The sequence below is a fragment of the Meriones unguiculatus genome, chromosome 1 (genome assembly GCF_030254825.1).
Source record: "Meriones unguiculatus strain TT.TT164.6M chromosome 1, Bangor_MerUng_6.1, whole genome shotgun sequence".
In the NCBI taxonomy this organism is placed as follows: Eukaryota; Metazoa; Chordata; class Mammalia; order Rodentia; family Muridae; genus Meriones; species Meriones unguiculatus.
Genome location: NC_083349.1, coordinates 154,886,911 through 155,140,272, shown reverse-complemented (window position 1 = coordinate 155,140,272; position 253,362 = coordinate 154,886,911). Strand labels below are relative to the sequence as shown.

At 43.7% G+C, this 253,362-nt stretch overlaps 5 protein-coding genes across 10 annotated transcripts; 3 read left to right on the top strand and 2 right to left on the bottom strand.

Moving 5' to 3' along the window:
- The first annotated feature begins 97,046 nt into the window (after positions 1-97,046).
- On the top strand, positions 97,047-101,003 carry Izumo1r (IZUMO1 receptor, JUNO). The gene is made up of 5 exons (XM_021635172.2): positions 97,047-97,170; positions 98,217-98,374; positions 99,263-99,451; positions 100,171-100,306; positions 100,429-101,003. The coding sequence occupies exons 2-5, from the start codon at positions 98,237-98,239 to the stop codon at positions 100,695-100,697; spliced, it is 732 nt and encodes a 243-aa protein (XP_021490847.1). The 5' UTR covers positions 97,047-97,170; positions 98,217-98,236; the 3' UTR covers positions 100,698-101,003.
- Positions 101,004-131,265: 30,262 nt separating this feature from the next.
- On the bottom strand, positions 131,266-142,155 carry Gpr83 (G protein-coupled receptor 83). Its single transcript, XM_021635138.2, has 4 exons — positions 141,026-142,155; positions 137,076-137,201; positions 134,999-135,132; positions 131,266-133,758 (listed from the first exon to the last, which is right to left on the bottom strand). The coding sequence occupies exons 1-4, from the start codon at positions 141,407-141,409 to the stop codon at positions 133,134-133,136; spliced, it is 1,269 nt and encodes a 422-aa protein (XP_021490813.1). The 5' UTR covers positions 141,410-142,155; the 3' UTR covers positions 131,266-133,133.
- A 26,583-nt stretch (positions 142,156-168,738) lies between these two features.
- Positions 168,739-222,878, bottom strand: Mre11 (MRE11 homolog, double strand break repair nuclease). 4 transcript variants are annotated; one of them, XM_060369513.1, is made up of 20 exons: positions 222,777-222,878; positions 221,953-222,066; positions 220,454-220,586; positions 216,006-216,166; positions 212,092-212,179; positions 210,713-210,854; positions 208,171-208,285; positions 204,624-204,809; positions 201,958-202,129; positions 198,157-198,237; positions 195,390-195,516; positions 192,887-192,990; positions 191,342-191,515; positions 188,271-188,333; positions 183,148-183,409; positions 181,802-181,882; positions 178,863-178,921; positions 177,417-177,481; positions 175,732-175,807; positions 168,739-171,864 (listed from the first exon to the last, which is right to left on the bottom strand). In XM_060369513.1, the coding sequence occupies exons 2-20, from the start codon at positions 221,970-221,972 to the stop codon at positions 171,811-171,813; spliced, it is 2,163 nt and encodes a 720-aa protein (XP_060225496.1). In that variant the 5' UTR covers positions 221,973-222,066; positions 222,777-222,878; the 3' UTR covers positions 168,739-171,810. The 4 variants fall into 4 exon arrangements, with proteins under 4 accessions (XP_060225496.1, XP_021490824.1, XP_021490823.1 ...); XM_021635149.2 differs by having other exon boundaries at positions 183,193-183,409; positions 222,688-222,821; XM_021635148.2 differs by having other exon boundaries at positions 222,688-222,820.
- Positions 222,830-227,711, top strand: Ankrd49 (ankyrin repeat domain 49). Of its 3 annotated transcripts, none has more exons than XM_021635135.2 (3): positions 222,830-222,960; positions 224,531-224,881; positions 225,905-227,711. In XM_021635135.2, exons 2-3 carry the CDS (start codon positions 224,624-224,626, stop codon positions 226,364-226,366), a joined length of 720 nt encoding a protein of 239 aa, XP_021490810.2. In that variant the 5' UTR covers positions 222,830-222,960; positions 224,531-224,623; the 3' UTR covers positions 226,367-227,711. The 3 variants fall into 3 exon arrangements, with proteins under 3 accessions (XP_021490810.2, XP_060225519.1, XP_021490811.2); XM_060369536.1 differs by lacking the exon at positions 222,830-222,960 and adding an exon at positions 222,969-223,204; XM_021635136.2 differs by lacking the exon at positions 222,830-222,960 and adding an exon at positions 223,214-223,367.
- Positions 227,712-236,627: 8,916 nt separating this feature from the next.
- C1H11orf97 (chromosome 1 C11orf97 homolog) lies at positions 236,628-250,217 on the top strand. The gene is made up of 4 exons (XM_060376924.1): positions 236,628-236,836; positions 239,727-239,831; positions 246,767-246,892; positions 249,958-250,217. Exons 1-4 carry the CDS (start codon positions 236,698-236,700, stop codon positions 249,960-249,962), a joined length of 375 nt encoding a protein of 124 aa, XP_060232907.1. The 5' UTR covers positions 236,628-236,697; the 3' UTR covers positions 249,963-250,217.
- Positions 250,218-253,362: the final 3,145 nt, after the last annotated feature.

Here is a 253,362-nt window from a genome sequence, read left to right as displayed (position 1 = left end):
CTTGAGGATCTAACCCAGAGCCTTTCTGAAACACTCCCAGCACCATTCCTCGGCAGTAGCATCTCCCACTCACACCGGTGCTTGCTGACCGGTGCAGCTAGTCTCATCCTTTTCTAAGGACTTTAATATTCTGTCGTTTTTTTTATACCAGAGTACCCTGTACGCTGGTATAAAATGGAACACCACACAGGCCTTCCGTTTCTGTGATTTAAAAAAAAACAAAAACAAAAAAACACCCTGTCAGAAGCTGACACAGGGTTTTCTCCTGTGTTTACTTGGGCTTCTAGTTCCAGAGGGATGGAGTCCTTTGCGAAGGCACAGCATCAGGCCTGTGTGGTGGCAGAAGAAGGAATCCAGCTTCACAGTTCCTCTGCAGACGGGAAACAGAATTGGAAGTGAAGTGAGTTTATACAGCCTCATAGCAGCCCTAGTGACACATTTTCTCTGGGAAAGCTCCTCTTCCCTGTGGGGTGGAGAAGGCAAGTGTTCAACAAGGAACCTAGGGGGAGGGCTGTCCTCGAACCAGGTGTATCATCACCGTTCGGAAGTGCCGAAGCTGTTACAGTAAGCAAGAGGACACCTGCTCTCAGTGCAGAATGAGGTTTATTCTATGAAATCCCCCTCCTGCCACCCAGAGGTCTAGCAGGGAAGGAAGGAGCTGCTGTGTTGGTGGCTGCCGACCTGGGCCCACAGCTCTGGGCTTTTCCAGATGCAGTTGAGTCCTAGCAGCTAAGCTGTGGAGTTGAAAACCTAGCTGTTCACATTCTATTTCGTATAACACTCTATTTCGTATGCCCTCAAATAACACTGGCAGTTCTGGCAGGCCTTTCCTGAAAGCAGAGCAGAGAAAGGGAACTTAGTGCTCCTTTGTGTCTTCGAGGTAAGCCCCTCAGGGAAAGGAGGAGGCAGGCCTGTCAGGCCTGTCAGCGAAGGACAATCAAAGCATTGTCTTTCAAAAGCGAATTTCTAAAGATTCTGTGTGTCTTTTCTCAGACCCACACACACTAATAAAAAAAAAAAAATGAGAGGAACTAAAGTGCTGTCAAAAATAGTTCCAAACCCCCAGAAATGAAATCTACATTACCTCTAAGTGAAGATGGTCTTATAGAACCCAAGCTTCCATGGAAACTTCAGGAACGTAAAAGGACATGTTCTAACCGTAATTCAGAGGTAAGGAGATTCAGATTTTAGCATTCATCTCATTTGTTCTTTCTGAATATGAGAAGTGCCTGTTACAAAGGAAACATCACTAAGTACAGAGGCCCTTGAGGCTCTTCACCGTCATCTAAGCACTTTTTAAATACCACCATCCCTTGAGAGACATTTCATTTTAGAAAAAAAGAATCTGTCTAAAACTACTCTGGCTGCTGCAAAAGGAAGCAGGGGGAAAAAATAGAAAAAGAGTAAGCTACAGGCACAAAATTACGTTTGGACAAGTTGTCTAATGTGATACAATGGAAGACATGTATGTATTTAAAAAAAATTTATTTTTTCCAGAATTGAAATGGGCAAAATGAATGTTAGCCATCATCCTAACCAATTTGATAATCCAGAATATTAGGTCAACATAACATTTCAGTATAAAATGTCTTGAGATGTTTCACATCTTTTGTACCAAAATTTTGAAGTTCAACATAATTTTTTTGCTTGTGGTATGTCTGGTTTGAGATTGGCCTTACTTAAAGTGTTCTGCAGCCACGTGTGTCTGGTAGCCATTACATTGACAGAGCCGTTACATTTGTTCCCTTCTCCATCTTTGGCCATTAAAGCATGATAAGGCAATATTTATCCAGGACCTCTTCAGTGGGTTTAGAAGCCATGGAAATGGGATTTTTCCAGTGAAGTATTGACCCCAAACCCAAATACAGTATGGGTGAGTGAATTAGATGCTCAAGACATAGGGTAGGCTCAGGAATGGGGATGAGCAAGTCAAGAAGGGTCCTAGCTTGCTTGACATCATAGGATTCCTGCTGAAGACACGGATTAGACATTGCTGGTTAGAGGCAGATGCAGGACCTTGATCTGACATAGAAGGTGATCAGACACCGTGGAGGGGTTGACCATATTCTCTAAACGGCCTTAAGGGAAGGTTCAGCAAGCTGATTGGCCAAGGGAAGAATCTTCATCAGCCATACCACCCAAGCCTCAGTCTGGTCACTTGAAGACCACAAGCTGAAGGGAGACTGGAGGGAGCAGAGAGAAAAAGCTTTTACCTGCTGAGGGTAAGGCACAGATGCTGCCCATTCTCCCTCAACTGGAGCCTGGGTGGAGGTGAACAGAGGCAATAAGGGCACTTGAAGCAGAACAAGGCAAAAGGACCAATTAGCAAATACTGATTTCTTGATTTATTTAATGATTTACTCTAATCACTGCTTGTACTGCCTACTTGCCAAGCATGACTTCACCTCTACCTGAAACAGAGTGACCTGAAGAATTAGCTGAAACAGTGGGTCATTGTCCTCAACAACATCGTAGCTGCCCCACTTGTGGTTTTTAGAATATAAAATGCATAGCTGCCCCACTTGTGGTTTTTAGAATATAGAATGAGAATACAAAGTGAACCCAGGGTTGAAGCCTGCCCTGGCTTTGGCCCGCTGGTGACATCTCTCTTCCGCTCTCATTGGTGTTGGATGCTTAGTCCAGAATCTTGCAACACACCACAGCAGAGTCCTTTTGGGGGAAGCTGGCTGACAGCCCCTGGTCCGAGTAGGTGGCACTGACATCGCATGGTCTCCCCTGGCAAGGGCAGGCGCTGAGGGTGAGGACGCTTTGGAAGGGGGTTGCAGCTGAAGGCTATTCTGGAGTCTCTTTCCACACACAGATCACTGTGTAGAGAGAAGCTTGGGAGTTTGGAGTCAGTCACATGAATCAAAACTTTTCCTTCAAGTGTATGGCCCGGTATGACTACAGCGGCCCTTGGTCTCTTCAGCATAGAATCATTTCTCGTAGGCTTTCGATTTATTTCAACTGTGAAGTTAATTATGAACACATGGAAATCTGGAAGAAAAAATAACAAAACAAAATAGCAAAACAGAGAAAGTTCATGTCTGTGCTACACCTAGCTTTATTCAAAGTCGCCCCCTTCCGTAATGATATTGCAGTATCCAAACAGGAAATATCCACCCATTGGCCCTACACTACAGACTGCCTTAGGACTTGACACATTTACGTGCATGCTTGTGCATGTGTGTGTCTTGCGTATGAATTCTGTGCAAATAAAGAACCACTCGTGGCCACGAAGGTATTCTTTCACACTACGCCTGGCATAGTGCCCAGCCCTGTCCCAGGTGACCAGTCGGTTCCCTGGCTCTATTACTCTCATTTGGAAGACGCTGTACTGATGGAGTCAGTCAGCCCTTCAAGACTGACCACTTTCAGTCAGTGTGCTGAGGCTCCTGAGGCCCACCGAAGCACACGTTGATGGGGCTCTTCTTTTGCTGCTGAGTAGGGTTCCACAGGGGCTCTTTGTGAGCATCCCACAGAGGACACAAACAGTCTGAAGGCACAGTGCTCAGGGCATATCCAGTTTCCTTTTCAGGCAGCAGGCTCTTGAGCTGTTGCTGAATATAAAGACCAGCTTGAGAGGTAATCTCCAGAGCCCGCTTTTTCCTTCTGTCTTCCCTACTAAAACTTAGTGAGACCCTAGCTGACACTACATCCCACTTTAGAGTCAATGACAATAAGCCCAGACAAGTGAGCAAGCTAGGAAGAGACCCCGGGTTATTTGTTCCCATCTCAGATCTTTCTACTACACGGGGCCTGCTTCTGGGCTTGCAGTCAAAGCCAGCTGGGGAATCCCCTGGATGGCCCCAGCTAGTCTGCAGAGCACTTGACTAGGGCTTCTGACCTATTCAGTGAGTTGTCCAGGAGCGCTGGCAGAGTTGGTGTGGAGGCGGGATGCCGGGTTTCTCCTAGACATCAATATCTCATGAAGAAAAGCCTCCAGTACTTTAAACTCTATCCAAAGATGAGATTAGCATTCATTTTACAGATTTTACAAATCCCACCTGTACCAAGCATCTGGCTCATAGTATTTCCTAGGAATAATGAGGAAAGTAAGGAGGCCAGGGCGCTGCCTCAGGCGCGGAAGCCTGGCCTCCAAGTGAAAAGCTAGATCTGGTGGCATGAATATGTGATCCCAGCACTCCTAGGGCAAAGCAGAAGACAAGAGAACCAGCCGCCTAACTGGGAACATGCAACATGGACACAGAACAAGAGAGGTCCTTCCTCAAAATGGAAGGCAAGAACTGACTTCTGAAAGGCATGAGTGCTGTGATGTGCACACATGCACACATACACACTTTTTTTTTTTTTTTTCTAAGCAGGAAGGCCAAGGAAAGTAAATGCTTGGTTTTCATGTATAATTTCACCAGGGCGCTGTTTTCCCAGGGAACAGCTTGAACAGAATCTCTTCAGCATGCTAGCCTGCGTTTATGGATCTCTTTGTTTCTCCCTGGACAGAGGAAAGAAAGGAAGGTAGCATTTCCGGAGCACTGATGCGCCAGGCAATTAAACACATACATTAGGTCTCCCCGTCTTCACTATTCGGTGGGCATGTTCCCTTCATTTTGGGGGAAGCACTCTAGGACTATGACTATGTCCTCCTGATAGGCTGCCTGTGACTGCTGGGTGACCTTGGCTTCTGACTCTTCTAGGCTTCAGTTTCTTATTGGGTGTCACAAGAAGCGAGAGTATTGTTGAGAATTAAAGTAGATTAAATAAAGATGTTAAGCTCAGAGTCAGCATTCACCAAGCACTCAGGGGCTGTTGTGTAAAATAAGCCATATTTGATTTGAAAACCAGAAGATTCCAAGTTATGGGGACACAATGGAAAATTTCTCATGTAGGGGCAGAAAAAGGAGACACAGCGTGAGTTTTGACACTAGAACATCGGGTTTGGGGTCTTCTCTAACACCTGAGTTGGCCTTGGGAATCACGGTGCATCTCTGGTTTTCAGGGTTGCTGCACAGACACTATGAGATGCTGTCTCTGACACTCAGTGGGAGATGCTCAGCCGACAAGAGCTGTCTGTACAGTTGTTTGTTTAGAGACAGGGCCCCAGGTAGTCCAGCCTGGTTTCAAACTTGCTCTGCAGCTAAAGATGACCTTGAACTTCTCCCTGCTTCCACCTGTAAATACTGGGATCACTGGCACAGAGCACCATGCCAGGTTTCTCTTCTCCAGGAAGCTCATAGCCCTGCCCCACTCAGGGCATTATCTCCCGGCCCTGCACCAGTGGAAGCAAAGATTGGGCAGATGGGTGAGGGTGGTGTGGGTATTGTTAAAACGACCCAGGAATATTCTTGACTCAGAGAGCCCCAGAAAGTAAAGCAGATGGGCAGGGACCTCCCCCAGCCTGAGATGGAGATGAAGGAGCTGGGGGAGGGGAAAGGCCATCCACCCCCAGGCCTTGCACAATGCTGTCTGGATGACGAGGAGACCCTGCTCCTGGCTTGTAACATGCAGCGATCAATCCAGGCCCAGGGCCCCTTGGCATCCTTCCCTGTCTGGTGACAGATATTCTCACTTTATTTTTAATTCCGAAGAATGAGCCAAACGTGACATATTCACTGCAAAAATAATATGTTTTTAAAGGTGAGAGAAGATTCAGAGAATACCAAAATAAATGGTGCTCTGAAGTCCCCTGTGTTCTTTGCTGCCTCAGCTCCACTCAGGCGCAGAGGCCACACTAGAGACTGCCTGGCTTCTAGGTCACAATGGTTTCTGTACTCTGTCCTAGGTGGGTATTCAAGACACCTGCCTTGCTTGGCCCTGAATGACTTAAGTCTGAACTCTTAGGAAGGGAGAGAGCGTCAGAATTCTCTGTGCACACATCAAAGGACATTCCTACCAGGGTACAGTGGTCCTTGACTGAGGGCGATATGAGAGGAGACAAAGGAGGAAAGGAAGACGGGAGGAAGAAGGGAAAGATTGGGGGAAGAAAGGAGAGAGTTGTGTCAGTATTACCCATGACTTGAGGAATACCAGTTCAGAGCATGTGGGTGTGCTACTTAAAATGCTCCTGGACCTCCTTGCAGACCCAGAGCTAGAGTCAGGGGTTCTAGGGTGAGGATTCATGTTTGTAAACAGACATCCTGTGCTGTGCTGTCTTTAGCTGCCATCCAGCAAGGAGAGATCAGTTAATAGGGGTTGGAGGGGACACTTAGAAGGACACAGGGAATGACATTGTCCAAGCTAAGGGATCACAGCAGCCAATGCCTATTGATTAGAAAGAACATGGAGGAATCGTTAGAGTCCTTGAGGACACTTGGACCTCAGGCCCTGCTAGCCTTCTGGGGCCCCCACGTTCCCTTCATACAAATGTTCCTGTTTTCTTTATCAGTCATGAAGAGAGAGAAATCTACAGCTCCATCCAGGGCTATTGGCATTCATTCACAGACACGGCCGGCTCCACCAGCCTAGGTTCTCAGCTGCCTACCCTGATGCAAGAGACAAGCATCTTGGGTACCACACACCTTCTCTGAGACTAGCCAGTCCCGAACTAGGGCTTGTCAGTACCAGTGTGAGTTCTCTTCTTTAGTTACAAGTGGGCCAAGGAGTTCAGAATTCAGAAGTCATTTTGGACCGCTAACGCAATAAAGTGCAAGGGGCACAGGCCTGCGCAGCGTGAAAGCTGAGGGGTCCAAGGTCAGAGTGTTGGGATTCAGCTTTTGGTGAGACATGACCTCCCCCATCCTTAGCAGAAAGCCACCTTCTTCCTCTACTCTACATGGCTGAAAGGGAGCCAGCTCACTCTCTGACCTCTTCATTGTAAGGACCACAATCCCATTCACCTTCCAAATGCTCACTCACCAATACCATCATGTTGGGAAGCAGGGCCTCCACATATGTCCTCTGTGAATTCGAGGACACAACCTTCAGAACACAGCACTGATGTCTCCTCAGAGCAAGAGAGAGTTGATCATGCCATTTACAGAAAGGAAGACAGAGCTCAGACAGGGGCCAGAGAAGTGGAGCCAGGATGGGTGTGGGCCAAAGAAGCCACATTCTTATTTGCATTGAGATAACACTAGGGCAGCTGTCAGCTGTCACATAAGGGGTCTGTGCATGGAAAGTCAGGTCTCAGAAAATCAGCAGAAGGCCAAGGCAGGGAACAGACTTGCAAATGATGCCACTGAACCACTTCTACACATCTACTTATTAGATGGGACCAGATGCCTATGACACCCAACATGGCCCATGGCTGCTGGAAGCCTGAGACAGGGTCACCCTGACAGCTCTAGAGCAGCTCTGGCAGAAGCCCTGAGGCACAGGCCTCACCACAGTGCCTTCTCCCCACTTTCCCATCAAGAGGATGGGAACTAAAAAGTGACACAAAGGCTTGCTGGCCTAGCTGAGAATCTGTGCTCCCGACAGCCTGGCTTCCCCGGGATGTTCAGGTTTCAGGCTCATCCTCTGAGTCCTGAAGGAAGCTCCCATAGCGAGCCCTGGGAAAAGCGTGTTTCACCTCTCTGCATGACATTCTGATGGAGGAAAAGCTCTCATCTGCCTTCGGGAATACTTAATGCCCAGCATGTGCTGGACCTTTGTAGTTCCACCAGCAAGGGCTGTGTACCTAAAACTAATGGGACAAGAGCTGCCTCCATGGCTGTTACAGCCAGAGGAAGTGACCCAACAGCCAGAGGACAAGGCCCTGCCTTTCCTGCTGGGAGTTTTCACAGCCTCATCAGAGCTGCCTGATGCTTCTCCTACAGTTTAATCTTGATGCTCTGGCTATGAGTGTGTTAAATTCACCATTTGCCTCAGAACACTCAGTTCTCTCCCATCTCTGTAGAGCTGACAACAAAAGCACCATGGAGAGTAACAGCTCTGTGTGATTAAAACATCTTTTATGGTCAAGGGCAGAGAGAAGCAGTGAGGCCTCATCTTCCATAAGCTTCCTCGGATTCATCACTCAGCAGCCCCATTCTTACACCACCGTTAAAGTAAAATTATGCTCTCTGTATAAATTTGGTTTCGTAACAGAACCTTTCACGCATGCATAACTGACTACAGCTGCTCCGAGCTCGTCCAACGACTTTCAGGAGCTGACAGTGTTCTGTTAAGACAGACATGACAGGCCAGCCAGCAATTGCAGATGGGTCCTGAGTGGTGGGTCCTGAGAGGCTGTCTGCCTGTCTGAATCCCACTCAAGTTTAACCTCTTTTAGAGTAGATTTGTCACAGGGAACTAGCCACACCTCTACCACACGGCTGTTGTAACCAGGGTCACCCTCATCTTTGTATGACACTTCCACGCCCTGCCCTCTGCTCTGCCTCCCTGAGGAGCTCCCTGCAACACCAGGCTGAGTCCACAAATGACACCCAGTAACTCCTTGTTGATTTGCTGATCGAAGCCACATCTTAGTGAGCTACCACGACAAGCCCATATTGACTAGATGACTAAATCCTCAGAACCATCCAGGGCACTATTTCACTCACCATTGGCACACCTCTGCATTTATTGGGATAAGATCTTTGTAGCTGATTTCTTTCTCTCTTCTCTCAGTCCTTTGACCCAAGATGCCATCCACTTTCATCACAGATTATCACTCCATCTTCAGCAACATTTCTGACTCAGTCACCCACCTAACTGTTCACTCACACCCTTACGTACATAGTATGTCTTCATTCAACAGTGTCTAAATGTTGCTATGTCCCAAGGACAACATTATCGGGTAGGAATTGAAAGATGAATGAAACAGCTATCTCTCTCTCTCCTCCATGTGATGATAAGCAGGAAAGTGGCTGCTTGCAAACTAGAAAGTAGGTCTTTGGCAGCAACCACACACTGTCTCCTGGTGCTTTGCTTTTGGGATGCCCGGCATCTGGGCTGTGAAAAAAAAATAAATGTTTGCTCTTTAGCAACTTGAACTAAGTAGGTAAGCAAATGAATTAAAAAACAAACAAACAAACAAACCATCGTGTAACAACAATAACAACAAAAAATTTATGTGTGAATTGTAGGAGTTAGACTCTTTTTCACAGGAAAGAAAACCTTCAACCTTAAAAAATGCAATTCTAGCCAGCCCATTCCTGTGCTATGATATGGAGTATGTGGAGAGGAGGAAGTGTGTGTGTGTGTGTGTGTGTGTGTGTGTGTGTGTGTGTGCGCGCGTGCATGCGCACGCTCCTCTCTTCAACCCTTGCCACCTGCGGGAACCAGGAGAGCTGGCTCTAAAAGCCAGGGTTGATAACAATACCCTAGAATGAGGAGTTTTACTGCCTGCACCCAGTCTCAATGTGATAACTACCCATGACCAATAGCAGCTCTGCAGAGGCCAGGAGACCAGCGGAGACGCTCTGGCACACCACTCCAGCGGCAATAAAATCCGCTATCAGATATATCGCAGTAAGAGGGGTTCTTCACCGGGCCCACATCATCTCCAACGTGGTGTAGTTTTGTATTAGCAGAGACACTTTCAGGCTGAAGTGTCTTGTATGGTGAATGAGTGCCCGGCTCTCTCAGCCATCCACTAGACTGCTCAAGGGACTTACACCTCACCCAGCTTACTGATGTGGTCATCATAACTGAGAGTCTGAGAGCAAGAAAAAGGGGCTGTAGGTCTTAATTACTTTCCAGAACCCATCAGAATAAAAACCTCCTGGTCAGGTGGGTGGAGCATCTCACCGTGTTTCCCCACTCAATAATGACCTGTGGATAGCCTAAGCGAGCAGCGCACTTCACCTTCCCTTCAGCAGCGGTGAACCAGCCGGAGGGGATGTAGATTCAACCGGGAGACCTGCTTCTGGGTGGCTCTGTGAGAGCGTTTTCAGGAAAGAGTCACTGAGGGGAGACGACCCACCCCCGGAGTGGACAGCACCTCTGGAAGGGGTCAGGAATAATCGGTGCTGCTCTCTCGCTTGCCTCTGCTTCTTGCTGGTGAATGCATCTTATCTGGTGATGACACGAGACTCCAGCTTCTTCAGCCTTCCAATGTGGACTGAAACTCCTCCAGGCCTTTATCACCACATTGGGACTACTGAGGCATTTAGCTTTGTGGACTGAGCGACTACTGGCTTACCAGCCTCTCCAGAGTCTAGATAGCTGCTGTTGAATTACCCAGCCTTATCAGTTGCAAAGCATTCTAGTAAATTCCACTTCGTAACACATGCTCATTCTGCTGGTGCTGTTTTCCCCAGGCTGTCTCCTCAAATGCATCCTGTGGTGGTGAGTGCATCTCAGTGTGGCAGACGAGGGGGAGGGGTCACAAAATTGAGCATTTCAAAGCCATCAGCCGGAGAGAACCAAATGAGAGGCTCTGTGTACTCTGTCTGGCTTTGTGGGATCAAGGGACACACAAATGTAATTTCCTTCTAAGAAGAAACATGCACTGTGGACTGGACACATCCATTAAAAAGGTCTGAGAGAGTCTCAGAATACTTAGCTGGGATGATTGGTGTGTTCCTCTACTGAAGACAGGAAAAGAGTGAAAAGAGGAAATGGTCTCTTCAAATGTGCACAAAGCTACATTTCCAGGAACATGAAAAAAAAATCAACAAAAAGATGACACTACCAAAGTAGCACAGTAACCTGACCAGAACACGCTCAAGGAAATGGATATCCAGTGGATGACAACGAATTCAAAACAATTGCTTTCAGGCAGCTCAGCAAGCTGTAAGGAAATGCAGGTGGATGTTCACGTCACGAATCAGAAAGTAGAAGGAGACAGGAGCCAGGGCCAGGCTGTACAATATCAGGGCTGGTCCCCAGAGTCCTGTGTCCTTCAGCAACTCTCCTAAACTGTGGGCCTTCAGATGTAAGGTTACAAAAATATTGACAGGTACATAGGTAGATGGGGCAACAATGTCAGGCAATGTTTGAGCAAAATAAAGGGTTAAACAAATCCTGGAGCTAAAGAATATAAGTGTCTTCGTTAGGATTTCCATTGCTCTGATAAAGCACCACAACCAAAAGCAAGTTGGGAAGGAAAGGGTTCGTTTGGTTTAGGCTTCCAAATCACTGTTCATACCTGAAGGAAGTCAGGACAGGAAGTCAAGCAGGGCAGGAACCTGGAGGCAGGGGCTGATACAGAGGCCATGAAGGGGTGCTACTTACTGGCTTGGTCTCCCTGACTTGCTCAGTCTGTTTCTTATAGAACCCAGGACCACCAGCCGAGGCATGTCCCTACTTGCAGCGGGCCAGGCTCTCGCCCATCAATCACTAAGAAAATGTCCTACAGCCTGATCTCATGGAGGCATTTTCTCAACTGAGGTTCCCTCTTTTCAGATTACTTTAGCTTGTGTCACGTCAACATAAAACTAGGCAAGACAGTCATAAAATCAAAATGCACAATACTTAATGTTAACAATGCACTTGGTTCAGCAGGAGAATTAAAACAAAGATGGGTCAGGTCAAAGTATCCAGTCAGAAGAGGAAAAAGACTGCAGACAGTTGAAGGAAGCCTCCAAGAAGGATGGTATGTGACCAAGGGTTAGCCTCCGTTGTGGAGGTCTCGGAGGGAGACGAGAGGAAGCAGGTGCAGAGAACTTACTTAGGGAAACAGTGGCTGACGCCCTGTTAAATTCAGGGAATGCTGTGAGTGTACAGTACTGGAAGCCAAAAAGACCCAAATGGGTTTCAGCCAAAGAAGGTATTGCAGGCATGATAACTAACAAATTTTAAGAGAAAAGAATATTAACAGTATCAAGAGGAAAGCGCCTTGTTTTGTGTAAAGGACTGTGTATAAGGCCATCCCAGGCAGCTGAAACCTTACAAGTCAGTAGAGAGTCAGTGACACATTCAGGTTGCTGAAGGAATAAAAACACCTACCAAGAATGCCCTACCTGATAAGGTGTCTTTCAGAAACAAAAGAGACTTTAAAACTTCTCCAGACAAACAAGGTTGCCAAGTCAAAACTCATGGCAGATTCCAGCATGTCTCTTTGGGCGAACTGCATGGCTTCAGGAAGATTGCACCAGACACCCACGTGTGCAGTTAGCAGAACCTGTTAAATCAGCCAAGCACCAAAATTAAACATTAAAGATATTCTGTGCTTTATAGGGCTCTGAAGCCCAGACTACCTATAGAAATCAACTTTTTATGTCCGTAGCTTGTCCTATCACCAGGATAGGAAAATAAATTCAGGCAGTTCTATATCAGAACCAGGGGAACCTGGGTAGCATTTGTCTCTCCTTATTAAGCTATACACGACCATAAAATGAAGGAAACACCCACAGACAGTTTTGTCAGAGGTTGGAATTGTCTGCAAGGAAAAGGAGCTGGCGTTGTTTGACAAACTGAAGACATTTTCTGTTTGGTCCTTAGAACCACTGTGTTGGCCCAGAACCAGGAATGGGCCAGGGCAGACCAATGCTGGAACAGAGTTCACTGTTCTGTGCGAGGGGCCTTGCAGTGGCTTCGTGTGAGGTGTCCTCTAGAAGCTCATGTTTAAACCTGAATGGTGGACCCTTGATGGCAGTGGTGCTTTCAGAGGCTGTGAAAACCTTATACTCAGGCTTCTTAAACTTTATCCACTTCCCATCTCTTTTCATCCAAGAAATTTTAATACAACCCCAGTTATATAGCTATATAAACTGGCAGACAGATCAAACATTTTCTGGTAACAAATTACAAAAAAAATTTTTTTATAAATTTTTTTGGTATACATATAATTTTAATGTATAGAAAATGAAAGCAAATTCCTGTACAAACATGAAGGATGTGCTTGCTTGTCTTAACGCAACCCAAAGATGTCCTTGTTAGATGCTTACATGCTGTGGAATGATAGAAAAATATCATTAAAAGTTTATTTTCCATAATTAAACCACATGTTTCTGTGAGAGCAGAAAATGTGGTTAACTTGGCAAAAATATTGCAGTTTGCAACATGATTATCTAGAGTCTGGGTTGAGGTGGCCCTCCCTGTCATGATGGTGTGGTTGGTATGTACCGTCTGAGCGCTGTGTTTCTGGAACCAAGTCAGCTGAAAGTTACAGGATGCGACAGGTGGTGATCTGTGGCAAGAGCAGGCTTGTGTTCCCTCCACCAGGAAGCCACCTGGCGTAAGACTTTCCCTCCACCAAGGCCTACATCCTGTAAAGCTGGAGCTAATAATTCCTCCTTCAAGTTGCTTCTTGTGAGGAACATGGTCACAGTGATGAGAACAGTAGCCACTACAGAACTGAAAGCAAGCTGAGGCTCAAGTGAGGGGTGTAGATGGGAATCCAGAGGGCCCCAGATCACCTATGTGGTCAAAATCAAGAATCCAGTCACCGTATCCCCTGGTCAATGTTGCAGAAGCAGCTAAAATGGCAAGCCAGGAGGGGAGGCAGATCTCCCTCCCCCACAGAGACAGTGCCAGCCCGGAAATGCCAACACCTCAGAAGCCAGATCAGGTATTTACCTCTCTCTTATTTCCCTTTAAATATAAAAAAACAGTCCAGCAATTTTTAAATGTCAAAAGAGAGAAATGAAGCCATCCATCATTTCAAACATGACCCTGTGGCCATTGGAACTTTTTTACTGAGCTGTCAGGCCTGGCCTCTTGGTTGTTTGTTCTGAAGGTTCCTTTATTTTAACCTCATTGTTCAAGTGCATTCTCTAGGATGCTTCAAGAAAACCCTGCGATGCGACCAAAATGCCGTCAGAATTATAGAGTGTCAGCGTTCCATCTTCTGAAGGAATTCTTACCGAGCTCTGCAGAGATGGACTCCAGGCAGTTCATATCGCCCCTGAAATTATTTGTATAATTCTGCTGTCAGCATGCACATTTCTATAGAGCTAATGATTGTCCTGTCTTACATTAGCATTTTAAAGCAGTTCAGATTCCAAAGCGGGTTAGCCATGTTTCTATTCATGTTGTTAGTTAATGGGCTTGACAGGTTTGGGATATGTTGGTAGCAGGGGGTAAGCTGTAGTGTGCTCTTGGGTTGTGATTCTACACACCTGTAAATGCAGGCCTTGATTCTTTATGTATACACTGCATAGTTGGCAGCACGGAGATGAGAAGCTGTTCACCCCTTCTCTGTTCTCTGCACTCATTTCTCTCGTCAGACATTCTGAAACGACATGAGGAGCATTAAATCCAATTCTAGAGTCAATATCGAGAAATCCGCTATTGTTTACTCCAATGCCATGTTTTTCAATATCAATTTATTGCTAACAAAAAGGCATTTCATCCCCTTTGTATGATTCATTTCTGTTGACTGTCCCTGAACCTTCAACATATGCACAATAAATCAGCAATTCATGAACAAAATAACAAGCCAAGGTTTAGTGGTACAGGCCTGCCCAGCTAGCTACTCAGAAAACTGAGGTAGGAGAATCATAGGACTCTGTTAAAAAAAAAAAAAAAAAAAAAGTTTAAAGGGGCTGGGTGATCTAACCCATTGGTGGAGTATTTACCCACCTGTATAAGACCCTGAGTTTAATCCTCAGTCTCTCTCTTTCTCTCTCACACACACACAAATAAAAAAAATAAATAAATACAACAATGTGGCCCTGCATTAGCTTGAACACCGAATGGAAAATCAATCCCCTGCTCTAATTTTCACTGTCAGGAGTGTTTCTTGCAGGTGTTTTTTTGTGCTTTGCTGTTTCTCTGTTTAGAAACCCTAGAGTCCTCATCTATTCAGATTCAAAGGGCTTTTAATTCTTCTGACAATTGATGCTTAGAGTTCTCAACACACGGCCAGTGCCTTTGCTTCATCTGAGTCTCAACAAGGAAGAGCAGGCATCACTTCACCCTCCACAGACAGACTGACTTGGGACACTCTCTGTGTGAGGTGGAGAGGAGTTCAGGGTGTACCTGGCCATGTATCCTAGCATGGCCCCAGCCAGGCCCTGTGTCCACAGCACAGACACGTCAGCATCTCCTTACCCTCTGCTTCCACAGACATTGGTGTGTGATCGGCTCTGGCCAATCAAATAAGAGCACAAAGAATGTGCGGGACTTTAAGACCAAAGCATTTACTTAGTGGTCCACTCACTAGCTCGTCCTATCTCGAAGTAACAGCTCCTAATACTCAGAAGCACCTTTTTGTATACAGGAGCATAAAGCCTGGGGTAATGAGACAGCAAAGGAAGTGCTGTCTGGTGAGCCGCTCAGTCTTGCACTAGACTTTGCATGAGCAAAACTTAGCAGTGGTCAGCTTGGGCCAGGCAGTCGTGCCACAGTGTGGCCTTGCCTGGAGCTATCTAAACTTTCTCTCCTCGCAACCCTCCTTCTGTCCAAGAATGGTGACTCTAAGTAATAAGCTACTTTAAGGTCAAATCATTCTAAGTAATGATTTAGACTTTGAGTGGCAGACAGGAATCAGCCCTTGGGCTTGAACACAGTCAATGTGGTCACTTTCTTTTATCTCCAGGTCAGTGCAGAAGATTCTCTCTGGGTATTAAATTTTCCAGAACGCCATAGTCCCAGGGGTAGGAAGATTTATGGAGACAGTCTTGTGATACTGAGCACAGACATTGCTCTCCCTTATGGGAAACAAGCACCCAGGGGTATTACCAAGTCAAGTGAGAGATCTCAGTGCTCTCAGTTAGCCACAGATTCATGTTGAACCGTGAGGCTCACATTTTCAGGTGTAATGGTAACCACGGTGAGTGGATGGAAGCTCAGAGTGAGGCTAGGACTTTCAGATATAGAAGCTTTTTCCTGCTCGCTGTTAAATTCAGGAAGGAAGGGGGGAAGGAAGGAAGGAGGGAAGGAGGGAAGGAAGGAAGGAAGGAAGGAAGGAAGGAAGGAAGGAAGGAAGGGAGGGAGGGAGGGAGGGAGGGAGGGAGGGAGGGAGGAAGGGAGAGAGGGAGGGAGGGAGGAAGGAAGGGAGGAAGGAAGGAACACTTCCCCAGAGCCTGGCCTTTCCTCTTAGCCTTGCACCCCACTTCCTTTCTCTTCACCCAGGTAACCTTGAAATAATTTCCAGACACATCATTTTATCCATAAATCTTTCAGAATGTCTCACCAAAAGAAGTGTAAAACTAGCGGTAATGCATATATTATATATAAAATAAAAATTTATGAATAGTAAGTGTGGTTCTTTGAATAAAAATGGCCTTCATAGGCCCGCAGGAAGTAGTGCTATTTTGTAGGTGTGGCCTTGTTGGAGGAAGTATGTCAGTCACCTTGCTGATTCCTGTGGATCCAGAGGTAGAACTCTCAGCTACCTCCCTAGCACCATGTGCGCTGGCATGCTGCCGTGCTTCCCGCCATGGACTAAAGCTCTGAACTGTAAGCCACCCCAATTAAATGTTTTTCTTTAGGAGAGTTGCCGTGGCCATGGTCTCTTCACAGCAATAAAACTCTAACACAGTGGAAATTGTACTCTAGAGGTATAGCTAGCATACTGGTCAGGACACTTGGCTGGCAGGCATGATCCTGGCTTTAATCCCCAGTCTTAGAAAAATAAATAATTTGCCTCTAAATATTCTTTTGTAGATACTTTATTTGAATGAGGTTCAGTTAAAATCTCCTCCAAATTCTGATGCCCATTCTCCTGTATGAAAGGAGCCATTTCCTTATCACTGTGAGAAGGGATAAATGGCTCTCTGTGATACCTATCAGTATATCAAAGCCCATGCTTGCAGGAGTCCAGCTCCAGCAGAGCCCGGAAACCTGAGGAGGAGACATGGAGTCCTGGTAGAAGAATGAGACCTACACAGAGATGTTGAATCAAGCTCTGCTGCTGCCCTTATGGCAAGTTTCCTTCCTTCCTTCCTTCCTTCCTTCCTTCCTTCCTTCCTTCCTTCCTTCCAATTAATTTATTTTTTATCCACTTTACATCCTGGTTGTAGCCCCATCCCACCTTGCCTCTCAGCCCCACCCTCCCTCCCCCTCCCCTTTCCTATTCTTCAGAAAAGGGGAGCCCCCTTTTCCCGCCACCCCAGCTCATCAAGTCACATCAGGACTGAATGTGTCTTCTTCCCTATGGCCTGGCAAGGCAGTCCCAACAGAGGGAAGTGTTGGAGGCTGGTCTGATGGATGTTATTGGCCCTCAATAATTGGCCCTCAATTGGCCCTGGTTACACCTATCCTTGTTTTGTAAACCTGCCTAAGACTTACCTGATTGGTTGATTAAACAGCCTATACCTGGGCAGGGCAGAAGGAGGTTTTCATGACTAAGGTTCCCAGGCTTGGAAGAGGGCAGGAGAATCATGGGCAGACAGACAGGAAGAGAGAAGAAAGGAGGATGCCATGATGGGTTAGTATGGAAAAAAACAAAACAAACAAACAAACAAAAAAAAAAACAACAAAGCAAAACCCATATGTGGCGAGAGGAAGGACTCCAATAATGGTGTGAAAAGGCCCAGAAGAAAAATACAAGCAGGTATCATAGAATTATGATGGACCGTAGACCAGATGAGGAGGATTAAGGTGGATGGCATTGTGTGGGGCTGGGAGGTGGATGGTGAGGGTATTGAGACAGTGGAGGTGAAATATCTGCCCGGCCCAAGGTAAATAAGGCCATTATAAAATCTAACAGGTGTCTGTGTTTTATTATTTGTGATAGTGGGTTAGATAATATTGCTGTGATAATCTTAGGGCTAATAATAAACATTATATAGCCCAACACTCATTTTTCATTTACAAGTACAGGGAAGTGATGAAAAAGCTGCTGCATTGGTAGAACAGTGGTGAGCATAGCTGCCTTCCAAGTTTTCTTTATTTACACACAGGTAAAGCGAAGCCTTCAAGCTGTGCTCTCAGGCATTCAGAAGTGTGAAGGAATCTTCTGAGATCGTCATCTTGATTCTGAAGCCTCACTTTTCACCTCCCTTAGCGGTTCTATCAGTTTGCCTGCCTTTTTACTCATTAACAAAAGTAAGAAACAGATTTTAGCATATAAAGAGGTCAGCGAGCCTATTTCTTAAAGATGAACTTGCTGGCAGCTACTGTGGTCTCAAGGTGAGAGCCACGGCCAGGTTTGATTTAGACAAACAGCTTTTATTTCTCAAGAACCCGTTCTACTTTATCTCTTACTCAATACTTGCAGCCTATTTTTCTATAGTAATCCTTTAGCTGTCTATGAGTTACCTTTATACAATAGGGCCTGCTTTGACCAGTCTTTCTAAACAAGGAAGATCCTTCTTCTTCTTTCATCCTTCCACACCGTCCTCTGTCCATCTCTATAGCAGATGCATAAGGCAACGGAGGAAGGGCATGCTAAGTCCTTCCTATCAATTGATATGCTACATGTCTTGGGAACTTAGATAGTATGGTTAAAACAACATAACCCTTATCCTCTCCTGACTGACCTCTGACCTCAGCTATCACAGGAACCTCTGCACTTGGCACAGATGAAATAAAAACCTTTTTTTAATTAATTTTTTAATTTTTTATATATTAATGACAGTTTATTTGTTTTTGTATCCCAGATGTAGCTCCTTTCCTCATTTCCTCCCAATCCCACCCTCCCTCCCTCATTTTCTCCCATGCTCCTCTCTAAGTCCACTGATAGGGGAGGTCCTTCTCCCCTTCCATCTGGCCCTAGCTTATCAGGTCTCATCAGGACTGGCTGCATTGTCTTTCTCTGTGGCCTGGTAAGGCTGCTCCCCACTCAGGGGGAGGTGATCAAAGAGCCAGCCACTGAGTTCATGTCAGAGACAGTCCCTGTTCCCATTACTAGGGTACCTACTTGGATACTGAGCTGCCATAGGCTACAGCTAAGTAGGGGTTCTAGGTAATAGCCATGAATGGTCCTTGGTTGCAGTATCAGTCTCAGAAAAGATCCCTGGGCCCAGATTTTTGGTGCTGTTCCTCTCCTTGTGGACCTCCTGTTCCCTCCAGGTCTTTCTATCTCCCCCTTCTTTCATTGGATTCCTTGCACTCTGCCCAAAGTTTGGCTATGAGTCTCAGCTTCTGCTTTAATACCCTGCTGGGTAGAGTCTTTCAGAGGCCCTCTTTGGGAGGCTCCTTTCTCCCTCTTCTGATGTCCATCCCATTTGCCTTTCTGAGTGAGGATTGATCACCTTACCCAGATGATCAATCCCACCTTACTTAGCTTCTTTAGGTGTACAGATTTTATTATGTTTATCCTATATTGTATGACTAATATCCACTTATAAGTGAGTATATACCATGTGTGTCTTTCTGCTTCTGGGATACCTCACCCATCAGAATGGCTAAGATCAAAATCTCAATTGACAACACATGCTGGAGAGGATGGGGAGAAAGTGGAATCCTTCTCTATTGCTGGTGGGAATGTAAACTTATACAATCACTTTGGAAATCAATCTGGTGCTTTCTCACACAATTAGGAATAGTGCTTCCTCAAGATCCAGCTATACCACTCCTAGGGATATGTCCATAATATGCTCAAGTACACAATAAGGACATCTGCTCAACCATGTTCATAGAAGCTTTATTAGATTCGTAATAGCCAGAACCTGGAAACAACCCAGATGCCCCTCAACTGAGGAATGGATACAGAAATTGTGGTACATTTACACAATGGAATACTTATTCAGCAATTAAAAACGAGGAAATCATGAAATTTGCAAGCAAATGGTGGGATCTAGAAGAAATCAGAAAATTTTAGGTAAGATGTTTCCATTAAATCTGAAAACTATCTGGCTGTATGCATTTTTTCTTAGGTTGTTAACTCTCTCAAGACAATAATCAGAACATAAAGATGGTAATATTGCAACTGTAGGGGAAGTCAAAACTACTTCGAGGGAACTGGCCATAATCAGAGCAACCACAGGAGTTAGTTTCATTGTGTTTAGAAACTCGCTTAGGGGAAAATCTGAATCATCTATGTTTTAGTCACGAAATCTTGGTTTCTCAGAAGTCCCATTGTCAGGCCAATTTTTATAATTTTCTTTATCTTGTATTTTCTCTTCTAATTCCTCTGAATCTAAGAAAGTATTATGAGGTCACATAACAAGGAAGCCCCAATAGTTCCATTATGGCAGATCAGCAAACGCACATGGGGAATGCCACAGGACAATCCAGGCAGGGCCTTGCCCAGCAGCTGGAAAATCCACGAAGCCTTGCTAACCAAGGAGCCATCTACATTACACTCCCAAGCCATCCCATAGACTGTGTGGCCACTGCCACATGCTGGCCTCCAGGCTCCCTCAGTGTCACAAACACTTAGCTCTTCTCACCTCCTTCTTTATCCTAGAAGCTCCCCTCCCCCCAACAGCTTCTCATCCTTCTTATAACCTTGCTATTTTGGTTATACTATTTTTCTTTTGCCTTACCCCCTCCCCCCCCCCCCGTCGTCTCTTTCTCTTTCTCTCTTGCTCTACCCCCACTCCCTTCTCTCATGGCAACTCCAGTCTGCTGGCCATGTTCAGTCTATTAATTTCTCTCTCTGCTCTGAACTCTTCAATATGCCTCTTGTCTGTTCTCTTCCTCATATCTACAATAAAATCCTTCCCCTCAACCTCACCTTGGAGTGGTTATTGTAGGCAAAAAGGATCAAGGAAAGAATACCATGACCCTGATTTGTCTCCAAATGGAGACCAGGGAGGGAAAAAAAAAAACCCTGTGTGTGCCCTGACACCAAGTTCTCTGAGACCTGGAAACCTCTGCCCCCTTGACTCAGCGTTAATGGCCAAACAATATTTCCACGTCCCCTGTGCTTTTCCACTAACTCACTGGGCATGCTCTAAAAACCCTATAAAAAGGTCTTCCCTTTCACCCAGCCCTCGGCTGCCTCTCTTCCCATTTGGAGGTAGTACCTCTCTGATTCTTTCCCCAATGAATCTCTTGTGTGAGGTTTGTTGTGTGGTGTGACTTTGTGATATTCCTTGCCTCCCAACTGTGAGAACACCCGTGCTGTGGGAAACCCCTTACACTGGTGTGGTGATTCAGATAGGCTCTCCCTATCAGGATATGAGCAGCTCCTGAGAAATGGGACCATCCCAAATTAGAAAGAAAAACAACTGGACCTTGATTAAGGGCCAGCTAAAAAGAAAGAAGAACAAGTCAGGCAATTTAGGGGAGGACTGTCCTTGAAGCTGTAAGCGGCCTGCTACAGAACCGAGAGATGGGAGAAGAGGGGAGGACTGTCCTTGGAGCTGTGAGCTCCCTGCTACAGCTGCCAGCCCGCATTACTGCTATCTTTTCTGCTGACTAATCAATGTAAAGGCCTGATTTTTTTAGGAATAAAAACTCTGTGCTTAGTATGCTTGGGGTCATCTCCTGCTTTGAAGGGATGACCTCCATCGCGATCGGAATAAACTGCCTCTTGCTTTTGCATCGAACCGCCGTCTGTGAGTCTCTTTCGGGGAGGGAGCGGTACGGGCCCTGCACCGGGAGTGCAGGTTTTGCACTCCCTGTCTCTCATTTCCAGTCCATCCATGACAGGTTCACTGATCTCTGGGCACTCCATCTACCAGCAGCAATTCGGTACTGTTCCCCTTCAGTCAATGCAAAGGCTTCTCTGAGTCTGAGCAAGTGATCACTGAGTGTCAGGTACCCCTCTGGTACTCTTGGAGGCAGAAGTAACCCTAGCCATGGTCTTTAAGGCTACGACAGGCCCTCTTCATTGATCCCATTTTCTCCCCTCCCCCTCAGAGCCACAATCCTGCAGCTTCCTTAGGCCTAACTGGGCTATGGTGACTCTTCCCTCCCTAATCCCTTTTCTGGCTCCCCCTCAAAGCTGCTTATAATCCCACAGTTTTGCTATGCCCTTGTGGCCTTCATGATACTATGCCACAATGTCCCTTTCCTTGTCCCTTTCTTGTGGATGAGATCTCATTCCTGAACTAGGCTTTTCATTGCCTTCCGGCAAGCCTTCTGTCCTCATTAGAAAACCCAACCCCTGTTGAGTGTGGTGGTAACCCACTAAATGGCTTGGTGTTCTTTGATCCTTCCTGGGACCTGAGGATGCCGCTGACTACAAGCTGCTACAATCTTTTCGTACCTCCCACCCCCATCCAGGGGAATGGTGACCTCCATACCCTCTCATTAAACCTTGGGGTCTCCACTTGGCACCTGACCTGAAAGGCCCTAAACTTACTCACTTTTGAAACCAAGTCTGGCCTCAATATCCCTTAGATAACCAATCCAAATGGCCATCTAATGGTATCCTGGATTCCAGTATTATTCGAGTCTTTTACAATTACTGGGCGTGATCAGAAAATGGAAAGAGATTTCCTCCAAGCTTTCTTATATCTGGGCTCCAAGCCCTGTTTGTTTTTTGTCTCATACACATCCGGTCCTCACTCCGAATCTCTCAAATGAATGTGTGAATGTTCTGCTTTTAAGTTACTGTTGATGGATCTGTTAGTTTGTTGCTGATGTGGGATCCAGGAGCCAGACAGAGCAGATGAGGGCTGTTCTCCTTGTTGGCTAGTGAGTCTCTCAGCTTCCTCCTACAGCAGCCTCTATATTTAGGATTTTAAAAAGGTCTCAGTCATGCTTGTTTGAAGGTTTCCTCCAAAATTTCTCTCCTGTATTAGGCAGTCCACCTGACTATGTGACAGAGAAAGGAGAGAGCTATGGGACTATTCTCAATGGGGATTATTGCTATTCATCTCTTCTTTTGGTTTTGGCATAACTCTCTAAAACTTTTGCTAAGGTATGACTCTTATCTCAAGATTTGTAAGACTAGAGTTTTTGATCTTAGCCATTCTGGTGGTGTAAGGTGAAATCTCAGGGTCGTTTTGATTTGCCTTTCCCTGATGACAAGGAATCTTGAGCTTTTCTTTAAGTGTTTCTCTGCCATTCGATATTCCTCTATTGAGAATTCTGTTTAGCTCTGTTCTCCATTTTTTAATTGGATTACTTGATTTGTTGCTGTTTAACTTCTTGAGTTCTTTATATATTCGGGATATTAGGCCTCTGTCAGATATAGGGTTGGTGAAGATCCTTTCCCAGTCTGCAGGCTGTCGTTTTGTTCTGACGACAGTGTCCTTTGCTTTACAGAAGCTTTTCAGTTTCATGAGGTCCCATTTATTGATTGTTGCTCTTAGAGCCTGTGCTGTTGGTGTTCTGTTCAGGAAGTTGTCTCCTGTGCCAATGAGTTCAAGGCTTTTTTCCACTTTTGCTAGAGAGGATGTGGAGAAAGGGGAACCCTCCTCCATTGCTGGTGGGAATGTAAACTTTTACAACCACTTTGGAAGTCAATCTGGCACTTTCTCAGACAATTAGGAACAGTACAACCTCAATCCAGCTATACCACTCCTAGGCATATATCCAAAATATGCTCAGGTACACAACAAGGACATTTGCTCAACCATGTTCATAGCAGCTTTATTCATAATAGTCAGAATGTGGAAACAACCCAGATGTCCCTCAGTCAAGGAATGGATACAAAAACTGTGGTACATTTACACAATGGAATTCTACTCAGCAATTAAAAACAAGGAAATCATTAAATTTTCAGGCAAATGGTGGGAACTAAAAAAGATCATCCTGAGTGAGGCATCCCAGAAGCAGAAAGACACACATGGTATATACTCACTTATAAGTGGATATTAGACATATAATATAGGATAAACATAATAAAATCTGTACACCTAAAGAAGCTAAGCAAGAAGGAGGACCTGATTAAGGTGATCAGTCCTCACTCAGAAAGGCAAATGGGATGGACATCAGAAGAGGGAGAAAACAAGGAACAAGACAGGAGCCTCCCAAAGAGGGCCTCTGAAAGACTCTACCCAGCAGAGTATTAAAGCAGATGCTGAGACTCATAGCCAAACTTTGGGCAGAGTGCAGGGAATCCTATGAAAGAAGGGGGAGAGAGAAAAACCTGGAGGGAACAGGAGCTCCACAAGGAGAGCAACAGGACCAAAAATCTGGGCCCAGGGGTCTTTTTTGAGACTGATACTGCAACCAAGGATCATTCATGGCTATTACCTAGAACCCCTACTTAGCTGTAGCCTATGGCAGCTCAGTATCCAAGTAGATACCCTAGTAATGGGAACAGGAACTGTCTCTGACATGAACTCAGTGGTTGACACTTGATTACCTCCACCTGAGTGGGGAGCAGCCTTGCCAGGCCACAGAGGAAGACAATGCAGCCAGTCCTGATGAGACCTAATAAGCTAGGGTCAGATGGAAGGGGAGGAGGACCTCCCCTCTCAGTGGACTGGAAAAGGGCCAAAGGAAGAGAAATGGGAGGGAGGGTAGGATAGGGAGGTGAGGAGGAAGGGGGTTACAGCTGGGATACAAAGTAAACAAACTGTAATAAATTTAAAACAATTTAAGAAAGAAAGGAAAAAAGAAAAAAACAAACAAGAAAAAAATAGTTTTGTAAGACTATTATATGAACTTTCTGGACCTGAAGATATGTAAGTATATTGGGTATGGTTAAAAAGCTGTAACAAGAGGTTTAACTTAAAACTCATAACATAGGATACTGATAGTTAAGGGAACCATGTGAGGGTGACATCATTTGGGGATATAACATGTGGCTTGCCACAATCGTAGCTGCTGTCCTCTGTCAGCATGGAGGCAGCCATGTGGCTTCCAGCTATCTTTGCTAGGATTGGAAAAGGTCGTCATGCCATGTAACTTCACTACCATCGAGGTTAAAGGTGTCTATGTGGTAAGCTAAACAAGGAGGCACCAATAGGTCACTAAGATATTTTGCTTTGGGATGGATTTTGCCCTGAGAATAAAAATAACAAATGAGAAAAAAAAATCATTAAAAGCAAGGCTTAAGACTGAGGTCCCTTACAAAGATGTAGCAGATGGGCAGGTTAGGCCTCATGTGGGTCCTCTAGTAAGGGAAGTGAGGACTGCATTTGCCTCACTTGCCAGCTTTTTGATCACTTTCCCCTGATCTAACTACTGTAGTCTCCAACAGGAAGCAGGGGTAGTCATCACAGTATCAAGGTAACTCATTTGTTTCCTTTGAACATCAGAGTCACCTATACTGGTCCTGATGGAGTTTTAGAGACACCCCCACACACTCTTTTTTGTTCCTCTGTTGTCATAGTAAAGGAACAGCCTTACCTGAGCAAACACTACCACTCAGTTGTATCTTTAGGGGTATTCCCCTTACCCACTCCTTCCCAGTGGTACCAACCTGCCCTTGCTGGGAAGGGACCTCTTAGCCAAAGTGGGAGCCTCTGTTTCCCTCACTCTCCCCATGGAGATGGCGCAGGCTTGCTGGCCATTCCTTTTCTTCTCTTACAAATCACATAGTCTGGCACACCTTTTCCCTTGCTGGATCCAATGTGGATCCTTGAGTATAGACTTCTCAAACCCCTCTACAGCCAAACATAATCTCCTTCTTGTCATTCAACTACAAAACCCTACCAATGATATCACCAGGCTCAATATCCACTTTCTCTCAAGAAAGTCCCAGGGGACATAAGCATCTTATCATTGACCTCTTAAGAAAAGGCCTTCTGTGCCCCATGTCTTCTCCCTTTAACACCTGCATAATCATGGTTCGAAAACCCAGTGGAGCCAGCTGTTGATTCAGGATCTTTGGCTTCTAACTCTCAGTGGTTCCTTTTCACCCCATGCTATCCAATCCCTATACCCTTCTGTCTACCACACCCCTCAGAGACCACTTGTTTTTTTTTTTTTTCTGTTCTAGACCTCAAATGTGCCTTCTTTTCCATTCCCCTCCATCCCCAGTCACAAAACACCTTTGTGTTCACTTGTACTGACCCAGATACCCAACTTTCTACTCAACTTGCCTGGACTGTCCTACCCCAGGGACAACTATCTGGCCAGGCTTTGACCTCAGACTTACTCTTTTTTTTATCTTCCTAAATCCAAAGTTTATACAATACATAGATGATCTCCTCTGTAGTTGGTACCTGCAAATTAGCCAGGCTGACTCCTCTGCTCTTTTAAACTTTCTATCTGAGTGGGGTCCAGCTCTCTACCCTTTAGGTAACTCATCTTGGGCTAGCTATTACTCCAACTCCTGAGTCCTATATGAGGTAGCCTTTGGCCCCTCATATGAACCCCTCCTTGCACCCATTACCAAGCCTTTTCATAAGCTTCAATGGGCCCTCCCAGACCAAACCACTAACCAACAGGATGAACTAACTTATCCCCACCTTTCAACTAGCAAAGGGACTTGGCTGCTCCAAACCAAACTTCTAATCTGACTCAGCTGCTGATTTGACTCCCCTAAAGTATGTTGGAACAATTTGTTTCTGCTGGCTTCTGCAACCCACCATATTTGATTCTAAATCTAGAGTCTGCCTCTTCAGCCACGGCTTCCTTTCACCTGCCCCATCCGTCCATCCCTCCTAGCCTACTCGGTGAGTGTCCTTTCTCTGGCTCCTGGAGTCTGCTTTGATACCTAGTTTCTTGAATTCTTTATGTATTTTGGCTATTAGATTTCTATCAGATATAGAGTTGGTGAAAAAAATTTTCCATTCTGTAGACTGCCACTTTGTCCTATTGGTGGTGTCCTTTGCCTTACAGAAGCTTTTCAGTTTTATGCGGTCCCATTTATTGTTGCTCTTAGTGCCTGAGCTGTCGGTGCTCTCTTCAGGCAGTCACCTCCTGTGTCAATGAGTTCAAGGCTATTTCCCAGTTTTTCTTCTATCAGGTTTCCTTCTATTCCCCACTTTTTCTCCTATCACTTTCTCTTCTGTAGTGTATCTGGCTTTATGTTGAGGCTTTTGATACGCTTAGAATTGAGTTTTGTGCAGGGTGATAAATATGGATTTATTTGCATTCTTGTACATGCAGATATCCAGTTAGACCAGCACTATTTGTTGAACATGCTTTCTTGTTTTCATATTGTTTTTCTGGCTTCTTTATGAAAAAATAAATCAGGTGTCCATAGGTGTGTGCATTTATGCCTGAGGCTTGGATCTGATTCTTTTGATCAACATGTCTATTTTTATGCCAATAACATGAAGTTTTTATTACTGTTGCTCTGTAGTACAGCTTGAAGTCAGGGATGGTGATATCTCCAAAAGTTCTATTATTGTTCAGGATTCTTTTAACCATCCTGGGTCTTTTGTTTTCCATGTGAAGTTAAGTATTGTCCTTTCAAGGTCTGTAAAGAATTGTATTGGGTTTTGATGAGGATTGCATTGACTCTGTAGATGGCTTTTGGCAGGATGACTATTTTTACTATGTTAATCCTACCAATCCATGAGCATGGGAGATATGTTCATATTCTGATATCATCTTCAGTTTCTTTCTTCAAATCCTTAAGGGTTTTGTCATACAAGTCTTTCAGTTGCTTGGTTAGAGTTATCCCAAAACATTTTATATTATTTGTGGCTATTGTGATTATTGGATTATTTCTTTCTCAGTTCATTTGTTATTTATTTATAGGAGGGATACTGGCTTTTTCTTTTAATCTTGTGTTCAGCCACCTCACTGAAGGTTTTTATTAGCTGTATCTACCTGCTCTCTGGTAGATGTTTTGTGGTTGCTTATGTCAACTATGATACCATCTGCAAATAATGATACTTTGACTTCTTCCTTTCCTATTTGTATCACCTTGATCTCCATTAGTTGTCTAATTGCTCTAGCTAGAACTTCAAGTACTATATTAAATACATATGGAGAGACTGGACAGCCTTGTTTTGTCCCTGATTTCAGTGGAATTGCTTTAAATTTCTCTCCATTTAATTTGATGTTGGCTATTGGCTTGTTGTATATTGTTTTTATTGTGTTTAGGTATGCACCTTGTATCCCTTATCTCTCCAAGACTTTTAACATGAAGGGGTGTTGGATTTTTGCCAAACGCTTTTTTAGCATCTAATGATATGATCATATGTTTTTTTTTCCTTCCAGTTTGCTTATTAATGAATTTTCGTATATTGAAACCCCCCTTTATTCCTGAGATGAAGCCTACTTCATTACGGTGGGTGATATTTTTAATGTGTTTTTGGATTTGGTTTGTGAGTATTTTTGGTCAGTGTTCATAAGAAATTGGTCTGAAATTCTCTTTCTTTGTTGGGTCTTTTTGTGGTTTAGGTATCAGGGTGTCTTTGAAAGTCTGGTAGAATACTGCCCTGAAACCATCTGTCCCTGGGCTTTTTTTTTTTTTTTTTCAAATGAGAGACTTCTAATAACTACTTCTATTTCTTTCCCCTCTCCTTTTTTTTTCTTGCTTTTTTTGTTTTTTGTTTGTTTGTTTTCAAGACAGGGCTGTCCTGGACTCAATTTGTAGATGAGCCTGGCCTCAATTCACCTGCCTCTGTTTCCCTGAGTGCTGGGATTACAGGTATGCACCATCGTGCCCAGCTTGCTTCTAATTCTTTAGGGATTATAGGTCTATTTAATGTAGTGAAATGTTTTTAGTTCATCCTCAGTTGAAAACAAACACACAAGAGGGCACGTGATCTTGGCCAACTGAAAACAGACACGCGAGAGGGCTCGTGATGTTTTACTGGAAGCTGTCTTGGGCAAGGAGCATGGTTTTTAAACAGCCTTGTGTGGGCTCTTAGAAGGGATCAATAGAAGCCCACAGACAGGCTTTTGCATACTCTTTGTAAGGTGCACATGACTTTGCTGGTCTTCGTTTTTCTACACTTCACTTCTCAAAGAGAAACCTCCAGAGCAGAGAACTTTCATGGCACTGCAGCTGTCTTGCAACTTCCATTGACTCATTTTGATTCAGCAGAGTCTTGCTGTTTCTGCTGAACTGTGCTCCTGCTGTTGCTGTTCAGCGTTGGCTATTTGACTGGACTGCTGGTATCCAGACAACAAAGAGTGGAATCATCCCAAAGAAACTATGTCTAAAAAGGTTCACAACCCCCTTTGCCTAATAACCTTCTTTCTCCCCTACCTCTGGTCAATGGGTTGGAAGGGAGGTAAAAGCACTTAAGAACCCTAAATAAAGGAGGTTTTTGAAAAATCTAAGCCTACAATTTAATTTGTTTATATGATCCTGATTTAACTTTGGGAAGTGGTGTCTACTGAGAAAATTATCCGTGTTATTTAGATTTTCCAATTTTGTGGAGTAAAAGTATGACCTAATGATTTTGTTGATATATCTCTTTTTTTGTTTCTGATTTTGTTAATTTGGGTATTCTCATTCTGTCTTTTAGTTCTATTGGATAAGGGTTTATCTATCTTGTTGATTTTCTCAAAGAACCAACTCTTTGTTTCATTGCTTCTTTGTATTATTCTGATTTCAGCCCTCAGTTTGAGTATTTCTTGCCATCTTGGGTATGCTTACTTCTTTTTGTTCTAGAGCTTTCAAGTGTACTGTTAAATTGCTAGAATAAAATCTCTCCATTTTTTTTTATACGTACTTAGTGCTATGAACTTTCCTCTTAGCACTGCTTTCATTGCATCAGTTTAGGCATGTTGTGTATTCATTTTCATTGAATTCTAGGAAGTCTTTTATTTCTGTCTGAACCCAGCTTTCACTTAGTAGAAAGTAGTTCAATTTCTATGGGCTTACAACTTTTGGTTGTTTTTGTTGTTGCTGAACTATAGCCTTAGTCCATGGTGGTCTGATAGGATACAGGGGGTTATTTCAATGTGCTTATATCTGTTGAGACTTGCTTTGTGACCAAGTATGTGGTTAGTTTTAAAGAAAGTTCTGTGAGGTGCCAAGAAGTTTTATTCTTTTGTGTTTTGGTAAAACGTTCTACATGTATCTGTTAACTCCAGTATTTATCTGTTTAGTTTTTAGTTCGATGACCTGTCCATTGGTGAGAATGGGTTATTGAAGTCTCCCACTATTAATGTGTGAGAGTGGATGAGAATTAAGCTTCAGGTTACTAAAAGCTTTAGATTATGCTTTCTTTTAGAAATGTGGATACCCATGTGTTTGGAGCATAGATGTTAGGAATTGAAACATTATCTTGGTGAATTTTTACTTTGATGGTTATGAAGTGTCCTTCCCTGCCTCTTTTGATTTTTGACTTGAAGAATATTTTTTTAGATGGTAGAATAGCTACACCAACTTGCTTCCAGTCGCTTAGAAAATCTTTTTCCAACCCTTTACTCTGAGGTACTGTTTGTCTTTGATGTTGAGGTGAATTTCTTTTATGCAGTAGAAGAATAGATCCTGTTTTTCCTTCCATTCTATTAGTCTATTTCTTTTTATTGAGAAATTGAGTCCTTTGATATTTAAAGATATCAGTGACTATTGTGGATATAAACATGTTTTTGTTTTGGTCCCAGGTGTGGGGTGTGGAGCTGATTCAGATGGTCCACAGAAGCAGACTATTTGCTTCATGTGGGCTTTGAGAGGAGCTCTTTGCCAGCTGCAGATAGTTTGAATCTGAGGACTCTGAACAGAGAACAAATGCCAGAGGCCAGAGAGTAAGATCGGAGAAAGAACAAGACTGCTTCTGCTTCTCCCTTGCTGCTCCTAGTTGCTCCTAGAGTCATCGATCTTCCCAGGTCTTTGCCTAAGTAGCAAAATCAGGAATTGGAAGATGGCTTTTCCACTGCATTTTCACAGGGCAGAGGTTGTGTGGTTACTGAAACTGAGAGACATTCTAGTCTCCAGAGCCTTGAGTACTCACAAGGGGCTTCCAAAAGCCCTGGGATTCCCTGCAGTCTTTAAAAGGCAAACTGGCCATGAACTATTCTTGTAAAAACAGCTTTTTTGCATTCAGAGATCAGTGAACACCCAGAGACTGACAAGGTAGCCTTTGTCATCTGTGAATGATGTTTGGAACAGGGGAGACAGTGGGTATCACTTTCAGAAGGGCAGAGATAGGGTGTTATGGCATCTTCACACTGCTCTTTGGATAGACTCCTGTAGAACCCGAGTGCTTTGGGAGTAAGCAGGAAAGAAAACATAAACTTCAATTTATTGTTTCCAATTAGAAACTCTCATTTCAGGGCTTACACACATTAAGGGAAGGTTTTATGTGGATTTTTGTTTGCCTGAAAGATGAAGTTGCCACAAGAAAACAAAACAAAACTGATGTCACATGTAAAAAAAAATGACACTGCAAAGCATCAGGACACCACAAACAAACTCATAATCAAGAGAAAGAAGATGGGAGGAGGACGAATAGGGAGAAGACAAGAAAGAGAAGAGGAGGAGGAGGAAGAGCAGAAGATTAGGAAGTGGAGGACGAGGAGAAGGAGGAAGAGGGATATGAGGAAGGGAAAGAGATGCTTAGGCCAGACTCAGAACTAAAAGTGCAGCCACGGGGGTGGGGGAGCAGGTATTTTCTGTCTCTCTGTGTGGGTATCATCATTGTTTGGCTGAGTGTGGGAGTAACGAACTGCTCTTTGATGGGCTTTAAACTCTGTTCCACAAAATAAAGCTCATGCTTGGTGCCACTAGCTGGCCGAACACCTGTAGCTGGCTAGATCATCAGCCCTACGGGAGAACCTACTATTATTATTCCACTAAATGGACATATTAATAAACTGCCCTAAGTTCTTATCTTTACATGCCTAGAAGCCTCTCTTATGTGGATGGAGATTAATACGGAGACCCACAATGACCGACAGGCAGAGAACAAGAGGCCGTGGATTGCTCAGCTCTCAATGGGTTATCTATATTGCAAAGTTTCTTTCCAAGGCACAGGGCTCATCACTGAAAAGAGCAAAGGGGCTCTAAGAGCCAGAGATGATGAAACAGTGTCTGCCTGACATTTCAGGGCTGCTGTGCACATGGGCTCACAGTGGCTATGGCTCAGCACACAGGACGTGCACTGGATCAAGCCAGATAATGCCTCAGCATAGATGAGCCGGGAGCTCAGGCAGCCCTCTCCCATCTGAGCCTCTATTGGTAATATAGGGCTGCCGGAGGAGGTAGGAGTCAGTTTGTTTTTGGTTTTTTTTGTTTTGTTTTGTTTTTGTTTTTTTTCCTTCAGGAATTTAGGACACGAGAGGCTACCCATGCTCCAGTAGATGGCCCTACGCCCACGCACATGCCTGCAGCACTAAGTGGAGTTGATGGGTTTTAAGAAAAGAGAAAGCCGTGAAGTTGGAAGGGAAAGTGGTGGGAATATGAAAGAAGTCAGAGCGTAACGGATGGGGTGTGCTTGATTAAAAGTGCGTTATACACATGTATGAAATTCTCAGACAAAGAAAAGGAAGCCTCCAGAACCGTGGTTCTCAGCCTTCCTAAGGCTGTGACCCTTTAACACAGTTCCTCATGTTGTGGTGACCCCCAATCATAAAATTATTCTTGTTGCTACTTCATAACTGTCATTTTGCTGCTGTTAAGAATCATCATGTTAGTATCTGATATGAAGGATACCTGATATGCGACTCCTGTGAAAAGGCAGTTCGACCCAAAAGGGGTCGTGACCCATGTGGATTGAGAACTGCTCTAGAGTGTGGTGGCTAAAGCCAAGCTATTGAAGCACAGAGGAAAACTGTTTCTCTGGGTATTTTGAACAATCACATGGGAGAGGAAGTTTTCTGGCGTGCTACCCAAGCCCGCTTCTGGGAAAAGCAGTAATTGGAAAAACACAATGACAACGGCACATTCTGCAGCGACTCAGCTTTCAGTCTTCCTTCTTCCCCAGCTGCCCCACCCCCCACAGTTCTGCCTTGAGGAAATGAGAAAACAAAGAGGTTGGCAGGGCAACCAAGGTCGACTTCATCTTGAATACCTTTAAGCAGGCAACTCAAAGCCTTCTTGCCTGGTGGAGTGAGAAATCATAGGAGACGAAGAAACAGACTGGAGACAGCACGGAGTGTACCCTCAGATGTACAAAATTTTCTTATTTGCCTTTTAATACAAAGGCTTGGTGTGAGTTATGAAAACAGCTCTGCCTGACTTTGAAGAACAGGCAGCAACTGCACTAAGTTAGCTGGAACTATAGTAAATGGTGCATCATTTACATACAGCTCTTGCTCAATGTCTGCTCATGGCAGACATTTAAAAGCTCTACCCAGCCAGCATTTTATATATGCTTATATATGTTGCTCATGTGTTACTGTGTTGTGTAATGGGACAACAGAGGAAAACACCTACTAGCACGGTCCCTGCACTTAGATTTGAGACACCGTAGTAGAGTGTATCTGTCATGAAGGGCCCAAGGGAAGCATCAGGGCAAAGGAAACAATGAATGAAAGGCCACGGGAGAGAAAGCAAGGCCTGTAAAGTCCTAGACTAGAAGACCAGGGACCAGTCTATAGAAAGTGAAACTACTGTGACAGACAGACAGGCAGACAGGAAGTTGGTTACGTAACAATGAGACACTGAGAACGACGAGGTGATGCCAAGCGTCTATCCTGGCATCAGTATCTGTGCTGGTAAAATAGGGACGTATAGTAGGACTTTCATTTAGGGACATTATGTGGATGCATAAAACTGCCCACACTCTGCTTATCAGACTCTGCCTTACTGAATGACTTGTGCATTGAGTCACAGCCACTGTGTACAGGTTTTCAGGTATCTTGCTTTGTCTCTGACCAAAGTATAGATTGCTCAAGCTTAGGGTTGCTTTGCCTTGCTCGTCCTTAGATTTCCAAGATCGTGGGCACGATACAGCCTTCATAAATAATTTCTGAATGAAGTTTTATGGATCTACACAGCCTGGTGTGGCTTCAAGGCCCTTTACTTTTTTTTTATTTGATAAACCTTGTTTGAAAAATATTTCTTCTCAAAATATAAGACACTCAGAGGAAAAAAAACCCACACATATATGGTCATTTTGATTCAATGGCTACAGACACACCTTGTCATGTCCAGAACAGGCCTTCCCTGCCCCGGAAAACATCCTGTCCCTCCCTCAGTCACCCCCACCTCCAGCACAGTCACTGCCATTGCTCCCATGCTCCTACCTTTGTTTTTCTCAAGCACTGCCCACTCTTTGGTGTCCACCTGCCTGCACTTGTGTTCCTGTGGCAAGTCCACCTGTGTTGCTGGGTGTAGCCAGACTTGCTTCATGTCCGCTTGTGGTTGGAAACTCACATTGCAGGTACTGCACGTATAATTTATCCCAAGATTCATTCTATATTCCACTCCTGGGGAACATTTAGGTAGTTCCCAGTTTGGAGCTACTGAAAGTAGTACTGATCTCGACATTCTAGAACATGTCATGTGGTGAACAGGCATACATTTCCTACCATGAATCTAGAAGTGGAATTGCTGGACCCAGGCCACACATGTTCAGCTTTAGGGGATGTGGTGGGGCTGTTTTCCAGAGGGATTGTACCAACCAACACTTGACACTTTCTTTTTCATCTTAACTCTGTTTAAAGTGCATTTTGTGGGATGGAGAATTGACTCAGTGGTTTAGTGGTCTTGCAGAGGACCAGATTCAGTTTCCCAAAACCCACTATGGGCAATTTACAACCACCTGTAACTCTAGCTCCAGAGATCCGACAACCCCTTTGACCTCCACGGGTGCCTGCACTCATGGGCCTATACAAACTGGCATAATTAAAAAATTAAGTGCGTATTTGGTTAGGATGGATGCAGGAGGTTGGGGCACTGCCCACATCTTATGAGGTTGCAACTCTGCCTTGCATTCCAATGGCTCCTGTTAGATTTTACGTATCCAACAAGCAGTGAGAAGGGGCCTGCCTGCTGTGTGCTAGCCCTTGGGGACTCCAGGTGGAAAAGAGCGGTCAAAGTGAGGTAAGTGAACAGCTGAATCCTCAGCTATCTACAGCATGTGCCCTGGGGACAAGGAGGGATTGCTCTCAGCCTAGGGCTGCAGAAGAGCCTTATAGACAAAAGGGCTTCGCACTTTACTTCCAAGGTGAGTGACAGTTATTACAATCTGGTCCTAAGCTGTTACAAAGGACACATGTCTCTGAGCTCAGCAGCCCAAAAGGGGCACTGCACAGTGCTTTATTTGGGTACCAAGAGGTCCCACCTTCTACCTAAGGAATCTCTTCCTTAGGCTTCTAAGGTAATTGTTCATTCTCTATGCCAAGTTCTTGCTTTCCTGCCAGCCTCCCCCAGGGACCTTCTTAATACACATGGCAAAGAGCCTCTAAAACTGCCAACAATCGATTCTAATAATGGGAACCCAGTGCTCATCGTATGGAAGATAGAACATGAAACTTTTTTTTAATTGTTGTGATTGCTTCTCCAAATAGTCATGTGAAATGGGTGCCATCGTTAGCCCCACTTTCTAGCAGGGGAAACGGGGAAGGATGTATGCCCAAACCATCCTGTGTGTGAAGGTTTGACAAGCAAGAACTGAGCCTAGACCGTTCAGACTGGAGACTCATGCTCATGTTTTCCCTTTGAGGACGAACTTCTGCTTTCCCGTCTATCAGTCAGTGATCTTCTGGCACGCACACTATCATTAAAAGGCAATTTTCAAGAGAAAAATATAAAACTAAGCTTCTCCTCTGTATTAAAATATGTGCAAATGTGAAAGACTTTGTTCAGTTCAAGGAAAAATTGCTTCAAATAAAAATCTGAAGAACAAATGCATTATACATTAGGGACTGTATGAATGAATTATAAATCAGGGAAATGTATGAATGGAGGAGGGAAGGTGGATTTTGGATGGAAAAGAGAAAACTTGCTTGTATCTAAGAACCATTTTGCATGGCTACAGTTCACAGACTTGTACAAGAGTTGACCATAATGGAAATCAGCGGCCTGGAAGAGGCCTCTTCTAAGCAAGGGACAGTTCCACAGGAACATTTGTTCCTCGACTGGCCTTTACACATTTGAAGATGGCTGTTGTGTTCCTTGGCAAATTTCCTCAGTGCAAACAGCTGAAGCTCCCTCTGATGAGCCAGAATGATAAACCAGCACCTCTCCTCTCTGTCTTGGTTCCTCATCTTAGTTAGGCATCAGCTGGATAATGAATAAACAAAAAGTATATTTCTCACACTTCATCCTGAGTCTAAGATTACAATCCCAACAGATTCTGTCTGCTGAAGACCCACTTCCTGGTTCACAGGCCATGCCTTCTTGTATCTGTACCTAGAAATAAGGAGAGGCTGAGGAAGCCCAGGGAATTTCATCCCAAAATATGGTATTCTGCTTTTATGGTTGGGATTTTAAATGTCCTTCACTATGTTACTGATTGCCGTTCTCCGTATGGATTTGGGATGGAGAGATAAATTTAGACCGTGGCATTCATTTGAGGGTACCCATTAGTAACTCTTTTTTTGGGGGGGGGGTGAGACAGGGTTTCTATGTGCAGCTTTGGCTGTTCTGGACTCACTTTGTAGACCAGGCTAGCCTTGAACTCACCGCAATCCACCTGCCTCTGCCTCCGTGAGTGCTAGGACTAAAGGCGTGTGTCACCACACCCACCTCCATTAAGGCATGACACCCTTGTGTAGTAAAGTTCAGAGGCAAGGCCTTTAGGAAGTGATTGAGTCATGAGGGCTCTGTCTTCATGAATGGCTTGGGCTATTTATGGTTCATAGCCGACAGGCTTCATGGCTTTTTAATAGAAGCCTTTTCTTTCCTTTTGCTTCCTGGCTGCCATCAAGCTTTGCTCCCATTGTGCTCAATGCTAGATGCTCTGCTTTACACAGAAGGCTTGAAGCTAGAGGGCCATTCAACCATGAAATGTATACTTTAAAATTATGAGCCCAAACAGGTTATTTTCCTTAAAATGTTATTAGCACTAACATTTTGTCATAGTGACAGGAAGCTAACATGCATGACGTGTTCATTATTTTAAATGAAGTATCTGGGAGATCAGCAGATATTGGAACAGGTCTTATGTTAATGTTCCTTTATCTGCCCAAAGACTACCAAGGAGAAAAATAGCTGCATTGGGCTGCTCCCCAAGGCCTTGGTAACTAACCCTGTGTCACCACACACGGACAGGTACTTTCAGAAGCTGTATTGTCCCCAGGCCCTATTCTCTAAAATAAGAACAATGTAAGGGCTACTGTCTATCTGTCCCTTGTTCTGCTTGTTACCCCTAAAAAGTCATTCAATAAAACCCACATGTCCCCCAGTTCCCTCTCTCCTGTGAAAGAATGGTATACACACACCTGAATCTCATAGAGTTACTGTGTGGTCACCTTCTCCTGATTAAGGGGACAGCTGTCACTTCATTTCAACCACAATTAGAAGATGCAGTGGATGCTGTCCAATTGGCCCATAGGGACAGCAGCTCTCTAGGACCTCATGTACAAGGATCCCAGCCATGAGTACTGTACCCTCACAATTAATCACCTGCTCACAGAATAAGTACTGTTGATACAGTCTTGGGGTCTTGATCAGGTTCATTTTTTTTTTCCCTGACAGTTAAGGAATGAAAAGACAGGAAAAATCCGGAGCACAACAGGTGGCCTCAGAGAAACCTCAAGTACCCCAGGCCAGACCAGCAGTTGAAGGAAGGCTTTATTGGGAGTGAGAAAACACACACAGAGCAGACACACAGAGAAAAGTGGCCCCTGTTTTGCAAGAGGGGCTTGGAAAACAAAAATCCACTCTCTTCTCGAGGGTTGGGGGCTTTTAGGGCCTCTAAAGAGTTTTTCTCCTGTAATTAGAGTCAGAGAGTTTGAAGGAAGCCAGGATGGCAGATTGGGCCCAGTGTTGTGTGGCATGTCCTATTGGCAGTGCCTTACCAGCAAGAGATGCCTCTGCCCGTGTGCCAGGTGTATGTCCAGTGGAGGGACAACATGGGCCAAGCCTGAGTGAAATCCAGGTTTCATTTGTTGAGATCACAACTATACATCTGTGCCTGTAAGTCTGGCAACAGCGTGTCTGGTGCCTCCTTTAATTGTGGAGCGTGACTGGTTAGGACACGGGTGTTGGGCAATTATTAATATTTAATATGGATTCATATAATTATTGAGGCATTTGTTAAAGGAATTAGTCTATTAGTTAATGCTGGTTATTAATATGGCAGCAGTTTTTCTTTAACCAGCTATTTTATAAATAAAAGACACAGAAACTTGTTGGATTTATTATAAGCCTTAAAACTCTGGAGCTGGGCAGATATTAACCCTGTAAGCTATCTTGTCTACTGCCAGCTAAAATCCCCACAAGTGTTTGCACATGTTCCATTTGGGCTGCTTCTGCTTCATCAGGCCAGTCTTCAGAACAAGCTTCTCTTGGCCATGTGCTCCTGGTTATGCTAACCCACGGAGACCTGCTCCTTTCTCTCTCTTTTCCTCCTTGTGGTCTTTCTGCCCCTCACAGCCCCTTGGACCTTCGCTCCACCTGCCTCTCTTCTGTATAGCCAGGCTATAGGCAATTTTGTTAACTAGTCATGAATTTAGGAGGCAAGGTTCACACAATGTCAGTTTAGGCGCTTGAGGATTTGCTTGTAGAACAGTGATGATCTTGGGGTCAAGCAATTAGCAGTTGAGTACACAGTAGCTCCAGATCAACCCCAACACATGGGACATTGCGTTACAGCTGTGAGAGCAAAGCCCTTCTAAAGCCTTTTGGTCCTGCCAAGTCCTCTGGGTACCATTGTATCTCATTTATATTAAACTAAGGAGTCAACACTGGGCCTCTAAGATGGTTTGCCTTATTTTGTTTTTCTGAATGTTTGGCTTTGTTTTCATCTTGAGTTAGAGTGACAAGACTTAACAACAGTAACAAACTAATGTGATCGCCTTCCGAGTCATTTTAAATGCTGTTTTGTTCTGCTTCGTTTTCCGTGTTTACTGTCCTAGGTTACAAGGACTTACACCCAATTTACATATGGCAAAGTGTAAAGAGACTACTAATTTAGGCTGTATTCTCTAAGTTAAAAAATAAAATCATGAGTGCTTTAACATGCTTGGTTCTTACCTGGAAAAAAATATTTTTACAGCTTTAAAAAATAAAAAAATATGGATTTATAGCTCAAACAAACAAACAAAAATTGTGTATTAGATCATGCAACTGATCCTCTTTTTGTTTAGGTTACTTTTTGAGATGTACTGAGGTCCTACTCCTCTACAGGAACTAGAGGTTATTTAAGTTAAATTTAAAAAAAGCTCTACCTCTAAGAAGCCATGTTGTTTTAACTTAGATCTGTCCTATGGAGAAAGTTAAGGATCAACTAGAGCACTGTCCATTTCGGTCTGTCCTAGAGAGGAGTTGGGGTTTTTTGGGGGGAGGCAGTGCTAGTAGTATTTGTCTCTCAATAATGATACCTGGGTTATTGTGGGTCTTCTCTTCCCTTGGGGGCTGTTGGCCACCAGCCACAAGGGCAGGGGGAGTGGAGGTGGGATACAGGGCTCAGAAGGGCATGACATTTGGGACCAGCTGCAGGGAGATCAGCTTTATTCTAGGGGTGAGGGGAATATATAGGAAAAGGGAAGCAGCCAGGAGGGACTGTAGCAGCTACTCACAGTGTTCTTCACTGCATTAAACAGCATGGTCCTACAGTCCATGCAGGGACATACTCCCTTACGGTGTGGGGGGCGGGGGGCATTCTGTAAGAAGTAGTGTGAGAGTGTACTCCCTGATAAGCTGGGCACCTAGCTCAGAGACATCCTCTAAAGAAGGACAGGCAGGGAGTAGGGAAACACACACACACACACACACACACACACACACACACCCCAGAGGAAGGGAGTCCTCCATCTTTTGCAGAGAGTTGTCCGGACAAGAAGGATGCCACCTTCAGCAGCAGGGCCCTCCCACAGGTTATGATGAAAACTGGCGGGGACCAGAATTTCAAGAGTGAGTAAGTGTGGATCAGTCCCACCTGGGAACCAGCCCTGGGGTGCTTGGGTTGTGCCTCCCACCCCTTCAATTGTCTAGGCATCCCCCTGTCCCAGTCCTGTTTTGACCTTACAGATAGGGACAAAATCCCCTGAGATTCCTTCAACACCACCAGCTTGGCCACCTGGAGCAAGTTAGACCCGTCTGTGCTTAGGAAGATAGCCTTCGTTTTTTTCTCAACCCGTGCACAGCCTGAATATCCTCTAGGAAATAATGAGAAATGGCCCCCAGGAGGAACTCTTAATTATAATCCCATCCTTCAGTTAGTGTCATTCTATAAATGAGAGGGGAAATCCCCTAAAATCTCCTTGCCTGCCTTTTCTTTCACCTGGGGGATCATCCAGATTTTTGCTAAACTCTGTAACATGGGCTCACAGACTCCAGCTGTCTAGATTGAAGTGTGTCTAGTCAAGTTTATTTTAAAAGTGCTTCATTTCAGCGCAAGCTTTACCTAAACATCGTGATTAATTAAAAATAATAAACCAGTGCAATTGACTGTCTGGGTGTTCAATAAACACACTAGAAAGTGAACAATAATGTGGTCAGAGAAATTAAAAGGGAGAATATTTACACCCTTGTCCTCCAGGGTCAACTAAATCCCAGGAGCTGAGGAATTAGTCCTCTGACTGTGCAGAGCCACCTGTTTTGTTTAGGGAGACCATGAAGATGCCATCGAGTAGACTCTAACCAGGATCCAGTCTGCAAAGAAGAGGTTCAATACCGAAGGAAAAAAAATCCTCCACACTTCCAAATGAAACAACTGTCAGGTAAGGCCTTTGATATAGTCTCATACAGATGGATTAAATGGCAAAAGAGAGACTTCTCAAGCCCAACTGAGCCTTGAGGACCAGATCTTCAATGGGCCTTGACAGTTAAAAAAAAAAAAAAAGTGGTTAATTTTGGCCACCTGCTTATTCTTAAAACAGCTGAAGGAAAGTGTAACCAGGATCAAACTGACCGGAATGTATGTCTCAGCCATTATACTTAACCATATTGATTGATTAAATGAAACAGAATGAGCTAATAGAGAGACAAAGCTATAGTATATCATGCAGGTATTGGGAACAGTGAAGGAGAGGAAGAGGAAGCGGAGCTCACACAGGGTTGGGGGAAAAGGACAGAGAGAGAGAGAGCAGGAATGGGGGAAAGGAGAAGAAAGGGCAGAAAAGGGGCTACGGAACCAAGATGCCTGGCTATATAATGAAGGGTGTCTGGAGAGAAGCCGTGCCCCTAGGTGGAGGGCAGGGTATGGCAGCCACACCCTGCAGCATGTAGGGACTTTAACACATACGAGATGATATCCGGACAACTATTTCTCAGTAATGATTCTCTTTCTGATAACACTATCTGTTTCTGGAACAGCACTTCTCACGATGTCCTCTGCCCAACCCAGTCATGCTGCCCAATTAAAGGAGGAGCCAGATACCCTGTTGCCAGATTTACAGGCGCTGATGTCTAGTTGTGATTTCAACAAATGAAACCTGGATTTCACTCAGGTTTGGCCCATGTTGTCCCCTCCACTGGACATACAGCTGGCACATGGGCAGAGGCACCTCTTGCTGACAAGGCACTGCCAATAGGCCTCTCCAGGATTCTGATGAAAAGTTCCTGGTACACAGTCCAGCCAGCTGCACAAGCATGCCTCACCTCATTAAGCCAAGTATGTAAATCCTGACCGAGGAACTTTCCATAGCAACCTTGTCTCTTCGTGTTCCCCATGAGGTTGTAGTAGAAGAAGCCAACTGGTTGACTCTTGAACTTAATCGGCTGATGGAGGGTTCCTTGAACTCTTGGAACAGACAAAGGGCATCTCCAAGGTATAGATCTTACAGTAGATAATGGTGACAACAGCAACTCATCAATTTCATCGATACCCATCACAAAGCCTACTGCCAAAGATGCTTTGGAAGGTTTTTTTTGCCTATTCTATCCCTCTAATGAGGACAAAACCACCTGAGCTAGCTTTCTAACTGCTTTCAGTAGAAATTTCACCACTACTCTATTCACAGTCTCCTTTTTTAGCCCTTTTTCTATGTCACAATGCACAAGAGGCAGAGATATACTCATTCACAGACTAACCAGATCAAGACCCCTACAGTGTATCATCCCAAGATCCCAAAGACTGTATCACTGTCACATTACAGGTTACATGTGTTTGTGGAGGAGGGGCACATTCAGATCATGCCATTCATCTCTGGGTATCTCAGTGACACATTGAACTGAACAAAATACTGAACAAAGACTGTCTTGACCAGCTAGCTTGAAGCAAACTGGGGCTTCAACATTAAAATTTGGAATATTTTATTTTTAATTGATTTGCCTTTCTCCCAGTTAGCTTGATAGTTTTGTCTTGATACCTTATTATACCAAATCCATTTTCCTGTGTTCCTGGGCACACAACTAGGCCATGTTTTCTGAACTTCCTGTGGCTATGTAAGATCCTGTGACTAAGCTCTTGCCAATGAGTGACAAAAAGTAATGTGCATTGTTTCTGGGCAAACACAGGAAGATGTACCTATATCAGTGTCTCTGCTTCTATCTAGTAGTTGAATGGGAAAAGCTCTGTGTCTCATGAGCAGTGTGGAGTCCCACTTGAAACAGGTGTGGGTAGATGAGTGTTGATGTGGAAGGATGGGCCATGCCAACCACTGAACTGTATGAAAGAAAGAAGTGAAATTGTACTGTATTTGTGGAGAGAAGCTTACATCATACCAACTAAAATGAAAAGAAACGGCGCTCTCTGGTCTAGAATCTCTCTTTTACTTTCTTCCCTTGAGGTACCAACAATGGCTCCACAATTCCATCTTCTTCCAGCATGGTGAGAAATATCCTGTTGGGAAAAGCACACAGCCACTCCCGTGAAACTGAGCTCACCAAAACATGTACATTTAGACATGTACATCCTTTAGCTAAGCTGGTCCTTCTCTTTCTGGTGTGACTTCATTTCTAGGAGAAAAGACCATATAGAGCTGGGGCTTGTGTGTACTCTCTACACTGTCAATGCTAGAGATCTGAGAATCATTCTTTCCCTTAGCAACAAGACACTATGCGTGTGTCCTCCATCCTTCAGAGTGATCAAGCCACCTACCCAACATAAATCTAGACTAACAACAGGTCTTTTTTTTATCAGAAGATCCTGGCAGGATGGGGCAGGAGGGAGAGCCAACCCCAGCCACCTGTACCTTTCATGGAGAAAGTCAACCACTAACTAGTCCTGAGGGTCTCTTGCCTGAAAATATAGCTGATGGGTCATAAAATCACCTTATTAGTGTTGTGAGTGACTCACGTACCTTTATTTTCTGGTGGGTCACACTGACATAAAGCTCTCATAATAAATGGCCTCAGGAAAACTGCTGCTGAAAATAATCATTTCCTAGGCACAGACTGCAATTAATAGCTGTTGATAAAGCCAGCCACTCAACACTCATCCATGACAACCTCAAGAGTTTCTATTCTCATGGTCATTTCAGGTAAATGGTGGAAGCATTGGTGTTGATGTCACAATACCTGGGTTTCAGTTAATCTCTACATTTGTTTTTTTTTTTTTTCTTGTTTTGTTTTGTTTTATTTTTTTTCTGGACTACTTTTTGTTTTCCCATATCATTTGTGACATCTTCTGTAGGTCATTTCAAATATATCCTTTCAAATACAATATTAATTCATACATCTGTATATTTTACATTGTCTTTTATTTTTATAGGTGGTTTTGTGAAAAAGTTAAGCTTCTATCTCCCATTCGTACAACAGTATGCTACTCCTTCCTGAGAACAGACTACAGCCATGACTTTAATAAGTTTGAAATCTCCTAAAGAAGAGATTTTCCTGCACTCATTTGGGAGCCATGTTCACACAAAGCCAGGTGAGTCTTTAGAGGGCTCAAGGCAAGATGGAGATGAAGGCCCTGGAGATAGGGGTAGAGGTGAGAGATCAAGCCAGAACTTCAGAGGAAAATCAGCCCAGTTGCCAGATGCCTGGATGTCCATTAAATGGACAAACGTGGGAGCTGAGTGAGAAAGGCCATGACTAAGGCATATACTGCAACAGTCAGCATGGGAGACTGGCTTTGAATACCAGAATGCTCAGAATACCTCTTTTGCTGAGTATCCAGCACTCTAGGGCTGTCCTCAGAGTGGTGATTCTTAGCCTTGGCTGTACATAGATTAAATATGGTCAGAGGAACTTCCTGAAAATATCAATGCCATACCCTCACCCCCAAGAGTTTGATTCAGTGGGTCTGACTTGGGTTGGGTTGAATGTTGGGAGTTTTCAGAGCTGCCCAGATGAGTCTGACATTCTGTCAAGGTTGAAAATGTCCATCAGAAAGGCAGTACCACTCACCTCCCTGCCACCCCCCCTGGCTAATGGTTCTTTTCTAACTTGTAAGTTCTTTCCTGAGAAGAAAATATCAAAAGTCCCTGGAACTAGGAAGGACTGGCTTCATAGAGGAGGCAAGATTTTGGTGCGCCTTGAAGGACCAAGGATTCTCTCAGCGCAAGAGGCTGTAGAGTCAAGAGACTAGGGCACCTACAGGCTCTTTAGCAGAGGAAATTTTGCTCACTCCTAAAAGAGGGGAGCCAGTGAAGTATTTTACCCCTTGATTAAGCCTTTTTTGGGGTCTAACCCGGTGGTAGAAGAACTTATCTTTTCAGTACTAATGAACACTTAAGGAACACTTTATGCCCTGCTAAGTTAGATGATGTGTTCTTATCCCATGTCCTGGCTGACCTCAACTGTTAATTTGATACAACCTAGAATTATCTAGGAAGAGAATTTCAACTCAAGCATTACCTAGATCAGATTGGCAAAGAAGCAGCCTTTCACTTGGAATAATTTTAAATGTTCAGAAAAGCTGCAGAGAGAAAAGAGAACCCATATGCCATTCAGCTAGCTTCCCCAGATGTGAGGATCTTATGCTTGTCAAGGCTGTGATACCAACATGGACACATTGCTATGATCTAAAGTGTTTGTAGAGACCACCAGGGTCCCATGCCTGGCCCCTTTCCGACTCAGTATCCAGTCCATGGGATGTTACACTTGCCTTTTCCGAGGTCTCCTCTGTTCACAGAGAGGACTCACATGCACCCTTCTTGTAGCAGCCTTATACTGAATGCTCAGTAAGTGTCAGGCACTGAGAATGTTCAAGAAAAGAATTAGACAAAAGGTGGAAAGAAACAGTAAATTCCAATCACCAAAGTATTACCTGATTATGATTGGGGGGAGCCATGAAGACTAAGCACAGTATGTCTTATATCGTAGACACCTGACAAAGGGGACACAAAACACTTTCCTGAGTGGCGTAATGACACTTGTTCATTAGAATGAACTATGGCTCCAGGAAGGACCACATTTCCTAAACTAGGCAGGTCTGGGACCAGCTGAATTCCTCATTTTGTTGTGTAGAGCTGGTAACAGCATGAGCATGGCTGTTCCTATCTACAGCATGGAGTACAAGTGTGTCTTTTTAATACAGCACCTGAAAGTGGCCCTCTCTGTCCCTACTAACTGCTATCAGAAGGACCAGGGAGGAGAAGAAAGAAGGAGGAAAGGAGAGAAGGGGACGGCAGTGCATTGGAGAGGAATTGTGGGATTACAAGAGAACAGCAAAGCTAAGGAAATCTAAAGACATGGAAATCTCCTATATCCCACTTTGAGTGATGTCACATGATGTACAGCTATCAAAAGTCCCACACTTGAGAATTAGAGATCTGTACATCTCAAGGTGTGTGTATTAAACCAAGCAGGAGGTGGCTTCTAAACGACCCTGAATCCCTGGCTGTCAAATCTTGGTGTAATGTCCCACCCTGGAGTGTGGGCTGGGCTTGGTGATTCACTTCCCATGGTCAAAAACAGCAAAATGGATGACTTGGCACTTCTGGAATGAAGTCACACATACTCACTCACTCTCCCTTCGCCGTTGCCTCCTTTGCTCACCAGCGGCTGTTTACTGTGATTAAGACAACATAGACTCATACAGGAGAGCTGGTGCTTCTGGACAACAGGCAGCAAGAGCCCAAGCCTGGAGTCAAACCTGAGCTTTGAGACAAGGACACAGATCCCAGTGCCATTCTAGTTGCAATCTTGTAAGAGACTGTGAGCTATTTTCACCCAGTAGGGCTGTGCCTAGCGTCCTAACCCTGGAAACTGTGACATAATAAATGTGTTCAGCTAATGTACCATAGGGCTATTTGCTCTGTGGCAGTGGATATAGAGTGTGCACGTGAAATCCTAATTACATTGATTTTTAAATGCTGTAAAAGGGCCAGCCAAGGGCTAGAGAAATGGCTCACAGGTTAAGAGTACTGGATATTCTTCCAGAGGTCCTGAGTTCAATTCTCAGCAACTACATTGTGGCTCACAACCATCTATAATGAGATCTGGTGTCCTCTTCTGGCTTGCAGGTGTACATGCAGACAGAACATTGTATACATAATAAATAAATAAATCTTTAAAAGGGGGGTATGGCAAGAAGGCTCAACAGGTAAAGTACTTGCTGTGCAAGCCTGGCCACTTGAGTTTGAGCCATCAAAGCCTCATAAAGATGGAAGGAGGGAATTGACTTTACAAGCTTATCCTCCGAGCTCTGTCCATGTGTCATGACAAACTGCCCTATCATGCATGCATAATAAATAAATAAATAAATGCTATTAAAAGGAAAGTGAAGCACAGCTCCTGCTCTCTTCCTGGCTCAGAGGGACTGCCCCAAGAAGCTTAGTAAGTCACTAGGCTGCCTGCCTTAGAAAGCCTTTTTCCAGAACTGCTTTTACATGATGGAAAATAACCAGGATTCATGGAAGGATTCATAGCATCCCTCCGCTGGTGGGTAAGGAGAGATTGTAGCCTCCCTGAGCAGCATCAGCCTTGCCAAAGAGTCAGAGCAGAGAGTTTTAGGATCACACAGTCCTGAGTTCTCTTGCTTTCACAGATCCCAAATTCTCTGAGGTTTTGGGGATCTCATCTATAAAGCAAAGGTAACTCTGGCCTTGAAGCATGGGTGTGAGAACCAGAGACTCAGATACACAGAGACACATCTCTGCTGAAAATCCCAAAGAGCTTGCTCCCCAGCCTGCTGGGTGCCACTGGGGTGTGAAAACATTAAGAAGTAGGGCACACATGGAGCTGTTCTGGTCATACTGGGGTGTGCCTTTGACGGGATATGGGAACTCTGGTGGCCCCTCTCTCTTTGCTTCTTAGTTTCCATAGGGAGCTCAGCTTCCTCTACCACAGCCCTGTGATGATGTGCTACTCCACAGCAGGCCCCAGAGTCATACTAGGCAGCCATGGAACTTACGAAGCCAGGAGCTACAGCAAACTTTCTCTCTTTTTAAAATTAATTGCTGTCTCAAAGTCATCAAGGAAGAGAAAGAAGCTGGAATCAAAATGATGCAACACATGGTGTTCTTAGAAACAAACACACACACACACAGAGCAATGGATGTGAGGTCAGAGGTGAAAGAGGGACCACAGCAGGGCATGGGAGAGTATGAGGGCAGATGTGAGGCTGTGTTGAATCTTGGTTATGCTGACAACTCTGTGAATATGCTTGTCAAGAACAGCACACAGAAAGGCAGATTTTGCTCTATGTAAATGTTATCTTAATAAAAACTACTTTTTTTTTAAGTACTAGATGGTTGCATTTTTTTTCCACCACTCAGGACACGAAGGCTAGAGGATAGCAGCAAGATGAATTCCAACCTGAGCTGCAGAGAGACCCTGTATCAAAAAATAAATTAAAAAAATAAAATGAAATGATGAGAGTAAGTGGGAGGTGCTGACATGTTAGTTCTCCAAGGCTTGCTCGCCAAGACAGCCATAGAGGCGTGTCAGAGACCTGGGTTTTCCAAGCCTGGACAAGGCACAATACAAACCAAACATGTTTTTCCAAACCTCTGTTTCCTTGGCCACTAAGACTGCTGCCAATGCCTCTGCACTGGGACAGAACTGTGGCTTCGGGCACACAGATTCAGCTTCCAGAAGGACAAGTGACCCCAGTTAGCACTAGGACAGAAAGAGCCGGCTTGGCTGTAACAGTGTTGAAATGAGGGTAACAGCCTGCCTGGGGTCCCAGGGTCATTAGCACTGAAGGAGCCTGGAGAGCCAGTGTTTCCATCCATCACCAATGTCTACAGGAGCCGTGAGCGCTTCCACGTGATTCGCTCCAAGGCAGTCAATACATATTGACACACTGCAGAACAGTGGCCCACAAATCAAATATATTCCTGCTATGTTGTCTCCCACCCTACCCTCTTTACCAAGAAAATGGGGAGCTGGAATCATGAGCTTTTTCATTAAACCAAAAGTGAGAAATGAACAGAATAGGGTGAGGGAGCTGTTAATTTCCTTAAAGTTGCTTCAGGGATGGGCCCAACCAGAAGCCTTCATCTCCATGGAAACCACAAAAGGCAGTTGGGACAAAAAGACATGAAACAAGAGCAAAGAAAGGATTTGCTATGTTCAAAACAAGATTGAATTCTGAGGTTGGTCAGCTAAAAGGTCTGAGAATCTTCAAAGCTTGGGGGCCAAGCCCTGAGTTACCCAACACTAGGAAAAGCGTCTTACCCTTGGGATGGCCGTTTGACAAGACATCTTAACCTCTTGAGCCTTATAGGTTGCTGAAAGAACATGAGGAGGACTTAGGGGTGTGGAAGTCAAAGACTCTGGCAGGAGACAAGAAACATCAAATGAAGGACGTGGCACCCCTCTGAAGTTCCATAGATGCCCTGCGAATGTCTCCACAGTGACACGGACTGTCCTGTTGTCACAGCTGCTTGCTTCTCAAGACCATCACATGACCCTTCTTTGAAAATAACGGCACTGTCAGATACAACTCACTCGTGGTTCATCCTTGCTATTGCCATAACCAGAATGGCTGACTCTTACAAAATAACAATGACCGGCATGCAAAGTAGCAATGACGGGCACACGACACACCTGTGGGGCAGCATGCCAGAAAAGCTCTCAGCTTTTCACACCTGTTACCCTCTTCTTCCTGTGACAAAACATCAGGCAAAAGTGACTTAAGAAACGGAGGGTTTATTTTGACTGACAGTTCGGGGTACACGTTCCACGATCGTGGGTAAAGTGTGGCAGCTGGTCATACTGCATCAGCAGTTAGAGTGTAGATTGAGATGAATGCCAGTTCACCTTGCCTTCTCCTTCTTTATTCGGTTCAGGATCCCAGGCATTTGGCTGGTGATGTATGCAGGGTGAGTTCTCCTCAGTCAAACCTTCCTCTTAACATCATGGGCACACCCAAAAGTGTGTCTCCATGGTGATTCTAAATCCAGCCAAACTAACTATGAGGATTAACCATCATCCCTTTCTAAATTCCCATAGTAAATATTAGACCTAATTTATATAGAAGAGGTGTCCAAACAATGTTCTTCAGTCAATGTTCAATAAAGAGTGGTTGAGTTGGTGGCCTGTGGAAGTCTGTCCTCATCCTTTGTTTCTCTTTATCTCAATAATTTTGTATCCCTGCTTACTTTCTGCTACCATGAAGCTGCAAGTAGTTTTATATCTTATGACACCTGAGCAATTTTGTAAGTGCCAGTTTCCTCCTGGTGGCTGTTATCCCTGCCTTCTGCACATTTGTGGTATAGGAGAGAGAGAGACAGAGAGATGAAAAGAGATTATTTTTTCTCTCTTTCGATCATACATGTGTATAACTCTCAGCATTCCACTCCTTATTTTCTTGTCCCTGCAAGGTACAGCTGACCAGCAAAAATGTCCTTCTTCCTCATCTCTCCACCCAAAGTCCTTCTAAAGTTCCCATCTTGAAAATAAATTCATATATATATGAACTTTAATTTCTTCAGCCAGCCACAGAGGACAAAGTCTTCATTAATTCAGAACTCCGGGCCTGATCAGTATCTTTCTTTTGCCCAAACTGATATCAGCTCTGCTTCAGGATGCCCGGACTAGAGTGGACGCATTTCCTAATAAGATTTAAGGTCTTAATGTCTCATAGAAATGTTTCCCCATGCCCGAGCTGCCTCGTGCTGCTTCTCTCTGAAATCTCTGCTGTCGGGAGAAAACACTCTGTGGAGGGTGGTAGGGAGCTCGGCTGGCCAATCCTGGGCATTCACACCTAACAGCCAGCTTCTTCCCAGACACTTCTTGATCTGAGACTCCTGAATTAAGCTCATCATAATTTATAAATCATGAGCTCAGGCCATACATACTCTGTCAAGCATTTATCTTGAGTGGTGAACAGGGCAGGCAGTAGAGGAAGAGAGGTGGTGTTCGTGGTCCCCACACTCTTGTGGTCTATTAAAACAGCTCTGCAGATAAATGATAGGAAGCCAGGCGTGGGAGCTACATGCCCAGGGCTGCAAGCAAAGCCACGGACTTCTCTATGAGAAGCACAAAGACGCAGGGAGGAGATCAAGAGCTGTGCAGAGCACAGGATCCTAAGCCCAAACCTTATAGCCCAGGACCACTCTCTTAGCCTGCATTTGAAAAGCTTTTCACCGTGCTATCACTATAATCTTTCCTTTTCTGCCTATTAAACCAGCGAGTGTCCTGACCTTTTTACAAATTATGTAGATGTTGGGATGTTTCTGTAGATTGCCCAAGCTTATTTTATTGAGCTTATCAGTGAATATGTTGAAAATATTTTCAGTCAGCCTTTGTATTCCCTGTTGCCTATGACACTTTTTACCACGGAGATTTTCCAAGTTCGGTATGATCAGATTTAGCAATCTCATGCTTCGTGGAAGATACCCTCTCAACAAAGCACCAGCCCTACTCTACTAGAAGCTCTCCATTGCAACATAAGCCTTTCTCCAACAGCATCACATGGTGACCTCTCAGGGCTTCTGACCGTGTTCCAGGTGGCCTGGCTTCAGCTGCTTTCCTTGACTCTCTCAATCTTGCATCTGTCATGTCTTCAACACTTGCATCACATGAAGGATGCTGTTTGACTGCCAGCTTGGGGTGTAGCCCCTTTGGACCACACTGGTGTTAGCTCCTATGTGCTGACCGGGGGAATACTCTCTTTTGCATTCTGGGCATAGATTCTCCCTTTCAAATGAATTTGCACTTTCTTAAGTTGGAGCCTCTAGTGGTTGGGGTCTTCCCTCATGACACCTTCCCTGTTGTCCTACTGTAGAGCTCCAGGCTTCTTTTAAAATTTACTACATTATTTTAAATTCTAAATCCAGCCAAACTAACTATGAGGATTAACCATCATCCCTTTCTATAGGGATGTATAGGTGGGTTTGTACACCTGTGTGCCAGTACCTGTGGCAGCTAGGGGCATTGAATCTTTCTGGATCTGGAGTTACAGGGGGTTGTGAGCTACTGTATTTGGGTTCTGAGACTTAACCATGAGTCTTCTGAAGAGAAGCACATGCTCTTCACTGCTGGCCGGTCTCCTCAACCCTGGTATGTTGCAGTCTATTTGATCCCATTGTGAACCCTGAGATTGTGAACTGTAAAAACCTGTTTCTAATTGTGGTATGGCTCAGTCTTTCATCCTAGAACTTTCTGCTAACTATAAACAAGTATTTGCGGCGTGGCTCAGCCCTAGCAAACACATCCTTAATCCGAGAGCTTTCTGCAAGTAGAATTAAGTAAAGCCAATCCTAGGTCAAGAGGCAGAGCAGGGAATCAGACTGACAGGAAGTGAACATGGGAAAAAAACCAGAGAGAGTGAGAGAAGTCCAGAGTATGGATAGAGAGATGCACAGGAAGTAGAAAGGAGGGACATTGAGGGGGAAGGTAATAAGATGTCGTGGAGAAGGAGGAAGAGCTTTTTCCTTCTGAGACATGAGCTGAATAGGATAGTTTTGTTTTTGCTTTTGTTTTCTTCTGGGAGGTGAACTGAGTAGGAAGGTCAGCTGGATGCTTTCTCTGCCTCTCTGAGCTAGCAAGCCTTCATCCCAACATCTGGTTTCTGAGTCTTCATTGGTAAAATTGAACAACTGGGATTTTCTCTCTTTATAACAACACTGGCAGTTTTCTTTCTCAAAGCACCAAACTCTTCAACTGTTATAGCTGACATGTTGACTGAATGCCCTTTGTCTACAGCTTTATAATTTAATTTATGTGTGCCTCATGGCACAGGTGTGGAGGCAAGAGCTTGAGCTACAGTGGACAGGTTCATGTGAGTTCTGAGGATCTGAACTCAGGACCTCTATTTGATTAGCAAGCACTTTACCCCCTGGGGCCATCTTCCCAGACTTTGCTTGTAAGTTTAATCTTGATCACACACTTTCCTCTCCAAGCCTCACAGTTTTTATTTCCTTTGGCTTCACATGCTGTTCTCTCTCACAATAGATGAGAGCAGTGAGCATCAACCATGCCACAGTCTTGGTGTCCAGCCCTCAGACTTCCTTCAGGAAATAAGTTAGGCCTTTACTCTTGAGTTCAGCATCACTCAAGTTCAGTCCAGGGAAAATTCAGCCTGATTCTTTGCCAGACTACATGTGAATGGCTTCCAGCCCACTCGAGTAGAGTCCTTGGCCCTTTCCAAGCCCTAAAGAGCTGGCCTCTGTAGTCTACACTTTTCTCTGCCTTCTGGTCTTCCATACTCTCATCAGAATGGTTCATTCATCTGTTCACACCATCCAAGAAATTTTTTCTTAACTCAAAGTTTCTAAAACTTTTTCACATTCTTCCCACAAGCCAGTTCTAAAGGCTTCATGGCATCGTCAGGTTAACCACAGAAACAGCCATACTTCTCCATCTTAGTCACTTTTCCTGTTGCTGTGATAAAATATACTGAAAAAAGCAACCCAAGAGTGATAAGGTGGGGGTTAGACTTACAGTTTCAGAAGGACACAGTCCATCAGTCGGGGGAAGGCGTCATGGTGGAAGCAGAGGCTGGCCTGCAGAAGGACAGAGTGAACAGGAAGCTGGTTAGACCATCCAGTCTCAAGTCCCACCCCCAACGGCCCACTCCTCCCATGGGGCAGCACCCCCTAAAGGTTTCAAAACCTCCCCAAACAGTGCTACTAACTGAGAATCAAGAGTTCAGATACACGAGCCCGAGGTGGGAGGAAGGGCATGGGCATAAAGGAAAAATCCCACTGTACAATATTCTTGATGAAATGTTAAAAGTGAACTGATAAAGTTCCATTTAGCATTATTTTTCTTTTTTCAATTTTTAGTTTTCAAGACAGCTTTCTCTGTGTAGCCCTGGCTGTCAGAGAACTCACTCTGTAGACCAGGCTGTCCTGGAACTCACAGAGATCTACCTACCTCTGCCTCCCGGGTGTTGGGTTTGAAGACATGCACCAAGACCACCGGCTTGTTTTCTTTTTCAATTGTTTTCATACAGTAGGAAAAATTTTACTCCTGATGTATAGAACTTAATGAAAATACTATCCATGCAATTTTAAAAATATCCTTTTGATAATTAACACAAATGTGAAATACAATCCCTCAAATGAACACCAGCCTGAGTAACAGTGTAGACACAGCGATGACTTGAGACACGCTCACCTCAGACACCAGAATATACAACACATCATCAAAGAGCAAGAATCCTGTCTGCTTCAGATGAGATCTACTTCAGGGGGAAGAGCCATTCAAGGCTTTACCCAGGGAGATGGGTTTTGAGCACAAGATGGTGTAAATTGTTACAGTTTGGCTGTCCCTGAGGCATCAAGGGACCACAGAACTGTTAATCATTACTTCAGACACCGAATCACTTGGTTAATCAAAGCATGCTGGGTATTCTTACCCACTGGGAAACACATTACTGTGAAGTTCATGGCCACACAATTAATTTGACATTAGATGAATTCACAGGAATGAAACACTCTATAAATATCAATTTCTCCCTGAGTGAGTCTTGTTTATAATGCAGGACTGCTCACAGCAGTATAGCACATGTTCCCTCTGCGGAGCTCATTATTTTAAGACAAGTGATGGTGATGGGGTGGATGCTATGTATATACCCTGCATCAACATACTTGGCCTTGCCAATTTTATCTGCTAGATAAAGAATTCCTCCTGAAGTATGACCAGGGATGGTAAAATGTTGATCAATGCAGCTTCTACAACAAAAATGGCCCAGAAAGAATAAATGTAGGATGTTACTACTGGGGATGGGGAAGGCAGGTGTGTCCAGTGTTAATTTCATTCTCTTTACTTCCCTCCCCCTTATATTTGGTTTGGGCTCTTACATTCTTTTAAAAGATTCACATTTTTAATTCATTGTTGCTTTTACTTCTTTTGTGTTTTTCCAAAACTCTTTCTGTATTTACCACCCTGGAATAATCTATGCTTTTCTTCTCTTGGCATCTCTGATTATAATTTATGCTATAGCATAACTACATAATATTATAAATAAAATAAATTGTGTATGTATAAATTTACATTTAAAACTGATATTATTTTAAATTATGGCTAGTAATGAGACTTGCAGTTTCGTTACCTCCTTGACAATATGTAGTAATACTCAAAAAAAAATTTAAGACAGCGTATCACTGTGTAGACTACAGCGGTCTCAAACTCACAGAGATCCTCCTGTCTCTACCTCCCAAGGCTGAGATTAAAGTCATCTGCCACCATGCCGAGCTTGCTCATGTTTTAAATCCTAACCAGCTTGCATGAAGAGACATCTCAGTGCAGTTTTAATTCATGTTCTTTGCTGATTAACCTTAAACACGTTCCCATGTGGGTACTGGACATTCGTGTATCTTTTCTTTACAAAAGGCTAAGAAACTCTTGAATATCTTTATTTGATGAAATCTCTATTCACGTGTTTTGTCCATATTTATGGACTATTTTCTTACTGTTGAATTATAAGAATGCTACAATCACAATGTAATTCTGCTGTTGAAGGATTATGTATTGGAATTTTTTTCTCAATCTGGACACTTGCGTTGAAATGTTATGGTACCTATCAATGTGCAGAAAACAAATATAATGAATGCTAATTTCTACATGCCTTCTTTCCTATTCACCCTACATAAAAACCATTCTCACACACAAGACAGTAAAAGTTTTCTTCTGTATTTTCTACTGCAAGTTTTATAACACAAGCTTTCAGATTTGGGACTATCAGTCATTCCCAGGTAACTTTTTAAATTTCAAATTAAAAATTTTTGAGGGTTTCATACATGAGCACTTTATTCACATCATTTCCACTCTCCCCCTATCCAACTACTATGCTTCCCTGACTCTCTCAAATTCATAATCTTTCTTCTTTATTATAGTATGTATGTATGTATGTAGTGCAGTCATTATGCAGATCTCCTTTAGATGGCCATATTTTCGAGATTTCATGGGGACAACTTCTCTGTCATATATAGAAGACACTGTCTCGAAGCAGTCCTCTGGCTCTTATCATATTTCTGCCCTATTCCATGATGTCTTCTGAGCCTTACATGTAGTGATTGCATTGTAGATGTGTCAGTTGGGTATAGGCATTCTGGTCTGCTGTGCTCTACATTTTGACAGTTGTGGCTATTGGTGTGTTTTATTCTCTGAGCCCTAAGCTGCTGGAATAAAGACTTGTGAGACTCAAAACATATTTACAAATACCTAGGCCATATAGCTAGGCTCTTCTCTGACTAGCTCATATCTTAAAATAACCCATTTATTCTGATCTACATTCTGCCACGTAGATGGCTACCTGTCCTCAGGTGCCATGCATCTGTCTTCTTGATATATTCCCAGAAAATTTCTCACACCTGGCACTAACCCAGAATCCTTTCTGCCTGCTGGATGTCCCACCTTCTATTCTACCAATCCTAAAGGTGTTTTATTTTTTTTTAATTAACAGGGAATGCATTTATACACACAAAATATTCTCTTCACAGTTATGGGTTTCTGTAATTGTATCCATCTGCTGTAGGAAAAAAAAAGCTTTTTGGTGAGGGCTAAGAGTTGAACTTACCTGTGAGCACAAGGATAAGATTTTAGAATGGAGTTAGAAATGATACTGGTTGTATTATCACCCTTAGGCATACCTAATGTTTTTAAAAAAGTGGCAGGCATCCGGGTACTCAGGAGGCAGAGGTAGGCAGAACTCTGTGAGTTTAAGGCCAGCCTGGCCTAGAGAGTAAGCTCCAGGACAGCCAGAGCTATACAAAGAAACCTTGCCTTGAAAAACAACAACAAGGCAGAAATGGATTCTCTTCTAGTAACTGTGATCTCAACAGCCTCAAATAGTTGGCTAGATTTACAGTACCAAGTTAAGAAAAACCTCTCCTACTGGACAGACCTTATGTCTAGTTAGACAGCTGTTGATTTCGTTCAATTTATAAGTGGCTATATAACTCCACTGGGAATAACCTGGTGAGCTGGTCATTCCATCAATATATAATCCATACAAAATTATTAATGAGGCTTTTTCATTCTTTTATATTAAATATTTGAGGTCACTTTTACACTTAGTGAACATCTCAGTTTGGAACAGTCACAGTTGGACTAGTCATGTTTCAAATCCCAGATTCCTCATATGGACAGTGGCTACAGGTCTAAACAGAAGAAACAACAGGTTTCTGGTGTGGAGAATGCTGGCTCAAACATTCTCAGGTATATTTCTGTTTACTGAAGTATAATTCTGTTTACTGAAGCACACACACACATATATTTTAATGTAATTATGCATGTAGTATGAAGTATAATTAAGTAAAACTGAGAAGATAATGCACATTGGATATTTCACACTGTCCAGTAAACAGCAATGATAGGAGCTGAAGAGGAAGGCTAGTTAAATTCAAGAACATGTGGTGACATTTGGGCCAGAAGGCCATCAAAGTTTGCTGTAAATGGAACATGTTAACCTTTCCCTATCTCTGAAATTCTTCTTTTTAAAAATTGTGTTTTGTTCACATCTCATTGTTTCTTTCAAAAATTACCTGTAATATCTCTGCAGCCTAAAGTACCTGAGAAACAACAAAATTGGCAAACATAATTCCTGCCCTTGGGAACACACTCTAGATGAAGAATTTCAAAAGAGAAGACTGGGATCATGACCATCACCCGTAAATAATAAAGCATATTTTAAAATACAAAGCCTACTGCCACCTCGCACTAGTATTTAAAAGGGACAATATCAGCTGCTTTGGAGACCCAGGTAGAGGGAGGCAAGCAGGTTCCTCTGGTACAGTCGAGGCCCATGCTTGCTTCGGGTAGATATTGCCACTCTAAAATATAGACTTACAACACTACCCCTGTGTTCATCTTCTCACAGCTCTGCATTGTGCAGAGCTCAGTGGGACAAGTTCATCTTGTGCTCTGTGGACCAGTACCCTGGCCCCATGAGAACTAGAGGGTCAGGTTCCAAGCAGTCTTGACTGGCTGACAGCAGCTGTCCACACCTGGAACTTGGTGGCTATTATTAAACAGGGTCCTCTCCTCAGACCCCTTCCACACCACCCCATGGTTAGACTGGGCTTTTCGTTGTCTATTTTTCCTTTATGGAGTCCATAATTCTCTCTGGAGGACCACTGAATTTGGGTTTCAGCCAATGGTTCCGGTAACACCTCAAAAGAGGGTCTCAGATGCCACTCTCTACATGCCCCACTGATCTCTCAGGCTTGATGTTCACAAACTAAACTCCTCCCCTCAGGTCAGAAGCTCTTTTGATTTCCAGGTTTGTCCATCTTGGTTTATAACCAACCAGAGGCCTGCTGAAGTCCAGTGACTATGCATGCTTCATTCAGTCCACCACAAGCTAAGTAACCACAAGCCTACTATCCTGATTAAATCGGATCCCCAAACTCCTGGTTCCCATAGATGTCATCTTATTTGGAAACAGTCTTTGCAGATATCATCAATTAAAGATAATGTCATAAGCATTAGCATTAATATGACTATGTTTGGCAAGCTTATGGAGAGAGGAGACTCTCAGAGGAAGATGTACACGAAAAGAGAACCCCATTTGACAACAGAGGCAGAGGTTGCATCACACTGTTGCAAGCCAAAGGCCACCAGGTTCTGATGGCTCCTTCCAAATACCAGGAGGAAAGAAGGAAGGATTCTTTCCTACAGGTTTCAGAAAGAACCCAAACTTGGCAGCACCTTGGCTTTGAACTTCTAATACTGAGAAATGATGGATTTCTGCTGTTTCTAAGCAATGAGTTGTGGTACATTAATAAAGCAGCCCTAGGAACAATGATTACAATTCTATTTAAACTCTACTTAATCCTTCCTTCCATCCTTTTTCCTCCTTAAGTGCTGCCTTATCATTTCTAATTTGCTCTTCAAAACATCATAATCACTTTCTAAACCTAGTATCAAACTCTTAATGTCTGCTTAATAATATCTCTTAATAACATTTAATGGTTCCCCCTGTACAAAGGATGAAATTTGAGTTCCTCAGCATGGTGTTTAAGGCTCTTCATGATTCAGACATTGTCTTCTCTCCAGCCACATCTCCTGCCTGTCTAAGTTCATGCCAGCCTCTGCAGTCTCCCTCCAGCATGAGATAGATGTTCAGTGTATCTTGTCCACCTAGTGAGCTGCAGATTTCCCATATCAACAATCAGATGGAAGCTCACCTAACCCCTTCCCTGCAGCCCAGGCAGAATGTCAGATTTCCTCCTCCACTGTACACACAGCATCCATCATACATCTCTGAGAGCAATTCATGCTGTCCTGTGCTGGCTTGTTTGGCAGTAGACATGCTGCTTTAGTTTCTGTACCCTCAGAACCTGCATACTTGCCCCTTGGCAGATGCTTAGTATCTGTTGTGTGAGTGAAACAGTGAGAGGGCAGAGAATGGTCTTCAAAGTCCATGTTGGACAGTCAAGGGATAAACCCGCAACTTTTTTTTTATCCAGCTAAGATCACATAATCCTTGGTATATAAATTTTGTTGCAAGAAGCAAATCAATATTTGTCATTGCTATAAGCAGGGAAATAAAAAAAATAGTACAATTTCAATCCTAAATACTTACCTTTGAATCATATAGTGAATGATAACTACTCACCTGAGGTATTGCTGAAACGTTCTTACTTTGGCACATAATCTGTATGAAAATCTCTAGAACAAAGACTCTCTCTTTATTCTAGCAACAACACCAGGTGTATAAGACTGGACTCTGCCTTCAGACAAGAAAGCAGCTTCCTTTGTGTCAGATCTAGAAGATGTCCATACTAACATACGGCTAGGAAGGTGGTGGTTCTTGAGTACTGTGCAGGGCAGAATTAATTCTAGACAAACGCAGGGGGAGGTGGTCTATCTTGGTTTCTTTTTTGATGATTAGGCAGATAGTACTTCAGATGCGGTTTAGTACTCACACACTCACCATTTTTATGGATTTTATTATTTACTAACCCAATCATGCACTCATCTATGTGAGAAGAATATTTCCTGCCAAGAAACAAGATTCCCCAGCAGAGAAAAAGCACCTGCTAGCATTTTTTGTAGATTAGAAATTTCAGATATCAAATGATTTTCAAGTAACTTCTCCATTTATGAATTGACATCCCTTCTGACCCTTCCATTGCTATCTTTAGGCCTGTCCTGATCTACTTCAGGGAAGTGAAGGAAATACCTGATCTGTCTCTCTTTAGCCATCAACTTCTTCATGTATAATCCTGGCCCCAGACTCACTTTGAGACAAAAGCTTTGAGGCATTCTTTAAGAAGAAACTTGCTAGCTCTGAGTCAGCCTCTGCAGAACCCAGTGACTGGTCCTGAACTTGGGCATGTAGCTAACTTTTCAGAGAGCTCAGTTCTGTTCCTCTTAGGGATATTTTTCCTTTCACTTACATGCAAGGATCTTCAAATCAAACTATAACTACACAGTTTTAGATGCCAGTGCCTTTCAACAAAGGGATGATCACATGCATGAAATGTAAACTGGTATGTGTGAAGGACTCTCATTCATGCTGGGGTGGGAGGGAGCAGATGGGATCTTTGTAGTGTGCCTCTTGCCTTTGAATTTCACGTCCACTCAGCAGTTATCACTTTGCCCTTGGACAAGATGAGTCACAGCACTGTGACCTGGGAACTCATTAGAGAAGACTTGTGTGAATTTGATTCTCTGTGAGTCACAGTCTAGGGGCAGAGGGTGGCAGCAATCGGCAGTACCAGGCAGAAGCTGTCAATGTCCATGAGCTGTAGAAAAGCTGAAATGTGAATGTCTCCATCATGCCTAACGGCTGGGGAGTGGCTCAGTGGTTAAGAGGTACATGCAGGCAAACATACATAAAATAATAAATTTTAAAAATTAAGAAGTTAGATCCCATCTAGGGCAATGGTTTCAACCCATGGGCTCCTATCAGATAACCTGCATACTAGATGTTTTCATTATGATTCATTATAGTAGCAAAACTACAGTTATCTGGTAGCAATACAGTAATTTTATGGTGGGGAGGGGGTCACCACAACCATAAAGGAACCATGAGGAACCATGAGAAACTATGTTAAAATGTTGCAGCATTAGGAGGGTTGAGAACCACTGATCTAGAGGAAAATGGAACCATGAAGAGGAGACACAAAGTGTTGCTGAATGAAGAAGGTTTTCAGGCACTGGGAATATTTATCCTAGAGGGAAGATGATTCTGTATGCAGCTATGAGTCCCTGTGACAGAGGAGTGGAGCCATGACATGGGGTTTCAGAGACAGAAGTTGGACTCAACCGAATGTCATAAGGAAAATGATTCTGGCTCAGTAAAAATGTTTTGACAACTCTGGCTTAATAATAATCTCACACCAGCAGCTGTTTATTGAGTAGCTGTGATGTCGTGGACACTGAGTGAGGTGCTTTATACGTTTTATTGAATCTACACTTTCAGTTTAGAACAACAAACAGCTCTCACATTAAGCCACTCCGATAACAAAAAAGAATCTCAAACAGAATAAATTTACAATACTCCGAAAGTCATGGAATCTGAGGCTAGACGAGTAAAGAGGGAATTCGATAGATTTCAAAGAACACAATGCAGGCAGTTGGCAACAAATGAATGTTCCAGAACAGAGGACTCACCCCCCCCCCCAAAAAAAAGCCACTCCAGGAAGTGTGGCAGCAGAGGCAGGAGGTGTCCCTCCGGACTCAGAATTAGCAGGAAAAGAGATTAAGAGAGTGATGTGGAACCTAATCATTGAACAATCCAGTCACTCGCTCAAGCACATTTCTGCTTCCTGGCAGGCATGGATCTCAGTTTTGGGCTTAGCTGCTGATCACAGTAAACCTCCTAGCTTATGATGAGAGCAGCGATGCTCCTGTCTCGTCTCCCCTCGCCACATATGGTCACCTCTCACCTAACATGCTCTGTACATGCAAATAGCTTCCAGCCATCCCTGTGCACGGGAGCAAACATCTTGGTGGGGAAATAGTGGAGGGCAGTTGTGTTAGTGGCCTCCCAAATAGCCTTCTCCTTTCTTCCCTTAATCCACAAGAATCATGAGCATTTTGAGGAACACCGTCTGACTAATAGAGAAAGAAGCACATAAGAAACAAAAGGAAGGAAGAAGATAAGAAAACAAAATAAAGCATAAACCAAAGAGCTTGGAGAGACAGCTGTAAGCATGAGGGCCTGAGTGTGATCCTCATAGCCCATGCCAAAAATAGCCAGGCATGGTGAGGCAGAGACAGGTGGATCCCTGGGGTTGGCTGGCCGCTCAGTGTGGTCTATGTGAGGTTCAGACCAGAAAAAGACTGTGTTTCAAAACTAAGGTGGATGAGAAATAACACCTGAAGCTGTCCTTCAGCATCTATGTGTACCCATAGATGGTGAATCACCCATGTAAACACATACATACGAGCACACTAAAACAACTAACTATTCAAAGTTCAAAACAAAATTCTACAAAGAAAAGACAGTAACAGAAGAAACATATCCACAATGAGAGGGAAAAAAAACTTAAAACTACTTTTATTAATAACTCAGGAATCTGAAGTGAGATTTTTTTTTGTCCGTGGAACATGAGCAAGCTGCATTAAAAATAGGATAGTCAGAGAATAATTGCTTAGGAATTAGAAAAGTAATTTCTGCTATAAAAATTTAATAGCTACACTAGATAATGGAGTTAAGAAAAACTGTCAAGAGCATGAGCAAAAGAACGGAGCTATAGAGAGAAGACATAATAGGCCAAATAGGGTCTCAACATCTGCTCCAGAAAGTGTTCTATTTAATAAAAAGAACACACGAGCAAGGTGATTTAAAAAAATTAAATAGAAAAGAAAAAAAGTCTCATTTCTTTGGTATAAAATATCTTTATCAGAAGCTATTCAAGTAGGGAGCTGTGGAGATGGCTCAGCGGGTAGAGTTCTTGCTTTAAAAGAACCAAGGGTAACCCAGCACCATGTGGACAGAGACCAATGGATGTGGTGAGACTCACTGGCCAGCAATCTGCCCAAAATGATAAGATCTAGATTCAGTGAGAGACCATGTGTAAAACATGAGATAGAGTAACTGAGGGAGACATTCTGCACTGACCTCTGACCTCCCCATGCATACCCACGTGTGCATAAGCATACCTCTCCCACCCGTGTATAGCGCACATGTGTACATACACACTTATAAAAATAAATGAAAAATATATATATAGATTCAGCTATGTAAATTTTCTGTTCTACTTCTTCCATAAGGAAGAACAAGATCTCCCATAAAAAGAAAAATATCACTTGTGTAGAATGAACCAACCCCTAAAGAGCACGCTCTAGATTGGTGGAACAGTACACAGGCAGTAATGGAGCCTCACCACAGCACAGCAGTCCCTTGAGTGCTGCAAGACAGACCTGAGCTGTCCCAACATGTGCTTAGAGCATGAAGACAGGCAGAGCATCTAAATCCCTCTACATAGATGAAAGCTACAACTGGCCAAATGAAGAGGGCCAGAGGGAGCCAAGATCTGCGTCACACTCAGGCAGAACCCAGACCCCTGGCCTTCCCAGTTTCCCGAAGGAACTGTCCCACATTGTCTAGAGGAACACTCCATTCAAGAAGCTCTGCTGATGTCTTGCCCTCTTCCCTTCTCTTGTGTCTCTGCCAGAAGCCCGCTCAAAACCAAGGAGTGGTTCTAAGTACAGTGTGTTCCAGAATGTTCCCTGAATTGCTGGCTGAACCTGAGCTTAGGCTCCTCCACCTGCACCTTCTCTCCAATCTGTGTATGGCTCTTTGCCTGATGCCAGCTCAAGACAGTAAGACAAGGGCTTTTTTGAGGATGTTCAGGAGCCAGGTGTGAGCTCCCAGGGTCTTTCTAAAACAAAACAAAACAAAACAAAACAAGTTGGGAATTTACTTGAAAATTGAAAAAATAAAATTATTCCAAGAGAGCAATGAAAAGAAGAGGTTGTTAGGAAAGCTTTTGAACAACTGGTCTAAGCTAGACTTTAAACCAAAAGACTCCAAAAAACAAGTGGTTTTTATTCAGCAAGTAGTGCTGAAGTCTTGGAAGCACACGATAAAAAGAAAGGACCTTTAAAACCAAAGAAAGGAAATATGAGAAAGATCCCTGCAAAGGAGACGCAAAGAAAACAGCATGGTTCTGAGAAGAGGAAATCCAAGAGAATGCATTTGGCCGGCATGTGTGAGAAATCTGTGAATGGTACAAAGCTAGCAGCATGGTTAACTACGCATTTGACGTTTATAATAAGCTTTACATAACTATAACATTGGCCTAGACGTTATGCTTTTGGTAACACTTTATAGATAAAACAAGAGAGACTTAGTTCTAAGTGTAGAAAGGGTCTGAGGAGATTCCCCAGCAGGTAAAGTGCCTGCTTCACAAATTATGAGTTAGAAAGTCAGGTGGGCTTGGTAGCTGCCTGAACCTAGTTGGGGTGAACACGAGGAATTGCCCAGAGCAAGGAAACTAATCAGATCATCTCAAAGAAAAAGCTGAGTAAGAGACCCTGCCTCAATACATAATGTGGAAGAAATGGTGGGAAGTTCTTGCTGCCAGGCAGTTTTACACGTCAGGCAAACTTAAGGATCTAGTCCCTCATCTACAACCCCAAAGGCAAGAGAGGGGGTGAAGAAATTGTAAGAGCCAGAGGTCAGGGAGGACCACCACATCACAGTGCCTACTGGACGTGACAGGACCTCTGCCCTCATGAGCACACAGCCAGTGGTCAGGGCAGCATGGGGTATGGAGGGACTCATGATCCCCCACCCCTCTCTGAGGAGCTGTTGACAGCTGATGGCTTCTGGAAGAGAGAGAGTCGGATTTCTTCAAGGATGTGGCCCCTGGTAGATGGCCCACGCTCTGGGAGATGGCTCCTCACCCCCGAGCACATGAGCCAAGTACAAATTGCTCTTTCACACCATACACTCGAAACCCACTCATCCCCCTGCCCCTCCATATCCCTCCTCTGCCCTTGCAACTCTCCCCCCAAAGAAAACAAAAACAAACAAACAAACAAATAGAAACAAACCAACACCTTGCCATGGAAACTGCAGTGTGCCGCGGTGCATCACACAGTATACCTTTTCTTGCAAATGTTCATTGCAATGAGTCACTGGTCTTGTTCAAGACCTCTGGCATCTGCCACGCTTTCAATACCGAATCCTCACTAGGACTGCTCTTGAATATCCCGTGGTTGCCCTGTGTTGTTTGGGTCTGTGGAACCAGCCCCTTTTTGGGCTCCAGCAGTTCATAGATGAGGTAAATGTTGGGATGGGCCAATTCAAAGGCCTGGATCCAGGCCTGAGTGGTAGCTGAATTAATTGGTCAGCCTGACAGCCCTCCAGCTCCCTTGCCCTCAGGCCAGCTCTCCCAAGTACTTTAGCTGGCAAGGGGCAGGGCCAGCTCTGCACAGCCCTGAGACATCAACATGATCCTAAGCAGCAGTCAGGGACATCTGCATAGTCTTTGGTGGCGACATGGAACGTGGACATCAGCCCAGATCTCAGCAGCTGAGGGCCAAGGACGCAGACATGGCTCTGGGCAGCAAGTAGCACAGGTCAGGGCCTCACCACGGTCTCAGGTGGCCGCGCGGGCTACTCACACCCAGCTGTTGCTCACCACCCTCATGTCTCCAGTTCCACCCCTCTTCATAGTGCACACACCATTCTTCTCTCTCTCTCTCTCCCATCTCTCCATCACTTATTTGCTTATTTTAGTGGCACTGGGCCTCTGGGTGTCTTCTGTCCCACCCTCATCACTGTGGCTTCTGAACATGCTCCTCCTGGCCCATGCTGTGTGATGCGGGATTGGGGGCCAGGGTTCCTCCTGAGGTCTTGGTGAACTTTTTAGAAAGAGGGGAGGGCTGGAGAGGGGCTCAACAGTTTAAAGCACTGAACACTCTTCCAGGGACCCAGGTTCAGTTCCCAGCATCCACATGGTGGCTCACGGCCATCCTTAACTCTAGTTCCAGGGGCTCTGGCATCCAGTTTCTGGACTCTGAGGGCAAACAACCCAGGTATGCAGGTCGTGCAATTCATACATCCAGACAAGACATTCATAAAATGAAAAAAATATTTTAAAGAGGATATGAAGTTGGGAGAGAGTTGCGTGCATCTGAGAGTCAAAAAGTGTAATGAGAGGTAAATGTGACCAAAACATATTGTATGGATGCATGAAATTCTCAAAGAATAAACTAGCATATTTGAGAGGGTAAAAAGAACAACCTAGTTCCTAACTTAGTTTAACTTATACTACTGTGAACTTTTTCACGGGGCCAAGCAGAGGGGTGGGGGGTCAGTGCTGAGGGAGTTAGGGGCCCTGCGGTAGGCCAGCAGTGGGCTAGGAAGGGATTCCACACACAGGACAAGTAAATTCCCAGGAGCAGTGAGGGTTAGGCTGAATGGAAAGGATCTTGTGATGATTAGTTTTGATCGTTAACTTGGGACAATACCTCCATTAACTGGGAATGGAGTCCAGTGAAGGATTTGCTTCCAAGTCGGCTGGTCCCTGGGCATGTCTGGGAGAGATTTTCTTAACTGGTTTGACTGAGGTAGGAAGACCCACTCTGAATGTGCTCAGCACCATTTCTCTGGCTGGGCCCTGGATGGGACAAGGAGAGAGCCAGGTGAGCTCTCATGTATACACACTAATTCACTGTTCTCTGCTCTTGACCGTGATGTGATGGGAACTGTTGTCTCAAGTTCCTGCTGCTGTGACTTCCTGCTATGATGGATTGAAAGCTAAGACAAACTGCTTCTCTTCTAGGTTGCTTTTGTCCAGATATTTATTATAGCAGTAAGATCCCCAGACAGGGAGGGGAACTGAAGGCCATGAGGAGGATGCTTCAGACAGTGAGGCTGCAGTTGTATAAGGACAGCTGTTACAGTGTCTCTGTAGGGCAGGTTGGTGAGGGAGGGGGCTTGAGGTCCAGGACTGGGTAGGGAAAGGACGTGGTGAGGAAAAATAACTGGTGTGAGCCTAACTAGTCTTGGGGTGGGGTGGGGGGCTGTGGGTTTCAGCTGCCTCTTCCAAGATCCACTCACACTAGGAAGGAGTTCTGCTAGTAGTTCATGGATTGAGCTATCTGCTCCTTGGAAACCTCTGCTGTCTGTCATCTCTCCAGCTGTAACACTACAGGGCTCAGTCACGCCCTCAGGGACAGCTCTGGTTCACAGCTCCTGCAAATGTGAGGGAAATGTTTCCCAGACTTACCTACCCAAAGCAGGAACTTCCCCACTACCTTCCAAATGCCCCTGAGCTGCTGTGGTGGACCATGCCTGCAATCTTGGCTGACACTTGGGCAGGAAGAAGGGCTACATAGCAAGTTCAAGGCCAGCCTAGGCTACATGAGACTCTGCTTGAAAACAGCAAAACAAAGAACTCTTCTAGGACTGGCATCTCTCTCTCCTTACTCAGCTGGTAGAGTGCTTGCCTGTCATTACTGAAGCTCTGAGTTCAAGCCCTAGCACTATATAAACCAAGTGTGGAGCATGCAAAGGGATAAAAAAAAAGAATTAGCAAGAATATTAATAAGCACCTCAGTGTGCTGTAATGAGAAATCATAATACAGGAAGTACCTGATTTAGCATTAGGCATGGTGAGAGAGCCTGGCTAAATAAGCGTGACCAACTGCTTGACAGGCTTCATTTTCTTGCTAGACTTAACAGGCCTAAGAGTTACAGGAAAAAAAAACACACACACACACACACACACACACACACACACACAGAAAAAGGGCAACCAATCAGAAAGGCAGCCAAGACATCTGGCCTGGGGAAGATAAATTGCTTAACTATCAGTTTGAAAAGTACCTAAGCCCTGACCAGAGTCACATAGCCTCCATTGGCACCTACCAGTCCTGATAGGAGTCATGTAGCCTCTACGGGAATCTGAGAGGAACTGGCCAATCCCAATCAAGGTCACATAGCCACAGTAGGAATTCTCCTTTCTGGCTTTGAAGCTCCCCTCAGGGTCGCCGCCATGTTGTAAAGGTGGTGACCCCAGCATGCTGGACTTCTGCAGAAATAAATGTACTTTACTTTTACATGCTACTTGGGCCTGAGTTTTTTTCCTTCAGTGAATTTACGACCCTAACAGTAGTATGGTAATACATGGTTCATGATTCCCAGTAGAGGTATAATTGCAGTTGGATGAACATAGTCTTGCCTTCATTTCCCCATAGGGAAAAAAAATGTTTAGACTCCAAGAACCAGTCATCTCCAGGGTCTTTAGCCTGGTGTCTTGTCACCAGCTGTGTGTGTGTGTGTGTGTGTGTGTTCATCGGACACTAGCTTTCAGGCAGGTGACCCTTTCTGTTACATGTTAGTTTGCTGCAAGAACTTGGAGTCCCTTAGTGGCTTCTCTTGCATCCTCCCTGAGCCACCATGTCCCTGTCTCTGTGCAGCCAGATGCCGACAGGTCCACATTCTAGCAGTTTTCAGTCTAGCTCCAGGTTAGCTTCCCACACTGCTTCACACGCCCACACCAACCTAGCAAAACCTGCACCACCAGCACCCACCCACACATACAAACAAGCACCCTCTCTGCTGCTCCTTGGCCTGCAGATGTTGGGATCACCCGGCTCCCTAGGCTCCTGGAGAGGCTTCCTGGTGTGAGAGCAGAGAAAGCCATGGTACCTCAGCAGGGAGCATCGACTCAGCCTTTTGAATCCTGAGACACCTGGTTTAGAAGGCACTATAGGAAGCCTGCGTCTTCGTCTCTCTGCTCTCGTGGCAGTCTATTTTTAGAGGTCCTGAGATTGCAAAGACACACTTTGGCTAATAACGCTGACAGTTTAAACACTGCACAGTGGTTAAAGCAAGATTTGAATTCAGATAGAACTTGATGTTAATTTTGTTTTACAATTTACCAGTTGTGTGACCCTGGCTACTTAAATCTGTCTCATCTCAGGTCTGTCGATTAAGTTACATCTAAAGATGGGTAATCGATGTTGTTGGCACAGGGTGTGTTAACTATTAAATGTAATGATATTTGTGACATTTATAGCAAAATACTAGACTTTAAAAATAGTGTTTAATAAACTGTAGCCTGAGTGGGTCCCTGTAGTTGTCATACAGGGAAGCAAACCTCATAAAAAGATAAGAATGAAAACCCAGTGGAGACTGACTTCATCAACCTGGGTTAGACTTCAGGGAGTATAATAGCAGGGGACTTAAGCATAGCACAATTTGGAAAAAAAGTTTCCTGGTGTAATATAATCCCTAGTGCACAAAGAAGCATAATTGTATTGAAAATCAACTCAGGCTAGTGTCAACTCTTTCAAGAACATGGGTTCTAGAGATAGGCTACCTGTACTAGATTAAGGGCCTAAGGGTCTGGCTTGGTCATACAGACAGCACAGAGGTCATTTGGGCTATTGGCCACCTCTGGTCCTAGTTGTGGGAGCTTGGAGGAGCCTCTAGCTGTAGGGTCATTTAGATGACTAGCCATCTCTAGTTCTGGTTGTAGGAGCTTGATATGGCCTGGACCAACAGATGACACAGATCACCAGGCAGTTAATCATTTCCAATTCTCAGCTTTCTGAATGGAAGAACAGGTTTTTCATCTTTCCCTTTGGAAAGGAAGTCCTGCATGCTTAGCATCCCTGGTCTCTCTGGAGATCTGTAGGCTCAAGGATCTCTGTGCTGTGCTTCCAACAGTACCATTATTAGCAGTGAAATTTAGACTTCTCCAAGTTGCTTGCCTGTGTCCTATGTAAATTTTTTTTTTTACTTTTTATTACTTAATTATTTTTATTTGTATTAATTACAGTTTATTCACTTTGTATCCCCCCTGTGCCTCCCTTCCTCCTCCCCTCCCACCCTCCCTCTTCCCCACCGGTGTCCCTCTCTCAGTCCACTGATAAGGGAGGTCCTCCTCCCTTTCCCTCTGATTTTAGTCTATCAGGTCTCATCAGGAGTGGCTGCATTGTCTTTTTCTGTGGCCTGGTAAGGCTGTTCCCCTCTCAGGGGGAGGTGATCAAAGAACAGACCAATCAGTTCCTATCAGAGACAGTCCCTGTCCCCATTACTATGGAACCCACTTGGATACTGAACTGCCATAGGCTACCTCTGTGCAGGGGTTCCAGGCTATCTCCATGAGTGGTCCTTGGTTGGAGTATCAGTCTCAGAAAAGACCCCTGTGCTCAATCCCCATTCAGAAAGGTAAAGAGGATGGACATCAGAGGAGGGAGAAAACAGGGAACAGGACGACAGGAGCCTACCACAGAGGGCCTCTGAAAGGCTCTACCCTGCAGGGTATCAAGGCAGATGCTGAGACTCATAGCCAAACTTTGGGCAGAGTGCAGAGAATCTTATGAAAAAAAGTGGGAGATAGTAAGACCTGGAGAGGACAGGAGCTCTACAAGGAGATCAACAGATCCAAAAGTAAAATTATTTTTAATGCAGTGCTTTCAAAATTATAAAATTGGTAGAATACCGCTATTCTCATTTTGAGAGTATAACCCATTTCCACTAGCCCAGGGCTTGCTTCTATAGCACAAATGTTCTTTTAGTATCAAGTTGGTATCAAAGCACAAGATATTAGCCTCCTCTCTGACCATATGGTCATTTCAGACCTCAGAGATTTCACTTCTGGCCATGTTCATGCTGAAGGAACCCCCAACCCAAATTTACAGAGCCATAGAAGGAATGTACCCAGAAGCCAGAAGGATGGCTTTAACTTGCTAAGATTTCCACAATGAACTACACTCAGGCTCACAGTCTCATTTGGGGATTTTGAGATTATCCAACTGGGAAGCAAATAAAAAAGCTCAAAGGAACTTCTGGAGAATTCTCCACAAAGCTCACACTTGCTGGGAGGCACCAAACCAAGAGTCCCTGAGACCCTGCCATGTCAGCCTTCCTATCATCAGATGTTAGCTGATGGACTGATGCAGGTTGCCCTGCCCTGCTGAGCTTGAGGACAGAGGACACTGGAAAAATTTCCAGGCACAGCTTCTTTTTCAGTGGTAGCATTCATGTCCCGGAGCCAGGCAACATCAACCTCAACATATTACTAAAGAGCTGCTTATGGCAAGAGAGCAGGGACTAAAGAAAGCTACGCAAGGATTAACACATTAGAAGGCTGGAAGCATGCAGGAGAAAAGCCCTCCATATGAGAGTGGGAGAGGCAGGTACCAGGTATAGGCTCTATCAGGGACTGTCTGTATTCACTGTGTGGCTGAATGCTCTTACCCTCTTTCCACAGCTCACAAGCCCTGTTCTACTTTTAGGCATGCTTTCCTTTTCTTAACGAGCTGTAAATTGTGGGTAAAGGATCAATATGGAAACGGTGGGGGTCCCTGCAAGCCTCATGGCCCCCAGTGAAACTCAGGTCAGCAAGACTTAGCCGGTACTAGGTTAAAACTTCTGGAGTCTGACACCAAGCAACTCTTTTCCACATAGTTAAACAGTAAAATTTTGGGGGAAAGTTTCCCTGTGACAGTTATCACAGGAAGCTGTAAGCATGGCTGCATTGAAACACCTTTGGAAAGTACATCTCTTTAGCAAAATACCTGTGACCTTTTCCACAAGAATGGGTTCTACTGACTGAGAAACAGAGCTCAGGACAAGAGCCTAGGGAGGAAGGGCTTGTAATAAGTATGGGTTCTAGTGACTGACAGGAAATACTCAGGATTCTGGGGGATTCGGTGAGGCTGGCTTTACAGAAGGGCAAAGATTTCCAAAACACATCCATTCCTAGCCTTCTGGCTGGAAAACAGGTGTCAATTTCTTCTGTTGGAAAAAAAGGCCTGCATGTTTAATAGTTCTAGTTTCTCTGGCACTATCTGTAAGCCCCCTACAGGAAACCATGAATAACATGGTAACCTTTCCTAGTTCCATCCATTTGCTTGCAAATTTCATGATTTCCTTGTTTTTAATAGCTGAGTAGTATTCCGTTGTGTAAATGTACCATAATTTCTGTATCTATTCCTCTATCTAGGTTATTTCCAGTTTCTGCCTATTATGAATAAAGCTGCTGTGAACATGGTTGAGCGAATGTTCTTTTGTACGGTAGAGCATCTTTTGGGTGTATGCCTAGGAGTAGTGTAGTTAAGGTCTTGAGGTAGGGCTATTCCCAGTTTTCTGAGAAAGTGGTTGATTTCCAAAGTGGTTGTACAAGTTTGTGTTCCCACCAGCAGTGGAGAAGTGTTTCCTTTTCTCCACATCCTCTCCAGCATGTGCTGTCACTTGAGTTTTTGAGCTTAGCCAATTTCACAGGTATGAGACGGAATTTCAAAGTCATTTTGATTTGCACTTCCCTGATGACTAAGAACGTTGAGCATTTAAGTACTTCTCCACCATTTGAGATTCCTCTGTTGAAAATTCTCTGTTTAGTTTTGTATCCCATTTTTAAAATTGGATTATTTGGTTTGTTAGTGTTTAATTTCTTGAGTTCCTTTTATATTCTGGATGTTAGCCCTTTGTCAGATATAGGATTGGTGAAGATCTTTCCCCAATCTGTAGACTGCTGTCCTGGGTGAGATAACACAGACCCAGAAAGACACACATGGTATGTTCTCACTTAAAAGTGCATTTTAGTCATAAAGTACAGGATAGACATACTACAATGCACAGACCCCAAGAAGATAAGTAACAAGGAGGGCCCAAGGGAGGATGTGTAAATCTCACTCAGAAGAAGAAATAAAATAGACAGAGGTGGGGATTGAAGAGTGGGAACAAGGTAGAAAAGGGAGCGCAGAGACAAATAAGGAGATCAGACCTGGGAGAGTAGGGGTGGGAGGGCAGAAGGCTTGCAAAGAAAAGAGAAGCAGTGGGTGGGGACATCTCTTCGACAAGCTACAGATCTAAATCAGAGTAGGACACTGGGAAGATATGAGGGGAACTCTAACTAAGACTCCTAGTAGCAGGGGCCATGGAGACTGAAGGGGAAACCCTTTGTCCAGACAAGATTCCTAGTGGACCAAGGAGAACACCAATCAGCCCACAGAACTTACCCTACCTACAGGACCAGCAGGGACAAAGACAGAACAGGTAGAGCAGAGATTGAGGAAATGTCCAACCAATGCCAAGCACAACCCTACCACCCACCCCATGGAAGAAGGCCAATCTCTATCACTATTAACAATACTCTGCTATGTTTGCAGACAGGAGCTACCAGAGTTGTCCTCTGAGAGGCTCCACCCAACAATGGCTCGAAGCAGATACTGAGACTCACAGCCAAACATTGGGTGAAGCATAGGAAGACAAACCCAGCTATTACGTGAATAGATGAGCTGGGGTATCTAGATAGGGGGCTCCCCTATTCTGAGGAATAAGGGAGGTGGGATATGGAAAGAAGGAAGGGACTGGGAAGAGAGGAAGGAGGGGCCTATGACTGAGCTGTAAATTGAATTAATTTTTAAAAATGAAAACATTAGCATTCTAAGACACACACAAAAGGAATCAAGACACAACACCCTGGAACAGATGCCAGGCAGAACAGTTTCCCTTTCCCCGTTAACCCTTTCACAGTGATCATGAAACAAGAGTGTCTGCCTCTTGAGGCCCTCCAGAGGGTGAGAGGAGCTCTGAGGGGTTGGAAAGGGATAAAAAAGAAGTCACTGTTTACTAAGTTCTAAGCCCACAATAAGCATTAATTTATATAATTCTTAAATAATCTTTTTAAAATTATACATTTGTGTGTTTGTGCATGTCTATGTATATGTGTTTGTGATGTGTGGGTCTATGTATGTGTGTGTGGTCCTGTGCCAATATGTGTGTCTGTATATGTGTCTGTGCATCTATGTCTGTATGCATGTGTGTCTAGGTGTGCATGTCTGTATGTGTGTGTGTGTGTGTCTGTGTGCATCTGTCTGTCTGTGTATATCTGGGTCTCTGTGTGTTTGTACATTTGTGTGTGTGTGCATATATGTCTGTATGTGTGTTTGAGTGTGTGCCTGTGTGCTTTTATGTATGTGTGTGTCTGTATGTGTGTATCATTGAGTATGTGTCTGTGTGTGCTTGTGTTTCTGTGTGTGTGCGTGTGTGTGAGTGATGAATACCACATGACACACGTGGAAGTCAGAGGGTAAACATCTCCTCTTCTCCCATGTAGGCCCTGTGTTGTCAAGACTGATGGCAATTGTCTTTGCTTACTAAACCAGCTCCCTAACCCTTAAGGTTATTATGTGGAATTTTAAGGCCAGTATAATTAACCAAACATTACAGGTGAGAACAGCAGGCTCAGAGAGATTTAATACATTTCCCAAGTGGAATTCCAATCCAGCTTGCGATTCCAGATTGCTGCTACTCATGGACTGAAATGTGGGCTGAAGATTGGAGCTACATTGATCCAGTCTTTGTTTTCTTTTTTTGGAGTCAGTGCATGATGGTAGATGACCAGACTTGTCCGTCATTCAGGTAATTCTCCACACTATTTCTTATAGTCTACAGAGTTATAACTGAGGGCTGTTGAAGGCACACAACAGCAAAACACCTGGTGGCTGACATCACACCTTCGTGTTTAGTTGTTGACAACCTTTCCTTCATCCCTCATCCTGGGTAGGTTGTCACTTCCTCCCTGGTAAGTGAAAAGTTAATGAGCAAAGGTGCTTGAGTGTAGTGATAACTTGGATTCAACTCAACTTGACCATGTTTTCTGCCCAGTTTACCTGTGCCCTCCTACTCCAGGATGGCCAGATTGAGTTAGAGCCTTCTTCCACTTTTGACCCATCAGAGAGGCAGACGAGCAGCCCTGTGCCACGCTGTCACCCCTGATGAGTGTGGGAAGTTGTATCCTGCACACAGTCTCTCCCCATCCAAAAGCCACGCCACTGCAGACCATGAGCTTATGGCAGAGTGAAAGCCAATAGCAAAGCCCTGGAGCTCTGCCTGCTCTCCCTCCTCACCCGAAGATGAGCTCACACATCAAACACAAGTTCCAGAGTGTCCACCAAGAAAACTAACCTCCCCAACCCACGAGCGCTCTGATCCATGACAGTCCTCCAGACTTCCTGAGAAGCAGAGACAACCACTATCACTTTTGCTTCTCCCCATGGCAGTGCCAGGGTCTGCCTTGTTTACGCTGTGCACGTGGAATGTCTGCTACACCTTCATGGAAATCTGAGGCCTGCTATGGAGCAAGGCCTGTGGACACGTGGCTTTAGTAAAAATCACAGAGCATCCTGAAAGCACCGCCCAGATGAAGAACCACATTTGGGGTACGCGGGACAAAGATGCTGAAAGGTTGGTGTAACGACCAGGCCTTTGTTGTATATTTGGATGGAGTTAGACAAAATGGTGGGAAGAGGTGAGACTGCTTAGCTTGGCCCTGCACCCGTAGTCTGCCTAACAGTTCATTCACTCACATCAGTTCTTTCGTGAGCCCCCACGTCCGTCCATCCGTCCTCTCCTTCATTCCATAGTCAGCAGAGAAGCTGGGAAAGACCCAGGGATGTGTCTATAATAAAAGCCGTATCTGTTAGCTGATCCCTTTTTCCTCTCCTTTGTAAAGTATTCAGTTGATAATTTCCCTGAGCTTCACTCATCCCTATTCAGAGTCCTATTTGAAATAATGATTGTCATTGATAACACTTACTGAGCCTTCTCAAGTGTTACGCGGTGCCTAATATCTTACAGCGTTTTAGTTCTATATTATAAGAACATGGGCAGATAGACCCTGTTAACGCACTCTTTTTTTTTTTTTTTTTTTTTTTTTTCAGGTAGGAAGCCTAGGCTTAGGAGCTTCTGGAAGCTGCCTGACATTGCATGGCTACTGTGAGTGAGAGCTGAGACCTGGGCACAGGTCTGTGGATCCAAAGCCCCCTTCTTAGCCACTAACTACATAATAAGAAAGCTTTGGAGAGAACATGTGAATGTGGACAATGGTCTTTTGCTGGCTCTGATGATAGGATTTTAGACCTCCTAGAGCCGTCTCTAATGGAAACTGTTGGAGTCATTCATTCCTTATCATACTCATTACTGGCCATTCTTGAAGTCAGCTATGCTCAGCCTCTGCTGGCAGGGAAGAGATGAAGGTGAAATCCTATGAGAACTATGGGAAACTAAATATTCTTGGAATAAAATCCCTTTTATTTTCTGTCTCTGGTAGCAGGTTTTGTAAGAAGAGGAAGGGTTGACCCAGTGCCAAGGGAGAAGTTGGGGTTTGCAGAAATGGAGGAGATGCTGAGTGAAAGGGCTGAAAAAAAGATCAGGTTGAGAAACGTGAAGAAAGAAAACTGGCAGGGGTGGGTCAGAGTGGGGCTGCTGTATGCACAGCCATGAGAGGAAGCAAGAAAAGGTGAACACTAAAGCTGACAGGAAATAGCAAGAATTCAACTCGATGGGCTTGGAAAAAAGGGAAGAATGCAGATTTGTTCAAATCCCTCCCATTTTCCTCCTCCTCTTTCTTCTTTTCTCGTTTTCTCTCACTCTCAGTCTCTGATCTCTCCTCTTTCTTTTTCTTCCCCTCTCTGTACTAGATATGTTTTAAATATGATTTTACTCTGAAGTGCACTGTAGTTTGAAGATTAGCTTGAGAAACTGAGGGGTAAATATAGCCCCACTGAATAACCTCATGGAGGACTAGGATCCCCTGGGTGCCTTATGTACATCCCTTCTCATAACAGGGAGGCTTATGAAATGTATTGCCATATTTATGCCCAAGCAGAACAACTGAAACACAGTTTGCAGAGAGGAAAGGAAGAAAGGAGAGGAGGGTAAACACCTTAGTCACTGTTCTAATGATATGAAGAGACAGCATGACCAAGATAGCTCTTACAAAGAAAGCATTTAATTGGGGCTGGCTTACAGTCTCAGAAGCTTAGTCCATTGTCAACCTGATAGGAAACATGGTGGCATTCAGGCAGGCACAGGACCAGTAGCTAAGAGCCTATGGGGACCATTCTTATTCAAACCACCATAATAAAAAAGAGGAGAATGGAGAAAAGGGAGATTTAAATGCCACAGCTCATAAGCCACTGAGGCCAATAGTAAATACAGCATACAGCATACAGCATAGCACCCTGAAAAATATTTATAAATAAGTCACTCAGTAAATATAGTTAAGCCACAACAGATCAGGCAGGAATACCTGTCTCATACAAAAGTTCATGTCCTCTATGCTAGTGATGTGCTACCATGGTGGAGGTTAATGTAAAGGGGAGAGCCACATCACTGCTGCCTAGAGGAGTAGAGCCCCGGGACTTTCCCTTTGTCCCACCGCACAGCATCTCTGGATACACTAAGTTTAGGGTTCCATCTGGGATTTCAGCTCCTAGCGAGTGGCAAGCTTAAATGTGTTCTCTTACAAGTGCATCTTGCCCTTCTTATTATGTTGCCCTCTACGTCTCTGTAAAAACCTACAGTCTCAGGAGCCGTCCACATTGCCTAGAAAGCTGCAGTGCTCCACGCTGGTGATTGTTGGGTTAATCGTAAAGAATGCGCTCCCTTCGCTTCACCCGCATCCGTACAGTGCAGTGCTAGATGCGCTCTTTCTTTAATCCCGTGCTCTTTAAAGCTCATGTCTGGTTTCTTACTCAGGGTGGCCATCCCAGTTTGCATCTGTGCCAATTTCCCTCACTCAACAAATGTGGGTCCCCGCAGTCACAGTAAGATCGGCACCACCTGGCTTGCCTTCTAATGGGGGTGTTTGCTGAGTTATTCTGCCAACTCCTGCAGAGTGGTTCATAAATCCGGACCAAGCGCAGGTCTGGGTCGCTGTCCAGGGTCCTGAATCATCAATGCTCCACGGTGGCTTCAATTGAAAGTGAAACAAAGACTGGCTCAAAATTCAAACATCTAATTCCATAGGCCTCTGCGGTTCTTTGCTGCTTCTGAAAAAGGGAACTGCGGGTCCTCAAAAAAAGGAACCTTGGGACATGTCACCTCCCTGCCCAACCCACTTGTTGCATCTGTGTCTCCTCTATATCTCTCTCTCTCCCTCTCTACTGTGTGTACACATCATGTAGATGGCAGAAGGCAACCTCAGGTCCCAATCCTAAGGAGCCTTTCAATTCCATTTTTTTTTTTTTGTTTGAGGCAGGATTTCTCATTGGCCTGGAACTTTACCAAGCAGGCTAGGCTAGGTGGCCAATAAGTTCCAGGAATATGCTGGTTTCCACCTCATATTGCCATTGAGGAGATCACAAGTGCATGCCAACACACAGATCACAGTGACCCCAGCTTGAGTATTGTCGTTGATTTGGAGCTACTATGTATTCAAGTGTTAATTGCTTGTTCACCGAGATTGTTGCTGTCTTACAAGCACATACTCACATAACCCAAATGATGCTATGTAATCTTGCCTCCAGAATTATCACTGATTGGGCAATAAAGTTGCCTATACCTGGGATGGGCAGAAGAAAGAGGCAACGCCAAAGTTTGAGGGCTTTGGTGGACCGCAGAAGGAGCACAAGGAGAGAGGTGTAGGAGATGAAGGAGGTAGGATGGGTTGGTGTGAATCAGAAGCACGTGGCCTGGAGAAGCTTGATCTGAAAATTGGCATGCTAGAGAGAAGCAACCCAAATGGAAAACACGTGCAGGTATTTATGGGTGTTTCGGACTGGGAGCACACAAGAGAGCTTAGAGGGTTAGTATCTGACCAGCCCTAATGTTTAAGGCTTATTAAAAATCTAACCAGTTTCTCTGCCTCTTATTCATATAATAGTGGGTTAAGTAATAACTACTTAATAATGATATGAATAACTATTAAATCTTAATAATCATTTTACACTTGAGTTCTTATATAAGTGATTTCCAGCTAAGCATCTCCCCAACCTGAATGTCTATTACCACTGATTTCCTTACATTGATATGTCATGGCTTCTAATCACCCCAGTTGGGGACTTTGCCCAGTTTTCTGTTTTATTAATATACTGGGCATTTTGTACATAGTAGATTCTGTACATAGTAGATTTTGTACATAGTAGATTCTGGAATGGTCTTCTCTTAGGTCATCACAAAATTGAATCCTGTTGATCATTAAGTGTAAACATCTCCTTCCCAGAGAAATCATTTAACCCCCAAATGGAGTTAGTGGCAACACAAGGAAGTTACAACATCAATTATTTAATCTTTCTTTGTTCAGTGCTGGGAGTTGAACCCAGAGCTTGGTGCACGTGTGGCAAGCTCTATGGCACTCAGCCACACACCCATCATTTCCACTGCTTAACATTCTACTACACAGCATTATTTTCTCATTTATTGCAGACCCCCTGGCTTATTTGGAACTCTTCCACTAGAATGCACAGGCAGTGGGCATGGGTGCTTTATTATCCAGTCCCATCTTGTGTGTTTAGTACCTAAGACAGCACTTGCTGCATGATTAGAACTTATGCAATTTTAATAATAAATAATCCATGAGAAAACTGGGGTCTGCACTTTTTCCTGACCCTTCTGGAGAGAAGCAGGGTACAAGGGAGGACTGGTGAGAAGATGGGTTGGGCAGAGGGAGAGACAGAGGCACCATATCTACCAAATGGTTGGGCTGACATCTCTGTTGACAATGGCAGCCAGTCTTGAAGGGAGCCATAGCACCCTGGACCCTGATGCATGTGACTCTCTGTGAGAGCTCTCAGTGCTAACAAGCAAACACGTTTGTTATTGAATGGATGCTTCTTTGGGCCAAAGGAAAACAATATATACCAACAACTTTACTATACCAACAAAAACCTAGCTTAGGAGGATCGTTAGGAAAAAGGTCTAGGCTTCTAAGTTACCTCTGGCTCAGCTGGAAAGTTCATTCTATGAAGCTGCAAAAGTGGGGGCTGGGAGCATCTAAAGAAATTGTGTTTCAGGAAGCAATGGGCAGGAAGGCCCATTTCCAATACCTGAGCTCAAAAGGAGGCCTGGACTAGGCAAAGAGAACACTGATGACTCACTCTTTTCTGCCCCAATGCTGAAGCCTGGGAGTGGTGGTGGGTGAGGGTAGAATGGGGTGTTGCTTGCCACTGGATACTTTCACTATTCAGATTAGGAAGACAGATGCTGACAATAATCAGAGAAACTGGATATATTGGCTACCTTTAACTAGAACTGGCAGAAAATTATATTTTAAAAAAAGCAATGGAGAAAAAATACAAAACAAAAAGTACTAAGATTGAATTCTTGAATCTTGTGGTCTTCAGAATGGAGAGAAGAGTTAAAGAAGCTTCTTAAAAAGGGAAAGAAGGAGCCTGAGGAGGAAGGGAAAGAGAGGCCAAGAAAGGTTTCCCTAAGCATTTGCTTCACTGAAAGATCAAACAAAGCTTTCAACCATTTTATTTTGTGATTATGCCATCAACCTTGCAGAGTTTTATTTCCTTGGATGTGATTCCAAAACTAGAGGAGGCGGTTGAGCTCCAAAAGTGCTGCAGAGGAAGAGAGAAGAAAGCAGTCTCAGCCCAGAGCAGGGTGTATGATAATGAGCTCAGTAAATACTAGTTAAAGGAAATAATTTTCCAGCTAAAAACTCAACTTTGAGTTCAGACAAGGGCCATTACTATCTCCTCTTTATTGCAATTCTATCTTCTTGATTTCTTTAGCTCTACAGAGCAACAGCTTCAGCCAACAGTTATCCTGCCCCTCTGGGCGCAAATGATCTCATGCTGGGCCACTTAGACAGCCACTTAAATGAGCTTATTCCTCTCACCAGTGATAGTCTGCACTCCAAATTTCACAGACAATTGTACTACCAAGGAGAGAAAGAAAATCAGAGAAAGTTTGCCTATTGGTCAGCCTTGAATACAAGTGGCAGAAACCCAACTTGGAATAGAGTAGGTTAAAAAATACATCACTTGAAGTATTGCATGCCCCATGAAAGGGGTGGGAAACCGAAGGTGCTTCTGGGTGTTGAGAAGTGACTCTCAGGAGCCCAATGTTGTCCGGATCACATTTTCCATAGGAGCTGATTTTCCTCATTGCATTCTCCCTCCTGCACATTTCCTTTTGCTACTAGGCACACATAAGCGTAGTTTTACACAATGTAGTGTCAGTCAATGACAGCCATTCACCAAGAGTTAGTGTTTGTCAGCATCTTTTAAGCGTCAGGAGGGAGTTGGTGTTAGTTATTATGAGTCCTTGTCAGGCAGGCATATTAGTCATTGTCAGTCAGTGTCTGTATGTATCATTGTCAGTCGGACAGTTGGTGATAGCCAGTCATCGTCAGTCAGTAGTGCTAGTCAAACGCTTGGTGTCGTCACTGTCATCTGTCACTGTCAGTCACGGTCAGTTAGTGTCAGCCATTGTGAGTCATTGTCAGTGAGCATCAATCAGTGTTAGTCAGGCAGTCAGTGTCAGTAAGGCAGTGTCTATAGTCAGGGTTAGGCAATGCCAGGCAGCGTCAGTCAGACAGCATCGGTAAGGGAGTTAGCATTAGTCAGTCAGTGCCACTCATGGTCAGCTAGTCGGTGTCAGGCAATGCCAGGCAGTGTCAGGCAGGCAGCACCAGGTAATGTCAGACAGTGTCAGCAGTATCGTCAGTTTGCCATGCTAAAACCATGTCAGAACCTGGCTGTCTTCAGCTGCAGGCAACTATTTCCTATAGTTTGGAGCTGAGGGATCTGCGGAAGGTGGCGTAGACAGATTTGGGTGAGGGCTTTGCTGAGTTTACCAGTGGCCATCTTCTCAGCACATCCACACACTGCCGGGGCCAGAGCAGAATCAACACTCACACTTCTTCTCAGAAGGGCACAGGTTCTGCTCTTGAGGGCTCTGCCTTCGTGACAAGCTCTATCTCAAAAGAGCATCGGTAGGGACTCAGACTCCACTGATTGCATTTTAGGAGACCATAAGCAATCTCTCCACTGAGAATGAACAGAAACTGAACTGACTTATTTTATCTCATGTCCAAAAATCCATGGCGGGCTCCCGTCAACTTGATTGGTCACAGCTCATCCCTATAGCCAGCAATCATAGCAGGGGGTAGGATCTGAAAGAATAAAACAGTTTTTCTACATGAAGGGCACTGAGGCATATACGCCTCTGAGGAAGGGCTTCACTAAGCCCAAGCAGGGAGCAGGGAGCCAGGTAAAGCAACCAGAACCCTTCAAAGAAGAGGACAGGAAGAAAGAACGGAAGGGGACTCCTGGCCTGGCTAGCCTACTTTTCTATATTGAAGAATGAGAAATAAAGGTCAAAGGAAGTATGAAGAGGGGACAGAGGTTTTGTTTGTTTGTTTGTTTGCATTGAGGGAGCATGTGTCTGAATGGACTATTAGAATGCTGGGTAATTTTTTTCAAACACTCACCATTGGGAGGAAGTGGCTAAAATGCAGATTGTGTTGTCCCAGTGACAAGGTAAAGGAAGTTTCTTTAAGAAAGCTATTCTCCAAGCTGTTAGGACTCACAAGCTGGGGACACATGTGAAAAGATCATGAAGGACAGAAGGAAGAGGGTGACATACTCAGGGTGCTAATGAAAGATTTCTGACTAGTCCTAGGCTCTACTGAGTCAGAACCCGAGGAGCAGAGCCCAGGAATCAGCACCTTAGCAAGGGCTCGCTAGGCCATAGAAACTTAAGAGACAAGGTGCCCCCATCTCCTGGCAGCTGGCTTTTATGGTGGCAGAATTTGATGAATGGATTTATGTGTCACAAGAGCAATTAAAAAACCAAAAGATGGAAAGTTACATAGATTTACAGAGAAATGGGTAAGAGAAAGTCTAGTTTTGAAGAATAAACAAAGTACATGACTAATTTACAAAGTAGCAACAAAAATGATTACAACAAGTGCTCATATATTGTGTTAGTCACTGCTCTATTGCTGTGAGGAGAGCACTGCAACTCTTATACAAGGAAGCATTTAATTGGAGCTTTCAGGCAGTTCTAGAGGTTTAGTCCATTATCATGCTGGTAGCACACATTTGGAAACTTGGACATCTAATTTTACAAACAACTAACAGCAAAGGACATGCTTGATGCTTAATGAGAAGAAGCCAGAGACCGTGTGGCATTTCGGCTTAGAGTGGCTGAGCCTCTTACCATCTCAAGTTCGTCCAGCTTGGTGATGGCTCCTGTTCCTGGCTGGGCTTTCTGCTTGCTGGTTACAGCGACACTGTTATCTGTAAATTATGCTTATGCACTTTGATCTCTGAAGCAGGTCTTTAGAACTGTTTTCTGATTTTTTACTTTGTTTTATCACACTAAGTCTTTCTGGGCTGAGGCCTCGTAGGTAGTATTTGACAGGAGGAATTAGAGTACTGAAAGCCTCCTGGAGGAAGGAATAGAGAAGGAGGCAAGCAGCAGACACAGCAAAAGCTACAGAGTAAAAGGATAAGTGGGAGGCTACAGAAGGAAATGGGGACCCTGAATGATTTCTGGGGATACAAGAAGTTATGAGAGCACTACTCCTCATGAGCTCTAGCCCATTCTCATAAAGACCAGGGATGGGGCGAGGGAGACATCCCAGCTGTTAGGCATGCTTACTGCTCTTCCAGAGGACCAGAATTCAGTTGCTAGCACAGACACACTGGGTGGCTCACGACTGCCTGTAACTCCAGCTCCAGGGAATCCCACACCCTCATCTGATCTAGACAGGCACTCACACACATGTGCGTGTAAGTTAATTGTAATTAAATAACTATAAAAGAAAGGCCCGGGATGAGCCAGTGACTATATCCTGGTTTAACTGTGAATGTTTGCATAGAGGTAAAGGAGAAGACAAAAATACAGACAATTAGTGTAAGCATTGAATGCTTCAGGTCAGATGCAATCTTCAAAGACTGAAGATTCCACAGAGCATGTTTTGATTTGTGTTTAGTTCTGGGCATTTATGGTACTATTTCTCAGGTTGTCAGCAGGTAGCTGACAAGATAATGGCAAGGAATCATGCGTGACCATACGTGACAGGAAATCTGACAAGGAACACTTGCAATATCATTTGGAAAAGTCATAAAGCAAATGGACACCATCAATCCACAGCAAGCAACATCAAATCACAAAGGGAAAGGAGAGACTTGGACCCAGATATATTCATGGGGGAAATGTATAAGCTTGTGAACATGCTCAGAAAGAGAAAAACAAGGTTCATCAGAAAAAGAAAAAAAAAAAAAAAGACAATGAAGTGGCAGGAAGTTCCATGGAAATACAGGCACTAGGCTACTCAGGCAGCAGCTTCAACAATCTTCTTAAATGTGCTCAAATAACTCAAGTAGACTCCAGAAAAAGAAGCAAATAAGGACAGGTCACTGACCCCACCTAGTGTGGAGAAGGTCACCTCCAGTGGGTCATTGAAGAAGCTGAAAAGTATGAAAACTAAAGTTAAAATTTCACCAGACAAGTTGAGCAGGTTTCAGAAGCAAGTCAGTCAGTAACTTGAAGAAAGTTTCATTAATATCATCCAGGAGAAAATAACAATAAACACAACTGCAGGAAGCCTGGGGTACCCACTGGTCTTCAACAAGCTTTCTAGAAAGAGGAAGAAAAAAATTGAAAAAACAAAACAAAAAACATGATCCAGACTTCATAAACCTGATTGAAAACATGAAAACACACATCCAAGTTCAGCAAATCACTGTGGGGTGCTCAAAGCCCTCTACATGGAGATGCACAATAGTCAAATTGCCAGAGAACAAAAAGACAGTCTTGGAAGTTGCTGGGGAGAGCTGCTGGTCATGTACAAATTGTCCTCAATAAAATTAGCAGTGACTTCTCATCAGAAACCATGATGTCAGACAGTGGATGATGCACTTAAAGCATAAAGAGAAAATGAAGCTAGGAACTAGTGAGGTGGCTGTTGGTAATACCTGCTGTGTGAACACAAAGACCAAAGTCTGGATCTTCAGTGTCAGTGTAAAAGCTAGGCATGGTAGCACACGCCTTAACCCCTTTGATGGAAAGAGACAGGAGGAGCCTGGGGCTCAGGGCACTCCAGATTCATGGAGAGACCGTGTCTCAAAAACTAAGATGGAGAGCAATAAAGGTAGATATGTGAAGTCAGCCCCCGGCCTCCACAAATGATGCACAGGACGATCCACCCCAACATGAGCATGCACACACATACACACAACCACATGCATGAAATACACTGTCGACGGTTCATTTGGGGGAGGGTTGCAGCTTTCCTTTCCTATACGATTCAAGATACAAATGAAAAATTATAAAGTTATGTCAGTGGGCATATACCATATGATAACGTAATTCACGACAACAGGAAGGTAGAAGCAGGGCTGGACTTGAACAGGAGTTTGTGGTTTTTGTTTTGAGGTAAGATTTCATGTGCCCTGCGATGGCTTTGAACTTGCTACGTAACTGAGAATGCTCTTGAGCATCCCTTCTCCTCCTCCCGGGTACTGGGATTTACGGGCTTGAACTACCACACCCAGGTTACATGCTGCAGGGAATGGAACTCAGGCTCTCTGTGTGCCAAATGAGTGCTCTACAACAGAGCTCTGCCATTTGCCAGCCCCCCGCCCCGCATCAGAATTCCATGTGGTGTCGAAATTCATTCTTATCGCCCAACTAAAGTATTAGAAATGTAAGATGTTAATTCATATCACCACAGTAACTGCTAACCTTCACCCTCAAAAGAACAGCTTAAAAACATACAGAGCAGGAGATAGAAAGAGGGTAAATATTTCTTTTTAAATATCAAAACCAAAACCACTTTATTTATCAAATTTCAAGAGCAAATTTCACATTTTTCAGTTGATGTTCTTTGTCTCATGTCAAAAGCCAGGAAAAATGGCTTATGCCCTCATAACTAGGTTACAATTTACCGGAACCTTCAGACAGCACAGTACTGATGAGAAATAAATGATGTAAGAATAAATAATAATAATAATAAAAAAACCGGCAAATAAGCTTCATGATTTACAGATAAAAATGTAGTGTGCGTAGAAAAACATACAGGAGAGTTTTTTAAAGGTTCTTGAGAGAACTCAGGGCAGCACTGGCTTTCACAGCAAATGCATAAAAGTTGATTGCAGCTCTATAAATCAGTAAAAGGAAAAGTCAGAAGTGTCATTTTGGAATATATAGAACAGATATACTTGGTAAAATCGAACAAGCGAGGTTTTAGGGTTTTCCAGAATTAATCATAAAACTCTACCAGGAGTTATATAAAAAATACGGATAAAGGGAAATAAAAACCATGGAGAGAGAAATTCCAAACATATGTTCTTTTTCCCCAGCATTTTTCTTATTTTTTTTTTATTTATTACAATTTATTCACTTTGTATCCTAGTCGTAGCTCCCTCCCTTGTCCCCTCCCAATCCTGCCCTTCCTCCAGCCCTCTTCTCTTTCCATGCCCCTCCTCAAATCCACTGATAGGAGAGGTCCTCCTCCCCTTCCATCTGACCCTAACCTATCAGGTAACATCAGAACTAGATACTTTATCTTTCTCTGTGGCCTGGTAAGGCTGAATTCCCCCCCCCCCCCAGGGGTAGGTGATCAAAGAGCCAGCCACTGAGTTGTTGTCAGAGACAGTCCCTGTTCCCTTTACTAGGGAACCCACTTGGAGACTGAGTTGCCATGGGCTACATCTGTACAGGGGTTCTAGGTTATCTCCGTGCATGGTCCTTGGTTGGAGTATCAGTCTCAGAATGGACCCCTGGGCCCAGATTTTTTAGTTCTGTTGCTCTCCTTCTGGAGATCCAGTCCCCTCCAGGTTTTTCTATCTCCCCCTTCTTTCCTAAGATTCCCTGCACTCTGCCCAAAGTTTGGCTGTGAGTCTCACCATCTGCTTTGATACCCTGCTCAGCAGAGTCTTTCAGAGACCCTCTATGGTAGGCTTCTGTCCTATTCCCTGTTTTCTCCCTCTTCCAATGTCTATCAAGTTTGCCTTTCTGAATGAGGGTTGAGCGTCTTACCCACGATCCTCCTTCTTGCTTATCTGTACCTTAGGTACAGATTTTAGTGTGCTTATCCTATCTGATATGTCTAATATCCACTTATAAGTGAGTATATACCATGTGTGTCTTTCTGCTTCTGGGATACCTCACTCAGGATGATCTTTTCTAGTTACCACCATTTACTGGCAAATTTCATGATTTCCTTATTTTTAATAGCTAAGCAGTATTCCATTGTGTAAATTTAGCAAATTTCTCTAGCTGAGGAATTTCTAGGTTGTTTCCAGATTCTGGCTATTATGAATAAAGCTGCTATGAACATGGTTGAGCAAATGTCCTTGTTGTATACTTGTTCTATACTTGATGATATTTTGTATAACCGGATCTTGAGGTAGGAATATTCCTAATTTTCTGAGAAAGCGCCAGATTGATTTCCAAAGTGGTTGTACAAGTTTACATTCCCACCAGCAATGGAGGATGGTTCCCCTTTCTCCACATCCTCTCCGGCATGTATTGTCACTTGAATTTTTGCTCTTCACCATGGGTCTAAGTGAAATCTCAGAGTTGTTTTGATTTGTATTTCCCTGATGACTAAGCACACTGAGCATTTCTTTAAGTGTTTCTCTGCCATTCGATATTCCTCTATTGAGAATTCTCTGTTTAACTCTGTTCCCATTTTTTAATTGAATTACTTGATTTGTTGCTGTTTAACTTCTTGAGTTCTTTCTATATTCTTGATATCAGCCCTCTGTCAGCTATAGGGTTGGTGAAGATCTTTTCCTAGTCTGTAAGCTGTCATTTTGTTCTGATGACAGTGTCCTTTGCTTTACAGAAGCTTTTTGGTTTCTTGAAGTCCCATTTCTTGATTGTTGCTCTTAGAGCCTGTGCTATTGGTGTTCTGTTCATAAAGTAAATTTGTAATGTTTAATTTCAAATGTTTTTAATTGAAAGTATTCAAAATAATTGAGAGATTATCTGGCTGTTTTGAAAACTAATCAAGAAATGCTTCTCTCTGGAACTGACATGAAGCCTACAAAAAAAAGCAAGGAACTCTGAGTAAATCTTCAGCCTACACATGACTTTATTAAATTAAAAAAATGTAATTTTGGGATAGGGAGCTTATTCAGTGGTTAAAGAGATTGCCACATAAGCATGAGGACCAGAATTTGTATTCCTAGAGTCCCACATAAATGCGTGTAGGTCTATCTGCAATTCCAGTCTCAGAAGGAAGAGGCAGGGCATCTCTAGCACAAACTGGCTAGTAAGACTAGCTATATCAGTGAGCTCTGGCCTCCCTGTTCCCATTCTGTGGAACCCAATTGGACACTGAACTGCCATAGACTACATCCGTGCAAGGGTTCTAGGTTATCTCCATGCATGGTACTTGGTTGGAGTATGAGTCTCTGGGAGGACCCCTGTGCTAAGATTTTTTGGTTCTGTTGCTCTCCTTGTGGAGCTCCTGTCCTCTACAGATCTTACTATTCCCCACTTCTTTCATAAGGTTCCATGCACTCTGCCCAACAGTTGGCCATAAGTCTCTGACACAAACTGATTGGCCTGCTCTTTGATCACCTCCCCCTGAGTGGGGAGCAGCCTTACCCGGCCACAGAGGAAGACAATGCAGCCACTCCTGATGAGATCTGATAGACTAGGATCAGAAGGAAGGAGAGGAAGACCTCCCCTATCAGTGGACTTGGGGAGGGGCATGAGTGTAGGAAGGGGGAGGAAAGGTGGGATTAGGAGGATAGGAGGGAGGGGTTTATGGGGGATACAAAGTGAATAAAGTGTAATTAATAAAAAATAAAAAAAAATTAAAAAAAGAGACCTGGCCTCAATGAATAAAGTGGAAGAACAAGCAAGGATGATTTCTAACATCAGACATCGACCTTCTTTCTTGCAGGGAACTTGAGAGTCTGTGAACATCAAATGTCACACTTTGGGTCCTCAGCAGAAAGAGCAGAAATTTTCCAAACTTTTTGGTCATGGGAAGAAACTAATATTTTGGTGACTGGATCTTTAGAAAATATTCTCCAGTGAGTATATAAGGAAGAGAGAGCAGAAAACACATGCATTTTAAACCCTAGTTTCCTTTTGACCAGATTTTGGGGGCGGTTTTAGAGTTAGGATATGACAGCCTCTATAGCATACCTGGCCCAGAGCCCACCACATAACAGTCATTAGTTCTTAGTAGAGTTATAAGACTTTTATAGGCACTGAACCTAGGACCTCATGTATTCTACCACTGAACTAGATGCTCAACCCGAGCTTTCATAAGCTTTATGGCCACTTATAATGCATGTAAGTCAGTAGATAAATATACAGATATAGAGTAAATAAAGCTTTCCAGTCTGGGATACAACATTCTCTCCAAGAGGCAAGAATCATCTAACAAAAATCCCAACACGAGGCATGAGAACCCTCTTTTGAATTGTTCATGGTGACTTTCCAAACACCACGGGCTGTTGCGGCTGCCCTTGGTTGCTTCCCAGAGGTGGAAGAGAAGTTCGCCTTGATGAAAACAACATGCACTTCAGACACAGTGCCTAGAGGCCCTCAGCTAGAAGCTACCTGAAAGCTTCCTCCCTGAGGACTAGCTTTCATGGCGTCAGAAGGTGCCATGCAAGATTCTAAAGGAGGGAAGGAATCAACAGTCCTATGCAGCTGTAACAGCTACGAACCACAACAATGATCACACAGCACGATAACTCTAAGGCTGCAGTATTGGCACACATACCTTGGTGGTAACCAATGGCTCTCTCATTGGACTTAAGATCCATTCAACAAGAGGAAAGTTTTTCCTGGTGTTGGAAAAAGCTAGTGAAAAATCCAGGGCTAGTGAAGTCATGGATCTTGGAGGAGAACCAACAAGTATCATTTTACCAACCCAGTAGAATCCCTAACTACATTAGGATGTTTGTCCTTATAACCACAGATGAGTGCAGTCCCCATCCTGCATCAAGGAAACTTCTCTTCACAACAGACAGAGGCCATTACAGAAGCCCACAACCAAGCAAAATGCATAATTGTGGAATGTACATATACCCAATCACAGTTATTACTGTATCTACAATACAGCTCCTGCACCTAAGGCTCACAGGTCATTACAGAAGATGGAGCAGGAACCCAGGGAGTTTCCTGTGAGACTGTATCCCAGAAAAACTGCTTATCCAATACCAAATGGTCAACCCTGAAAACATACACACAAGTAATATTACACAGACTGAGCAGGTTATACTTATGTATGTAGAAATATCTATATCTATCTGTATGGATAGATATGTATAAATATGTATATATATCTATATAATTAATGAAAAGATAGAATTTTAAAAGAGCAAGGAGGTATATATGGAAAGGTTTGGAGGGAGGAAGGGGAAGGTGAGAATGATGGAATTATATTATACTCTCAAAAAATAAAAAGTTTTTTATTTTTATTTTATTTACTTTGTATCCCTCCTCTAGTTACCTCCCTCCTCCCTTCCCAATCTCTCCCTTCCTCTCCCTTCTCCAAGCATGCCCCTCCCCAAGTCCACTGGTAGGAGAGGTCCTCCTCTCCTTCCTTCTGATCCTAGTCTGTTAGGTCTCATCAGGAGTGGCTGCATTGTCTTCCTCTGTGGCCTGGTAAGGCTGCTCCCCTATCAGGGGGAGGTAATCAAAGAGCAGGCCAATCAGTTCATGTCAGAAGCAGTCCCTGTTCCCATTACTATGGAACCCACTTGGACACTGAACTGCCATGGGCTACATCTGTGCAGGGGTTCTAGTTTATCTCCATGCATGCTACTTGGTTGGAGTATGAGTCTCAGGAAAGACCCCTGTGTTCAAATTTTTTGGTTCTATTGCTCTCCTTGTGGAATAAAAAGTTTTTAATGCTAATGGGGAATTCAGTGCAACTTCCCCACCCCATTTAATGCAAAATATGGAGCACATGAACTTTACAGAGAGATTTGGACCAATCCTTATTCCATTGTTCATGACGTAACAACATACAAAATATCTCACTGTAGTATCTACAATATTGTTTGGTTTAAAAACGGAACAAAGCCTAGGCAAATGGATTCATAAGTCATTGGGACACACATTTCTCTTTAGGCCATATTTAATATCCAAATAAAGACAACCAAGGAATAGTTCCAGTTAGCATGGCACAGTTACCAAGCACACATTTGGGACTACTGATGCGTCCCAGGAAAGTGACGCAGACCCTTTAGTGTTGGCCACGCTTTCTTACATATCTGGCAGCTTAAACACTGTGATATAAAGTTAATTATTACTAAGGTTTGGTGACAGAGACACAGCACTAAGTAACTTATTTCTCCTCTCCAAGGCCATTCATAAAATGGGTTTATAATTCCTATACAAGGTTGTTTACACATCCATTCATCCACCAATCATGCTTTCAATCAATGAGATGTTGTACACATCACATATAATTCATCTATAAACTTATCTTTACCCCCAAGCAAGCAGATGTGAAAGGACATGAGACTTGTCCAAGGTTTGGTATAGGACCTAGAACTGGACAGACACTTGAGACATCTCAGTCTTCTTCCCTTTGTACCTGACATGGGTAAGGCAAAGTTCTTTGGACAACCACAGCCCTGTCCCTTCCAAAGGACATATTCTCCCATTTGTAGAGATGGTTTCACCAGGCAAATTCCAGGTTCAAAACAGATCACCATGCCTGGAAACTTAAAAGGTAAAAGACTTCCAACATAGCTGTAGATGTGTGCCATGCTTTGTCTTCAAGAACAGTTCAACAAGATGACTCAATGGATCCTCTTATGCCCGGTATCCTTGGCAACCAGACATCTCACTGGCATGAGCAGAAACAGAATTCTCAACTCAAATATAAGGGGATACTCAGCAAGCAAAAAGTCTAGCTTTGTAAGTTATTGAATAGCTTTGTAAGTCTAGCTTTGGAGTTATTGAATATTCTTAATCATTCATGTTTTCTGGCATTTTGAGTCCCATAAAAACAAAAAGCTATTCAAGAGTTTTGGGTCTTGAAAAAGGCCACTGCAGGATTGGAAATCATAAGATTCTTTTTTCTAGGAATGAAAGCTACTTAACCATTACACTACAGGGTGTTTTAGCCACAGTCTCCTTGTGAGTTTGTTTCTGGCATCTAGCATCTGTGCTTTCCACCAAACCTGATGAACTGAGTTCAATCCCTGCAACTCCCACGCTGCAAAGCAAGAACCAACTCTGTGCACGGTGTCCTCTGACCTCTATACTCATGCTGTGGCATGTGTACATGTGCATACACACAACAAACAACTGAAAATTTAACCGTTTTATTCCAACAAACTACAAAACACACTGTGAAACTTCCCAGTCATTTTCAATATATAGCAGAGACATAAAGAATAAAACAAATCTGAAAAGGTATATATTTACTTTCCCTTACTAATCCCATTCTTCAAACTTGAAATCATGTTTGTACCTAAGAGGAAAAAAAAATGAGTCACAAGTTGCATTTGGTGAAACTGACAGCTTCTTCCAGGGATAGGGTTCATGGTATACTGACAGGGCAGGGACAGACAGAAAAACACTTAAAACAAAAAAGTGGGAAGTCTGCAGGCTCTCAACACACACACACACACACACACACACACACCACTTACTGTGGCCAAATACAAAAGTTTGATTTTCTGAGAATTTGTGCTGGTAGCTTCTTGGTTAGAAAAAAAAAAATGAATTATAGGATCTTTTGTACAAAAATAATCTCTTGTTCAGTTAACAAATACTTTGTTCCCATGTGTGAAGCTGCTAGGCAAGCTGTCTTCTGCCCAAGAGATCAGAGTCCAGAGGGGACCCATCCATCCATGCCTATTTAAGAGCAGTGCAGCAGGTTCATGATAAGGAAACACTGAGGGTCACAGGAGTTCCAGAAGGGACACCTAACTCAGGTGAGGGTCTTTCCAACTGAGTTTTGGCAATAAGGAATTAACTGAATGATTGTGTGGGCACATTCAGGACAATGGTAGAATTTTCCCTGTGAGAGGGAGTCACGTGAGTGAAAACAGGAAGCAAAGTAACCACAGGGGCTGCAGGCCAATCCATGGATTGGATTGTGGCTGGATTGTGGGATCCTGTAGCCTTACACCAGAAGGACAAGGCTCTGGCTTTGGCCCTGAAGCTAACACCAAGATCAGCCCAAGCACCGGAGTAGAAGAGGGGACAGATGGTGAGTCCAGAGAGGGTATGGAAGTGATAAGTTAGGCTCTGGATGGAAATGCCTAAATGGGGCCACTGGGCTGTCTGTATATGTTGCAACTGTTAGGAGTCCTTCCAGTCTAAAATCACACTTTAGGAATGTTTCAGTGCCTTAGGGAAAGGGTCAAGGATAGAACTAGGAAAAATGTTTCAAGAGCACCACCGATGAGTTGCTGCCCTATGCAAACACCCTTTAGTTTGGAGTATGTTAGGCTGACAGCACAGAACCTTTCCTGAAAATAACCTATATGGAAAGAACACTGGCCACAGACTTGGGCTGGAGCCCTGTGATCTGTCACACCAAGCGCTTTGCAATAACTTATTTGTTCAAACATTTAAAGGCCCTTCTGTGTATACAAACTATGCTATAAACTGGGATCAGAAGGACAGGACAAGGCACTCCCCCTCAAGAGACTGGGAGTCTGAAGAAAGACATTGTAAATATGCTGAAGATTTACTACCTTGTAACAAATGCAATGTTAAAACAAAGTTCAGCATGTCTGGGGTGGCCACGGAGGAGGTCTGCACTAGGGAAGGACAAAGATAGGTTTTCTGAAGAGAATGGCACCAGAAGGGAGCCCTGCAGAGCAAATAGCTGGTGAAGAAGCAGGGTCAGGCCTTCCTGGCCGACAGCCCTGCAGGTGCACAGAGAGAACAGTTCATTCAGAGAACAGCATGATGAGTGCATAGGATGGGGATGGGAAGGGAGAGGAGGTTTCCATAGTAACCAGCGGCTGGACCATGAAGAGCCTTGAATGTTATGCTAAAGCACTTGCATACAGTGGGAGAAGAAGAAGAGTCTATAGTAACTATAGGCGTCTGGCCCAGGGGACTAGAAGAAACAGGTTCCATTAATCAGCACAAGAAAGCAGATTAAGAAGGGAACTGAGAGCAGCAGGGTGTGATAAGCTGGGAGAAGACTGAAATGTCACTGGAGGTCTAGGAACATGAGATATTACAGACCAGGAATGAAGACTGTTCTTATCCATTTACGGAAAAATCAAGGAAGTCATGCTAGAGGTCAAATGGCCCAGAGAGAAAGGAAGAGGCCTCAGGACAGGTATCAAGAACAGGTTCATGAGAGAAAACGGAGAGTTTCTCAAGGAAAGAAATGTGGGCAGAAGAATGTAGAGCCTTGGGAATCAAAGGTGAGGCAGGGGGATTATAGGATTGCCTTAGTCAAAAGCTAATGAGAGGCCAAGTGAGCTCTCTCAGGCCTTGCCCGTTGGATCTAACATATAGAAAACTTGGCAAGAGTGGATCACATGAAATGCTAGGAAGAATCCCAGAGGCCATGGCAGAGTAGCCATGGTGAATGGACATAGGGCTTTAGAAGCATGGCTAGGAGAGCAAGATATTCCAGGGACATATGAGGAATGTGGGGTCATAGGGTAGTTCCAGAGTGAGCTGCTGGGGCAGACTGCACACTGCAAACCCCATATAAACCCTACTGTCATGCCTCTGTGGAGAGCCTGCACAGCTGGGTGTGGATGTAACAAAGAGACAGCCCATGTGTCTAATTTTCAGTCCACCTTTCTGTTAGAGCTTTGATGTTTTCTATCCATTGTCTTGGATGCTCTCCAGTACCTAGTAGGCTTCACACTCATTTCTGTTTTGTGATTAGACCTAAAAAGGAACCTTTGTCAAGTGGTGATGAGAGGCCTAGCGTTAACACCCAGACATCTCAGCCACCAACTGAGAATGAGTATGTGCGGGCGGGCGGGCAAGGGAGAAAAATTACAAGAGATAGGAGGAGGAGAAAGGGGAGAGGAAGGGGTGGTGGTGGTGAGATGAGAGCAGTCTCCTATGAATTGGAGTGGAAAGGGAGAGAGAAAAATGAGAACAGAGAGGAAGGGAAGGAAAAGGGAGTGAAAAACAAGAGGGAAGACAGAGGAAAGAGGCTGGGCACAGCTCAGTGGTGGTACACATGCAAGGCTCTCAGTTCAATCCTTTACCAAAAAATGTTTATTTTTAAGTTAATAAGTTGTCTTGTGGTTTGAATTAAATAAGAAAAAGGGAGGGAGGATGGGAGAAGACAGGAGAGATACTTTAAAAGATGGAAGAAAGATGCCTGGAATTAGGATGATAGGAAAGAAAGAGAGAGACGAAGGAAGGGAGAGAGAGTAGAAGGAAGGTGGGCTAGGACATATTAAAGTAGGGAACTGTCTGGATCAATGTTGCTGTTTTCTAAAGAAACGTCATTGTGAACTATCCACTCTGGGTCAGGCTTGAATGTACTTGAACAGTGTACAGTAGAGAGACAGGGGGAAACTGTGATGGGTGCCTGCGTGCCAGAAGGCAAGTGTGAGAACAAAGCTATAGCAGGAGACATCATACCAAGGGAGCATCTCCCCAAACCACAGAGACTGTGGAGCTTCCCTGGCCAGCAGGGCAAGCTTTTTCTTCCAGGAGCCAGAACAAAAGCAAGTCTCCACACATGGAGATTGAGAGGGCTATGAGAAAGTGAGCCTAACCAAGAAACCACTTTTGGGGAGCAGAGCTCCCAAATTGAGATTTAGAATAGTGGAATATTCTCGAGTATAGGCAAAAGAAAGGACCCCGGGCTGGCAGGATAGCTCAGAGGATAAACCGTTTGCCATGAAACCTAAGGAAAGGTGGAAGGAGAGAACCGACTTTGTAAAGTTGTCCTCTTTGTGTGTGTTTGACACACACAAACACAATAATAAATTTAAATATTTTTAAAAAGAGAACATGGACCATGGGTTAGAAAAGAGAAATATCTTGGGACTAGATTAGGACCCACGAGGGGCTGGAAAGATGGCTCCGTGTTTAAGAGCACTGGCTGCTCTTCCAGAAGACCTGGGTTCAGTTCCTGACATCCACAGGGCAGCTCACAACCGTCTATATCTCCTGTTCCAGGAGATCTGACACCTCATACAGGCATATATGTGGGCAAAGCACTCTTGAACCATGTGGATTTATCTTAATGTATACAAAGATTTTAAATATGAGAGTGCCGCAACCATCTTTCTGTTTTAAAAGGGTCATTCTGCATTCTAGAAATGCGACAGATATTGGACTCTGGTTAATGATGTGCTTGGAAGTACACTGATTCCCTGCTTTGAGAAGCTCACGGGACAGATCCCTCAAGAAAGAGATGGATGGTTGGCTCAAAATAGCACCCTCCCCCACAAAAATGAAAACGGAATGTGTAAAATCCAAGTGGTAAATGAGTATGCCCTGTAAAATTTTTCTCAACACTCCTTATGTTCGGAAGATTTTATAATAAAGCCCAGGGGAGGAGGGGTTATGGCCTTGGCTGTTTCGTGGATGTCACCTTGGAGGGAACCAGGAAGGCACACTGGAGTATCTGAGCATGACCCCAGCTGCAGGGAAAAGAGGAGGTACCCACGAGGTGGACTTAGCACCTAAGGGTTTGGATGGACAAAATGAGAGTGTCACCCTGCTCCTCTCCTGAGCCACAAGCTTATAAAAGAGCTTTAATTATTTAGGGAGTGAGGTGGATGCCTCAGAGCAAGAACCCTGAGTTTCCCAACGGGCCTTGCTGCTGGCCTCTGACTTCAGTCTCCGAGCTTTTTTTTTTTTTTTTTTTTTTGGTTGTTGTTGTTGTCTTATCTTCAAACTCACTGCTTGGAATGACCTGACAAATGGTGGGCGGACAGGACAGCCATCACCATTCAGCCTTGCTTGTGACACCAAAAGAGAAATCAGGTCACTGCATCCCCTGTCCTCCCTCCCTACATCCTTCAGAATACCCCCGCATCTCTTCTTCTGGCCATTTAATGGTTCTGTTGTTGTTTTCAGCTGCTTCAAGTGGCCCAATCCACAGCCAGCCCTGATTTATCAGCCTTCAGTCAGAAAACAGATTTCTCTGGAAGGCTGCGCCACAATAAGGCAAAATGAGCTCTGCTCAAGGGCTTCAAACTGCTTCTCTAGGGACAGATGCCTGGCCTGATGGCTCTCTCAAAGGCAGCCTCTGCAATTGCTTCTCCCTCCCTCCACCTGCACCCATGCTGGCTATAATTTTGACTCATTTCCTACAGCTTTGTCCTGGATGTGGCTAACAAGTTCCTCCTTCCCCCTCTCCCAGTCTTGTGGAGGACATTTTTCCATTTCAGTAATGACTTGTGTGACTCATTTCTGGATTCTTGCTCTTGCTACATCCACAGCCACTTCAAACTTAACGGTCGACTCCGTATCTCTTACTTGTCAAGGCTTGCTGCTCTCTGGGTGTCTATAAAGAACAAGACATGAGTACCTGACTCTACTGTCCCTATGGACACCGATACAAAGAGACTCACATGGCAGACATGCCTTTCTGTTTGGTGTCTGACTTCAGAAAGAGGCTCTCAGCTCTTCTTTGTACGTGGAAGTCGGGCTGGTAACCACCACTGCCCCTTCCCCTCCCCACTCCCCCAGGTCAGCACATGCCCCCATGCCCCCCCCCTCTGACTGTGGCAGTTAACTTTAAAAAAAAAAAAGAAGACTTGAGACCTGGACAGTTCCTACCCCTCAGTCCTGATGGTAATCCCCTCACCTGATCCATTAACTATGGAGTCAGCAAGCCTCGTCCAAATCCCAGGTCTATCAAATCTCTGTCTGAGCCTCAGTTTCCCCTACATCTAAAAGAGAGCCCTCATTTGGGGGATTCTTGCAGGCAGTAAGTCAGGCTGTGTGCCAGTGCCTTAGCCTCCAGCCTCATGACTAGTCCTTGCGGATGCTCAGTCCTCAGTACCCACGTGTGGAAAACGCCATTTTCCCTGCACTCTATCAAGGTGCTTTATATATTGACAGGCAGCTGAACATCATGGGCTGTGTTTTGTCTTTCTCAGTGGAAAACACAAGGCGTGTTTTGTTTCTTTTTTCATAAAATTTCAGTGAGTGCGGTTGCTTCTCCTTTGGAGACGGAAGATAAAAAAAACAAGCAGAGATACTGTGGGCAGCACCTCCAGCAGGACCTTCGGAGAGGAGGTCAGATCAGGCAGATCAGCTGCCTCTGCCGGGTGCTGAGGGGGCGGCTTCTGTTTCAGCTTTGATTGTTGCTGCAATCCTTGGCTCTCCAAGACTCCACCTGTTTTCTGCACCTGTGTGCGCGGCGCGGGGGTGGGGGAAGGTCCTGATGCTGTGGGTGGATCTGTTACTCAGGGCACCAGGGGGCTGAGCGGAGGAAGGGAGGGTTGGAACGGAACACTGGGAGGAAGAGAGCTTCCGAGAACCAAAGACGAAGAATGGACACTGATTAAGACGTCCCTGTGCCAAGATCTTTTCGTGACCCCTCTTTCCCCGGCAGTCCCTGTCAACAGCTCTCATCTCATTGCCGAGCGGCAAACTGAGACAATCGTAGTCCCACATTGTCACAGGTTGGAGGCACTGCTGAGAGCTGAACTTGCCACCGGCTGCAGGGATCTCTGGTGCAGCAAGGTCTCGTTTCTCTACAAGACCAACTCTTGGATGCTTGGAGGCTGCTCAGCTCCGACTCCTTGCTGCTCTCTGCAGCTGCATCCCATAGAAACTGAAGGGTGATAAAAGAGCAGGGGGTGGAGTGCCCTCAGCCTGCTCATCTCTGTGGCTTCCCCCTCACACCACCCGGCAACACACACACACACCCCGGAAGGAGCAACAGGAGGGCCCTAGCTTAAGAGTAAGTCTGAAGACAATGCCGAAGGGCTGGTATCTTTCCTCTCTATCTTCCTGGTTTTTGAGAACATTTTGCTCTCTGTGCAGAGTTAGAGCTGGCTCTGTGGGGAGAATGGGTTTAGACTTTAGAATGGGTCCTGCAGGAGAGTCTGGGACTCCAATCCCGAAGATGGCTGAGGTACTCAGCTCAGGCTAGAGTGCCAACGTGTAGGGCAGGCTCTCACCAGGCTTAGGGGATGGAGAAGCTGCAATGTCCTGGGCAGTAAAGACTCCTTCACTCTAGCAGAGGGGCATCTCTCTGTCCATCTTCCACATCCTCTGCCCATTGCCAGTACATCCCAGGAGAGAACTGGAAATGTGTTGGCAGATACTGAGGTGCAGGCCTAAAGGTGGAAGCTTCCTTGCATCCTCATGCCTGGATGTACTCCCAAGCCCCGAGAGGCCAGCAGGGTTCTTAGCATTGGCTGTCCCAGCCCGAGACTTAAGGGTGATTTTGAGATAGACTGGGATTGGTTGAAGTGAGCTAAGGACAGTACTCTGGTTGGAAGGACAGAATGGGAATGTGCTACTCTGAGGAGCCATGGGCTCTGCCTAGAGAATGGAACCAGGGTTGGCACTTGATGGCCACAAGGAGAATCTGGCACAATTTCCAGTAACCAATGTTACTTGGCCAGGAGGCTAGGTGTGGGTTGGGACCAAGGTTCTAAACTCCCAATCCATACATCACTGAGTTAGCAAAACTGCATCTAAGTGTAGAAGCGCTTGGAACCATTCCTCACAGGCCTCCTCTTTAGAGCTGTTTGCTTTTTTTCCTCCTTTCCCCCGTTGATCGGTTTGATTTCTACATCTCTGCAATGGTTTGCGTTGGGGGGTCAGACCCAAGTATTATTTTACCTGCCTTGACGTTCCGTGTTGCTGCTCTACACAGAAGGTTCCAGGAGCAGCCAGAGTGTTTCAGCAATCTAGGGGAGCCTCGGAACCCCTACTCCGTCTTCAGTGCCTGGTGGTTGGAGGGAGTGGGGTGCATCTTACCTTCCTGGTTTATCACAGGCTCCTCTCTGCAGCAGGCCATGGCACTATGGTGGCAGATGCTCTTGGGGCTGTGGACAGTCATGCCCGCAGTGGCAGAGGACAGGCTGGTCAACGTCTGCATGAATGCCAAGCACCACAAGCGAGAGCCTGGCCCAGAAGACAAGCTTTACTTAGAGGTACACAGACCGGAGCTGGTCCAGGGGTGAGGAGGCTTCTTAGACTTGTTAGAGAAGGCTGGGTGCAGTGGCACATGCCTGTAATCCCAACACTCTGGGAGGCAGAGGCAGAGGCAGGTGAGTTCGAGGCCAGCCTGGTCTACAAAGTGAATCTAGGACATCCAGAGCTACTACACTGAGAAACCCTGACTCAAAAACCAAAGAGAGAGGGAGAGAGGGAGAGAGGGAGAGAGGGAGAGAGGGAGAGAGGGAGAGAGGGAGAGAGGGAGAGAGGGAGAGAGGGAGAGAGGGAGAGAGGGAGAGAGGGAGAGAGGGAGAGAGAATTATTAGAGAAGGAATACAGGCAAATGGTCTCCATACACCTCAGCCATAACTATTTAGTTTGGGGGTCATCCAGGGTTTTGCCCCTGAGTTGCTCTGGCCACTTGGGAACAGGTAGTTGTCATTCCAAAGGCTCTGTTGGCTAACTGTGGTCAGTCCAAGCCTTCCCGCCAGCATGCACTGGTGAGAAATAGGCCTTAATTTGTTTCCTTGTCAGTCTCCTTAAGGCCATTACAGAGCTGGGGGGGGGAGCAGGGAGGACAGTCCAACTACAAGTCCCTCCTACCCATCGTGATAATCCAGGTTCCTGAATCTTTTGTGGACCTCTTTTTATTTGCTTTCCTGGATTTATATCTTCCCTGGAGCTGGCATCAGGAAGTTCTGCAGGAAGACAGGGGAGGGAGGTCAGTGGCCAGGAGTAGCCCACTCTTCAGGTCCATATTGACAGATGCCAGTGTCCCTCCTCTACAGAGGACCTCAAGGTGTCCCTTCTCCTGACACCCTTCTGCCCAAGACGCTCAACCCCAACCTCTTACCCCTGCCTGTTGCTTCTCCCTCCACCTTCAGTGCCTGCCCTGGAAGGACAATGCCTGCTGCACACTGGCCACAAGCTGGGAAGCCCACCTTGACGAGTCCTTGCTCCTTAACTTCAGCATGATGCACTGTGGACTGCTGACCCCCGTCTGTCATAAGCACTTCATCCGGGCCATCTGCTTCCACCAGTGTTCCCCGAACCTGGGGCCTTGGATCCAGCCGGTGAGGAGACAGGAGGCAGACCCATGTACCACCCTTCCATTCAGTCCTAGGCTGGCCTCTCCAAGAGGCGAGTAGGAACAGGAGAGGCCGTCCCTCTAAAGATAAGAGGCCTCTGCGAGGGAAGGGGATGGAGGGAGCCGCCTCTGTCCCTGAAGAACAGCATGGGGACACTGTCTGGTGGGGGCAGTAGGACGAGGCTGGGTGAAATGAGATGAGTCTGAGTGTGAGTGCCATTTCCTGTTCTTGCCTAACAGTATAGTCTGGGACCAATAGCCACCCTGCCTCTTGGTTCTCATTTACCCATTGATGGTGGTGGTGGTGGTGGTGGTGGTGGTGGTGGTGGTGGTGGTGGTGATGAGTTACCTAGGACTGACAGATGCCTCAGTCAGTAAAGTGCTTATCACACAAGCATGAGGACCTGAGTTCAGGTGAGGAAGTGTGCAGTTGTAACCCCAGCACTACAGAGGCAGAGACAGGCGGGTCGCCGGAGCTTGCTAGCCAGCCAACCTCGCCTGCCTGGTGAGCTGTAGGCTGGTGAGTCTGTCTCTAAACCAGTGCCTAAAGAACGACACTTGAGGTCATCCTCTGCCCCCACACATACACATACACAGACACACATTCACATGCACTTACAGAAGGCGCACACACAGAAAAGAAATAATGCTTACAGACTTTGTAAAGGATTCAGCCTCTGCCCCTCTCTCTCTCCCTGTACCCAGGTGGCCTCAAACGGTCAGGAAGAGCGGGTTTGGGGTGCACCACTCTGCTGGGAGGATTGTGAAGAATGGTGGAAAGACTGTCAGTCATCTTACACTTGTAAATCCAACTGGCTCGACGGTTGGGACTGGAGTCGGGGTGAGTGGACCGACTGGGTCCTTGGGGGTTCTCAACCCGGGTGAGGATGCGAACCTCCCTATATCCCCCATGATGATGGGGACTCAGAAGGGGAAGTTACCAGCCATCCTCAATCCCCGCAGGGAAGAACCGCTGCCCAGAACAGGCGCCCTGCCGCCCTTTCCCAGATTACTTCCCCACCCCCACTGACCTGTGTGAGAAGATATGGAGCAACACATTCAGGGCCAGTCCTGAGCGCAGGAATAGTGGACGGTGTCTGCAGAAGTGGTTCGAGCCCAGCCAGGGCAACCCCAACACGGAAGTGACCCTTCACTTTGCCAGCTCGGCCTCAGCCCAGGGGCTTTCTTACACCCTCACAGCCCTCTCTCTGTGCCTTTTTTTCCACTTCTGAGGGGCCCCTTCTCCTACCCACAATCCTTCTGGGCCATGGCCATCTCTTTCCTCTGACTATTCAGGTTGGGTGCAGGCTGGTGCCTGAACATCCCATGCCACCCCAGGTCTCCTCAGTTGCTAGGCTCTACCTCCACTGGCCTGGCCGGCAGCTGGTACCCAGGAGCCTAAGGGGTCTTATTTCTGCTGCTTTTAGAGTGTTACTACAGGATTCCAGGCACTTCTTCTCCTGCCACATCCATCTCTTTTTGTGACAGAGACAATGTTGACACCCAAGTGATCTGTCCTATCAATAAAACCTTCAATAAACCAGCAGGGAAACTCTCCTCTCTGTGTGTCACTCTGCTCTGGTCCCATGGGTACCAATCCAAGATGTATAAAGAGAGAGCTGATTAGTCCTCATTAAGATTTTAATAATTTTTCTTGATTACTAAGGGGAGGTGAGAATTGCTAATATTTATTGGCCATTTGGAATGTTTCTCTCTTACATACTGTGTGTGTGTGTGTGTGTGTGTGTTCCTTTTCTCCCTCTCTACCTCTCCCATTTTTTGAGGAAGACTCTCATGTATCCCAGGTTTAAGGAGGACCTTAAACTTCTGGTTGTCTTGCCTGCACCTTCCAGTTGTGAGGATTACACACATGCCACCACCTTTGGTATCATGCTGTGCTCAGGAACTAGCATGCTGGGCCAGCACTCTAATAACTAAGCCATATCCCAGCCTCTCTTCCTCTTATTCCATAGTCATGACAGGCTGGTCTTGAGTTTTTGGCCCTTGACTTCTAAGCTGGATTTTCTGCTTTCTAATATTGTTCCCCCCCCCCAGTATTGAGGGGTTTGAAACTAGAGTCTTAGGCTTGCTAAGCACTTGCTCTACTGCTGAGCTAAATCTCCAACCCCATGGCCTTCCCACTTGCTCTGTAATTCTTGACAATTCTTTTGACGTTCGTGTAAGACTGCTTTGATTTTTTTTTCCACTCATAGGAATGAGGAGTTGGACCAGATGATTTAATTTATAAAACAAAAAGGAAGGAGGGGAGGGAGGGAGAGAGAGAGAGAGAGAGAGAGAGAGAGAGAGAGAGAGAGAAAGAAAGAAAGAAGGAAAAAAGAAAGAAGAAAGAAAGAAGGAAGGGAAGAAAAGGAAGAAAAGGAAGGAAGGAAGGAAGGAAGGAAGGAAGGAAGGAAGGAAGGAAGGAAGGAAGGAAGGAAGGAAGGAAGGAAGGGAAGAAAGAAAGAAAGAAAGAAGGAAAGAAAGAAGGAAAGAAAGAAGGAAAGAAAGAAGGAAAGAAAGAAAGAAAGAAAGACAAGGAGGCCCCATTTGCTAAATCATTGAGGGAGTCATAGCCAACAGAATGAGAAAGAAGCACAGAATTAAATTGTAGAAGGGCCACTGACTTCAAGTATTTTCTATGAGTAGATTCTCAGCACTGATCTGTGTGCTGGGAACCTTCCAGAGTCAGAGGCTGACCCCTCCCAGCACTAGATGGTGACCTCCCTGTCACATTTTTTTGTGACAAAGGGACAGAGCAGGTGCTTTTCTCAAGACTGCCGATTTTTGCCTGGTAGAAACTCTGCTCACCAATAAACTCAGCGCGCATTCTCCTTTGTGCTTGCTTATTCCTGAGGCAGATTCCCCAGGAGAATGCTAGAATTGTAAAACCAAGTGTGGAGCTCAGAATCTGGGGGGTGGGGGGCAGCTGGCAGCCATAATGTGGACAAACTTGTGTACAGGATGCTAGATGGGTGCTGAAAGGGCTTCACAGAAGCAAGGCTTGAATTTCAATGGAGAACAGAAACTAGATGTTCTCAAAGCCCAAGGCAGAGACCACAGGGAGCAGAGCTGCCCATGGCTTATAAACAAATCAGCACATACACCTTCAAAATTACAGACAGGAAGCCAGCCAAAGTGAGTAAAAACTGAGGAGAAAAAATCGGTACTAGTTCTGTTAAATCATCAGTTTATCAACCACTCGATGCACGGGAGGGGGTCCATTTGAGTCTCCTGGAAGCCCCCATGCACGACCCTTACCTCCATTTTTTTCGGACTAGAACATGATTTGAAACCTGCCAAGTCTTAACTCCCAGCTCCAGCAGACCCCAAAGTTCCACCTGACTCCACAACTTTAGCCTACAACTCTTAGTCCTAGCCAACTCCCCCCCCCCCCCGCCTCCAGCTACCGTCAGCCCCCAGCTACAGCTGACGCCCCCTGCTATGGCTGAGCCACAGCTCCAAGATTTACACTGAACAGCTTGGTTCAGCGTGGAATGAGATGGAACTGAAGTCAACAGAGGAAGCAAGGATAGGGATGAGGCTGGTAAACCCAGGAAAGTTGATGGTGGCTAGAAAGAGATTCCTGACCTTTTTGCTTTTGGATAACTGGTAAGTTTTATAAAAGAGAAGTGAACTGTTGAGTTTCAGATTGTTTTCACGGGAGCTAACACATGGGGGCCCAAGGGTTTCTGACACAAAACTCAGAGCCCCAGCCAGCACCGCCTTCTATACCAGGACTACGGCTCAGAGGTGCCCGCTCTTAACCGCTTACCTACACAAAGTTAATTTTTAAAGTGGTTTTTCTCTGCTGCTGTACAGACTATCTTTTTACACTCTGCTCTGACAGTTTCTTGAATTCATCTTCCAATCACTTTAATTTCAGCAATCCATTTTTAATTATTTCCAGGAGATGTTTTCCATTCCCTTGTTTTCCACAGCCTGCTGTTTTGGGTTTTGTGGGTGTAATATCTTCTCAAGTCTCACTGAAGATCTAATTAATTTTTTTTTTCAAAAGCTTGTCTCTCGTCTCTGAAAGATGTACTTTCCCCGCAGTCACTCTATTCTGTTCTCTGGTGTTTTGCTCGCACAGCTGGCTTTTCAAGTCTGGTGGCTTTGGCTATCTGTCTACATTTAAGGATGAGGGCTGAGTTTATTTTGTAGAGCTGGTTTAGTTTCTTGCATGGTTGTGTATATGCTACTGGAAAGTTCTAGATGTAGGGTGGAGCTGTCTGCTGGAAGACTTTGCTTAAGGAGAATGCGGAAGTAAAGAAAGACCATCACATGGGTCCCAGAAAAGGCCAATTATTCAGGACATGCTGTGTATGAGGGCTGCAGCTATTACAGCTTGCATTTTGGCAGAGTTAAAGGCAGGGAAGGAAGACTTTGGGTCTGCCCTGAAATGTGTGCTATTGGCAGGGGATGCTGGAAATGAGGTACTCTGGGTCCCATATGGCTGGGTAGAATAACATTTGCTTTTTCCTTCTTGGTCCCAGTTGAAGTCATGGATTCGAAAACTAGGGTAGTGGCTGGAGAGATGACCAATGGTCAAGAGCACTCATTGCACAATCATGGGGACAGAGTTCATATCCCACCACCCACATAACAAGCCAGGCACTGTGAAAGCACCTTTAACCCTAGCTCAAAAGATCCAAAACTCTTTTCTGGCCTCCATATCTTCTCCCATGCATACATTCCCACATACATGTGTTCATATGTCCACGCCCACCCACACACAGTAGAGAAGCTTACTAGTGCTCATCTAGTTCTTGCTATATGTGTTAGGAATGAAGATACTCTAAGGAAACCCTTTGTCTGTCAGACTACTGACACCATGGTCCTCAATACAGGGAAGTTTCCCTAGGAATATCATGCTTGAAGAAGGAAGAGGCTGGAGCCTGGTGCCAGCCAGAGGGAGAACTTGTTTCCTGGACAGAGATGTCACACCATTCTGATAGCTTAGCAGACCATCTTGCTGGGAAGACTGGAGTTGAGACAAGTGTGGATGGGATTACTCCTCGACCATGACTTTGTGGTTATGCATCCTTCTTGCTCTCTGTTTAAAGCTAACCCTCACATCAAGACTCCAAGTCCAAAGGTGGACTTCCAAGAAGTGTTACTGGACCCCTCTGCTCTTCCAATGTAGGCACATTGAGTACATCTCTCTTTGTTTTCCACTACAGTTTGTCTCCTTAAAAGGCTGATTGAGGAAGCAGACAGAATTCTTGTCCTTGTAAATTGATACTTTAATATAGTGTAACAATCTAAGAAAACAATTTTTAAAAACCTTTAAGAACTACAGACAAGACATCTGTTAGAAAAAGAAGCATGAGGGACTCTGGGAGGATAAAGAGGAGGCAATTTAGAGGAAATAGATTATGATAAAGACACCTTGAGAAACTGGGTTTCCAGGGTGTGTTCTTGGGGCAAATAGGGAGTCCTAGGGGAGATGAAGCAAAGGAACAGAAGATGGGTAGAAGAGTCCAGGGCTGAGGCAGATGAGTTGCAGATATCGTGCTTTTTTTCTGTGGAGACAAAAAGAAAATATTTAAATGAAGACTCAGAGGGAAATGTTCCAGCTATAAACCTCTGGCTCAGCACCAGGCCTGGGCCATCTGCTGAGATTAGAAACTCAAACCTCTGGGCCCTTGGGGGTTTTCTGGCCACAGTGTAGAATCTGGGCAAGCTGGTTCTCATAACCAGCTTTCTGAGTTCACAGCCCAGACTGCTTATCTTTCCTCGGCCATATGCGAGGATAAACTTTCCAGAGGCCCAAACTCCACCCAAGGGTGAGATTCAGAAACCTGAGAGGATTATTTTCAGGGTAAGAACACTTTACACAGAGTTTATACGTTGGCACTAACAACAGAAAAGGCAGAGGAGCTTAAATCATTGCTGCCTCTCTGAGCTCTGCCATCTGTCCGCAGAGATGAAGGCTATGTCAGAGGATTCTAGAACAGCTGCTGATTGTGAAGCTGATGGGCTCAGGCCCTCTGACTGTTTCATGCAGGAAGAGCCTAGCACTTAACAGGCTGTGATTACTTTCATTCAGTGGCAAGCTTTGGGGAAGGGGGAGGAACAATTTTTTTCCTAAGCTAGAATCCAGTGCTATAGCAAAAAAACCTCAGGAAGCCGGGTTTCTGATGGGGCTCATTTCTGAAACAGCTTAGTTCAGCTAATCCTTTGTGGACATAAATCATGTTTAACCTCTTTCCCTCCAACCCCCTCAGAGAGTCACAATAGCTGCGGAAAGATGTGGAGTGCAGTGGGTTCATTAGTAAGTAATCACTAAGTTCAAAGCCCATTTCCCATCTCCGAGAAGCTGAGATTTCTTCCCAACATGTCTGTTTTTAGTGTAATGATTTTAATCAGCACTGTTTCAGTAGCGTAGAGCATGCCACATGAATTGTCACAAGAACAGAGCTCAGAGCGCTCAAAAGCTGGGTCTGATCAAGCAGAAAGAAAATGGGAGTGTCAGGTGGCTGGTTAGATGGTAGCATGCTTGGAGGGCCCTGGGGGTGGGCCACACCCTTATGCTCAAAGGACTGGAGCAGAAAGATGGTAATCCCTAGTCAGATGAACGGATCTTGAGTCTTACCGCTGGCCCTAGAAAGAGGTGTGACGCTGAATGGCCCTAGAAGTCACTCATGGAAAACTCTCTAAAGCTTTCTCCAGGAGCCCTACACACAGCTGTGGCCATCTCTTGTCTCAACATTACACAACACTGTCACTTGCAGAGTTCACACTCAAGATGAGTACCCACGTTTGGATGCCAGCACCACCTCAAGCAAATTCCAGCAATGCCCTCTTCTGTTCTCCTCAGGTACTGCACACACATGTAGAAAAGCACATACATCTATACATAATTAAAAATAAAAATAAAATATATATTTTTAAAACACACACACAATCCAGTCTCAAGATAAAAGATCAATAAACAACATAATAGTTTAAGTAAGTTTTCCAGAGTTTGTGTTGGGCCACATTCATAGCATGAGGCCCATGCGCTGCTGGTTGGATGTGCCTATAGCAGGTGTCTTTCTTATAAAGAACAAGATATATCATCACCTTATGTAAGATTCTGCCCAGCCTGTCAACCACTAGTTCTTCAGGAAGAACTGCTTGTTCTAGGAATTTTAGAGAAAAGAATGAGACCTGTTTAGAATGTAGATGAGACAGTTGTCTCTTGGGCTACTGTCCACTCTCTACCGGGAAAGTCTGCTCTACTCTGCAACAAAATTGCCCTGTCTTCTACATTTGCTGTGAGTTCTTTTAATGGAGAGCCATAAGGAACCGGGAGTCAAGTGGGGTAGAGAGACCCTGGTGACAGATCCTGGGTCCCTGCTATAAGAAAGTATAAAAAAATATATCAGTAATGTCTCTCGTATCTCTTCTCTAAAAAAAAAACGCTAGCAGCAAGAAGCATTTTGTACACCATTGAGCTTCATTAATAATCTTGGGAAACATTGTAGCAATGGCGGTACTTCTTTCCACATCACGTCTTGACTCCTGAGTCCTGAGCCTGCCGCTTTTTGTGGTGAGTCTATTCCATGCTGTGACTTCTCATGCATATTACTTCTGCTGCTCTGTGCCTCTTTCATTTCAGAAAATGGCACACCATCCATAGCACCTTTGTCAAAGCCAAAGGAGAGGACAGGAGGTGATTAGGGGACAAGCAAACCAGACAATGTACAGGTCAGAGCCTCTGGCTCATGCAGTGAGGGCCAGGTGCTCCTCCTCTTCCATCCCACAAGTCATTCAGATCACATGCCAGGAAGAGGGGCCTTCATGCCACTTCCTCTTCAACAGGACCACAGTGCCAAGAACACCCCCCACACACACCTAACCATCTCACTTATAGTGACGTCACTTCCTCAGCCAGGAGGATACGCTCTGCTGAACACCTTCTATCCCTGGCTTCTTGCCTCCCTGCGTGCCTCACAGGGTGCCTCCCTAGGATGGTTAATGTAGAACATAAGCTTGACAGGATCTAGAATCACCCAAGAGGCATACCTCTGGGCATGCCTGTAAGCCACTCTGAATGTTGATGTCACCATCCAAGATGAGCTCCCAGACTAAATAACAAAAGCAGAAATGGGGCTGCAGTCAGCTCTCTCTTCTTCCTGACTGAGGGTGCAGTGTGGCCGCGTAGAGGTCAAAGGTCCTTGTGTACCCAGGAAAGCACTGAAGAAGCCAGGAAAAGGTAAACACTTAACTCTTATCTCTCCAAAGGGAGAAGATATTTGGCTGTTCTCCCAGCATGCTGGGGGGTGGGGGGGGAAATGTACTTTACAACCTGGTAATTCTTTGTTACCTGTTGGCTCCACCCACATCCGCCAGAATATTTTGTTTGTTTATCCCTGACCTTTCCCTCCTAATTCTTGAGTATTGCTTCTAGAGCATAAAACCCATCCCTCTGAATGATGTCACTTGCACTTTACAGCAGTCTGAGTGACTTCTATGTTATCTGGGGCTAGGCCAGTCCTGACTCCCACAGGCACCTACCTCAGTCATTGTCCCCAGCCCCTAAGTCTGGAGCACTGTTTCTAAGTCAACAAAACCCATTTTTCAATAGGACCATTTTGATGGAAGAAGCCATACACATGCTGTATGCACAAGACTGAGTCAGTCGTGAGCAGAAAACTTTTCTTCCAAAATTGCGGCGCTGCGTTTAAATACGGCTAAAATCAACAAACCGGTGTGAGACTGTCGAGGATTTGGCCCAGCACCAGTACCTAATTCGGCTGAACTGAGTTTTGTTGTTGTCCCTTTGTGGACCGGTCCCTGCCATCCACAAAGCCTGCAGGGAACCCTCCTATGAGCAGGCACCTCTCTCCTGCCTCCCAGCTCCCCTGCCATGGGGAACGGCACTCTCCAACTGTGAGCCCAAATAAACCCTTCCTTCCTTAGGTGGCTTGTGTCGGGTGTTTTGTCAAAGCTACAGAAAGGTAACTGATACACACCTTAAAACCACACAGGCTGGAGACGAGACATGCTTATTAGTTAATCAACCACAGATCTGGTTTGACTGTGGACTAGAATGAAGCTTAACACCCAGATTTTCTGATGTATGCTATCCCCTCTTTTCCTTTTCTGTTTTTATACGCCTCTCTTCGGGAGCACTAAATGCCCCTGCCTAAACCCCCCCTTAAAGGAACCTCTCCCTCATGCCTTGGCTGGGCATTGTGGTGTCTTAGTTTTAGGCCAGGATGACTGTCAGCTTCTTTCTATGACCTGGGAACTGGATTTACTGCCTGCTAGGAAACATTAGGGAGCAAGAGCCTTGAGACAGCAGAATGCTAGGAGGAAATGACAGGGGAAGTAAGGTTCCCCTCTAAGCTGCCCATGATGCCAACAGCAACTGAGATAAAACATGCTTTACCACCTGGAGGAGCCGTGTCATCAGATCCCCACTGTGAACAATGGGAGAAGTTAATTCCTTCTCTGGGGCTGTTTCTGAGAAAGGTGGTTACAAACACCACTCTGGTGACAACCTAGGGTTTCTCCCTCACTGCCTGACAAGGGAAAGTGTCGTACTTTCATGCTGAACCTATCTTTTGAACACGCAGGTTTCAGCAAAAAGAACAGGCTACCTTATTCCACGGCCCCCTTTGGTCTCCCTATTGGATCAGGGGAAGGCTCAAGTAAGCAGCAGGCTTTGTCCCTCTAAAATGACCAGCAGGAAGTTATCCAATTCTGTGGATAGAAATAGAAGACACCACAGAAATGAAGACACCCCCCCCATCCCCATCGGCAAATGAGAACACACAGGCTGTTTGCTCAGAGGTTTCCATGGCAAGGGGACCAGCTACCATTCCTTGCCAACTGACAGAGAGGCAAAGTCAGGTAGAAGTAGAAAGATTGATCCTTTGAAGAAGAGAAGAGAACTGTGGGGACTATTTGAGCATGCTCGGGTTGGAGTCTGTTAGGGAAGCCAACAGCACGGTGATGAGGAGTGGGGTGTCTTGTGTGATCTCTCTAGCTCATTGGATGGGGGTCTACATGGGAACAAAGAGTGGGAGCTGACATCATCAACCAAGTCACCACCACCCTGGGATTGGACATACAGAGCTGTGCTCAGCTTCCTGTTTGGTTGATGCACAGTTCTTGTGGTGGGGGAGGGGCACACAGACAAACTATAGCACTGTGTAACAAAGTACCCACAATGGCTAGTGGCTTAAGCCGTTTATTATCACATTGTCTCTGGGTCAGAATTCAAAATGTGATTTAGCTGATCTTCAGGTTCAGGGTGTCTGACAAGGACATAGGGTCATCAGGTTCTGTAGTCATCATAATGATGAAAACAGAGATCAAAATAGCCAGGCAGTTTAGAAGAAAGGACCCTGAAGATCATAAATGTCCTTGGTTCTTCAGCCAGAGATGCTAAGAGGGAGCTCTGATTTTTCTCTTCCTGGATGCGCACCCTTGCTGAATCCCTGCTGGTGCTACAGTTAGGGGTGTGACTGACACTCCAGTCCAGACACTAATTCCTTCTGGATCAACAGATCCCCCCTTCGCCCCCGATATGGATCATTTCCTAAATGATTTTACAGTTACCTCTTTGGAGGGCAGAATGTTACCACAGCAGTGGAGACTCATCAAGGGAAAGCTATGGTGGCTGCTCAGTTACCATAACGGTGGAGATTCATCCAGGGAGAGCTATGGTGGACACTCAGTGGTGGGATAGGACATTTTTCTTCTACAGTTTTCTGTGATTCCTTAACCATAAAATAGCCTCTTTGCTTCTCCAGTAATTCCTAATTTGTTGACACTTATCATGTTTTAAATTCAGCCTGTCAGACAGGGCAAATGACTTCCTAGCTGAAGCTCCATACAATAGCACAATAAGAGAAAATAAGGGAGGCAACAAAGGAAGGTAATCACGTCAACAGCATTAAGAGCTGTTTGGCCTGATAAAAATCTGAGTCAGTTGCTCTGCAAAAATTACTCCCTGGAATGAGAGCTGAAGAGAGAAAGGGTGTAACCCGCTTTCCTATTTTGCAAAGCCAGTTGTATTTAGAAGCAGATTTCTATAAATTAACCTCTGTCTGCAAAATAACAACACACATTAGCATGCATTGTAAACACAGACCTCAAAGGTTGGTCTCCTGGTCCCCATTAGTGAATGGAGAGTTACTAAGCTGAAGTGGTTGGAAGACTCACCAGCTCCAAGGTCTCTGGTAAAGCTGTACTTCAGAGAGCACGCAAGGGACCTGTTACATGTGTGGCTCTCTTCCCCAAAGATGGGGAAGGCATTTAATGGTTAGAATGGTAGACTTATAGAAAGCGCCAATCAGGGTAGGAACAGCAGCAAAGCAGCCAACAGTAGCTCAGATAAACTGAGGGCTTAGATTCCCAGTTCAACCCAGCATCTCTGGCTTTTCTCTGGCTTTTCTCTGGCTTTTCTCTGGCTTTTCTCTGTCTCTCAGAACAGCCTTGCTGTCTCTCAACACAGCAAGCAGTGTTGGCCCCTGGCTTCCAAGGCTCAGTTCTTCAGTCTGTAGATAAGTAATCAGAGTCCAGGATGGTTGAGGGACCTGACAAAAGTGTCCCGGGTAGGTGGCCATTGAGTTTTAAACCAAGAATCTCAATTGATAGCCTTTTCTGCTCCCGAGTGACTGTCTTCTTGGTGATGTGCTCCGCGCCAGTGCTGACCTGGCTCTATAATGACACAGTCTGCATTGTACAGAGAACAAACAGATGACTCAGATCAGAGTCAACGGAGCCTCCCAAAACTCGCATGGGAAGTTGCTGATTGACATGGATGTCTAGCCTCCGCCGACATGCAGGCTGAGGTCTTAAATCAAGATGTGCTGAATGAAAAGTCTGTTTCTGCCTTAGCCTGGAGCCTGCCACAGAGATCCTAAAAACTCTTGGAATTTCTTCATGATAGTCAAGTGACTGTTGGTGAGTCCCAAGCTAGTTTTAGGATAGGGCCTGAGAAGGTCCGGTCGGAGGTGAAGGAGGAAAGGGCCTGCAAGAACTCAATGGTTGAAGCCATCATGCCTACTGAACAAGCAAACCGAAATCCTAACGGCTGTTTTGTGCAGTGCAGCTCAGTAGAGCTTCTCAGCCTGTCAACAGGTTGATGTGCCGGGAGGGTGACACCCTGACTCCCCAAGAAAAGAACACGGAAGCTGTGTCTTTCTTCAGCCTCACACGATGCATGTCTGTTATGCTAAAACCATGTAATGGGCCAGCGAGATAGCCCAGTCAGTAAAATGTTTACCTTGCAGGTTTGAGAACCTGAGTTTGGTCCTCAGAACCCACTTTTTAAAAGTCTAGGCATGGTAGTGCACGTTTGTAATCTCAGCACTGGGGAGGCAGACAGGTGGATTGCTGGGGTGCACCGCCAGACTAGCCGAGACAGAAAGTTCCAGGCCAGTAACAAACAAACAAACAAACAAACAAAAGAAAAGACAAGGTGGATGGTTCCTGAGGAACAACACTGAAGCTGTCCTCTGACCTACACACACAGTGTACTCACACACAGATATCACACACATGCACACACAAGCGGACACATACATATGAGCCCATGTGTGCTCACACACTTACACATACAAAAGCATGTCTAGAAAGTGGACGGACGCCATTCTTGAGTCTGTGTGATGTTTTTATCAAGCTGTCCAGTTCTGAAACTGTGGCCAGGCAGGCAAATCACCGCTGCAGGTGGCCTGGGGCCCCGCTGGATACGGCATCTAGTGTCTGAAGTTAGGGGTGAACCCGTTCCAGAAAGCTCAGTTGCAGAAAGTTGCCAAACCATGTCCACTGGCCCCAGAGGCCTTCCACTGCCAGGCCAGGATAACTCTCCCTCCTCTCTGTGCTTGTCACACATGTAGAACGTACTCATATCTCTTAACTTCCTAGAACTGAATTATCAGCTCTTTGAGGAAAATGATCGCACCTAATCAGTTTTGCTGCCTTTTCCTGCCACCGTCCTTGGCCAATGTAAGCACCTGTGTTTAATGAATTAATAGCTAAATGGCTGACTGCTGCTTGCTCAGCACTGCGATTTGTGCCCTGTGCCTTCCATCTTCCATCTTCCCTGCACAAACCAGGCTAATTGCTCCACACAAGCAGCCCTCTCTCCCATGTGCACTCTGTTCTGCTGAAGGACAGAGGCTGCTCGCTCATCTTTTGACAGGACTCAGCCAGCTGATTGGCTGGGCTTCACAGGCTGGGGTATGTCTCAGGAAGAAACTGTTCCCTGCACAGTTCTTCCCGGGCTTTTTGTTTGCTTTCCAGAAAGTGGGCCGATGCTGTTTATGGTGAAATCTGGAGACACAGAACACCTGGTGCATAGTAGGGATGACTGACTGGCAGTTATGCAGTCCCGTGCTCAATCTGTGCTGCCTTCTGCCCTCCTGACATCCTTGGACAGGTGTGTGCCTCTCCCTGGAACTTGCAGTCAACGTGTGTCTGAGAATAGAGAGGCCAGCTAGGACATTCTGTAATATTCCAGCCTGCCTTGGGTGTCTATCCTGCCCCTTTAGGCTTTGGGATACAAGGCAGAGTTTAAGAAGTATATATTCTCTCTCTTTCTGTCTCTCCTCACTTCCTTTGTCTCTCTGTTCTACCCCTCTCTCACCCTCCCTCCTTCCCTCGATGCTCATGCTCTCTCTCCTCCTCCATGCACTGCAGTAGCTTTCTCTTTTTGTCTACTCTCTTTTTGTTCCACATTGTGTCCTGCTGTCCTTCATTTCTGCTCTGTGGGCACTTTTCTTAGAGGCGGCATCGCCAGCCGTCTTTTCTTAGGAAGTAAGACTCATGATCTAGTCTGAATGTCATAAGAGCTATTAGAATAGCAGGGAAGGATCTTTAAGGGGAGAAACTACAGAAGTGTTTGTTAACACTCAGGTACACAGACATTTAACTAATATTCCTTCCCAGTGATTCTGTGTTGCCAGTTAGCAGGTCTTCCTTAAAGGTAAAGCATAATTTCCTCCCTGAGGCAGCAATGAACTTAGTAAGAGAGCCACGCAAGCAAGGCAGAGTGCTGCAAAGTGCTTCAGAAAACTAAACAGCTCTGCTTCCATAGAAGAAGGGCTCCTAAGATGGCCAATCTTCGTGTCAGTTTGGGTAGAACACAAAATATCTACAGCATTATTGATTTGAATCTGTGGATGTGCCTTTGGGGGTGTGTCCAGATGGGAGACTACTTGCCCTGAATGTGGGCAGCCCCATGCCATGACATGGGATCTTGGAATGAAGAAAAATGAGCAGAGGGCACTGAAGGCCCTGTCTGGGTTCATGGCCTGCAGCAGCAGGGGACTGTGCCACTGTCTATGACTCATATTACCACCAAACATCATGTGCCCATCCCTGGTCTGGGCTGCTACCTGCGGCCATGTTGATGTCGGAGGTTTGCCCAGAGCTGGCCCTGCCCCTCACTGGATGCAGCACTCAGGACAGCAGGCCTGCATCTCACCTGGGCAGCACAATAGAGCTGGCCCTGGTGTCATGAGCTTGGGAGAGCTGCCCAAGGATGTGAGAGAGGGAGAACTGGCCCCAGTAATGTGGGCACAGGGGAACCAGTCCTGCTTTTTGCCAGACGCTGCAGGCAGGAGAGCTGGTGGGCTGACCAACCCAGCTACCACCCAGGCCCAGATCCAAGGGCTTTGAGTTGGCCCATCCTAATGCCTACCCCGTCTATGAACTGTTGGAGTTCATGAAGTGACCAGTCCTGCAGATCCAAAGCTGCAGGATCTCCATGATACAGGGCAACCACAGATTATCCTAGAGGAGTCCTGGTGAGGAGCCAGTATTGAAAGTAGCAGAAGCCAGAGGCCTCAAACCAGACCAATGACTTTGCGCAATGAACATTTATAAGTAAAGCTGTGTGGACAAAGGGGCATACTGTGACACTGTGACATGCTGCAGCTTCCACAGTGAGGTGGTTTTTATTTTATTTTAATTTTTTGTTTTCTTTAAGTGGGAGAGATTGCAAGAACAGAGGGCAGATATGGAGAGAAGGAGAAATGAGTGGGATCGGGGAGCATGATGTGAAATGCACAAAGAATCAATAAGAGGTTTTAGAAAGAGTGAGCAGAGGGTGGCATGAGAGAGTTTGAAACCAGTCTAGTCTACATAGTGAGTTCCAGTACAACCAGAGCTACATAGTGAAACCCTGCTTCAAAAAGCCAAATACGTATAATTAATGAGTAAAGGAGAAAGACAGATGATGCCTCTAGAGCTCCTTTCTCGGCTCTGGACCTTCCCAGATGTGTGAGCTGCCTCACTCCTGTTGCCAACCAAGGGCCACTCTAGCCACACATTTCCCCTGTTATGTAGACTGTTCGTTCCCTCAAATCATGAGCTATACTAAAGCCTTTCTTAAGTTACTTTCTGTTATGTATTTGGCCACAGCAAGAGCAGCGACTAAAGCTATTTCTAGCCTGCACTCAAGATGTGGGGATGTGATCTTGATCCATCACTTAAAAAATAGGAGGTAAAGAAGAAGAAATCCGTGGTGGAGCCAGGAGGAAAGGGGGTGAGTAGGACTCCCAGAGAGAAGCGTGTGACTGTACAGAGTCCAGAACACTTAGGCAGTTTCAAGTCAATTATCTGGCCCAGTGGAAACAAAGGCAGGGGCCAGGTAAGAGGCTCTTGGAGGCAAAAGGAACAGTCCAGGGGATCCAATAAGGGCCAGTGAGGTCTGGCGTAGAGCCAGTTCAATGCTTTCTGGAGAGCCTGCAAGACTTTCTGGGAGGCTGCAAGACCTGCCCAGGAAGGCCAGATTGGGCCCCACAGGTTATCAGATAAAATAAGTTAGGTTCCATAGGTAGAACTGAAGGAGATACTCCTTAAATTTGTGTATCTCTTGGCACTTCCACCCTAGTGTTCTACCACCTCACTGCCAGGTAGGATCCTACCAGCCTCGCAATGGTCTGGCCCCAGTGAAAAATATGAACCAGTGTGTAAATTTCTGATTGTCTGCATGGGAGCCAAGGTCTTGGTACAAGCCTCAGACCAGGTACCTAACACACAGCTCTGTGCAGAAGCACAGCCCTCCATGGTAGCCAGCAGAAGGGCTCACTGCTCAGGAGTGCTCAGAAGCTTGGCAAGCCTTGGCCAAGATGGAAGGCAGAATGATACATTTGCTTCTGCTGTGGGAGGAAATTTATCATAACAGATCTTGGCCCCTTGGCATGCGGCCAAGAGGTGGGATTTGAACTTAGCTTTAGGAGCCATCAAGCAAAGGGCAGTGCCCATCCGTGCCCACTGCATCTTAGGTCAGGGTCTAGGCTTCCTGCGCCAGGAACATGTTCTGCGGGTGTGGACTTAACCTTTAATTGGCTTGGCTACTCTCTGAACCATCAAGTCACAAGCTGGACCCAAAGCCCCAAGAATTCTCACACAGAGAGGATGATGCCTGAGAACAAAAGAGACTGCCCAGGCTTGTGAAGGAGCTTTGCACAGAAATGCTTGTCTCCCAGCTCGTGGTTCTGTTTTGGAGTGGTGGTGGAACCTTTTGGAGGTGAGTCCAAGTTGGAGGAAGTGTGGAGGGGTTGGGGCTTATAGCCATACCCATTTCCCGGCCTCACTTGTCTTCCTGACTGCTGATACAACACGACTGGCCAGCTCAACCTTCTGCTGCCACTGTACGCTCTGCTTCTCCACCACGACGGTCTCTGTCCCCACAAAGCGTGAGCCAAAATAAACCCTTTCTGGTGTTTGGTCCCAGAAATGAAGCCAAATGACCAAGATAGAGCAGGGGAGCCTGGAGGCACAACACCGGGCACAGCCGGCCTCCTCGGTGTTTGTTCGCTTTCTTCTTTTCTGAGCAAAGACAAGGATCTTCTCTCCATAAAGGCTACATTTTATGGGAAACTACTGCCCTAATGCAAGCACTTCGCCGGCTTCATTTGATCCCTTGGCAACCCCAGACTGCAGATAGTGACCCTGAGGCCTAGAGAAACCCATTTGGTTGCAGGTAGGCTGGAACAGGCTGAGAAGGCGTGGAGCCTCCCATTGCCAGGTCCTGGCAGAGCCAGGATACCCAGCCCTGCACCCTACTGCCTCTCCTGGTGTCTGAGACACGGGGACAGACAAGCGACATGCCTTTGCCCCTCCACTGAGGCCTCCTTCCTAGCGGAGCACCTTCAAGGACAGGTAGCCTCCCGAAGAAGCACTTCCAGGTCTTCGTGCCTTACTTGGGACTGTTCGGAAGAGATCTCCTTTCTGCAGAACACAACCACTTACTGTTGTCGCTTCAATTCACTGCTTCCTGTTGGGTTTACTTGGGGAAACATTTAAATAAATGAAACTAAAGTGCTATTTTTAAACACTTTCATCTCTATCCTTCATCACAAGCAGCTTCCCTTTTCTCTCCACCCTTTGGCAACAGAAATTCATTTCTTACCTCCAAGATAAATCTACAATTGGTATAAATAGAATGTATTTTTTTTAAGTAACAAAATAAAAAAATTATTCATTGCTCAAAAATTGTTTTTCATCAGAGATAATTCATGAAAAATGGTCTATCATGCTTTCCTGGTGGCTGGTCCCCTGTGTATATGACTTCCGTATTCCTGCATAATTTTTACCATATCCTAAATCTTGAGGGTGACATCACATTCCACGTCCCCTTGGCTATGTTTATTTCTAATGCTGGAACAGATTTAGAGCCAACTATTCACAGATGAATTTTCATTATAAAGTCTTTATTATTTTACCTTCAAAGGAAGGAAAAACAAATTGCCTTGTCTCACTGACATGAGACAGTAGCTCCTTGCCATTTTTGAAGGCTGCTCCCTAGCCTTTGACAAACTTATGTGGCTGTCTCATAAGTTATCAGCCACACTGCCCCAGTTGCCCTTCAAAACATGCTCCCTCAAAAGGCATGCCTCCTGTATGCAACTTAGTAAACTTATTTCCTTTCAATTATCTTATTTTCCTCTTAAAATGTGCATGGAAGCTGACTGTGAACCCACCAGTGGTCCCAGCAAATCTCTCATGAATTCTCATTCTTCCTAGATTGAATACCTTGTCTACATTACAAATTAGAGGCTTTCCTGGCATGCCCCACTTTAACTCAGGCTTCTACTCTCTGACCAACCAAACTGACCTTCTCCAGAAAGTCAGCATAGAAGCCATTTGCACACCAAAGATGAAAACATGATTAACAGAAAGGAAATGGTCAACAAATTATTTATAAACATATCCATTTTCAGCTGGATTGTGACGCTCACGACTTCATTTGTTGGAGCCCTCCCTTCCGAGGTGACTTTTGGTGACGTAGTTACGTTGAATGAAGCAATGAGGTAAACTATAAATAGGAAGGACAAGTCTCCTCGTAGGAAGAGACACAGACTTGGTCAAGAAAAGTCATGTGAGGATACAAATGTGTAAAGCCGGGAACAGAGGCCTGGTCAGATGCCAGCTCTGACAGCACCTCTGGAACTTCCAGCCTCCAGAACCATGAGAAAACAAGCTCCCATTGCTTAAGCCATTTGGTGTTTTCTCAGCCCAAGTAGGCTACTCTAACGCCACCAAATGACCTACACAGACCATTTGGCCAACAGAAGTAGGAAATAGAGAAAGTTTGGGGAAACAAGTTTGAAAAAAAAGAATGAGGAAGTGAAGAAGGGGCCATCAGCAAACTAGCTCAGGTTAATTGGTTTTTAACAGATTTTTTTTTTCCAGAAAAATTTTAGATTATGGCAAAACGGGGTGGAAATACAAAGATCCTTCAGGCACCAACTGGACCTTCACACACACAGACTCCACCATCATCAGCATCTCAGGCTGCATAGTTCCTTTGCTGCGGTTGATGAACCTGCGTAGACATGCCGTTACCCTCCTTGAGCCATAGCTTTCGTTAGGTTCTGTTCTTGGCGGTGCATATTCTGTGGGTGTGGACAAAGGTGTGTAATATATACAGTTACGATATTGTGTAGAACAGTTCCACGGCCCTAAGTCCTGTTTCTTTTTATCCCTTCTCATCTAACAATACCTGTAAACCACTGATCTTTTTACAGTCTCCGTATCGAGATCTAATTCATAACGTCGTATGATTGAAATCACGATGTTTGGCCTCTTCAGGCTCTGTTCTTTCATGCAGCAACATGCATTTAATTTTCCTCCATTTTCTTTTTTAAATGTACTATTTGTTTCATGTGTGTGTGCCCAAGTGTATTTATGAACAGTGTGTGTGTGTGTGTGTGTGTGTGTGTGTGTGTATGTGTGACCCGTGGACACCAGTGAACTGCCAGGTAAGTGCTGGAAACTGAACCTGTATCCTCTGCAAGAGCAACCAGAGTTCTCAAGCCCAGAGCCATTTTTCCATCCTCATTCCACGCCTTTTCCTGGCTTACCAGCTCATTTCTTTTTAACCCTGAATAATATGCTACCGTCCCATATGGCTGTGCCCCATTTCTCTACTATTCACCTATTATAGGATGTCTTGGTTGCTTCCCAAAGTTGCCAATTATGAATTAACATCCATTTCCTAAACATCTATTTGCATGTTTCTGTAGAAACAAAATGGAAATCCTCTGGTAAATACCTGGGAGTTCGATTGCTGAACCATGCGGTGAGAGGTTGTCAAAGCGTCTGCTGCATCGGGCTACCCTGACGGCAGAGAGGGAGTCTGTGCTCAGTGCCCTCCCCTGCCTTTGTAGTTAGGAGTTCAACCATTCCTGTGGCTATGCAGCGCTGCCTTATCTGTGGTTTCTGAATGTTCGCAGTTACCTGTGTGGTTACAGTTTCATCCAGGGGCAGTGGCTCACACCTGTAATCCCAGCATTCAGGAAGCAGAGGCAGGGGATCACCATGAGTTGGGGACAAGCCTGGTTTACATAATAAGCACTAATTCTGCCTGGGCTACTGCTGAAATCCTGCTCAAAACCCCGCAGTCATAATAATGAGGACAGAAGGTAGAGAACAGGCACCTTAGAGACATCAGCCTCAACTCGCATCCTTGGCCAGAAGCTGGAAATGTCCCTGATTCTGTCCTGGCTTTGGCCAGAAATGTTGGAAGTATCAGCAGGTTAGATCCTAGGTCATTCTTAAATGACTTTAGCATCTCCACTCTAGTGGGGGATGTTACAATAGACTTGGAAGCCATTTAGTTTACGATTTCATCTCCTGTTTCCCTAGTCACATTAGAAATGTAAATATCAGCTTTTCTCCTTTTTTAGAATTGCCTTCTGAAAAGGAAGGAGTGTCTGGGCTTCGTTGAGGCCTGTTAAAAGAAAGTGACTTCTTCCCAGTCAAAAAGTAAAATCAAAATTCTCCCTCTGGCCCTGACATTCTAAGCTACTGGAAACATGCCATGTCATTGCCTCCCCCTTTTAAGAGTTAATCTAGGAGCTAGAGAGAGGGCTCCGTGCTTTAAGAGTGCATGCTGCCCTAGCAGAGGACTTGCGTTCAGTTCTCGGCACCCACAAACCACTGGTAACTCCAGTCCCAGGAGATCTGAGGTCCCCTTCTGATCTCGATGGACACCAGGCACACAGATAGCACACAGACATAATAAGTAAGTTTTAAAAGAGAGGGGTATTGCTAATCTAGCAAGGCCTATCCATCACCTGTCCAAGAGGCCACTCCCCGCAAAAATGGTTCACCCAACAACGTGATAAGGATGAGAAGGACTGATTGTACCTTTAAGGAATGATGTGGGCTGCCTGCTTATCAGAGCTACAAAGAAAGGCATTGCTTTTCCTTTTCTTTTCCTCTTTTATTTTGGATACTGACCAAATCCTGGGCATGTCTTCCTGAACATGATGGCTTTTTCTTACTCTGTTTCTCTGAAACCTGCCCCTGTTTCCACTGCACAACTCCTGCCTGGCCTGTTGGCACCTTACAAATGGCATGGCTTTCTTCCTTTCTTCCTTCCATCTTCCTTCTCAGGGTGCTGCTTTGATTTACAGCTTAACTCCTCTGTTTATGTTTTTGGTTGTTTTTTTTTTTAATTTTTCCTCAAAGTTTAATAAATTGTCTTCATGCTTCCTTCCAAGTCTGTTTCTAAATTCTTTTATTAATAGTACTAAGAAATGCCATCACCCCCAAAAATCAGTTTATCCAGTAGTAATAATGATAACAAATAAATAAAATTACATTTTCCTGTGGAATTCTCCTCATGTCTAAAATATACATCTTTTCTGCTTGGATTTCAATTCAGAGTGACTCTTAAGCTTTTAGGATGATTGAATTACACACTTTTTCTTAAATGGTTAAATGTATAAGAGAAACTGCATTTAAGAAATATTGAAGGGCTGTGTGCACGGAGCTTAGTGCTTGATTCCAGCACCACAAAAGGTGCAGAAAGGAAGCCTCACACCAACTAATACACATGGATATATATTGAATAAGATAGACACACATATACATATTATATATACAATATAAGTTCTATATACATATATACAATATAAGATAGATACACACACACATTTGGTATTTTGTTCAAGAAGCATGGGTAGGCTGGTGTAAGTTTCTCAACCTCTAGCATAAAAACAGAAATGTCTAAAATTACGAAACAAGAAAATACTGGTGTTGTGACCCAGAGGTAGACTAACAACCAGTGTTGGCAAGTAAGAATTCATCTCAGAAATGCTCGCGGGAAGGCCAGGACTGAGTGTGCTGCTAGGTGCTGGAGTTATGTCACCTTCCAGAGGCTGCTGGAAGCTGGGAGCCTGTAAGGGAAGAATGTGGGAGGGAGGAGGCTAGATGCTGACTGCCTTAGAAAAGAGATGTGGGCATGGGGAAATCAGCTAGATTCTGCCTGGCCTGAGGAAGTGATGTAGCCCTGGGGGAGTTGATTAGATTCTAGGCAGCAATAAAATGTAAGGAGGAAGCTCCTGGTACATCTTAATTCAAGCTGGAAATAAGATAGCCTGCAAGAAATTTGAAAATGTAAGCCAGCCTTACTACTAGATCTGAGGCCAAATCCACAATGGTTGTCAGCATGCACAACCCAAGCTGAAAGCAATCTTGAAAACTAATTCAGATGGATGAATAACGGAAGGGCTGGGTCAGATGAATCCTTCTAAAGTAATGAGTGAAATGTCAGGGAAATTGGGGCAGCAGAAAGAGCTAATCTGACTACGGTGGAGCCCGCTAACGTAGTGGTTCTCAACATATGGATTGTGACCCCTTTGGTGGCCAAACTACCCTTTCACAGGGGTCACCTGAGACCATTCTGCATAACAGATATTTATGTTATGATTTAAAATAGTATCAAATTAGAGTTATGAAGTAGCAACAAAAATAATTTTATGTTTGGGGGGGTGGTCACAGCATTAGGAAGGCTGAGGACCACTGCTCTAGAGGAATGCCAAGACACAAGACACCCTGGGATGACCTAGCCATTGCAATTAGCAGCAGCAGCAGCAGCAGAAAAAAAGGGGAGGGGCCACTATTCTATTCAAAGAGTTTAAAGGAAAATTAACAGATGACGACTCTGAAGCAAAATATAAATTATTTGAAAATTTCAAATGGAAAGGGTGGGACTTACTTAATGGTGGCTTAGAGAGATCAGGCTATTGCTCTAAAGGAACAGCGACTTAAAGAACAAGACTGAGTGACTAAGAAGCACTGTTTGGCTGGGGGTACTGGGGCAGGACTGTATTCCCAGCACTAGTTATTAGGAGTTATTAGGGTAGAAGCCTGGGCACCTATCCCTAATAGGCCAATTAAAAAGACAAATAATACCAGGGAAAAAAGAGATTTGTTCAATCAGAATAGACATTTCAAAGGAAAATTCCAACAATAGAAGACCGCAGAAGGGCTGAACCCCAGCATCTGAGTATAAATTTTACCCAAATCCTAAGCTTACCATTAAAATACATGAACAGTAGAAACCTCCAGGGGCCAGGCTCAAGGGAGAAGAAGCGGGGAGCTGAAAGCAGAGAAATCTCAATGTCCTAAGGCAGCACAATTTCACTGTAGCCTGTCTCTCCAGCTGACTGTAGGTAACAATTATTATTAATGATATTATATTAATTAATTATATTTTTAAAGAAAGAAAGTAAAAGAACAGCCAAGCAAGAATCAGGTATGTTCTAACATGACCAGATGCAGTCCTGTGGCCCTGCACTCACACACGGGCCCTTATTCTACCTATAGTCAGTGAAGGTGATGCAGCATGTTCATAGGATAAAGAAGAAAACGAAGCCAGTGTGGTCACTGACAAAAGCCATTTAACACAATTCAGGACCCACAATAAATGAAGGGGAGACCTTTAGTGAAAGAGCAGGTGTCTAGGAGAAGAGCAGGGTCAGTATGAAAGACTGAATCCTTCCTACCACACATCAGACAAGGCAAGAAAACCACACAGGGCCCCTGACAGCATGTGTTTGATCCTGGTCAGGAGAATCATGGGAGGCTGAGCAAATTCTGACCCACTACTTTGGGGATGGAACAAAGAGAAAGCTGCTATGTTTGAATCATCTGAGTGAAGACTGTCTAAGTGAGATCCACCTGTAAACATAGATCACATGATGGTAGAGCCAGAGCTGGGTTGGGAGAAGCTTAATGGCTCTTTTTTTTTTTTATATTAGTTACAGTTTGTTAACTTTGTATCCCTGCTGTATCCCACTCCCTCTTTCCCTCCCAATCTCACCCTCCCACCCTCATCTCCTCCCTGTCCCTTTCCAAGTCCACTAATAAGGGAGAACCTCCTCCCCTTCCATCTGATACTGGTTTATCAGGTGTCTTCAGGATTGGCTGCAAAGTCCTCCTCTGTGGCCTAGCAAGGCTGCTTCTCCCGGGCGCGGGGGGTGGGGGGTGGTCCAAAGAGCCCACCATCGAGTTCATATGAGAAACAGTCCCTGTTCCCCTTATTAGGGTACCCACTTGGATACTGAGCTACCAAGGGCTACATCTGAGCAGGGGCTCTAGGTTGCATCCATACATGGTCCTCGTTTGGAGAAACAGTCTCATAAAAGACCCCTGTGCCCAGATATATTTGGTCCTTGTGGAACTCCTGTCCTCTCCAGGTAGTATTAACTCCTCCCCCCCCTTTTTTTGGTTCCCTGCATTCTGCCAGAGGTTTGGTTATGAGTCTTAATATCTGTTTTGATACACTGCTAGGCAGAGTCTTTCAGAGGCCCTCTGTGCCTAATGGCTCTTGCATGGGAAATTTGTGGAAAGGATCCCTAGTAAACCAGAAATTGAGGACAGAGTATTTCAGGAACTCAAACGTATCTTTTGTGCCTATGGTTAAAGAGGCCATGAGGAGTCTCAGCAGAACCACTGAAAGTACTACAAAACAACCTCCTGTCCATACAGAAATGATGAAGTCATCTGGTAAGAGCCCTCTTTCCCTTTCTCCTTTGACTCATCCCTTATTAATGATCCAGGTGGGAAGAGGCAAGAGTGTGTTGAAGGATGTCAGAGCAGAAGCCAATCACATCATGATGTGGAAGGGGCTGGAAAGATGGCTCAGTGGTTAAGAGCACTGTCTGCTCTTCCAGACAGAGGTCCTGAGTTCAATTTCCAGCAACCACATGGTGGCTCACAACCACCTATATTGGGATCTGATGCCCTCTTCTGGCATACAGGTGTGGATGCAGATAGAACACTCATCTACAAAAAATAAATACATAAATCTTAAAAAGAGAGAGAGAGAGTATAAAAACTGATGGGATATAAAGAAAGATGACTGCCTCAGTCAGTGTTCTATTGCTGTGAAGAGACACCATGACCAAGACAACTCTTACAAAGAAAAGCATTTACTTAGGGGTTTGACTATAGTTTTAAAGGGCTGGTTCATTATCATCATGGTTGGAAGCATGACTGCAGGCAGAAAGACATAGTGCTAGAGCAGTAACTGAGAACTTTACATCCTCATCCTCAGGCAGCAGGCAGCAGCCAGAGAGAGAGACTCTGGTAGAATTCTGAAACTTCAAAGCCAACCCCCAGGCAACACATCCTCCTCTAACAATGATGTGCCCTACTCTGACAAGGACACAGCTCCTAATCCCTCCCACTAGTTCAACAATTGGGAATCAAGTATTTAAATATATGAGTTTATGGGAGCCATGCTTAGTCAAATCATCACAGTCAGAGTGAGAAATCCTGGTAGCAGAGGCTCAGTGAGACAGTCAACATCACTATTGGTGATGAAGATTCATGTCCTCAGTATGCAGCTTTGGTACAATGTGATAAGAACTCACTTTGTGTCCATAGTCTTTCTCCCTCCACAGTCCTAGAGAATGATGAGAAACCTCACAGAGACCCAGGCAAGGGACGTTCCTCACAACCCTCAGACAGTGCCCCTTAAAGCTGCTGAGGTCATCAAAGCAAGGAGAAGCTGACACTGTTCTCAAGGAGGCTCAGAATGTAAATGAAATGTGGTGTTCTGATTGGATCCCGTGACTGAAAATGTCTATTAAAACAGTAAGTCTAGCTGGCGTGGTATCTCGAGCCTGTAATCCCAGCACTCAGGAACCTGAGCAGGTGAAAAACCATGCCTTTTAGATCAGCCTGGACCTCAGAGCAAGACTCTGTCTCAAAACAAAACATACACCTTAGGAAACATCTCCACATTCATAGACTTTTTGAGAATGATGTATCAGTATTAGGTCATTAATTGAGACACGTATGATGTTGGTGTTAAGGACAATCAGCTACGGTATATAAATGAAGATAAACTGTATTAGCTTAACAATTTTCTGTAAGCCTAAGCTTTTTTTTTTTTTAATGCAAAAGTTTGTTTCACAAAGGCAGAAGGTCTCTCCACGTAAGTATGAGGAAGGCAGCATAGTACGGAACACTTAAAATTATGGTGGAGACACTAAAGTTTCAGTAAATCATCAGAGCACCTGTGAGAACTTGGCCCCTCCAGGCTACCAAAAGCAGTTCTTGCCAAAGATGAATCAGGCAAAGGTCAAAAAACACATGGAAATCTACCACCTCCAAAGATAGCCCAGCAAACAGGAAAGCTAGCCAAGGGATGAGAAACAGGCTCAATCACTCAGGGATTTTAACTCAAAATGACTAAGCTGTTGGGAAGAATAGGAGGGCAAGGTGGTCTATCAATGAGGAAAGGAAAGAGAGAGCATAGACATAGTTCAAAAAGAAAGTATGTAGCTAGGGACAGGAGAGGTGGTGCGGCCACTGGAGAGCATTTACTGCTCTTTCAGAGGATCAGCATCTGGTTCTCAGCACCCACACTGGGTGGCTTATTACAACCGCAGATATGATACCTCTCCTTAGCCCCTCTGTACGCATGCACACACACACACACACACACACACACACACCTTAAAGAGATATATAACTACACTAGAAATATGAAAAAAAATATTTTAAATTTTAAAAATAAGTAGGGGACTGAATTCAGGTAAAGAAAGTGAATTAAAATATAATTTAAAATTACAAAGGTTGCAACCCCGAGACACACAAAGACAGAAAAACGTGACAAAGAAATGAGGATCTAGCTGGCTGTGGTAGTGAACTAGCACTTGGGAGGGGTGGCAGGAGGATCCTGAGTTCAAGGTTATCCTTGGCTACAAATTGCACTTGAGGCCAGCCTGGGATACATGAGTTCCTTCTTCCTTTGAAAAACTAAAACAACAACAAAACAAACAAGAAAAGGGGCGAAAAGGATCAAACACACACACACACACACACACACACACACACAACATAGCAGGGGCTACAGAAAGCAGAGAGAAGAAAGCAGGAAAGACTAATGTTTGATCTTAGTGGCTCTAGTGCTCCTTGGAGGTAGGAACTTTTAGGAGCCACTAATAACCCTTTGACACGTAAGCCTCTGGGAACACTGATCCAAACCATAGCATATTAAACTGCCATTCCTCCTCGAGGAAGGGTCTTTATAAATTTCCTGAGCTAGCCTTGAAGTCTCTCTGTAGTCTAGGTTTGCCTTGAATTCACAACTTCTGTACCTCACCTTCCTGAATGCTGGGGTTCCAGGCACTTTTCACTATGGCAGGCAAGTCTTAAGTTTCCAAAGAAATTACTTTCTACTAATCTCTGTCATGTCAAATGTAACAGACTGGTTTATCTGATACCCAGTCCTACTACTTTGTTATACTATAGAGGTGGGAACAAAACCAAGCAGACAAGCAAACAAACAAACAAAAGCCCTGTGTTCTAGACTCCTTTGCAGGCAGTTATAGGCACAGCACATGTTCTGAAATGGGAAACAGTCAAGGAATTCAGAAGGCAAAGTGAGTTTTATGAAGGCAAAGCTGTGTTCAGGTCAAAGAGCTCTTCCCATGGACCCTGGGTTGCCTCACCCATGGCAACTGTGACAGGGACTCACTCTCTAAGTGCTGAGTGATGGCCAGCAGGGCTTGCTCCTAAGACACCAACACAGCAATTAAGCATGTCTCTTCAAGATGTCTCTATATGTAAAACATCCAAAACTCATTCCCCAGCAATCCTGAAAATCCCATAATCTCTCTGAGACCTCTGACAAATTGCTTTTAGGTTTCAATGTTGAAGAGCATTGTGTTAGAGCTTTTCCCTTGCTGTGATAAAATATCCATGAAAAATAAGGAGAAAATATTTTGACTCATGTTTTCAGTGTTTTACTTTCCCCATGGCTACTTGGTTCTGTTGCTTTGGGACCTGTAGTGAAGCAGAACCAGGAGCCGGTGGCAGAGAGAGCTGCTGGGAAGCTAAGAGCAAGTGAAAAGGTCCGGAGGCACTCTTCATGACTGCGCCCCTATTAACAGTCCTCGTCCAACTTCACCCCTCCTCTGCAGTGTCTACAGTCTTCCTCTTGTCCACTCACCTGTGAACACAGTGAAGGTTTAATCCCTCATAAGAGCTGAGCCCTCATGAGCTAGCCTTCACCGCAAGTCAGTCTTTGGGAGAAAGTGTACCCAAGCTACAAAATAAAAACACAACAAAACCACTGACGAACAACAAATTTTCCCCTAGGTGGAAGCAGGCTATAAACTTTCAAGAAAATTGATCTGGGGTTACCTTCTTTCTTGGATTTTGAGGGCACTGAGGATCAGGATAGCACTGCCGGGTGAAGAGACACTGGTACTCATGGTACAAAGACCAAGCAGCATTCCCTTCAACTGACTGGACTTCTGAGGTTATGGGGTCAGGCCAGCTGGGCTGCTGTGAACTCATTATGTCCTATGAGTCTGTTCTGTGACCGGCTTCTGAGCTGCCAAGCATAGTTGGAATAGCAAGCAGCTGGCAGATTCCAAGCACATGACAGTAGTCTGTGCCAGGTAGAAGGCCCTGAAGCCCCTCTTTTCTTAAAAACAGTAAGCCAGTGCCACAGCACATCCTTTAAGAAACACGGAAGCTGGCTCCAACATCCATTCTTGAGTGGCATAGAGAGAGAGGAAAGCAGCAGGTTTTGCAGCAGGAGATAATGGAGCCCGATGCTGGTAGACAGAACAGTGACCACCCACCAAAATGCCCACCCTTCAATGTGCAAGCCCTGTGAATGTGTTCAGGACGAGGTGAGTTAGATTTGCAAATGGATTTAAGAGTTGAGGATCCTGGGTTACCCAAGTGTGTAGAATACCTGAAAAATAGTGAGGGGGACCTCAGAAAGAGCCCACGGGAAATGTGGCCATAAAGGGAGCTCAGATGCAATGCTCCTGGCTCAATCTGGAGGAGAAGGCATAAGCCACGGCACACATGTGGCCTCTCAAAGCTATGAAGACCAGCGGCGAGAACCTACCCACCCACCGACCCACATGGGTCCGACCGTGCAACTGTGCAGCCCTGCAGAACCAGAAGAGGAGCAATTTTGTTTTAAGCCACTAAGACCGTGGTAATTTGTTATAGCAGTAATTTAAAACTAATTCAAATTCCTTCAAAATTGCAAGAGAAAATTATTTGAACCCATTACCTAAATTCAGACACACTACTGATTAAATACAAACTTAAGCACATTTTCAGACAAATAAGGTCTTGAAAAAATATGTGCTCTTAAGCACCTTTGCCTGGGGAAGATGTAGTCTTCCAAAATAAAGGAACAGACCAAGACAGAGAACACTAGGAAGGAAGTTGCACTCACCCTGGAGAAAGTAGCAGAGGAAGCCCTTGAGAGATGCTGTTCACCATGGGGACTAGAAGATGCCATGGGAGGCCTGATGGCACATCACCAGGCCAGGAGGACAATCGGTCCAGCTCTCAGGGGTTGGGGCAGTGTGGAAAACTAATGACAGTGACACAGAAGCTAAGCCAAGAACAGGCAAGCTTCAACTCCAGACGAGGAGGCTTTGTCTTAAGAAGAAAAAAAGTAATCGTCCTGTCCTTGTTGTCATGACAGTGATGAGCTCTATTTGCATATTAAAATAGTCTTACTAACTCTTTGAGAATCTCAAACTGCCCTACACCTCCCTTTAACTTTTTTTTAACCCTTTAAGTCCAATGTGTGCTTCCCATTTACTCATGGGTGTGGGGCCATCCACTGGAGGGAACATGGTCAGCCAGCCAGGGTCACACTCTTAAAGAAAACCAGCTCTCACTCTCCCTTACCAGCTCCTTTGCTAGGGGCGTGACTTCCTGACTTCCTCCCCACTCCATCCGGGGATTCCTATCAGGCTTGATTCAGCACAGGTCTTATGCTGTTAGAGCCACTGTGATGAGTTCATCACAGCCCTTCTGTGCAACCGCCCTCCTGTGCCTGGGAAAGCCCTCCAGCTCTTAAAATCTTTCAAGCTCCTCTTCTGATATGATCCCTGGACCTTGTGAGAAAGAAAGTGATTGGTTTGTATATTGTAACGATCCAGATGTAGGTGTAACCTGATTGGAAAGAAAGGGGTAGAAAAGCGAAGACAGAAGGCCTCTGGCTCTCTGTCTTCATTGGTTTGCTGTTTGAGCCTTATGTTGGTGGGTTTGATGGTGGACAGGCCACAGGGCCCGGACTACCTTAATTGCAGTCCTTGACATATGGCACACTCTAAACAGGAGTCCAGGAGTGACCTTTTCTTTGCTATGTGGTTAATGATTTGATTAATTACTTTTAATACATAACAGACACCCTTAAACCTGCTACCTAAACCAAAGCTAAAACCTGGAGCATAACCCATATCTAGACCAATGGTCCGTATCCTGTGCTGAGATCAATCCTTTGAAATCCACCACCTTGCCCCTGAGAAGCTGCAGATACTACACAGCCTGTGAGACTGTTTACGGTAACTCAGGAAGGAACTTAACCCAGGCTTTGCTCACGTTAAATCTGGCTGTTTCGTGTGCTTTTAAAAGTGCATCCAGCTTTGCACCATCTTTTCCCCTCTTCCCTAACTACTATTTGAAACGAGAGAGAACTGGCTCTGGAGGGTGCATGGAGATGCTAAAACAAGACGCTAACAATTGGTCTCTCAGCTTCAGGCTTTGCTCTGAGACAGGCTTGCTTTCCCTGTGAATAGCTTTCTCATAACCCTCAGGGCCAGGCAGCCAGAGTGGGCCCTGCCTTAGTTACTTTGTTCATTGCTGTGGCCGGATACTTGACACAAGTAACTTAGGCTTTATTTTGGCTCATGGTTTTAGGAGATAGCCCTTAGGAAAGGCATGGCAGCACATTGCTCCACTGTGGTGAGAGCTGCTGGCTCACAGCTCAGCAGATCCGGAAGCAGAGGAGGGGGAATGCTGACATGCTATTACCTTTCTCCTTTCCTCTGTTTAATCAGTCTAGTTCCCCCACCCAAGGGATTACGCTGACCACCTCCTGAGTGTGTCTTCCTTCCACAGTAAATGCTCTCTGGAAAGACCCTCATAAATACACCCAATCAAACTGACAATGATGACTATTCAACAGGCTATCTCCATCATGGAGGTCCTGGTAGCATGTCTTAACAAGCTCAAAGTGGCAATGGTATCTTTGCATCCTTCTAAGCAACCTGAGAACTTTGAGGTCCAGGATGGTTACTGACATTGGCAACTTGACAGGGTCTCACAGGTACCAGCAACATGGGGATGCTTTTGCCAGGCGTGTGCTCTGGAGGTAGCCATGCCATTCGGCCTGACCCGACTCATTGACCCCTGATCCGTGAAAACCCTAAAACTTAAGCATTTCCCAAAATATGTAAATCATGCCCTAGTTTTTAGGGTTGCTAACATATTTTGCCCCTAAAATAAACCTCGCCATCAAGAACATTTGGAGAATATGGGATTAAAATTAAAGCACAGAAGTATTTCCTATGCTTTCAGAGACTCTGACCTCCTAGGTAATATTTTTCAGTTTAGATTGTGATCATCAGAAAGTTATTTCTGAGCTTCAATTTCCTCCTCTGAGACACAGAAACATTGTTGCCCACCTCAGAGCATTCAGGGAGGGTGAGAACATGAGCTTGAAGCCTCTGGCATCTACTATATGACGAAGCATCCACAGATCTGAGTTCCCATCTTTCATTTCTTGTTTTCTTTTTTCTTTTTAATTTTTTCTTCTAGGTCATTGGATCACCCTCATTTACATCTGTCTTCAAAACTGACTTTAACAGCTGCATGAGATGGCATCAGGGTATTTCTCTATAATGGGACTCCAGGCCTGGTATGGCATCAGTCACAGCGCACGCAGGGGGGCTGTGTCTGCTGTGTACCGCCATCAAGAGGCCTCCTGGCTCCAATGGCAGCTTTGTCATCACTCCCCCACCCCAAGTCACCAAGGAAAAATGTAGCTCAGGGTTCAAGTATACATCACAGATGTATCACCACAAAAGATGGTAGTTCCTGACAAGGACTCAGAGGCCAACCAACTCTCTTCCCACCTTTTTTGGGCCCAGATGTCCTAAGATAAAATTCTGGGCTTTATACAGAGAAGCTCCACGTACTCTTCATGTAATCCATGCCGATCCCTGTTTAAAGGGTACCATCTGTGACATGGTTACCAGTCCAGGAAGTACAGCCTGCACACAGAGGAGAGGTTTTTATTGAGCCTAGTGGGGTTTACAACAAAGCACACTTTACAGCACATTGGAAAAGCTCAGGCTTCACAAAGACCACGCTCACCATTACCAGTCACATTTGCTCAGAAGCACACAGGGAACACAGCTACCAGCTGACATCACAGAGACCAGGACAGATACGGAAGCTGTGGCTGTAAACACTCACTTCACGTTTAGAAATTCCCTTCTGCCCTCTCCAAGCCACTTTTTAAAAATCTGCTGTTCTGTAGATGAGTTTTTTAATCTTGGAAATTTTCTAACACTCTCGTGGATAGACTCGTTTAAGGAACTCCCCTGGTTTGTTACAGGGAAGCAGACTTCACCAAGTTGTGCTTCAGTTAGCAACTGAGAGTTCTAAACAAGTCCCAGATGAAACTCTCCTCCCTCAAACCTCAGTTTCCCTCTCAGGTCCCCAAAGATACTTTGTCTCTGTGACCCCTCTGTGAGGAGATAGGAATCTGAACTTGGCACAGCCGCAGCCACTGCTCTGTTCCTGAGATTAGAGTCAGCTCTGCCTGACACAGCTCTCTCTCTCTCTCTCTCTCTCTCTCTCTCTCTCTCTCTCTCTTTCTCTCTCTCTCTCTCTCTCTCTGGGTGACAGTGAGAGTCAGTGGGACCATAGGAAAGGTGAGGAAAGAAAAAAAAAAAGAACACTGGCTATCTGGAATGAGACTTCGCTGACAAAAGGTCCCTCAAGGAATAAAGTTGCTTTAAGAAGCCTGCAGGTTTTAGAAAATGACACACGAATTTCTCAGGTGATGTACACAGGGAAATCTTCTTGAAGGAAATGGTGTGAAAAAAATTTCATCATTCCAACAACATAGAGAAATGTCCTGTCTAGACAGCCTGAGCAGATGAAGTGTCTAAACACATTTTTTTCCAGCTTGTTGGAAAACAAGTTCTCTCATTGCCCATGGAAACAGCACAGTGATTCACCACCTCTTGTTTCTAGGGGCCGAGGGGAAGGGATCCCACCTCTCAGCTCTCTTGTGTACTGCTCATCTTGTTAGCCACCAACTCTGAGAGGGCCAGGCCCAGCTCACCACTGGCTACAAGATAGAATCAGCCTTCACCTTGCTCTCCTCCCTTCTCTTCAGGTCTGCTGAGGAACCCCATTCATCACGGAGGAGTTCAATAGTATTTTGATGTACACCTGTTTCTTGCTAATTACTACAGTCTAAATAGACACATGTAGTTCAGGATTTTAAAAGTACAAATATGCACACATGGAGAGTTACAGATAAATTCACAGCACATTAACAGGCATCTTTTTTTATATATATACAAACTGATGGGCTAACAGGGTCAGCTGAATTCATGTCTGTACTTTTCTGAACTTTTCAAAATGGTAATGCTAATTTTTCTTTATTTTAAGAAGCCAAAATGGGTCCTGTCTGGTCATGGATAGAGCCAAGGCCATTGAAGATGTGTGATTATACCTGCTCCCATGATTTCAGAAAGCCTTTGTGCCTGTTCTCCTTGGCTAGTAAAGTTGTTTTCTGGGCACATGGGTCAAGCCTACCAATAGTATGCTTCAGTCCTCATGTGAGTGCTCAGTGGTACGAAGGGCAAGGTGGCAGAGGTTGGACACTTGAAAGTGGTTGGCTGAGCCAGCCTCTGTTGGAGCTGAGGTGGCTTTCAGAACTCTTGCTCAAAGATCTAGGCACAACACCTCATGACATCTGCTAGTAGGTTTGCACATCAGATGGGAGAGAAGGCCGGACAGGTTCCTAGGAACCCAAGCATCTCGATGCTTCTTTGAAACTTTCCAACACTGTGAGCTCATGTCAGTTGTGAGAGGATAGAGCCCTCCCTCGCCTCTTCCTGTTTTCCCTAACTCATGGCCACAATGGGCTCCACAGAGGACAGATCTGTCTTCCCAGAGTGGATCTGGGAAGAGGGTAGGTGGTGATTGGCTAGTGGAGCCCTCCGACCATGGCTCTTTTCTGTCCATGCCACTCTGAAGGAAGGAACTGGGGAGGGCAACCTGTCTTCCTGAGGCTTGGGTAGCCTTTGGCACATGCTCAACAATGCCTTTAGCTCAACCCTAAAGTTCTCATTGAGCCAGCAGTAGATGAAGGGGTTATAACAAGTACTGCTCATGGCAAACCAGTGGAAGACAAAATAGAGGGCATTGTTGGTGTGGATGGCCTTGCTGGACAGGAGGAGGACATAGCAGTTGAGGGGGAACCAGCAGAGGGCGAAGAGGACCACCACAATCACCAGCATCTTCACGGTGGTCTTCTTCTTGCGTCGCAGGGCAAGGTACTGCTCCGTGGTCACGTCGCCGATGGTGTTGCACAGCCACAGCTTCTTGGCCACGCGGGCATAGGCCACCGAGATGATGAAGAGTGGAAGCAGGTACAGCAGGATGAAGGTGGCCAGGTCCAGGTACTTCCAGAAGAGGTCAGCTGGCTCCGGGAAGTCCGGCAGGCAGAGGGAGCGCACAATGTCCTCACTGAGCCAAGGGGGAGGGAAAAAAGAAGATGGGGACATGGCGGAGTACGAGTGGGGAAGTCAGTACTACCACATCCTATTGAGGAATGCTGGCCTCCCTACCCCAGATGTGGGTACATCCATCACAGTCTTTTTGACACTGTGACCTAGTCATCGCATCATGCTTCAGTCTCCCCGCAAGGTACAGCATTCTGGAGAGGTTAGGAAGACTCCAGACTCTGTGTCTGAACTTGGCATTATCCCTTGCACATAGTGGGCCCCACAGATACTCACTGAATGAAAAAATAATGAATAAAGGAACCAATGAAAGAATGAAAGAGAAGTGTTCCTACTCAGAAAACCAGCTCTCTCTTAAGAAAATCTTAGAGCCCCCTTTGTATTCAGTTCTCACCCTAAAAGAAGAACCATTAAAACGGATGGAAGGCCAGGAGAGTAGGTGATGAAGTAAACAAGCCTCTAGCTGTGTCCGTGGCTTACTAACTTTTTTTTTTTTTTTTACACATTCTAGAAAGAAACAGAGGGAGGGAGGCAGCCGGTTCCCAGGGGGAAAGCTGTAAAATGCTGAAGCCACTCCAGGCCTCCTCCTGTGTTCAGGGTCTGTGAATATATACTTCAGGTTTGTAATGTGGAGGCGGGGAGTTAGGTGCTCAGCTCATCGATCTAAAATTCAAAATGAGCCAGCTCTCTCTTCTGGACGGACTGCCATGGAGACAGGCTATTATGAAGCAGATTGTATTTTTTTTTAACTGAGTATTTGAAAAAAAGGATTCCCTTATTTTGTAGGAGCATATGTTAAGGACAAAATTGGGTATTGGGGGAGACAGAGAATCCTGCCTCATACTTGTGCTTATTATTATTTTTTTCTAAGTTCTGTGAGACTTGAAATCTTGCTTGTTTCTTAAAAGGCAGAGCAAGAGACCCATCTCCATCTATGTGAGCACACGCCTCCTGGTGGCAGGATCTGATAACTACCGCCTTCTCCTTGCAAACCGGCTTAGAGTTGCCGTTGAACTCTCCAATTGAGAAGAGCACAGGGAAGAGCAATACAGAGACTAGGCATGGGCCAAGAAGCAACAGGAGGGGCAAGAAGAACTCAGTGAGGCAGGGGCAGGTAACAGTAAGGGCTGTAGCCAGAAGGGCTGCGGTTTAGTCCCGGTGGTTGTGGGCCAGGTCCGTTCTGCAGAAGGCCAGTATGGCGCAATCTCCCTTGCACCCCAGGCTGCTCGACTATCATGTCTCACCTGTACTTGAAGGTAAACAGCTTCTGGCAGATGGCATGTGGCAGCGAGAAGAAGGTTGCCATGACCCAGATGACAGCAATATAGATGACACCCTTGGTGATGGAGATCCGAGGCTTCAAGGGATGCATGATGACCTAGAAGGCAAGCGAAGGGTCTCACCGGCTGAAGCTGAAGGCAGACAGGAATCCAGGTGGCAAGGCTCACAGGTCACCTCAGGCAGGGCTTATTTATCAAGGGTTGAGCACCCTGCCTGGCCCCGGACAGCTAAGGAGTGAAAGGGAGGTCACTAACCACAGCTCAACTCCAGGGAGGGGAAGAGGGTGTTGCGTGGACTCTGTGGCCCCCGGCAGGCCTGCGGGCTCTTGCAAGTGAGAAGAGCAGTGCAGGCGTGAGGAGGAGGGTGCAAAGGTGATAGGTGGGTCTCCAGGCTCAGCCCTCCCCTCCTCAAGACCTGACCCGTTTCTCCATAGTTCCAGAGCCTGGACAGTACAGAGGGCTCTGACCACAGAGCAGGAGCAAATGCTTGTCACCCACTGCAGAAACCTTATTTGATGCCACCTATTAAAGCCATTACTAAATCCCAACACAGACTGGCTTACATCCACTTAAAAGGAAGCCAGCGTCATGGGCACAGGGCCAAAATGTGCCTTGGATTGATATTGCGTTTCAGCCAATCAATTCATCTAAGAAGCTTAAACAAAGATGGAAATTTAAAAGCATTTCCATTTGTGAGACTGGATCCTGGGGCAGAGGTACCCCAGATCTCTGGCTGAATTAGTGGAGACTAACCAGGGGGAAGGAATAGTTTCGTGCAAGCTTTCCACAGCTGGCCCTGACACATCTGCACTGTTTGAAGACCTGACTCTAGGATGCACGCAGCATTTTGGAAACAGATCTCAAAACTGGGCAGTCCATCCCTTGTCTGATGTGCGAGTTCCTTCAAGAACACCCTTATCAAGTTGTCACCCATATGCGCTTAGATGTGGCTGGTGACATGAGACACTTTGTTCTAAGCAGCTCTGTCCACTTTGAACACTTATTTCCACTAGAGAAGCATTCCACGCATTGAATGCTGCCTTGGAGTGTGGGTCTTTGAAGCCACTTCTCTGTCAGTTCCTATGCTTCTTGGGTCATCTCAGGGGAATCCTTGGTTCTTTGTCCTAAGTATTTGTGCTTTGTGGGTCTGTTTAAATCGTCACGGAGCGCAGTCTAGTGATCAGAGCAATATTGTGGAGCTGAACAGATGTTGGTCCTAATTTCACCCTGGTCATTCACGGTCACATGATCATGGGACGTGTGTATGCAGTTCTGAGCCTGTTTCCAGATCTGACATGGTCTAGTCCGGCAGTTCTCAACCTGTGGGTTGCAACCATTGGAAATATGAGATTCTGATGGTCTTAGGGACTGAGGCACCTCTTGGTAGCAAAATTATTGTTACAAAGTAGACACAAAATACTTTTATGGCTGGAGACACCACAACAGATGGAACTGTATTAAAGGGTCACAACATTAGAAAGGCTGAGAACCACTGAACAATCAACAAAAGTGCTTACGGACCGTGAGTTAGGTGCAGTATACCTGGCCCAGTGCTGGCCCCTTCCAAAATGGATATCCCTGGGTCCTCTTCGAGCACCTATCACCCACGGGGCACCACCCCATAGACTCACCCCAGTGTTAACACACCCTGCCTGACCGAGCTATGGGAACACCCTGGCTTGTTTTCCTCCTACACAGCGTGGGCCAGAGGCTCTTCATGTCCCACTTGAAAGCCTTCTCCAACCTGCGGTTACTTGTTTCTTCCTTTTCATCTGTGATTTTCTGAGTTTGCTTTCCTGCCACCAAAATAATCCATTAAACTGGAAGATGGGCTCCTGCAGTGAGTCTTCCCCCTCGGTAACAAAGTGGAAACAACCAAAGGGTTTAATATCCCTCATATCCTTGCCTAAATTGATCAAGAAGGACAAGGGCACACCCTGACGGCAAGGCTGGATGAGTCACTGAAATACAAGTATTCCCTACAGACTCCAGGCAGGCCTAGCCAGAGAGGGAGGATGGTGCTGGGGGCAGCAGTCCTCACCTGGTGCCGGTCCACAGCGATGGCTGTCAGCGTCAGCGCTGAGACATGCAGGGAACAGTATTGAGCGAAGCGGCTGACATGGCACATGCCCTTCCCGAACACCCACGTGCTGTTCACGAAGCGGACCTGTAGGTAAAATACAGAGTCAGGAAATGGGCAGAATGGCTAGGCTTCGACTGACACCCAGCTCTGTTTCTCAGTGATCTCTGAAGAGCATCTCTTCAGGAGAACTTTCAGCCCTCCCAGCCAGGAAATCTTCCAGCTGCTGTGCTCTGGACCACATGGCTTTTCCTGGTTAACCCATCCTTGTTCATTCAGTTCACCAAACCCCAATCATGGCCCTGGGCCATCAGGTATCAGAAGAGCATGGGAAGAGCATGGGCTCAGGGGTTAGCACTTCCACCTCTATTTATGCTGTGCAGCCTTGGCCAATAAATTCCCTTAACCTCAGTTTTCCCATTTGCAGAAATTGGTTTCAAAACCTCTACCTGAAAGGCTTATTATAAAATCTGTAAGGACGGGAGAAATTGCCCAGCAAATTGTTAAAAGTGACCATTAGAAATGGGAAGCCGGCATGTTTAAGTGTAACAAAATTCTTTCTTGGTTGAATGGAACCAGACTTAATAGAGAAACATCTCCAGAAAAGTCACAATATATCAAGACAACTATGCCGAAAAGGGGCAGGTGTGTGTGTTCCAACTCAGAGCCCACACATGGTATGTAAACCATCTCCACTGAGCTACACCCCAGCCCCACATCTATGCCAAGCTTGCAGCTGATCATCTGGGATGGAGACCCCTGAAGAGGTGAAGGTTATGGTGGGGAGAAAGGGGACTCTTAGGGAAAGTGGGGTCCTCCTTCAGCACCAGGCAGGGCTCCACGCTCACGCAGGCCTGGAGCAGCCCCTGAGAGGAAAGCCATGTGCCCAGGAGAGGTGGAGCATCAATTCTGACCAAGGCAGGTCTGATCCGGGGAGGGGATTAAATGCATTAAGTGCCGAACAGAGGGTCAAACACTGGGCAAGTGGGTCACCAGGTGGGAGGGAAATGGGCAAAAGGAGAGATTGACAGCAGAGACAGATACGGCAATTCTCTCTCGGCAAGCACTATGTGGACGTACAGTGGAGATTTTGTCACTTCCTGCTGTCGCCTTAGTGAACCAGTAGGTGACAGACAGATCAGAAGATGGACTAGCCTTGACTGACAAATAGTTATGCCTCTAATCAGTGTCTGAAGAGCATCCTCTCAGGAGGCTTCTCAGCCTTCCCAGCCCAGAAATATTCCAGGTACTGTGCTGGAGCATACAACTTTGGACCTTTCCCAGCAGAGCTATTTCATTCCCACCTCAGGGTCTCTGAGCTCTCGAGCCCTGCATCTGTGAAGCAGGCTCACCTTTTCACATGTGGTTACAAAAATCATGCAAGATAGAAAACAGGTGTAGAATAGGCACAACTGCCATACTTAGGCTCTAAACGGCCATTATCACCACACAGGGGCTGTTTAAGATGATCAAGGACTCATGTATGTGGAGACTAGGACAAAAGCCATCAACCCAGGATCAGAGTCTGTTGGGAAATGAGGAGTTGGGTGTTTGCCTGGCATGTGTACAGGAAAGTTGGGTCAAGTCTGGTAGAACTCCACAGGCAGACAGAAGAGCTAGGGCTTGGTCCTGTGGCTGGGAGGAGGAGCTATTGTGGCTACAAAGCAAGACCTCTGCCTCCCACCCACAAGTAGCAAGAGAGAAGACCTAAGCTTCTGATGGGCCACCACCCACTCGCCCCTCCCAGAAGATCCCTCTTCTCTGTGGATCTTGCTCTCATGCTGTTAAAATGGAACATTGCCCGCTGGCAATTGAGACTCACCCAGAGACTTCAGGAGGTCCCAGTCCTGACACACCTGGCCCAGCCCCTCTCTCTGATTTACCTCAGCTTCCCTGCCCCACTCTGATGTGTCTTTTGTTTCTGCTCCTCCACCCTCACACAGCCAGAAACACAAGGTGAACTCAAGTGGCTCCTCTCTTTTGTTCTGGCTGCTCCCTCTGAGCTCTGTGAACTGCGCATTCCTGTCAACCCAGGTGGGTTAGAATGAAGGTCTGCCTCCTTCAGGCTCTGCTACACTGCCTGCACGTCTGTGTCATGGGAACCATCAGCAAGTGTTTGTTACTGGCTCAATGATCAGAGCCAGTCTTCACACTGACTGCAGTGCCCACAGTGGCTGGGAAGAGGGGCCCAGGAGGTTTCTGTCACCAAGAAGCCAAAGGTGATGCCTCACTCCAGTGGGCAAGCTGTGATGAGGAGGCTAAGGGATTTGAAGACCCTTCCTCCCAGTTCTCGACACCTGTGAGCACATGGTAACACTCTGGAAGTTCTAAAGGAGTTTGGACTGGGGAGGTTCCATGGGTCAGATTCATAGCCAGGCTGTTCTAGTTTATCCTGTAGGAAGGGCAGAGTCTCTTCTCACAGGAGGTCCCTGGGGCATTCAGCTCTCAGTTGTCACTGCTTCTTTGTCTCATCTTGTGTCTACTGCATATCTGACCCTGCAGCCTGGCTCTGAACAACAGCAACAAGATCAGACCTTGCAGTGCTCAGCCAACCCTCACGCCAGCTTGCCCATTCTCTGAGGAAAAGCCAGGGGAGAATCTACAGAGAGCCAAGATGCAACTTTTCTAAGCATCCAGGAGGCACGAGGCTATTATTGGGAAGCTCTTATGTCCTTGACCAGTACCTAGAGGACCCTGAATGGCCACTGGTAGGTTAGTATAGGCTGAGGAACAACAGGGCAAGCTGATGTGTTGGAGCAGTGAAAGCAAAACACGGGTCAAGAGTATGCCCGATCCCACTGATGGCTTAGTGGATACATCAGTGAACTTGAGTGAAAGAATGAAGCTCTTCTGGCTCTGAAGGTGGCGTGGGACAAGGACAGGGCCTCTATGCCTTGTTTTCCTTTCCTGTAAAATGTGAGTATGTTCTCATAAGGGAGAGTGGGAGAGAGAATAAAAACATTTTGAAGATGAAAGATTTGGAAGGACCTCACATGGGCCAGTGGACCTGAAAGTACCCATCTTCTTTTTGTTATCTGTCATTTGCATGTGAAAGATAAATGGGTGGATAGATAGATAGATAGATAGATAGACAGATATTCTGCTTGGCTAATAACTCTAACAACAGGCTATTCCACACGTAGAAAAAGGGGTGACTCCACTGCAAAGATGAATTCTCTGTCACTAGGATTGCTCAGCTGAGCCCTCGATGTTCCAAACCATCCATGAGCTCCCTGGTCATTGAGGGACAGAGGCAGCACCAGCAATGCCACGCAGCAGGGGCTTGGAGAGGGAGCCACTTGCAAATGCCCCAAGCCTGAGCTCCAGGCTCCATCTCACCATCTCTCCCTCCCAGCACAAGCTTCACACTGGACCTCCCTAGCAAGCCACGGAGGAGGCACAGCTTAACCCCCCAGCACAGGGAAAGATACTTCAGACTCCATTAACAACAAACAGTTGCTGCTTCAAATAACCCAGCAAGCAGCACCCTGTGGACGGGAGGCAGGCTTTTCATAGGCTGACTTGACAACCTCTGCTAACATTTGCTCATTCCAAATGCCATGGCCAAGGAGGTTAAACAGTGAATGGTCCATCCTTTGAAAGGAACTGCAGACAATTGACTCGTTGAATCAATGCTGCCAGCTGCAGAAACTCTGGCTTGGAAAGGAAGGGGGAAAGAAAGAGGAAGGGGAGACAGGGTGGAAGGAATATTGGTGAGTGACAAGAGAAAAGAGAGACGCAAAGATTTCAGTCAGGAAGACAAAACTAAGGCTGAGGCAAAAGAGGAGAGAAGGTGAAGTAGGGTGGAGAGCCTGGAGGTAGGGAGGACCTTGAAGAGACAGATGACAGGAGCGGAGAGAATAGAAAGATGCCTCAGGAAAGAAAGGGAGCCCGGGAGGGCCTTTCCTTACCAAAGTGAAGGGCGTGTTGAGCAACGTGATCATGATGTCTGCCACTGCCAGGTTGACGATGAAGAGGCTGGTGGCCGAGTGCATTCGCTGGTTCTTGAAGATGACATGACAGACCAGGACATTGCCAAAGAGCGAGAAGATGATGATGAAGGAGTAGGCCACGATGAGCAGGGCTTTCACCGTGGGGTTCTGGGACTCAGCCCCGTAGCGTCTCCTGCCCACGAAGTTCTGCCAGTCAGAGAAAGTGTAGTTGGCCCAGAAGTGCGAAGCATTGGGCCCGGTCAAGGCTGCCTCCATGCTTGGATGCTCAGTGATGACCCTCGGCTGCTCAGTGGCTTGCACCGAGGACAGAAGAAAAAGAAGCAGGACAGGAGGGACCGTCATGCCCCAGCCGCTGTGGTCTGGGCACAAGGGCCGGACTCAATGCCGGGGCTCGGTGCGCGGAGGCTGGCCGCGGGGCGCTGAGCGCACCCGACTGGAGGAGTCCGCCCCACAGAGGGAACCTGGGCGCGAGGGGCGCGGAGCACAGAGGGAGCCCCTACCTCAGAAGGGTCCGGACTGGAGAGGCGACCAAAATCCCCCAGGGGGTCGGGACCGCAGGGAGAACTCCGGAACGCAGAGGGATCTGGACCTTGCCGCCGACAGCCGCCGGCCTCGCTCACCCCAGCCTTCGGTGGCGCTCGCCCGGCTCTCGCCGCACTTTTATACCTCTGCTCCCGCAGCGGCCAGAGCGCCTCCGCCTATAGGGCTGTGCAGCGTCTCTTCGCTCCTGTGACGCGCTGGGCTCCAGATGCCCCGCTCCCCACTCGCAGCACCACAGTCCCCAGCGCAGCTCACACCAGGTCCCCAGCTCTGCTGCCTGGCTGCAACCCAGGCTCCGGCACTCCCCCTCCCTCACGCTCACCAGGTTTCCGTACAGCAAGCCGGCAGACAGGTGCAAGCAGCCTTGGGGCCCGTGTGGAGTCACACTGCAAGACCCGGTTTCTGCAGTCCGAGGAGCCACCACGTTGGGCTCTATCTGAACTGTAGCCTTGGCACATCCCCAAGACTGAGGTGGCTCCTGTTCCAGGTGGATCCTGGGAAGCCGCAAATCCTGAAACAGACCTGGAATGTTTCCTCTCGCTCTAGACCTTAAGACTCACCAGGGGCACACCCAAGAAGCAAAAGAAATAAAGAGGTCTGTGTCTACTCCTCTGGAAACAGTTGCTTTGCTGCCATTGATTTCAGGAACCTTCCTCTTAGTCACCCACTCGCGTCTCCAGTGACAGTCTTTAAATTTGGTTTAAAAAAATTATAGTTAGCATACAAACTAATGGGTTTTTATGAGAGCCCCATGCACACATACACATATATATAGTGATTAGACTTCATTCTTATCCACTCTGGTTCCCATCACCTCTTTCTGGTCCCCTTCCTCTGGTGAAATAGTTCTTTCTGCTTTCATGTCACACATACTTTGGTTTCCCTCCGTCGTTCCTCACCTGGCCCTCCATTCCTCCCGTAGGCCGCTTTTTACTTACGCCTATATTGACGGACAATCTCAACACCTCCATGGGAACTGAGTCATCCACCTCCTGGCTCCCCAGTGGGAACCTCTTGGGGAACCTCCCACCACTCCACCCAGTGTCTGACTTCAGGGCCGCTAGTGTATCTTCTGACCTTAGGTAAGCAGCCCAAATTTGGCTGAGCCAAATAATCAGGGAACAGAAAAAAAAAAGAATTCCGCTTTCTCTTTTTCTGTCTCAGCTCCAATCCCTGTTTGTTTTTGTCTGCTCCCCGGCCCACCCCCACACGCTGTAAATGTCCAGTCTTTAAGTTACAGTTGATGGATCTGTAAGTGCTGCACCGTGGGAGCCCCAGCCGACCTAGCAGGAGTGAGAAGAGCAAAGGAGCAGGCCCGCTGCAAGTGCACATGCCCAGAACGTACCTGTTCTCCCCTACTCCAAACCAAGTTGAACTAACTCTCCTAAGGTGTGCTGGATCATTTGTTTGTGGGCCTGATTGCAAATTCTAGAGTCCAGTTCTTCGGCTGCTGCTTCCCTCTGGCTCCGGGTCCCGCTTGCCTCTGGCCTCTACCCCCCATGTGACCACCCCCCCTTTTCTTCTGCTCTTTTCCCTCCTGCTACACCTCTCAACTCTCAGGAGCCGCAGTCCCGCCTGTGGCAGCCTGGGACTTTTTTTCCTTGCTTCCTGTTCTATCTCTTTGTGTCTTCCTGGACCTATACTTTTAGAATTTCCTTGCCTCCCATTAGGAACTACCTGCAATCCTGCAGCTTCGGCTTTCATGCTCTTCTTTTAGCTTACAGGAACATACCCACGAGATGTCCCACCTTTTCAATTTTCTTTCCCTCCACGAACTCAAATTTTATTAGAACAGCTTGGCCTCAATGGCCAAAAAATTGGGGAACTTGATTTCCAAAGTCTCACAAACCGTAACAACTACTGCCTAGACAAAAGATCCCTAAATATCTTATCTCCGAACTTGCTCTGCTCCACACTTCCGAAAGTCTTTTACCTCTAAGGTTCTACTTCCCACTCTTAAAAAAAAAATCTATCTCTATGATTTCTTTGCACTCGGCTCTCAAAAAAGAAAATCCCTTAAGATTATGCAGTAAAGTCTTATCTTACAATCTCTTGTCTTGCAAGTTATTCATTGGGTATGGTGTAAAATTTGTAACAAAATTTGGCTCTAAACTTATAACAAAAGGCTTATAATTAAACATCTATACATGGATGTGTGTGTGTGTGTGATTCAACTCTTGCTTGGGATGTGTATAACTTGGATTCAACTTTGTGTGTATGTGTGTGTGTAACTTGCATTCAACTCTCATAGATAGATAGATAGATAGATAGATAGATAGATAGATAGAGATAGATAGATAGATAGATAGATAGATAGATAGATAGATAGATATGAAAAACAGATGTTTTCTAAACAGCAACCTCTCCTCCAGATTGGTTGGTGAGCTCCTCAGGATACAAGTAAGCAGCCACATGGCTGGCAACCATCTTTGCTAAGGTCAAAGGTACATGCCAAGTGACTTCACCCCATCAAGATGACTAGAAAGCCAAAGCAACAATTGTGAAACTTCTTAGTCCTAATGTACTCTCTGTTTATCATTGTATCTTCTTTTTGGAGTAAGGAAGTAACAAGTCTTATATATTTTGGATTAGTATAGATTTTTGTATGATGATAAAAATTTAAGGTTATATTTGCTATAACTTACAATATATGCAATTCAAGTCTGGTTTACAATATACTCTAAATGGTGATAAAAACTGAAGATTATAAAAGTCTATTTAGATTAGCAAAATCTTAGAGACTTAGAGATTTAGACCTAAGTACTAAGTGTCCTTGCTAAATTGTTCAGTACCAAGCTTCTAGAAACAACATGTGTTTGATAAATAAGGTTTATCTGTTAAATAAGATATGTTTGATTTTTAAAGACTAAACCTGATGAGATAAAGCTTTAAAATCCTAATCTATATGCAAAAACCTAATATAAAAAATTCTAACTTATTGAAAACTGGTAAAGATGATTAGGACATGCAAATTAATAGTCACTTTATAAATGATAAATTCTTTAATGTGTTCAGAACAATACTTGTAGCCATGCTAAGTACTAATGTAATTAATTACAGGAATACATTTTATTTACCTCCTGTATATCTCTTCAAATTTAAGCCTAAAACAAATAACTAGAAACAAGCAAAGTTTGTCTAGTTTATGTATACTTAGTAGATAGACGATCCTCAAATTTTTCAGGGATATGCTGAATATGGCATTTAAAATGTTTAGAAAGATATCCCAGCTCCTGGCAGCACCACTACTCTCCTCCAAAAAAGATGGTGGGCACGGAAAAACCTCTACCGGGAGCTTACTTTAAACGTGGCAAAGCTGGCCAGTGGGTGAAAAACTGCCCTTCACCTTGCCTGCCCTCAGGACCCTGTCTAAACTCTGGACAAGTAAGACACAGGGGAGTTGATTGCCCCACTTTGCCTGGACAAGGTAGGCCAGTTCCAGCAAGTTCCTACTGCACAGGGAGGTCTGTCAGATCTTCTGAACCTGGTGGCCAAGGACTGATGCAGCCCTGAAACCTGGAGGTCTCCCCCAACGACCATGGAGGAACCTAGGGTGATTGTCAAGGTAGCTGGGAAGTCTGTCATTTTTAAGAGATTCAAGAGCTGCTTAGTCTGTTCTTTCTTCTTAGTCTGGTAAAATTTATCCTTCTCAGACCAATGTTTGTGTTGATGATTAGACTAGTTTATAGCTTTGCCAGTTTAATAGCAGCATCCAAGGCTTCAGATGCCTTCTCGATTCTTTTCATATGTAAAAATCAGGTCACAGGCCTCACTTTCCTAGAGCTACTACTAGGTCTAGACATAGTTACCTTGTTGCCAGACTCTAGAGAGAGAGATACTCACAAAACAGATTTCAATGTATTTTTTTTACTATTCCTTCATTTAAAGAAACATGACTACCCTCAGCAACCATCAACCTATATATGTGTCATGGTAAATGGTTGGATGGGAAAAAAGGTATAAAGTTTATGTAAGGTCTGAGGATATGAAAGCTTAAGTTGTAAGGATGTAAGAAGGTATTTTAAGGTGTGTAAGTGCAATTTGTAAAGGTATAAGAAATTGTCTTAAATTGTCATATAAAAGTGAAACATGTTGAAGACTGCTTTCCTCTCTATGCTGTTGTTATATTAGGACTTCAAAAGTTCAGAGTTTTAACATTGACAACGGAATTCTGATAAGCTATTAATCTAGCTCTGGTTAGCACTGACTACTATTACCATAGTCACTAGCTCAAGGTTTTAAATTTCCTTTGGTTGTCTTCTAAGATTAGGTTTAATAGTGCTTCTCACTGTGCTAATAACATCTGTCCAATCTATATATATCCAGTCTTCTAGATAGAGGAAAGAATGTTCCTGCTTTTAACTCAGAATCATTTTATGCCCCAAACGTCTGCTATGACTCAAAGGTGTGAGTGAGTCTATGGCCTTTTCTGTAATGTGGATTCAGTACAGATTACAGTCATGATGCTAACATATCTAAAACTTTTTATCTTTTTATAAACTTAAAACATTCTTATAAGCTTCAGGGAATCCACTTGAATCCACCTTAATGGGTCAAATGGACTCTATGTAAGTACTCCTGTCAATCAACAGCCTGTTTCCCCACCCACTTCCTATTCCTGAGGGTGAGATCTCACTGCCTTTCTCTGGTCTTGGGACTCCTCTCCCCCAACTACCAGGGCCTAAAAGTTTCAAATGTACACCTAAGAAAAAAAATCCCCCTTAACTTTATCTTCTGCCCCTAATAGATATCTGTTCCAGCAACCTGCCATTTCCATGTGTTCCCTCAAAATCTATATCTTGAACAGCTTCAAAGAAGCAAGTCCCAGATGGTCCAGTCTCACAAACTGCTCCAACTGCTGCCTGCATGTCCTTAGTGCCAGATGGTCCCACAGAGCCTGGACTGTGGAGGAGTGTTAATTCAGAACATGGATGCTCTGGCAAGAGATCACACCCAAAGACCTTCTAGGTCTGTGTATCTGGCTGGACTACAAACACGCCTTAATCCAGGGAACAGAGGCAAACAGTCTGAGTTCAAGGCAAGTTTCGTGTAAACAAAGGCTCAGATCCTGGCATGGTGGTACATGCCTTTAATCCCAAACAATGACCCCCGTTTGAAAGTGGCAGAAACAGTGATAAATCAGAGAAAGAGTTGACAGAATAGGATATGCCCACTCTCACATGAAAAGAGGGGAGAAGGAAGCTACTTAAGTGGTAACACAGAAAGAGGAGGCAGTTTTTACTGGGACAGTAAAAGAAAGGTTGCAAAGAAAGAACTCAGGTAAAAACCTAATGAGCCAGAGAATGAGAAGAAGCCAGAAGATGAGAAAAGATTATTGGAGTTAGTTTGAGGCCAAGCAGAGCAATTCAGAAGCCAAGAGGGAAGCCAAATTGAATAAGTCAGCTGGCAGAGAAGCTTGAACCAGAACAGCTGAATTGAACCAGCTGGCCCAGAGCTCAGTAAGAACAAGAAAGAGTGAGTTTATTCAGCAGTAAGTCTCAGAGGCTGAAAACATTCTAGGCCTAGGTTAGACTGTAGGAAGGCTGAAAGCTTACAGAACTAGACCTAGGTTATCAGAATGAGGCAGTCATCCTTCAAGACAGCATTAAAGTTCATTGTACACTGGACAGCAAGTGAGAAAGCCTGCCCTTTTAAGACTTGGCCAGCATTCCATCTTTTTTGGGTTCCCAAATATGTCATCACCCCCAGACAGCAGGAAGCAGTCTAAAGAGCACAGTGTCCCCATTCCTGTCTCATCATCACCCCTTCCTATTTCTTCACCTTTTACAATAAAGAAAAAAAGGGACGTTAACCCCAGCCTGTCTTTAGCAACTCAGTGCCAGCCACTACATCACCACCAGTCACTAAGTGCTATACGTTAGCTGTACCCTTTAAAAGGTCCCCACCATCAGTTCTCTCTCTCGCTCACTCTTGCTGTCTCCCTCTGTCTCTGTCTCCCTATCATGTCCCCACTCTGAGATGGCCTTCCCCTCCCCTTACCCCCCAGTAAACCTTCTGTGTGAGATCTGCTGCCTGGTATGATCTCAGCAGCATACCTTGGCCCAGGATCACCAAAGTACTCTGCTGTATAAATCTTAACAATGGTAAGTGGAGGGGTCTCAGTTCAGCAGATGGACCTGGTATGTCCTTCAAGTTTAGCAGGTTAGAATAAGGGCATTGTGTGACTGGTCCTAGGGGAAAGCATAAGATAGAATAAGTAACAAATAATTAGCCAAAATGGAATGGAGAAGCAGAAGGCCCCTGAGTAAATGGCTTTTGGTGCTGGCAGGTGGAAATTGTATTCTTATGCTCTAGAGATATAGGGTATCTATATCCAAGAGCATGCCCAAGAGTAGGCATGAAATTCAAACCATTTTCTTTTCCTTAAGTAGACAGTCTGTATTCAGCTAGGTCTGTGTACACTGGCCTCTGAACACTCCAGGATCCCTAATATGGCAACATATTTTACCCTGAACTTTTGCACTACATGTCCTGTAACAAAGCAAGAACATCTCTTTGCCTAACATTACACCAAGGCTGGGTTATCCCATCTTTCTTCAGAGGCATCTTTGTTAGTCTGTAAGTTACCATCACACTGAGATAATGCAAAGACAGGAGCTGTTACAACTGAAGGAGCCAACTCCTTTTGTGCATTCTGAATAAAACTGAGAATGTGTGCAGTCAGAATGTGCAATGGTCTTTAGAATTCTACATCTCTAATTGTAACTACACAATCAAACATACCCAAGTGCAGAGTCTAGGGTTTATTTCAAGTGGACTTGAAGAATCATAGTCCATCACTTTGCATGTTGCAATAACAACAAAAAAAGAGACAAAAAAAACCTTATAGAATAACGCACAAAGTTTCAAAGAGGTGTTTCTAAGTTATAACAATGAATAAAAAATTTAAAAAGTGAAAATAGTAAAAACAAAAATTTAAGAAAATTGTTTTCTGAGAATCACATTGTGGTGGTTTGAATAAAAATGCCCCCATAGGCTCAAATATTTAAATGCTTGGTCATCAGGGAGTGGCACTACTGGAGGGGGATTACAAGGTGCAGCCTTGTTGGAGAAAGTATGTCACTGAGGGTGGACTTTGGGGTCTGAAAGCCTATGCCAGGCCCAGTGGCTCTCCATGCTGCCTGCAGGTCTGGATAGAGAACTCTCAGGTACTCTGCAGCACCATGTTCCCCGCTGTGATGACCATGAACTAAACCTCTGAAACTGTAATCAAGCCCCAGTTAATACTTTCCTTTCTAAGAGTTGCTGTGGTCATGGTGTCTCTTCACAAAAATAAAACGCCGACTAAGACAAACATAGGTACCCAGAGTGGGTGTCGCTGTGGCAGGCTTGACCATGCTGCTTGTTGGTGAAGTGCAGACTTTGGAATTCTGGATTAGGAGAGCAGTTGAAAATTTTAATCAGGGCTGTATTGGTCATCTTAGAGGAGTGTGGGAGACTGAGAGCAATATAGATTACGATGGCTCAGCTCAAGAGGTTTCAGAGGAGAATGTTAGTAAGTGGCCTCTAGTGATATTTTGGTAAAGAATATGCCTGCTTTTGCCTTTGTCCTAAAAATCTGCCTGAGCTCAAATTGAGAACTTTTGGATTAATGGCTTTTGGCAGAGTAAGCCAGGTGTGGTGGTACATGCCTTTGATCCCAGCAGAGGCAGGCAGATCTCTGTGAGTTCAATGCCAACTTGGCCTACAAAGTGAGTCCAGGACAGCCAGGGCTACACAGAGAAACCCTGTCTCAAAAAAACCAAAAACCAAAACAAACAAACAAACAAACAAAAAACCCACCTAGTATTGACTCTGTCACGTGTTTTGTGGTTTCTTGTGGAGATTTATAATGACAAGAAAAAACAAAAAATGTGTAGTTTGAAGAGAAGAGCACACCAGGAAGTGTATTCGAGCTAAATCCAGTGCTCAAAAAGGTAAGAAGTTTAAAGAAAAAAAATATTGCTAAATAGGGGTTGTGGAATTTTCCTCCACGGCTAAGAAAAACCCCTGAGGCTAAGTGTGTGCCAGGAATGTCTTATAAATGAAAACCCAGAGAAGCCATAAAACATATTACAGATATATCTTGCAATACTATAAGACAAACAATCATAAAAAAGAATTCTAACAGGACTTTTAAAAAATGCTCATAAAACAAAAGAGGGATATGAGATCTCAAAAATAAATTAAATGATGATATGTTGACTTTAAATTTTTTTAACTGTCAATAGGACAAATAACACAGCTGCTAAAAGGCACTGGAATTTGGAAAGGACTGTTGAACTAGATCAGCCTATAAAAGTCCTAACTTAAGAATTGAAAAAGGGAAATGTATTGAGTTGGGGAGGAGAGTTTGTATTTCTTTCCACAAGAGAAGAAAAGCTGTGTACACCATCCAAATTGTTGGAAATCAGATTTGAGACGGGGAGGCCTCCTGATCTTGGCCAAAGATAAGAAGAAACAAATCAAAAAGACCAACAAAACAGCTAACAGATGTTGCTGATCCTACTACATGGGATCAGCTCCAAAACTGGCTGAGACGTAAGAATGTTTCTGCATAGCCAATAAATCTTGTCTACAGAGTCCTCGGGACTTATTATGCCATCCTTTCATATGGCATACATAAAAGTTGATTATTACAGTTTGGCATACATTCCAGACTAGCTTATAAAGAAGGACATATGCTTTTCACCTGCTCAAACACAGAACAACAACAACAACAAAATCATTTTCACCTAAATTCTGCACACTGCACATTCCATACATGTGTTTATAAAAAAATGTACATTTCCTCTGAAAGTTTATGTTTACAGGACAAGTCTTTTTGACATCAAGGAAGTTGAAATGGCCTTAACAGGATTCATCCTAAAGGATGCTGAGATGTTGACATGTTTATCTCAGCATCCTGCTTGATCCAATCACAGACTGCCTCAAATAGCTGTGTTCTCAAAAATCTACATCCAGAACAACTGAAGATGTCTAGCTAAATTATCCAGTATTACAGACTATTGGTCCAGACATTTGGACTTGAAATAAGCCTGTACTTTCACAGCAAAGAAGAGGACACTGGACAACATGTTACAGCTGGCCTTCAGACTGGACATTGGGGGCTAGAGAAATGGCTCAGAGGTTAAGCACTGGCTGTTCCTCTAAAGGTCCTGAGTTCAATTCCCAGCAACCTCATGGTGGCTCATAACTATCTTTAATGAGACTTGGTGCCCTCTTCTGACCTGCAGGCACACATGTAGGCAGAATATTGCATAATAAATAAATAAATAAATAAATAAATAAATAAAAATAAATCTTTAAAAAAAATAAAGGCTGGACATTATCCCAATTTTTTTTACCCTCTCCCCTTCAAAAAATAAAAACCCTCTGGCCCCAAAGTAGCAGAAAGCAAATGTAAGAGAATGACACCCGATTTTCAAAAAGGGGGGATGAGTTTTGGTCATCCTATGAATAAAATATGGGATTAAAAGGAGATTGTTTGAAAATTGTTATGGTTTGGGTCAGAGAGAAAACAAGGTATAGGAGTTTAAACTCAGGGATTTCTCTATTTTGTTTTCTTACCTATAGTGTTCTTCCTAAAAATTCTCCTTTATTTGGGGTGTTTAGGCCTCTATCTCCCTTCCACCAATGCCCCCCCAAACTTAAGTAGATGAGAGAAAAGGTTAGTGGGAAAAGGAGGCCCAGACCCCTTTACTTCTACTGGCTATTTAGGGTTCTTTTAGGGCTCTATCCAATCTCCATCAACCACAGATTGTTAGTCTCCACACCACTGTGCCCGGAAGTGTTTCTCTCCATCTGTCTGCTCCAAACCACCATACCATCTCTGGTCTCTGGTCTCTGGTCTCTTCACACTGCTACCAACCACACACCAACACCAAATGCCACACCTTCTCTTTCCCGGCTCTCATATTTATACTGTCAGAGTCCTAGACCACGCCCCTTTCCGTGCCGCATGTGGAAGGTCATTACCAACTGACAAAAGCCACGCTCCACACAAAACAATTCACAGGTGTGGACGAACTATAGCCCAACTAAAATCCCACACGTGGGCTTAAAACAAAAACATATTTACACAACATACAAAGAAACCAAAACTTCCATTACACTTTCTTCTATCCTTCTTTCTCTGTTATTTAATGTTAGGAGAAAAGAGAAGAGAGAGAAAAAGAAAAAAAAGAGGGATATAGAAATAATTGAGGAACAATAATATAAAAGGGTAGACTATTGAATCTATTCAAACTGTAGAGCTATTGCTATTCTCAGATATTTTACATCGATATGGATTATTGTCTATTAATACAAGTTTAAGGTTTGTATTGGTTTAGATTATTGTATATTGATACAAATTTAAAGTTATTTTTGATACACATAATGCATCTATGTTTCAACTCTTGTATAAGGTATTATGCTTATACAACTCATTTGAAAATGCAAAGTGAAGTTCCAGTCCTTTAAATGCTGCTATTACAAACTGTTTCATATGTAGTCCATGGCAGCTTAGTGTCCAAGTGGGTTACATAGTAATTCAAAGAGGGACTGCCTCTGACATAATCTGATTGGCCTATTCTTTGATCACCTCCCCCTGAGGGGAGAGCAGCCTTACCAGGCCACAGAAGATGACAATGCAGCCACTCCTGATGTGATCTGATAGACTAAGAGCAGAAGGAAGGAGAGGAGAACCTCCCCTATCAGTGGACTTGGGGAGGGGCATGCATGAAGAAGGGGTAGGGGGGATGGGACCGGGAGAGGAGGAGGGAGGGTCTTATGGGGGGATACAAAGTGAATAAATAAACTGTAATTAATAAAAATAAATAAATTTAAAAAAGAAATAAAAACCTGAGAAACTAAAAAAAAAAACATACTGTATTCTCAGATGGAAAAAAAAAAAAAGAAAATGTAATGTGAAGTTCCAGTCCTTTAAAAGCTGCTATTACAAACTATTTCATATAATTAAGTGATGCATATTAACAGTCAGAAAGACAAAATATTAGTCATGTCAGATGCTAGTCTAGTTTATTACAAAAATATGCTTCCTAAGTTGAACAGATACTAAGTAGCTAGAAATGAGCAATGTTTGCCTATTCAGATATACTATAAATAAATAGATGGTCTTCAAAAATCTCAGAGACCTACAGAATATGGCACTTAAAGATATTTTTACTATTTAAAGAATCTTTGACAATGAGACATGTCAGCTCCTGGAAACATCCCCAGCCTACCTCAACAAAGATGATGAGTATCGAAGAAACTCCTGATGGTGTTTGCTTCAATGTGGCAGGCTACCACTGGACAAGAAACTGCCCTTGCTTCAACTGCTGACAGTATACTGTCCAAAAAGGGCTAAGTAGACCCAGGGAAGTCAACTGCCAAGCTTTGCAAGGACAGGGTACACTACTCCTTCATAATTGCTGCTTCAAAAAAAAAAAAAAAACTTGTCAGATATTCTGGACCAGAAAGTTGAAGATGATGTTCCAGCAGTTACTAATAAACTTGACTGACTATCCGGGTAGCCAGCTGCTTCTGTCATTTCTATAATTTTGGAAGCTTCTTGCTCTGCACTTCCTACAAACTCAGGTAAATATTTATTCTTTCTTTGATGGAGTTGAAGGCTAGATAGTTAAGATTAAGTTGTTTAGGATTTAAAAAAAAACTGTCTTGAAAACATATTTTGAGGTGTAAGTAGAATTTTTAGGTTGTTAAATGCAAGCTGTGATAGAAAATTATTTGGGTACAGAACTCTCAAGTCACCAAGATAGGATGGATAATAGAGTACTTTCTCCTAAGTTGCAAAATACAAAAGGATTGGACTTTGTGAAGGTAATAATTACATGATAGTTTCCATAATGTTTCACGATGTTCTTCCTGTATGTAGTTTATTATTATAAGAGAAAGAGCCTTTTTTATTTAGACAAAAAGGGAGAAATGTTGAGGTTGTTCTGATGCTATGTATACAAATGCTAAATTCTCGCCCCTGAAATCTGGTTGCAGTCAACACATGCATTTTCACATACACAGCTCTTTGTTGTGTAAACTTTGCTCCCTAGTTATTTCTGGTTGGTTAAAAAAAAAAATCTGGAAAGCCTTTGACTGGGCAGAAGAGAGTTAGGCGGGGCTTGGGATGTCAGGTAGGGACCACAAGGTTGGGAGAGAAGAAGGAAGGAAGGAGAAAGATGGAGAGAAAGAATGTGGCTTCATGGAGCAGATCCAGCTCAGACAAGATGAATATTGACAAGTAATGTAGGGAGTGTGGCTGAGAGGTTGCCGTACTAGCATAGAAAATTAGTTTAAAATCATACCTGCCCAGTTATTGTGCTTAAGCTTGTTAAATAAAGCAGTAAGTCTCTGTCTCAAGTATTCGGGAACTAGCCAGAGTAGAAAAACCCTCAAGAGTCAATAAATACTCAACAACATTGTACGAAGCTGTAAAGGTAAAGCCTGGATTGGGTTGGAAATCCCAAGATGTTGGAGATGACAGAGTTGTGGGATAGCTGCCAAGAAGAGCTGCTATCAGGGTATGGAAGCAGCCCAAGAGAAGGAAGAATGTTGCAGGAGTTGGAAGTAGGAAGAGCACTCTAAGATCAGACATGGAGATGCAGAGTTTAGAGTTTGCTCTGCTGGTTTTTGGTCTTGCTTTGGTGTGGTATTTCTTCACTGTGATCCGTTTCCTCACTTTTGGAAAGACAATGATTACTCTGTGTGATTGTATGTTGCAAGTATGTTATCTACTTACTTATTTCGATTTTACAGGGGATTACAGTTAAGTCATTGCCATGAATCTCAGAAGAGATTCTTTGAACTTTAGACCTTTAAACAGTGTTGAGACTGTTATCACCATGGGGACTTTTGAAGTTGTACTAAATGCATTTTTGCATTGTTACCTGGCTACAGGCCTATGGCGGCCAGGGAGTGGAACATGGTGGTTTGAGTAAGAATAGTCCCGTAGGCTTGTGTGTTTGAATGTTTGGTCGTCATGGAGTAGTACTACTTGAGAGAGATCAGGAAGCATGGTCTTGTTGGAGAAAGTATGTCTCTGAGAGAGGCTTTGGGGTTTCAAAAGCCTATGCCAGGCTCGGTAGCTCTCTCTTCTTGATGCCTACAGATCTAGATGTAGAACTCTTAGCTACTTACACCACGTCTGGCCACCATGCTCCCTGCTATGATGACAACGGACTACACCTCAAAAGCTGTATTCAATGCCCAGTTAAATGCTTTCCCTTATAAGAGTTGCTATGGTCATGGTGTCAACAGTGCGTGTGTGTCAAAGGAAATATTATAGTTACTTTTCTATTGCTTTAGTAAAACACTGACCAAGGCAACTTATGTAAAAAACATATGTTTAAAAAAAAGTTTAATTTGTCTTCATTTCAGAGGGTTAGAGTCCATAATCATGGAGCAAAGGAACAGATGGAAGCTTACATCTTGACGCACAACTGTTGGACCCTGCTAAAGTCAGACCCAGCCTGAATGCCAGGCTGAAGTCTGGTGTTGCTGGAAAGCCCCTGAGCTCTGTGCTAAATTACAAACTCCCTTCCTCAGCTGGGTTCCCTCCTCTCCACTTGGTCTGTGGAAAGATCAGATCTTCTAAGGAGTGTCACATAGCCCTCAGGGAGATTATAGGCCCAACCCATTCCCGATATGAAACCTGTTCAGTGTGTACCTGGGAATTTCTGGAAATACTCTTCCACGGTGCTAATGAGATGTCTTGGTACCTTAGCTTTCAACCAATGACCTTTTCCCACGCCTCTAACCATACCTGTAGTTCTCCCCTCCCCCACCCCATGCCCACAGGATAACTAAGTACTGTGTTCCCCTTCTTATGACAGGCCTGCACTGCTGCATGTAAGCGAGGTATCCCAGGCACTCTTTGCCCCAGAGACTCAAACACGTTCATCCCCAAGTCCCCTCCTACTCCCCAAGGTTCATACGTCCCTGATTCACAAAATAAACACTTTCTCACACCATTCCTCCACCTCGACCATCGGAGGCTTGTCATCTGTTCTGGGGAAAGAGGGGCTCCCCTCTTCCCCAAAGAATCCATTCCTGGATTCCAGGCTTCAAACTTCCACCATTCACAGGTGTGTCTCTCCCACCACTGCCCATCTGTGAAGGTTATACTCGAAAGCAGACATTTTGTCCTCCTGAACCAAGCTGGGCTCCCACCACTGCCTCTTGGTTTCAGAGCTCTGTTACCGGCTGTTCTTGCCCACCGACTCACCCAAGTCAGGCCAGGCCCTTGTTGCCACCTGGCTCCGGTTTTGGAGTCCTGAGCTCCTCCCTGCCAACTGGCCTAGTGCTGGCTCCCCAGTTAAAATAGCAGCAACACTTACTGAGGAGAAATCTTTTCTGCCAAACCTCCAGATGAACTGGAGATCTTTTGGCCCAGATCTTGATCCTGTGTTCCATCCTTCTCAGCCCAGGGACCAGACTGGCATTCCTGGGAGAGGTGGAACCTTTGGCCTGGTGCTTCACCCTTCTCCCCCCAGAAATCACTTGGATCTTCCCAAAGGAGAACTGAGTACTTCCAGCCTCCTGGGAGATATGGAACCACACACAACTACAAGGCAGAGAAACACAATGGGAATGTTATGGGTCTTTTGCTACTTCAAAGCCTGCCCCTAGTGATACTCCTCCTCCAAGGCCATTTCTATTTCTTCCCACACACTTCCACCAACTGGAGACTAATCATTCAAATATATGAGCCGATAGGAGTCATTCACATTCAGACTACCACAGAGGATTTACTGTATTGGAGGCTAGCCAGTCTGTAAGCTGGAGAAGCAAAGAACCTGGATATCTGCTGGCCTCCAAATACAGGAACCAATAACACAGCTCAGCACGAAGCTGAAGGCCTGGGGCTGTCTGCAGAGATGCTGTTTGGATCTGTGATGAAAGGCTGAAGAAACTGGAGTCTGGTGTCCCTGGTGATGGCAGCAGACCAGACACCGAGGAAGACTAGAGCTTGCACCTGCTGGCTGGCATCCTCTTCTAGCTTCATCCACCTGGGTAGCGCAGCCTAATGGATGGCATTGCCCACGTGCAGGACAGTCCTTTCCCCGTCAGCTCCCCAGCCATGTCAGTCCTCTCTGGAAATGCCTCCACAGACACACTCACAAGCGTGCTTTACTAATCCCCCATGCATGTCAGCCAGGCCGGCAGTCAAGAGTACATCACAGGTGACAACACACTCGGAAAGGAACCGATTAAGCCTGAAATGCCCAGGACCACATTGGGTGGGTCTCACTCTGCAGTCTCAGCTAGCATGGAGCTCTCGCCACAGAACAGCCTGTCCTCACATATGTGGTGATGCTTCTGCCTCTGCCTCCACAGTGTTAGAACTATACGTGCGCCACCACACTCAGCATTAGTCTGCACTTCATATATGTAATTTTGTAGGTGTGAGCTTGCTGTGTGTTGGTGTGTGTTTAGTGCACAACGGCATGTGTGTACAGGCCAGAGGACAACTCTGAAAATTTGCTTCTGTCCTTCCACCTGTATTTGGGTCCTTCGGGTAGAACTCAAGTCACCAGGGTTGCGTGACAAGCACCTTTGCACCTTTACACCTTTAGCTGTTTCACCAGCCCACTCTATTTTTATCTGCAAGTTTTGTAAACGGTGGCAAGAGTCTTGAGCCAGCTCACACCAAGTGAATCGGTGAGGTGGCATAAGCTATACCCACATTGTGGGTAAGCAGTTTTCAGGGTACCATCCTTCACAATCTGCTTCGACACCAATGTATGTTTGGGTAACTCCAGCCACATCTATTGGTTTAATATTCCATCACTCACCAGAGACCTAAGACCTATATCTCACTGGCCCCTCTCTACAAAGCCCAGACTTGTGTTTCACATTGACAGCTGACTGGCCATTTTCACATGGAATACTCACATACTTAGCAAGAAACTGCAAACTAGACTCATTCTCACCCATCTTTCCTTACTTTCCAATAACTGTCCCTTCTTCCATCTTACCTAGTGGGAATTTTTGGTTACCTGCATCTCACCTGCTTTTTGATGCACTTGAAAAATGTTGTTTCTACCTATGACCATTGCCTCTGTTACTTGAGGGCCAGAAACAATATCGTTTCTTTTGTGTGTGCATGTTTGTATACCTGTAGGTATACGTATGGAGGCCAGAAGCTAATTTGGGGTGCCATTCTTCTGGCACTATGCACCTTGGTTTTTGAGACAGGACCATACTTCTCTGGGACCCACCAAGTAGGCAAGGCTTGTTAGACAGTGAGCCCTGGGAATCCACCTATCTCCAGTGGTGGGACAGCAAACCTGGCCATTTTATATGAGTTCTGGGGATCTTAGAGCCTCACACTTGAGCACATGGCCAATTGAGCCATCTCTGCAACCAGTTCTAATGTGGTCTCCTCAAGAATCCCTAAACCCCTTTACTACCAGATCCTAAGGATAGTGAATTGAAGGCTTCCAAATCACCCTGCATGACAGTACTGATGTGAGACCCAGTCTCTCATGTTTGGTTTTCCTTGTCATCTTGCTGTAACTACATAACTGTTTTCCCACTACAGTTAGTTCCCTCGGGTCAGAAATGGTCCCATTCCTAACACCATCCCTTATGTACAGCGTAGAACCCAGGCAGGGGCCATGTCCTGAGGCAGGCGGGGTACCAGGATGCAAACAATCATTTCTCTGATATTTTATCCATCACATAGGAACCTGGACATTAGGGCTAAGCAGTCAAGGGTACATGTTGCATATGCGGGAGGACCAGAATTCACACCCAAACACCCATAAAAGCCAGGTGTAGTCCTATGAATGATGTCAGCCCCAAATGAGGGGTTCGGGTGGAGGACAGAGAACTGCTGGGAAATACTGGCTGCCAGCTTAGCCAAAAACAAACAAAAAGAAACTAACCATGAGTTCCAGGTTCAGTGAAAAACACTGACTGCTTCAAAGGAGTAAGACAGAGACTGGCAGAGGATATCTGGCTTCCTATTCTGGCCCCCACATGCATATCCACCTGAACACATCTGTGTGTATATAGCACACATGTACACTTCACACACACATATCATACATGCTTGCACACAGAAAAGCTAAAGAGCACATAAGCTCCATCTTCTATAAATGACTACTTTCTGATTCCGCTGTTAATCACTTGGACATTTCCTCACTAGATGTAGCATGCAGTTCCTGTAAGGCAGAGCCACGGAACTGGTGTTGCAAGGAATTAGAATTCCATGTTGACTTTTTTCCCCAGCATCAGCTCTAATTTTATGCTAATTGCCATTGGGCTATTTTTCTACTTCTGTTATTCCCGCTGTGTGCTTTGTTTCAAATAAGACCCTCAGAATGTGAAAGAGGATAACTAACCAGGATTTTTAAGCCACTTGAGCAATATTGTATCTTACAAAGGAAGACTTGTAATTAAAATGGTTTTTTTAAAATAGTAAATCAAAATTGTGTTAAAAATGTTTCTAGGTAAGGCCAGAAGATGGCCTGGGGTAAAGTTGCTTGCTATCAATCCGAAGACCTAAGTCCAATCATGAGTCCTGATTCCTACAAGATCTCCATGTGTATCATGGCTTGTACACAAACATACACACACATACACAAAGTGAGAGATACACACACACAAAGACACACAGAAAGAAATACACACATGCAGAAAGACACAGAGACAGAAAGATGCACACATACAAACACACACAAAGACACACAGAAAGAAATACACACATGCAGAAAGACACAGAGACAGAAAGATGCACACATACAAACACACACACACAGAAAAAGAGATACACAGAAAGACACACACAGAGAGAAATACACACATGCAGAAAGACACAGAGACAGAAAAGCACACACACAGACATACACAGACAGATACACACATGCTGAAAGACAGAGAAACACACACACACATATTAGACACATGAAATTTAACAAACAGAAAACAATCCTTTAAAAGATGTTTCTAACCTCCCCTGGGGGAGAGGCATGGGAGGAGAAGAGGGGCAGGAGTGGGAGGAGATGAGGGAGGGGGACACAGCTGGGATACAAAGTGAATAAACTGTAATAAATAATTAAATTTTTAAAAATTAAAAAAATGATGCTTCTAGAATCACCAATGGATAGATGTGCAGTCACCCTCTCAAGATGAAGCTATCACTGTCATTTGACACATGCTTTTGAAAAAATACTTTAATAAGACTTTTAAAAAAATATCTTTTGGGGGGCATTAACTCTGTGAACTCCAGAAAGAAAAAGTTGTCTTTTTTCATTTTCATTTTATAGGCTTCTGTTTTATAAGACTTGGGCTATGATAAAGACAAATTCTAGCAATTACACTTGAGAACCTTGCTTCCAGGCAAAGGGATTGAGAATGGCCACTGCAGTGCTGGAAGCCTGAAGACCATGCTTTGGACCATGCTGTATGCTCACCATACAGTAAACACCCAGATCAGAATGTGAGTCAGATCTTGGCCCACTAGTTAGACTATTCCAAAAATTCACTTGGCATTTTGGAGATTTTGATTAAGGGTAAAGTAATAAAATATAATTTGAATTATGTGGGGAAAACAACCGTACCAATTATATGACACCTAGTGGCTTAATTGCTAAATAAAAATTCTGAACAGCAAGTGAGCTCTGCAAAGCTCCTGGACCTCAGACTGAACTCACCCTGCCCTCTCCTCCTAGATTCCTTGGCTGGACTCACTCTATTTCTTTCCCCTGGACCCTGGCTGGCCTTTTGCTACATGGTCGGTGGCTTCTTTCACAGCTCTCTTAAGGGAAGGTACCTGCTCTTTCCTTTTATACCATGACTTGGCATGGTGCCTGGCACAGAGCCAGCTCTTACTAAACACTTAATGCAAGAATATGAGAAAACATAAATAGACTCTGTTAAGATAAAAGCATGCAGTGTTCAGAGAAACCCAGCAGAGCTAACTTCACTCCCACTCACAGAACCTCTTCAGAAGAGACCGCTGTTTTTCAGGAAGTACTGGGATAAACTAGAACCCTCTCCATAAACCACTGTAGTCTGAGTATTAAAAGCCTTTCTCCTGGATATAAATGATATTTATAAAAAAGAGAAAAGACCCTGGGAAATATCAAAGAACATAAAGAAAATTATCTCAGGGCTGGAGAGACAGCTCAGTGGCTAAGAGCAGGGCTCACTTGCAGAAAACTCAGGTCCACTTCAGAACTACAGCAACCACTCTGCTGTAACTCTAGCTCCAGGGCTTGTGAGTGACGCCCTCTTGTGTCCTCCTCAACCACCTGCACTCAAGTGAACACTTTTTTTTTTTTTTTTTTTTAAATCACCACAATCTTACCATTAACATTTTGGTATCCTTCTAATGTTGTTGTTGTTTTTTTAATTTAATGAAAATGTAATTTTGTCGACTTCATTCCAGGTTTATATTCTTAAACATTGTCCACATTATCAAGTTTGTGTCACAAATTTTAATTCAAGGATTAAAACTTAAAAGAAATTAAAAATTTCCTTTAAATGGCTAGATAGTATTTTATCTTGTAGAATCCTATAACATAATGTAATTTTCAATGTAGTGAATACTGTTTGGTAATCTTATATAATCTTTCTAGATTTTTTTTATATGGAGACAGACACTTACCTTCCGGTTTCATTCATTTCCTTTCCACTGGTCCAGATTAGAGGCTGGGATAGAGTCCAAAACACAGAAATCTAGGTAACAGAGTTGAAATGTTCTGAGGCGCATAATAATTTGTTAGATTGCTTGGTAGAAAAGATGTATCCTTTTATGCTCCCACCAGCATCAGAAGAGAACACCTCGTTCACTGCACCCCATCCAATGCTTCACCATTACCTGATTCAGTGAAATGCACTGTAAGAGGATGCTTCCTTTGACTCTGGGCTCTAAAATTCTTCCTCGCCCATAAGCTAATGGAGAGATGGCTGGTCAGGGAGACCCGGGCATTCACCTTCTGGTATTAGAACTGTGTGATTCATCCAAGTCACTTTTGGTGCACTGCTTCCCCTTAGTCAATAAAAACCTCACCTTAGTGGGCATGGCTCAGAAGAATTCAGTAAAGATTTTTTGTTGTTGTTGTTTTGTTTTTGCTTATTTTAGACTAAAAACTAAGGCCTTCTACACTGTTGGGGATTTTCCTAGTGCCTGGTGCACAGCTGGTGCACAGTATTCAATACTGAAGGACAAGGCTCTATATTCATATTATGGTTTGGATCTGAAATGTCTCCCAGAAGCTCCTGTGTTGAAGGCTTGGTTCCAGTGCAACAAGTGTTCCAAGGTGAGACACTGGGACTGGGAGGCATCCATCTTCATCAATGACTTAACCACTAGTGCCTTCACATCTTCATGGGAGATGATAGAAACTCTATAAGATGGGACCTGGTTAGAGGAGGCAGGTCACTAAGGACATGCCTTTGAAGGGTATTATTTTGTCCCTAGCCTTTCCAGCCACCATGAAGTAAGTCTTTCCCATCACACACTCCACGACATCTGTCTCTATAGAGGCCTAAAACAATGGAGCCAGGGGCCATGGACTCCTTTGAAAGTAAGACAAAATAAACTTTTCTTCCTTAAACTGATGCATCATATTTTGTCAGTGGTGGGATGCTCACAGACAAGCAAAGCTGAAATGCTCCTTAAAGTTGAATTTTACTTCTGACAAAATCCTAGGCTGATTAGCTATTTGCATTTCCAGTCTTTCATACCCTTTTGTTTCATATCCTTTTACTTTTATACCCCTTTATTATTCAGCCAAGCAATGTGATATGTTACTAAGTCTTTGAATACAACCTACACCAAGACCATCACTTCATATCTAAGAGTTTGTCCTAAATAAACAATGTATTTGTTCACAAACACACACATGTACTGGTAATTCCAAAGATGGGAGGAGAGAGACCACCACTCCAAATCATCATGGCCAAATTAATTAAAGCAAGCTTTTTTATTTATGTACAAAGGCTGTTTCTCCCTAAGTCGGAATTTGAGATGTCAGCATTGGATGTGAGGAAGATAAGGCTTTTATAGTTCAGGGTTAGGGAGTTTCTAAATAGGGAATTTGGTGGGCAGAATAAGAAGGGTTAAAAGGGCAGAATCATAAGCAGAGTAAGTTGGTCCGAACAACCTCCTCAAACAAAGACATGGTGGCAAGGTGGGCACAACAAGGTAGTCATAACAACAGGTAGTCATAATAGCCTTTCAAAACAAAGGCTGGGTTGCAAGATGATTATAAACATCTTTTTGAAACAAGCATGGTTGCAAGTCTCCCAGAAAAGAAAGTACAGAACCATTTGTAGTCGAGGTTACAGGTGGGGCATAGCTCAATCCTCGAGAAACTGAGGTTTAATCATAAATAGGAATTAACCCTACTTTGTCTTTACTATAAGATGGCTTTTAAGCCTAAGATGGAGGCAGGCTGGCTCTTCAGTATCCTGCATCCTTCTAGTTCTTTCTAGGCTTTGTAGGATATCACACATTTTTAATATTCAGGGAAAAAATAATAAATGTTGATTTGGGTAGAAAAATAAACCACAGAAACATCCTGGGGAAATTACCATTAAATAAGTTTTTAGCCGATGGGCACATGAGCCTATCTCAGGAACCCCTCAACCCCACCAACCACACACTGGAAGCTGCTTACATCTTCATCACTCATGAAAACGTGCTGAAGAGGCCACCCATGGTTCCAGTGTTCAGTGTTTAACATGAAGCCTGTGCCATCTGAAATGCTGTTTCTCCGAGGCAGCCCTCTCCTCGCTCACCTTACACAGGCCATTCTCTGCGTTTAGACATGACTCGTGTTCATGGGAATTTTGGCTTTCTTTTCTGCTTAGTTTCTCTTCATATTTACTTCTCGATTTGAGGCTAATGTTTTCAATTTTAAGTCATGATAAGCTATGTTACAAGCCTCAGTGTATGGAATGGAGTGCCTTGTGCCAGACAATTGATCAGAGATGAGGAAAGTAATTGATACATCAGGGTCTCAAGAGAAAAGGGGAGGACTGAAGAGCTCTAGCAGGCCTGAGCATGGCAAACATGGTGCTGGCAGGCCTTGCCTTCTCCTTTTCTCTCTCCCCTCTAAACCATAGCTTACATCCCTAAATCTAGACACCAAGGTCTGTTCCCTTATTTGTACACTTTCTTATGCCAGACTCATTACTAAGGCTGATCAGCAAGGTCCAGCTACCAAAGAATTGAATTCTAGCAGTCAAAACCCCCCCTTTTGGCTAGCCTAATCAAAACATAGCACCACATCCTAGCCTATTCTAACACAGACCTCCTTTTTCCACTTAAAAAAAAAAAATCACACCTGCAAGGACATTTGCTTGCTGTTTTCCACTTAAGCTAGAAATCAGCCATTTTACTTTCTTTCCCAATTAATAAAGGATCTGTGAAAATAGGTGTTTGGGTGTGATCTGTGCCGAATCCAGGGTCCAGTAAGGAGGCCTCTGCTCTGTGTAGGTCCTGTAAAGGATGCAATGCTTCACACAGCTGGAGTAAGGGAAGGATGCAGTGCTCCACACAGCTGGAGGGAAGGGAGGATGCCATGCTTCACTCAGCAAGGAGGGGAGGGTACAATGCTTCACAAGGGCTGGAGTAAGGGAAGAGTACAGTGCTTCATGCAGCCGGAGAGAGAGGGAAGGACTCAATGTTTCATACAGCTGCAAGGAGGGAAGTCAGAAGAGGGGTGGCCGTGAGAAACTACATAATTCTCTCAACTGGGTTGTATTGCAAATGTGAAAGTGACCATTAGCTGGTCAGTGGGGCTGGCAGCATTTCAGAGGGAAGGTGGAAAGAGTCCAGCCAGTTTGCATGCTGCTAAGCTGACATTACAAGCTTTAGCCCTGGGGAACACAATTATCTTCTGTCAAAGGAAATGTCTAGAAAACCCTGGGAACAAGATCAAGGTTTAAATTAAACCAAATGCAATTGGTAATAGCTATGAACCATAATAAAACTGACACACAAGATTTTCGTTAAAACCTTGTATTAGGTCACAGTAGTACATGTAATTATTAACTGTATTTGAAAATCTAAAGAGCCAAGTAGTCCCAAGGCAGCTTTTAAGAATAAAAACAAAAGTAGCAAAGAGCAGTCTCTCGGTTAAACACTTATTACAAAACTACAGTAGTTAATGTCAAATAGGCCTTGAGGAAGGAATAAAGTGTAAAAACAATACTGGTATATAGGAACTCGATAATACCCGAGACAGTCCCACAGTACACGGGAAAGAGGTCATCTCAGCAGGCAGCGCTGGGCCAGTCATCTCTGTGTGGAAAAGCACAAGGAAAACATGATCCCTTCCTCATACCAAAATCAACTCTCAGTTAAATAACGAAGTGTGAAAGGCAAACTTCACATAGATCCCCAAAGGCACATACAAGAAACATGACTTTAGGGTAGGAATTAAATAGGATATAAGATCATTAATCATTAATAAATGGAACAAAATCCAAATAGGAAGGTAAGTTGTAAAGACATAGAAACAAATGGTAACACTGTGTTGGACACAAATTATTAGGGGCTGTTGAGGTGGGTAACCAGGTAACAAGCCAGAGAACTTGAGTTCAGTGTCCCGGACTCTCAGGGTAGGGGAGAACCAACTCCCGAAAGTTGTCCTCTGACCTCTGTGCATGTAGGCATAGGCAAGGATTTTCTGAAAGGACTCTAGTATTGTAGAGAATATCCCCAAAACTCATAAATGTGATTAGATGAAAATTTATATACATTTTCATATACATCAAAGGAAACAACCACCAGAATGAAGAGAAAGCTGATAGAATGCGAGAACAAAATCTTGTCAAACACACCAGACAGGAGATTGATATCTGTAAGACAGTGTAAAAAGACAAAAAAAAAAAAAAAAAAAAAAATCCAAATTACCCACTCAGTAAGTGGGCTAATAAATCAATAGGCAGTCCTCAACACAAAGAAACAAAAGGCCCAATATATTCTTTAAAAGTGTTTGACACCTTTAGCCATCAGAGAAATGTAAACTAAAAGTGCTTTCTGATTCCATCTCATGCCAGTCAGAATGGCCGCCACCAAGAAATGAGTATGTGGGGAAAGAGGAGTCCTCATGCACTGCTGGTGGGGGCCGAGACTGGTGCAGCACCGTAGCAATCAGTGCAAGTTTTCTCAAACACTAAAACAGGGGCTGGAGAGATGGCTCCGAGGTTAAGAGCACTGGCTGTTCTTCCAAAGGTCCTGAGTTCAATCCCAGCAGCCACATGGTAGCTCATGACCATCTATAGTGAGATCTAGTACCCTCTTCTCACATGCAGTACAGAACACTGTATAAATAATAAATAATATTTTTAAAAAAACTAAAACAGAACAACTACATGGCCAAGCTGTATTCCAGAGTCCTGAACATTCATGTTCATTGCTCCACTAACCACAGTAGCCAGAAAATGAAATCAGCCTAGATGTCCATCAGCATACAAACGGCTAACAAAAATGTATACATACACAGTGGAATTTTATTCCACCATAAAGAAAAATGAGATTATGACATTTATAAAAACAACTGATGTAACTGGAAATCACTGTTGAGTGAAACAGGCTAGAGAGACAGGTGCATTTTGTCTTGTATGTGGAAGCTATATTTAAAGGTGTGTGTGTGTGCAAGCATGTAGATCATGAAACTAGAAAGGATATCAGAGAAGGGAGGAAAAGATCTTAAAAGAAGAGAAAAATAGGGTAACAGAATACATGTGTTAAGAAGGCTTTAAGGGGCTAAATAGGGAAGAAGGGGAAGCGCTGGAGAGCAATGGGAAATAAGAACAAGTGAGACAAAATGTAACTACATGTATGAAAATGATATGATGAAACTCCTTACCCTGCAATCTAAAAAGAAAAAATCAATAAATTATAAAAGTGAGCAGAACGCAAAGCTCAGGGACAGAGCAGCTGCCTGGCATACAATGCCAAGGGTCCAGCACTGAACAGACAAAAATGACATTTTCACTCCTTTAGAGTCAAATGAGGTCCATGGTCTTACATAAAGGATCATTAAATGCAATTAAAAGATCTACCTATCCAATTGGTAAACTCTATGTGGGAAACTTGAGAAATAACATCAAAAGCTCTTTGACTACTACCACTTCAGAAAAGTAAAAATAAAAATGGAAAATCCTAAGATTATCAACAATATCGACATATTTTTTTCTATCAAGTGGGAACTAAGATTCCCCTCCCCCAGTGGACAAAATATGTGACTGAGCAATCCAACAGAAACAGAAATGTCCCTACCCACATTTAACATGTCCACTCATGAGCAATGCAAAATGGCTGCCCTCAGGAGCTATCTAGCACTGCTGGCTGGGTTAAGAACTGAGAGCATCAGGAAGGGCTGGGAGGTAAGGACCACAGACTGCCTCACACCGATGCCGCAGCCTCTGTAACGGGGCTTTGGCAATCCTGAGCAACACAGCACCTCCTCTCTTATATAAAGGGATCACACTTCTGAGATCTTTCTCTAAGGAAATAACTCCCAAAATGTGAACAACACACTAACACGACACTAGCATCTGAAATTATAAAAATCAGAACTATCAAAATGCACAAACCCAGGATGAGAAAATAAACTACTGGGTGTTTAAATTCAAGTATATATTCAAGGCGAGGATGACTGCATAAAATATGAAGCAATTTTCAGGGCACAATACTCAGACACAACAGGCCTGAGTTATAGCAAAAATCTTTTGTGTGAAAAAGGGAAAACGATAAAATTCCAATTATTCTGGCAAAAAGAATATAGAAAAGGCACATTATACTGGAGCTGGTTAAGGACAGCAGGTGGACAGAAAGGGGTGGGGAAAAGAGAGTACATATTGAATGGTTCAGAATTCCAGAAATGTTAATGCGAGGGAATTATTGGGGGCAGCTGCGTTTGAGCAGCCTGTAGACTGCAGGCCCACTGTGCCATAGCTATACAGAACATTCTCGGGAATATGGAGGTGAAGAGGAAAGGAGTGCAGGGCTGCAACCTCCTCCGCAAAGATCAAAGATAGTTGCACATGTGCTTAACGTTTAAAATCAAATTTAAAGGAGGGGTTAGGTCCACTATTCTCACCATCTTTCTGTAAGATAAATATCTCAAAATGTTTAGGAGTGAAGTGTAACTCGGTGGTAGAGTCCATGTTTAGCATGTAGGGCCCTGAGCTCCACCCCCAACAACCAAAGTAATAGCGTAAAACTCTCACATGCAAAGCTTAGGGATCAACACTGAGATCTGAGGCCACTGGACTGAGTACTCAGGGGTGAGGGATGGGCTAATCTCATTAACTTCAGGTAAGATTTAATGTAAAATACACTTCATGTCCTAGGTCATATTCAAGAGAAATGCAGATGTGAGCCTCACCCTATCAGTGGTGTTCATATTTGTTTATACATTCCCTGGCTCTAGAAAAATGTGCTCAAAATCAGGTATATGCTACCATCACTTCAAACACATCAACAAGTAGAGGGCATTTTAAAGACTAGTGTGGGAAATACTTTCTTTTAAATGGGCTGTAACAACCTTGAAACTAAACAGTCTTGTGATAAGGCAACTTAAGCAGCCACCAGAACCAAGTGTGGCCTGAGATATCCCATGTACGACTCAATGCCCAGGGACCTTTGAAAACTGCTTTCACTTCTGACTGCCTGTTTGACACAAACTGAACAATGGCATTAAAATCACCTGTTAGGAAACAGGGCAGCTAGTCCTTAAAACAGGCAATGATAGTTTAATATAGAAGTTAACAAGGCAGATTTGGGGAAAAAAAAAAAAAAAAAAACAACAAAAACAGGATGCCAAGGAGAGCATGCAGCGTGGCAGGAAGCCTCTAGAACACTTGGCTGGACGGATGGATGTGTTCTAATCCAGCATACCTTATTAGCTGTCATGAAAAGGATGAGAAAACCTAGTACTTAACTGCTGACAGCTTGTAGCTGAAAAGAGGGATGCAATGAAACACATACGGTTTGCTGATTTCAATGTCTGGACTTTGGAGAACTTAATGAGATCTAAAAGGAGACCCCGTGATCCACAAGGACCCTGTAATAGCAACAGTTATCTGTCCAGCTTTACAAAGAACAAATTAAAACTGTAGTCTGATCAGGTCTGAGATAACTGAAAGGAAGACAGAAAGGGTTTATTCAACAAAACCAAATCTTTATTATAGAATTCCTTTGTAATATCTTAATGTCAGCTCTTAAAAGTCTCAAAATACTACGTGGAAGTAAATGTCTAACAGATACAAAAAAAGACACCAGCTCAGTTTGAGGGAAATATTGCTTCTAAACACATTAAAATTTTTTTCATGCCAGGAAACCACTTTTAACTTAATTTTCTAGTGAAGATTTGTTTCTTTCTTTATGAAGGCACCAACTGTTGATTCTTCTCAAGCCTTTACTTCTAAGGCTTATCAAATGAGCCACTCTATGAATGGGTGCCTAACAGGTGAAATATGCATCCTGCACACCAGATCAAGGATACTTAGAGCTTTGCTGAATAGATTCTCAATCACTGCAAAACACTGCAGCCAGAGTGCTCGGAATTGCAGCCACTCTGCTTCCCAGCGGCCAGCACCTCCCACTGGCTCCTGGCAGCAGCATCTCTAGAGTGTTCACGTCATAGTTTAAGGCATGGCTTTTTTATAACTACTGTCACCGGCAATTTTAAAAGTTTATAAAAATAAATTTTATATGTTCCTGAATTAAACTGCCTGTTTAGAGGCTTGACTTGCAAGCAGCTAGAGAGGTACAGTGCACGCCCCATATAAACTCATACGAAACACTGCTCAGATGAGGTGGATTCTTTGGTAAGCATAAAGGTCAAAGGTCTTCATTCATCGTGGATCTATCATATCCTACAAGAGCAAATGGGGGTGCTCAAAATTATCTGGAAGTCTGTTGGGAGGCAGGCTGATCTGAGGCATTCACAAGGTCCCATGAAAAAAACAAAGAGAACCCAGTTCTATGTTGTCACCCAGGGGCAGATTTGGCTGGGCTGGGGCTGGAGCCAGAGTCTTGAAGGATTTGGTTTTGGTCCTGCGAATGTACCTTTTCCCTCTGAAGAGACTGTAGTTATCAGGTCCAAAGCTGCTGCATGCTCCGTCTATGATGCACTTGAGATAGCCTGTGTTTCCCTTAGGCAACATGGCTTGACCTGCTTCTTGCTGACTTCATCCCACTGTATGATATTTTTCCACTGACCATGTCCCATTTCCCCCTAACAAACTTTATATAAGATGTTGTACTTCTTAATAAACTTGCTTGACATAAAGACACATCCTTGTAAGACTTCCTAAGCCCGACTCTATCTTCTTTATTTTCTGAACCCCTGGCACTTCCTCTCAGAAAGCTGTCACTGAATAACAACTTGTTGGTCCAGGTCAGAAGACTCCATCTAGCTGACACCCACAGGCCTGAAAACTGTCAACAAAGAGCCAATGCTAGATTTTGCTCCTTTAAATAAGCCCAGGGCTTTGTGGTATAGCTCATTACACAATGACCTTCAATAAAGAGCATTTCCCTTCCTTACTTACCATAATGCTAGGGTGTGGTGCATGCTAGTAGCATGGAAGATTTCCATACTTCCACTTGCCAGGGACTCACTTCCCCTTGCAGCTTTCAGCATCATTCTATACCCCAGCCAAAGTTTTTAATGGAGGAAAAGCCTCAATAAGCTTCCTGGAAGCCTGTCAGGGAGTGGTGGTGACAAGTCCTCACTGTCACTCAACTAGGAGCACTTCCCTGGCACACAAGGCACCAGCTAATGCTGCCCACAACCTCCCCACTAGCCTCCACCCTACAGAGGCCCACATGTCATCTCCATTCCATGCAAATCCTGGGAATGCTTCCCCTGAATGTGATGCAGCCATTGGGAGAACTGCCTGAGGGTAGCTCACAGGACCAGACCTTCTGCTCTAGTGCTCCTTCGACAGTCCTGGCTCTGTCAGTTACAGAGCACGCTCTAAGCAGTTCACCAGTGCTGGACACTGTGGTAGAGGCACCGCTGTCAGGTGCTGGGACCCCATGCTTGGCCAGTTGCAGACAACATTAATTTGACGGCCATGAACGTTGCTTAGCCAAAGCAACTGGTGTCTGCCTATGAAAACACCACGTTGGTGTGTTAGTAGGATCCAGATTTTCTCAAGGAGTGTTTGAACACACTTGCCTTTTAAAATTAAAAGGACGAGCAGAGGTTTTTAGAGTGGGGAAGAGGGAATGAGATTATTTAACTCAACTCTGAAAGGGTAACATTTTTATTTCCTTCCTAAAACAATTAAGAAAATATAAACCTGTTGTCTCCGTCAGTTTCAGGATCATCCAGAGATGTTTGCAGCAACCAAAGCCATGATAAAGTGCTGCTGGTAAGAAAGCCTGGCACCAACACTGGGCAGAAGCTTTTTGTCAGTGTGTCAGCCTGAACTAACCATGCGGTCAGCTGGGGCTTTGCCTAAAAAGTCCTTGTCAATATTTTTAGGAAGACAGAAAATTTCTATTTACCCTTTCTCCCCCTGATGAGTATAAATGAGAAAGAGTGTCATTAATGATATAGAGAGAACTTAGAACTCAAATCTCTGCTACAATGTGAATAAAAAACAAAAACAAAACCACAAAAAAAATAAACTTAACAAAACCCTCATACTAGTTATTGAAATATAAGGCCTTGTAGTCCCTCAGTCTTAGTGCATGATCCTCTGGCAAGCACTGAAATTCACAGTTGGTGACAAACAGGGAGCTCAGGCTGCTCTGAGAAGGGCTTGCTTCTGGAGATCCAGGAAAAGATGGCAACACGAAGCACCCAGTCTGTTGTCAACTTTGCTGCTGTGGCACGGGAGGCTGACAGTCTTCGATCATGACGCAGAAATGAATAACAGAAGGGTTTTCTCTAATCTTCATTCAAGAATGGCATTTAGCAAAGCCCTTACAAGCCAGAAGCACACTGTTACACCAGGAAATCAACATACGGCAGAGCATCCCTAGATAAGGACCGCAGGCAGGCTGAAGACTAAGGGAAGCAGCCATCTCCTTACCACTGGGCTAGGACATGCTCAGGAAACAACACTTCAAAATATAAACCCTACACACTAGGGTCTTGGTCGGCAGACGTTTCAGGCTGCTTAGCGGCACCATTAACATCTTCAGCTGTAAAGTCAGGATGCAGTGCTCTGATTTCTTACTGTATTGTGCAAATTTCTAAGTTCCATTAAAAACATTATCTTTGGTTTCTTCTTAGAGAACTGCTCATGAAAGGGTCGTCGTCATCATCCTGAAATGACACAAATGCTATGCCAGTGACCACTCATCTCTGTTGAGCCAGGACAAATTATTACTATTAAAATGGCATCAGGGAAATCACATTTATTTTATCTATTTCCTCTGTATCTGTGAAATGTTAAAGCCCAAGTCAACTCTTTGTGTATTAGAATAAAAATCTCCCAGACTTCATGTGTGAATGCATATACCTGTAACACCCAGTGCATACATTTCTCCCAGTAACAAACCTTAAAAAAGGCACAGGAGGTATGGGAAAGCCAGGACAGAAAATATTCAAGTCATTTCTATTCTGTTCCTGAAGTTTTCTCACTCCCCCCCGCTTTTTTTTTTTTTTTTAACCATTATGTGTATAATGGTTTTTAACCATGTGTGCACTCACATGCAGTTGTGTGACCTGTCAGGACAACTTCAATGCGTCCAACCTTTGTGGGTCAGGGCTCAGACTCGGGCTACCAAGCTTGTACTCCAGTCACTTCACCCATGAGTGTCTTGCTGGCCTCACTTACACTTATCACTCACTGTGTCTGCCCTCTCACATGGAAAAGCCTCAAGTCTGAAAAACTGACTCCCTTTTCCTGTCACCCATTTCATAGGAGAACAGATTGCTTTCAGGCCACTGGAGGAAAAAGCTGAGTAAAGCTGCCTTTCTGCTTTTGCAGAAAAAGTAGATGGAGTATTTCAGGTCTGTAGGCTACAAACATCGCAAGAATGCATAAATATCAGGCATTAACTAGGAATTTACTGAGAATGAAAATAACTAGCTAGGTCTGGTGTCACAGCTGTGTCATCCCAACTGCTAGGGAGGCTGAGGCAGGAGGCTCACAAGTTCAAGGCCTGTTTGGGCTACAGAATGAGTCAACCTTTGTAGCTGCTGTGTGAAGCCTGTCTCAAGGGAAAGAGGAAAAAGGCTGAAGCCATGACAGCTTGCCTAGCATGTGCCAGGCTCAGGATCCAAACCAAAGCCATTGAGCAAAAACAACTAACAAGCCTTACAGAAAGCCTAGTTATATAATCTGATGAGAGATAGCATTAAATGGATCACACTTTAGAGCTCCATATTTGAAAGATAAATTATGCTTATAACTTTGTTACCATTAAAATGTTGGTAAAAACAAATGACTGTTTAGCATTAGACATTAACAAACCCATGTTTTATGAATTCTCTAGTGAGAAATGGATGCTTTAAGAAGCACAAATTCAACTGTTTGCTAATTCGTTTTCTGTACTGTCAAAGGCAGGCTTTGCTAAAAACATATAAATGAAAACTGGTAATGTGTATTCAGATTTTCTCTGTAGTTAAGTGCAAAACAGTATATCTACATTTCCTTTTCTTCTGTGTGAATGCATTTTTGTGTTCCAGTGCATTTGTCCCCACACCCCAGTCCTGGTATTGCAGGTATGCGCGGCCATGACCAGCCTTAAGTGAGTATCAGGTCTCAGGTCCTCCTGCTAATGCAGCAGGCACTGTACTCAACAAGTCATCCTCTCACCTTAAACTCTACATCCACAGACATCCAGATGGCAACAACATGTCGCCACTCAACAGGCTGACTGAGCTCACAACCTGAGGTGCAGCAAGCTTGGCAAGCAACTGCAAGCCTGCAGCTAAGACACAAGGAACATGACAGCAATATCAGATGTTCAAAACAGAGAGGCACATACAACATAGATGAACACTAAGGGCACTTTGCAAATGGGATAAGCCAATCACATAAAAATCACTAGGAAATTCCCTTACACAGGGGCATACAGCAGACAAAGTCAGAGAAGAGAGCACAGTGGTGATTGCCAGAGGCTGGGGACAAAGGTAAGGACACTGGGATGTATTTAAGGAGATATGGTTTTGCAAGACAGAAGTCCTTTAGGTCTTTTTTGTCCCGTCCCATATATTACATTCCGACTACAGTTTCCCCCCCCTCAACTCCTCCCAGTTTCTCCCCCACCCTCCCCTTTCTCTTGGATTTACTCCCTAACCCTTCAGAAAAGAGCAGGCCTTCCAGGGACATCAACCACATATGTATGACATAACAAGTTACAATAAGTCCAGGCACATATTCTCACATCAAGACAACCCGGCAGGAGGAAGAGATTCCCAAAGGCAGGCAAAAGAGTTAGAGGCAGCCGCTGCTCCCACTGTTAGGAATCCCACAAGAACACCAAGCTACACAGCTAAAACATAAATGCAGACAACCTAAGTCACTCATACAGGCTTCCTGATCTGTGCACCAGCTTGAGTCCTGGTTAGTTGATTCTGTGGGCCTTGTTCTTGTGGTGTCCTTGACCTCTGTTTCCTCCTATCCTTCGTCCCCCTCCTCTAGAGAACGTCTTGAGCTCTGCCTTATATTAGGCTGTGGGACTCTGCATCTGCTCCCATCAGTCGGTGGATGAAGTCTCTCTGATGACAATTATACTAGACTCCAGTCCCAGCACATCATGCAGGCCTGAGAAACTGTAGGTGGGACGTTTTGTCCCTCCACTTGTGTCCTTGCATGGCCACAGCAGACGGCTGGTGCAGCCTCCATGTCCCCCATTACTAAGAGTCTTTGCAGTGTCACCCTCACAGATTCCATGGAGTTTCTATTGCACTAGGTTTCCACCTCATTCCTGAAATGCCCCAATTCCAGTCGTCTCTCCCAGTACCCTCTCCATCCCCCACCCCACCTGATCCCTCCTGTTCCCATCCCTACCTGCCCTCAGCCTACCTGCAAAATCTATTCTTTTTTTTTCTTCGAATGTCGCTATTCTTTTTTTTTTTTTTTTTGTATTTCCAGCATGAGCTTTTTTTTTTTTTTTTTTTTCTTATTAGTTACATTTTGTTAACTCTGTGTCCCAGCTGTATCCCGCTGCAAAATCTATTCTATTTCCCCTTCCCAGGAAGATTCCTTGCATCTCCCCTTAGGACTCCCTGTTACTTACCCTCTCTAGGTCTATGGATTCTAGCATGACTATCTTTTACTTTACAGCTAGTATTTACTAATATATAAGTGAGTACCATGTTTGTATTTTGGAGTCTGTTTTACAACACAAATATATTTAATACTACCAAGGTACATTTAAAATGGTTTAAATGCCAGGTGGTGGCGGCACATGCCTTTAATCCCAGCACTCAGAAAGCAGAGGCAGATGTATCTCTGAGTTTGAGGCCAGCCTGGACTACAGAGTTCTAGTCTCCTAGAACTAGAGAGCCAGGCTACACAGAGAAACCCTGTCTTGAAAAAAAAAAATTGGTTTAGATGTTATAAATTAATAAATTAAAAACTACAATTATAATTTTTTAAAATAAAAAATAAATGACAGTAAAGACAGGCTTAACCATCTCCTTAAGGGTCAAGTGGCAGCCATGAGGAAACAGGAAAGGCCAGGGCCCTGTGTCTCATTGCTCTGCCCCTCTTCATTAAACAACAGATGAACTCGAGAGAGAGGCGAGTCCTAACTGCACTTCCTCACTCCTTGTGAGGTAGAGACTGTGACAGTTTAGGTGCAGACAACACTCTGTCCTATGCTAAAGCAGTGTTTCGCCCAGGGTGCAGGGAACATTTCACCAAGGTAACCTTAAACACTCCTACACCAGCATCACCCCACTCTCTAAATACGAACTGCAGAAACTAAAAGAAAAGGGAAAAACCACCCAGCTCTGACCCCAGTAATGGGACAAATGAGAGCAAAGTGAACATTGTGCTTTAAAAACCCGCAGGCCTTTATAGGTAATCACGCTGATGGGCACTTACTGACTTTAGCATTTCAGGTCACGGCGAAGTTATCAGGGAGCCTAAAAATATAACTTGCAGTGCTTAGCCAGTGGTCTCCATTTGCATTTCAGACAGGTAATGTAAGAAAAAGCCAATGACACAACGATTACCTCATCTGATTCAAAGTCCACCCCTTTGGCTGTCTGGCTCTGGGACATCCGTTTGCTAGATGCTGCGCCTGACCACCTAAAGACAGAAAAATCAAAGACAGTGACCACAACATTGTACAAGTAAAGTCCATCGCAACTAATGAGTACAAACAATGCAGAGCTCCCTTAAATATAGAGATATAATGTCTATGTTCATTAAAAGATAATATATACATATACATACTATGTGTGTGCTTCCTATGGGCCCTATTTTTCTGAAGAGTCCTAGGAGCAGCACTGTTTCTCAATTATTGAACTTTTTATAGTACACATTTTCTAATAAGAAACAAAACAAAACCTTAATGATAAGAAAACCATTTCCTCTGTTCTAAATTTCCTCATCTGTGGAGCAGGGAAATGCTTATTTTTAAAGAGTGATGTGCTAATATGCTTAAGCACTAGGCCATGGCCTGACATTGTCTCCCCACGCCACCCCCAAACTCCCACAACTGTAACAGTGCAGGACTTTCTCTTCAAACTACAGCTGCAAAGAATCCTGGGACAAGCTCACCACTCTCCAGAGCATCTCCTGCTTTATCCCGCAACACTTGTTCTTTCCATGAGCACTCACATTCAAAGGCCTCAATCAAACATTCCACACATAATTATGAGCTAATTTAATCATCCCTAATGCAGTTGTACATGTTCAACTCTTCCAGGATAATTTAAGTCACCTAAGTTTGGAGCCTTATCAAAATCTATTATGTATCATCAGACCTAATAGAATGTAAAAATCAGAAAGTTTAAAAAGGGGGGGGGCGCTATAAATGATTTTCTTTTTAAAATGGTTCTTATTTCATGTGTTTGAGTGCTTTGTCTATATGTATGTATATGCACCAGAACATACAATGGCCAGAGGCAAGATGGATCCCTTTAGAACTGAAGTTACAAATGGCTATGAGCCATCAAATAGGTTCTAGGAACCCCCTATTTAAGCACAGAAACACCAAATACACTCAACTGCTGAGCCATCTTTCCAGCCTCCTTGATTATTTTAAGTAAAAATTTTCATTAAGTTTTAAGTAAACAGTATTTGCCCAAAATGTCAATACAGAAAACAGTGATTTTAAATAAAAGAGTTTAGTAAATATTCCAGAGTAAGTCAATTAAGTACTCCAGAACTGAGTAAGTCCATGTGAGCCACGTAAGTTCTCTAAAGTCTAAGTACTCCAGAATAGGTCCATGTCAGCACATAAATACTCCAGAGTAAGTCCAGTCAGACACATAAGTACTCTAAAGGATGTCCAGTCAGACAAATAAGTACTCTAGAGGATGTCCAGTCAGACACTGTAAGTACTCCAAAGTTTGCATCAGCTTCTTCACCTGTTTAGCACAGCACTGTGTACATAAAGATCAGAAAAATTTATATAGTAAAAAAATAAAGCTGAAATTCAGAATTAACAAAAGCATTCTCTATTACTGAGGAGACAATCTTTCATGAAGAAGGGAACTAGGTAATAGAGACAAGAGGACATGAATCACAGTCTATTTTTCAGAGGAAATACACACAGCAATGCTGAATCATACCTGTTTTTCATTTTTCTACATGAAAAGAATTCTATTTATCCTCTCTGGCATAGAAAGATGTATTGTCATAAAATTCTAAATAATTATACTTTTGTTTTTGAAGGAGGCCCCTGGCCTACCTTTGATCAGCCTTGGAACTAGTAGGAAAAATGTCATCTTCATCAGATTCATCCACCTCAATGGTCTACAGAATGGAGAAAACAAAGCATCAGGTTCAACCCAAGTGGATGAATTAGATAAGAGAATATCAAGACGTACATGCAATTATACAAAACCCAGCTGTGCATGTGGCCCAGTGGTAGAGTACTTATCTAGCAGTGAGGCCCTGGGTTTGAAACCCAGCCTGACCTTCCACCAAGGTCCCTCTTCCTTCATAAATGTTACTCTCTGTTCCATGGACCACTCTTCTGCTGGCCATTACCAAACCTGGGTCCCTAAAATACACAGAATGCTGAATGACTTGGACAAACGGAAGTGCAGCCTTGCCCTGCAGCTTTCTTCCTAGCTTATGATGAGACAACAGACCCTCAGTGTTTCAACTTGAAGTTTTTCTTTTCTTAGTAACCCAGGCTAGTTTAAAACTTGCAATCTTCTGGTTTTTGCCCACTGAGTGTGAAAATTATTGATGTGCTACCAAGGCAACCTATCAGCTCCATTATTTTATTATCTCCAATTTTAAATAAGGTATCAGATCACATGAGAAGTAGCAGATAGGTAGATATTTAGTGTTAAGAGTCAACAAAGGGGCTGGAGAGATGGCTCAGTGGTTAAGAGCACTAACTGCTCTTCTAGAGGATCCAGGTTCAATTCCCAGCACCCACATGGCAGCTCACAACTGTCTGTAAATCCAAGATCTGATACCCATAGACATACATGCAGGTGAAACACCAATGCACAAAAAATAAAAATAAATAAATTTAAAAAAAAGAGTCGACAAAGAAACACATGATTCCCTGTGTTCTGTGTTTTGTGTTATCTTGACCCTTGTGCTGTGTTTTCACCTAACTATAATGCAGATGAGGAAAGAAGCCAAGGACACGATTACAAAAAAGCAGCATGTAAGGTCAAAGGCTCTGCTACACATCCTTGCAGTACACAGATGTGCCTTCACCAAGCAGGACTGCCTGGCATAGGAAGAGAACTGGCCAGGGGCTTAAGATGCATGAATTCTGACAGTGAGACAGCAGAATAGACCTATCCTGAATTTACTTTCAGAATCCCAAGGGAAAAAGGCCCATGTTAAATCTGTAATAGGACACAGGATCCTAAGGCCTTCTACTCAGGCTTCAGTCCACATCAGAATGAAAAGAGCATCTCCAGTGAGGAACACACCTTCTGTATCTGGGTTAAAGTACTTTGAGGTAGTAGGCACTGCTGTCCTTTTAAATGCTACCATACAGAACCAATGAACTTCTGATGTGAACCACTGAGTTTTGTTGTTGGTTTTAAAAGATTCTAAATAGCCATCAAGTTCTCACCAGGGCTGCTGTTCACACTCTGTCCCTGTTAGGAAGTCCTAGCACAGAAAACAGATCATTAAAATCAAACTATAGCAATTTTCTTACCTCTGAGTAATTCTTAGTGGCAACGTTTCTGGAAGGCTGCTGTCGGGTAGATCTGAAAGCTAGCATGAAGAAGATAAAATGTCCATTACGTAGTTCTTAAAAAAACTTAAATATATATATACTCACTTCCTCAGCTGAAGGATTTCAAAGATTTTAAAGTCCTACCTGTGAAAACCTAAAATGGCCAATTGGAAAAACATTCTGGAATCTGAAAAGATGTGAGACACTTGAACTATATATTCTGCCCATCAGTCTCACATTTTCCCAGCTTGATCAAATATAGTAACAAGCAGAGTTCATAAATACGCCCACATTAAATACTTTATAAAACACACTGAAAGATGAAGTCCTCTCACTCAGTCAAGTGAATTACAGTAGCCACCCCCACCCCTTTCCCAGATTAGACAGGCTTTCTGAGGCCTCACCAGTTCTCATTACTCTTCCTTGTAGTCATACTGGGCACACACATGAGAACATACCAAAGGGAAATTCTAGGAATTATATATCCTTGACTCCCTGATAAAGCTTTCCTTAAATCCTCACATTTTGCTTCATAGAAACTTGAGGTTTGGCTAACCCTGTCTCTTTCTTGTTACTTGACATCAAAACTTGCAATAGATCCAAACACCTGGTTGATGCCTGTTTTCTCCTCAATGTGGTCATTTGCTAACATCAAACATAGCTTCTCCAAAATAAACTCCACTCTCAACAGGGAAAAGGAGAACATTTAAAAAGCCAAGGTATCCTTCTGAGACTCAAAGTCCCCTAACAATCTTTCTACCAGTCAACCTTATTGCTGCTCAAGCTTCACCTCAGATTTGTATCAGATCTTATGCTATCTGAGAGGAAGATGAAAGGCAGAAGCCAGGTTTCATCTGCTCTCACTCACTGGCCTCACGCTACTTTCTAAAATGGAGAAAAAGGGCAAATGAACAGAAAGCCAGAGAGCAGAGTACTTTCAGAGAACACTCTGTCAGTACTTACTAATGATCCCCAAGTCCTGAGGTCCTGGAAATCAAGAAAACTCTCTTTTGCTCCCTAGTGAACAGCAAGTAATGAAGGAGTTTTGATGAAAGCAGGTAACTTTCATCAGAAGACAGTTTTGTCAGGAAGGCCACATGCTTTGGCACTTCGGAGGTCTGGCTTTGGAACTGGATCCACTCTGACTTTCTAGCTAGCAGCTACTGCCAAGTTGGCTATTCAAGTCTCAATTTCCCCACCTGTGAAATAGTGCCAATATTTCAGACAGAAAACTGTTGAAAGGATAAAGAGGTGCTTAATGCAAATTGCTTTGGCAACTGCCTGGCAGGAAGCAGGCATTCGTACACACAGAGCTATTAGCATAGAAAAGAACAAGTAACTCAAAGTAGTAAGTTACACACAGAGAAAGGCAGTGACCACAGGATGTCCTTTGTCTGCTCAGCCACCACTCTCTGCTGAATAACTGCAGTGAAAAAAAAAACAAATCTGGGCTGTCACCTCTTATTTGCAGCAGCTGTTGGCTGTGCATAGAATCTTTTCCTTTCCCAACAGTAAACAATCATGTGCACTGTGGCGCTGGGCTAATTTTATTCACCTGTCCACTGCTCCACCTACAGTTCGCATCTAGAAGTACAGCCTGAATGCTGCTGGAGCCAGCACCTCCAAGTTGAAAACACCATATGCATATATGCATGTAACAATTAATGAAAAAAGGAATTTGAAAGAGCATAAAAGGATATAGGGGAAGGTTTGGAGGGAGAAAGGGGAAGGGTGTAACTCAAAAAATAAAGGAAATAATTGAAGAAAAAGAAAGAAGTATGAAAAAACTCACCAAAATTAATGATAAAAATGTTTTGCATATTAATGCTAAAAAAGTATCAGTCCACGTCTAGGGGACAAAGGAGACTAGTGGGAGTGAGGAGGGTGACAAGGGGATGGAGGGTGGGGAATATGCCGAACACCCAGACACGAGTTCAAGAGCACAGCAGAGTACCTGAAGGGATGGCAGCTACAGCTTTTTTAAGCACAATGAAACACACCAACTCACACACCTCTATGAGACCCAATGAACTCTAAACAAGATAAGAAAAACACCACACTGAGATTTGCTATGGCAAAACTGTACAAGACCACAGATAACAAGCCAAGGAAGAGATTACTTTTTAAAAAGGTAAAAGCTGAAACCTTAACAATGAAAACAGGAAGAGTCTCTTTAATCAACTAAGTTGATTATACACAGACATCAGAGAATATGGCACACAAAACCATGAGCCCTGAATGAGAGTGGGCAGCCTGGACTGAGGTGCTTGTGTACCTAGAGCCCAGTCCTCGCAGCATGCTGACCACACTGTGGTGCCCTGGGCAGGGAAGCCCTCACACATAAGCACTGGTTTTGTTTTTTTTTTTTTTTATGTCAGTTTCCTGTTTCTCTTTATACCAATAAGTTTTTATGAGCACCAGGTTTTTACCAAGTTTTTACTGAAGCACCAGGTATTGGGATCCAGTTGTTTTGCCAGGCGGATTAATCAGCCCAGCTCACTGAGGACAGTTCCCAGGGAATGTTATCAGGGAACTAACTTCTGCCACATGCTTCCCTTATTGTCACCCACGCTCTCTGCCTCATTTCTCTGTGTATCTGGGATCTTTGTCAGACGGTAAGTGAAGTTAACAATCCATTAAAAAAATTAGAAAGCTCTATAACTCTGACTCATAGCAAAGATTTTTCAGTTTATTTTCTTTCCTCAGTGGTGTGGGGATCAAACCTAGGGCTCAACTCAGACAAGGCAATCACTCCACTGCAAGCTGCGTCTCCAGCCCTAAGAAATATCTCTAAACAGGAGTTAACCCTGTCATCTCAACTGCTGCCGACTACAGTGAATGCACTAAGGGGGCACCTCAGCCTTCCTGTGCTGGAATTTATAAACCATGGTGATACAGTCACTATTGTCTCTACTCACCATCTAGAATGGACATATTTCTAGATGTTGGTGCAGTGGCTTTGGAGCTTCTGCCTCGAGTAGCCCTCTCCAATCCAGTGTCTGCAAGTAGAATCATAAGCAGTCAGTAACAATCCTTTGGCAGCTAAAAGTGAGAACAGTGCAGAAGTAAAAGCTCAGTAAACAAATCATGCACAGAATGCCAGCAGCACACACAAAAACCAGCTAGAGCCTGAGGGTAAGATTTTGAGTGTTCTTAGTCACGCTAGTCCTTGGTTACAGCTTAAGAATGTAAATGTAAAAATGATAAAAATAACTACAGACAGATTCTTCAGAGCTTTCTTTTGGCTTTTTTTTTTTTTTTTTTTTTTTTACTGTTGTGTGTGTGTGTGTGTGTGTGTGTGTGTGTGTGTGTGTGTATATATTTACACAGGGTTTCACTATGTAGCTCTGATTGTCCTGGAACTTACTTTGTAGAGCAGGCTGACCTCAAACTCACAGACATCCACCTGCCTCTGCCTCCCAAGTACTGGGATTAAAGGTGTGCACCACCGTGCCTGGCTCTTCAGAGCTTTTATATTAAGTCGCAATTCATGTTACCAGCTCAGGTTCCCATAGATAAAATATTTATTTACTTATTTTTTATTTTTATGTGTATGTGTGTGTACTTATGTAAGTTTATGGCCCCACAAATATGCAGGATCCTGTAGAGCAGAAGAGCATAGGATCCCCTGGAACTAGAGTTACAGACAGTTGTGAGCTGCCATGTGGATGCTGGGAATTGAACCCAGGTCATCCAGAAGAGCAGCCAGTGCCCTTACCCCTGAGCTATCTCTCCAGCCCTCTCATGGATAAATATTCAATGAAGAGAACAAAGAACTGTTCCTAGTGACAGATTTATGGACACCAGGAAGTCACTGGGTGGCCATGTTCTGTCATCGGGACCATCTCAGGACAACAGTGTCAGTGATGAGCGCTATGCTGGGACTGCCTTTAGAAACCAAGGTGTTCAAAGTAGTGTTCTTTTAAACAAGCTCACAGAGATCATAGGCATTGTAAGTACTTTGTCTTCTGATAGTAGCAACATGTTTATGACCTCGAAAATGCTATACATTTTCCTACATTCACATTTTTGTCACTCATTACTCCTCCATACACAAGAGACTATATACAAAAGAAGTACAGTGAAGCTCTTAATTAGAGCTTAAAAACAGCTAACACCTGCTGCATGTGGCCAGTCACAATTCATCCAAGCTGCAATACAGGCAGCTGTTATACATGACAAAAACAACTATGAAATTGTTTCAGAAACAAAATCTCGTACTTCAGTTCTGACCAAAGGACAAGACCTGGCATTTCTCCTCTACCTTGTAAGTCTGAAGTGTTGTTGAAAGACAAAGACGAGCGCTGACCTCGGCCTCTCTGAGAACCTCCTCTGGGTGCGGTGCTCTGCCCTCTGCTTCCTCTTCGCCCTCGCCCTCGGCCTCGGCCTCTGCTAGGCACTGCAGATAGGCTGTCATCAGAGTCATCTGCTGTCTGTTCCGTTAAGTCAAAACTCGGGTCGTCAGGACTAAAGGCTGAGGCGGAGCTCTCTGACTGCGACCTGAGCGCGCGGGCCCTGTTCATGGCCTGTGCAACAGAGACAGCACACCTTACCCACCACTCACACAGTCATCCTACACAATGTCTGTAGAAGCCGGCCACGAGCTTCTCGTTTACAATGAGCTCTTAACTAAAGACAGAGAGAGAGCCATGAAATTTTAGAGTACATTTATTCTCTTATTTTTAAATGACATTCCCCTAAAACAATACTTTTATACTCAGAAAACATAATCATATAAATTGTTATAAAAAGACTGAGAAAGAATTACCATCTCAGAACCAAGCACATCCACTTTCTTCATTTTGTAAGAAATCATTTAGAAAACACAAATATGAGATTTATCTAAACATTCTAACTGTAAAATGAACAAACTTTTTCATTAAAAATTGAATGAAAATAATTATGCCCTGACCTCTTCACTGAAATCAGTCAAAATATAACAAAGGGAACAATCCCAAACAGGTTTTTAATAAAATTAGAAAATAATTCAACGCCCCACACTACCTCTGAAGAGTAAATCCAGGCATCTGGGGAAAGCTAAAAAGTGACAAGTTGCAAGCACTGAGGCACAGCTCCCACAGCTGTGGCAACTGAGGTTCTCACCAAAAAGCCAAGTTATGAATCTAAGAGTAGACCAGGGAATACTTAAGCTCGAATAGGACACCACCAGCAATAAGAGAGAGGGGGCCAAATGAGATGGGCAGAAAGCAGGCAAAATAGGAGTGGGGTGAGGGTGAAGCTGCAGGATCTCAGGTAGGAAGGAAGGGGGTTAATTCAGTTTCCAAAATGTAGAAAAGGGCTCAGAAGACAGCTCAACAAAGTGCTTGCTTGCCTTGCAAGCATAAGATCTGAGTTCAAGGCCCAGGACCATATGAAAGCCATGCACAGTGATCCCTACTTGCAATTCCAGCACTAGCAAGGCCAAGAAGGGAGGATCATGGAGTTCATGGCCAGTCCATGACTACTTGCTAAGCTTCAGGCCAGCAAGACAGCTCACAACTGTCAGCACCTCCATTTTCAGGGCACAGACATAGCACTAAATATACAAAGAAAAAACAGCTTAACTATGCTTATGAATACAGCAGGTAGCCCAGGAGTACCTTCAAGACTGGAATGCAACTAACAGATTTTATCAAGCAATAAGACAGGAAACCAGAGTACACATTAATACAATCCACATGAACAGAATGCAAGGGAAGCCCCACTTTCTCCCTCCCTAGATGCCAAAAGGCTTTAACTCTCCACCACTCCTGATTTATGCAACAGGCTTCAGGAACAGGTGAATACTTCTACATGACACACACACACACAAAGTATGAAGCAGGAAAGAGGAAGAAGAGAGAGAGAGAGAGCAGAAGGAGGGAGTTAGCCTCACTATAAGTAGGTACATCACATGAATGCTTTATATACATTAGAAAACTGCTCATGGGGATTGGGGATTTGTCTCAGTGGTGCAGCCTTGTCTAGCAAATGCAAGGACCTAGGTTCAGTCCTCAGCTCCAGGGATTGGGGAGGAGGAGGTTTATGCTCGTTTACTGTTAAAAAAGGAAACATGACTCAAACACAACATCAAGAAAGAATCCCTTGAGATACGCAAAGCTCAAACCTCTAGTAACACAAGATGAGAGGGATGTGGAAATTGCACTTACAGATACCAGTGATTAGAAGGCAAGCTAGCACGGCACGTCCATAGCAGCAGGGATGACAACAGCACTGAAAATCCCCATGTCCCACTGTAATGCTTATTTTAAGTCACCAACCACTATTCCCAAATTACCTACTTTTCTCTGTCTAAATACAATCTTTATTTTCATTTTCTCAAATAGGATAGTCAAGCAGTGTTCTAACTCACCATTTCTGTATAACAGCTCAAAGTTTCCTGACTCTAGGACTTATTCTTCATCTCAAACTGAAACTCCACCATTCTCCATCTCCAAGTCCCTGGGAACCCCCTCGTCCTACTCCATCCCTATGACTGAATAACACAGTACCACATACAGATGAAATATTAATTTGTCTATTTGAATCTGGCTCTTTCCTACTCAGTGTGCATTCAGAATCCATGCACACTGGAGCATGTGTTAAGACTGTAGTGATGTGGTGACACTCCCTTGCAAGAGGATACCACATTTTGCTCATCCAACAGCCTATTGATAAAAACCTGGCTGTGTCTTACTTGGCTACTGTCAATCATACCCTAAGAGCACTGGCAAATGAGTATTCACCTGAGACTCTATCTCTAATCCCCTTGGCTTTTTACTTAAGCCAGAGTGTACGAGGACCACATGGCAGTCCTGTGTTTCATCTTTCTCAGGAGAGGTCATATTGCTTTCCATCTCAGTGGCACCAGGTCCTCCTCCTATCAGGAAGTACAGGGCTCCAAGTTCTCCACATAGGTGCCAATACTCATCCTTGTTCTTTTCTGTTAGTATTCCCATTCTATTTCCCTAGCTTTCATGCTTCCCTAATGTGGATGGTGGGAAGTCTCTCTGCATTGTAAATACTTAGAATCCTCAAGAGCTGATGAAGCACTTGAAAACCTTTGAAAAGATGTCTAGCCAAGGATTTTGCCCATTTTTAAGTTGCTGCTATTGTTGAATTTTAGAAGTCTTTTTTAATGAACATAGACACCAAATCCTTGGATGCATGTTCTGTAAGTACTTCCTCCCATCCTGTGAATCCTCCTTCACTCTGGTAAGGCTCAGCACCACATTTTGAAAGGGTATACTAACCCCATCGGAATTCAGTCAGTTTCTAAGCATTTATAAGCCAGAAAAACAAGGACTGCATGCCAGACTAAGAATAGCACCATGTTTTTATAAGATTGAAAGAGACAGCAGTGTAGAGGATGGAAGTCTCAGCAGCCTACAAAACGCAATCTTTGCTGTCTATCCTGGTCCAATGTTTCCAAGTCAACTTGTGCCTAAGAAAATAGCTGAGTTTTTCCCATGTGAATAAGAATCTCTATGGCATGTTATTTTTTTCCTCTAAATGAAAGGAGTAATACTTTCATTTGTCTTTTAAAATAACCAAAACACTGTAATAGGATTCATATTCTGACCTCAAAGAGTCTGACAAAGCTGTGAATTACATCTTGGGAAAGTGCCAACTCTTTATTACTCTCATCCAAATAGGCTGCTGAGGCTGAACACCCTGTCAGCACCCTACAGCATTCTGGAAGTGCTTTTTGATATGGTTTAATATGTTTTCCAGACTTCACATGCTGTAAACTTTATCCACAAAGCCACACATATCAACAGTATGGAGTGGTCACTGCATGAGGTCAGCTCTCCTTAGTGGATAAATCTATTCATAGGATTAATGGACTCAGAAGTTATGTAGGCAGTGGCTCTGCTATGAATGAAAGCTAGCACGCTCACTGCCTCACCATGTCATGGGATCTAACATGTCAGAACCCTGCAGGAAGACTCACTAGATGCCAGTACCATGTTCTCCAGCCTCCACAATTTCCAGTACTGTGAGCTCAAAACATTTCCATACTTTATAAATTATGTGGTCTCAGGTATTTTGATACAGCAAGAGAAAACAGACTAAAAATATAGCTAAGTTTTAGGCTTTTACTACTCCTCTGAAGGGCTCCCACTTGAAATCTGTTACATTTCCATATAAAGTATTCACAATTCCATTTGTTGTTTTGTTTTTGTTTTTTGGTGGTGACAGGGATAGATCACACAACCTCATACATGCTAGGTAGGCTAGGTAGCATCTGACCACTGCGCTAGGCACTCGGCCCCGCTCTTGTCTTTTTAAAAGGACTAATGAAAAACTGAGGTTAGTTGCTTCGTTCCCAAAGCACTCAATGTCAAAAGTATTTCCATTATATATTCGGTTAACCAAGATTAACCAGTAATCCAAGAACCAGGAAATACTTCGTTCTTGCACAGCCTGTTTTAAGTGCACCATGTTAGATGAATGGAAATGGAATAAATACAAGTGAGCCAAGCCTTAGGATCCAGAACACAACCTACAAAAAGCACGGCAGGTGCATCTAGGCACATGATTAATGCTGGTTTGGATGGGCTCAGAAGCTTTCAGTTTTAGCCATTTATTGGCCGTGCATAAATATTATGATACCCTGGGCCCCTAAAAAGACATTTGCTGGCACAAAGTCAAGATTTTGGGGCAGATGTCCAAATTCCAGTACCAGCACGTAACTGAGTCTAGTCTCTGTCTCCTCATTTGTAAAATAGGGGATGACAGTGCAAGCACAGCATCTACAAAAATAATTTAATAAATATATTTATACACCTCTCACATAGCTGCACAGGAAATTCTTGTGGTCAAAAACCAGAGCTCTTCCATACGTGTACTCCTAGTAAAAAGCAGAATACTCACGATAGCCACAAAACTGCCAATTGAAATTAAAGGCAATTCAGACAAAGCCTCAGGAGAAAATTATGTGTGAAATAACCATGAAACAGTGACAGTAAGCAAAACACAAAAATACACAACCAGAAAACAAAAGTACAATTCAATCATAATTTCACCAAACACCAGTAACAGTCAGTTGCTGGAACTTTAGTAAGCAGTTTCAAATATACTTTTCCTGACACTTAAGGAGACTGAGGTAGATTTCAACATTCTAACTCAGAAATATCTCTAGGTGTTATTTTCATTAATGAGGATTCCCTTTGAATCTACCCTCACCATGAAATGTACAAATACGTTTCAACAAGAGCAGAAGGGAGAACAGCAGTGACAGATACACACTTGTCGCTGATGTGAGCTCAGCTCAAATCAACCAAGGCTGGTCAGAGAGTTCACTCCTAAACACATGTTCTTGCGCAGTCTGTCCAAATATACCCACTGGTGCTTCTGATTCACAAATCAATCTACAAACACAGGAGGCTGCAGCTGGAAAATTACCTCTCGAACTTCATCATCTTCTTCGTTGGTATTTCTCTGTCTGCTTTCTCTGAAACGTCGGACCTAAGACCACAACAAAGAGAGTCAGACACAGTATGTTCTAACAGTGAACCCAATCAGAATACAGGTGACAAAAGGACAGAGTCATTGGCAACTTGGTGGGTTTTGGTCTGTGTAAATGAAAGACTAGAGTCTACCAAAACTCTACTGGGAGAGCAGGACGGAGAATAGTTATTTTCTTTGGAAGATCTGTTCATCATGCACAAGGAACAGGCTGTGAGCTGCGCAAGTCTGGAGCTGAGAGGAAAGGCTTGGGAAACACTTGTGAGAGTCACCACCAGAAATGATATGCTGGATGAAATTAGAAGGTGGGTATGTAGACAGAGGAGTCGAACGACTGAGCTCTGGGGAGTCCAGCCTAAGAGGATGGGAAGATGAACATTACCAGGAAAGACAATACTCTACCAAGGAGGGGAGAAAGCATGCCCAACGTATGGAGTTCTCTAAGTTAAAATGTGTCAAGAAGAAGTTTGGCAGCAGTCAAAGCAGGTGTCCCTGACAGGGGTGCTGGCAAAAGGGAGTCACTGGAAACCTTGACAAGAGCAGCTTCACTGAAACCAGGGGCCAAAAGCCAGCATGGGAGCCAGGCAGGGTGGTGCACATCTTTAATCGCAGCACTCAGGAGGCAGAAGCAAGTGGATCACTTTGAGTTCTAGGCCAATCTGGTCTACACAGTGATCAGACAGCCAAGGATAAAGAGACCCTGTCTCAGAGGGGAAAAAAGTTGACACAGTAAGGCAAGGTGCTCTGACCACCAAAAGTTCTGTTCTTCATATAGAATGCAGTGGAATGAGCACAACCAGAGAGCAAACTGCTAGACACAGTTTTAATCCTTACAACCCTGGTGAACTCCCTTTAAATGTCTTGTTCATGGCTCTACTGAAATGTTTAATACCTTCTATAGCTTTAAATGAGCCTTTTAATATTATATTGAAAACATTAGCCCTTTCTTCTATACACTTATGAACATTTTCTCCTCATTAATACCCTTTAACTATTTAACATGACAATATTTAAATTTCTTTTTTTGGTTTGATTTTTGAGACATGGTTTCTCTGTATAACAGTCCTGGCTGTCCTGGACTTGCTCTATAGAGCACGCTGGCCTCAAACTCAGAGATTTGCCTGCCTCTGCCTCCCTGAATGCTGGGATTAAAGGCATGTGTCACCTAGCTTCAATACTTAAATTTCAATGTAGTCCAATGGAAGTTTTTCTCTGTTGCTCCTAGATACGAAAAGGGAAGGCATGTTCCCGGTGAGATTCAAAAGCTCAATCAAAACTAATGAAAGAGCAGCAATTCATAGGCTACAAGCTTCATTCTAAAGCATTCTTGGGGGCTCTGTGAGACGCTTTCTCCAAGATAGACCCACTTTACAGGTAAGGTACAGAGAGTTTAGAGAAGTCAAGGATCAGCACACAGATGTTGAGGTGATTCTGAGCACAGACAATGCAGTCCAAAGGCCATGCTCTTGGCTTCCATGACACAAAGACACACTGTGCAGCGCAGGAATCAAGGTCAAGACAAACCACCTCAAACAACACATCTAGAATCATGGAGTGAGTAGCCCTAAGTACAGACCTGCTCGTCTTGAATGGCACTTGACACGAAATGATACTATTTACATATAACATAGAAAGGCTTTAAGAGGGTTGTACTAACCACACTAAGATGAAAGGCAAGGGACTGCATTCACGAAGTAGTGTTTCATTGTATAGGGAAGGTAATTTCATGCAATCCAGATCTGTAACCAAGGTGCTTGCCAGTACATTTAGATAATTCTCTGTGTTTAGATAAAAACAGATAATTCTGGAATTATCTATTCACACTCATGCATGTGATGAAAATGAGTGGGTCAGTTTGTATGGCTCTGCATCCTGACAACACTGTTTGCCTGTAACATTATACTGAAAATACTTTTCCATGTCTTCCCAACACATACTTTTTGTTTATTTGAGACAAGGTCTCACACAGCCCAGGCTGGCCTGAAACTCATTATGTATTGAGGATGACCTTGAACTCCCGATCCCCCTACATCCACTTTCTAAACTCTGGAGTTACGGGCATGCCATTGCACCTGGCCAAAATCCAAACACTTAATAGCTATCAAGACTTCTAGAAAGTCTATGTGACAGTGCTCAATGAAATAGAAGTTTCCCAACCATTCCCCACTGAGCACAGCACTAGCAGTAATTATGCTGTTTCTAATTTCTGTCTGATTGTTTTCTTAGGACAACTGCCCAGGGCCACACTAAGGTAAAGACTTCCTCAGCCTCCTGATGCCCACAGCCTTGCTGCTTCGAGGAAGCCATTCAGCACACCTCCTCCAACAGTGCATTTACTGCCAGCTTTCTCAAGTCCAACTTGACAAATAAAATCCATTTAATATTAATAGCCTTGGTTAACTGTGGCTAAATACCACCTTCTCAAGCTTGTTAGCCATTTACACTTCCTGAATTCCCTTTTCATGTCTTTTGTTCATGGCTCTACTGAAATGTTTAATAATTCTATAGCTTTGTATGAGCCTTTTAATATTATATTAAAAAATGTCAGGCTTTTCTTCTGCATACTTACAAGTATTTTCTCCACATTAATACCCTTTAATTTTGCTTTTTGACATGCCAATATTTAAATTTCAGTTTAGTCCAATGGAAGTTTTTCCTCCTTGAGATAAAAAGGGAAAGCATGCTCCTGGTGAGACTCAAAAGCTCAATCAAAACAAAACAAAAAAAAAGTAAAAGAGCAACAATTCTTAGACTACAAGCTTCATTCTGAAGCATTCTCAGGAGCTCCGCAAGACGCTTTCTCCAGGAAAGACCCAACCTTTACTCAACACCAGGCACATATCAAACTGTACTGGCTTTTGCCTAGCTACTGTCTAATTTATTCCTCATTTTATCCCTCAACTTTATAGATGAGGAAACCAAACAAATCAAAGACTTAGAGAGTGGTTGATCCAAAGCAAAACAAGACGTTAGCATGACTCCTGAGAGCCTGTCAGTTAGCAGCTTACCTCTTCATCAATTTTGTCCTCCAGGACATCGATATGGCGCTCCTTAAGAAACCGCTGTGTTTTCTCCAGCTGGTACTTCACTAATTCCTCGATGGCATCTTTCTCTTCCTTGTCCACAAATTCTTGAACAGCTTCACCCATCCCTCTTTCTGTCAGCAGTGAGAGCTGAATATTCTGTATAAGAACACACAAGCTGTTTGATGCACAAGTACTATCTTTTCCTCATTCAGTAACTACCCAAGAATGAAAACACAATCTGCTCCAGGAAAAGATAAGCTGGGGATGCAGGGATCAGCAGGCAGCACTTAATAAGCCAGTGGCTCAATATGAAAGGGTCAGAAAAAATGGGAGAGGAGTCAAACACAGGTGCAGTTGTGGAAGCCTTAATGGCTGTGACTCCAGAGAGGCCACAGTGTCTACTACAAATGAGGTTAAACCACTGGGGTAGGCAAGGTGATGGCTGGGACGATGTCCCCACCTCACTCTGGGACTTCTGACTATGTTATATGGTGAAGTCTGAGGCCATAGATGGTGTTGAGGCTGCTCATCATCCAGCTGTAAGCGACAGAGGTTATCTGAGGCTTTCCGGGCAGCCCCATCTAATTAAGCATAGGGTTCCAGCAGAAGGAAGTGGGAGGCAAGGAAGGCACAACTGGGAAAATGATTAGAAATGCAACATTGTTGGCTGTGTAAATGGACAAAGGAGACTAAGCCAAGATACACAGGATTGCTAGTGGATGGGGAAGGAAATAGATATTCCCTCACAACTTCCAGAGGGAAACATGAGTTTGCTGAACCTTGATTTCAGCCCAGAAAGACCAGTGCCATTTCTGACCTAGACAACTGCCAGGTAACAAATTTGTGTTTTTTAAAATAAATACAACCAAAAGCGTTCAAGTAGCCTCATTATCATGGCTGTATCGATAAAGTAACTAAATAAAAAAACTACAAACAAACATAAGATAAAAATCTTAGATCAAGACTTTTACAGGAGAGAGAGAGAGAAGAGCAACACAGTGCCAACTATGTGCCCTGTTGATTGCACTAGCAATATTCACCGAGCACTGACACCAACACTGGTTACTTCACAGACCCACCAAGGAGTCATTTTACTTACTCCTGTGCTAAAATCTGCCATGTCAGCCATTCTTAAAAAGCCATGAGTGTGGTGGTTTGAATAGAAATGGTCCCCATAGACGCATGTATATGACTGCATGGCTCATAGGGAATGGCACTTTTAGGAGGAGAAGCCTTGTTGGAGGAAGTGTGTCACTGTCGGGGTGGGCTTTGAGGTCTCCTATGCTCAAGCTATGCCAAGTGTGGCACACGGTCCCCTTCTGCTGCCTCAGGATCAGGATATAGAACTCTGGCTCCTCCAGCACCCTGTCTGCCTGCACGCTGCCAAGCTTCCTGCCATGATGACGATGGACTAGACCTCTGAAAGTGTTAGCCAGCCCCAGTTAAACGCTTTCTTTACAAGAGTTGCCATGGTCATGCTGTCTCTTCACAGCACTAGAACTAAGACAATGAGCTCCAGGGAGTTACCTTCTCTGCAGTCTGGAAATACTGCTTTACAAGGTCTTCTACTCTGAGCGTCATTCCTTCTGAAGCAGGTTTTGGGATGAGCTTCCCGAAGTTGATCTCTTCTCCTGTAGAAAGGAGATCACCAAAAAAAAAAAAAAAAAAAAAAAAAAAAAAAAAAAAACCCAGCAGCTTCTATAACACATTAAAACAGTCAAACTCTCACCTATTCCTTAGTGGTTCCACATAAATTTTAAGGCAAAAAAAAAAAAAAAAAAAAAAAAAGCCATTTTTGCTAATAGCCCTGGGGTTGTCTTAGATTTGTTTCTTTTTCCAGACAGTCCACATTCAATTTCCCCATCTTTAAAAAGCCTGGCTCTTGCCACTGTTCTGCTAAGTTTGGCCCCAGACCCTTCACTCCCACACAGCTCTTTCAGGAAGTATCAAAGTCAAAATACTCTCACATTAGCAGACATTACTTGCCTCTTCCATTGTGTGGACATCTGCACTAATGATGGACTGGTGGTGGGCAGAACTTCCAGGGCCCAGGATTAATCACAGCAGCACCTAAAAGTGCTACTGACGTCACCATCACACACCCCCACTTCAAAATAAAGGAAGTCAGTTTCACTGACAATGCTTCTTACAGGCAGACTAGTAAAAGTCATTTTATTAATTCTAAGCATTAAGCACCTGTCAGCTTTCTGTGAGCACACTAACAGGAAGGATACTTAATGCACTTCTGCCGACATGCAACAGACATGCAGCAATGCCCACAGGCAGGAAATCGGGGAGCAGGCCCAGCATTTGCTCTGCTGACACCTTTGATATGGTGCCAAGAACACTACATGAGAAAGGACTCCCTGCCCATGAGAGCAAACATGGCAGTGTAAGGTGGTAAATGCTACAGAGACTGGACACTGAGAAAGGCAGACTCCACATGCGGACATCAAAGGCAGCTATCATCTAAACACAGAACAGAGATGATGAACTGAAGGAGGAAAACATCTTCCACAAGGGAATGTTTAAAAAAATGTCTGGATGACAGAGACATTGTCTAGTTCAGTATGTCTCTTGACAGCTGAATAAATACCTTTATGAGTGGCAAGGCAGAAGCTTTAATAGTACTTTACAAACATGATGACTACTCTGCATTTGCCAGGCACTGTGTTAGGGCCGTCTACAAACAATTTTGGTTTTAAAATGAGGAATTTTAACAGTGGAGTAGTTAGTAATTTACACAATGCCACACATGGTAGCAACGTGTGAAAGTGGCCAAAATTAGATGCCACTTTCAGTTAAGATACATATAGGTGATACCATTTCCACCAAGCAACTCATGTTTAAAAAATATATATCTCGCCAGGCCAGAATCTGCTGGGGATAAAACTCAAACAAGATAAGGTTCTTGTCAAGGAACTGATAAGTCAATGGCTAAAACTTATAGCCAAAGACACAGTTCTTGCATGGCTTTCTGTTCCCTATACTTCAATATCTGAACAATGGCTTCAGGTTGAATTCACAGCACTCCTTACTTTTTACCCAACTTTTTATCTAATCTAACCTAATGTTTGCCTGAATGTATGTATATACAGCATGTATAAGCAGTGCTTGGAGGCCAAGGATGGCACTGAATCTCCTGAAATTGGAGTTACAGATGTTGTGAGACACCATGTGGGTGCTGGGAATTGAACCTGGGCCCTCTGGAAGAACAGCCAGTGCTCTTAACCACTGAGCCATCACTTCCAACCCATCATTCTTAATTTCTACCACTGCTGAAAATTTTCTTACTAGCTATAAAAGAAAGGGCTCTCTATAAAGAACATGAAAGATATTTCTTATTTTTTAAAAAAATTATAATTTTAGTAGATGACTTTGTTTTATGGTTAACAGGGAACTAAATGTTTATAAAATGTAACTAGAAATGAACTACTCAATCATCAAAAATACCAAACTACAGAACACTCTTGACTTCAAAAGCCACAGGGTCAGTGTGGGATCTGGAATTCTACATTTTAAACAATGGTGTCGCCAAGGTTGCCTGGAGTCTTCCTAAAGCACTGTACACATTAAGTTAAAAAACTTAATAACGCAAACGCTGAAATCATGTGCTCCGACTGTTAATGGATGGTAGGAATTAAGCATGCACTGTGAACAACAGGGCCTCAAGTCTGCGAGCGCTGTCACTTAGCACCACTGTTTAAAAAGCCGTGTTTGCTGACAAAGCCTTCCTCTAAACCCTCGTTAATAGCCACAACTTTAAAAACTGAGTGCAGCTCATGCAGAGACAGCACTCAGGATACTGAGGAACGATCCACAGTGTGAGGCCAGACGGAGCGACACAGCAAGACCTTGTCTCCAAAAGCAAGAAAATGAGAAAATACCCCAATGCTCATTTTCAGAAGATAAAATATTCGCTTGCCATTTTTGTGTAACATTACGAATACTAAAATATTTCCTTTATCAAAGGCTGGCTGACCCAAATCCTGCCACAGTATTCTTTAGCTTTTTAAAACAGCCAGTTTACCCGTCTTTTCTTTTTGTTCCCTGTGCCTGAAAAAGTGGATGATATCTTTTGGGTTAGCAACCCGGTCCACAAACTTCTGGCTAAAACGAAGAACGTTGAAAGGTTCAAAGCCTCCACTGTAGTCCACCTGGAGAGACAGAGTAAACTATCAGACCAGAAAACACTGTGCCAATTTTTGAGAAATACACTTTTTTTTTTTTTTTGGCATCTATAGTTTGGTATTTATTTTTATCAGTGTAAAAGCTCAATACTTTCACATTTTTAAACTCGTGTTCTATGTTTCATGATCATGATGATGTTAAACCATTTGTCCCATTGACAGAATAGTACTCAGAAGGTGAAGTTTACACAAACACACCTCCTCTTGTTTAACAGAACAAGGCAATGCCATCCCAGCGTGCTGAAATGCACTCTATCTCCCAAGACAGACTATGTACACAGCATGGTGCTAGCCGGGACAAGGTGGGACTTTTGAGTTAGTCTCTCAACTTTCAAAATAAAGGGATAAACCCTTAACAAAATAAAATACCCTCCTTACACATGATGTCTCATTCACCTGTGTCCCAGGGAGCTATCTCCACACTGGACAAAGACAAGCACCAGGAAAATCCAGACAGTGACAAAATTCCAGGTCTGTGGGTTCTGAGAAATGACTACCTGTGGTGGTTTGAACAAGATGTCCCCCATAGTCTCAGGCTTAGTAGGTGTGGCCCTGTTCAAGGAAGCGTGTTCCCACAGGCAGGCTTTGAGAATAAAAAGCCTCAACTACTGCTAACCTGCACTCTCTGCTTCATGCTTGTGGCTCACAGTAGGAGCCCTCAGTTTCTACACCAGCCACCACGCTTATCGCCCGCTGCCTCCGCTCCACCAGCATGGACTCTAACCTCTGAATTCATTAGTCGTCTGTATTGTCTTGAATATTGTAAGAAAATAGCTCCCCAAACGTGGTGGCACCTCCTAACAGAAGGTCAGCTAAAAAGGGGAGGAAGACTATTTATGGTTTCCTTACTTGCCCTTCCCTCTTGCTGTTGAGATGATTATCCCATTGCTGCTGCTGTAGATTCCTTCACTTATATTAAAATGAGCATTTCCAGGTTTTGACCACTGACAACCCAGTGGAACTCTCGAGGTCTTCTCCAGACTGCCAGCTAGCCTCATGAACCATACAATTACAGGGTTCTTGGCCTCTACAAGAACTGTGATTACTCTGACCACTGAAGAAACAGCCATCAGGCTCTCAGCTCCTCAGGTGTATCCCAGGCATTCTCAGATGGTAATGTGCAGACAAATCTCTTGAGCATCTTGTCAGAGGCAACAGGGTCAGTGTGGGATCTGGAATTCTACATTTTAAACAATGGTGACGCCAAGGTTGCTGGCCTAAGGCCATACCTCCTGAGCATCAGGACTTGGAGATAAATAAGGAGTCACTACTACCACATGCTATTAGAGCCATATGCCTAGACTGAAAAGATAGCTAAGAGACAGGAGGAGCTAGAGATAGCTCAGAGAGTGCCTGAGAGAAATTCAGTGGCAAAACTGAGGTGAACTCAAAATTCAAGGTCACCTGCTCCATTGGAGCTTGATGATGGCAACTGAAGGAACAGAACATAGGAGGGCTGCAGGCCATGTATGCCTTAGGACATAGAAGACAACAAGAAAAACACATTTGGGGCAGGTGGATAGAGAGAAGTACTGGGACAAATGAAAGGCCTGCTCTAGTCTGTTCATATCAGACTGGGAAAGATGGGCTGACTTATAGGGACAGTGCAGCTCACATAGTAACCAACATAAGTAAACCACACACAGTAAGTACAAGAATTTGTGGTGAAACAAAAGGACAACACGAGTAGAACAGCAATGCAGGAGAGCCACAGCACTGGAGCAGACTCAAGGAGAGGGCGAAGAGACACGATTCCCCCCCAGGAGCTTCAGCAAGGCCAACTTGCCCAGAGTGAAGTGCTGTAGTAAATTTTAAAAAAGGGTGTTGGGCTATATGTTTATTATTATTTGTCCTATGATTATAACAGTGGCATTATCTAACCTGCTATCACAAATAATAAGACAACAGACACCTGTTAGATTTTATAATTGCCTTATTAACCTTGGGCCGGGCAGATATTCCTACCTATGCTGTCTGAATCACCGTACCATCCATCTCTCAGCTCCCATCCAATTCCATCCTCCTTAGTGCTCCTATCTTCCAACCATAATCTTATAAATACTTGCTTTTATTCTTCATCAGGGCCCTTTTACGCCATTATTGGAATTCTTCCTCCCAGCCCCACATGGTTTCTTCTCCAAGCTAACCCACTGTGGCATCCTCCTTCTTCCTCTCTTCCTGTAATTCTCTCTGAAGCCTGGGAACCTTAGCCATGCCTACCCCATTCTGCCCTGTCCAGATATAAGCTGCTTAGTGAATCAATCTGATATAATGACTTAGGCAGGCTTACAAAAAAACTGAGGATAGGTTTAACCACATCTCGAAGGTCAGTAGTAGAACAACTCCCAACAGTGGAATAGGAAGGCAAGGCAAAGACAGATCAGAAACAAATTATTCAGGAAATAACAGAAGTACGAATAAAGTACAAAACCTATAAAATTTACCTGAGATTAAATCAACCTCACGCTTCTGGATTTCCCAGTTTTGCCTCAGGGGGTACTCTTCTCATTACTATAAGCACTTAACTTACTAATTTTCAGAAAAGCATGTCAAGTGTGTATTATTATAAAAACTAATAAGGTTTACTAATTCACACACAGGACTTACCCGTAGTCGTATAAGAGGCTTCTCTGGCTGCTGAGAATTCCCCAGCCGATCCCGCTCAGCATTTTCAAGCATTTCTTCAATCTCAAAATAAAAATGGTAAAGTATTAAACTTTGTGCAGATGGGTTGACACAGTTTATATTACTGACAGAATTCTGCACAGCTCCTCAGCCACCTTGAAGTCCCATCTTGCTGACATCATCTAAACACCTTCTCGGAGTGCTCCAACCAACACCATCCCTTAACCTTTTTTCCCTTGCCAACATTCTCAGTAATTTCTCCATCCCAATAAAACTCCTTTGCAAGAAAATCTACAACTCTGACAGTTCCAATTTTCTACTCATGTTTCAACATGGTTTCTCTCACCTTTAAACCAAATAAATCGAGTTTTCAGTGTTGTTATATAGACTCTGCAGAAAATCTATAAGATCCTGGATTGTTTGCCTTGGAAAGGTCAAGTAAACAAAATCAGTGTTTCCAATATCTATCTGAAGTTGCCCAACTGTACCAGGTCAAGTTTATAAAGCCTCACAGAGATACTAAAACAAAAGCACTCATCCTACACTGCTCATAAAAGAGCTATGGTCCAAGAGGGTAGATTTTATTTCCAACATGTTTTTCTAAGGCTGCAGTTATTCGCCAGTCTGAGGTCTTTTCCAAGTCTGAGGTTGTATAATGCTGCTCTGATCTCCCTGCCTCCACTTGACAATTACTGGGGTTATAGGAATGCAGCACCATACATGGCTCCTCAGAAATAATACTTCACCTCTGCAGTATCTGGTACTACTACTATAAGGCACATGTGGACACAGGGTACTTGAGATGTGGTTAGCATAGTCAAGAACATGAATTTTGAATGTAGTACAGTGTACAGCCATCTGTGCTAGTGACTAGATTAGTAGACAAAAAACAGCTTTTAAAAATGAGATCTACTTGGCCAATTCTCAGTCAACCAGCATGCACATAGCACCCATGAGCCAGGCTGCAGCACAGTGCTAACCAGAAAGGCAGGAAACTGGACATGGTGGCACATACCTGGAACCCCACATTCCAGAGACAGAAAGAAGACAGAATTTGAGGTTCTATAGTGAGCTCCAGGCTAACTCAGCAATAGAACAAGACTGTTTCAAAAACCAGAAGAATTTTAAAATGCAAAAACACTTATTGAGTGGGCCTTGTCTTCACAGGTATGAAGATAACAACATAATTAAGGACCAAATCAGAAAGATACCAGAAATGACCAAGTTGTGCACAGCTTAATTCACTGCTGCCAATAACCATTTTTCCTGTCTGGATTCTAAGACTCTTCTAAGGGTAGGGCATGCCAGTAATCCAGACACTTGAGAGGTTCAGGAAGGAGGTTCACAGCAAACTCAAATTCTAGGCTAATCAGGGCCTCATGTCAAGAACCTTAAAAAAAAAAAAAAAAAAAAAAAAAAGCAAAAATAAAGAAAAATAAAGAATGGAATTTAGGTACAAGGATTGCAGTGAAGCTCAACCAGAGGTGATTTCAACCCTCAGGGAACAGTTCAGTCTGTGTCATCATGACTGTAGGGAAAGAGATTGTGCTGGCTAGTTTTATATCAGCTTGATAAAACTAGAGTCACCTGAGAGAAGGGAATCTCAAATGAAAAAATGACTACATCAGATCTGGGCTGTAGGGCATTTCCTTAATTAGTGATTGGTGAGAACAGCCCAGCCCATTGTGGACAGTGGCATCCCTGGGCTGGTGGTCCTGGGTTCTCTAAGAAAGCAGACTCATCAAGCCATGGAGAGCAAGCCAGTAATCCTCCTCCTCCTCCACGGCCTCTGCAGCAGCTCCTGCCTCCCAGTTCCTACCTTAGCTCTGAGTTCCTGTCTTAGCTTCCCAAAATAGACAGTGATCTGGAACATGTAAGCCAAATAAACCCTTCTCTCCCCAAGCTGCTTTTGGTCACAGTGTTCCATCACAGTAGCAATGATCCTAAGACCGAGAGATGCTGGCATTAGGTAGACAGAGGCCAAGGAGAGAACTGCAGAGTACTCTACAGTGCCTAAAACAGGCTCCCACAGCAGGGAGTTAGAGCGTCAAAATGCGAACTGTGCCAAGGCTGAAAACCCTCCAACTGACTGCAGGGAAGAGTGCACACCTCTGTTATGGATACAGCACACAAAAATCAACCCAGGAATTTTCTACCTGCCTGACTTCAGGGAATGGTTTTCACCAATAAAACTATTCAGAGATATTTGGAGCTAGTAGGAAAAAGTTCTGTCAGCTACACAGAAAATTTAAGTGTATGGGCCACAGGTGACAATGTCTTCCTGATAGTGAAGAATAGCAGGGAAAACACAAGAGTTGGTGGAAGGGAGCTGGCTACAAACACAGAGAGAGACAAGCCTTCAACCCTCAAAAGCTTAAGTCTGTGAAACCAGTCACCTTGGAAGGTACACACACTAAAGCTTTTCAGTTATGCTCAGCACATGTTGCTTCTTCAGTTGTGACACTGGCCAGTTGCCTAATCTAAGGTCCAGTTTGTGGTATAGACATGGATTAGGAAGCTAAAGCACTCAATGGTAGAGAAATTGCCAAGAGTCTGTAAAGTTCTGGATTCAATTCCTGGAAACAATAACAAGGAAGAGGAGAGACCAAAAGAAGAAAGAGAAAGTGGGAGGTAGAACCTATCCACACACACCACGGTGAATGGATTTAAATAATCCCTGGGACAGAGCACAAAAGCAGTCAGCACACATCAGTAATCATCACTGTTATCCTCATTTCCTACCTTACATGAGAATAATGTAAAGCCAATGCTGGCAGAGCGGACTAAATAATGTCAGCAGTTGAGGCTCTAAAGTTGCCAGCCTATATATGATAAGAATGTGCAGCCCAACTACAACAGGGAATCCAGAGCCTCACAGAGGCTGACGGGTGGCAGTGATCTACATCAGAAAGGGAAACTAAAAGTTAATTTGTGCAGGACCACAGTGTCCTCCCATCTCCAAAGTCAATGTCTGCTTTCACAAGGAGATGAGCCAATTACCAGATGCAGATGAAAATAAGGAAAATGGAGATATGTGCTCTTTAAAGAAAGAAACTCTGGAAAAGTTAACTAATGTCTTCTCTATATCCAGCATTCTTCCGTGTATAAAAAAAAAAAAAAAAAGAAAAAAGTCTTTCCAGTTGAACATTCAGCCCTAAAAATCCATTTATTCTTTCCCCTCTCAGGCTCAGGGAACATTGAGAAAGACAGGGCAGAAAAATGTAAGAGCCAGAAGATAAAAATGACTACAGAACATTACCTTCTGGAAATGACATAACCATTGCAATTACAAACTCACTGCAATTGCATCGATCCTGCACAAGACTCATAGTCAGTCATAGATGAAATACTGGCTACGGATGAATTCTGGGGAAGGGGCAGTCATCTTCAATTAGGTACTCTCTGATGATGAGCACACCAGGCACCAATGGATAGTTCCAACCCCAGGGTCACACAGATGGCCCTATTTGAACTCAGTCACAAAAGAAAAAGACATGAATGTAAAAAAGAATTCTTGTGTTTGGTGGGAGTGAGGGGAATCAAGGGTAGAAGGGAGAGAAGGGGAACATTATATACATGCATAAAATAGTCAAAGGACAAAATTTAAGTAATTCTATTTAAAAAAAAAAAAGACTTTGAGTTTGTTTTCTGTGCAGCGCCAGCGCTGACCCTTATGAGGGTAACTGACATAGATGGCTTCCCTCTGCTCTGCACAGCCCTGTAACTGAGGTCAGTGATTGTTCAACCAAAGCAGACCTCACTGCCGTTCTCGGAAACAGTTACCTTCTCCAAACAGAAGCTCTGGATGGCCTGGGTCACCTTAGGATTGTCGGGGTTGAAGAGGCTTGGGTGGTTAGCCAGAACCACATCCTCCATGAAGAACTGCCGCACAGTGCGGAGAGCCAGCTTCTGCATTTTCATCTTCCTCCCTTTGATGTGCAGCAAGCCCACGTGCCTACACAGAGGAAGGGAGAGCTCAGGCATAAGGTAGGCATCTTCAGGAAGATGAAAGCTGTCAGCCAGGCTTGGGGGCACATGCCTGCAATCCCAGCACACTGAAGCAGGAGACTAAAGCAGTGGAAGGGGTTAGAGGCTAGCTGGGACCCTGTCTTAAATAAAAGGCTTCATTCTTTCTTAGTTCTTATAAAACAAAACCTGTTTCTGTCAGTTTAATTTTAATTTGTTAATAGTAAAACAATAGCAAACATTCTTCCTAAGAATAAAATGAACTCCTCCTTCTCTATCTGAGCAAATAGTTTCACAAAGGAACAAACCTGACTGCAGTATAATAAAATACTATACAGATCATAACAAAGCCACAGAGAAAATGACACAAGCACACAACCCACTGTCGATACCTATTACCATTAATAGGTATTAATAAGTATTAATAGGTATTATTAAGTGACTACGGGAATATCCTTCTCATACAGACTTTGTAAAGTGTAAATGTCTACATAATAGCTAACTTGAAATTTATTTTTAAATGTTAGTATTGATTTTCCTAAAAGACAGCAAAATCTCCACCACCAACCACCAAATGCTCTCAGTAAAATGGCTTTAGCAAGAGAGCATAAGTACAGCCATGGCCTTATTACCCTGCCAGGACAAGAGAAGCAAGTCAAGCCAGATCTTTAGCATATGACACCTCTAAAGGATCTTGCCAATTGCCACTTAAGCTGTACAAATCTAAATCTAATCACACCTGGGTGGAAATTCTAGGCGTGACCCTTTGAGGTTGCAGAACTTTAGGCTAGAGAAAAGCAAAAATTCAGGGGCATCAACTCTAGGAGGGACACCATGAGTCAAGGCTGAAATGGAATGTTTTAACCCAAATTGCTGTAACCACAGTTCCATTAAATATTAATACAGTGAGATCACGGTGGCTCACATGACTGCTCTCTGTAGTGGTCACCCTCATGTTCCCTGTCACAGAGGAAGAGAGAATAAGACAATGTAGGGGCTAGAAGGGACCTTGGCAATTAACCAAATTACCAAAATCAAACCCTGCCCTCAGTAACTGAGAAAGACCATGTCCAGGCAAGCTAAAGATCATAAACTTACAGAAAACCCTTTTCCCCCATTTTATTGCGAATAAATGAATGCACAGCAATGTTAGAACTTTGGTAGGGAGCCGATTTTACCCAGTTCTTGGATGGCACTGTGGGGTATTTTATTAAATTATTTACCCAGCTACCTACCTACCCTTCCCTATTATCTTCCACTTTATTTTCTGGATCTTTCAAAGTGAACTATAGATATCTGTATTCTTTCTCTTAAAACAGCAAGTATTTGTATCATTTTTTGTTTTGCTGTATATAATAAATGAGACAAAGTAGAAACAAACAAACCTTAAAACCAAGAAAACAGTACAACTACAACAACCAACCTTTACACACAAAGTGACCTTCAGGGCAGGAGAGATGGCTCAGTGGGTTAAGCACTTGGCCGCAAGCCTAAAGACGCGTTGATTCCAGAATCCAAGCAAAGTGGAAGAACAGAACTGATTCCACAAAGTTGTCTTCTGACCTCACTATAACGTGTGTGTATGTGCGCGCGTGTGCACACACACACACAGAAATAAATAAAAAGTAAAAACTAGCTGGAGGCCTGCAACAGCCCTGACCTATAAGAAGTGCAGGGAAAAAGAGGAAACAAAGACTCAGGGAATGTCCAATCAATGATTGGCCTAACCTGAGACCCACTTCACGGTAGAGAACCAGCTCCTGACACTATTAATGATGCTCTGCTATGCTTGCAGACAGGAGCCTAACTTGACTGTCCTCTGGGAGGCTCCAGCCAGCAGCGGATTGAGACAGATGCTGGGACTTGGACCCAAGTATGGGGCAAAGCTCCAGGGGTCCTGTGGTATTAGGGCAAAGATGGAAGGACCTGCAGGGGACAGGAACCTCACAAGAAGACCAACACAGACAACTAACCCAGGCCCATGGGGGCTTAGAGAGACTCAGACATCAACTAAAGAGCACACATGATCTGAATTTAGGCCCCTGCACATTTGTAGCTGATGGGCTGCTTGGTCTTCATATGGGGTGCCTGGCAAGTGGGAGAAGGGAGACTGTTTCTAACATGGACTCTATTGCCTACTTTTGGATCACTTCCCTCTGGCAGGGCTGCCTTGCCTGGCCTCAGGGGATGAGGATATGCTCAGGCCTCATGTGACTTGATGTGCTGAAAAGGGTTAATACAGGGGTAGGGGGCTTTCCTTTTCTGGGTGGAAAGGGAGAGGGGAAGGGGGGTGTAGGGGAAGGGGAAGCTGGGAAGAGAGGAGGGAGGGGGCACCCTTGTGATATAACATAAATAAACTGAAATTTAAAAAAAAAAAATCTGAAAACTAAGTAAGCTGTCCTCTGCTGCCAACACCATGGTGTGAGGTGATCAGACTACAGCAAGGGTTTTTAAGAACTGACTTAGAGTATGTAAGTACTCACTTCTTCACAGTTTCTCCAGGGGAAAGGGAGGTTACCACCGAGCTTCCTGGCTGAGACACATAGAAGAGCTGCTGCTCATTTTTGGTTGGGGCAATTTTACACTCATGTTCATGACCCCAGATAACGAGGTCGATGAAGTCATCCAAAAATTGCTCTGGGATAAAGTTGGTATTTCCATGTTTACTCCTAAAACAAGATTTAAAAGCAGAACATAAGTTCATAGCAGTAAGGGAATATTCCATCTTAAGTCTACACAGATATTTTTTCTCCCAAGGGATGGTGATTGCATCAAATTCCAATGTACAGCTTTACAAACTTGCTGGACACCATCAAGCCAGAAGCCTGACGGAAAGCAGGAAGAGTCCAGGTCTGCACTGCAAGAGATCACAGAGTTTATACAAAGTAGAGTACAAGGTACTCTACTTTGGTCAAGCCACGAAAACAAGAGCTCTGTCCACCACAAATCCACAAGTGGACCTGATTATGCACCCCAAAAGGAAGACAGAAAAAAATGAGTTAAATCTAAACTTCATGATAAAATAACAAACTTGTAATGTGCCAGTGACTTTAACATGTTTCTTTTATTGATTATAAAAATGAATAAAATGGGGGCTAGAGAGATGGCTCAGTAGTTAACAGCACTGTCTGCTCTTCCAAAGAACCTAGGTTTAATTCCCAGCACCCACATGGCAGTTCACAATTGTCTGTAACGCCAATTCTAAGGGATCTAACACCTTCACACTAATGCACATAAAATAGAAATAAATCATTTTTTAAAAGGAATAGAATGGCCATTTAAATTAAGAGTTTTCAGTAAAAAAAAAAAAAAAAAAGAGAGAGAGAGAGAGAAAGAGTTTCCAGTACACTGAAATGCAATGACTTCATTTGAAAGCTGTGCTTTTAGAATTAGCAAACGTCTAAGGGAGAAATCCGTATGGGAGGAAAAAGTGCCCTGCAGGGAAGGGTAAGCGTGAAGGCACTACAATGAGAACAAACTCCATGGATTCACAGAACAGCAAGATGTAGAGCTAGACTGAAGAGCTTAGGAAAGATGGAAAGTGCAGTCAGGAGAGCAACAGGACTATGTGTTTATGTCTTTGTGTGAATCAAGTTATACGGGATGTGAGGAAAAGCAGGACACACTCAAAACAGCACAAAGCCACTGTGTCCTCATAGAGCACACAGTCTTTGCAAGAAGGGGATAATGGTGCTGGCAGCCAGCTAAGACACCGCAAAACAACCTGTCACTCACTTCAATCTCTCTTAAATGCAGCAAGAGTAAAGCCAGTCATTGCAAATAAATGGAAATAAGTAAAATGCAAAGGCTAAAAGGACACCCCTAGCTCAGGAATCCTGTTTCCCAGAACACTTACAGATATAATAACAGTGGATATGTGTAAGAAAGAGAAGTGAAAGAAATTAATTTAACTAAAAGAATCACACACCCAGTTGTGAAAAGAGGGAGCAGAACAGCTTTGAACCTGGCATGCTGGCTAGATGTGAAAGGCCATGGACTGAAATCCACACACACCATGCTAATGGGAAATGTGTTCCTCAGCAATGCAGGTGAGGAGTAACAAAGGTGTTTGTGCGTGTTATATAAACAACAGTAACAAATAGGACTCCGAACACAGTTCAGTGGCAGATGACTTGCCTAGCACATGCAACGGCCTGGGTTTGATTCTCAGACACACATACACACACACTTAGAATCCAGGATTCTTTTAGAAAATGTCACAAATATGCAGAGAAGACAGAAACAGGCTATGTAGATCTGGATTAGATTAGAATCAGCATGACCTTATGACTGTGTGTTTTGTACACATATATGCAGCTGAGACACTTAGGTGTGTTTACATGTGTTACTATACATTTGCTCTGTTCACTGAGATGTCTGAGAGATCCAGCATCAACAAGCACACACAGAGCTCACATATATGTTAGTTCTAAGTACTAGCATTAAAAGCAATCAGAACTCCCTGAAGAAGTGGTTGTTTTCAAGGTAAGGGCAGGAAAACACAAGACTGGACTGCAGCATCTTGTGAGGTCAAAAATCTAAGGCCATGCTCAACAAATAAAGTAATAAACAGATAACGTGAACACACGAATGTTCAATTCTCTCTTCTTGTCCCTTCTTTTCCCCTGCCCCAAGTCCTTAACAATGTAAAAACATAAATGGGTAAATAAACGAGGAATGGCATGGTCTTTCCTACCCCGAATTCCAGTGACTAAATGGAAAGAATAAAGGCCAGCAAACTGCACAAGTTTTACACCACAGTGTTAACTTCTGGACACAACACCCTGCATGCTCTAGTTAGCCCACAGAAGTTATCATGGGAAACAAGGTACTCAGATCCTTACAAAGTATCTTCCCCAAATATTAATTTCAGAATGGAAGATGAGAGAAGCACTGAGAAGGAAGCTGGTACACCCCTGATCACACATGGACGTCACCATCTTCTGCAGTGAGATGTCACACAGCAACACCCTCTGCAGGGCTTCCACCCCCCTCTATGGCTTAACTTTTGGGAATTATGGGTTTTCCCTCCACCTTTCCCTGTGTGGTGCAGGTGAGGCAGAAGCAGAAGTAAGTGTCAGCAGTGTTGTAAAGGTTCATGAAATTCACACATACCAAAACATACTTGAGACAGTATCAGACTCAAAGTCTGCCTCCTGAAGACTTGCACTGACCCAGCACTTAGCCTCAGAATCCCTTGGTGACTTCTTCAGAGACTTCCTAGCTGTCGCTGTCCCCTATCAGCATCCTGCAATCACTCCTACCATTTCACCCCACTTCCTCCACTGCAGGGATCACAGGACACATCATGTTTATTCTGCTTTTTCTTCCTCTCACTCTACCATGGACTCTACCAACAAAATAAACTACCTACAACTACCAAAAGACAGCTGATCCTGATCCAGCTATGTTTCTGGAAAGGCATTCACACAATACACACACAGAGAGTGAAGAGAGCGAGTGAGCAAGCAAGAGAGAGAGAGGTGGAGAAAGTGCTTACTGCATCAAATTTTGTAAAAACAAAAAACTGGAAATAAAATGGTCACCGACAAGAGAAAAATAGAACTAAAAAGATCAGTAAAAACCATTAACACCCCTAAGCACCAGGAAGGACGAAAGTCAGTAATATAATATTAAACACTTGCTGTCTATAACACACACAGCTATTCCTACTAGCCAAAGTCATCTTCTATCAATAATAGAGTCAAACAGTAAAGTACATGGACTGAGTACTTCACAACCAAATACTGTTTCCTAAGGAACATGAGGAAGCAGAAGGGATGGCAATGTTCCACTCTTTGTCCTCAGTGTCTGTTACAGTTACTCTCATGTCTCGCCCATTCCAGGCAAACATTCTTTCCCAGGAATTGATACTTGTGAACTCAGTCAGCCTCAAGTCACACAAAGCAGATCAGCCCTGCCTGAACCCACCCTGATGATGGGGAAGGATTCAGGCCTTTACTAACAGCCTGGGCAAACACCTTGAAAACCTTGGTGCTTCACTTAAAATTTTTCACAAAGTATTTTTACCTGTTCTGATGAATCACAAATAAGTTAAACCATGAGTTCTCATCTTCCTTTGGTCTCAGCATTGTTACTTTTTTATTGACAAACATCCGATAGAGCCTTTCATCTGGAATGGACCCTGTGGAGGGACACACACTATTTTAAATTGTTTTCCTACTGACGACTTAAAAGGTGAGTATGTTTTACTGCTAAATTATGCATTTCTGAAAAGTAGGACATTTTCCTGTTCAGATGTATATCTGAATTCTGGAACCACATATGTAAATGGTATCTACCAACAAACATACTAGTTCATGCACTACACACTCAGTTACACTCAAAGACCACTTTCCACTCTGAAAATCAGGATAATATGGAAAGAGAAATAACGGAGCTTCCTATGCTTACATTCTCACCAGAATATCTAGCAACATCATCTTCCCTCCCTTTACTATGTATGTTAACTAAATGTGCTTTTCAACTATGATATACCAATAACATGCACAGAAATGGTCCCTTAAAAAGAATAAGATTTGTAAAATGTATTTTAAAATATAATACTATTAAATATACTGAGTTTGCGCTTTTTAGTAATTTAATTATTTTAAGTAATTCTTCCTATATTAAAAGGCTTACCTTGGTCTAGTAGAAGATACCAAGAAAACACTTAAAATAGTAATAAATTGTCATCATCACATTAGAAAAAAAGGCCAAGACACTACCACAGAGAGTAACTGTAGAGCAGGGGATGGTTTGCTATTTCACATGCTGACCACAGATGAAAAGCCAGTGACTGGACACGTGAAGATGCCTGGGTATACAGTGAATGGTGAACACAGGACAGGCGCACCCGGCACAGGAGGCACAAAGAGCTGGCAGGAAAGCCTGCACGCTAAAGCAAGAGCTGGTAAAACCTGAGGGCACAGGCTGAGGGAAGGGCAGCCCACAGTGGTGGCAACTTCCTAGGAGGTGAGTATATAGAGACAGCAAGTTCTGGAGGTGAGGGGAACAGGAACCCCCACTTCTTCCCCAAAACCCGCAGGTGTGAAACCCGTGGGGGACACAGGGAAAGTAGACTCCAGACAGGCATCACTGAAGGGAGAAGGTAAAGGTGGGATTGCAGGGGTCTGAGGGTGCTGAGAGTTTGCTGAACACAAAGCATACGCTTTGTGCTTAGGAGGGAGCGACACCAGTTAAGGAGGACAGAAAAGGATGAGATAACTCGGGGGGAAAATGGACCACTGATGAGGGGTGCCCCGGAGAACAGCCAAGACACAGTTCAAATGTAAAAATAAGCCATTTTTCTGGAGATACAATGCCTGATACTGCAGACACTGACATCGCCAATGGCCTCTCAAAAGTTTGTCCCCTTCCTATTCTATATCAGATTCAGACATAAAAGCACATTATTTCTAGCCTCGAAAATACTTGATAGAAAATATACAGAATTTTAAAAACATGTTCTTTAAGAATTGTGTTTAGTTTTTCATCCATGTAGAATAAAGCCTAGCAAAAAAGCTTTCCTACAGAACACTAAAGAAATAGAAAACAAAAGCCAGGCATATGGGCACACGCCTTTAATCCTGCTCAGGAGGCAGAGGCAGGTGGATCTCTGAGTTTGAGGCCAACCTGGTCTACATAGTGAATTCTAGGACAACTGGAGGTACATAGTGAGACCCTATCTTGAAGAAACCAAAAAACAAACAAAAACAAAATGGAAACTAGTGAAATCCATACAGTGAAGTGTAGGGAAGCAGGAGGTGTAGAGGGCAGAGGTCATCCTTGAGTGTCATTCTTCAGATGCCAGCAACCTTATTTTGAAGACAGAACCTCCCATTGGCCTACAGCTTCCTGATTTGGCCACGCTGGCTATCCAGTGAACCAGTGATTCTCCCCTCATTTCCTCCCCAGTGCTGAGATTACAAGCACATGGTAGCACACCTAGGATAAATTCCTGAATCTGCTTTAATACTATGATGTCAGTTGTAGAACAGGTGCATAATGCACTAATGCACCAGATACATAAATAATTTTCTTCTGGTCACACTGAAATGAGGAAAATAAAAGAAATAATTTTAACAAACATAATCTGTTAATCATGGGTCTTCCTTGGTCTCTTACATCTAGTGTATCACAACTCACAAATGTCTCACAAACTACAAAGGCCAGTAGCTTTGTCCTGTAGTGGGCAGGATGCTCTGACCTCTCAGACTTCTATGACACCAAGATGTAATTCAGCTAACTAACCTGTATTTCTATCATCCAGCTTTGTAAATGTGACTCTAAAGAAAAGGTCCAAAACAATAAATAGAAACTGAGCAAAGCTTTTTTTTTTCTATTCAAACTTCCATTAAGTACGAAGAACTATTAGTCCTTAGAAATACTAAGAACATTTTTTTACCAGAACATTTCACTATCTTTTATAGATATCAATAAGAAGTAACCAAATCTGTGCAACTTTTCCCCCATGGGACCACACTATCTCTAAAAGTGTATTTGCCAACTGTTCACACAATTCTCTACTGACGTGAACAAAGGAATCCATCTGACTAAGTGGAACACCCACCTAAGCCGTATAGAGCGAGTTTTGTGTTTCCTTTCTGAAGCAGAACCGGACTAATGTCAATCTTCTCCAGAGATGTTGATCGTCCAAAGTGATTCACAAACCCGGCACAGCTTAAAACATCCAGGGCACAGAGGGCATCTGCCTGTGGGAAAGTTTCAAAGAGCATGAGTGTATCCACAGACTAAGGTGTGGGTGAGCACCACACCACCTGCATATGGTCTGAGTGAAATCCCACCCCACATCAGAAGCACACCCTACAGACTTCAAGTGTGTCTGACAAAGCTTGGGATCAAAGTGTTTTCAGATTTTGGGTTTTCTTGACTTTAGAATGTATAGATCTTACCAGGTGAGAATCCCAAGGTGAAAACCCAAAACCTAAAATGATATAAAACCAACAACTTCTGAGTCTCAACTCAGAGATTTTTGTAGCACTTCTGCCATAATAATTTTTGGATTAAGAACATTTAACCTGTAATTACAAAAACAGATTTTGACAGTGTCTTCTCAAAACAAAATCCCAATGTTAAAGTGGTTGCTCTCTTCTTCAAATTACAAATAACCTACAGCAGTTGAAAGCACAGATGCAAAGATGCAAAGCTAGTACCTTATCACTAACACGATGCTCTGGCAAAATCAATCGTAAACTAAGTACCTTGTAATATTAAGTAGAACTCTTATAAAATGTTTATTTGGGGAGAGAGCGGGGGGGGTACATGACCATAAATTAAACTACTGATTTACAGTGACAGTAGAAGACACAAAGGTATTTTGTATTAGGACTACCAGTCTTCCTTCCCTATCAAGCAAGGAAAAAATATAATTGAATCTAGATTTAAAAAAAAAAAAAAAAAAAAAGTTTTTATGGTGAGAATCCAGGAGCTCAAATAAGTTGAGGAACTCTATGTGGGCTATCACACCTACTCCTAGCAACTCATTGTTATCAAAATTCCAATGAAACAAAAGCACAGCTCTAACAGGCCCTGCCTGTATCCAGGGCTGTAATTCCAGGTTCTTACAGGCTGAGCAGGATCACAAGCTCAAGATCAGCCTGGGCAACTTAATGAGCACTTGTCTCAAAATAAAGAGTGGAAAGAATGCTGAGGATGGTAGCGTGGCTGCCTGTCATGTATCAGGCCCTGGTTTCCACACTCTGTATTGCAGAGATATTAAAAAAAAAAAAAAAAGCATGGCTCTCTCAAACAACAACTCTAATTCCATATTCAAAAACAAGCCATCTAACAAAGAAATATAAAATCATAAATGATAATTAATTTGAATTCATGGCTCAATTTGACTGCCAATTACTAGAAAAAAGGGTGAATGACTTGCACTGATAAATTTCATGTCGTTTTTAAGATTCCAACAGAATTTGTAATTACCCCTGTGGGATCATCATGGTTGCCGTGGATACTAAACACTGGAATGGAAATGTTGAGGTTGCCATCCTGGTAGTTCACCCATGGAAACCTTAAAAGAAAGCAGAGTGAAAGTTTCTGTAAGGAATAAAAGCTGTTTCCCCAAAACTTTTTTCCAAGAGATAATGCAGTAGGCAACTACAAACCGTATCTGCAGACAACCTCAGCTCAGTGCTGGAAATAAAATGAGTTAAATTAAAACGTGTGAAAGTATCTTAAAGCACATGAATTACACAAAACCGGTCACAACTCGTAACTAGCAAGTTCGCAGGCCTCTAAGGTTTCTAAGCCTTCTTAGAGTTCAGGGGAGGGAGAGAGCAATCTAGGCATACTGGATCCCAACACCAAGATTCACGCCGTCACCAGCTCCTTTGCCTCCCCAGACACAGTTTAGTCCTTGCCCATTCCTTCCCCCAGCCACCAGGTTCCTCTTCTCTGTGGCAGCAGGGTGCACAATCTGGTATGTTTTTCTGAAATTCATCTATACATGTATTAAAAAAAAAAAAACACAATATGGCTTTCTGGCCCTGCTTAACCTACTTTGAAATCTTTCCACAGAGACTCTTTATACAAAAAGCTCCCCTGAGCTTCTTGTCAGCTGCATGACTTCAGTGTATGCAGTATTTAAGCAGGACCCTACCATTCAGACTATTTCTGGTCTTGTTTTGCAAGTAATGCCATAGTGAATAGGTACCAAACGTCATTTTTCCCAACCTCAGCAGTATAGCTATTATCAACCCTTTAAATCTACAGCAGTGGTTCTGAACTCTGGCTATAAGCTCTAATTAGCTGCTTTTAAGAAATACCAATGCCCATGCCACAGTCCAAGAGACTCACCCAGTTGGCATGGAGACTGGCAGAAACACCTGAGAGTCCTTGGTAACTCTAATATCCACTGAGAACTGAGAAGTGTCTAGCTATCCCAGTGTCCATGAGAAAAACAGTTCAGTCTCCATTCATTTGCTAGAAATGAGACTGCTCCTCCATAGGTATTAGCACTATTTTCATTTCTGTGCACTATGTACATTCTTCATCTATATTTTATAAACTAATGGATTTTTTAAAAATCAACTTGAAGAAAATATTCATTGAAAATTCAGCCTTAATTTGTACTGAGCTGTAAGTATTCTTCCTTAATGAACTATGACTTTTGAGTTTGCTCCAGGATTCTTTTGCCATAAATATACTTATTTTTTAAAAGACAAATGTATCAAATTTTATCTAACTCCTGTGTTTTGGACATTTCATCTCAAATAAATTTCAACCATAAATAGTTCATATGAATTGTGGACAGTGGGAAGTTAATAGACTCTAAGATTTAAACCTTTGTAAAAGGTCACTCTTACAAAGCCTTTACAAACACTTTCTTTAATATTTAATAATTTCTTGCAGAACTCCCATTGATTAGCAGGGACTTCCCCCGATGTGTGATCTACCACGCCATCAAGGACTGGCTGCCCGTGATGTGAGGCTTTTTGGAGTTCCCAGTGTCTTCCACCTCTGCCAACTACGAACCACATTTTCAACTACTTATAATCTGATCACGCTAATTGATTTTTTCCCAAACCAGTCCTCTTTCAGAATTTCCCTTCTGTATTTGTCCATTTTTCCCATATGACCTAAGGAAACCAGGAGAGGAAATTAACCAAAAAGCAAAGGAGAGAGATGAAGTGAAATTTAGAATTCATACAAAAAAAAAAGAGAGAGAGAGAGAGAGAGTAAAAGACTAAAAGATAACAACATTCAGGAAAAGCAAGGGGAAGCTGTTGTTTGAAAAAGTAATGAACAAGAATTTCCTAAAATTAAGCCAGGTTTAGGGGCACTTGGGAGGCAGAGGAAGTAGGATCTCTGTGGGTTCAAATCCAGCCTGGTCCAGAGAGTGAGATCCAGGCCAGCTAAAAATACATAGTGAGACCCTGTCTCAAAAAAAGAGAATTTCCTGAAATTGCTGAAAAATAATTCTTAGATTAAAATGCATGATGAAGGGCTAGGGACACAGCTCAGCGGTAAAGTGAGCCTGGCATGTGAGGTTTTGGATCAACCCTTAGCACCACCATATGCGCAAATGAGAAATGGAGTGTCATAAATAGAATTCAACTTACAGCTAAAGGCTGAAAAGAATAAGGAATGCTTCAGTCACCTAGACGATTTCTTCAGGTCAAAGAATATTCTAAACTGTTTTCTCCCTAACTCAATCCTCATAACTTAACCTGGCAGCGTTCTATCCCTTTTAAAAACAATGGAACTGAGAGAGAATGACTAAGTGAATGATTTGGTCATGTGACCATTAAATGACAGAGCCAGGATTTGAGCTGACATCATCCAGAATCCACACTCTTTTGGGAGTTGGTGAGATAGGCTCTCACTACATAGGACAGACAGACCTTGAACCTGATGCATGCACACACTGGCCTCCTGCGTTTGCCTCCAAGATGATGGTTTAATTGTCATGCATATCAACATCCAGGGAATCCATGATCCTAACCACCACAGTTTACTGGTTTCCAGTAGTTAAAATGACAACAGATTCAACAGCAATTAAAAAAAAATAGTAAGAGCTCATCACTTAAACCTATTTCAGGGAGAAGGTAGGCAAGCACGGGAGTGCACAGATAGTCACAGCTAGCAGGGACACTGAGACAAGAAGGCCATAAGTTGGAGGCCAACAGGAATAATATGAAAAGATGATGTAAAAAATAAAAGGGGCTAAGGAAGATCTCAAGATCACTGACAGAGGTACTTTAACAAACATCCATTAATACTTCATTAATACTTTGAAATTCCTGTCTCCAGAGGTGGACTTTTTTTTTTTTTTTTTTTTGAGACAGGTTTCTGTGTGTAACAGCCTGGCTGTCCTGGAACCTGACTTATAGACCAAGCTGGCCTCGAACTCACAGATTCACCACCTCTGCCTTCCAAGTGCTGGGATTAAAGACATGGGCCACCACGACCCACTAGAGATGGACTTTTAATCTTCTCCCATAGAGTGTGGGCTGAACTTAGGGACTCACTTCTAACGAAGAACAATGGAAAGAAAAACAGCATTGCACTGGAGAAATTGAAGACATCTTAGCCTAATAAGCAAGGTCAACATCACCAGTGAAAAGCCCTAGAGAGGTATCAGAAGAGCCCTTCACTTTGGTGATATTCTTCCCTCTAAGCCCACAATCCCTGTCTAGAAAAAAAAACAAGAGAAAAAAGCAAATGAGAGGTGTTCTACAAACACTGACCAGTGCCAGGGTTATCAAGGACAAGGAAAGGAAGAGAACCTGACAACACATAAAACTGACTTACATTTTAAAAAAGAAAACAGTGGCTTGGGCTGGGGATACAGCTCAGTGGTAGAGTAATTGCTTAATATTCACAAGGCCCAGGGTTCCATCCCCAACATGTCAAGATTTATTTACTAAAAAAAAAAAAAAAAAAAATACCTTACATAGCATAATATATATATATAATATATATAATATAATACATAATGACATGAGAAACAATCCTAAAGTAAATGAATACTTGACTACAGTAAAACTGTATCTGGCAACAACAAGACGTAAGCACAGCTAAAAGCGACCGACTAGGGAAAATACACCTGCCTAAACAATGGCTTAGTAGCTAGACCATATAAATAACCTGCACAAGTGAAGTCAAAAAAAGATTCAACAAACAAACAAACAAAAACCAAACAAACAGAAACTAGCTGCTTTAAGTACCTACACTGGCTTTCCCAAAATGATGGACTGTAACCTGGAATTATAACCAAATAACCCTTTTCTTTTAAAGTTGCTTTGTCAGGGTATTTTGTCAGCAACAACACAAATGAATATATTATACAGAAATCAAACCCAAGAAAACCGTCCCTCAAACGAAAGTGTACTTACTTACTAAAACCAAAGTTGACTGACTGGTCACTGATGATCTCAAACTGCACAGGGCGATCACCCATACAGTACTTTCTTAGCAACTCCAAGCAGCTGTGCAGGGTTTTTCTCGAGGGCTTGTTCTCATGGAAAAGATCACCACCTAACAAAATAAAATCCACCTAGTCAACAAAAGACAGTGTTAAAATTAGTAAGTTCAAGGCAAAAATTGTTTAAATTATAGATAAGATAGAAAAAGATTTCACAGCCACATATACTCACTTAAGCCTTAAGTGGGTCATATTTTAAAAAGAGAAGAGGTAACCCAGTGTTACAGCTTGATCTGCTGTGCATGACACCCATTGTAGACCCTAGATTCACTCACAGCACTAAGGAATGCACATAGGAGCAACAATTATTAGTTTTTAATTATTCGGTAGACACTTAAACATAGGTCTCTGCACTAGTCAAGGGAACTTTAGTAAATCCAGGTGCGGTGAGAGACCTGGATGAAAAAATAGGATGAAAAGAAATTGAAGAAGATATCCAACATCAACCTCTGGCCTCTACACAGAAACACATGCACTCACATATCAATATGCAATGTTCATATGCAGATCTCTGAGTTCAAGGCCAGCCTGGTCTACAGAGTAAGTTCCAGGACAGCCATGGCTATATAAAGAAACCCTGTCGGGGAGTGTGAGGTGGGGGCAGAGGGAGAAACACAAGGAATGAAAGAATAGTTGGATGGCAAGGGTCCATATACAAGAGAACTTAAAAGTCAAGAATTTAGATTCCAAAAATAAATAGTAAATTAAAAAATTCTGAAAGACAAATATAATATGCACTTGGAAGATCCAACATGGGGTGTGAAGAAAAGGTAATAGGAAACAAGGGGTAGGAATGGACTAAAGCAGTAACAACCAGGCTTGGGGGTTGGGGGGTGTTTTCAGAGCCATAGAGTTACAAAACAGCAGGCTTGGAGTTCTGTGGAAGGAAAGCAGGCCTCCTTGGCTTTAAGGTTCTCTCCCATAAGGAAAAAGAATCCAGCTTGATAAAACATAAAACCAGCATACCTAACCAACTCCTAAGTTTCCCTACAGCTTCCTATATCCTTCTCAAGGAGCATGTTAAGAGTTACAATCCACTGGGAAAGACCAAAAACCAAATATCTCTTCCCCTTAAGCTACATTTAGATTTAAATTAAATTAATTTCTTAATGCTGGCAGGATAACAGCCCTAGAACCAAATCGAGAGCATGCCAAGCCCTAGAGGGCTAGAGGAAGGATATTTAAAGTCAGACATAACAATCATCTTGCTTTTGTGGAATCTGCAGCTATGTGTGAAAATTGCTTTACATCCTCCACTGTTTCTCACTCCTACCACACAGAGATAGAGAACACTGCTTTGTCCCTTTTCCCACAGCAATAAGTGGTTTACAAAAGCCAGAGCAAGCAGTTAATTATTTCATAGTAGGCACACCACTTTCTTTCTTTCCTTTTATTTATTTATTTTTTTGTTTTGTTTTGGAGACAGGGTTTTTCTGTGTAGACCTGGCTGTCCTGGAACCCCCTCTGTAGGCTTTGAACTCACAGAGATCCAGCTGCTTCCGACTCCCTGCTGGGATTAAAGGTGTGAGTCATCAACTGAGAGGCATCCTTTCTTTCATTCTTATCTAACAGCAGTAATGTCACTCTGGGGAGGATGCAGGCAGCTAGGGACCATGGGAATTTTAGTTCAAAGATCTAAAGCCTGCAAAGGCTGTTAATTTAGATGCAAACATCAATAGCTATTAAGTGGGTGTCTATTAAGTTTACTTAGGCATCAAGAAGACATTACTAAGCAACAGAAAGACTTCACTGTCAAAGAATTTCTTCCATAGGAGAATACAGATAATTGATAAACAATTTAATACATGAGGCAGTGAAAGGAATAGCAGCATAATATCACAGAGTACTTGGAGATATAAGGGAAAAAAATTTTCAAAAAGATAAAATACAGTTGTGCATGGTAACAGGTGCCTATAACCCAGCATTTACAAGGACCAGAATTTCAATGTTGTTCTTAGCTACATTATGAGTTTAAAGGCAACATGGGCTATAAGACCACCTCAATAAGCCCCCACCACACACACCCTAAAAAAAATGAAATTTGAAGTAAGAAGTCACACTACCCAAAGCCAGGTGGTAAATCAGAAAAGTTGACCTATAAGGTCGCAGATAAGAACCCACTGTGGGGATGAGGCAGGGCAACAAAAGATCGTGAGCCCTGGGAGGAATCAGGTAGCACTGTAAGAATCCAGAGCACAGGCAGGACAAAAGTATAGTCTTCTGTGTGAATTTCAATCCAGATCCAAAGAAAAGGTTGCTGAGCAGAGTTACAGCACCATGACAGGATCCGACTTACAATGTCAAGTTTGCTTTGGCTGTGATGCTGAAAACACACAGAAGGCAAAGTGTGGAGCAGAAAACCTACCTGGAGCTACAACACTGAAGGACAAGCGAGATGGAAGCTATAAGGTGCTGCTATGGGCCTGACCAAGACAGGGCAGAGGTTACTAGAAATGCAGAAGGCACAGGAAGTCTCACACATAGGCTGAAGGGAAACTGCTGTGTAGACAGGGTACCTATGTTTATTCTCCTGCTCCATTCTGGGCTCGGCAGACACTCATCCACCCTGCTGGGGCACTGCCATCTCCAACTCTATCCCAGTGTTATGTCATAGCTCAACACCTTCCCACATGACAGATTCTTTTTCAGTTAATTGTTTGTTTGTTTTTTAAACCACCATCATGCACCCAAGTTCAACACACTTGACTCACTTTAAAATTCTGGAAATTAGAGTTTGCACACCTTCTCTTTGTAACTTTTCTCAAATTTACTTTCTCTTTTCTACCCCTAACACCACCAGTTTTTATTATTTTATTTTGTATATTAATTACAATTTATTCACTTTGTATCCCAGCTGAAGCCCTCTCCCTCATTCCTCCAAATCCCACCCTTCCCTCATCTCCTCCCATGCCCCTCTCCAAGTCCACTGATAGGGGAAGGTTCTCCTCTCTTTTCATCTGACCCTAGCCTATCAGGTCTCATCAGGACTGGCTGCAATGTCTTCCTCTGTGGCCTGGTAAGGCTGCTCTCCCCTCAGGGTGAGGTGATCAAAGAGCCAGCCACTGAGTTCTTGTCAGAGACAGCCCCTATTCCCGTTACTAGGGAACCCACTTGGAGACTGAGCTGCCACAGGCTACATCTGTACAGGGGTTCTAGGTTATCTCCATGCATGGTCCTCAGTTGGAGTATCAGTCTCAAAAAAGACCCTAGGCAGAATTTTTGATGTATTAATGGAAGGTAAATAGTAAATAGAACCATCTTTTTGGAGAAGTCAGAAAAGAGAGAACTGTAGGAGAAGCTGCTATATTGTCTAATATTCACTTATAAGTGAGTATATACCATGTGTGTCTCTCTGCTGGGATACCTCACTCAGGATGATCTTTTCTAGTTCCTACCATTTGCCTGCAAATTTCATGATTTCCTTGTTTTTAATACCACCAGTTTTAAAAGCATTAAAATGTTCTTCAATTCCTGCTGTAATACCAAGTTGCTAGAAGAATGTCTACTGTAGTGAGCAGACAATTCCAGTGCATTAACACAGCTCCAATCCTCTCAGTTCTACCAGTTCAGCATTTTTTTTTTTTAAATATAGGGTCTCATTCATATAGTTCAAGGTAGTCTCAAAGTCATTATGGGAACTGATGACCTTGAACTTCCAGCCTCCAACTCCTTGGTGGTCGGAGGACAGGTGTGCCATTACACTGAAGTTTTCTGTAGTTCTGGGGATCAAACTCAGGGCCTTGAGTTGGCATGAAAGCAGTCTACCAACTGAGGTGCGTTCCCAGCCCTCTCTTGGCATTTATATGGCTACAGGTGAGACAAGCCAGTCGCCTAACATCTGCCATGTTGTCTTACACCTGCACCTTCATTTCTGCTTCACAATGAATGTACATTCTCTATATCACCCAACATTAAAGGCTGTTGTTTCACCTTCAACACGCGTCAAATGTCACTTCTTCCAGGACTAATCTCATCTAAATACCAGTCTCCTCTACCTCCAAAGTCCCAGAAAATGGTGTGTCTATGGGCCTTACCGCAAGTGACCTTGTACTTGAGTATAGCCACATTCTGGTTAGCTGTATGTTCTTTGAAAACTAACAGCCTTTTTTTCATTTCAGGTAGAAATCACAAGTTGGTGCATCATCAAACACCTTGTGTTTCTAAACTTGAAGATTATTTGTCAAAGCAGTTTCTGCTCTAATTGTGAACACAAAATTTAAAGCACGCTTTTAATATATTGGCCTTTAGCCAGGCAATGTGAGTGCATAAGGTTATACAATTAAATCTAAGTTAATGGAATAGGGCCTGTTACCCAAGGAGGTACATTAGAGCACATACACAAATATACCCCAAACTCACTTCATTTTCCAGGGCAAGTCTTAAAATTTCATCAAGTGTCACAAATGTATCATTTCCTCTAACTGCATCTTTCTCCATAAATCCAAGATGAATATCGGTGGCAACCAGGATTTTAAATGTGTCTTCATCATCTCTGTATAAAAAAAGAAAACAAAATTCAAAGCAATTCATTAAGAGGATATTCAAGCAAATTGAGACCTAAACATAAAATAAAAAATAGCAACTGTAAAGCAAAATAAGTTTAGCCTCAGACTTGGCATGGAAGTTTATAGTACTCTTTAACCAAACCTTTCCAATCACAAATGCAATGCAGAGCAAATGCGATTGACATGTGAAGTATTCCCTGTCTGCTCTGAAACTTACAGCCTGCTATTACCAGTTTTACACTCTCAAGTCTATTCCCTATCATCCCTAACTATGCTCAACAAAAACTTAAAAGCCTTTGTTTGCTGTTATTTATCTAACTGTACACTTTTTCCAGGAAAGTCATTTAAAAGTCTTCCTCCAAGTGTAAGAGTAGATTTTATACCACATCCCCAGCTCTGAAAATATCTGCCTGTCTCTGCTCTTTACACAAATTTTCAACAATAAATTTGGCCAAATAACAAAACAGAATTGTTTGAATCTAAACAAAATTTGATAAAGGTAATTTCAGGTAAACCAGCAGCCTAACAGTTATTAACACTCAGTTAAAATTAGCACTGGGTTTAGGTTAAGATACTTTATCTCAGTCCCCCACAGGGAAAGAGGCAGGTGTAGTCACTATCTCTGAAAAATAAAAAGGCCAGATATAGTGAAAGTGACTATTCATCACCCAACTAGAAGCAGATACAAGACTAAAGGGCATTTTTAAAAAGGTCAGGCTATTTTCACTAAACTATAATGAATTCAATTTTGTATATAAGTCCAAACTCAGAAACTTCAACAGTTGTATGCATGAAGTCCTAGCTGTTCCAGACTTCTCAGCTCACAGAGCTATACCCTTCCAGGGTATGTATGTTCACATACTCACTTAGACCTCAAAATTAACCAGAAAGGAGCATTATCATTATACTTATACAAATGAAAAACAACCCAACAAGGTTAACTGCTGACCTTCCTGACCCTACACAGCTGGTTTTCATCAAGAACTTGAAACCAGAGTGGAAGACTCTATCCATGTTCAAGAATTTTTTCCCCACCTCAATTTTATAGTCCTTTTACTTAGTCCCATTTTGTTCAAATTCAACTAGCACAACTCACTCTAAATGACTATTTATAGATTCAGTACTTTAAAACAATGCGTTAAGAGCATAAGCTTCCCTGTATGGCCATATAATAAATTACTGCAACGCACTCATCTATTGCACGGCATTTGCTAATAAGTACACAATATACACTTTTAAGCACGCCAGACAGATTTTTGGTGATACTTTTTCCACTATACAAGTTCTGTTGCTGTTTTTGTTAAAAAGTGTTGTTTTCTCTTAAGGTCATCACAGTTAATAAGTCATGCTTACGGTGGCTCTATGGGACTCATTTTTATGATAGAGTTCCGCTGGGACCAGGTTCCTCTCCAAGTACCCTGGGGTTCTCTGTTCAGGTATGTCAGAAAAATCACCCGATTCCAAATTCTGAAAATAAATATCAAAATACACATTATGTAAAGCTTGCACATATTTCACCAGTGTGAGTTAAGTTGCAGGGTGGACTCTTAAATAAGCACTGGCAACTTTGAAAAGTCTCGTTTTCATCTCCAACACTTACTATAATTGTGTCATGACCTAAGTAAGAACAGACACAGTCACACCCTTGTGCGAGGCCCTAATTGCACAATCATGACCACTCCTCAATTTTTCGAGATTGGTGTGTGGTAAATCCCCGGGCAGAAAGGATCAAATGTAACTCTTTACATGCATAAATTTAAGCTGCACCACGCAGAGCTTTGGAGCAGAGGCCACCCCATACATTTAACCCTAACAGAGCTTTTATGGGGCAGGCCACAGTTAAAGATAGAATAACCAACATCGTGGTCTACGTGGAACACCTCTCGGATCCAAGATGACAGCTCAGAGTGATCACTCCGCCAAGGCAGCGCTACACTACCGACCACCCTCCACCCGCCGGACCCCGAGCCGGAACGCAGAGCCCGCAGCCCTCCCAGCCCACCCGGCCCTTCTTCCCCGACGGCCCCATGCACTCGGGGCTTCCGCCCGAGAACCACACTCTACAAGACCGGAATTAGGCTAAGTTACCCCAGCCTGGACTCAGAGGTCACCAGCAAGACCACGGGCCATCTCCACCTCAGGAGAACACCAGAACAAGAACACCGCAAGCAGACAACCTGAATTAGGCGCGGGAGAGTGGCATCCGTACTTCTCGCGAGATCTATTGATGACCTCGGCGCCAGAGGCTTCCTCGGTTCTCATTGGCCAGAGGATGACTCCGCCCTCTCACAGGAGCCAATCCTGGGCAGCGGAGGGGCGAACACGGAAACGATGTTCTCGGCGAAGTTCTCTCTGTGAAAGGTGAGGCGAGTGTCCGGAGCGGCCGGGCGGGCAACTGTGGGCGAGAGGCCACGGCGTTGGTGGCGTGGTGGCTGGTTTTTCGCTTTGGCATTCGGAAGGCCTCACCTGCTAGACCGAAAGGCCTTTCTTCCCTGCTTCCCGTCACGATCGCCTCAGAGTCCCCGGCTCACCATATCTGCCTTGCCTTGTGTGCTGAGGGAACCTGAAGAGTGTGCAGTAAAAATAATTTGAAACTTTGAACTAGGTCGGACCCCAGAAAGTCCTGACGTAATGCAACTTGTCTTAATCTGTCAGAACCTCAGCACAGTCCTCTGAAATGGCTCACTGAGATGAGAATTAGAAGAGTTGATATCGCTCTCAAAATGGAGTGTTCTTTAAGTTGAGAAACACTCTGTACCTCCTTAATGGTATGCATCAAGTTTTATACCCTGAGTCAAGGAAATAATTTGGGTTTGATTTTTAAATTAAATATATCAAGACAATTTTATATGTAGCTTACACCTGGAACGATAAATTCAGAATTAATATGAAGGAGTTTTCAGATGTGGGAAAGGGACTGAGATCTGTGCTGTGATATTTGGGTTCTTGACATCTGTTAAGCATTTTAGTGATCCTGGTGTATGGTAACTTTTCAAAATAGTTTGAGATGAAAGGAAAAATTGAAAACAGCAAGAATATAGCAGTTCTGATAGCTCCATTTTAAAAGGTGACCATCTATCCAAGACCTAACAAACCGCCTCGTGGAATTTTTACATTTTACAGTGCAGTTATAGGCCCTAAGAAATTATTAGTCCTGATTCTAGTGCTCTTTTAAGTAATGAAACTTAAGGGGACAGATTGTTGAACGCGTGACATTAAGTAGAACAAAACCATGTATGTATAACTGACTTAAGTGTCTCAGAGGTCATTCAGAGCAAAATTAAATGATAGGTCTTAAATTTAATAATACAAATAGTTCTTAATGCAGGTCACATACAAATGTATGTGGGTCTAAGTTAAAGGTGCCCTATCCTTAAACGGTTAACCACAGAACGATATAAAGCAAAGCACCTGAAATAATAAACTTTAGAATCTAATTGGATCAATAGAGAATGGAAATATTAATATTTGAAAATAACAAAAGACTGCTAAGTTTAACAAATATAATTAAGAGATTGATGGTTTTCAAAGTAACTTCTCATTTTCTTTACGACTTAAATGTTGCGTAACTTTAAGCTGATGTCAGTGTATAAATTAATATGGCAGTCTAGCAGAATAAATATGTTTGCCCACAGGAAAGCTGATTTTATAGAACTGGGTGAGTTATCACTCTACTCTATACTCACTATCTGGACTTGAACAGTCTTAACCAAATTAATAGATTCAAATTAAGATAGTTATAACTATTTACTTAGTAGATAAAGGTAAAAACTATTCTCAATCATAGAAATCCCTGAAGTCTGGTATTTAGTAAATTTAATGGGAACTTGATTACATAGAATGTATCTGGCATGTTTGTAAGGTTGGTATCCATGCTACTGATAATGCCTAGTTACTGCCTTGCTAACAATTGTTGTGTTTGTATTTTCAGATTGGAAGGAATCAAACAATGCAGACATAATTCATCTCTTGAAAGATTGTGCCCTAGTTCTTGAAATGCTTTTTATTTAGAATAGTAATAAAAATGGAAGAAAAAAAAGTAAGGGATGATGAAAATCCAGACCGAGAAAGCTCTTTGCAATTTTCTGAACAGTTTAATCAGCTGGAATTGTTGGAAACCCATGGACACCTGATTCCCACTGGTACTCAGAGTCTCTGGGTAGGCTATTCTGATGAAGATGAGGAGCAAGAGGAAAAAAGCGAAGAGTGGTATCAATTGCAAGAAAAAAAAATGGAAAAAGATCCAAGCAAATTGCTTCTTTGGGCTGCTGAAAAAAATCGGGTAAAAGAAAAAAAAAAAAAAAAAGAAACTATTACATAGTTGGAAAATTGGTCTGGAACCCAAAGACCTGTCCCTGAACCTCTGTTTATCTTGTTTATCTTTGGGTATATTACACCGTATCTGACCCTTTAATTTCTTATCTTTAAAAATGGCAGCTTAATATTTGTCTCATTTATGTAGGAGTGTTAAGTGAAACAGTGTATGTGAAATTACATATATTATAAACTGGCTTTAGATGTTTGGGGTAAATATTTTAAAAACCTAATTAAATCATTAATTTAATTAGAATCATTCTATAGGTTATTGTCACTAAGGATAGGTAAGATGGAAATTAACTTACATACCAGCACTACCAAGTAGAATTATTTATTCCTCACAAAGTCCTTCAAGGAAGGTAAGGCAAATTTGCCCAGAGTCATCCAAAAACAGCACCCAAAATCAATTCTTCCTACTTGGTCGTTTGTACTTAATTTTTCTAAGTTCTCCTATGTCTTTGTTGATAAACTGAAAACTGAGTTTTGCACCTTATGTTAGCTTTCAGTCCCAGAGTACAATGTATTCTGTCGGGTCCATGGATCAAAGCCCAGATTTGATGTCCAGCAACATGACATGTCTGTAGGAGGAGAGGAGTTCTTGAGTCTTTAAGTTGTTTCAGCAACACTTCATTCTATTGTTGAAAGAAGTTTCACTTTTATTTTTTAGTTCATGTACCATGTATATTAATATAATCTGTTATAGGAAAGTTAGGCTGACTTCAGAGGTGAAATATAAAATTCAGATTAACCCTTTTGTTCATCTAGGGCTGAGGCATGGGGCAGTAGGGGTTTATTAGAGTAGGAGAATGTGATAGTTTATATGATATTCAGAGAATCAGATTCTTGAGTTGCACCTGAGTGTAATGAGCTGTAACTCATTCATCATTAAAAATCTTAAAGTCTAAAGCCACTGGGTGGTGTAATTATCTTTGTTTATCGTTTTTGTTCTGAGCTTCACTTCTTAAAGTTCTCTTTGTTTTCCCTTTAGCTTGCTACAGTGCAGAGGCTGCTTTCTGAGAAGGCCACTGAAGTGAACACTAGGGATGAAGATGAGTATACCCCTCTTCACCGAGCAGCCTACAGTGGACATTTAGATGTTGTTCGTGAGCTGGTGGCTCAGGGAGCAGATGTGCATGCAGTGACTGTGGATGGATGGACACCATTGCACAGTGCTTGTAAGTGGAACAACACCAGGGTGGCCTCTTTCTTACTACAGCACGATGCAGACATCAATGCCCAAACCAAAGGCCTCTTGACCCCTCTGCACCTTGCTGCTGGCAATAAAGACAGCAGAGAAACCCTGGAGCTCCTCCTTATGAATCGATACATCAAACCAGGGCTGAAGAACAACTCACAAGAGACTGCTTCCGATATCGCCAGGAGGACAAGCATCTACCACTACCTCTTTGAAATCGTGGAAGGCTGTACAAACTCTTCACCTCCGTCTTAATGACTCTAGTAATTTTCTTACACTTCAAAGTACCAGTGCCTCCCATGTGTGAGATGTAAAATATTCCCATATTCAGAAAACAGATGTCTCACTACAGAAATTGTGTCCGCATCACAGTTTTCTTCCAAGTGACCTGCCCATCCTTGATGTCAAAATGTATTTGAGAGGTATTTAGATGCATCTGTGGTGATTTCTGCAGTTGGTGATTTTTATCAGAAGTAATTTTAACTGGACACGGGTAATACAGAAACTAAGGATATTTTTTGGTGCTGATCCAAGAGAAAAATATTTTTAAATATCCCATACCGTGGGTCTTTGTTCAGTGTTTAGCATACTGACTTGTATTTTTATAAGCTAACTCCAAATTTTCATGTTCAACATACTGGTGCAGTTCAGCTGTCTTCTCGGCATCTCCAGTTGCTTTTATTCTAAACAAAAAAACACTGGCAAATTAGTGACTTAAATCTGAGTTTCAAAAAACATAGTGGAACGTTTAGATGTTTTGTTTTTTAAGATGTAGACCATGCTGAGGAAAGCAGTTAGGGAGATGTTTAATCCTTGAATGTTTCACACTGCCTCCCCCACCACATATAATCCTGTGGACAGTCCTACCTCACCCTGGTCAACCCATGTGATGCTTATTGTTATGGTAAGTCGGTGTCTCCACTTAGATACACACAAAATTGTTCCTTGGTCCAGAAGATTAACACTGCCCTCCAAAGGGTTCACCTGTCTCTCCCTGCTGAATTGGGCACTACTTCTCTAGATTCATGTGTTCACCACTACCCCCACAGCCCTTATTTTCTACAAGCCATGACAAAGGAAAAGGGACAAGGAATTCTAACAGTGAGGAATGATTGTCATAGGGGACCAGAACATCAAGTGGTTCAGGCTTTCTTAAAAACAAAAACAAACAAACAAACAAAAAAACAAACAAACAAAAAAAAAAACCATAGTATGGATAGTGACACAGAGCGCAAATACAGAGTATAAATTTTTGACAATGCAGAAGGCACCTTGCATATAACTTCACCAGATCTATGGCACATTTGTTCAGACTGCATTAACTCTTATCCTCTTGGTGCCTGCTACATAGATTTTGATGGACTCCTTAGCCCCTCTCTATTACCTAGGGGTCTTCTTAGCATGAGAATTTGAATCCTAGGAAAAGGACACTGAGGACACTCATTCTCAACTTAGAATCACCTAGGAGCTATGCTCCTATTATGTCTGGAAGGGAGTTTCTAGAAAAGTTTTCACTGAAGAGAGGGTTCATATCTAGATGTGGGTGGCACCATCACATGGGCTCACATCCCAGAGTAAATAAAAAGGAGAAAGCAAGCTACGAACCAGTGTTTGTCTCTGCTTCCTCACTGGGTGCAATGTAATCAGCTACCTCACACTGCTGCCTCCTCCACCACAATGACTGTCTCTTAAGCTATAAGTTACATTCTTAAGGGGATTTTGTTTTGATTTGTTTTGTTTAAGTGTTTGATCACACCAAGAAAAAAAAGAGGAACACACTAAAACAGTTGTTCTTTTCAGTATTTTAAAATATCTACCTAATTTTGTCTTTTGGGCCAGCCCATATAACTCAGTTACCTTAGATTATACAATAATTCTTTAATCAAATGTAAATGGAGCTAAAGAGATGAACAGCGCCAACATGGAGACTCACCAGTTCCTGGCTTCCATAGGCATTGCACAGACATGTAGACAAAACACCCACATACATAAAATATCTTTAAACATGCATATATGTGACAGTTTATATCAGAACAATATTGGATTATATCTTGAAAGCTAATCAACTGGGTTGCATGGCAGCCTCAGAAATTAGGATAACTTCGAAAGTTCTGGGACTTGAAGATGCCTCTGTTCCTAAGTATCTCTAATATGAGGGCTTTGGAGGAAGTGGAAGGTAGCTTTTATTCTCTTTGAGAAAAAATATTCAAATGATGATAGGAATAATTGGTGTAAGTGACAGAATGAGTGCACACATTTCAGTAGATGGCTAAGCAAGGCTGCATAGTTATCTGACAGTCAATGAGCCTTTGGCTCTATTCCTATTTGGAAATGGGCTGAGTCCCTGCCTTTATGTTACCTTTCTGGATAAGTATGAGGCTAAAGAAGCCTCTACTTAAAACGTTTAATTTTGGCTTTTTAAGATAGGGTTCCATGTAACCCAAACTGGCTGTCTTGCCAAGGATGATGAACTGGTCCTATCTCCACACTTTCCTTATTCCTAATAGGGAGCTGACCTGACTACTCTTCAGCAAATGATGGGCATAGAGAAGTCCATTCTCCCTGTAGTCCATCCTGCCTTGTTTGCTTTCTTCAATTTTCTTTTAACATTTATGAGATTCCTGTCCACAAAAGTGTGTTACATTTCTAGTTTATTTAGGCTAAGTAGCTCAGTTTATAAGCAAAAAGCAAAGATCTTTTTTAATCTTGGAAAACTAGTCCAAAGAAGTTTTTAAGTCTTTCATAACTAAAGGCTTAATCTTTACATGCTTGAGGAATAAGTAACTTTTGTTTTTGTTCAGTGAAAGAATCCATAGGCCCACAATAAAACTAGTTGGTATTACCTTTATAAAGTCTGACACATTTCTCCAGAGAGCCTTCTGGCCCACAATCTGTCACAGTGATGTGATTTGTGGAGTCTTTCTAGAGACCTGAGAACATTATTTCTATTTGATGGTATCCCACTGCCGTGATAAAGATAGGACCAAAAGAAGCCAAGAGGCTGCCTAAGACCTAGTCTTTTATTAAAATCAAATCTCAGATTGAATTCTATTACACAAAGACACAGACACACACACGCAAGGATAGATGATTGATAGACTGATGGGTAAACTACAGGTCATCTTGGCCTAGCTGAAGTGCCTCTAGGGACTATGGAGCTGGCTCTTCTGTAACAAGATCCTCCGACACACCCATGATGTCTTTTTTTTCTGACTAGGCATGGCATAATCCTGTAGGATTCCTAGATACATATGAAAGACAGAGCCAGAACACTTTCTCTAAGTCAACTTGAGCTCTGTTGAGTCCAGAAAACAGAAAGGATCCAGTGTAGACAATTGATGGTTTTAATTCCTGCAAACTTTTCTTAAAAACCTCAAATTTTTACTTTTGAGAACCTAAGTAGGATATATAAGTCAGTGCTATTTGCATAGAAACAATATAAGTCACCTAAGTTTTTGGCTTTTTTTTTTCCCAAACAGCCACAATAAACCAACTTGAGTAACAATTTTTAAGAAAATACATATGTAAACTAATACATCTAAAATGCTCATTTTGGGGGCTAGAAAGATGGCTCAGAGATTAAGAGCACTGGCTGCTCTTTCAAAGATCCTGAGTTCAATTCCCAGCTATCACATCACCATCTGTAATGAGATCTGGTAACTTCTGGTATGCAGGCATAGGTGCAGGCAGAATATTGTATACATAATACATAAATCTTCAAAAAAGTAAAATGCTCATTTTAACATGAGATGCATATAAAAAAAAAACACAAACAAACTGAGGGCTAGAGAGATGGCTTAGTTGATTAGGGGCTTGCCTGGAAACCTAAGTGTGATTCCTGGGACAAATATGGTGGCAGGAGAAAATTGACTCCCACAAGCTGCCCTCTACCCTCCCACACATGCACACAGCAGGTACACAAATGAATGAATTAACTAATTAAATAATGTTATTTTAAATTTGAGGTATTTTGCTTTTCATAGTACATTCTCAAAATGTGGAGTGGTTCATAGCACATCTGGGTTCACATTAACCACATTTCAAGTTCCCATCAGCCACACTTGAGTGCTGGCTACTTCATGGAACAGACAGGACTAGGTAGCTGACATACTCCCTAGAGCATGCTCTCAACCTGTGGGTCACATCAGGTATTCTACATAATAGATACTTGTATTACAGTTCATAACAGTAGCAAAATTACAGTTATGAAGTAGCAACAAAATAATGTCTGGGGGTCACCGCAACATGAACCATTAAAGGGCTGCAGCAACAGAAAGGCTGAGAACCACTGCCCTAGAGGCTTTGCCGGCTGTGTAAATGGAGCACTAAACTGAGTTACACAAACCCGAGTTTAAGTCCTGACTGCCATTTATGTGTGAAACCAGACAAATAAGTACAGTTCTTCACCTATAAAAGGGTGGTATCTCCCCTGTTGAAATGTTGCAAGAAATACATACAACATACTTACTCATCATCTGTTAGTTGCTTTCTCCAGTTCTTCAGAAAAATATGCCATTCCCACCCTAGGCATTTGCATCCTTGAAGACTGAACCAGCTCTCCCTCTCTCATGCTGCAGTTGTTTTGTTTTGTTTTGTTTTCTCACACACAATTCCAGTAAAATTAGCAGCATAGAGCGTCTCCCAAACCATTCAAGCAACTGGACTTGAAAAAAAAAAAATGCCTATCCAAGTGTGAAAGGCCATATGTCAAAGGTTTCTTCAACAGAATAATTAAAGAATAATAAAAATTAAGCAAAATAAGAAAAACTAAGGAATAAGCAAAGTTTAAAAAAAAATTAAGGAAATGAGTACAAGGTCTGGAGATAATGAGATTCTGAGAGAAAACACACCTCTGGGGAAATGGCCAGGTCTTGAATGGGTTATGGTTCATGCTTTGTGCATCTTCCTGAAGCTCCCAGAATTAGTTACCTCATTTTCTTCTATTCTTCAAGATAAATTCTTGTTAATACTGAGCAAATGAAAAAAAAATCCACAAAAGAATTCATTTCTGGCTCATCAGATTTTCCATTCAAAACTCAGCTTCACTTAGTCATTGTTGGCTAATATTCTGCTTTTTTTCTTTTCCATTCAAAACTCAGCTTCACTTAGTAGTTCTCATTGTGGATCTGATAACTTCCTTCAGTGGATCTCACTGCAACAAGATTTGTAGGCTCCAAAATTGGCTTAATAAAAGAAATAGCTCTCACAGTCCAAAAGCAAGCTGCTATCTCGTTTGTTTTGCTTTTCTATCTTTGTAAGTACAATGTGCTCAGCATTTCATCCCTATGAGATAGATGTACTGTAGCTGAGGCTGGAAACGCTAAGAGAATTATGTTGAATTCTGGAAGGTCATAAACCTTTTGAGATGCCATGAACTCCATTTTTACACACAGCCACCCTTGCATGGGAGAGTTATTAAAAGAAATGGTGAGATAGTTCAGAGGGTAAAGTGTATCCTGTGCATGCAAAAAGAGCTGAGTTTGGATCTCCAACACCTGCATAACAAGCCAGGTAAGGTGACATGGTGGTACACACCTGTAACCCCAATTAGTAAGGCAGAGACAACAGGATCACTGGAGCTCACTGCAGCCAGTCTAGCATAAAAGGCTATTTCCAAGTTAAGTGGAAGACTGCCTCAAAAAATGAGGTAGAGCATGACAGAAAAATATCCAAACTGCATGGACAAGATCCCATGCACACACACAGAAACTAAAACTTAAAAAAATGAGACATTTCTTTCCTAAGTTGCTTTTTGTCAGGACATTTTGTCATAGCAACAGAAATGAAATTAGGACAACCATCATATATTTTAAAACTTGGATAATCATTGATCCTACTTTAGATTTCTTATATTCAATTGATGACTCATTTAAATACATTCAAATACTGAGCTAAAACACAGTATTAGAAAAAAAAGATCTGCCCAATACTAGGTGTTATTTGGATGAAAATATTTCTACTCCTAATTTTGGCCTCTAGAAAATTTATCCCTTAGGTCAAATGAGTTTATTTTTTAGAAAATTCTGATTTCTCTGATTCAATGAAGATTATAGACACATCCTGATTTTTAATAGTTTGCACCATTAGAAACTTTAATTTTATTGTATTACTGAATAAAGTTGTAATGAATTTTACACAGGCTTCTCCTTTCAAAAAAAGAAAAAAAGCAGAATATTAGCCAACAATGACTGTGTATTGCTAGTTAGTCTACCAGCACACAAAACAGAACCCATTTACGCCCATATCCTATCTTGTGGTAGGCTGAGGACATAGAAAATTCTGGGAGACGCGGCACTTGTTTTTAAAGGTCTACTAGATATTTTTTTTGGACTTATTTTCACTTTTAATTGCATGTATGTGTGAGTGAGAGTGGTGTGCATGTGAGCAGACGTACCCAGAGAGGCTAGAAGAATGTGTCAGCTCCCCTAAAGGTGAGGGCAGTTGAGACCTGCCAAGCGATGTGGGTGCTGGAAACAGAACTTGGTTCTCTGCAAGAGCAGTAGGCATTCTTAATGCCTGAGCCATCTCTCCCAGCCACTACTTTTAAATGTGATGATTTACATCTAGATTTTCAATATGTGTACCACATATTCGCATGTGAAATATGCATTTTATTTAGGCCAAAACTGTGTTCATTTGATCTCTCCTTCCATATAAAATTCCATGCTATTTTTCTTCTATGTGATTTTTTTTTCTTTTGTTGTTGTTGTTGTTGTGGGAAAACATTTATCATAAGTCTTGCTCTCTTAAAATTGCAAATGCAGAGGACAGTGAACCCACAGGCACTATGCCACCCAGCAAACGCCTAGAACTTAGACATTTTCATAAATGAGATGCTATGCCCACTGAACACTTCTTCCCATTTCCCATGTGTTTGCTGGGAATTGAACTCAGGGCTTCTGGAAGAACATGCAGTGCTCTTAACCTCTGAGCCACCTCTCCAGCCTGCAGAATGTTATTTTTACAGAGCAAGCATGTTGCAATTACATTGATTTAGTTGTTTTGTGAGACAGATTCTCCCTATAGCCAGGCTGACTTGACTTCATGGTCTCCTGCTTTAGCCTACAGAGTGCTGGAGTTACAGGTAATGAACAGACCATCACACACAGTTTCAGTGAGGATGATTTTTGAAGGTAGATATCCAAGAATAACTAATTTTATCTTATTATTTATTTTTCTATAGTATGTAGGGACACACAATGAACTCTTGTCCAAATTTTAGGAAGTATATTTTATGGACAATCCTTTAGAATATTGCAAGCTATCAAAAATTGTATTTTACCCATTCACTGGTTTGAAATCCCAAGCAAACAATCCAAGCCCTGTAAGGAGCAGCATCCCATTAACTGACAGACGAAAATGAAGCCAGCTGTCCCTAAATTTAATCCACTTGGAAACATTCAGTGAGTTTTAAATGATGCCTTCTTACAATAGAAGAAGAATTGGTTGGCATGGAAAATAGCTTAGGACTGTAGGAACTGATATGCTGACAAGAGTACAGAATCTACTTCTCTGAAGAAATTCAAGAGCACAAAACACCCTGTTACTTACTCATTATTCAAAACCTAAACAAATAGGTAAGATTTCTTGAAACCTGCGCTAAATCTAAAGAATTAAGCATACAATGTTATATATATCCACCTAGATTGTCACTAAAATACTATTAAATCATGAGATTTGATAATATAATAGCTTTTTGTTTCTTTTGCTAGAAACTTCATATTTTCATACTAAGTACATGTATGTGTGCATTTGTGTGTGTGTGTGTGTGTGTGTGTGTGTGTTTCGGCATGTATCTGTGAGTGTTATTTGATTAGGTCTTTGGTTTTGTCTCCACCTGGTGGGCATTCTGGTCTTTTTCATTTAATTATGAAGAGAATAAACAAACTATCCTGTTTTTATTGTTCATTTTTTAGTTTTTCTAGAATAAAAAAATATCTAAAATAATATATCTTATACATTTTACCAATAATTTATACATGAAAGAATTTGAAGTGGCATGCCCATACGGTGAATGGAAGTTTAAAAGAGCAAAGCCATAGAAGAGAGATAAAATAAACTACCTAAATTAATACAGTTACTGCAACTAAAAATTAAATAACCTCCAGGTTTTTTATGTTGGAGAAAAGAGGAATCAAGAACTGGATTATTGGATCAAATAAACCACATTGTTTTATTATTAAAATTTCAGACAAACTTGTTTTCTAACTAATATATACTTAATTGTTAACCTGTAGAGATATACCATAGACAATAAAATTTAAAAACCTTAATGAACTATAAAAAATGAACAAACTGTGCAGCTACCCTCAGATCAAAGTGCAAAATATAGTTGGGGGTCCCTAAAGCCTGCTTTGCACACCCTCAGTATTTCTTTAATCATAAACACTACTCTTTCATCATCACTAATTAATTTCTGCTGCATCAGCGTAATTTACTACGTACATCATCACATCTATGGAATTCTCTCATATTGATACGTAAAGGAGTTTACTCTTTTTTTATTGTGGTAGTCTGAGAACACAATAATGAATAGATACACCATTTTTTTTTCTTTTCATGAGCCTTTGGGACTCTGGTGAGTGGTGTTTCTGGGATCACTCTAAGGCATGTTTTGATGCACCTGGTCCACAGTTCAGAGTGTGTCTCGTGTTCGGACTGTGAAGTACTTAGATTCCTCTTCAGTAAAGGCAAAAACAAACATCATCGGCTCTTCAACTTGGTCACATTTACACTTTTATTTTTGACAAGTTCTCACTATGTTGCCCCAGATGGACATAAACGATCCTCCTACCTACACCTCCATGGTCAGCTCATGCGATACTCAACAGTAGTGAATGAGAGCCGAGTTGTTAATGTGCCCTCCAAACCTTGCTACCTACTGATGCTGTGACTGTTTGCTGTAGCAAGCACTCTGATGTGCAGGAAGTAACAGCTCTTTGAAGATTCCATTGCTTGGCCTGATGAGTAATGGTTTGGGACAATGTCTCATGTGTTCGGCAGCTATTCAGATCGCCTTTTTTGTCATGTGTCCATTTGTCTATTTTTCTCCATGTTCTTACTGCACTATTCATACTGATCAGTGGGACTTCTTCTTCTTCTTCTTCTTCTTTTCTTCCTACTCCTCCTCCTTCTCTTGGTTTTTCGAGACCAGTTGTCTCTGTGTAGCCTTGACTGTCCTGGACTCATTTTGTAGATCAGGCTGGCTTCAAACTCACAGAGATCCTCTTGCCTGTGCCTCCCCAAGTGCTGGGAGCACCACGACATCCAGCTGGAAGTTCTTTATATAATCTGGGTCCTGATTATTTTTTAGCTAATGTCTTTTCCTAGTCAGTGACTTTACTCCCCACACTCTTAATAGTTGACTTTGGTCAAGAGACTATCTTAATTTTTATGTTCTCTAACTCGTCATTTTCTTATGATTAATCTTTTGTTGCTTGCATAGGAAACTGCTTCCAACTCCAAGTTCATGAACATGTTCGGTAGTTATCATCTAGAAGCCTTTATGATTCTGGTCCATCCCAATCTTCTATTTGTGCTATCCATACATCAGGAGTCAAAGTTCAGGCTTTTCCCAGATGAACATCCAATTTATCTAATGTCACCTCGCAAAAGTTCCTTCTCTGTCACCCTCCCCCAACCCCTACGTACACACACACACACACACACACACACACACACACACACACCCTTTTGTATTGTATCTGGTGCTCATACATGGTTAGGTTAGTTTTTATTCTATCCCACTGAGGTGATTTAATGGTTGCAAACAAAATTATCAATCAAGAATAAAAGTGGTTGCCACTGGGGAGAAGTAGTCACATTGAGGGGGAAAGGGGTTGTCTCTTGAGTTTGTTAAAAGCCTTGTAGAACTGTTGAATTTTTTAAGATGATGCATAAATAACTTTTGTAAAATTAATGCTACTTTTTAATAATTGCAAAAAGAAAAATGGAGATAATCTCTGCTACAAACAAGCTCTCGGTTTTTCGACTTACTTTTCCAATACTGTGGGTTTGTCACCTGCTAAACTGGTGATTTTGTGAGCTGACATAGGCCATGAGCACAAAAATCCTTGTAAACTACAGCTCTGTAGTAACGTGCAGCCCCCAAACTGCAAATTTTCAAAATGAATTGGTGAGAATCATGTCCAAGTCCAGATATGACTAGTCAAGAAGACGTGAGCAGCTGGGAATCACTGGTCCCGGGCCTGTGGGCCATCCCAGCACTCAGACCTCTGGATCTACGTGGTGACCAATCTTTGGAGCTTTGCTGAGTCACACCCCAGTTGTGTGGCCTTCGGCGCTTTTCCAAAGCTTTGTGACTCTCCGTTTCTCAGTCACACAACTGAAGCACCTCTCTTGAGAGAGCTGGGTCCTTCTCGTGGGTCGGTATCTAAGGAATAGCAGCTCCTGACAGCTCGCGGGGTGTCGCAGGCACCGCACTGGGGCCTAGGGGAAGTTGGCAGAGCCCTGGAGGCCCTGAGCATCTGCGGTCACTATGACAACCTCAGATGCCTCGAGTTCCAGAGCAGCCGGTGGTGGAGTTGAGAGGCCTGGTAGCACTGGGCCGTGGAGACCCCGGTGACATGAGGCGGCAGGAGGCGCTGGTGGTGGCTGCAGGCACAGCGGTGGAGGCCGGCCGCGATGGGGAGCAGCCGAGGCCCGCAGGGGTGGGGTGCCGCGCGCGTGTTGAGCCTGGTGGCCCGCAAGAGTCCCGCCAACAATGTGAGTTTAGCTCCAGAGTCTCAGACCATGGTGGTGGCGCCAGTGACAAGACTGGGAGATCCCAGGGTGGAACTGACTGGAGCCCTGAAGGTTTATGGGGGAGGGGTGGAGAGCCGCTGTTTGGAGGTAAGGACACTAACAAAAAGTATTCTGGATCTCCTCAGGCCAAGGGCCACGTAGAAGGGGACCCTTCACCAAGGATTCCTGAGCCCCAAGGGCTGGATATCACCCTCAGTTGAGTTGGTTAATAAGAGCATTGCTTTTTTAAAAAATATTTTTATATTTATTACAACTTATTCCCTTTGTATCCCAGCTGTAGCTCCCTCTCTTGCCCCTTCCTAATACCATCCTCTCTCCCTCTTCTCTTCCCATGCCCCTCCTCAAGTCCACTGACAGGGGAGGGTCTCCTCCCCTTCCATCTGACCCTAGCCTATCAGGTCTCTCAGGACTGTCTGCATTGTCTTCCCCTGTGGACTGGTAACACTGCCCCACACCCCTCAGAGGGAGGTGAGCTTGTCACTGAGTTCACGTCAGAGACAGTCTCTGTTCCCCTTACTAGAGAACCCACTTGGACACTGAGCTGCCATGGGTTACATCTGTGCAGGGGTTCTAGCTTATCTCCATGAATGGTCCTTGGTTTGAGTATCAGTCTCAGAAAAGACCCCTGGCCCAGATATTTTGGTTCTGTTGGTCTCCTTGTGGAGCTCCTGTCCCCTCAGGTCTTTCTATCTCCCCTTTCATAAGATTCCCTGCATTCTGCCCAAAGTTTGGTTATGAGTCTCAGCATCTGCTTTGATACCCTGCTGCTTCATCCTGAGTGAGGTATCCCAGAAGCAGAAAGACATACATGGGATATACTCACTTATAAGTGGATATTAGACATACAGTATATAATCTGTACACCTAAAGAAGCTAAGCAAGAAGGAGGACCCTGGGTAAGATGCTCAAACCTCATTCAGAAACACAAACAGGATAGACATCAGAAGAGGGAGAAAATAGGGAACAGGACAGGAGCCTACCACAGAGGACAGTGACTGCACTAACCCAGGCAAATGTATATAATGACTTTGGGGGTAGAGCTTGGTGTTACACTACTTGCCTTCAATGCTCCAGGACCTAGGTTCAATCCCTCCACTTTTCTGAGAAGCAGGAGAGAAACCACTCACCCCATCCCAGGCATCTATACATTTATATCTGTATATATATGTTTACATATTTATATACAGGTACATTTGGAAACATGATGATCCTTTTTCCAGCTCCCTCATTTCCCAGGTCAGGAAACCCAGGTGTAGAAGGAAGGCAGTAAAGTCAGCCAGGGCTGGAAAAAATACTTATAAAACCTTTCAACTCTCATCTCCAGAAGTCAAAGTCCACAAATTATACCTGGTTTAGGATTTCACACTGCAACCTTTCTAACCCCTCTGCCTATGGAATATGCAAACAATATTCATATCAGTAAACACAGTCTTGAGGGGGTTGTAACTGGATTTCTAACGGAGCTGCAACCTCCTGTGTCTTTAGCAGCTGGTGAGGAATGATGGGTAAAAACACAGGGTCAAGGAGGAATGCAAGCAGCTTCCAGGGCTGCTCAGAGCGTCCTTGATTGCCTCTCTGGGGACTAGCTGGAGCTTCTAGAGGCTCCCTCTGCTTAGTGTTGGCTCCTAAATACAAATCATTATATTCATCTGCATCACTACTATCCTGTGGGTCTCTCTCTCTCTCTCTCTCTCTCTCTCTCTCTCTCTCTCTCTCTCTCTCTGTGTGTGTGTGTGTGTGTGTGTGTGTGTGTGTGTGTGTACATATGAAGGCCAGGGGAAAACTCCCCATGTCATTCCTCAGGTACCATCCAAGTTTTGTTGAGGATCTTGAAGTTTTCATGCAGGATAAGCTAGACCGGCTGCATGGCTGGCTGTCTGGCCAGTGAGCTCCAGGGATCAATCTGCCAACATAGCAGGCTCTTCTTATTATAAACCATAAGCAATTATACTACCCCACAGGTAACTGTGAGAGAAAGAAACACAGGTAAGGTGCTTAGGTGCATTAAGAAAAAAAATCAGTCCCAGCTGTTGCTAGACGTCAACAAGCCTGTCAAACCCTCTTCCAAAAAAAGCCCCAGAGTGACACAGGGACAGCAGTCTTTCTTCCCTCCCCCTTTGCCTCTGCACGTAACTGCCTGTTGACCAACACTTAAATGTAGCAGATGAGCAAAGGCAGTGTGTGGGTGTCCCTGCCCATCGTCTTTTTCTTTTTTTTCTGTCTCTAGTCCCTCTCCCTCCCACCTTCTCTTGCTTTGTCTTAACTGAGGACTTTCCCCTCACTAGTCTTTGGCCATTCCCAATTTTCAAGGTTTCACAACTCTCCTTCAGCACTTTCCTCTGTGAATTCTCTTGCTGCCGAACTGCAGACTGTCAAAACTGCTCTTTGAACAGAAGCTCTCCCTTTGTCATTCAGGGTAGACTTTGCCTCCTTCCTTGCCAAGTTATTTTCCATGAAGGTCATGATTCTATAGAGAAAGTCTAAAGAAAGCAGTTAGGTCAAGCAATGCTGCCTCCTACTCTCCTACTCACCTGACTCTCCACCTTTAGGAAACAAGAATGAGAACCCAAACATGTCTGATTATACCTCCATACATTTCATGTAGTTCCTCACCATACTTAAAAGAGAATCCTGGAGCTTAGCCAGCATGCTCGGGAATTACGGGAAAAAATGAAATCCTCCGAAACCAGAAGTTGTGGCGAAAGAGATCATCTCAAGGGAGAGCCTACAGGGCAGGCCATCCACCACTTCCAAGGAATGGCATGGCACTTTTAAGGAATGTTATTTGTATAGGAATAATGACTAGAAGGTGGCAGACTTAGTGATAAACCCATTGTGAATGCCTTTCCAGGGAAGACGTTTTTATACTGTGAGCCCCATAAGAGAATCAAGGAGGTTTTGGAAGAAGAGCTCTCTATCAAGAGGGATGAGTGCCACGTGAAAAGCCCACCCACAGGTAACCTCAGCCATAAGAAAGTATGTTTGCTAAGTGAATGTGAAACTATCTATTTGATGGCAGGATGATTATTTTATCTGTAATGAAATGATAATCATCAAGTGAAGCAAGTTCCTGAGAAATCTTAGAACTTTTTTTTTTTTTTTGCCTATGTCCAAATATACCTCTACACGTAGAGGAAAATGAACTAAATCTTCAACACATGCTTTGCTGTCCATAATGTAGGATGGTGTTTTCTATTTAATAGTAAGTAGAACGTTTTCCCACTCCTGGGACACACAGCAACATCTTCAGATTTATCAGTGTGGCCTGGGTGTCTAGACTACCAAGTTCCCAGGTGACTGGTGCTCCTAGTACAGAGACCCTCCCCACCAACCACAGTTCTGGCAGGATGTGAGCCACTGAGGTCAGATCACCCACGAATCCCGTAGAAAATAAAATCACAGCACATGAGTGGCACAACTGGGCACTGATAGCTCTCAGGATGCCCATGCTTTCTTCCAGAAATCAGTCTAAGATGACTGGCCCTTTGTACCCGTGATTTCTTTTCAGCAACTGATCACTAGGAGAATATTTCCCAGCTTTCAAATAACCAGGCTGTCATTACAATGCTGCTGGGCTCCCGAATTTGCTAGAAGAAATAACTAGGTAAGCAAGATGGCTCATGGGGTAAAGTACCTGCTCTGACAGAAAGCCTCTTGTCCTGAGTTCAATCTCTGGCACCTACGGGTCCTAAATTTCATCCATGTTGCTGGTGTGCAACACCCTGACAAAGCGACTCCAGTGGAATTCACAATTACTTAATTCATAATTCCAGGTCCCAGTCCATTATGGCAGGGACATCAAGGCAGGAAGCAGCTAGACACAGCCACAGTCAAAAGCAGAGAAAGAAAGCACGTACACGTGTGCCCACTGCTGAGCTTGCCCTCTGTACTCTGATTTCAGTCTAGGACCCCAAGCCCAGGGGACGCTGCCGCCCAGTGTGCGACTGGCTCTTTGCACATCAATCAGCACAATCAAGACGATCCCCCGCCAACATGGCCACAGGTCGACCTGATTTTGACAATCCCTCACTGAGACTCGCCCTAGGTTGAGTCTAGGTTGTGTAACGTTGACAGGACTAACCATCACACCTTATAAAGGTGGAAAGAAAGGACTGACTTCACAAAGCCCTGCCCTCCACACTCATGCTACAGCAATGCATCCCCCCCCTCCCCGAACATCATGCCTACACACAATACTGATTTAAAAAATAAAATAAATAAGAGAAACAAACCCGGGACTCCAGTGTTTCAGAGAACTGGCCATCTTCTTGGGGAGGAGGGGACTGACTGTTCTGGGAAGGTGGAACCCAGGCCCCCTAGAAGTTTCTGATAAGAGATACTGACAGTGGCAAGTCACATGATCCAGATTCCAGCCTACTCCACATTGCTAAGCAGCCATGGGTGTTGGTACTGCATCACCAATGACACACAGCACCTTCAAAAAAAGCCTCAAATGTACACGACATGCTGTGAATAGATGTGGAATGACCTACGTGCACTATGTTCTGGGTGGTTAAGCATCTTTTTTTCAAAATTATTATAATAGTTTACATTCAGCTTTCTTGTTTTGAAGAACCACATAGAAGTTCTATAAGGAGGAATAACATTTCTATAAGGAGGAAATGAGTGTTGTGTAATTCTTACTGAGTTCATCTGACTGTGAGACAGCCTGAGAGAATATGAAATAAACGTTCATTTTTGTAAGTATTTTCAAATAATCACTTAGTATGCAGCTACCTGGGCTGCATTTTTATAAGATCCACCAGAGGGCGCACAAAGGTACCATTTCGCCTAGAAAACTCTCGTTCTAAATTAGCTTGTGCTTTAAAGGGCTCCTCCAGAATAGATAACTAGTATCCAGAGAGAGGGTTAAACTCCTCCTGCCTCGCTGCAGTCAGGGCAGCCCCTACCTAGCCATTAGACCTCTTAGCAGGGCGTGTGGGGACACACTATTCTTTGAATACCTGATGACAGCTGCAGCTCCTCCTTCCAGAAGACACACATTATTGAATCCAGCCTGTGATCACACGCACACTCTGTCTACAGCTTTCAAGTGTGCAGTAGTGCTGTCTGCAGATGCTAAGAGATAGTGCGTGTGGCAGCTTGCTTCTGTGTCTTTATTGGTCCTTTGCTCCTCTCTCTTCCCTGTTGTGACACTTTGGTCCCCACGAGTTTGGAAACATATCCAGATTGCAAATAGCATTCCTCTTGAAAGTCAAAGCTGTGATTCCCATCATGTTCTCATTGGCATCTGAGGAGTATCTACTTCTTTTCCCCTCTGAAAGCTTCAATGTGGCCTCAAGGCCATCACGCTCCAGTTCCCTGGCTCTGCTTCTATCTCTTTGCCACCTTTTCTTCCCTACTTCTGCTCCACTACCTGGCCTCCAAAATATGGATAACTCATCCTCTCCCCCGCCCTTTTTTAAGACAGGGTCATTCTATGACTCCCTGGCTGTCCTGGAACTTTGTAGTCCAGGCTGGCCTCAAACTCAGAGAGACCCACCTGCCTCCCAAACATTGGGACTAAACTTCCAGCATTCAGGTCCTTTTCTCCCCCTATTAAACATGGCTCCGAAATGCTAGCTTTTACTTTCCCTCCTCAAACCTCAGAGCCTACTTGCCTTTCCAAATGGGTGTCTGGTTGCACTAGTGGTATGGTGATGGGCACAGCTGCCTTCCCAATGGTCATGTGGTCAACCTCCCTAAGCTAGACCATCCCAAAGAGAGCTCTAATTCTGCCCCAAGACCTTTTAAAACCCATTCTTGAAGGGTCTTCCCCAAGTCAAGAAGTAGCACACATTCCATTTACATGATTAGGGCAACATATAGAAGTCAGGTCCTTAGGCTCCATTCCAGACCACTAGCTAAGCTTGCTGACTCCGTGTGTGGAAGAGCCCTAAGTTTCCACAGCTGGACCCTTGACCATCTCCACCTCTCCTCTCTCAAGCTCAGCAACAGAGCTTTCAGCTGCTTCCTCTGTGGCCTCCTAGGTCTGTTCTCTACACAGAAACCAAAATGGTCTACAAGAGTGATCACATGGCCACACTCAAACCTCTACAGTGTCTTCTCATTGTTTTAAATTAAATTCCATCACTTGGGAGGGAGAGGCAGGAGGATCAGGACGTTGAAGGTTTTCTTTGGCAACAAGTTCAAGGCCAACCTGTAGTACAGAAAAACTGAAACAAGCAAACTCCAGAATAAGTCACACACACTCGCCTGCTCCCTGGGGTTCTGAGAGATTTCTAGGCCATTTAGGATTACACAGTAAGGAGCAGACTCAGACACCACATTTAAGTCTGACCCCAACCCCATTGACTTCCTACTCAGGATGGTGTCTGGTGACATAGAGCCAAGCCCTATGGGGTTTGAGCCACTCTTCCCTGGCTCGAGAGTTCAATGTTTAATGTGCCTGATGGTTCTTCCCCAGACTCCCACGGAACTGGGCTATCCCAGCTTTCTCCCTGGAACACCCTTTTCTTTTGTTCCTTAAGAACCCTTTGTCACCAACCTTGCCCAACATGCAAGATGGCCAGGATGATAGCCGCCATCTTTTAATCTCGTCCCACTAGCGCTCTCTGAGTTCCTCCACTGTGACCTCACTAGGACACTCCTGAAATTTGTGTCTCTAGGCAGATTCTATCCTGGATGTCCCTTAAGCACTCAGGATCAGTGAGTCTAGGAAAAAACTCCTCCCATCCGACCCCACCTCACCTGGCCAGTTTACTCCTTCCCCTGCGTCAGTATCCACCAAACGACAGGGTCACTCCAAAAAATGCCTCCCTCTCCAGGCAGCCATCATCTAATAAGGCGTAGTTTGAAGCAAGTTTTCCAAAACAGTGGCCAAATGTCAAGTTCACCCTTTAAATACACGTGTTTCCTCTATAGTAGATACTTTATCAGAACCAGTTGTCAACATTAAAATGTCAGTCCCAGACCTGCAATTCAAACACTTGAGTGGATGTAGGGATAATCAGGAGTTCAAAGTCATCCTTGGCTACACAGAGGGTTTGAGGCCAAGCTGGGGTTATATTAGACCTTGTCTTAAAGAACCCAGAAAGGGGGCTGGGCATATAACTCAGTCATAGAGCACTTGCCCATCCCCTCCAAACAACAACAACAACAACAAAAACCAATACTGTCACATCTGAGTGTCTACAATGTATAGGGGGATTATTAGATGCCAGCTGGAAGGTCAAGAATCTATGAGTCACTGAGCAGAAATTAAAATCTCTTGAAGTTTTCCTTCCCCTGGTCAAACCTATGAGCATGTTTACACAGGGCGGTATAGGAACGTGGCTCAAAACCAGCCTTTCAAGCCCTCTCCTTCATCGCCCAGTCCACAGACAGCCAAGCAGGAAAAAACAAAACAAAACAAAACATATTTTAAAAGATAAGTTTGACTTCCCTGTGAGATCAACCTGAGGCACTGGCTAGAATCTCTAAGTGGTGGGAAGCATGCATGGGTTTGTAACTTTTAAATTTAGAATAAAAATCCACAAAAAAAGGTCTTTGAATAGAAATGGTCATGGGTGCAAGGAAAGAAGAGAATCTCTAGAAGGTTCAAGGACAGGATTTGAGTCTTTTGTGCCCACTGCTCTTTCCCCTTCCTGGCCAGGTATGCAAGTTCTGAGCCCTTGCTGACTCTGTCTTGTCCTTCTGCCTGCTGCTTAGAGGCACATGTCTAGAGCCCAGGGAGGTCACTTGCCCCAAAGAGCAGCTGTCTCAGAGGACTTCGGTGCCTCTTTTGTTCTACTTCAGTATCTCAGCGCTGGTAACTCCTTTACCCCAAATACCACATCAAATAAACAGCGTTATTAACAGTTTCCATATCAATCTTCTTCTTTGAAAGCAGTAAACACTTACACACAATTGTATTTTGCTTTTAGGTTTTTAACACTTCTTAGCATCTGCACATATATTTTGAGTGTTTTCCTGTTCAGTTATAACCTTTAGCACTCCTGTAATTGTATCAAAAGAGGATAGCCAAAGTTGCTTGATGCAGCTCTTATCCAGGTCTGCAGAGCCCTGCTCTAGATCTTAAACTGCTTTCTACCTCCTACATCTTCCCATGGCCCAGGGCAAACCTACAGCTATTTTATTGGTCTCTCACAGGCTGTCTTCACAGGAATTGTGGGGTAAATGCTTATGATCACCAGCATGTGAGAGCCTCTTCTCAGAGGAAGGTGACCTTTGTCTCTCTAGATAGGACAGAAGAGGAGACTGGCTTGAATGGGAGGCAAAGATTTAGGTTAGATTCAAAGAACAGCTTCAATTTTGTAGGATCTTGGCAGAAGGAGCTTGTGAAGCCTTCCCTGAAGGACCTAGAAAAAGGATGACACTCATCTTGATGGGCAGCTGCAGCTACTCACCTCCCAACTGGTGAGAGAGAGCTTGGCCGAGTTCACCCTTGGACAGTAAAATCGCTGTCCTTGTGAACCATTATTAAACACAGTGCTCCATCTGCATCCCATCCACATCCCAGAAGATAATGGTATTATCCCCATTTCAAATCCAAGGAAATAGATACAGTGGGTTTAGAACAACTTGCCCAGGGTCTCACAGTTAGTGATAGGAGGGCTGAGACTGAAGCTCCACTCTGCTTTGAGCCAGGGGACTGTGCTCCTTCCTGGCTGGACATTGCTTGCTGTGGAATCTTTTAGGGAGGGACCGAGCATCATGAGAACATCAGTGAGACTGCTGTTGGGTAGGAAGCCCTGTGTCTGTTGAGAGTATTCACTGATAAAAATCACATGCTCAGAATCAGAGCACATCATAGCAGCTGACTGAGTTAGTGAACTCACTCAGCTGACTGAATGCGTTCATTAACTCAGTCAGCATGGGTTGTGCTTTTCTTTGTGATTAAAATGTCGCTTAGTCAGGGTTACTATTGCTGTGATAAGCTCCATGACCAAAGCAACCTGGAGAGGAGAGGGTTTATTTCGGGTTATCACTCTCAGGTCACACTTCATCACTGGAGGGAAGTCAAGACAGAAACTGATGCAGATGCCTTGGGGGGACGCTGCTTCCTGGCTTGCTCAGCGTGCTTTCTTACACACCCCAGAGCCACCTGCTCAAGTTTGGCACCACGCACAGTGAGCTGGGCCCTCCCTCATCTAATCATCAATCCAGAAAATGCCCCCCAGGCTTGCCCGCAGGCCAACCTAGTGCGACATTTTCTCAGTTGAGGTTCCTCTTCCAAAGGAGTAGCTTGTGTCACACTGACATAAAACTAGCCAGCACCGAAGTTAAAGAAATATCTAAAGAGATGATGTTACAACATGGTGGAGCTCTGGGTAAAAAGCGTAAGCAACACTTAGACATGCTGCTGTGCAGACATCCTTTACAAGATTCCAGACCTGCCATTTGCCAGTGCAAACACCACTATCCACGTGTTCAGCACCAGAACAGGGGGATCCAGTGAGTTTGTCATGGATCTTTCATGGTGACAGTAAGCCACTCCTGGCTCATGGCTTTTAAGAGACTCTTAAGTCTTCTGAATGGTCTTTCATCCATGGAAATATGTCCACTTATTGAAGAAATTAAGTTAGAATCATATGGAAAGTTGAATAATATACAGAATTTGTTTTATTTATTCTTGATCCTCTTGTTTTTCAACATTTGTTTACTGTACTGACTTTTCATGTCTTTGTAGAGACTCAAACATAAAAGCATATGGTGTTTTAATTCCATAGCTGAATGCATGAAATGTGTTAAAGATTAAATAGATGACAAAGACCTAGTGGAACTTGATCAGTTAAGTCAAATAAACCTTTACCCAATTAACAATTACCCAAAGCACACGATCACCAAGGAAAATACTTGTAAAACACTCTGTACTAGGAAGAAAATACCCTACTCAGTATCGCTGTCTTGTTTTTCAAATGTTCACAGTGGCCTTGGATGGAATTTGGAGCATTAAACGGAATCTCCCTGTGGGAGGCATGATGCCAGGACAGCAAAGCAGAAACAGTTCACTCCCACAAGCCAAGTACTACTCAAGACATGGAGGGCTGAGAAGTAAGACCCCTGCACCCTTGACCCCACCCCCCACAGGTACCCTGAGGGAGTTCCACAGTTTACAAACAAGTGGCACACCCTTAAGAACCTCAGTCAAAGGCCAACAACCCCCACCCCTACCCCCAATGCCCCCCTTGCTTCTGTCTGTCACATTTTACTTGTCCACTTTGTCATCCTGGGACTCAAACAGTTTGGCTAAGGAGCATACTTCTACAGACACCAGGGAAGTTCATACCTAGACTTAGACTCTTTACTTCTAATACACAAGAGTTTCTTGCACTTGGCAGGCTCTGGGGGAGAAATCATGTGGATTCCTTTCTTCTACATGGGTGACGAAAGAGAGGAGAGGGAATTAAGGAGGGACTCAGCACGGATCCCTTAGTTTCACCTATTCTAGGTACATGGGTCACTGTGTGACGAGTACTCCTCAGAAAACAAAAGCTTAGAGAGAGGCATTCCTCATTCCTTACTGTCTCAGGGTCTGTCATAATATTTTTAGCAGGACGTGGGAAGGAGACAGAGGTCTTGACCTAAGAGCAATGTGCAGACAACGTAGGGACACACTGGTACACGAGTCCTGACCATCACTCTGCAGCTGGGAGGTGGATCTGTGTGAAAAAAACAGCGGCACACAGAAGCCAAGCATGGGTGTCCCCACTCCCGCCTCTCCCCTTTTCTTTCTTTTCAAAGATACTTTTGTTAATATGTGTATGTGTTTGCTCAGTGCCCACAGAGGTCAGAGGTCAGAGGATTAGATCTTTCAGAGCTTGAGTTAAGGGCATGTTATGGTGTAGATGCTGGGGTCTAGACTTTGGTCCTCTGATAGAGCAGTACATGCTCTTAATCACTGAGTCAGCCCCAGCATATGTGTTCTTAACCAGGATATGAATCACCTCAGCAAATTCTAAAAGCACTAATTGTTTCAGATTCTTAACACATTATTCTATTTAAGAATTACAACCCCCCCCCCGAGGGAGGAGCAGCCCTGCTAGGCCACAGAGGAGGACTTTGCAGCCAGTCCTGAAGACACCTGATAAACGGGGGTCAGATGAAAGGGGAGGAGGTTCTCCCCTATCAGTGGACTTGGAGAGGGGCAGGGAGGAGATGAGGGAGGGAGGGTGGGATTGGGAGGGAAATAGGGAGCGGGATACAGCAGGAATACAAAGTTAACAAACTGTAACTAATATTAAAAAAAAAAAAAAAAAAGAATTACACCAGCCACAAGGAATAGGCACAATCCATTTTTCAGATGAAGACGCCGAGGCACAGAAAGGCTGACAAATTTACCCAGTGCTACTTAGCTGTTGCATGCAAGTGCTTACTTTGAACCCAGGCAGCCCATCTGGGGAGCCCATGCCCTCAGCTATGAGGTGCTCGGATGCTCAGAGCCCAGAAACCGGGTCTACTGACCCTAAGCAACAAGTGGGCACAACACAAGTACCACGGAAGAGGAGGCTGGGGATGGGCCTGCGAGATATGGATGATGCAGCCACGAAGCATAGACACACAGATAGATCAAAGGACAAAACACAACAGGACTCAGCCACGGAGCCATGGAGCATGGGCTGGGAATAACAAAGCAGTTGCCATTATTTACCACATGCAAGGCAGGGCAGCAAGCCTTTTACCCAGCTGGGTAGCCCACCTGATCGAAAGCGGAAGATGGTTATCTTCCACTTTCAGGTAAGATAATTTGGTGATAGGAAGGACATTATGATTCCTGGTCTGAGAGGTCGTGTAGTGGAAATTACCAGCCTATGCCCATCTGGCTTCCAAGCCTGTACCTTAACCACTGGCCATCATGACAAGAGATCCTGGTCACTGCTAGGGAATCGGATGGAGCCAGCCAAATCACATGGTTGTGGCTAACCAGGCACAAATGCCAGGACTGTGGCAAGGCAGCATTAGAATCTGAGAGTGAGGACATTTACATTTACAACCTACAGAGAAATCAGTGCTTTTAGTAAGCCTGATTTATCCTGTGACCCTAGCTGAATAGGCTAAGCCAGGAGGATCTCTGGAGCTCACTGGCCAACCAGCCTACCAAATCAATGAGCCCCAAGGTCAGTGAGAGACCCTGACTGAAAGAATAAGGTGGGGACAACCAAGAAGCACTTACACTGACCCCTGGCCTCCATTACGCACACACACACACCAGCTCAATGAAGAGCGGGACAGTATCTCTCTCACCATGGTGTGGCTCAGTATTATAGTTTGTCATGAGAACCACCCACAGCTGAAGGAGCCAAAGAATCTATTGCTGCTAAGCACAGCTCTCTCTCTCCACAGAAGTGTGTGGGTTTCTCTACTATACTGAACAGAATAGAGAAGGTATGCAGGGAGTAAGGGAACCTCTTTATTGAATTATAAAATCATGCATAGGTTTTAAATGGATCCTGGACCTTGTCACACTTTTGAAGAGTTTTCTGTTTCAAGAACCTCTGCTCTCTCTGTCTCTCTCTGTCTCTGTATCTCTCTCTGTCTCTGTATCTCTCTCTGTCTCTGTCTCTGTCTCTCTCTCTCTCTGTGTGTGAGAGAGAGACAGAGACAGAGACAGAGAGAGACAGAGAGAACGAGAGAGAGAAAGAGATAGTGTGACTCTCTCCCAGTCGTGGCTATTCACTGAGTTTAAAGCCTGATTTAGTGACTACACAGCATGGATTGTCCTCACATCACTGGGTTTATTCATTTGCTCTCATCAATTCCTTATTCTCCACCATTTTAACAAACCAAAAGAGAAGAAAAATCATTTAGCCACCACTAAGCTTGACCATGCCCATGAAGTACAACTCAGATTCTGCTTTATTTGGAGTCCGAGGCTATTTCAAGCCATGACCTGAGTGATGCTGACACTACCCAGAACCACACTCCAGCAGCTGGGGGCTGGCTCAGGGTTTGAACTGTGGCTCCCGGGTCATAAGGAAGTGTGTGGCTTTCGTATTCTGCTCTGCAAGTGAGCTACCATGAGCAAGATGACTCCAAAGTTAGGTTGAAATGTGGCTAGGATTAAAGATCATCTCCCCGAATAAAACACATTTGCTTACATATTCTTTTTCTCACTCTAGGATAAGATGAACACATCCTTCCACAGAGATGGAACTTTCATTCTTCTAATGTTCAAAGACAGAAGAAACCCAAGCTTGTTTCTCAACTTAAGATGTATGGGGGGGAAATGTTGTTTAGTCTGTAATCCTGATATATAAATCAATCCAAAGTCATGAAATACTATTGGGAATATATATATATATGCTAAGAAAAATATACTTGTTTTTTAGTTTTCACAGTTGTGGTGTGTTAGGTTTCTGTTCAGCTTATTCTATTAAATGTATCAAACAAAGACATAGCTCTTCTTCATTTCAAGTTAAACATTATAAAATTGAAACTTAACCTATAATGTAATTGGCTAGCCCATTTCCTGTTTGGTATAGAGGGTGATTGAGACATGGGTGACACAGAACAGAATGCCTAATACCTGCTGAATACATTTCCTTGCTAAATGGTAAGGAGCCAGGTGTTCTCTCACCCCCCCCCCATCTATCTATCTATCTATCTATCTATCTGTGTGTGTGCATATGTATATATTGGGTATATAATTCTGAGATAACATATAATATAGATTATAGATAGATAATTCTTGTGAGTTTAAAAAGAGGTTAGCAAGAGAAAAACTCTTTCACCCATTTCGCAGAAACATACACATGCTGTGGACAAACTGGAAGATAAGGAGATGTGAGAGGGCGCTGGAGAAACAGCTTAGCCACTGAGAGTGCTTGCTGCTCTTACAGAGCACCCGACACTCACACAGTGGATCACAACTACCTATAATCCAGTTCCAGAAAACCAGATGCCTCCCTCTGGCCTCTGTGGCCACTACAAGCATGTGGTACCAAACACGTGTGCCGGTATAACATCTGCACACATAAAATCAAAACAAATCCCCAAAAATTAAAAAATGAAATGCAAAGAAGGGCCCGGATGTAACTTGGTAGGTAGAGTCCTTGCCTCGTATGACTGAAACCCTCGGTTTGTGGTACATACTGTGTTCAGCACACGAGAGGTAGAGGCAGGAGGATCCGAAGTTAAAGGTCATCTTTGACTACAAAGTGCGTTTGAGGACAGTGTGTGCTACATGAAAGTATCGGAAACAACAAAAACAACAACAAAAAAACAAAGAAAAATATTTTGATTTAATCTCCCAGAGTCACAAAAAGCACATTGATATATTTTATTCATTTTCTTCAATGCTTCTCTTTCTTGTTTGACATCATGCTCTACTGTAGCAGTTCTCAAACTGTGGGTCGTAACCCCTTGGAGGTTGAACAACCCTCCCACGGGGGTCGCCTAAGGCTATGGAAAAACTCGGGCATTTACGTTATGATCACAACTGTAGCAAAATTACAGCTATGAAGTCACAATGGGATAATTTTATGGTTGGGGGTCACCACAACCTGAGGAACTATATTAAAGGGTTGGGGCACTAGGAAGGTTGAGAACCACTGCTGTACAGTTTGTACATTTATTTTCCTACCTAATATAACAACATTTAACTTCCAATTCATTTATGTACTTTGAATAATTACACAAAAGTGCACATAAAGCTGGACGTAGTTACTCTAGCCTGTAATCTTAGTACCAGGGGGTGGGGCGAAGACAGGAGAATTGCCAAGAGTTTGAGGCTAGCTTAGGCTGTACAGCGAGTTCTAGGTCAGCCCAGCTACAGAGGGAAAACTCTGAAAACGACAACAAACTGCACCTAATTTATTCATGGATTAGTCTGTTTGCTGGGTATTTGGACTTCAACAGTTCTTTAAGCCTCGTATCAGCTGTGGCATACCTAACAGTAAATAGTCTGTCTCCTTGTTTTTCAGTTTGAGCTGTTGTGTCCTCCCTCCTCTGGAGTGTAAGCCCACTCAGTTCCCCATTCTCAAGTTCAGATCTGTTTCTAATGGAATGTGCGAACAGAGATTTGCTCACTGGTATGTCTTGCCCCTGCTTAAAAACACTCACTCTACAACAGTGTCTTGAGGCAAGTTCCAAACTTTTCCAGTCTTAGTACAAAATTTTCCATGTCGTTAAAGCACACCCTGAATGAGGTGAGGTGTGTGCGTGTGACAAGGGGTGGGTGTGGGTGTGTGTCCAGCCCCTGACGTGTTCTGGAACCCTTCCATCACTGGTCACTTCAAAAGCAGAACTGTGAGCCAGAAGCTGACACCCACAGACTCCATCTTTTTAGGCAAGAAACAGCAAGAACTGCTTAGAGTTAGGGTGAAACACTGACTAATCATCTGGATCTCAGGCGTCTAACTTACCATCTATCCCCCCTTCTGTGAGTGTGTATATGTAGAGGGAAGACAGTGATAACTCCTAACTTAAAGTCACCCAGGAGGAATGACACTCTGCTCCTACTTGGATTCCCACTGTGACCTTAGAGAGGTGCTCAGAGATTTCCATTCTCACTACACACACACTAATAAACAAGCCACTCCACTGTAACTCCATGACTTCCCAGGTTTGCTGCCTGCTCTGCTCTGCCCTGTTCTGACCATCCTCTAATGCTGGCAAGCCCAGAGCTCCAGGCATTGCCTCCTGCTTTCTGTGCCTACTGCTCCAGGGTCAGGCTGTTTTTGCAGTTAAATATTGTGTGTATGCCACTGCCTCATTTCCCAAGCAAAAGTATGCAGAGGCTTTTCTGCCAGCACCATTAACAATGTCATAAGCCACCTCAATATCCAGCACATGGGTGATTCTGAGAATTATAATGTGATGTAATATGTTGGTGTTGCATTTTAGATAAACATTTAAAAACAAAACATGGGTCACAGCGATGGCTCAGTGTGTAAAGCACTTGGTTAAAACCATGAAGATCTGAATTTGACTCCTAGAACTTGTGTAAAGCAGATATGATACTATCTGTAATGCCTGCAATCTTACGGTGAGGTGGGCGGTGGCAACAGGAGACTATCTGAGAAGCCTGTGGGTCAGGTAGCTTGGAGAATGGAGCAGAGTAGAGCCAGGGTCTGAAAATCCAAAACAACCCAAGCAGACACAAGAGTCCAGCAAAGCAAGATCTTTATTGAATTAGGCAGCAAAAGCTGACCAAGGACAGCAACATAGACCGAGGAGTTGATTGCATCTTTGAATTATTTAAGCAGATGCCAAAATCTTACTGTACTCAGGCCACTGTTGATTGAGCAGGGCCACAGAAAAGAGTTGGGAGCTGAACGGCGACCCAAGCCAGTGTGTCACAGTTTTTAAGCCCAAAATCCACAAACATCTATGTCAAATTATCCCACAAATCAGGATTTAGGGATAGGGGACTTGCTTAGGAATATGTCTTTGTGGTACACTTATCCTGTTCCCATTGGTTGGGTTATTCAACTGTGGTGGGGAGCCTTGCCTAGAGTCTGTGACTCAGATTCTGTCAGTTACCCAGAAAGGTCCTGGGAACTTAAACTTTATTTGATCCCAAT

Bases quoted from the DNA above. Each gene is read 5' to 3' on its own strand.
- Mre11 (XM_060369513.1), bottom strand. From the start codon at position 221,972: ATGAGTCCCATAGAGCCACC. The intron at 204,810-208,170 runs GTAAAAATACTT...ATCTTGTTTTAG, and splicing joins TTTGTGATTCATCAGAACAG to GAGTAAACATGGAAATACCA. The intron at 198,238-201,957 runs GTAACTGTTTCC...TTTTATTTTGAG, and splicing joins AGAGCTTCTGTTTGGAGAAG to ATTGAAGAAATGCTTGAAAA.
- C1H11orf97 (XM_060376924.1), top strand. From the start codon at position 236,698: ATGAGGCGGCAGGAGGCGCTGGTGGTGGCTGCAGGCACAGCGGTGGAG. The intron at 236,837-239,726 runs GTGAGTTTAGCT...ATGCCTTTCCAG, and splicing joins GCAAGAGTCCCGCCAACAAT to GGAAGACGTTTTTATACTGT. The intron at 239,832-246,766 runs GTAACCTCAGCC...AAATGTTCACAG, and splicing joins CGTGAAAAGCCCACCCACAG to TGGCCTTGGATGGAATTTGG.
- Izumo1r (XM_021635172.2), top strand. From the start codon at position 98,237: ATGGCACTATGGTGGCAGATGCTCTTGGGGCTGTGGACAGTCATGCCC. The intron at 98,375-99,262 runs GTACACAGACCG...CTCCACCTTCAG, and splicing joins AAGACAAGCTTTACTTAGAG to TGCCTGCCCTGGAAGGACAA. The intron at 99,452-100,170 runs GTGAGGAGACAG...CCCTGTACCCAG, and splicing joins TGGGGCCTTGGATCCAGCCG to GTGGCCTCAAACGGTCAGGA.
- Gpr83 (XM_021635138.2), bottom strand. From the start codon at position 141,409: ATGACGGTCCCTCCTGTCCTGCTTCTTTTTCTTCTGTCCTCGGTGCAA. The intron at 137,202-141,025 runs GTAAGGAAAGGC...TTTTACCTACAG, and splicing joins TCAACACGCCCTTCACTTTG to GTCCGCTTCGTGAACAGCAC. The intron at 135,133-137,075 runs GTGAGGACTGCT...CTTGCCTTCTAG, and splicing joins TCGCTGTGGACCGGCACCAG to GTCATCATGCATCCCTTGAA.
- Ankrd49 (XM_021635135.2), top strand. From the start codon at position 224,624: ATGGAAGAAAAAAAAGTAAGGGATGATGAAAATCCAGACCGAGAAAGC. The intron at 224,882-225,904 runs GTAAAAGAAAAA...TTTTCCCTTTAG, and splicing joins GGGCTGCTGAAAAAAATCGG to CTTGCTACAGTGCAGAGGCT.